Source organism: Phycodurus eques, chromosome 6 (genome assembly GCF_024500275.1).
Source record: "Phycodurus eques isolate BA_2022a chromosome 6, UOR_Pequ_1.1, whole genome shotgun sequence".
NCBI lineage: Eukaryota > Metazoa > Chordata > Actinopteri > Syngnathiformes > Syngnathidae > Phycodurus > Phycodurus eques.
In genome coordinates, this window is record NC_084530.1 from 29,726,874 (window position 1) to 30,015,231 (window position 288,358).

The window sequence follows — 288,358 nt, forward strand, 5'->3', positions numbered from 1 at the left end:
CAATGGATTCATACAATTGGTTGCAATTACAAAATGACACAACCAATGAACAATTAAGAGAAAATACAAACATATTCAGCAAAAACCTTTTTTTAAAGATCCGTTTTAAGGTCATGTTTTACAGCATTTACGGTCTGTGGGGCCCCAAGGTGGCCTCGGCGCTGCAGCGAGCCGATCACCCGTGGTGCGGAACTCGGTTCTGAGGGCTTGGAGCATATTCAAGGCTGCAGAACGGCGCGTGCGTGAGGAACTAACCTAATTTATGTCCACCTAGTTTGGAGAATATTTAACATAAATGTTATTTACCCATTTGACCTTCAGGCTTAAAAACAAAGTGTGATGGCAGATAATGTTCACCGCTGGCATTTAAAAACCTACACAAAGGTGTGCAACACGTCATTTACTAACAAATGATCATTTAATAAGAACACTTACAGAACATTTTGTTGTTGTAGAACTCCGAACAGCGTGTCTACGACATTCATGAAACACCAGAAGTTACAGAAAACAAGATTATAAATTAGTTATTATTAGAAAACAATCGCTCATCGTGGGCATGGTTGCTAAGTAATGCACGTTACACAATAAAATTGATCAAAACAAAATTAGCATTATAACCAAATTCACACTCTAGATGTGAAACATCGTCTCATTAACCATTATCATCATTAAACAATACGTAACATATTCTTATCACGTTGATGCCACACAAAACATTGGCAAAAGCACTTGGCATGTTTCAAATTCATGCAAATCACATGAGCGAGCTCGGCCATCTTCTAATTGGGCTCTTTCTTACATTGAAGATATTTGGAGTATTGTTTTGGTCTTAATTAACGCAATTAGCAATTTCACAAAAAGAGTTCATTATATACAGTATCAGATGGAGCATTTTTGGAATTTTAAGTTTACATTGGGACTACAGTGTACATTTAAAAATACTAATAATATAATGAAGTGGGAGCTTATCCAAGGTAATTACAATTACTTCTCTGTTCAAGTTTATAACCTACAATATCTGAGTCGGTGTGAGGCCGTGCGACATGAATTGTGGTCGACTTTCAATCTCATGAGAGAACAGTAAGAACTACCGTCCCTTTGGTCTTCTTGAGGAGGTGCGCAGCTCGGGCGTGGGTCACGCCTTCCAGGCACTGCCCGTTCACCGCGATGATCTGATCGCCTCGTTTGAGCCGCCCGTCCTCAATGGCCGCTCCCTGCAGAGCACAATCGTCACCGTGACGCCTCTCAAAGGTCACAAACGACACACTGCGTCCACGCCTGTGATGAATGGCAGGTGAGGAACTCAATGTATATTGGAGTCGGTAACCTGTGGACTAACGATAATCCATTTCATCAGGCCTCCCCACTAATATTTCATTGAAACAATTAAGGGTATACAAATGTATTAGATTTATTTATCTGCTTTGTGTTCAATGAAATTGTATACATTGGCAAGCAAACTGAGTCAAAAAAATCTTTTAATGTACAATGGCTGCGTTTTCGGCTCAATGAAGGTCGGGAGACATTGACCAGCCAGGACATCGTGCGTGTTCCGCGAGTGCTAATCTTTAACATCGTTACAGTTGTGTGCATTGGTTGCACACGGAAAATATCATATCAGTGTTTATTTTAAGATATGATAATATTTTTCTGACAGAGCCAAATAAAATCAATATTTAAGTCCGAAATGTTGCTGTTAGTAAAACATATAATGAATGAATAACAGTGTGTCCAATTGTGGCCTGTGTCTGACCTTGTTAAAGATCGTTTTGATGTAAATGGGCAGGTCGCCATGCGGGCTCCCGAAGCCTCCCACGATGCTGAAGCCCAAACCCGAAGGGTCTCGATCAAGACTGACAGTCTTGTATATCCGAGTGCTGCGGGCAGACAATGCAAAAACATATTGTTCACTTTGTGTTTCCTTTAGCTCTGCACATCAACACTTGATGTATCTCTACTCACGAGGACTACTGAATGGGGTTCTAAATACTGTACGACCAAGTGAGGTCACTAAAGCTTCCTACCAGAGGTTGTTGTGAAAGCACGGCGGGCCACTGCGCTGGCCTGACGCTCGCTCGTGTACACCCCTGCGACCGTGAGGGCCGCGTCCAGCTGCCACCTACAGTTAAACACACAAACACTTTCTGTTTCTGCACATTTTTTTACCCGCGTGAGGATAAGCGGTATAGAAAATGGATGGATGGATGGATGTTTGCATTTCTCAAACTTGTAGGTTGTAGTTGTTTTGATTTGTAAATAGATTATATGTTCTTGTCAGTAGTCCCCTACAGTATGTACTGGTCGCCATTTTCATTGTCTGATCAACAACAGTATTGACTTGAATTGAATTTGAATTTTTAAAAATTGAATTATTTTCTTTCAAACACAGTAACAGAAAAACAACAACAACTAAAAAAAGATTTAAAATAAATAAAGTTAAATTATACGTATTTGAATAGATGTATTAAGAAGTAAAACTTGATTTTAAACCACGTGCTATCAAGGGAAGATTAAAGTCAGCTCGCTATCACTGGTAACTAATGGGAAATGACTACACACTGCCAAATGCAAAGGTTATGGAGTCCCCCCCCCCCCCCCATTCTATTCTGAATAAGAAGATCCTCTAATGTCGTTGACTTAAACACGTCTTGATATTGTGGCGCAGTAAACGGTGACATTACCTGCAGGGTGACAGCGCCAATGGCGTTCTTCAGCAAGACTCCAGCCTGGATGTCAGTCATTCCCTCCATGGAGACGCCATTTATACTGAGGATCCTGTCTCCTGGCTGAGCGGAACACAGGATACACAAAGGATGCACCCTACCGCTTTTCCGAGGACATTTCAGTGACTAAACTTGCAACTTCTTCAAACATTTCCCTGTAAACAATTAGTCAACTGCGGACACGTCTAGTGTCGTTTGAAATATTGATCAATCGTCTGATAAATATGCATGAGTAGCACCTCTTGCGAGAAATAAAGTTGGCAGATGAGTCGCCACAATTTGACGACGGTGACAGATGTCTGTCCCTGCTACATAATTTAGACACGCACCCACGCGCATGCGCGTGCCCACACGCAAACACACACACACACACACACACACACCTTTAATTGCTGTGTTTTGGCAGCTGATCCACTCGTATCCATGGTTGCAATAAAAAGAGGTACGTTGCCATGGGGACTGCCCACTCCTCCTGCTAAAGTGATGCCAAGGGAGTCACGTGGCCCCTGTGATGATGCGACACACACACAAACACACACACACGCACACACACACACAGTATGTTGGACTCATTTTGTTGAACACACTATTTATTCTTCTCTACTCATGCACCCTCAAATGGGTCTTAAGTTTCTCTTGCACACTAGGGAGCACTTGCAAATACGAATGAATTGAAAGAGTCACTAACCTTTTTAATAACTACTTTTCTGTAGTCAGGGCAGTCCTCAAATGCTGTTGGAGCAAAATGTGAGCTGAGTTAACTTTGTGCACTTTCATTCATCATGATACTATCCTTCTCAAAATCCTTTTTTTTTTTTTTTTTTTTTAGTATACAGCTATTTTATATCATTGTGATTGATCGTGGCAAATAGTACATCTGAATACTCACTGTGGCTATCTGTTCTGTGTTCTGTCTCCCTCTGTTGGCCGACAGAAGCATTGGATCCACTCGAGGGTGTCAAGGTGGAACAGTCTGAGTCTTCGCTCTGGATAAAACACAACTTAAAGTACTCCTACATTCACAAAGTAACATTGTTAAAATAGTGAATGCGGAGAATGCGTACACTGCAGGCATGTTTCAAATGAAATGAAAAAGGTTGGTTAAAAATAATTCTCCAATGATAGAAGCAAATTGGCCATGCAAACAGTTTACCTGGTTCTGCTCTGGGTACTTCAGTCCCGCTTTAAAACGAGCCACCTCCAGGTGGAACACACCACTGCAATTCTGTTCCATAAAAGTGAGTAATCCACAAACAACTAATGTTATGACACTGTAGTAAACACATTATGTGAACAAGTTTAAATCTGCCTGACCTGCAGAAGCCTCTCTGCAAGGTCTTGTGATTCCGCACGGATGTCCTCCCCGTTGATTGACAGAATCTGGTCACCTGGCAACAACCTGCCATCCAAATCCGTCACGCCTCCTTTGATGATGTCTGACACAAAGATGCCGGTGTCATTACTGTTGGGAGAAAACAGAGGTCAAAGCTGTGTCAGTGGCACGAAAAGAGAATACTTGATGGGAACTGAAAGCAGGCTATTTTGCATAATGGCACACTTATGTACATGAAGCACCATAAAAAAATCAACACTTATCTCGAATAATTTGTCGCATGTCAGAGATGCAGTGTGACTATGAACTGCCTCTCCTGCTGCTATGGTTACTGCAGTATGATTTCAATACAGTACATCTATATACTGTACATTGTGGACATAACCTGTGCAAACCTTTTGAATTAACTGGGTTTAAATTGGTCATACATATAGTTTTCTTAAACTAATACCACACAAATGATATGTTTCCTATTTTTCCTTCTTTTTTTTTTTTACTAAGCACAACATGTAAACGTCACAGTGCAGGGTGGAAAAAGTATGTGAACCTTTGGATTCAATAATTGGTTAATCCATCTTTGGCAGCAATAACCTCAACCAAACATTTCCTGTTGTTGCAGATCAGACGTGCACCAAAGACAGGAGGAATTTTGTATCATTCCTCTTCACAAAACTGTTTCAGTTGAGCGATATTCTTCAGATGTCCGGTTTAAATCACTTTCTTGATCTTGCATCTCAATGTGGCTGAGATCAGAACTCCATCTATGCCACTCCGGAAGGTTTATTTTCTTCTGTTGGAACCATTCAGCTCTTGATTTGCTTGTCCTTTGGGCCGTTGTCCCGTCACATCACCAATCTTCTGTTCAGCTTTATTTGGCACACAAATGATCTTATAATATCCTGCAAAATGTCTTGATAAACTTGGGAATTCATCTTTTCACCAGTGATAGCAATGCGTCCAGGCCCTGAGGTAGAAAAGCAGTCTCAAAACCATGATGCCCCCTCCACCATACTTGAATGAGGTTTTGGTGGTGGTGTGCTGTGCTTTTTTTTCCCCCACCACACACAAACTCAACTTTGGTTTCATCTGTCGACACCACAGCACAATTGTTTGCCAATAGTGGTTGGGAAAATCCAGGTACTCTTTTGCAAACTTCGAACCTGTAGCATTGTTTTTTTTTTTTTTTTGGACAACGGTGGCTTCCTCTGTGGCGCACTCCAATGACATCCATTCTTGTTTAATGTTTTACTTATTGCAACATTGTCAGCAACGATATTAACATGTTCCAGAGATTTCTGTCAGTCTATTGCCGACAAGCCTAGAATTATTCTCCACCTCATTGATCAATTTACAGCATAATGTAGAAAGCGTCTTTGCAGTCATCTTTAAAGGAGAAGTCATCAACTTAGATATTCGCATACTTTTTCCAACCTGCACTTTGAATGTTTGCATGGCGTGTCCAGTAAAAACATGAAATATTTTTTTTTTTGTGTGGCATTAGTTTAGGCAGACTGTGTTTGTCTATTGCCGTGACTTACTGTAGATGATAAGATCACATTTTATGACCAATTAATGCAGAAATCCAGGTCATTCCAAAGGGTTCAGATAATTTTTCTCACAACATTAAAGCTAAAAGCTCTAAGCAGAATTTACGATAGAGGTGTTAAAAAGATTTATCTTCTGTTCACAACATACTAATAAAAAATATTTTATTCTGATTTATTCTCAGACCTGAAACTGGACCTCACTGCTCGTGTAAAATTTAGGTGGAAATAAAAAAGGTGTCAATTTTTATCAAATAGAGAAAACAAACTGACAGATTTCCTAAAACAGGCTTTCAGAACAAGAACATCATGTTCCTTGATGATCAGTTGAAAATGAAATGTAGAGATCTTTTCTTATATTACCTTAAATATGTAAATTAAAATGTTATCCCTGTTACTAGAGACGTTCAAATCAAAATTAATTCATGAACTACATAGGAATTTGAATTGTTGTTAGCGGTACCAAGAAAGGTAAAAGGAGGAAGATGAGAGTGCAGTCGTTGAAAGTTAGGCTCCACATTGAAAGACGTGGATCAGTTCCACACGGTGACAGCTTTATCAATACTGTTCTTAGGTCACAGCCATCACTCATCACATCACATGCGACATAATCGGGCAACTCATAAACAAAAAAAAAAAACCTCATCCATCAACTGCAAGCATCAACATGAAAACTTCCTCCACCTGTCTTCTCGGATCAATAAACTCACTGTCAAAGGTGAGAAACTATTTCAGATCAGAAAACATGTCCAAATATCATAAAGACACACCATTTATAACTAGAAATGTGTGGTTGAAAATGACAACAATGCATCCCATTAGGTATCCTCCCATTGTTTAGGATACAGTATATTGTAACGTCAAATGTACTGAACAAAATCTCAGATCCAATATAAGGTCAGCTCAAATGAAACTGTTGACTGTCTTCGAATGCCATTGAATTATTAAGAGAAAAATCAAAATGTAAATGATTAACTAATGATCCATTGCAGACATATACTGTACCTCAGTTAGAGTTCATTGAGGTAGCGTAATACTGATCGGCATACCTTTTACCCACGGTGGTGAAGCCCAGGCCTTTGACAGGATGAGGCCTCAGGACAAGAGCGAAGACGTCCCACTGGTCCTCCTCCCTGTAGGCCGCCCGGTGCCTGAAGACACGCAGCTGAACGCGTTGGGTGGTGAGTCTCAGCACGCTAATGGCCTCATCGTGAGTGGCCTGCCTCAGGTCGATGCCGTTGACCTGAAGCAAAGAAACAGAGCGGTATGGGACTATGAAATATCCTTGAATCACGACCTACAAAACAAACATAAAACACACACTCAAACATAACCACTGTTAACAAATGCACCAATAAGTGCATTCACATTCTGGAATTAGTAGTCTTCATTCGGGACCACAAAGTCAGATTTGTGCAAGCGGCATTTCAATGCAATTTGCTGAAAATGTTTTTTTTCCCTTTGGATGGTGTTACCTTGGCTGACTTTCAAGTATAACAAATAATTGTTGCTTGTACCTCGAATATCTGGTCTCCAGCCTGCACCCGTCCATCTCTCTGCGCTGCTCCTCCATCATTCACCTCGTGGATAATTACTGACCCCTAGTGGAAAGAATTTGAAAATACACTTACTACTTTACTGCAATTGAATGTTCTTTAACACAGACAGACAGTCAGTGTCTGTTATTAAGGAGAGAAAGAAGAACACTTTCAAAAAGGCGACACCGCAATTATTCATTATCACGCTCACCAGCAGAGTGTCACATCCGCCAACAATGCTGAGACCCAGGCCTAGGTTTCCTTTAACAATCTCGATGGTGGTTTCTTTGCCAGCCACGATGAGGCATTTGAGAGGGTCTGACGCTGAAGTGGAAGCCAGCCAATCAGAACGCTCACTGGGCGCGGTCCGCTTCGCACTGAGGACCACGGAGGCGGAGGAGTCCGGAAGGGGCGACGCCGCATGATGAGGCTTTGATGAGGAGGACGAAGTAGGTGATCTAGCCTCGGGGCAGCTGACAGACACTTTGACGGTGGGCTGGTGTAAGAGGAGGAGAAGAGGAGCAAGCTGTCAATAATTAAATCAACTTGATGAAATCCTCCAATGAAGGAAGCTTTGCACTTGGTCGGGTTTTAAGCATTGAAGACCAGTGACATATACGGGAATTTACGTCACACAGGAGTGAGATTAAAATTCAAACACCCTCTGGCCAAACATCTCAATGGCAGTAGCCTAAGGCCCAGCATAAAAGCTTCTTAGCGCATGATGACGTCATGAGTCGAGCACGGCAACCACAAACTCAAGGTTAATCTTGGTAGAATTTGGACTAGAAATAGCAAGGGAGTACTCTCATCATAAGAACCTTTACAGTTGCATACAGTGAGCACTGACATGGCTCTCATCATTCTATTGCATTGGGACGCCCTACGGCAAGATAAAATACCGATTTGGAAACAAATCGTGTCTGTGGGAATCTTTTGTCATTTGTCATTTGCGAGGTCCGAGGTCACGGATGTCGGACCTGTCTGTTCTCGTTCATCCGAAAAGCGGTTCGTACTGGAACAGAAAAGCCCCTGTCGACATAATGGACTTGAGAGCAATTATAGCATCATTTAAGCAAAAGAGCACATGGAACTACAGATTGCGCAACCGGTTTAGGTAATAAATACTGATCGAAAAGCTTAACTGAAGTTATAATCCACTGGGCATTTAAAAGTCCCTTCTTCAAAGTGAACTTTCATTTTGGGCAGCCTCTCACTCATTCTTTTCTCTCCCTTATTAATTTCCTCCCTCCATCGCTATCCATTTAAGAGCCGCCTTCGGTTCCGTGGTCTCGGCTGTCCGGACCACGGAACCGATTGTCGTTCCCAGGCTGATGATTCCATCGGGTGAATATGGAAACAGACATAGTGACGTGCGATGCCACCAACAAATGCGATTTGGTTTGCTGTGCAGGCCTACTTGGACTTATCTCACTTTGGCGTTGCTGAATGGAAAGTAGAAATACGGTGGATTTTTACTGACTGGTGGACCCACTGAGTGCTACAGGTCCACCGGTTATGGGGTGCAGTTAGGGTCCTGGTTCAAGATACCTTATGAACCCTTTTATTGCCACGATTTTAAACTTGACATGCATTTCTCAAAATCTTTCCTCTGCATTTAACCCATCGTAGTAGAATTCACAGTAACCACACACCAGTAGTGACACATTAAATTAAAGTGCTTTACATCCGGCAATGAAACCTCAGCCATGAATGTGTGAGGGGTACAAAGCCCTTCGGTTTTAACTTTCATGGTCTTAGCTGTTCAACGATATGTCAGGTATTTAATTATTTGAGCCAAATAAAGCTAAGGACAATAATTACCGCTGTAAGTCACCATACCTGTGATGGGACGACATTGTGGGCGTCAATAATAGAGATTCCTTTATAAACTCCAGAGTCAGTCTGGCTGTCATCGCCCTCAGTTGTGGAGCAGCTATGGCACATTTGCCCCTCTGTTTTGTTTCTGTAGAAACAACATACAGTATAATCGAATATGGTCATTGGGATCATCAATATTGTATGCGGCTCCGAAAAAGTTTGAGGGGCCTCGCCTGATGAGAACGATCTTGACTTTCGAAGGAGCATTGTCGATGATGGCGGAGGCATTCTTGTGACTGCGTCCATACAAGATCTGACCGTTGATCTATAAATCAAAACAACCAGTTGTGTGCTTTTCCCATCCATCACCACATGCATCTGATTTCTGTCATCTCCTTCTCCTTTTTCGTGTCAATCACTCGCTTCCTACACAACCCTCCCCAGCTCAGCTTCTGTTCCTCCATCACTCATTGCAAGAATTCCGAATGGCAACCAATCTTTCAAGAGGTCATTTTTCCTTATCGGTCTAGTTTCTATTTTGGCGTTATCATCTTTTAGATCTGTACAGTGGATCTACTTAAGGTCATACGAATCAGAAATTTTGTGGAAAAAGGTTCCTCTAAAGCATAGGTGTCAAACTCAAAGCCCGGGGGCCAGATGCGGCCCACCACATTATTTTTAAATAAATAATGTGGTGGGCCGCATCGGCGAAAGCAAATCATGCTCGTCAACTTCCGTAATTTTTGCTCAAATCCAAATTCCAAATTGTCATAATAATAAACAATAATGTTGAGATATTGCATATTTCTGTTACCAAACCCTTCTTCTACAGTAACTTAAACAATACTTGAACAAACTATTATCCTTGTCTTCTGATTTCAAAAGTAGTTATGCCTCAATTTGTTGTGTAATGGTAATAATATGATGTGGTGATTAAACATTTATATGGTTTCACTGTTCTAACGGCCCTCTGAGGGAAATCATAACGACAATGCGGCCCGACACAATCATGAGTTTGACACTCCTGCTCTAAAGAGTTTGAACTTTCTTCATTGATGACATCACAGGAGATGTCTGTATATCACATAAAACCTCAACAGATCTCGCAAGACCTCAGTCCAGAGCGTTAATGGAATAACTCACAAGTATTTCGCTTTTTCTTCGGTTTTTGGGCAACATTTATCGCAAAAGATTGACGGCTGTCTGACATGACTACAGTACGCGCAAGATGTCAGCAGATAAGGACCTAAACCAAACAACCCAAAATATGTGATGCTGACCAGCTTCTTGAAATGGATAAGTGTTCCACCTAAGAAGTTTGTGATCTCTTTTTTTGCAACACAATCCTCCTTTCCTGTCCTCCTTACCTCTAGTAGCTCGTCCCCCACCCATATTCGCCCATCTAAGCCAGCAGGTCCTTGAGGGTCTACGTCCTCCACGTGGACGCTCATGCGGGCCCTGGAGCCGTCCTTATTGCCTGCAAGGCGGATTCCCAAACTATGCTCTGCCGTGTGCTTCTCCAACTCAATTATATGGAGCTTCCCCGACAGGCTGCCATAACGCTGAAGCATCTTTTCTGATGAGTGGAGAGACAGCATGAGCAAAAAAAAAAAAAAAGACATTGTTAGGAGAAGAGTAGACGATGGCAAAGCTCAAAAAGTGCAGCAAGGTGGCGATAATGAGTGACACTTCATGTGGAGAGGAAGCGGCACACTCCAGGGGTGCTTGTGTGGGTGTGTGTTGCAGCAATTTGTCTGGAGGGGATGATGTCAGACGTGCTGTCAGAATGCTGAAAGATGACTGTGTTCAATGCAGAATGCACATAGCAACGATGACAAATGTGTGTGGCTGGTGTGTGAGAGATGTGCCTGTCCGCGTGCGTCTGTGCACTTCATCATTGCAATCATAGTCACATACGAGACACACGAGCGTGGACGCTCATTTATCTGTGGATTTATCCTGGCTTCATGATGTTTCATTGAATGCAATTTACAAAGCACAACTATCTGCTACATTTGCTGCTATTCAAAATGAGACGCTATTTGAATCCTTGGTAGAATGGGTACAAGTGTGAAAAACTCACATCAAGAGTCAAATGCTATCACTCAACTACAACTATAGCATTTCCATCTCATCCCATCTTGTCCCGGAGGACAAGCAGTTGGTGCGCATGCATGTAGTGTTTCATCTATTGGCCCGGCATGCGCATTTCACTGTCCCCTTTCATTTTTGCAAGTCCGACTGAACAGGGATTGTTCTTAACAGCACTGGCAGCTTGATATTGGACTTCTCAAAAAGTGAAAAAAAAAACAAGTCTGGGCAGAGACATGGATGGATGGACAAAAAGTCAGACAAACACCCCCAAAAATCTGGTAGAAAATGTTCCCAGAAGAGCGAGAGCTGTTACAGTGGCAAAGCAACGCCACATTTTCTTTCATTTTTGTAATGATGATGTGTCCCAATACCTTTGTGCTCAGTGCAACGTTTGCTTACTTCTCCCAGTGTTGTCCAGATCGTCAGCGGCTGCAGTGTTTGGTGCCTTGACAGTCACGGGGTTTCGCCGCGCTGCTCGATTGGAAGTCTGCTGAGGCACCTTGGGAGAGGTTTTGCATTATTGAACAGGCTGTTGGAGATGCCTCGGGGGATTCTTGAGGCACGAGTTGGACTACCCCTCGGGCCTGTTCGGCATGCTTGTGGGAGGAAAACTGACGCCCAGGATGCATTAATGTGTGCTATTTCAATGCAGGTTATAAATAACATGAAAGATGACCAAAATCATGCATCACTTTTTGAACACCATTTACAAATGCATGCAAACTTACATCAAAAGAGCACACTGTTTATTCTAGCGAGTTATGAATCTCCATCAAAGAGCGAAAACAAAGGGTTCGAACAAACAAGGTAGCTATGAGGGACTTTGAACAACAAGGGGTCTATCCACAAATATGTACGTTAATTAAAAATTGGGGGAAATTGGCTTGGCGCAGATGCTAATGCAGAGCTGCTTTTATTTAGTATCCTGTTTTTCCCTGATGATGTGCACACTAAACAAGGTACTAACCTTAAATGGAGTAGGGGTGAATGGGTTTGGAGGGGGGAGACTAAGGGGCAGACCAGTAAGATGCTGCACTTCCTATGATCGTGAGGGGAGACACAGACACTGGCTCTAAATAATGCATCAACACCATTAAAAAAATAATAATAAAAATAACAACAACCCTCCACAGCACCCTCACTTGTCAGAAATGCCATGTAGGAGTGAATGACTCATCACTATACACAGAAGTCTCAATACACCACAGTCCAGCAGAAGTGGAGGAGGAGGAACATTACATCACAGCCCGCCTTGAAAAGTTGTGGTTGAGAACTTAAAAGCTGATAAAAATAGCTCCTTTCCAAACTTTTTTTCCAATACAATCTTAAACACACGGCAAATATCACAGCACTGGCAAACAATGCTTTTACCTGGCTATTGTGTGAGTTGGATGGCATGATGGGAGTTAGTCTTTCATGGTTGGGAAGCAAAGGGGTCTATATAAAAAAAAAAAAAAAAACATACTGTAGATAGATAGAGTAGCTACCAGTGGTGGCTGACCGATAGAGATTGTAACTGTGTCATCACTTTCGCGAAGAAACCTCAAAGAATTGTGGGAGGAAGTGGAAGTGGTAATCGTGACTGGGTTGTTTTCTCATTATTGTGTTATTAACTGTCCAAGGGACACACACACACACATGGTTGTCACGATACAGGTATTACCTTCCTTGAAGACAAAAAATAAATACAAATATTCATAGTAAAATACAAATATGTACAGTATATCTATTTTTAGATGAGCAGTACGAGTAGTACATAGGTAATGATGAGTACATTTATTTTCATTCATCTGTTGTCTGACACAATATCCAAATATATTTCCCCACAGACTCTTGTTCAAAGTTGTATATAGAAACAGTATATACAAAGTATATACAGCAGTGGTTCTCAAACCTTTTATGCCAAGTACCACCTAAAAAAATACTCTATATAAATGCCACGATCACAACCAACATAGCTAAATAGTAGCTTAGTAGGCCTACGTTGTCAGAAAAAAAGAGACAGATGAGAAGTTTTACTCCCAAAACGTATACTCAGTATTATTGTAGGCCACTGTAACCGTATGCACAGTTTGATTATGAACACTGCGCTTAAATATACACCACCAAAGGAAAAAAGGAACATTCAAAAGGAAAATTCAATTAAAATATATTTCACAAAAAAAGGTCAATTAAAATTTTACCTCAAATTTTTAAAAAAAACCAAACAGTTCCTAAAGATTAAATGCAAATGTTCTGAATTTTAAAGTAAAATACAACTGAACTGTACTTAGGGAGTGTTTTTTTGGGGGGGGGAATAACACTAGAGGGAGCCCACATACCACCAGTGGTGCATGTACCATACTTCAAGAATCACTGATTTTAAGCCCCCCCCCCCCGAACCCCCTGGAGAAAACTTATGCAGCTGACACTGGTAGCTACTGCAGATAGCTGAAGCTGATAGCTAAATTAGGTCAGCAACATACCAGGTACAGCTCTCTGTAAGATGCTGTCATTGCAAATATGTATAAATATTCCAAATACATATGTGTACAAATGACAGGTTGAGATGACAGATTTTAATATTAATAAGATAAATATGAATGAATGTAGGGAAATAAAGATACATAGGGAATGAGAAATTAATGAAGTGGAGCCACAAAGGACTCAGTTGTGACGCGTGTTGCATGCACGCAATGCTAAATACTTAAGACATCAATAAGAAGCAAGCAGTGTGTGAAGTTAAAGCTGCAGTCTACCTGTGCTCCCCGTTGTCTGGACTGAACCAGCATTTCCACACAGTCTCCTGCCCTGCGGATAGCCTCCACCGCCTGCTCGTGGCTGGCATCGCTCAGGTCCACGCCGCACACCTTTAAAGGGCCATCAACACACAGCATCTGTGTCAATAAATACACTTACTGGCCACAGCGTTAATTACTGCTGCACATGAAGCGCTCCAATACAAGAGCTGGGTGTGCATTTGGGAATGTTTTGACTGAATCAAACCATATCTTTATTTATCGATGAAATTTGACCAACACCCCTGGCATTTATTCATTTGCATTTTTAAAAGTTTTAGAAAATGCAAACCATCTCCATAGGACTGGTTCCAAAGTCTAAGCTGTGCGTCAAGGCAAGCCCAACCTTTCATTTTCATTTCATTAATTTCAGTGCCAGCCTCTGGTACCTGTACATATTTTGTCCTTTCCATGCCTTGTGGCTAAAGCGTCTCCCACACCCATACAGGCACACACACATACCTCTAATATCCTGTCTCCGACATGGATGGTGCTGTTGTGTGCTGCTGGGCTATCAGAGCTGATGTGCTTGATGAAGATGCCACGCATCATCTCGCCACCGCTCAGCCTCTGGCCCATGCCTTTGCCTCCCATAATGCTGATGCCAAGGGACTGGCCCGGCGCTCGAGTAAGCTGCACACTACAACAACAGTCAAATACACAGTACATACACAACAGTAATCCATGGATACTATTAAGAAATCCACCAAGAGTAAAGTGCTATACTGATGTTGGAAAACCCTGCAGGATTTTGTCCAACTTTACCAAACTCAAATTCAAGCCCATGAATATAAAAACTCTTATTATTATTTCACATTTAAAGAGAGGTATTTTGCTTTAACAATAACATTCACATTTGTAATAGCCAAGGGAGAAGAAATGGTGTGCATGAAAGGAAAACGTGATTTTTTATGTTGAGGTGCTCTAGTTTTATGCCCATATGGAAACTCAAGAAAGTTGACTTTATAATTGTTTGAATCTATTATCTCCCATAGGAAACAATGGAAGCTAAATGTACCAGTTCTGTCGTCATCATAAAACAGTTTTAGGTTTATTTTAACATCTGTAACAGTCAGAACTTTGTGCAAGAGAGACAGCCATGGTGTCTATCAGCTGTATGGGAAGAAATGGGCACTTTGTAGTAGCATACAGAGTGCAATGACGCATTCGATCGCTACATCTGGTAACAACGCCCAAGGCAGAATTATACACTCTGTCCAGCTTTCTAAGGTTCTGATCAGGTGCATGCATGCAGAGTAAATCACCATAATCTAGCAGGGGAACAAAAGTGGTCGCGATAAGGTGACTCCTAACTTCAAGTGAAACGCAGGCCCTGTTCCTAAAAAAAGAAAGAAAGTGAGTTTAAGCTTCAATCTCCAAACAATTTTATCTGTGTGTGATTTAAATGTTAGGTTCTCATGCAGTGCGATGCCTAAGTACTTGTAAGAGGTGACCCTTTCGATTTCGATCCCTTCCGGAGACAACAGTTTGGGAAGATCTGCTGGAGGTCTTTTCCCATTAGAGAAAAGCAGATATTCAGATTTGTCAGCATTTAGCACGAGCCTAAGATGAGTAAGGTGGGACTGACCAATAACAAAGGCAGATTGCAAGAACTCCAAAGTTTTCACAACACAAAACTATGAGCAGTAAATAGCGTTGAAATGGTGAGCAGCATTTGACAGGTTGTTACAAAGATCATTTACATAAATGGAGAAAAGTAGAGGTCCCATTACAGAACCTTGGGGTACAGGGAGGAAAGTGGATGAAAAAAAACACACTAGGATCTACCAGTCAGGTAACTTGAGAACAATGAAACAGATAACCCGTACTTGCGAAGACACCTAATGGCATGGTCAACAGTGTCAAAGGCTTTGGATAAGTCAATAAACAGAGCTGCACAGTATGTCTTCCAGTGTACAGCCTCAGTGACATCGTTGGAAACCGTAAGGACGCATTAATAGCGGTGTGTTTCTTGCTACAGCCTGACTGGTAATCTGGAGAGCAGACCATGTGTGTCTAAGTAATCTTTACGCTGCTCACTATTTAGTTTCTCAAGAACACACAACTTTGGGATTGGTCTGTAGTTGTTAAGAGATGATGGATCACCCACTTTTAACAGGGGGAGAATGTACGGCGATTTCCAAATCAGGGGAATCTTATTGAATGTCATGGTGAGATAAAAAATATAATTTAAGGGTTCAGCAATAAATATCAGCAGCTGCCTTTAAAAAAAATGAGCCTCCAAGTTGATTTATCAAGTTTGAGATTCTTTAGATTCTTCTTTTTCTATGCACACTCTACCTCTACCCCAGATGACACATGATGCAATGTTGAACATGCACAAAGAAGTGTGTGTGTGTGTGTGTGTGTGTGTGTCTGGAAGGTGAGTCTTCACATTACCGCTAAGCACATCTGAATTGGCTGTAAACGTTCAACAGTGCTTCGTTATAAAATGTTGTAGCAGCTTGGAGAGACGCGTGTGTACTACTTTTCTACAAGTTAAATTTCAGGTTTTGGGTTCATGATCACTTTGACTCTCCACCATCACTGGTACCCTTCTGTGCCAGTAAATAATGCAGTTCATGCCTTAGATGTTTTGGAATTCATGGAAGGTTTGAGACGTTGAGAAACGCATACATTTTTGTATCCCAGTATCTTAGAAACAAACTTCACATAGCAAGTAACTTTAAAAATACATTTTATATTTCAAGCACTTTAAAGCACTTTATAAATAAGGAAGCACTTTTCGAACCTTGAAAAGACAACATTAAAATTGAAGAATGTCGAATATGCGTGGGAACGCGATGCATGTCTTTCTCCTGTCTGCCTGATAAAGGCCTGTTTGGCTTGAAACAGTACAGTGAACATTAACAGGAAGGAGAATTAATCCAATGCTTATTATTTTTTCCCTTTCAGCTTTCTGTATTCGCTGCCTTGGGCTGATTAAGTCAAAACAATAGAAGATCATACCTGCCGAGGGGAGACGCACAAAAGCGTCTTTTTGCACACAGTGGAGCTTCTGTGATTTATTCAAGTGGGAGTCAGTCATAAATACCATAAGAACAGCTTGCGATGGGTGTTAGTAATATGTGTTTAGTCTGCTCTGTGTTTTGAGCACAACCTGAACACACTGACGGATAAAAGCCATGAGGGGTGAATATAAGGAAATCGACACACCAAAAAAGAAATACAATGTGTTGCATTAATATGAACACATATTAATGGAAAGTAAATACATTAAGTCAGATCACAGATTCACTGACCTTCTAGGTCCATCCCAAGACACAGGGGTGCGACAATGAACATCTTCGTCTGCCTCTTCGCTCCCATCCATCTTTATCGGCACTTTACCATCCACACCATTCTCCTCCTTTTTCTCTTCATCCCCCTTTTTGTGAGGTAGACATTTTGGAAGCTGACAACTGAGAGGAAACATACTGGTACTTTAACCGCTGAAAAGTGAATTACTGTACTTTTTAGCAGGACAATTAAGAGAAAATGCATTTACTCTAAATAATAACAGTGGAGCAAACCTGTTTTAAAGGTCAAGGTCAGTCAAATTTTGTGATTCAAGATCTTTTAAAATATTTTATGTTTCTATGGGAGACTGGAAAACAATAATACATATAATCATAAATTTTAGAGACTTGAAAATAAATCATATTTGTGCAAAAAATGCAATTTGATAATGCATTTTTAGGAATTAAAAGATAATCATTCTAACTGGTCACAAAACATCACAAAACATCAGTAATGTGAATCATAAATATGAAAACAGAAGCAACAAAGTCAAAAGACCGAAACACAATTTGGTACTGATCAAAATCAGGATTGCTTGGCATTGGGCTGTGCTGGACTGGCTTTCTTTTTAATTTATTGATGAAAAAAGAAGGAAAAAAGGAAACTGCAGCACTAACCAAGTCCTGCCAAAAAGTACCTTGGGCGGGCGCAGTACTTTAGGTTCAAACACTCCTTAAATACTACATTTTGAGCCAGTGAGGTCACTGTGAGGTAGCGTATTTGTGTTTGCGAGACAGACTTTTTCATGAATATATTTAACGGTGGAGGCTGTATTAAGCCTCTTGAGGTGAGTGATGGCGTTGCTATTTGCACACCATGAACCTATGGCCAGTTAGCTTATACCGAAGTAGGCAGAACAAATAGTTCCAATTGGGCCGAAAGGGAGGGGAGCATCTCCGAAAGGGGGAGAGTGAGGTTAGGATGAAGGCAGGAAGGAGAGGGGAAAATGAGGAGAGAGAGAGAGAGAGAGAGAGAGAGGATGCAAGAAAGAGGACACTGACAAAGTATTTGAAATATCACAGTGAAGAAGAGGCTGCAGAGAGAAATGGGAGCAAAGCAGGGGTGGTGAGGTGGTGGGGGGTGTCGGACGGAGGGATGAAAGAGAGAAAGAGAGAGAGGGGACGAGTCAGGGAGACGGAGTGAAAGCGGGGACAGACAGAAGCGAAACAATTCATTTTCGCTGACAGTCAGCAATGAGATCCATAAGCGAACGGCTAAATATAACTCAAGAGATTCAACATGCAGGCGGACAGAAAAAGAGAGAAAGACGCACGCTAGCCACAAAGGATGGAAAAGAGAAAATATGGACTGGAGACTGGCACTGAGCATACTCATGGATAGGGGTAATTAAAGTGTCACATAATAACTCAGAGCATTAGCGCAAGTGAGGCTGCTGGGAGAAAGTGAAGATGTGTGACGCGTTACACTCATAAATTCCTAAGGTGAACACGTTAAACAATTTACATTCCCCGTAATGTATAGCTGCGCATTTCATAGTCTCTCTGCAGCAAACATATCAATATGTGATAGAACAGCAGCCTCGTGCGCCAACAAAGTCATAAAGCCGAGACAGGTTTATCTCGCACCGGGTCGGGATTTGGCGAGCATGAATAATAGGCTGGGAGCTGTGGAGTTTACATTACCTCCAGTCTGGAGCTGGACTCACACTCGGGACTGTGGCTGTGTCTTCTAAAGGGAAGGATGTTTTGCCTGCGGCCAGAGCTGGAGCTGGAGTTTGACACTGGACAGAGGATCTGGCCAGCAAATTTTCTGAAGGTGGGGGAGGCGGTGCGGGCGAGGAAGGCGAGTCTTCTAGGATGGATGCCAGTGGGGCCAAACGCAGTCGGGTACGGTGCTCATCCACCTGATGCGCCGGCACGTAATTTATACTAGGAGTGGAAGATGCGATGAAAACATAAAACAGTTACAAACGGGGACATACACTACATGGATGGACAATGTATATAAAAACACGACCGTTAAACATAAGTGCTCTCGAAATGACATATGCCTGTATATATTTTGGAGATTAAAGGTTTGAGCTGAAACCTTGGCGGTAGGACTTTTTGATAGCGGTGGTATATTGGGTCTCACTAAATTGTGCTGGTGATGTACCTTATGCAGTGTTTGGTTAGTAGGTGTCTGTATATTCTGGGTTATTAACTTCTGATATGTAATAGAGTCAATGACAATTTCAAAATGTTTGAAAAGCTTAACTTGTACAAAGATGCATGATGTTATTTAATGCCAATTTCAAGGACACATTAAAAGCTCCCCGCCCCCACTTTCCTCCCTTCTGCCAGCGAACATGCTGTTGGAATCGTCTGAACGGGCCAATTTCCTGCTTGCGCTCATGATGGCAGATTGAATATGTGGCTACTAAACCGTTGTGACTGAGCCATGTGGACAGCCTGGCTTGTCTCGGCAGAAGCACCTTTTATAGTGGCAAGCCCTCACCCTTGCATGCCTGTCTTACTGGAAGGCTCATCTGTGTCCACTCCCTGCTAAGTTTGTCTGCGGTGCTGTCAGGAGGAGGCAGTGCGACCATGTGTGTGTGTTTGTGTGCTAAACCTTTGCGTGCATGGCTATTTAAAGTGTTCCTTTATTCCGAAGAGCGGTGTTCAAGGTGAGATGACAGATGAATTATTCAGAGATTTTTCTCATAGCAGGAAACGGATGTTTTGGGAGGTTAGAGCAATGAAAGGCTGCACATGTGTGTGTGTGTGTGTGTGTGTGTGTGTGTGTGTGTGTGCAAGCAAGCATGAGTGAGAAAGGTTGAAGGGAACGAGCGAGTGGGTGTTTTGCAGGCCAGCGGTGCAACGGGGATGAGGAACAGAACTGTTATTTAAATAGCAAAAATGCATCGAATATGCCTTTAAGTAATGTTTAAAATGTCATCGTCTCCCTCGGCAAACTATGATTGCAGTGTCGAAAAGAAAATAGCTTATGAGCTAAACAAATCCAGCTATAATAGAGGGGCCAAATATCTCAGGTCTCTGTTCTCTAATGTAGCTAATGTTTAGATTGTTTTCTATTTTTTTGTAATGCCACCAAAATCACAAATGACTCGTAAAGATTCCAAGGTGACGCCTAACTGTGCGGTCGCCTCGGTTACGTGCTCTCTCGTCCGGTCTGTGTTTGTCTTGCATTGGATCTCGTTAGACTGCACTTGCATACGTGTGTTGTTATAGACATGTATGCATGTCTATCATAAATACATGAGACATTATCTATCATTATTTCTGCATATTCTATTAGGATATTTGTATATTCCTTACAAACCGAGTTTTGAGCTACGACATGAAAAAGTCCATTAGAACGCAATCAGGCAGGTGTTTAGTTTTCTCACAGTGGATTTTAATATTGAGAACAATCTGTGGTCCTCCTTACCGCTTTGAAGCTAATTTACTGGCTTAATACTAATACCTTATAAAAATAAGAACCATTTTTGCATCCAAATCATCATATGTAATATTAAAGTGCTTTCATTTCGCCGCACATTATTACAGACAAATCTTATGCTTGTGAACTAAGAGTCCATTTTTTTTTTCTTATAGTATATTGTGTTATTGTGTTAGAATTTTTACAACTGTTTGTGAGAACTCTACATAAAGCCTGTGCCAATGCTGGAAGACACTGTTAAAAGTTTATTACAGTCCCCATGTTAAAATTCACGCAGTCAAAGCTTCTTAACGGGACCGATATGTATGAGGTCATTTTATTGTGACCAGTGTTGAATGTCAGGATGTAAGTCAAGCACTAAATGGGGAAGTAAGCACCTGCTTCTTCCTTACAATGAGAGCAGAAAAACTGAGCACTGAAAGAAAGTTCCTGTGACTCAAGGGAAGCGCAGGGTAGAAACCAGAGAGGATTTTCCTGTGATGCTTATCTGAACCTTTTGGTCAACGGTCACCTAATTCCTGCTTTTTCCACCTCAAAAATATTTCTCAACTTCTGACCTTTTCCCCAGATTGTGGAATGCGCTTCCTTTCGGCAAAGAGATTCCAGTAAGAATAGATTGTTTTTCAAATGTTTTCTACCATATGTATGACTGAATTGTGAAGCACTTTGTGATTCCTCTCTGTGTAAAGTGCTCTATAAATAAAATGTACTTATTTGTTGAGCTTGGACTACCTAGTAAAAATGAATGTGCGGTTGACAAGTTCACATTTTGAGACCCAATTAAAACGTATAGCTTGCTTTAGTGTTATCTTGCTCAGGGTGTCCTCAACTGGTTTTGTCACATAATAAATCACAAATATGACAAGTCTAATTTTGTATATCGCGGGCGTCGGGCCGAACCCTCTTACATCCATATTTGGGAGATGCGAATACGGCAGCGATATGCTAATTAGTGGACTTTTGACGTTTAAAAATCGCAGTGCATCTTATTTGTTTGGTCCTCTGCCTCACCTGAGCTCCGGCCCAATGACAGAGTGTCTACGTAGCATTGACCGGGCCATGGCGTTGGTCAGGTTGGACGTACATTCGCCGTTGATCGCCAAGATTGCGTCACCCGCCCCGAGTCTGCCATCGTGACTGACAGAGCCCCCGGGGGCCACACTGCGCACCAGCATGCCTGAGCCATCCTGGATAGCACTCACCGACATCCCTGCCAACGTGCGTGAGCACGTGCACAAGAAAAAAAAAAAAAAAAAACACACACACACGCGTGCACACACAGGTGAGTGGAGGGGCGGCTAATGGGTCTTTGAACACATGCCAAACAGTCAGACAGTTGTCCAAACAGACACCTGACGGCGGCGTAATCAGCATAATCAAGACGGACACTAGGCAGATTAGCACACAAACACGGCTACGCATGCTTGACATTCGCACAGCCTCACCCCTTGCACTCGCACCTGTATCAAGAACACCCACGCACACACCCACTGGGGTCATAGGTCACAGGTGACCAGAGGAGTAACAAGCGTTGGTTGGCACAAACACTTGACTGCGGCTTTATCAGTTGGTGTGCTAGGCTGATTACAGAAGTGGCTAAATCACGCACACACACAAACATCCTGGTCTAACGAAAGACACATCCACCACACTATGGTCGTACATAATTTGAAGCTGGTCAAAGAAATGACTGCTTATTTTTGATCAAATGAATATTTTATTATTTTGCAAATTACAATACAATCATAGTGCATGGGATTACAATAAACAGCTCGTGAAGCCGACAGGACAAAACAGAAAACACATTTCAAAGACAAGTGAAACACAAAGTCATACATTATTCAAAATCGCCATGAGTTGAAACACTGACCCAAATTGTATTACTTCCAAAGATAATACTGCTGTTAAAATTGAACCGCTTTTGAGTTGATTATACCTACAATAGGTCTCGTATGCTTACACCACCTCAGGCCAACTATGACTAAACAGAAGTTTTATAGTCTTGTTTTTTTTTTCATGAGCTATAGCGAAGTTCATGCAAATCCATCTACCTCTTACCTTTAAGCATCCGATCAAAGCCTCCATACAATATATTCTTCAAACGTAATTGTACTATATGTCTGTCTCCAACAATGAACGGACAACGCTAAGTAACAGGTATTACTGTCAATGGCACCTAATAACAACATATATCACACAAAATGGACTGTATATGATAGGGCCACTATACTGAAACCTTGCACCTCCCCCGCTAGATTAGAATATAAATATAAAATGTCTTCTACAAAGATACAATATATGCATTTAGCTATACATAGTTACACTGAAAATGTACATAATGCAGAATCTCTAAAGTTAAACATCCTGTAAATTAATAATTTCTGGGAATATATGCCTTTTAAAAAGTCCTTTGCGCATGACATAAGGCAAGATGATGCTTTTTTTCCCCCCTTTGGTTTCATGTGTTTTTGGGATTCCGCCACATGAGGACCAGAGATGATAAGGAATAAAATGTGACGATGACCATAGAATCGCTAGTGGAACTTTTTGTGATGTCGGAAAGCAATACATACGTCTTTGTCAGGACGGTATGGCTCTGGCAACAATAAGTCAATAATATTCAAAGAAAAGTGAGTTTAGTATTTCTATGTGAAGAGACCCATTTCCTAAACAGAAGGAAATAACAACTTGTACCTTTGACAGTAGCGCAGTGACACGAGTATATTTTCGCACTTCAACTGCTTTCTTATGTAACATGTGGCACCATTAGGTTGGTGGGCTGTTTGTCTGTACCCGAATCCTCGAAATATTGTACTAGACTGTATTTACTTTGGCAGTCCAGACAGGCCTCTCCAGTCAACATTTTCCATCTCTGGTTTCAATAGCTCTGCTTCATATGATATACTGTAATGCACACACAAAAACACAGACCACAGCACTTCACCATTCCTCTTCAGGGCGGCCATCATCACCGCTGCCTATTATTGCCATGATGGCCATGCCTGCGATGTACACACACCAAGACACCATCACCATGAGTAAGACGGAGGACATACCAAGGCTACGGTTGCCCCGGACAACTGTGATTGTCTTCTCAAAGCTGGTACGCGGGGGCAGCGGAGGGGCAGGCTGCATGTCGTTGTCTTCCTTGATGCCAAAACGCAGATGTGGCTGGATTTCCTGAAAAGAAATACACACACAGATATCTTTCAAAATCATCAGCACTCTCATTCTGACAACCAAACTAAATGATTACGCAACCTTCAAAGAGCAGCGACTGACAATTGTGTAAAAAAAAAATCATCACTGTGCCTGTACATGTGTGTAAAATCTGACCTATGGTATCTTGAAGATCATTAAAAACGATAGGAATTGCCTCTTCTGAAATTGGCGGAGGACTTGCTTGTTACTTTTCTAAAAATGATCATCACATGGTTTTATTTGACGGAAAATATGTGAACATTTAATTAGCGATGTGACAAGATGCAATGGTGGTTGGAATGGCCTGAGTACAACGCACCAAGAATTATGGAAATCTGATGATGAGTTCCTGAGAAATCTTTGTGCCAGAAAAAAAATCCTTTTTGGGGAGCGTTTTATGTGGAATATCGCCTTCAAATTAGACGCCTTCAAATTGGAGAAAAACAGCATAATGTGATTATTTCTCAACATATCTCCTCAACCCTTTCATTTCATCAACCCTTTTTGTGATTGGCCGAAAGATTTCAGTTAGAAATATGCACCAATACATTTCAGTTAGAAATATGCACCAATAAGGTTTCGAGGTGCTCTCCAAGTCGTCGCATCAAAATTATCGTTGCGTTGCAAAAGGCGTCCCTGCCATAAGAATTCAAATTAAATATCGCAAATAGGAACATTATTTGACAGGAGAGCAGTGTGGACAGAAGAATAGGTCATGTACTTTAGTCATCAATTGCTTTTTTCTGGAATTGATTTGTTATGGAGGATTTTGGAGCCGTTTCAAGGGCTCATGTTTTTTGGAGAAAATTCCACTCAGGTTGCGGCCACTTGTCACATTGCTGCATTTGAAAGCATGAAATCTTTTCAAAAAAGCTTTTCCCTCCAGATCCCTCCAGTCCAAAGTCGCAATAAACGTCCGTGGCGAGACCGAAGCCCGTCTTGAGATGAGTGCGCCGTTGTTTTTTTATGATGGAACCTTTAACTTCTTTTTACAGTTGTATGACAGTTAATGTTACAACTATAACAATAAAATAAAGGTCTTATGATGGCCATCGTTTGACTCCAAAGTGGCTTAATTCGATTTCCATTAATTAATATTGAAACATTGGATTTTTTAGCAACTCTGTGGGGAGGTTATTGTTCGACCTTGGCAGTTGCAATGTGTTTCAATGAGTCCCATATAACATAAAGATTAAAGATCGAATGTTAATCCTTGTTTGAGAATTGAAAACGGTAGAGGACTTGCAGAAGACATGCGAGGATTTTGTCTTTGCTATGAACAAACCAGCCAGTGGATTGTTCCAGTCGTGTCTGTTCAGCAAATATGAACAAGGTCTCATAAGAAACAACAGCACAGAAAAGACAAACATGTTAGCTTCCGAGTTTTAACTCTGACAGCGTCCTCAGAAGCACAGGAAGCATGACGTGAAAAAAAAAAAAGTCATTTTCAAAAGTAATAAGTTTGTAGGGTGAAGGCCTCTGGATTGCTTCTAGGATGCGGCAGACCAACAAAGGTAGACTACTCTGTTCCCGGTGGATGCTTCCATAAAGAGAAAGGTTGAGTGAGGAGAAGTTCTTTGAACCTTCACAGGAAGCACTGAAGTTCAGACGCTACCTTTGCAACACCTTTGATGAGAGAGCTCAGCGTGTGCAACTAGCTACGTGCGAGACAAGGGTAGATCATGTTCTTGCGCTGCACCGCGTGCTGTCACCGTGCACGAGGCATAGGCTACGCTTACAGCAACAGACAATTACAGGCAATTACGCAAAGTTTGACACAATAGGCTGCTACAAGAGAGAAACAAGTCTTTGACAGGGAGCACTTTCTCTGCACCTGACGCAGTGATACCGATACAGCCTACTCTAAGCTTTCCATACAAAAGACGCGACAGAACAGCATTGTGATCTACTTTAAGACATGCAATTAGTACTTCTCGGCTGTAATAATGAGGGTCTCAAGACCTGATACACAGCAAAACCACAACATTACGACTACTAACTATTAACGATCTAACGAGATCCAGACAAGAAGAGTATAACAATTTCTGCCATCACAAGATTTTTTTTTAAATCACGGTTGTAGTTTGTAGTATTGTCGAACTGCACCGCCTCATACTGAGAGCTGTTTCTAATATTTTGGTAATAATCGGCTTCACGAGACGCAACCCACACAATATTGCAATGCAAGTTCTACAATATCGCTAACTACAAAATACAAAACTAATGTTAAATGTATTCCTCCCGGACAGTGTTGAGCGCATAGAGTGCGTTGTAGCATGTGCAAGATGACAGTTTGATGCGGATAGTAGAAGGGTCACCTTCATGGAGCCCCCAGGGATCACATGACAAGCCCGCTGGCTTGTTCGAAAAAATAGCTCACCAATGATGGGACATTGTGATTTCCTAGGAATATTGTAGAAGTGATGATTTCAAGAAGTAAATGCTTGCAAGTTTAGTTAAATAACTGTTAACATAATTATTGAGAGAAATAATTAACATGATCAGTGTCTTCACAACATTCATCCATCCAGTTTCTGTACTTTTCATCCTGACTAGGGTCGCAGTGGAATTATTAATAATAACACAAGTCGAGAAAATGTGTTGCTTCAAAAGTGCATATCAGACTGCTAACATGACACAAACTGGCAACTGAGCATGTGCCCAAAATGACCTTCGAGATGGCCCCGGCTAGCTGGAGTGGATTTACGTGCACTGATTCATTTTATTTTCCTTCTTTTTCTTCGACTGTCTGTAATGCCATTGCCAATATTTTCCATTCATGCTTACTCGATATTTTCATGAATATTACAAGACATTGTATATGCCTCTTTGATAGAGATCGACCGATTATCGGCAGGCCCGATTATATTATATTTGGAATTCTTACATATATCGGCATCTGTATTTTTTTTAATCTGATGTGCCGCTATCAAGAAATTAATTTCAAACTGTATTATTTCGGCTCAGATGCAGCCACGCCTCTCTCTCTCTCCTGCCATTTCTGTCTCCAGCATTGTTCCACCCATCTGATTGGTTAAGCAGCCACAGCACGAGTAAGGGGCAGAGCCCATCTGAAGTGGAAGCTCTCCTCACAAACACACGCCGGAGAGAGAAAAGGTTTTCTCGTGTGGAGACGCTCCGGAGAGCAAAACTCATGCGTCGAAGGTAAACGCAGAAAACTCTCTCAAAATTGAAATAAACATCCCAGTGCTCCACATCTCACAACTACTACTAACATTACATTACATATTAACGTAAGAGCGGAGTAAACATTAGCGGCAGCTCTGCTAGCTCAGAGTATCTCCCGACATATCTCATAATTACTCGAAAGAAGGATGGTGATAATATCGACATGGAAACAGTCTGTGATAGCAAAAGCATGTGTGTGTGATTGAAAACAAGTGCGCAAAAAAATTAATTCACGTTTTATTGGAGGGAAGCACGCTATTTGCCTTTATCGTAACATTAGTTCGCCGGTCTGGCTCTAAACGCTAAACAGACTATGTATTAGCAATGGGGAGAATGTATGCAATGTGGAGAATAGTGCGAGTTTACATGAAAGTCACATGAAAAACTCAACAGCTCACGACTACCACAATAACGTAACGTTAAGGGCGGAGTAAAGCGGCAGCTCTGCTCGCTGATGTCTGTAAATCACCTGAAATATTGCTGTTGATGACATCCATGTGGAAACAGTCAGTGATTGTAGAAGTGTGTGTGTGATGATAGTTAGGGAGTAAGAAATTCAATTCAGTCTTGTTTTGTCGCAGGGAGGTACGTTGAGATGAAGGCTGACTAGTTTTGAGTGTAACATTAGCTCGCTGGTCCTGCTCTAAATGCTGAGCAGACTCGATGGGAGAATGTGTGTTATGTTGACAATAGTATGAGTTTCATTTCACTTTCCAAGAGATGCTGCTGAGCTTGTTAACTCCCTGTACCTTGTGTTGTGTTTGAACTTCAAACAAAGTCATTTCAGTTATAGTTAAATGTTGCTTTATTTACTGTGGAAAAAAATTCAGGAAGCTTTTTATTTAACGTTATAAGAGATGCTTGTGAGTCTAGGAACTCCATGCACTTCTGGAGCTATTTATTTGTATTTTGTTTGGTTGAATAAGGCATTTATTCAGCTTAAGGCATTTAAATGGAGTTAAGTGTTTGTATTATTAAAATCTTTTACGCCAATTTTTACACTTTTACTGCAAATGAATATCGGCTCCAAATATCGGCGTTATCGGCCTTCTTAACTACTAATAATTGGTATCGGTACCAGTCCTGAAAAACCCATATCGCTCAATCTCTACTATTTGCACAACTGTAAAACAGAAACGTACTGTATATAAAAGGAAACGTGTTATTATGTTACTGTGAAAATACAAATTAAAATGAAGTTCTAAAAAAAAAAAAAAAAAAGTCCAAATCAATCTGGAAGCCCTTCGCATGAATCATCAGCCAAGAAGTAGCTTTCAGTTTCCAAACGCTTGATGACCCCTACAGTAGACGCTGTCTACTGTGCGGAAGAAGAATAGACAAAACAAAAGTGTTAGCTATTGGTTTAGGTGTTGTGCATAGAGCTTACAGAGTTGTTGTAATATGGTCGGACGTTGTTATCCGCCAGGTCGCAAGCGTCGGCCTCGGCTGCTTCAGCTAGCAGGTTGACACGTGTGTGGCTCTCGCTGTCATCGCAGGATGCCCGCGTGCTCCTCTCCAAGATGGGCGTCAAGCCACCGCAAAGTTCCAGCTGACGACACACGATTACCAATGTGAAATGTAGCAGCTTGCTCTTAGAACATCCATGTATCGCTGTGCTGAAAAGTGCCAAAACTACAACGTATGAGGCAAGTAAGCAAGAGAAGGTGGCAGTAAATTAGACAGCCCTCACTCCTCCTCCTCTTGCCTCTGCATTTCTAGTGTGGCTGAGCTTTGTGTTCACTTCGGAGGGGCATTAAATATTCAGACGGTCTGTAACTGGACCCACTGGTCCTTGTTACCAGGCCACAGTCCACAACAAGAGAGAACTGTTCTTGAGAGTACACTCAGTAATTTAAGCTATCCTAGATAATAAAATGTCACATACCATGTGAGTCCCACAGGGCAATTAGTTGTGTCGGTATGGATATGTCATAGTTGATATCCGGCTTATTCTAATATTTGTCACTGTTGGAGACAATAGAAAATGTCCATGCCATGTGTGTACACTTATTAGCCACATCATTGGGTACACTTGCGCAATCTAATGAGATTCAACACAAGAGATGTAGCAAATTCTCCACTGTTATAAGGATAAATATGCTCTGCCTGTTTCAAATCTTTTGGTTTATATTTAGCCACGTGACAAGGACTAATATTGACACCTGTTAGTATGACAATAGAGAACAGTTCTTGTTCTTAAAGATCAATTAAAATGAGTATTGTGATCTTTGTAAAGGTAAAAGAATTGCTGAAGTTCCTGCACTCAATCTTGAACCAAAAAAAGTGCCTGGTTCTGTGTAACATGGCCAGCTGTCACTTAACGAGATTCCCCAAATAGCGCCGGGGGCTTTTATTTATTCAACTGAAGACAAGATAAAGCGTCTGTTAGGAGCAAGGGGTTGATAAGAAAGGTACTATATTTGCTCAATATATTATTATAAAGTAAACCTAAATAATGTCAATTCCTTTCAACAGTATGAATGGCAATCTAAAGTAAGATTGCAGTTTAAAACCAATTATCATGCGCATTATTGAGAAAATGCAGAGAACCCAGGCAGACTGTGTGGAGCTAATGTTTCGTGCCTAGTTCCGAGTAACAATCAAGGGAAAAAAAGAAATCGAAACATAAAACACAGCGCGAATACAGAGGCGAATGTAACGCTAATTGCTGGAAAGGCATCATATCCAAATAATTTCCATTTTTGAAGAGAGCCACATACAGGCGTTTCAAGTCGACAACGCATCTGGCAATTGTTGAAACGAGGCCACGACTGTATTTTCTGAACGACGGACTAAAACAGCAAACAGTAAGTGTCATAAAAGATGATCTTGTAGTGTTGAACAAAGTGAAAGCCTGGTGGTCTTAGGGCATTGTTGACTGGCCCGGATTCTCTTTAAATGCAGTATACATGAAATGCACTTTTCCCAACATACCGGCAGCGGTTTGGCAACACCAATGTGCACGGGGCCGTAACCGGTGGACTTCAGCACATGCACGGCATAATCCAGACTGGAGCCTTCCAAGTCGGTCTCATTGACAAACATGAGGCGATCTCCCGGAAGCAGGCGGCCATCTCGGTCAGCGACACCGCCCGGTACCAAGGAGCGGATGACCAGCACTGTTTTCGTGGCATCCTCCGGATCCTGCAAGACAAACATATGGGTGACCATGCACATGAAAGATTTCGACACACCACTTCAATACCCTGCTTTATTTTAAAATTTAAGACTGACAATTTATCTCGGATGTTCTTTATACTGTAGAAACATATGCATAATAAAAGCTTTGGCTTCATTTTCAAGAGGAAATGTCCCCATTTATATTTATTTTTAATTGCGTTATCCGTGGGCGCGGTCTTGGGAATAGCTAACTTGGGTTGGGGTTGTTTTGATCATGGTATTTTTAAATTCTCTCAAACTATTTTTTTTTTATTACTGTGCAACTGGGGTTTAAGCTTTTTTTTAAAAAAATTTAAAGAAAAGTTCTACCGCATTTGTATAGATTAAATCTCTTTTTGACTTTCACACACAAATGTCTGCTGCGATATTGCCCTCTCTATTTCCTTCACTGAGGCGACTCTGACATTGCGGGACTGGACCTTATTCCTGTCTGATCTAGTGCATTTTTAGAAAGGCTACGGGCCTTGTCTATTACCTGGTAGTCCAGGATGCTGAAGCCCAATCCTGACTCGCCTTTGTCCAGCTCTACCACCTGCGCCTCTCTCTCCCACATGGCCAGAGGAGGCGACATAGGGGGCACACCGCGCTTTGTGATGTCCTCGGCTGTAGGACAGGGAATAACGCAGCCCTGATCCAACTGGGGAGGAGGGAAAAATGAAAAAAAAAAACACATTATCCAGCCGATGGAAAAAGAATAAAAAGCAGCCCTTCCATTCTCATCTGCCTCCTGCATTCACCTTGTCATTGAACTCAGCCAGGAGCTCTTTCAGGGTGAGTTGGCCATCATCCTCTTCTTCCTCGTCGCTGTCAGGAATGGCAGGGGGCACAATGCGAGAACACACCAGGTAAACACACATGGGCAGCTCCTTGAGGATGTTGACCACCTCTTTGTGTGTCTCTCCAATGAGTGGGACACCATTCACCTGCAAGCAAGATGAAATGATGTGCATGTAGCCGCAGACATTTACGCATTTGTGGCCTATTTGTTGTTGTCTGAAAAACAATTTCAGTGCTTGTATCGAGATGGTTGTGTTTTCTATTGCTGGTATTAAACATACTTTCGCAAATTCGCGGTTAATCCACTTAAGACATTACTGCCTTTTGAAATTGGGCCAAAATACAAAGGACTTCATTTTCAAGATGAGCACAAATCCAGTGCTGCATTTTGTGGAACTCTGCGTAGAGTCTGGCTAGACCCGCTTTTGGTTATTTCGTGGAGAATGTGTCCCCAGAGCTCATGTATCTATCCCCACCCGTATCAATCATGTGCACCCCCCACCCCAAAGTAATAATAATAATAATAATAATAATAATGGGATCAATGAATTGCTTGATACAATGATTCAGAGGGTTCGATGTCTGCTCTTCGTATATTTATGAATTGAAATACATCTGATCCACCACACGTCCGTGGAGCTCACTTATGTCTGCCTGCACCTCGATCAAATTCAGTAAAATCGCATTAGACCAGCCGTCTATCTACTGAGCAGGTGTAATTTTAGACCGGCTTCCAGTCACCAAATTGTCACATGTGCTGGGCGGATGTCAAAGGACAAACCGTTGCTGCATCGCTACACATCTTGACACCAGCGAACCCTACGCTTGCACGAAAATCAAGATACACCATCATTTGTGCTCCGTCACACATTGCACAGTCTACAAAAATAGAGCCCAAAGTCTTTGAAAGTATTAGTATCTATTAAGTATTAATAGCATTAATTAAATACGAGTATTAAAAGTCTCCTGTGAGATCAGGACATCAAGGGCGGTTTTATTTGCTTTTTCTTTGGCTTTTTAAGCAACACAATGTACACCAACTAAGAACATTAACTGCTAGTGTTATCTGCTACTACTAGCAGTTAACTGGTGACTGGTTAGAGAAGGTCAGAAAGAGCTACATTGTGTCTTTGTAGATCTAGAGAAAGCCTATGACACCCAAAGTACACAGAGAGGAACTATGGTACTGCATGCGGAAGTCTGGAGTGGCAGACAAGTATGTTAGAATAATACAGGACATGTACGAGGGCAGCAGAACAGAGGTGAGGTGTGCTGTAGGTGTGACAGAGGAATTGAAGGTGGAGGTGGGACTGCATCAGGGATCAGCCCTGAGCCCCTTCCTGTTTTCAGTGGTGATGGATAGGCGACAGATGAGGTTAGACTGGAATCCCCGTGGACCATGATGTTTGCAGTTGACATTGTGATCCGCAGTGAAAGCAGGAAGCAGGTGGAGGTACAGTTAGAAAGATGGAGGCATGCACTGGAAAGCAGAGGAAAGAAGATTAGCCAAAGTAAGACAGAATATATGTGCATGAATGAGAGGGGTGGTGGGGGGAGAGTGAGGCTACAGGGAGAAGAGATAGCAAGGGTGGAGGACTTGAAATACTTGGGGTCAACCGTCCAGAGCAATGGTGAGTGTGGTCAGGAAGTGAAGAAACGGGTCCAAGCAGGTTGGAACGGGTGGAGGAAGGTGTCTGGTGGGGTTATGTGACAGAAGAGTCTGCTAGGATGAAGGGCAAAGTTTATAAAACAGCGGTGAGGCCGGCCACGATGTACGGAATAGAGACAGTGGCACTGAAGAGACAACAGGAAACAGAGCTGGAGGTGGCGGAAATGAAGATGTTGAGGTTCGTTCTCGGAGTGACCAGGTTGGATAAAATTAGAAATGAGCTCGTCAGAGGGACAGCCAAGGTTTGATGTATTGAAGACAAAGTTAGAGAGAGCAGACTTCGATGGCTTGATCACATACAGAGGAGAAATAGTGAGTATATTGGTCAAAGGATGATGAGGATGGAGCTGCCAGGCAAGAGCGCTAGAGGAAGACCAAAGAGAAGGTTGATGGATGTCGTGAGGGAAGACATGAGGGCAGTTGGTGTTCGACAGGAGGATGCAGGTGATAGGCTTACATGGAAAAGCATGACGCGTTGTGGCGATCCTTAAAGGGACAAGCCCAAAGGAAAAGAAGAAGAAGAATACACCTATTGTCTGGTTCCGGTCATCTAGCAGAGAGCAGTGTGAGTGATGATGAGGCCAATGAGTCCAGACTTGCTAGGGAGTTTCATGAGTCCTGGATCCAATCTTCGAGCTCGACCCGGAGACCAAACGCCCGAGCCTTCGGCGGAACAGACGACGTCGCCAAGGGCAAAGAAAGCAAGAAGGTCAAAGTCCAAAGTCAAAGTTAAGTTGATCTCATTGGGCATCATCCACTGCGAATTCTCGCCGCAGGGTCAGCACGTCAAAAATGGCATCCTGCAGCATTTACTTAGTTCAGTGCAGTTCGGAGAAGAGGCGAGAGCTGTGGCAGGACAACTTGAGGCTGCTTCACCATGACAGCGCAACTGTTCACAATGCCTTGAGCCTCCCACAGTTACTGGCAGAGAAGAGTATCGCCGTGCTGGAGGAACCTCTCTACTCACTAGACCTGGCTACGTGTGATTTTTTTTTTCTCTTCCCCTAGCTCAGGGGTATGATTGGGGGACACTTTTTGAAGATGTGGACGACTGAAATATGGTCGTAACATGAGGTAGGCGTACATGACGGCGTGGCAGAGAAGGAAAGTGTGTTAGACTCCAGGGGGATTACTTGGAAGGGGAAAACTTGTAGTTTGTCGTTTGGATTGGAAATATATTTTTTGTGACACCAGTCCTGGAACCTGTCTGACATACCATGTAGACTGTGTTCAACTTTGGAGGTTGTAGTTTTAGGTTAGGTTTAAGGGAACAAACAGGCGTGTATCAGAACAGCGATATGGTTAATTCTCACATGCTGTTAAAGCATTATTTTCCATGAACAAGAAAAGCTCCTAAACTACCGATAGAAACTGATTCATACTGTCATGCTTTTCAACATGTCACACAATGTTGGTATCATAATAGTACTGTTATTATTTGCAAAGTATTGCAATACAAATGAATTCAAAATTACTCCTTGTGTGGACAATCTATAATATACAATAACATACAATACAAAACTGTCATACTTGGGGTCAGAGAGTACAGTTTCCCTCTTCTAAACTCTGGTACACTGAGAAATTGTGGGGTTGGTTTTAAAATTGGAGAAGAAAATCAGCCTCGCTATGCTGGAATTGTGAGGTGAAGATCAAAGCATTACACCGTGACCGAGATTTGGACGGGAGGAGGACAGCAGAGACGCCAAACGGCTGCAGCACTCACATGGCTTTGGAGACCGGAAATGGTTTACGAATTCAACAGCTCTCTTCACGAAGGACCAATAATATGCGTTGGTGCGTGAACTTGCTCAGAGCAGCAAACTTTCCCCGCTAAAGAGCAGAAATGCAGGGCACACTCATACCCACCTTCTTATTACCACTTAGTCGCTTTCAGGGGAACGATGCTCTTAAAAGCTGACTAGATGAAATGTTCATAATAATAATAATAATAATATAAAAAACAAAATTGTAATGCCGTGATCTCGGAGAGAAACACAGCCCAACTCAGTTTGAGGCAGACAACCTTCATTGGCCTTGACCGTGTTTTCTTCCTCAGCACACGGCCTGCAAAGGTCCAGGCAAGCTAATCACCCATTCATCCGTTTTCGAAACAGACGATCTTGGTTAAAGCGGGACAGTTAGGAAATTAACGACTTGTCTATTTACAAGTAGCAAGTCCCTCACCTCTAGTATCTGGTCCCCAGTGAAGATCTTGCCACTCTGGCCGATTGGGCCCTCTGGTAAAACGGAGCACAGGTAATGATGTCCGGCCCGAGCCTCCAGACTGATGCCGAGGCCACTCGTCTCGCTGAAGCGCTCCAGCTGGCAAACCTAAAACAGCAACAGCCAAAATCCAAACCTTGGCCAACAATTGTTAGGTTTTTTTTCCCCCACTTTCAATGAAGTTATCACATTTTCCTCATATCTATTCCATCATTCAAAAGCCAACCCATTCACTCAGTTAGTGGAAACTGTTAACTTCATCATCGGCACCTGAATGATCGTTTATGGTACAATATACAATATTGTAAACATATAGAAGAATGCCCACAGGGTTACATTGCGGTAAATTGAGATACTCCTTTGATAGTCCTACTAGGGAAATGTAATGGAATAGTTGCTAGGGCAAGTATATTTACAAAGAAAACGTACTATGACTTCATATCTCGGTCCAACTGCACGTTGCCACCTCATCCTGAGGTCTTCCTCCTCTGCCGGTGTCAGTTGCACTCCTGGGATCACAGACACACAGTTTAATACGGTAATTAATATACCACCTTTTCACATTGGGCTAGGATAGAAAGCAGTGAGTCATTATCTTTACTGTTTAATACAAAGAAGACAATATCTGACCTTGGGGCACTGCAAGATGTCTACATGCAAAAGCCGCTGAAATGTGCGTTATCACAGCCAGTATCCGATTTCTTGTCAAACAAATATTTTCTTGTACTTGATCTTTGAACGCCTCGCAGTAATCAAGGTCTATTTAACAGAGCTCCCCAATCAAACCCAAAGATCGCTGTCTAAATAAAGCCATGTATGCAGGCAGGCTAAGAGGCGAATCATCTGGAAGGACCTGAATGAGTTGGATAAACACATGATTGCACAACACTATAAATAGACTCTCATCAAAGAGCATGCTTCGCCGCCACATCGCTCTTCCACAAGCCTACTTAAGAGTATCAGAGCGAGTCTCATCATCCACTTGCAGACTGCAGTGCAGCATGAGGCAGGAAAGGGAAGCTTACCGTTTCTTGAATCATGTCGGGGTCGTCTGTTGGCGTACGCTGCACGCCGGGAGATTTCACGCAGTGAGCATATTCCTGGGAGCAAGCGAGGATTTTAACAAACATGCACGTAAACACACGATGAAGAAACACAAGTTTGCACTCACTAGATACGCATACAATTTAATGAGATGTACTGCAAGCGCTGTATCACATGTGCTGGAGCTACAAATATCTCTCTGACAGGGTCAATCAAAACTGAGCATTACTACCTGAGCACATGTTCAAGAATAGCATGTGGTATTTTTTGTTCTTTGAAACTCGTGTTAAAAAGGAGCCTCGGAATACTGTATCGAGGCAATGCATGCAGGACCTGTGGGTGAGCTTTACCATCAAATCAAATCAATAATGAGAAAATACAGCGAGTATGTTTTGCTTTGCCCACATTTTCACCTGTCTCATAAATCTTGTTCAGGTCCACTCTGTAAGGATTGCTCTCCTGGAAGCTGTGGGAGTGTCGGAGGGGCTGCAGCGGAGGGACCGGGGGCAAGATGTGACTCAGACGGACGGCCTTCCTCAGCAGCCTCAGTCTGACCACAGGACCCGTCCTCCTCAGCACCTCCATCGCACGCTGCTCACTGCAGCCCTGCAGGCTCACGCCGTCCACCTGGGGTAGGCACACACAGAAAGGAGGGCGGGGGGAGACACAGATTAAGGAAGTGTCAAGAAAATGCTACCTCCCCCCCAAAAGATGAAGGCGGCAACAGCAACTGCTCCCACAAAAAAAGAATGAGTCCATTTCAGGGAGAAACTGTTACCATTATACAATTGTTATTAAATAGAGGCATTTTTTTTTTGAGTAACAGTCATACAGTGTAAAAATGACTTAACTACAGATACATAAACATCACAGATAAACTTGCTGACAGCTGGTCAAACATTGACTAAGCTTCATGCCAGTTGTGTGTTTAACTGAGAAGACAAGAAAGTGCTAAACAATGTAGAGAATGAATGATTGGGGAAAAAAACAATGTGAATGTGCTCGCACAGACATGTGCAGTTTATGTAGATGCCACCTTTCATGGGTTGACTTGTGAAGTAATGGACTGAAATTCATAAAGTGACAAGCTACAAAGTGCACAATGCCTCTAATTTTCCCATTCACAAATACAATAATAATAAACATTTGGGAAAACAGGCACCAAAACAAATGATGTAATTTTTCAATTGTGTAATTAACAGAAATACCAGTTAATTTCATACTGAGTTGTTGTTTATTTAAATTTGATCAATGTAAATATAATGTTTATAATGTTACAATCAGTAAATAAACATTTTATTATCACTCCAATATAATTCTGTTGATGAGCAAGATTGAATGACTTGATTTAAGACTTGCTCAAACGAAGGGATGACTTAACTTTTACCAAAGTAACTTGGGACTTGCTTGGAACTACCTACTTGAGACGTGCGCATATGCGACTTTGCCACAACTCTGGAGAATAATAATGAGAATGCGGGGGCTGCCTTCAGGTCTCAAGTCAATCTGAAATGAACTCGCATCTCACCAGCACTAAGTTCCAAGTTCCAACCTCCATGTTTTGATCTTGAACTGGTGACACGCTATTCCCCAGCCTCAGTCCCTGAGGTAAAAGTCCTTCAAACGAAGCTACTGCTGTCCCAAGTGGATAGAAAGACAAAACATAGCCAAGAAAATGGAGCGGCGCACACCAAGAACTGTGGCCACCTGAGGAATGTGCTAGGACCGGTTACTCTTAATTCATTATTCTGCATCCCACGTGTTCAAACTTTCAAACAATTCCACATATTCCCAGTTGATTAATCCAGAACCCATTACATTTTTCATCCAACCTATCAATATTTCAGACTCCTTCTTTGCATTGGTAATGTGTCACACAAAGATATAACACATTCAAAGGATGGTTTTTCTTCTTCTTCCCTGTTCTCCTACAAACATCACAAAATCTCTTGTGGATAAATTCGCACAAGCTCTCATCACAGACCCAAACTCTCCCTGAAAAAAAACCCACAGGGGACGTATTATGCTTTTTTTCCCCACACACAATTTAAAACTGTTTCAAGCTGTCTTAATAAAATGTCTCTGACTTTCTTCCATTAAAATATACAAAGGAAAAAGAACCATAGCACAATCTACTTGTCTCAAGTAAATCAATCTTTTTTTCAGGGGGGGAGGGGGTTGAACCTCTCTCTGACTTTTGTTACCATGACAACCAGGGATGGAGCATACTGTAGTTATGCGACGGCGTGAGGGCTAGTCAGTGTTGCCAACTAAATACAGAGTAGCACCTTTTCCAATGCCCCTAGTGACTATATTTCATATACAGCCACTCGCAAATGTCATTGGAAACTTCTGCAGACTCGGAGACTCCCTCCAGCCTCACATTTCCGCATACGTAGCGCAAATGAATTGCACTTGCACGAAACCACCCTTAGCTAAGTGAATTATTGTGACAGTGCAATTTTTTCAAGGTCAGGAGACCTTTTTCAGCTGACAAAAGATTGACTTGGTTGTTTAATTTTACACTTGACGGGTAAACAGGCACGCCAGAGACCTAATTATTTGGACACAAACAGTTGAAAAGTAAATTTCCCAGAACATAAACCCTTCAAGGCTCTAGCTCAGGGGTGTCCAAACTCTGGCCTGTGGGTCATTTGCGGTCTGCCGCACGGCTCACGGCTCATGTACTAAACAAATAGCATTTAAACACAACCACGCAACCCTAATTTTTGCAGCCTGGATATATTGAGCGCAGCAAGATAGCGTAGCAGAAATTAGGAGGAAAAAATGATTGCAAAGCCAAATGCAACAGCCTGTTGGGAATATTTCAGTTTCAAAGTAAATGAGCAAAGCGGGCACATTCCCGAATTTGTTTTCATCCCGACAGTGAGCACTCACTGTCGGGAAATGTAACACTGCGAAATTGCGTGCGCCCACAGAAAGTGTAGTTCGCTACATCCGTCCATTTTCTGTACCGCTTTATCCTCACGCGGGTCGCGGGCGTACTGGAGCCTATCCCAGCAATCTTCGGGCGAGAGGCGGGGTACACCCTGAGCAGCCAATCGCAGGGCACATATAAACAAACAACCATTCACGCGCACATTCACACGCAAGGGCAATTTAGAGTTCAATCGACCTACTAGTTCGCTACATTGCAAAAGAAATACTGTCATTCATTAAAATAACAGAGTGAAAGATGACATTTTAAAATGAATAATTTTATGTTTGAATGATTATTTTTAATAACTGAGACGGTGTCTATTTTGTTGGTTTTGGTTGCGATGTTTAATCATGTGCAGTGTGAGATGTGCATAATGGAGACAGTCATTTTTTTTATAGTTGTTTTGATTTTTTTGAATTCATTCAGGATATTTAAAAGTTCTTGACATTCAAACTACAAAAATATACAAATGGGAAGTAACATTTTATTTCATTTGAAAGGGTGGACTTGCATTATTTTGTAATAAAATTATTACATTAGTGGTTAAATTGGTCTCAAAAATAAGATTGACAATTACATTGTTTATTGCAATTATTCGTGGAACAATATATCAGCCAGGAAAATTAGTTATTGTCACAGGCCCTACTATGATTAATAATAAATTGGTTTTATATATATAGCTTTTCTATAGTCGGCACGGTGGAGACTGGTTACTCCTCCACTTTCTGCTCCGTGTCGAGGTCGATTTGTGACCGTATTACATTTATGATCTCCACACTTTAAAGAGTCAAAGCTTACTTACTCCAGATTGCTCTCGTTGTTTTGGTTCTGAATGCGGAGATGTCCACGGACGGCTCGATTCTGGTTGGATACAGGGAAGCCTCACAGCCACCCCAAAATCTTGAGAAATCCTGAACTATTTGTCTTCTCACCTTTTACAGAAAGTGTTGATGGAGCAGCTTTCCAAAATAATGATACGGTAATATACAGTATATGACAAAATATTACTGCTTGATGGTTTGGTTTTAGTTTGTTTACAAAATTATTAGTAGCCCTTATATCCTTTGATTTTTCTGAGAAACAAGTTTGGTCAAGCTAATCCACACTGCTGTTATCCCGGTCTGTAACGACGACCATCCTGAACTTGTGACCTTGTGCGAATCTTGCACTGGCTGTTCTAGGTCATTAAAAATAAACAAGTGGATTCAAGCCTGGATTCTACTTATCTGTGGGACCGGCTTCCATGAGAGCTTGTTTGAGACATTTATTGTTATAGCCATTTGTTCCCAGACGTTTTAGTTTCCTCTGTATGTAATTTTCTCGCAGAAAAAGTACTTTCAGCGGTAAAAAATGAGCTCCAGAAATACTTTTTTGCCAATGTTGGGTCACAAAGTCCGCAGAAAGAGGCTTACTATATATTCTGTACTGCCAGGGCTACAACACGGCCCTCCAGGCACTCTCAGACCAGAAAATACTGTATACCATTGTACCTTAATGGCCCTCAAAGGCAGTGCTTTTTTACTTTACTTTTACAGGAACAGACCTTTACCTTGAAGATACAAACAGCTACTTGAAACCCATAAGTTTACAAAAGTTTAGATGGTACCAGGACAGAAATGAACTCAATATTATTGAAAATACGTGTTACGTAATTGTATTTCCTTTAAGGCCTTTTCGCTCAGCACTTAGCAGGGCGCAGAACGCCATCGACGAACCCATTCATTGTGTATGTGCCGCGAGGGCGCAACGACGGAGCGCCGTGTCGCTTGCGGCGTGCCGCCCGAGGTAAGCGTTTGCCATCGCGTCGTTGCGGTGACGTCAGACGCCGCAGCCAATAGGAGAAGGGTTGTCGGGGTGACGTCTGAGTGCTAACAGCCATCAACCAACGAGCAACTGAGCAACTTCCCGCTAGGCCACCAAACGACCACTTCCAAATACGCGCAAGTTTGCACCGGAGCGCTGCCGTCCATGCGCCCTGCCGCACGGTGAACACCAAGAAAACCAAGTGCAGAGTGAAAAGGTCTTCAGACCCCCCATGTTGCATGCATACACCTCTGACTCCACATTTTCCATTTTGGGTCATAGCGCATCACAATATCTCAATCCACATACTATTGCCATGCTTACTGTAAACCCTGAGGTCTCTCGTGACAAAATAGTATTTTGTATAGCAGCTGGACCGTCACTTTCTGCTCTTTAAGTGTAACACTGATTATAGTGGCGTCTCAAAAGGTTCAAAGTTCAAACAATTCAATTTCTTTTGTTTGTGTGTGTGATGACAGCCATAGAAATAAAAGAAGGAATTTATCTCGAGCTGGTGAAGAGGTGCAAATGTCTCTGCCAGATTATTTTCTTTAGTCATCGTTCATAGGTGAAAAATGTGTGCTAAATCCCAAAGAATCCTGAACTCAATCAAAGTTGTGTTTACTTAGGGGTTCAACTGCATGTAACGTTACAGTGCAAAACAATAAAAAAAAATTTACTTCCCCCCCCCCCCAAACGTACAGACAGGATGATATCTCCAATGTGAATGTGTCCATCTTGGTCAACACTGCTGCCCTTCAAAATGCTCTTCACTGTCACACCGGCACTGTAAACTGAGGAGGATAAAAAGAAAAACAAAGAGCTCAACAAACAGCGCCCTTTCTGGTTGCATTTGTTTTGATTTTCAAATCGGAAACGTCGCTCATTACTTGAGTTTAGGTCGCCGATATAGCTGGAGATGGTGAATCCCAGCCCCCGGCTGTTTTTAGTGAACTGCACACTGAACTCGTAGTCATCATTCAAGTCATAGAGCTGGTGAGAACCACAAAGACAACATTGTATGCACACTCACAGCAACACCTACACAGTCTATTAAGAACAATGAGATAACTATGTGCGCAGTTTGGACTTCATTTGCAGGGTATTGTTATAACAATAGATCTGTTACTGTGCAGTTACTGTTAATGAACGTACTGTATCACATTGAGAATTGTTTATTTGGCCCGCTTATGTTGTAAAAAAAATGCTCAAACATGCTAAATGAGTAAACACCAACGAAACAAAGTCTAGCAAGGCTAAATGTTCGATTAAAATCAAATGAAATTGACAGGAATTCAACCACTGGTAAGTGTAATCATCGTTAAAACTCTGAAAATTGCTCGGGTGTTCACTGGGTTAGTGACTTACTTACACAATCAAACCTCAGTGTTAATGTCTTTGTAAGGGCAAAGTGTTTTCATATATGGAGTAAATTTTGGGATGGCTAACACACCTCGCCATCCAAGGACTCCTGGCTGAGGACAGGAGATGAAAGGTTGTCCTTGTTGCTATCCCTGGCGATGAGTAGTTTAACCTTGCTACCAGCGTTTCGCAGCACCTGGGCAAGGAAAAGGGCGACCGATATGCATGAATCTATCTATTCCATTCATCTATCTCTGTACATATCTAGCTATCTAGCTAGCAACTCACCTGTGCCACCTGCTCGCTGTTCATGCCAGCCAGATCGGTGTCTCCAATGCGCAAGATTTGATCCCCACTGCGCAGACGTTTATCCTTGGGGTGACAAAATTGAATCGAAATACATTTTTCTTTTAATTCGTTAAAGGGGATAATGCTCGAGTAAATTTGGGTTGGAATAAACGTTAGGTGAGAAAATGTCTGTGGGAGAAGGAGGAAGCGGGAGAAGGGTAGATTAAAATAGCACAAACAAAATCGTACCCGGCTCAATCAAATCCTTACATTCATGTGCCTGGTGTTAATTGCTGACCTTTAGAGTTTTTTTTCTTTTTTCTTTTTACTGGCACAGTGGGACAGTACTTAGCACTGTCCCCCCACAGCAGGTGAGTCTTTTATGTGCAAACAAAATGGTGGGGCACCAACCAATTAGCTTGGCTGCACACTGTCGTAGCCAAACTACATTACTTTCGCTTACTGTTTTAGCAGCTTTTTAAAATGTTTCTTGGTAATTTTGTGAATCACATGAACAATTATGTGCAAAAACTCAAAAGCTGAAGAACAATTCTGTCTAGCAAGTGCAGAAACCAAATTTCAACCAAATCTTCATTGAGAATTTCCTGGTCACATCACAAGTTTACCTGATCATTTGTTCCTCGGCAAAGTTAATAGGGCACAAACATAATTGGCCCAATGTCCAAGAAAAAACAGCATCTGCCAATTGAATGGCAATTTATGGGCTGAGGTGCTGCACCTCCGGACAAAAACATAGAAGAAGGATAATATTTCAAAAGCATCATTACAAAGCCCATAAGGGAGCTTAAGAGGATCCTGCTAATGGGACGGGATAGACCTAAGGTTTTGTTGTCATGAATAATAGAGCAGCTATATGTCCATCTATTATAAGACACATTACAAATTCCATATCACAATCGAATCACAACTCTCAATTAAATTAAATCAATAATAAAGAGGTTGAAAAGTGCTTGACAACCGTCGACTTTTGTTTATGTTTGAACACAACATTGAACGTACCTGGTGTGTCAGAAAAGTTCAAAGACTGGTGTCACAAAAGGTATATTTCAAACCCAAACTACAAAATACTCTTTTTCCCCTTCACTGTAATAGCCCTTGAGTATATAACTGTGAGCTCAGCTGTCTAAAGCGATGGAACTTTTTTCCTCGTTTTTATACCGTACACATCTTCTGTGTCAAGTCATCAAGCAATAAGCAGAGTGATGGATGATGAGACCAAACTTGCAAGGGAGAATCAACGCCAATGATGAGTCCTGGATCTCCGAGTGCGACCCGGAAACCAAATGCCGAGCCACCAGTAAAAGAGACGATGCCGCCTAGGCCAAAGAACTCGAGACACTCGAAGTCCATAGTCAAAAGTTGTATTGATCGCATTCTTAGGTATGAAGGGCGTCGCCCACTGCGAGTTCTTGCCACAAGGCCAGATGATCAACCAGCAGGTCTACTAAGAGATCCTGTGCTTCGTTCAGTGCGTGAAAAAAGCGACGATTTGTGGCGAAACAACTTGTGGCTGATTCACCGCGTCACAAAGCGCCTGCTCACAATGCCCTGAACATCTGACAGTTCCTGGCCGAGAAAGGCATCGCCCTGCTGGAGCAACTTCCCTACTTACGTAACCTGGATCCGTGTGCCTTTTTTTCCCCTCATTCCCAAACTCAAGGTAATAATCAAGGGGACCCGTTTTGAAGACGTGGACGACAAGATGGCCGCGAGATGTGAAGGATCCGTAAGAATCCTTCCAGGAGTGCACAAAGACATGGCAGAACAGGCTGGGAACGTGTGCAAGACTTCAAGGGTGATTACTTCGAAAGGGACAACTTCTAGTTTGGATTTGAAGTATAGCATTTGTAACACCAGTCCTGGAACCTTTCTGACACACGTCACAGCATAAAAACATTCAGGAACTTTGGAGTTGTCATTGTTGTTGGCAAATGAGATTCATCACACATGTGTCGGTACTTGTAAACAATGAGGTGAAGATTTAAGACAACCAAGAAGAGGTCCAATTGTCTTTAATCCAACCGTTGCTTTAATCCAATCACTGAGAACACCTAAAACATATATATATATATATATATATATATATATATATATATATATAGATACATACAGCATATATACTGTATACACACACACACAGTACAGTACATAATGCAAGTTATATACTAAGGTGTAGTCTACTTTGAACTATGAGCAGCTGCAAGCCCCTAACGCACACCTATACTATATGAGAGTAGCGTTGATGTAAACACGGCCGGTGAATTTCCAAATCAAATGTTTTTATGTGATATTTCAATTACCTGTCCAGCGGCTCCACCAGGCAGTATAGTCTTGACCATGACTCCTGTGCTCCGTCCTCCTATGATGCCAAAGCCGAGCCCTTTCCCATCATTGGTCAGTTCGATGATCTCCACTTGACGCCTCTAACAAATAAAGAAGGGCAGAGACCCTCTTGAAGACAGAACATCAAACTCAATGACAGTATATAGAGTATATATGTGAGTTTTTCTTTACCTCATGAGCAACTGCTGACAGATTCCTCCCCATAGACATGGTTCGGGATATTCGAGGTGGTGTGCAGTACTATAAGAAATGACAGAAAAACCTGAAGTAACATCAAGTAAGCCGAGGAGCACCACGCAAGTTTATACCCAGCAGCGCTTGTGTTGTTTGAAGTCATATTCTCAAACACATTGACATTTTGAAAGGCAATGCTTTGCGTCTTCTCATGGAGTGAGCGCCTTAGGAGTAAACTGCTCCCTGTTACTATGAATAATCACTTGCTTGTGACTCATAGTGGAGGTACCTGGGATTCAGTGTGAATGCAGTTGTCTGGGTAGATGTCTGAGAAGGACAGATCCTGCGAGTCCAGAGAGGAAACACTCCCGTCCCTGTGGAGAGGCCTGCTGGGTCTTTGGTTCTCCATGGCCCACGTGTAGGAGTCGCTGTGGCTGAGCGTCTTGGCGTCCATGGCCACACCCTGGCATTTGCCACAGTTCATGGACGCTGACTTGGTAAGACCCTTGCCCTGGTAGGATTGAAGCATCCAGGGAGGATTGGAAGGAGGAGGGGAAAGTGGGGGATATTTAGCAAGGCAGAGTGTGATAGGGAAAGAAACAGATAAACGAGAGAAGGGTTGATCGACGAGAGAGAGGGGGGAAAGATCGAGAGGGGAATGGATGGGGGGGCGATAAGGAGATGGTGAAGTTGGAGACATTAATTGCAGAAAGCACAGATGGAGACAGAGAGGAATAGCATGTGTGTGACGGAATTGAAGGATGGAATTAGTAGGGCTAAAGCACACGAGGAGACATTTTTTCTTGTATTTTCCCATTCAATGAGGGAGCGTATGCGTTCAAGTGTGAGTCAAAAGGAAAGTGAAGGAGCGGTTTATTGTGTCTCGTAAGGTTTGCTGAAGTTGCCATATCGTGGTAACCCATCAAATCTTGACTCCTCCATGAATTAAACCAAGACAAGTTTTCCATCTTAGTCATTGTATGTAAAGTTTAATCCAGATAAGACATATATATCACTTTTCAAGGCACTCGAAGACGCAAAAGCGTGGCTGCCATTCTGCGCCTACGGCCTCTCCGGCCACCCCCAAACATCCAACCACATTGTTTCACAGGCAAACATTTTGTGCGGATTTCCATGAATGAAAATTGATTTTGGTTGCTGTAATGTACAATTTCTAACATGAAAAAAAGTACAAAGAGTTGCAGATTTTAATGTTATGCTTTGCATTAGGTTCAATATTAATCGTAGTAGGACTCTTTTACAGCGTTTAATGTCTATTCCTGAGCATGGTCTAGGTGCCTTTGAGGCTAAAGCCTGTCACCAGTGACTCGGGCAATGCAAAGGACAGGTAAAAAGGCCTGAACAGACACTTGTTTCAAACCCGGAACCTTTTGCATTGGACTCACCCATAATTAAGAGAATAAATTGTTATTAATTGTTGTTAAAGTGCCGGCACGGTGGACGACTGGTTAGCACATCTGCCTCACAATTCTGGGGACCGGGTTTCAAATCCCGACCCCGCCTGTGTGGAGTTTGCATGTTCTCCACGTGCCTGGGTGGGTTTTCTCCGGGCACACCGGTTTCCTCCCACATCCCAAAAAGATGCGTGCTAGGTTGATTGAGTACTCTAAATTGCCCATAGGTGTGAATGTGGGTGCGAATGGTTGTTTGTTTCTATGTGCCCTGCGATTGGCTGGCGACCAGTTCGGGTTGTACCCCGCCTCCCGTCCGAAGATAGCTGGGATAGGCTCCAGCAGCCCGCGACCCTAGTGAGGGTAAGCGGTAATGAAAATGGATGGATGGATATTGTTAAAGTCTTGGGACTGGTGGTCGGAGACGGGCAAATGCACCTTTGAGATCTGTCAGGGGGCTCTTGAGCAAGGCACCAAACCTTATGAATGATGTACTACTATGAATACTAAAGAATTACCAGGCCAAGGGGTATTTGGTAGAATAGCTCTCTTTCATGTCCCCTAAAAGTTAACAGGAAGACGAATACTGCTACTTCACTCACGTAATGGTGCTTGTGTTGGTCTTATAGTGTTAGCCTGCTAAGGCTTAATCACACCTACCAAACCTTGATGCACCGCCAAGCAACATAAGTTTCAGACTTTGGTTACGTCTTATCTTTCACATTCTACAAGACAGTTTAATGTGATGTCAATAATTACATTTAGGAAGATGACCACATCCCAGACACAAACAACAATTGGCTCAAAACGTATACATGAGTGTTGTAAACTCCTTGACATTACATACAGTATCACCACTTCTTCCTTCACCCCTCCTTCTCGCTCCCTCGCTCTGTCTTCAGGCTTTAGTGGTAAGCCAAGGTAAGCTGATTACTCATCCGGTTTGCTTCCTGCATTCAGTATTTTGGGAACGATACCAGCTACTTCTTCACCATTCAATGTACACCAAACACCCACGCACACTGGCGCTCACGCAGTACCTTGGCTGGGGGCTTCCGCTGAGCCTTCTGTAAACTGAGAATATGAAGGAAGAGGGGGCTCCGTAGGACGGTCTTCAGCAGGCTAAGTTTCTCCTGGGCGGGGGCCTCCCCTCGCTCTTTCAGTTTGGCTTGAAGTCGCTCCACAGCCTCCAAGGCGCGCCGAGTATCTGCGCACAAATTCGGCATCATTGATTTGCGTGTCATTCAGCGTCAAGGTTTCTCCTGGACGACTTTGCAGTCATCTGGTGTGTCCTTAATACTCATGTCTATCATATTCCGGGAGCATAAATGGAAGCCTGCCCTCTATCCTCATAAGTATTGTCGAGCGGAACTTCAAACGCCGCAAAGGTGCATTGGTGAAACTGACCAAAATGATCAAGAAAAAGGAGCCTCCGAAGTCACACAATAGGTTGGTTGAAGTGAACTCGGAGGTTGAAGCCCTCATCATTCTCGCCGTCGTGTTGTGAGACTCGAGCGTACGTTGCTCGACTTCATTTCTGCGTCCGTCAAACGATAAATTCTATGCACGTGTCATGTGAATTTCACAATGGCAACCTTGCCTGACACCGTAGTCTGTACATTTGTACATATGGAGCATGTGTTTCTTTCATGGACTTACCCATGATGTCCATCATAGATTTGCTTGGTTGAGCACTTTCTCTGCGACTTCCTGTCTCACTTAAATGTCATTCTCCTTTCTGGCACCGACGATTTCAACACCTAAAAAGAATGAAATACTTTTGTCAATTTATGTGCAAAAGCCGCCAGCATACTTCTGAAGTACGTTGCAGCAATTAATTGCAACTCCGCACAGAATTTTCTTCCCATCATAATTAAAGAAATGCGTCCAATATGCGTTCCACATCTGTTCTGCAACACACTGCATTTCCCTTGCCATTATCGTTGATCTATTTATTTATTTATTGAAGTGAATGGCTTGTCAACTAATGCTCTTTAGCGGGATTTAAATCTCCAAAAGGATTTACCAGCCCCCGATGGTAATTTACTGTGACATGCTGCCAATCGGTCCACTGTATATAATTATGCATACATTAGGTACACTTGCACAATCTTGTGAGAGCCAATAAAGAGAAGTATGAATTAAGAAAACAAAAAGTGGCTTATTTAGCATTCAATTGTGTAGTTTTACTGAATCATATCATAGTTTCTATTTTTCAATGAAGATTACAAACACTTTTTAAAATCCAATAATATTTGTGTCAGATTACCCCCCACCACTAACATATGTTGTGTAGCATGATCATCTTCATAAAGACAGAATTTGTGCTGCAGCGCTTTGGCTGGATTGGAATGGATGTGTACCTAATGAAGTGTCCATTGAGTGTGTACTGCACCAATGGTTTCAGTTGGCAATGACAACGTCTCATTGAAAAGCTAATTAGGGGGGCAACAGATAGCGTAAATGTCCTTCACGGCTTATTTCCAACGTATTTTCTCTTAATAAGGCGACGAAGACGAGGCAACATCAATATGAGAAGCATTTAGACTAATTCAATATGCGCGCCAGCTATTAATTGGACATGACATACACGGACAGCGTCGAGTTGCGTCCATTACCGTGTGACGAGCACGATGACCGTCATCGTGGCCGCTGCGTGAAGCTCCGTGGGCGAAGCGCAACAGGTCCCGGACGCACCGAGAACCTTCAGCGCCTCCTCCGGGAAAGATAAAAAAAAAAAAAAAGACAGCAAAAGAGCAAAGTTTCCGCTGAGCAACAATGCCAATGCATTGGCACACCACTTGCCACCAAACAAGCAAACGCTGTTTTATTGGCAGCCTTGTTGGCGAGGACGCCAGTGCGCATGTCGGACACTGATCCTCTGCCCTCACGCGCCACGGACACAACATTAGGCACACATGCAAGACTTGTCGCAATATTATTATGATTATGATTATTATTATTATGGGCTGCAGCAGTAGAGCAATACGACTCAACTAAAAGTCAAAAGTTGATCATTACTTGACTATGAACAACTCCTCGAGTTCTGAGGAACTTCTGAGTATGAAGGTGAAATAGACAAAGATATAAAACAGGACAATACAAATTCATATATTGATCAACCATATCACTTTAACTAGAAGAATAAAATACATCTTTATAATATAATATTAATGACGGCAAAGAAGTGGTCTTATATTGACTTTCTTGGTTTACAGCACATTAGGCTTAACAGAAAATGGCAACCTGACACTTTTTTTTTAAACAATTACAGGAAACAAGAAAAAAAAAAACACACACACAACAAATTGAATCAACGACAAGAGTCGAGTTGCCTCAATTCAACCTTTACGGGTTACCATCACCTGGATGACTGAGAATCGGGAAAAAAAAACAACACAATTTTTAGCAAGCACGTCGGTATTTGTATTGATATTGATTGATGTGACAGTAAGTTAAACATGACTCAGCAAAATAATGTATCGTATTTCATCGATTTATGCCAGCGACATATCGTGAGAGTCAGAACAATTACATTCTCTTCCAATAGATGGCAGCAGGTACAACTAACCCACGTTTACGCTTGTTGCCATTGTTGTGACAGTATTGTCATTAAAAGTTTAATACAATTCCACTGTATTAACAAATGTACGGTACAGTGCAACATTAGGCACATTTAATTCAGTGCTTCTTTCGCGTACCACTTGAGGGAGCCACTTGCGGTCGTTTTCGCGATCACTGAACCGATTCAGAAGAATATATAACGAAGAATATTCAGAAGAATATACCTTAGTGTTCAACTAATCAGGCCAATATTTCACAACGACTGAGTCAACTGAGACTAGATCGTCATTATCTCAGAACAATATAAAAAAAACCTCTGACATTTGTTAGGTGGTGTGGCGCGTTTGCTGTTAGATTGTTCAAATGTAAAACATGCACCTTGGCTCAATTGAAGTTGGGAAGCAGTGCAAGTTGTCTTCTGTGCCAGCGAACAAGACGTCTTCCTGTCTTGTTTGGCCATTTGGAGGTCATCTGAGTTTTGGGGAGTTTGCAACCTCTTCAGCGTGCGTTTGTGTGTTTGCACGCGGTAGGTGGAGCCCGAACTCAAGACATCTCGGAGTCCGATCCAGTTCCACGTTTTCCACCCTCTTGATGGCTCCGCTCTTCCCTTCTCGCTCTTTCTTTCTGGGTGCATCCCCTTGGCACAAATCATCAGCACCTCCCCAGCCATCAAGCCAACACCCCCCCCCCCCCCGCCCCCCACGTGCCACATGAGCCTCATGTCACCGGGCGACGCGCTCGCATTCGTTTGGCACCTTCGAAAAAAATCAAATCAAATTTTATTTTACAAAAAAAAAAAAAAAACAACAACAACAACACAAAACCGCTTTGTCATCGCTGACCGTCCGCAAGTGAGTTGACGGCGCTTGTGGAGAAAAGTCAGGCAAGGGGATAAAGGCGTCAGGGCAACGGATAGAGATAGAGAGGAGAGGAGAGAGGGAGGGAGAGAGAGGGAGGACGGGAGGAGACAAGGCGGAAAGAAATACGCCTCTCTCCTCCTTCTCCTGCACACTCCAGCGGACTTGCATCCGTCCATCGTCTTGCGTGGCTCGGGATAGCAAGCGCGCTCTTTTTGCGCATTTTCGTTTTCATCCGAGGACTGTACGGGAGAGGGCTCGATTTGGGCTCCGGATGTGTTCGGATGCGCGCCCGCCAGTGACACGGTAATCTTTTCATTGCTCGCTTTTTATACGTCGACCCGTGTGCGGCTCCCCGTCGCAATCGGCTTGGCGACCCTGACTCGCTCGTGGGAACGCGGCCTGCGAGGCGACACTCGTTGGATGCACAGGGTGTCTACGGCTCTTAATGTCACTTGTGTGGCTGCGCGGGCGTCACAGTCATGTGAGATGTGTTGATTCTAAAGAAGAAGAAAAAAAAAGAATACAAACATTATTATTCTGCTCCGCATATGCACTGCTGTGCGGCGTGATGGATGACAGCCAGTCTTCATCTTCTCAGCATTTCTGCCATGTTAGCAGGCTGGCATTTGGATATATTGGAATCTTTGGGTGCGAGCGGCAGAGGCAATGCGGCCACTCTGTCATCCAAGCACCCGGGGATATGTCAATCACGTGGAAGCTATGACTCTTATTTAGTGAGGAGGAGGCGCCCCGGGGCTGTAAATGACCTTGATGAAAACTATCAAAGGTGGCCCAGTCTTTTGCTCTTCGGGTGCTCCTCCGAAACACAACGACGAGCTTTGATGCCAAATTGTTGCCGCGTTATCGGGAGCACACTTCCAGACACAAAATGTGGATTGGAAAGCAAAAGTACTCCCTTGTATGACCCTCAATGGCAATTTGTCCTCAGTGTGTGCTTGAGTGTGAGTGTGAGGGTGTGTGTGTGTGTGTGTGTGTGTGTGTGTTGTTTTTTTCTTTTTCTTTTTCTTTTTTTGCACCGAGCCTTGTGAATCACTAGCATCCGTTCTCAGCATCCAAATGGCTCTCAGCTTGGACGGAGTGTGCAACTGCAAATTCTTTGTGTGTGCTCCAAAGCGCTAAGGCTGCTTCGGAGCGTAGGGCGACAATGCGTTGACTCGTCTGTCATTGCAACGGCCCAAAAAAGGAATACGAGTGTCAGGTGTGCAAAATGTCTTCTATATTCTTTATTTTTTTTCTAACTACGTAGATTTGCCTCACTGCCATTTTGGCAGCATCTGTTGAAGCGCGTGCCTGTCTCCGAGGACATCATTATGTTTGCGGATGACATAAATATCACTAAAACATCTGTCATCAGCACATCTGTTAGAGTCAACGCGATCGTACAGTGCAGTGCCTTCGTTTGCCCGCAATTCCCTGATTCTTACAAACAAAATGTTTCCAGAGGGGGAAAAAAATCTTCTATAGTACATCATAGCAACGTGATGTCATGTCTCAGTTCGGGGCTTATCTCATTTTTTTGATAAATTCATACAATGACCATAGTCAAAGTGCACGGCCTTCATTTGTTTGCTCATCGCAGTGCTTTTTGTATCAAATTCTACGACCTGTTCTTGAGAAGCGTTTTATGTCACATCATGCCCAAATGATATCTCAGTTAAGGCTAGTCTATTTCGCCGAAATCTACAGAAAGAAACAGTTGCTCCCGTCCAAATCCCCGTAAAATATACAAAAAATGTCAGATACATGTTCTATTAACATCTGTCATCAACGGATTGGCTGAAGTCGAAATGATCCTTTCGTGTTTTCCCTTCATTTGTTCCCCAAATATAAAGTTCTCCTTTTTTGAAAATGATCCCAAAGGCGTGATGCACCGTGGGATCATTTTGCGTTTCTCTCTCGTCTACCAATTACAGTGCAACCATTTTTGCGTGAACTCCTGCTCAACTGGCTCTTTGCACAAAGCGTCGTGACGTCACATCCCTTACCGATATTACGGTTGACCTTCTTCCGCTTTGCGAATCTTCCGCTTTGGCGAACTACGACAGCCGTGTCATAGTCTCGGGAGTAAACAGCAGACTTTGACCAGGTCTCTCTATCTATCTATCTATCTATCTATCTATCTATCTATCTATCTATCTATCTATCTATCTATCTATCTATCGATCTATCGATCTATCGATCTATCGAGCCATCATCAACATCGTCATGGTAACATGATGCGACAGCCAAGATAATGTTTTTCATCAGTAGAATTGCTCAAAGAAAAACAAACATATTGGAGCCCTTGTGTTCTGTGTTCAGTCACTTGAGTGTCTGTTGTCGTACTCGAGCGGCTCCAACTACCGGACACAAATTCCTTGTGTGCTGTTTGGGACATACTTGGCAAATAAAGATGATTCTGATTCTAATTCTGATTCAAAATCAATAAAAATATACGTACACACAAGCGCAGATAGATATCCCCAAAATATTTCCCCGAACGTTGTCAGCTGGGAGGGGCGTTTAATAAAATGTTATTGATCTCTTAATGGAATTAATTGCTTGTTATCCTTTGAAACATTATTTTTAATAAGATGGGCCAATCTCTCCAAATGTGCCGAACTCTTGTTTCAATGTCGGCGTCATAAGGAGCAAAGTAATCCTGCGAAATAGTGGCTCGTTTCCTTACAACTTCTGTTTTGACACCAAACCAGTAGAGATTGAATAAACAGTGCATCCGTACTGCATTTTGTCGCCGTTGATCCAAGTCATGATTAAACAACAATACATTTCACCCAAGCGACACATGATCGATGAATTCATTCATCAATTAACGTGCCCCTCCCTAGTCAGTGAGCTGACGCGAGATGAAGTGTTGCTTTCATTTGTCTCTTTTCTAATAATGACAGTGAAATCCAATTCAATTTGATGGCCTCCTATGCCACATCATGGTAACATGCTATGACAACCCAGATTGAGTTAGGCACCTTTCAAAATCAAATCATAGATTTAAAAGCTGGGATAAATATGAATGAAACAGCAGTCTTCAGGACATCTTTAAAGTCAAAGCGTGTTGGGTTCATCTGTTCACTGAGGTTTTTTTTTTGGGATTGTCATCCTAATCCTAAAACTCTTTGTTGTCATCTCACATGCTATTGAAAGACATCAATAACGTGTCGTGCACATTTGCATTTCTATTGCTTTCCCATACCTTACAGTTCCAGCGGTTCGATCGATCCTTGACGTTTACGATACCGATCGCACTCGGCGAGCGTCTGTGCCATATTTCGCCGTGTCGGCGTGTCAACGAGCATCTCGGGTCATGTGCCGTAACAGCAACAGTTACATTAGCGATGCACTGGATGTGAAGCACTGGCTGGAAAATACTAGACAATGCACTAAAAGGGCATGCGAGCAAGTACAGTAAGCAAGAAGTGCTCTTCTCCCTGTGGGTCTTAACGTGCTTCTTTAATTAGGTCACAAATTCATTTCACTTGTTTTGATTCACAATGCAGACTGAGCTGCTTGTTGGGAGAAACTGTGTGCAAATTATGATTGTTGTGCACGTTCGGGGTGTTCCACTTCATTGGCTAATGGCTTTGTTTGTTTCAGCGCTGTTAATGCTGCACAATATTTGGTTAGGAATGTGGTGAGTGATATAACAATATTCAATCCTGTGCAGTAATAGAAGCAGCCTGTGATGTGAATAAAAGATTCACCGTCGCTTGCCTCGTGGTCTCATTGAAAGCCAGCAATAATGAAAGTAAACCTTTGTCTGCAGCATTAACGCACGCATGTATTCATGCATACACACTTGGATATGATGACAAGCAAATCGACTCTTTTCTAGCTATGCCGGTGACACAACTTCAATCAAACCTAATCAACAGAGAAGCACGGATAGCAATGGAGTTCCATTTAATTGACAATGTCGTAAGTGAGAAAGATGAGATGAGCTTTTGTTGATCAGGTCACCAGTATGCTAAAAGGACAATTTTGGCAACGCAGTTGTGTATACAGAATCATATTCCAAGTGGGTAGCGGTGATTTTTAACATTTGTAAATATTCACTTTTGTGGTTTGGGTTTCGCAGTTCCATCTAAACGTCCTGGTTATCCTCTGCAATGTAATCGCTAAAAAATGTTGTACAAAATTTCACTTGGGAATATAAACAAACTATTTCTAGCATCATGAGTGTCACCGTGTCCGTTCATGTCCAAACCACGACTTACCGGTGCCTGCGAATAATTCCGGTCGTCTTAGAAGTAGTTTCGCATCTGAGCAGGCTTCATCAGTTCATGCAAGACGTTTTAGTTAGGACAGACTAGCCTGGCCTCAACCAGACTAGACTAGCCTTGACTTACTCCAAAAGTAAGTTCTGCACTCCATAAACATGCTGAATTACTACAGAAACACTGAAAAAAACTAATATGTATTAATCGCGCTAAGTGAAGAAAAAAAAAATACATGACAATCTTTGACGGTGAACAGACAATACATTTTGGCACACTGGTCAACATCCGATTTGCTTTAAATTTAACATGTTTCCCATAGGAAATAATGGAGTCAGTATGGCGGTGCATCTGCCTCACAGTCGAGAGGTTTGGGTTGCAAATCTTGGCGGGGTTGAAGTGTAACAACAGACAGAATTCATGTACACTCGAGTATAGGCTAAGGCAAGCTCAATATAAAAAAAAAAAGCAAGAACATTTTTTTTTTGTAGACCATATTTAGGGTGACCTGCATCCTCCATATGTTTTCTCACCACAGGAACTAAAAAAGTTTTGGGCGGGGCGTGACCCTGGCCCACAATCGCACACTGACCCAATCATTTGGTGACAGCGCTTCACCTCGCTGTACTACAGGAGTGCGTCATCGCCACGACTCAATATTAACTTAGGGGGAAGCGAGGGAGTCGCAGTGCAGTTTGTCACGCTCCATTTTGCCCTGCTGCTGCTTCTCTTCTTCGCTCCACATCGTCGTCACATTACCGAGTCTGGAGTTTAGCTAAAATCATACGTAACGACGTTCTGGTATTGTGCGCATCACAACAGCCAAGCAGTGAAAGCAATAATGCGCAGATTGGAGGGCTTGCATATAAATTGAAACCGCCTGGCCAGCTTTTGAGTCTGCCTACAGACGCAAGCTGTGACACAAACTGCATGTGACAAGAGCGTTGTTGGATTGTTAGGTGTGGAAAGTGAAAGTCGGCTAATGGCAGAACGTTAGGGGGACGTGATACATGAGTGGCTCATGAATAGCCTATCATAAACCCAGTAGTGGCGATGATTAAGAGGTCTAAAATCAGGCATCAAAAGTCTATGAAACATATCTTGCATGCAGTATCAAATTGTTAAGCACATGAAATGTGTCAATGAGATACAGTTCAGCATCGCACATCATCATGTGTTAGTGAAGTTAAAGGGTTCTATTGTTCTTACATTTATAATATATTGGTATTGGTGAACTTATTTTTACAGTTGCATAACAGGTAAGATGTGACTTAAAGCATTGTCTGTACAGTTATTAAAGTTTTAATGAGGACAACAATTTGACCGTGGAATGGCCGTATTCAATTTACATTATTTCCTACGGGAAAGCAACGCCAGGAAATTGATTGTGGAGGAGTGGAGGTTCCACTGTATTATGTATGGAAACTCTGAATATATATATATATATAGCCATCAAAAATATTGTTTTGCAGTGAGTGGTTGTGGGCTAAGGCATGTAATTCCCATTAAACTCAAGTTTAAAAAAAAAAAAAAGGACTCAACACACTTGAATCAGTGTGATGAATGGCAGATGCAAAAAGCACAATGTGATTTTTTGTGAGCTTAAAAAGAGTAAATACATCAATGAGAAGATAGAAAGTCGTATCTCAGTGTCTGCTAAGCTTCATTTTATTATTCAAGGGTTACTCGAGCTGTTACAGTCCAAAGCGTTGACAAATAACCTTAGAGCTGAGTTCCACAAAAACAATGATGAAGAATCTTTGAACGTACTGTAGCGTCACTTTCATGGCTCCAGTGGTTCATTTATTTTTACACTTGTATGCAAGTAAAAATGTTACTTGTTACGATGGAGTGTTCGATTACCATTATTTCCTATGGGAAAGTCCGGATAACCAGCGTCAGGAAATGCATTGTGTTCAGTCTCAGAGTTGAAACTCTTTTCTATATCGCAGCGCTGAATTTGTAGCCACAAAAACGTCAATTGTTTTGCAGTGAGGGTTTTTCGGCGAGGACAAATTATGCTCATTAAACTCACTGAGTTAAAAAAATACGAATAAAAATGCTACAACACACAAGATTGACTGCTATGAATGACAGATGCAAAAAGCACAATGGGACTGTTTGTGAGCCCGAGAAGATAAATATAAAATAAATCAATGAGAAGATAAAGCGTCCTATCTCAGTGTCTGCCAAGCTTTGTTTTATTAGTCAAGGGTTACTAGAGCTGCTAAGTCCAAAGCGTTGACAAAGAACCTAAGGGCTGATTTCCACAAAAACACTTTTATCGGGAATCTCTTAAAGAATCTGCACCACCTCGGCGCCGGTGCTTTATTCAGCTACTTTCATGCATGTCGAGATAAACGTTTGAGCCTCGGAGACAAACAGAGGCGAAGGTTGATTTTCGCTCATTGAGACAAACCTTCCTGCATAAATAAATAGTCACCCTTGGCTTAAGCTGTGAAACACAAACGCCTTGCAGTGATGATTATCCAAAGTGCCAATGAGAAGAAGGAAGACTGGATTTCAGAGCCTTACTTCCTAATGTGACGATGGTTCACATTTACAGTCTGATCTCCGCTTTAAGCTCACTGAAAAGCCCCCTTTGCAAGCGCTCAACGACATATCTATGCTGTTCTGAATTAATGAGGCCAGAACCTCGACGGTCTTCTTCACCCAGCGAAAGCTCTCGGTCATGTGTTAACACGTCCTCCCTTCCAGCATCCATTAGCTAACCCTCAAAGACCTACCGCCGCTCCTTGCATTTTCCACCCCGGACTGGCGACAACTCACTTCTCTCCGCACGTGCGAAGCCGGCCACGTTTATAATTCGGCCCCATTAGGGGTTCACTCGGCGTGAGAGCACGACACCATTACTTTGCAACCTGATTAAAACGTCTGCCCGGCTAAAGATGGGGACCCGGACTCGGTTGGCCGGCTTTATAATCTCGCGACGCGGACTGACTCATTGTACCGATGGCCTCGACAAGACCGACCCCGAAGTGAAAGACATCTTAGTCAGCAGCTGTTGGGAAGCCTGGAAAAACGCTCCATCTTTTGGGATGTTGGGAGGAAATGTCAACTGTTGGCCAGACTCTTGCTGTTTCCGAGTAGAGCTGTGAGTGTGTGTGTGTGTGTGTGTGTACTGCTTGTGATACATGTCGTAATCCTGCTCAATGGTTGTATTGTTCAGCAGGAAACTGTAATCACACTGTTAAACAACATCTGCGGGGATGCATTGCGCAATCAGCCGCTAGTATTGATGTTCCGCTGGACAAACAAAAAGATTATATTCAACCCACTAACACTGATTTCGATCAACTAATCACGATGAATAATTATGTAATTAAATGCACATCAAAATAGATCAGGCTGGATTTTCAAGCCAAAATACATAATTCCACCGTCATCATTGCTCTATGCTTTTTTTTTGTGTCAATTAACATTTCTAGTTTGTCTTGTTCTAAAATTTGACAAGTATATTATTAAATACGTGTTTATTATAATTATATAGTCAACGTTTTTTTAATCAACTCTTTATTTATTTATTATTCTTGCGCTATGAACTGTGTGCATTCCTAATAGGTTTGCGATCACTGGTAGCAATTTGTTTTCCACCCGAACGACTGCGGTGGGACTGAACGGGACTGATGGCGTCCGCGGCTGGGGCGTGCCAACGCCGACGCTCGGGCGACGCGCGCCAGCCGATCGGATGCTCGAGGCCCCGAGAACACAATGACCTGGATGAATGAGAATATTCACGGGCGTGTATAGCGATATCCTGCAGATAGCAGATTTCATGGATACAATGTATAATACAAATAGTATGTTTTGAATTGTCACTGTGGTGATTCTGTGATCGTTCATTTCATCACACAACATGAGTCTTAATTCATTTTGCTGAAACTGAAGTCCACTGATTTACTGCAGTTTATCAAGCCCTCAATTGATTTCATGTCTGTCTTTTCCTGTGACAACATTGATTACTATTTATAGGTAAGTAAACATATTGTAATCGTGTGTTAAAAAGGTGCTGTGTATTGTGAACGTGGTTATTTTTATGTTATGGTCGGAGGGAGGAATAGAGGCAAAATGGCTATAATGCAGTCTTGGTAATTTTTTTCATTGTTAACTCATGGTCAATTCGAAGAACGGGAACTTAGTCTTGCATTTATTGTTCTTAATAATCCTGTTTTATTATGAAAATGGTTCTTAAATTATTATTATGATTCAAGTTTTTTTTTTTTTTGTATTCACAACAAGAACAAAGCCTGTCCATGTACACCATCTTCCTCACTAAGACGATTTCTAGCCATCTTTTACCCCCAAAAGTCCTTTTCAATCCACTCTTCTTCTGTCTGCCCTTCACCTCGTTCTTCTTCTTTGTAAACTGTCACCGCTGAATAGAATTACACACAATCACAAGTATGCCTTTCCTCCTACAGATACTCGACATACACATCAATGTCATTACAGACGTGGCTAGCACGCACGCACACGCATACGCACGGCGCCATGTAGGATCTGAATGCAGAATGCGTGTACAAGGCCGGAGTGATTGTAAGAAGCTCGCTCAAAAAGGTCCGCTGATTATTTTGGTCTCATTTACAATAGCGCTTAAGTTCGCTTCCCCTCTTCTCAATTGAGTCAATTTCAACTGGATGTGTGTGTGTGTGTGTGTGTGTGTGTGTGCGTGCGCGCATGTTTTGCACATGTGTCTTTGGTCCGTCGCCACAGTATTGATGGGGGAAATTCCGAGCGGCGTCGCCGGGCCGTTTGACAATGGCTCGCTTAGGAGGCCCCCTTGTTTCGCTTGGAAATGAGTCATCCACAAAGTGATGCAAGGCGGCAGAGCAGATTTGAATTATGGGGCAATGAACAATGAGGTCACGGCAGGGCTGCGGGTGTAAACCTCTCGGTGCCGTGTTCGCGTCTCTCATCAACGGCCCAAAGAAGAGTTTGAAAATGCAGCATATATTGCAAACACAGACGATGTCGTGTGACTTCAGACGATGGATGATTTTGGACAGGTTGCGTCATCGTTTTTGGGGAAGGACAAAGCGATAGTGTGACATCATGCGATACAGTATCGATACATGAGTGTAAGCTATTGATATTTTCTCAATCAGATGTGTAAGTCCTTAAAAGGAATTCAACTGCCACTTTGTTTTTTGTTTGTAGAGTGCTTACAGTAAACGATAGTTAATACTCGATTCCCATTTTACTTACTCGCCTCACTAATCTAATGACAGTAGATGCTTAATGTACACGAACAGAAAATGTATCCTTATATGTGTGATCATTTTCTTTTTACATTCTATTTATATTCCAAAAACAAAGTCCCATACACTGGACGGTTCTATGTTAAATAGCTATAGTCGTTTTCTTCTTGGTCATCGTGCAAATTTCGCTAATGTAGTTTTTTGTTTTGTTTTTTTGTTTGATAGGCAGCGCAATTGTCTGCTGCTGCAGTTACATTTGACATAACGTGATGCTACATTTCTTACAAACTGCTGCAATGGCGTCCTTTGTGTTCACACGCCTCTTGTGTATCCGCCCAAATGATATTTTCCGCGTCTTTTTCCTTCTTCAGCAAATAGTCCGCAATCAGGGCCTGATGTAATAGCATCGTCCCCGGGCTCCTCTTAAATTTCCTGCTTACTGGGCTTTTATTCTAACTGCATTACATACATCTTCTTTCTCTCTGTACATCTGGTTCTTTTTAGCGTTAACCCAGACGCAAGATTAAATTTATGTTGATGTCATTTCAAAAGTAAATTGGAGAAAATAACAATAAATGTCATTTATTTGCTGGTGGATGGCGGCACAGCTGAGATGGAAATCGACATGCTGGCGTTTTCATTGCCTGGAGAATATGTGCCAGCGAGTATTGATCTGGAGCTTCCTTGATGGTGCGCTCTGATTGGCTGAAGATGAGGAGGAGGGCCAAGCGGTCATGCTCGACGGAACCGAGATATTATCAGATGCAGTCGTGATCAATGCTTTGATAATCATTTGTGTTGTTTTGTTTTTGCCCCCCAAGCTCCTGTCCCTGCGTGAAGTGTAAATATAGCACCTTGTCGGGCCTAAACTCGAATCCCTGCGAATAACTGCGCACGGAGATCTGTGGTTGAATCTACGAGGATTTAACCACACCTCAGCAGCAGGTGACTTTAAAATAAGCACAGCGGTCTCGTCTCCGCTGAGGACAGGACAGTCATTTGAGATCAAATCGAGCACGGCCGCAGCAGCGCCTGTCACGTTCCCTCGGACGCATCTTCTGCCTCGTGCAATAAAATCATTTACGCCACCGGAGTGTTTTTCGTAAAGGAGTCTGATAGCGTCACGCCAAGACGGATGAGCACCGCCGCGGCCTGCGGGCCTGCAGCAGTACCCCATGCGCGTTGTAACCATGTGAGAAATTGCATGCGTGTTTATCCAGGAGAGTCTTCACACTCCGGGCCTCCCGATTGGCTTTTTGCTCAGCAACATGTATGATCGATGACACGCGTATCAAGAGGGAACTGGACCGGGACCTTTTTTTGGGGAGAGCGGGTGCACTGAAATAGCCTTTGGTAAATGACATTTTACATTTCACAACAACATTTGTGCATTTCATTTTATAAAGTGAACTTCTTGGATATGGAATGGCTACTGGGAAGCCGTTAACAAGTGAATATCAAGACTTTGGATTGTTTCTGAGGGTATTTGTGTGTATTCAGCCATAAGAAAATTGAAGGTCAGAGGCCTTTCTTTGAGTTGTACTTCATTAAAAATTAAAAAGGCTAGGACTGCATGATTTTGGCCAAAATGATAAATGAAGCTCTTCTCATTCCAATAATATCAAAACAAAAGGATTGTTAATTTTCCCAGCAGTCAAATGTTGTCAAATGTTGTCAAATGCCCATCCCAAATGGCAAAGTGGTTTGAAGAGACTGGATTCGAATTTGAGGTTCATTATTATTATTAATAGTGGCCCTCTTCCAAATGTGTCTTGGGAGAATATAATTGTCCATGTCTTGCTAAGATGAATAATTAAGATGAAGGTCTTGCCTGAGCCCTGATAAATTCACAAATTGATTAAGAGGTGTGTCACAATACTCTTTGTCTGTACAGTTTATTACCAAGGTCGGATTGATTTGTTTGTGTGTGCGGGCGCACATTGAAAAGTCTCATTGTATTGGTGTTGAGTGCTGTTGATTACAGTTCACTGACTCACAATCACTGGACAAATCAAGCCTTTTTAGTTTAATCACACACCTCCCTTCCTTGCTCTTTCACAGATTTATGTGGGACACACCAACAAGTCTTTAATTTTACGCTCGGCTTGGCCGCATATACACATTACTCGTCCATATTGCTTATCCTTAGCGTATCGGATCGCTGCGAAAGTTGTGGCCTCACAATGAACAGGACCGCACCCTTGAAAGGAACGCGCCACGTAAATCTGTAATCTAATCATCCGCACCATTTTGGGTGTCTCGTGCCGCAATCTGTTGTCGGAGGCATAATTACAAAGAAAAAAAGCCTTTCATGAATATGTGCTGTCGAGTCATTTTAGTTACAAACACCCATCTTGTGAGTAATGGCGGTGATCACTCGCCCATCACGGCGAGAGAAAAATATTATTTTACTGTGAGAAAAAAAAAGTCACCTTAAAGTTTCTTTTTTTTTTTTTATTTTATCTACAAAACTCACAGTCAGCAGGGGGAAAAAGAAAACATTTCCAAATAGAGTCGAAGCCCGAAGGTTGCACACAAATTATGGCGTGCTGATCATAGACCTCCGATTTGATTGTTTTTCCCAACTATTTTACTTATAAGAATGAATTATTTAAGAAATAATGTGTTCCAGGGTGAAACTGTCGCTATCGTGTTCGCTGTCATTTATTAACATTTCAACATTCTTAACAGGTAGTATACACACACACACACACACACACACACAATGGAATTATGTCAAAACAATAAAACACTAAGCGGTAAATTAATGACCAGTGAGAAAATGTCTTCCGCTTATCTGGGGCCCGGTCACAGAGGCAAAATCATACGCAGGGAAGCCCAAACTTCCCTTTCCCCAGCCACTTCCATCTCTTCCAGGGGGATCCACAGGTGAGGGCATCACTGTCATTGCCCACATAAGCAGAACCAGGGAACCCTCAGCAGGAGCGCTCTCCAGACGGGTGGCTACTCTGAGCTGCTATTTGGCGCGGAGGCACAAATAACAGTTAGCACCCATCCTTAGTGCGGACGGATGCTACCGTTTCGTCCGCCGGGTGGACCCCAATGTACTGGCACCGAGCTGTCGGGGGGTGGTCGGGGGGGTCAATACGTGTGCCCGCACCTGCTAGGTTCCTCTCACCGGGGGCAACCCCCCTCAAGATGACTGGCACCACAGCACAAGCTGCCTCTTGAGACCAGGCCGAATATATCTTTTCGGAACTTCTGGACCTCGAACGGCAGCTCGGGCTCGTTCCCTGCCGGAGAGGTGACATTCCTCGGCCTCCCATAGCCGCGGATCGGACCATCGAGGGCTCTGCCTTGGGCCGCCACCCTTCCTCTTCGCTCTGTGCCCGGCCAGGCCCCATGGCTGCAAGCCCAGCCGCCGGGCCCTCGCCACTGAGCCCCGCCTCCAGGCCTGTCTCCAGACGGTGGCGCGCCGACCTGCAAGGGAAAAGGCGTTCCGTTTACATTCGTCATAGAGGGTTCCGAGGCGTTCCTTGCCTGCTCGCACACCGGGACCCGCTTGGCCCTCGGCGTCCCTGCCAGGGGCATAAAACCGAAGACAACTTAGCTCACTCAATCATTAGGACGCACATGCTCCTCCATCACAATAAGGTGACGGCTCAGGGCGGAGTCACAGACGAACAATGTCATGAATATGCCTCACACCTCTCAATTTTGAAGTGTTTAAAGTATAACATATAACATATGATTTAAAATAAAATATTATTTATATCATGACGAATGATTTTAAACATTTCATGGAGTTGTGATTTACTGCAAGTAGGCTTTTTGTTTGCGTGTGTGGGGGGTTGTAGACATATTTTCCAATTATGCGAGGCTCAAGTTGACAGGTTGGATTTGATCAAATTGGATTTATTTTTGTATTCTCTTTAGGATTTCATGAACCATATCCAAATTGTGCCAAACATCTAAATGCTGTCACTTGAGCCAAAGTCCAGATGCCCTTGTTTTCTGCAAAATAAAATCAGAGTATTTGTAGATGTTTTTTTCCCCCCTCACTTACTATCTGACCACTAATCGAAGAAAATGTTCAACCCCCTGACTTGTTTACGTTTTCTGGACCACAAGTCTTTGACCTTTGGGAACGCAAACGGGACCAATGGGAAAATTGAAACCATGTATCATCCTCACATTGCTTTGATTAAAGAAACTGACCTTTAGATTTATTATTGAGAAACCCTGTAGAAATATATGTTTTAATCTTTCTTTTTTGCAGTAACTGTGCATGAAGGTTAAGGTTAGGGCAAGGTTGTGGTTGTGGAAAAATAAATTGTTTTTAAAGTTGTAGTATATTGACTGCAAGCGCGCGGTAGCAAACAGCCGGACTATAAAACCATCTGCGATGTGATGGCCACGGATGGAGGACGGCCTGTCTCACGTTGGCAATCAACATTGCTAGTGAAGGTGACAAAGACAAAGAGATGTGTCTTGATACAACGCAATTGTGGGAAGTGTTTGGCCTTGGCCTTGTGTGCGTTTCTTCACTTTTCTATTTGAAAAACAAAACAAAATACTGTCTTCAAGTGTTTCTCTTGTGGGAGCGAAGCAAGCAGTAGTGCACAGCTAATGTATGCATGAACTTTTGCAGTGGCGGCTGCTTAATCTAGTCATTGGAGTTTTTCACCCCTTCATGCAAACGAGTTCTAATGAAAAATCTCATTTCATGCCTTGTACCAACCTGTTCCTTTCACACCTACACATTTAGATCTGTTTCTTTCCACCTCTGTTCCTCCATTCGTTATTCATTGATCCCAGCATTGTTGACCGGCTCAGTGTGAATAATGAATTCTGTGTTCTGAGAGAGGCCAGACACGAATTAAGATGCTGCACGGGCGGGCGCTGAGGGGGCCAGGGGGCTTCACACCTTACTTATTTCTTTCGCTGAGCTGTCGCCTCCGGCACGTTCGTCCGTCGTCCAGTTCAGGCATGCGCGCGTGGGGCATAAAGTACATGTACAGTATATTTAGGAGTATGTGTGTTGTCCTTTGTTGCAGTCTCTGGCCACTCAAGCAGAAAGGTATTGCTCCTGGCCTCTTGTACTGCCTAATAGACACAATTACTGCACAGCCCCGCTGGAAAGCTTCGCGGCGGTCGCGGCACTGACGCTGTGCGGATATTCACGTGGGCGCTACAGTCGGTGAATGCGTTCACATTTTTTCCCTGTTAAAAATATTTTCATTAGGGATGGGGCAAAATATCGATATTGCAATACATCACGTTGTTATTGCTCACAGTAGAGTATTGATACACCTCCATCCAATATTGATGCTGTTGCTGTCCGATGTGCACTTTAATGACGAGTGTTTTAATGGAATGTGAATCTTGCATTTCTCCACGATGGATGAATCGTGTCTTAATTAGCTCCCTAGTCTGTTGAATAAAGATGTTTTGAGCAGGTGACTGACAAAAAAAAAGTAATGACTGAAACAATTCCGATTAGGGCACATCTCAACAGTGGGTGGGTAAAGTCACGGTTAAATTGAATGATGAATTATGCAAATTATGAATTATGAAAATTATAACATCACGTTATCATTTTAGGAACTATCTCCCATTAAAAGCTGAGAAAGTGTTATAAACATAAATCAGCTTCAATGCTTTAAGATTAAATGAACATGAAAATAGACATTTTGATAATAAATCAATGATAACAAATGTTTGCGTTCTATACAGGTTTTCTATGCCCCTAAAAAATGAGAATATAATTTTTAAATTAATTTATTTCATTGTTTTAATCTTATGTATGATTCATTTGCTTGAAGACAAGTTTTCACTTCAGTTACAGAGACAGTGTTGTATTGTGATTGTTTCCCCCCCCCCCAATATATCAATTATTGGATAATGTCTGCTTTGTCTTGTTATCGTTGGCGAAATATTGCAACGTTGTATCTCAAGGTACTTTGTGATTCCTACACATACTATAGATTTAGTATTCTTCTTCCGTTATTTTTTTCTGATGCTTAATAACGGCGCCATCGTGCAAATGATTGACTATCAATCAAAGATGTGTGCGTTTGTGTGTGTTTGCTATTTGCTTTCTGAAGCCCGATGGTACAGGTATTTGACTTTTTCTGCAAGACGGTCAGAGTTGAACTCATGGACAGAAAAGCGAACATGTGCCACGACACTGCCTCAAAATCACCGCAAGGCATTCACGAAGAGGTCCATCAGACTGCTCTGATGTCTTCCCTTATTCTGCACACAGCTGCTCTGAGGATTGCTACGATAGGCTGTGTATCAGCATTTTAATCCTCGATAAATGTCTTTCTGTCATTCTGGCTCGGCACACCGATGCACTTTTTGAGTTGCAATTCCGAGTCTTTGTGTGTCAAAGTCTGGCTTGAAACGTTGGCAACAATTGTTGCGCGGCAAAGCCGAGGCCAAACCGAGAAAGTCGTTGCGGCAAACAACAATGCCACGCAGCTGCCGACATGCGCACACACCGTGTTATTCCATTTAACACTTTCGCTTTCAGGTTGACCTTGGCGAGACTAGTTTGCGTACTGTAGCTTAAGCTGGTATTGGACTGGGATACCCATAGTGATGTGGAAGAGTCTAAAATTTGTGTTCACACTAGCACCCTTGAATTCGTTTTCAACTCCAGTTCATTTCCCCCTAGGTGCGTATCAAGATGGACAAATCAGAATCAGAACATAAAGACACTTAAGTGAATTTTGCATGTGATGTGAAAGCCATCTGACCTCAGTCAGCGACAGCATGCGTATAAGCGCATTAATGTAGCCACTTCCTCCTTGCATTCTGTGATGCACGCAATAGTGCAACAGCATTCGTTGATAGCATCGGCAGCTAACGGAAGTGTTCTGATACGCTCCAACCGCAACACAGGTGGCATCAAAACTGATTAGACCAGTAATTTAACGGACGTGGCCTTGGATGGGCATATCGACGTTGAGCAAAATACTGTCAAGATTGGGCTTTTTCGTGGTATTGGAGCCAAGGGCTAGTGGACGCATGTTTGATTTTCAAAATCAAAAGGGCAAACAAGGCATGTGGAATATTCAAAAAAGTGCTTTACTAACAAAGCTAAAAAAAAAAATAATAATAAACAAGATTCAAAGTAACAAACAAACAACTACAAAAGGAAACACGACATCACAAGGGAACTGACTGACAACAACAACGATTCAACCCCGACTGACAGAAAACGGCGCTGAATTCAAGCAAACTGACGAGACAATGAGGCACACGTGGACAAGACACGAGTGACTGGAGGGAGCTGATCGGTAGACACAAGGAACAGGCTTAACGAGAACAGGTGGAAATGATAACCTAACGAGCAAGACGAGCCATGAACATGGGTCACAATAAACACAAGACAAAACATGAAACAGAACTCTTTATCATCTAAACCACAAAACATACTTTTATTGAAAAGGTCTGACAGCAAAGCAAAGCAAATTGATTGATATAGCGCATTTCATACTCAAGGTAACTCACTGTGCTTTACTTGATTAAAAGCATTTAAAAACAGAAGAAAAAAAACAGCTTATAAACATAGAAAACAGCGTACAGTGCAAGAAAGTGCTCTAAAAAGCATGAGAAAAAAATGTGAGTTTTTAACCTGGACTTCAAAACATTCTCACTTGGGTCTGCCGTGACTTCTGTTGGTAACTTCTTCCGTTTGTGTGCAGCGTAACGTTATTTATTATTATTATTATTATTATTGTTATTTTTTTAGCAAACATCAGTTTGGATCCATTTTGTGCCGCTTCCTTTGCTTATCGCTCACGAGTCAATAGAACAAACCTTCTTCCTGTTGACATTTTCGGGACCAATAAGAGAAGAAAGCGACATCGGGACTCCTTTTGGTATGTTTGGAATTTTTACTGTGTCGATTACAAACTGAACCGGGGCGGACTTGAACCCAGCAAGTGATTCGTACTTGAGAAAGCGAAGAACAGATGTGAAAGTACCCGAACTGAATAAATGCTACTTTCTATGCCAGAAATCAAACTGGCAATTTGACTGACTGTGGTGTTTGTCATAGAAACGGTGCCCATTTAAATAAGTTGTCCTGGCGCAAGCTGACGCATCGGCGTGGCGGTAGACCATTACGCCATCATGGACTTTGATAGCGTGTGACTTCCAGAGTCATTACATGACAAAGAACACGGCCACACGAGGACCTTGCGCGCACACATCATTGCAAGCCCTAAACAAGCAATCGGCAGCGAAAATGGCCTCGTGCTTCTTTTCTTTGAGTGGCTTATGGCTATTCAAACAATCTGGAGGGTCCCATTATTCTCACAGTGCAGCCCATATTCACTTCACATTATGGCTTTCTGTCTCTGTTGTGAAAAATGACTGAAGCTTAACTTCAGTGAGCTCCAATAACCGCCAGTACCTCCCACTATCTCTTTGCTTTATCGTTGTTTTTGCTCTCTCTCTCTCTCTCTGTGCAGGACTTGGACGTCTAGCTGTCCAGTGAGATGTGATTCCCTGGGCATTCATAACACTTTGACAAAGCAAAGTGTGCTATAAAAGGTAAGAATGTGACGGTATGTGCGAGTGGAGGATCGCGTTCTCTGAAGAATTGAATGGGAATTCATACGGAAAGTTCAGCACTAGCTTTTCCAGACTAATTAGCAGCAGAATGATCATTGGATGAACCCCAAATAGTTACCGCAACACAAACATGACAGCCACACTGCAATGAAATAGAACCTTATTGAGCCAATGTAGTTTTGCTAAGCTATTATTATTGTCTTAACATTCATTAAGAATATAATTTTTTTTTCAGGTCGTAGTGCCTTACAATAGTGCCTTACAATTTTTGTACAAATTCCTACGACATCATTGTGTGGCTAAAGACAAATTACATACAACAGTCATTATTTTAGATTTTCACTTTTTCAAGCAGGTCAAAAGCATAAAAATGTCCACGTCAAACAGCCGCCATCAGAAAACCTTCATAGTTATGGAAACTTGATCAACTATAGGCCGCCTAAACAAATCTCTCTCGGAATGTTCTGAATTCCTTTTGATGCATGTCTCCTATCAAGCATGCAAATTCTGCATGCAAAGATTTGGGACTTAACTGACGTCATGTGTTTGGTCTTGAGATCGGAAACCGGTTGAATCAACAGCACCTCTGCTGGTTGCAGCCAAATCGCATTCTCCATTTTGCCTCGTCACTTTCAAGTTGCAATAAATCAAGAGTGGATAAGAAACTCATGGATCAATATGGATTCTTATTCCTGCATATACTGTACAGGCAATGTTTTAAGTAGCATTTTGACTCATCATTATCAGTGGTTGAACCACATGTTAAATCAATAAAACACGAAATCCTCTTGTAATTTCAATAAGAATGACCAGGGCAGAGCAAAATAAAATCAAACGCAGCTCAAATTTCCTTTTTTTTAGGATAACATTTTGAAAGGGCAAGAGTAAAACACGATAAAACAACAAATGAATAAAAACAGCTTTAATAACAAACAACAAGCGCTGCAAATGCTCAAGCAAGATTTCATTGAGTTCGAAATTCTACAACTTCAAATGTATTTGACCGGAGGTTCCACTGTATGCGCTCTTCTATTAAATGACATTGCATTATTTTATGACTGAAAATAATACACAATCTTATGCTTTGTGACAACAGGCTGAGTACACAATATGTCCCTCCATCATCATTTTAACCTCCACCGAGATAATGAGTCACAATAGGTTTGCCATACGCAGTGCGGGCCTGGGCCACAGTCACGAAGATATACCCACGCACCTGGTGTGCTGTTTTTGCAGAAGCTGCTGTACGCACCGTGATGATATTTGTTTAAGGACCCAAATTCGACCCATTGTTCTCTCTGGGGATCTCTGGGCTCCATCTGTGCCAGAAAGTGCACTAATTGGTCGGACAAATGTGCCCTCTCAGACTGGTAATGCAATCAGATGTGACAGTGTGATGTGAGAGTACACAAATAGCACGCAATGTGCAGCGCTCGTTACGTACAGTAGAACAATCTAGATTTTCCTCTGCGGCTTAATCTAGATAAATCCACTGCTGTTAAATAATATATAAGGTAAATAAGAAGAGGTCGAGTTCAATAAGTCTGACAGTAAAACAACACAGAAGCTCCGCCATGTGGCGCTTACACAGCCAGACATTCAGTGTTCATTAGTTGTTAACTTTTTAGAAGTAACTCGGTCTATATGGTAATTGGTGACAGGTGTTTGAGGCGCCTGTTTGCTGGCTTCGAAATTTCCACGTCGATCACGTCCCGTCCGTGTCAAGGCCGCACTGCAAACGTTGCAGAGCACAAAACGGCATCGCGATCGCTTGCATTTCAGTCAACCCGCTGCGGCTTGACGGCCTCGAGGGATGTTGGAGCGCGAACGCAGGCTTGCATCTGTCCGCGAAGCCACTCAGCGCAACTTATTTACAGTACATTTACAAGCTGAGCGAGGCCTGTAAAATGGCGGATTTACGAGCACCTTTTTAATTAGAGATACTGTCTTCTCCAGTCGGCCTGATGACTTGTACGTTCAATTTATTGGCGACAGAGGAGGGTGCTGTTCCCGGCTATCGGCAGGTAGCCTAAACATCCTTATTGAAGTGGGGGGGGGTTTTTTCGTTTGTTTTTTTAGAAAAAAGGAAAAATATGTCACATCATTCATGTATAAAAAAAAACCATGAAAGTTTATATCATTTTAGTTGTTTTTTTTTGTTCTAGGTCCCTAGATTTTATTTTTTTTGTTAGCTTAAAGGTTTCACAAGTTGTTATTTTATACGATGAATGCACGTCCTTTGACAAGTTGTACTTTGACTTGCCAAAATGTTTTTATTTTTACTACAGTACAAAATAATTTACACTCCTTAGACGCTTCATTACATATACTTGCACAATCTAATTCAATACAATACAGGAACTGTATGAAAATACTGCCCTCACAAAGATTATCCTCTGTTTTCATTGAAACTGTCAGAAAGTTGAATTTAAATTCACACACATGCTCTTAATATTTTGCGCCATGAAGCAACCAAACATACAACTTTGTGTGTGTGTGTGTGTGTGTGCATTACTGTTTACAAAATAACTTTATGATACTGTGCTTGGTTGTTGGACATCATCTTCATCCCTCCCTCCCATGTAGCGAAACAATGTTAACCAAAATATTAGAAATGACTCAAGCGCAGTTCTACCTCACTGTCAACTAAAAAGCACAATAATGTTGTTGAATGAATACTTATGACAGTGTCAATCCAAACTGAACATGATTTGTAAAAACAAAGAACGTTTAGTGGCTTCCGAATGAGATCGTGCAAGTGTACCTAATATTGTGTACGAGCTATCTGTGTGGATATGCGTTGGCGTATGCCTTAATGAACTTCCTGTTCAGCGTGTCACCCCTCATGTTTCCCTTCCTGGCTCTCCCAAGAGCCGCAATGCCCCTTTTGAAATCTAATTCTGTAATACAAATGCTTCATTTATCCAAGACAATGAAGCAAAGAAAGAACAACAGGAAAGGGGACATATCAGTCGTCATGTTGGGATGTGAGGCAGGCATGTTTTTCTCGCTCTGCGTGCAAATTTACGCAAACTTAATTTCATACATTATCAGACATGACCACTATCGGTTTCATTGTGTAAATAAATGATCGCATGTAAAGATTATCACAAGGTGGACTAAGAAAACGAGATACTCATTTATTAATTCAAATATGACCTGAATATTTCCATGCACAAATGCCAATAATACAGCATATGATAATCATACAAATGAAAAAGTTGCATTTATATACATAGTGTGGCCCTGAGTGTACCATACAGCTGAAATGGCCGCTGGCATTAATCATAAATTCCGCCATTAACGAATAATGTTCAGTTTGACTGACACAGTCAGCAAGGTATTAATTAACAATTTGTTTATTGTTGTGGCTCACAGTGGCGCTCCACTTCATACCGAGAACACTTTCTAATTAACCGAATGTTTTGCTCGGTGAGTGTACTGTATATTAGCATTTGTATGCTATTATGATTCAAAGGCCAGCTCCATCAGCCCTTACACTCATTTTATTGGCTCTCTCACACACACACACACACACACACACACACACACACACATGTAAATGCTCTGTTGTTCCCCCGCCATCAGTACCCATTAAAACAAGCTTATTGTTCAAGAATATGACCTTTGCCTTGAGTGGAGAGGCCTTTGTCCTAAAACAAAGGGGTCCATATTGGAAACTCTGCCAGTCAATGCTGTCCCTCCAGCTGCTCGAGGAACGGTACAAGCTTGTGCGGGGTCCAAGTTGAGGGCTTGGAGGAAAGAACTTGTGGAGTGTGTGTGTTTGTGTGCCCGCATGTTTTTTTTTTTTTTTTCTGTATTGTTTTTTTCTGTAAGATGCAAGCCTGTTCTCAAGAACCACCAGATGGGCTAGCACAATTAAAAACAGGCATCTTCCCTAGTGTGCACATATGTGCGCACGCCGATATGCACCCAAACACGCTTAGAGAGCAGGACACTAAGCAGATGTCTCTGTAAAATGACACCTGATAGACGCTGTGATGGAAGACGAAACGGGGGTGAGAGTGTCGCAAGAAATACACAAGTAAGTCTGGTACAGTTTTTGTGGCGGTGAAGCAAAAGGTGGACCCAAGAGCAGGGAAGCAGAGAGACAGCCAAGTGTTCAGGAATTACTCCCCCCCCCCAAAAAAAACAAATATTTTCAAAAGACAAAAACTCCAAAAATCTAAACACAAAGCAATAAACAAACAGAAGGAAATAACTAAGGAACCGTGACAGTTGACAACAACGCTCCATCACAGACTGAACGAAAGCAAGGAACTAAATACTGACAAATTGACGAGACAACGAGGCACACCTGGACGAGACACGAGTGCCGGGAGGGAGCTGATTGGTAGACGAGAAACGGTGCATACGAAAACCGAACGAGCGAGACAAGACATGAACAACATGGATCACAAGAAAATAAGACATAACATGAAACAAAACTAAAGATAATATAAACCACGCAAACAACAATCATTACACAGTCAATCAATCAATCATTAGATGTTTGTCTGGTTGACGGTCTTTCCATAAATAGGAAACAATTATTAAATACAGTATTTAGTGGAACTTCCAAAGTCGCCCTGAATGTCAAAGAATTAGGAATTTAATCACAAATTGCTGCTTCAGCTGTCACTTGAGCAAGCAACAGATTAAATTTCATCATCTTTTTCTTTGTCTTTTTGTGTCTTTTGGAAGAGATTATTTCTAGTTCCTTACTTACTGTACTTACTATAGAGAAGATTATTTGCAGTTCCATATTTCCTGTCGGAAAATTTGTTTTCACCAATGTCAGCTGCAATGACAAGGAGAAAAAATAATGGGGTGATGGTGGGATTAATTGGTGGTGGGATTTAATATGATTCAATTCAGCTCGTGAAATAATGGCGCATTGTCAACAAATGATCATGCAAGTTATCTCAGTATTGGCTTTTCTGCGATCTATCAGGCCGGCTATATCCGAGTCCTCCATCTGTACATTAGGCCTCTTTGGACTTGTATTGTAACGTAACGTATACCCACGGTGACGTATCGGCTCACGGGAAATGATCTTGGGAATGAAAGGTCATGCTTTGGAATCCGACTATTACAGCGGCTGTGAAAATCTCGGCACTTGAAATCCCTCAACAACTACCACCGGGGCTTTGACCTCTCAGCACTTAACCTTCAGTTGTTCCAGTTGAACATTTGGGTGGCGTTGGCTTCGCAGAGCAGAGGCCAGCTGCGTCTGTGTTCGATGTGCAAGAGCCATCCAACCTTTTCCTTCCTCTCAAGCTACTCCGCCTTAGCCATTCATGCAACACATTTTTTTTTCTCTTGGTCAATGAGCCGGTTTAAATGAGGCTCATGACTTGGCAGCATGAAATCATGTGCTGTTTTGGTTTTGGAGTCCACCATTGAAAGTGAACTATAATGGAAGCTCTTGGTCTATTAATCTCAAGCTTTCATTGTTTCACCGCAGAAGCAACATTTAACTTATGGACAAATAGTTCTTCTCTTAACACACCTGGTTGAGACTGAAGTTTGCTTAAAAAAATAGCAGAAAAAAACCAACAACAACTTCTGTATTATTTCACAGCGAGTATTTGTCAGTAGCAGGTAGGCCAACCAACTTTGAACTTTGTTCCCCGCTAATGTATAACCCCAATTCCAATGAAGTTGCGACGTTGTGTTAAACACAAATAAAAACAGAATACAATGATTTGCAAATCATGTTCGACCTATATTTAATTGAATACACTACAAAGACAAGATATTTAATGTTCAAACTGATAAACTTTATTGTTCTTAGCAAATAATCATGAACTTAGAATTTGATGGCTGCAACACGTTCCAAAAAAGCTGGGACGGCGTCATGTTTACCACTGTGTTACATCACCTTTTCTTTTAACAACTTTCAATAAACGTTTGGGAACTGAGGACACTAATTCTTGAAGCTTTGTAGGTGGAATTCTTTCCCATTCTTGCTTGATGTACAGCTTCAGCTTTTCAACAGTCCGGGGTCTCCATTGTCGTATTTTACGCTTCATAATGCGCCACACATTTCGATGGGAGACAGGTCTGGACTGCAGGCAGGCCAGTCTAGTACCTGCACTCTTTTACTACGAAGCCAGAGTGCTGTAAAACGTGCAGAATGTGGTTTGGCAATGTCTTGCTGAAATAAGCAGGGGCGTCCATGAAAAAGACGTTGCTTGGATGTGCAGCATATGTTTCTCCAAAACCTGTATGTACCTTTCAGCATTAATGGTGCCTTCACCGATGTGTAAGTTACCCATGCCATTGGTACTAACACAGCCCCATACCATCACAGATGCTGGCTTTTGAACTTTGCGTCCATAACAGTCCAGATGGTTCTTTTATTCTTTGGCCCGGAGGACACGACGTCCACAATTTCCAAAAACTATTTGAAATGTGGACTTGTCGGACCACAGAACACTTTTCCACTTTTTACCATCTTAGATGAGCTCGGGCCCAGAGAAGCCGGCGGCGGCGTTTCTGGGTGTTGTTGATAAATGAATTTTGCTTTGCATAGTAGAGTTTCAAGTTGCACTTACGGATGTAGCGCCGAACTGTATTTACTGACATTGGTTTTCTGAAGTGTTCCTGAGCCCATGCGGTGATATCCTTTTCACATTGATGTCGGTTTTTGATGCCTTGCCCCCTGAGGGATCGAAGGTCACGGGCATTCAATGTTGGTTTTCGGCCTTGCTGCTTACATGCAGTGATTTCTCCAGATTCTCTGAACCTTTTGATGATATTATGGAGCGTAGATGATGAAATCCATAAATTCCTTGCAATTGTACATTGAGGAACATTGTCCTTTAACTGTTGGACATCTTTGCTTGTGAATGACTGAGCAATTCAGGGAAGCTCCTTTTCTACCCAATCATGGCACCCACCTGTTCCCAATGAGCCTGTTCACCTGTGGGATGTTCCAAACACGTGTTTGATGAGCATTCCTCAACTTTCTCAGTCTTTTTTGCCACCTGTCCCAGCTGTTTTGGAACGTGTTGCAGCCATAAAATTCCAAATTTATGATTACTTGCTAAAAACAATTAAGTTTAATTAATTGTTTGAACATTAAATATCTTGTCTTTGTCGTGTATTCAATTAAATATAGGTTGAACATGATTTGCAAATCATTGTATTCTGTTTTTATTTATGTTTAACACAACGTCCCAACTTCATTGGAATTGGGGTTGTATGATCCTTGACTGCATCTTCTGAGCATCCTTGACTGCGCCAAAGATACCAGCCCGTCCCTCGTGGAGCCTTAATTTCCCTCCAAGGATCGAGACAATGCACCGGCTTAGCAAACACACAAACGTCACTTGTGAGCATGAATACGGTACATTGCCACCTGAGTGAGGAACACGCACAGCGCTTCATCGCACGCACGCATCCACACACTTGACAACAGGGAAATAGCCTTCAGAGAGGGCTTTTGTCAACAACTTGGAAAAAGCACATCTATTTAGCACCGCTGTATTCCTTAAAGGATACGCCATCTTGTTTGTGAGACCAAACAAGTTTGCCACGTTTCACTCGCTCTCCCGTGTTGTTTCTCCTGCTTTTGTGTCGCTCCACTTTGGGTTCTAATGCTCATTGGGTAAACTCAGGTCTAATGTGAATTCGGAGTAGTATCACGAGCTGAGACTACACCAACTGCTACTGTTCAAATGGTTATATTTTATGTTTCATGCTAAAATCCTGTGCCTCATCCACGCGTGGCCCTCTATTCAATCCGCTCTTCAAAACTTGAATCTGTTCAGAACTTATTCTGACTGGTAATCAGTGCTCAAGACCTCGAGCGGCTCCCTGCATAAATGATCTGAGGAGCGAGCAATGAAAGTTTCATCACATATTCCTGCACAATTAAACTTTGATAAACATGGAGTCTACACACACTTACACAACGATTCTCTTTCACTTAGGCTGTAAGGAAAAAGTAGTGTCACAATACAGTGAGGGAAATATTCCAAATTCTGGCTTGTTTTGCAAATGCTGAGGGACGAGCACAAAACTAAAGAAAATTAGTGTGCATACATATGCATTTAATATTGTTTATGTTTCCATAGACATTCCTCACACTTTCCTTTTGTTTTTCAATAGAAAATAAAAGATAACATTTTGTATTGGCCTAAATGCAACTGGTTGACATAAGTAATCATCATTTTATATTTTAAGCTAATCTCATTGCATTACTTCTGTTATTATATATTTTGTTCACACTAAAAGCAATAGCAGTGCCGTCGCTAATCTAAATTCAAGTGGGGCATATTTGCATGGTTTCTGGGGATCGTTATAATATGTTGTAAAGTATGAACTGGTATTATTTCAACATGCTCACTGAGCTTTTCTACCCAATATTTGAATTATTGTTGTCAGAGCCCATTTGAAGCAGTGCAACCAGTGTATTTATAGAGAAGTTGGTGCCCCTGTATGATATGAGGAAACAATAACACATGCATGTAAAATATGGTGTATTAAACGTATAGCGTAATATAAAGCACACAATAACCATAAAATATTGCCTTATAGGAGAGCGATGCACGCTCGTAACGGTTGTCCTCCATCTGTTCCTTTGAATGAGTGTCTTCTCAATGCTGGCGCCCCTTTGCTGATTGGAATATATCAGCTCACGGGGGATATGAGACCGCAATAGGATCCAGATCTCTCCCAGGCGTGATTTGAATATGAAATGATTAAATTATTGATTTCAGTTATTTGGGTCCTGCGCCCTGAGGTGATATTGTAGCAGTGCAATCACCACGCTGACATTTAGCGTCCGTGTTTACCTTTACTGTCTCCGCTGATTGCTTCCAAATCGCTTGCCGTATGTCCTGCCGGAGCTCATTGTATCATCGCTTTTGTGCTATTTAGGGAAAAGTGATGGATGCAGCTTATCAAAAATGCAACAGTTTGTGCGCTCGGTGCTCGTGCAGAAAATAATAACGTGCCCTCGCAATCATGGAACGGTGACACAAGAATGCAAATGAACAATATTGAATATTTCTATCTGGAAAAAAACCCCAACAAATTTAACATATGTCTCAAAGCATAGGAAAAGAGTTTGAAGCTTTGGCCTTGCCAATGGTGGATATGTGAACTCGGATCCCAGCATTTGCCTGCAAGCTGTGCTCTAAAGCTCAACTCAAGCTCTGCAGGGACAATGAATGGCTCGTTTTTTTTCTATCTGATAATATTCCAGGTACACTTCTGAATAAGTGCTGCTGCGTCGCCTCAGTCCCTGTATACTTTGAAGAAAATCACTTCTCGGCTCTCCATTCGTTTCGTAGCTAGACGTGAAAATGTAATATCTGACGAACGTGTTTGCTGACAAATATTCCCAATATCACTGCGGACATCTGTCACCAGACATTTTATGCACACGGTTGCGCTGAGCCGCACGGCTGTCAAAGTGACTCCAAAAGAGGCAGTTTTAATGTCACTCCACTAAATAGAAATATGTTTTTTTAGCACCCACTGGTGAATTTCTTACTTGTGAGTCAAGTTGACAATGTGGAAAATGAATGCACTGTCCTAGGTGGATTCTTCCATATTTCTGATGCCATTTTCTCAGCAGTTAGACGATCCAACGTTAAGTGGATGTTTTATACGAGCATTGTGCTCATGCATTATTGAATTATGAACAGGGCTCGGTCTGGAAAGGGCCTTTTTGAATAAATATTTCAACACCCTGATCCACCAAGTTCCTACCTGCTCTGAAATGCAAGTGGCAAGGGAAGGGCCCTAACATCTCAAGCGAAAAATTATTTTGTTTCTTAACTGAATCAGCTAAATCTGCATCCACGCTGTTATAACTGAAAATTGCTGATTGGGACCAAGTCTGTCACAGTATTTCTGGCAAAGTTAAAACATTGTTCCTTTATTGAGGTCATCTGAATCTTTAGAAGTTTCATGAAACGGGAGAACAATAGATGTAAGGAGCCTGAGGATAGCGAACATTTTTAATCTTCTTTGCTGAGCATCACGCACAGCTGGATTGGATGACGAGGAAGACAAAGGCGGAGGCAGCAGGCAGAAAAAAAGAAGAAGAGTAAAGTATAGAGAGCGATTAATGTTCGGCTAAAGACAGCAATTTGGAATTTTTGGTTGGTTAAGATGACCACTATATTAAAATTGCAAACTTTTGGTACCGAATTGATGAGTTATATTTTTAAAAGGCAAGACTCATTCGGATGTGGTAGTATGCAATTGAACAGAAATTAATGGATGGTCAAACCTTTGTACATAGAAGGTCGGATCAGAAGAATGACTTTGGAGGACACCAAGAAGGCATGCAAAGCATGCCTCCCTCTATCGGTAGTTTAGTTTCCTTCCCTGTAATATTTTGCTTTGGTCCCCCCAAAGACTTGTCCCCCTTTCCCCCCTAGTTTGACGCCCCTGACTGTATTCAGAAGCAGAATCACAATCATCTTTATTTGCCAAGTATGTCCAAAAACACACAAGGAATTTGCCGCTCTAGTACGACAACAGACAGTCAATTGACAGAGAACACTTTGGAGACAGAAAGACATTGACAAAAAAAAAAAACAGTCACTGAGCAGTAAAGGGTTGCTAGTTATCTGGTAATGCCGGTACATTTTTTATTTTAATTTTTTTGACAATTGTGCAAAAAGATGCAGCGTCCTCTCGCACTTGGAGCAGTTCGAATGAGTAATATTGCAATAGTCCGGTGCAATGACCATTGTGCAAAGGGCACTGAGACTTCAAGGAGTGTATGCGGTTTAAAGTGACGAGTAGTGCGATCATCTGGGACAGTGTTGGTTGGGCAAATGTTGCAGATACTCCTCAATCATTGTGCAAATGGAGCAGATGCTACTCTGGCACGAGTGGCCAGTATATGCAAATAGTGCAGCGTGGCGAGACAACTACAGTGAGTGCACGAGTAATACATAATTGGCCCCACAGAAATGTGACAACGAACTCAAGTAAAAAAATTGCCATCATGTTGTAATGGAATTGTAGGTCAGGTGTTTAAGAAGTTGATCGCAAGAGGGAAGAAGCTGTTGGAATGTCTGCTAGTTCTAGTTTGCATTGATCGGTAGCGCCTACCTGAGGGAAGGAGTAGGAAGAGCTGGTGACTGGGATGTGGAGGGTCCGAGAGGATTTTGCACGCTCTTGTTTTAGCCCTCATTGTACGGTAATTTCAACCATGTTAATCCCAGGAGGACAACAACTGGTTTATTTTTGAGGCACAGATAAGAATCAGAATCATCTTTATTTGACCATGTATGTAAAAAAAACACACAAGGAACACAATAGTCGCTCTCGTACGACAACAGACACTCAATTGACAGAGAGCACTTTTGAGACATAAAGACATTGAGAAAAACAGTCACTGAGCAATAAAAGGTTGCTAGTAATCTGGTAATGCCGGTACATTTTATTTTGTTCTTGTCCTCTAGCAATTAGAGCAGTTTGAATGACTAATATAGCAATAGTCCAGTGCAATGACCATTGTGCAAAGGGCTCAGAGACTTCAAGGAATGTACGCAGTTTAAAGTGACTGGTAGTGCGATAATCTGGAACATTGTCGATTGTGCAAGTGGTGCAGATGCTACTCTGGCATAAATGGCCAGTATTGGTCAACAACAGATAATCAAATAGTGCAGCATGGCGAAACTACTACAGTGAGTCCACGAGTAATGTATAATTGGCCCGACAGAAATGTGACAACAAACTCAAGACAAAAAATTGGCGGCATGTTGCAATGGAATTGTAAATTAGCTGTTCAAGAAGTTCATGGCAAGAGGGAAGAAGCTGTTGGAATGTCTGCTAGTTCTTGCTTGCAATGATCTGTAACGCCTACCTGAGGGAAGGAGCCGGAAGAGCTGGTGACCGGGATGTGGAGGGTTCGAGAGGATTTTGCACGCTCTCGTGTCTTAGTTCTGGCAGCGTGCAAATCCTCAAGCGTGGGAAGGGGGTACCGACAATCTTTTCAGCAGTTTCCGTTGCAGTCGGAGTTTGTCCTTCTTTGTAGCAGCACCAAACCAGACTGTGATGGAAGAACACATGACTCATTTGATGAGCGCTGTGTAGAACTGCCTCAACAGCTCCCGTGGCAGGCCATGCTTCCTCAGAAGCCGCAGGAAGTCCATCCTCTGCTGGGCCATTTTGAGGACGGAGTTGATGTTGATCGCCCACTTCAGGTCCTGAGAGATTCCCAGGAACTTGAAGGTCTCAACGGTTGGCACAAGGCAGCTGGACAGCGTGAGGGGCAGCTGTGGAACCGCAGCTCCAGCCGCTCCAGCCGCTCCACTTCCTGTAGCCTCATCACCGTCTTTGATGAGGTCGCTGACGGTGGTGTCATCTGCACACTTCAGGAGGTTGACAGCCGGGTGGGTTGAGATGCAGTCGTTCGTGTAGAGAGAAGAGCAGCGGAGAGAGGACACCACCTTGGGGTGCCCCAGTGCTGATGCTGCGTGTGGATGAGGTGGCCTCCCCCAGCCTCACCCGCTGTGTCCTGCCCGTCAGAAAGCTGTAAATCCACTGGCAGATGGCAGGTGAGATGCTGAGCTGGAGAAGCTTGGAGGAAAGGAGTTCAGGGATGATGGTGTTGAACACTGAGCTGAAGTCCACGAAGAGGATCCTCGTGTAGGTCGCTGCGCTGTCGAGGTGTTCTAAGATGAAGTCCAGTCCCAGAATGAAATGATCTGGATGAATGAGAATATTCTCTAAGACCGTTGTTGTCCTGCGAAGGTGACATGAAATGATAGAAGGACGTACAGGATGCATTTTTTACCGCGCTGGCATGATTTGTGATCCATAAGAATTGTGCACATGCAGTTCTCAAAACAGCACGGCAACCCAAAAAGAATAATTTGGTCCGATAATGACTTCAGATATTTCTCCCACTTCTTCTAATCTTTTAACAGGCGCGAGCTAGTGTGATAATACATTTATTTGATTATCGTCCCCCCCTCCTGTCCCATAATTTCAAATTCAACTCAAATAATCTGTTCAACATGTTTTCAAAAGTTAACTGACTGAGGGGATGCGAGATTTCCAATTGTGATATGATTTGGGCGAAATGAAGTTGCAGGCCGCGCAACTTTGGGAAAATAGATTTTCATTAAGCTATCTTTTCACCAATCCATCCATCCATTCTCTATTGCACTTGACCTCTTCGGGGCACCCGCTAACAGTGGTCTTACATTGGCAAACATGATTTTTCATTGCGTTTGCAAAGATCATTCGTTATTGTTGTATATTGTTTCAAGTTGTCACTCCCAAACATTGGCAGCTCTCCATAGGGATAATAATTATGTGACGGAATGAAATGAAGGGACAACAAAAAATGCTAAATGGGCAAAACGAGTTCACGAGAGTTTCGATCTAGGCCACACACGTCATTTCCTGCCGTCGTCGTCTGGCTCCACTCACTGCTGAGGTGGCCGTTCTCCCTACTGTACATGACAACACTCGACCGCACGCATCCACACTCGCGCCAACTTCGCCCGGGCGCGCCTGTGGCTTTAAGGCAGCGCTTTGATGGATACGCTGTGACAGGACTGGGTCTGCAGCCCGGCGACTGAGGAAGCGAGGCGAGCGAGGGTGAGACGGACAGTGCAGATGAATCAAAGAGAAGAAAACAATGGCTGTGGCAGTGGAATCAACATCACTGCATCTCCAGTTGACATCATTGATCGTATCACAGGCACTTTTGTAAACCATTAACTCTCCCCTAATGCGAGCGAACGACAACGGTGGAGGCATTTAACAACATTATATTTACACTCATAAAACCATAAGGGAATCCCCCCACCCCCTTCTTCTTCCCACTTTCTTAATGAGAAAGACTGTCTTGAATTCATCTTTCTAACATCTCAGTCCCTACAAATTAATATTTTAGAGCGTTTAACCTACCATCACAAATAACAAACCTGACAGTTAATCAATGACTAATCGACAGTCTAATCCGCAATTAAAATGCCATTAGCGTAACTGGATATGAGCAGTAAAAGTGAGCTTCTTTTCCACAAATTCATAATGATAATCTAAAGCTATGTAGTCACTGGGGTCGTTTTTCAACTAATGTATACTTTAAGAGAATGTTAAGCACCTACTATTGGTGCCAGTGCCAACATTTAAAAAAAAAAAAAAAAAATGATGCCTTATATTGTCATATCACGTTTGCTGGCTTTTTATATAAACCAATCTGTATGACTCAAGCAATTTAAGGTGTCACTACAGGAATGTAGAGCCTGATATTTAAAATTTCAGCAACACAAAGTACAGAAGAAAACGTAGTGGTAGTATGTTGTTTTTTGAAATTATGATTAGTACATTTACAATAGTTTTTTATCAAAAGATCGGTAGCCTATTTGTTTGTCCGGAAACGGACGGAAAGACAAGTAGACCGACTTGTTTTTGATTTCCTTCATTCATTTTTTTTCTGTATGACCCTAATCAATTAATAGGCGCTGTGTTATGCGTTTTCGAATCTCCTTATAGATGCGCAGAGATGAGCGCTAAAAAGTCGACAGGAGTATAAGGGCATCTAACCGGAGTGAGATGAGCTCTGCTGATTCGTCAAAGCCACAATCGCCACCTTTTTTGTTGACAAATGTTCCGTCTTCTCACGCTGATTCGAAATCGCTGCCAGCGAACGATGAAATGAGACTTTGTCCCTCCCACCTGTATTGTTGCAGTCAAGCACTGCAAAAAAATACAAATACCAAATGTTGCTTTGTGTGTAACATTTACACTGCTGAATATATATTTGCCACATCTCATCAGAATCATCTTTATTTGCCAAGTGTGTGAAACACACACAAGGAATTTGTCTCGGGTCGTCGGAGCCGTTCTAGTACGACAACAGACAGCCATTGTGACACAAAATACTTTTGAGATACACCGTAAAAACATAAAAACACACTACGGCGAGTCATTGAGCAATCAAAGGTTACCCCTAATGTAATGCTGATACAATGACAATGACATTGAGTCCTCTAGCAATTTAGAGCCGTTTGAAATAAATAATTTGGTACAGTGACATTTGTGCAAACGGTGCACAGAGTTCTCAAGCACAAGAGCAATGAGAGCAATTACAACAGCAGAATCAACAAAGCAGTCTTTGCAAAGGCCCGCTCATTGTGGAGCGATTAACTTACCGTTCGTATTATTTTTGCCGTCTGACGCTCAACATTATTTCCGTTCTCGAGCAAAGTGAATGAGTGAATTGTGCAGTTGTACCCAGTTTGGCTTGGTCTTAAGTTGTTACACTTGTGTCCAATTATGGTCGGGTACCGAAGGGTTATTTGGTTGATTCCGATGGCTTTTGGCACTCCCACTCCCACCGACTCCCTCCATCCATCCTGTAGCCTCCATCCCTCTGTCACTGCTTTATCCCACACTTTCATCTCAATTTTCCTCAGCCTATTTCCTTCTTGACCTCCCTATCTCCTTCATCTCGCTCTCCCATCGCTCTCATCTTCTCTCATATTCTTCATCTCGCTCCCTTTTCCTCCTTGCTCCCTTCTTCCATGCCCGTCTAGTCTCATGAGGGGAGGAGGGCGCGTGCAGTTGATTAGACGGGAGCATTAGAAAGTTCACGTCGGATCAGAATGTGGTGTATAGCCGCCGGGCAGTAAGGAATCCAAACGCCGGAGCATATAGACGAGGTTGTCGGCGCCGGATTTTCAGGGTGGTTTTGGGCGCATCGGATTTCCGGGAGCATCCTCGGAGCGGTCGCGGCAGCCGCGCGGAAACGGCAGTGGTCCTGTCAAAGCCGAAACTCGCCCACACGCGTTTTTCTGACGGGCACTGAATGCCAAACACGGAGGCAGAGGAGGGCGTGCTGAGCGCATTGCTTTGAACTATTCTGGAGGGGGAAAATATTTTTGTATCTAGAAATTCCCCCAGAAATTGGTTACGAAGGCCGAGCGATCCTGTCATAAAGTCAAAAGAACAGCAAAAAAGAAATACATCGATTGTATTGTATTGTTCATTGGTTAATGCATCATTTCACATCATAGAATATCACACCGCAAGGTCGAGTCGAAGTGGAATTTTTGTTTATATTTCGCTTTGGAACAACTGTACGATCCCTGAAAACATTTTTAAATGTAGTAGTTAGTTTTTGCCGTTTCACTGTTTCCGTATAAATGCTCTAAAAGCTCTGGTTGTGAAAATGGTGAAACACAAAGCATATGTACATGCTCATCACAAAGGACAGAAAAATGGTGTTTGTTGTTTTTTTTTTTTCCAACCAGCATTTATATTACAGGGTTTTCAATTGTTTCTGGACGTACGTTGTCATTTGGACATTTTTACTGGGCAATATTTCAAAAGAGAGGCCATTGAACCCGAATAATTCAGCAGCAAAATGTCTTTTGGATTGTAGTCAATCAGTAATCAGTCATTATCTTTGAATGGTGAGAATCTGTTCATAAGTGTTAATGTTTTTTGCGCTAATGACGTGAAACATTTAGCTTGGTTTGATTTGCAGAATAACATTCAGTATGAATGTTAATCTCTCTTGCATTAACTCAGCATTCACTGCACTGATATTAAGGGTGATAAAATCCAAATGTAAATATGATAAGAGACATTTGACCGTGGTAAATAGCTTTAGAATCAATCTCATCTCTTGGCATTCACACATTATAAATATACTTTTTTTATGCGGATTCCAATGAGGCCAAACATCAGCCTTGTCTGTCACAGACAATTCATTTCATTTCAAAAACGTATGAAGAGATTTAAATGTTAAAACCATAAATGAATAAAACGGTCAATTGAAGCAAGAATGATGGAGATGGAATTACAAAATATCAGGCTACATTTGGCTATTCAGACGCTGCCTGACTTTAAACTGACCACAGCGCGTGGGGCTGATGTCGGGGTGACCTATTGCTCTGAGGCGAAACACTCCCGCACTTCTTTGCCGGGAAGCCACACAAAAAAGATTTACAAGGCACACTGCACTGTATGTTATAAATTGCCAGCCAGGCCGCTTGTCTTCAGGGCACCATGACAATGGCGCACATTTCTACAGCGACGCAGCAGCCCCCTCACCCATCTCATCGTGTGTGCGTGCGTCCAACTGTAGCGTAGAAAACAACTCCTGGGTGGAGCCATATTGCAGCAAACTGCATCAGGCCGGCGTGTACGAGGGATCAACACGGTCGACGTCCGATTTGTTCGGATCACGCAAATTATGGAAATGGTAATCATCTGTTCCAGGGACAAAAATCTAATTGGTAACAGACATCTGCCAATGCAATCAATACACCTGTCCGCCATTTCAAAGCGAGCCTGACGTCGATGGATTACGCTAATCTGCGAAGTGGACACAACCGCCTCTGCCCAAACATGGCCACAACAACAACAAAAATACTCACTGTACATCTCATTTAAAGCAAAAATTAAAACGGTGATCTTATTGCTCATTAGAAGGAAACTCATTACACACACAATCTCGCTATGGGATCGATACCCGGCGACACGGTGGACGACTGGTTAGAGCGTCTGCCGTACAGTTCTGAGGTCCGGGGTTCAATCCCCGACTCCGCCCGTGTGGAGTCTGCATGTTCTCCCCGTGCCTGCGTGGGTTTTCTCCGGGCGCTCCGTTTTCCTCCCACATCCCAAAAACATGCAGGCTAGGTTAATTGACACCTCTAAATTGCACGTAGGTGTGAATGTGAGTGCGAATGGTTGTGTGTTTGTATCCAGCTCAGGGTGTGCCCCGCCTCCTGCCCGATGACAGCTGTGATTGGCTCCAGCAGGCCCGCGACCATTGTGAGGATAAGCGGCTCAGAAAATGGATGGATGGGATCGATACCAAAGCTTGCAGTATTGCACACCCCTAACGAGGAAGTTGTTTGTTGTTTGTCACGTTAAAGAGAGTTCAACCCTGACCGGTACATTAAAAAAAAAAAGAAAAACTGTGACTCTTTATTAATTAGGATTTTTATTTGGTCGAAGGGGGCAGCCGACACACGCGCGGGGAGACATGTTGAGGCCGTCACGTCGAGACGTCCGCGTCTTCGGGAGCTGACAGTTTGTGCCGAGCCCCCAGTCACTCTCGGGGGCCCCTCGCTGTTAATCATTATCAGCGGAGGGCAATTACAAGCGGAGGGGAGGGGGTCTCCATTCAAAAGCACTCGCGGTGGTCCGAATGTGTGCGTTTGGTGTATTTGCACAGCAGCCGACCGATGCATTTCACTGTGCAGGTTTGTTTACAAGCGCTCGTCTCCCTCATTACAGGCAACGCGACGAACACCCGCCCGCCCGTCCCGAATTGTCTTTTTGAGCTACCTGCGCGAGTGTGTGTGTCACTCGAATCAAATTTCAGGCTGTCTACCAGTCTGGGGCTGATGATGATGTGCTTGACTGCCCTCTCACTCTCTGTCACCCACACAACCTCATTACGCACACACAAGAAGGGTCCGTGGTGGGTTAACCCACCCTAGCAAGCCAACTGGAGGTAATTTAGCATAGCTTGGCAGACACATGCCATTTTACTGAACACAGCGCACGTCCCCCTGAGCTTTGCTCCGCTCAGACTTTTCACTCCAATGGAGCACAAACGAGTGAGCGTCTCAAGAAAGACAGGAAGTGGAGGAAGAGCAATAAAAGAGGCATTTGTTGGCAGGCGCCCTCTTGCAGCGGTACAAGGCATTACAATATTAAAGTGGATCATTATTTATGCAAATGAGGTGCAACACAATTATTTATTAAGAGCATGACGGTCAGTATTGACTGACAATTTTGGAAGTGTTTCATCTCTTTATCTTGGGATATAGATCTCACAGATTTAGAAATGTAACTAATATTGCTTGTGTATTTTTCTGTTCGGCTCTTTAATTACAATATGCAATTTGTCATCAAGTGTTTTTAGCATTTGTTTCAGAAACTTGTGATTTGCTAATGATGCACGTCTTTACTGTCGTCTGTCACGGGTGAATTCCGCTGTTTGATTGAATTCTAATTAGGAAAAACCTGCAAACGCAATGAACAAGGAAATGATGGGATTTTCAGTTTAAACGCCGCCCCCCCCCCCCCCAAACACACACGCAAACGCGCACACGTGCACACGATATTATTCCCGGGCCTGGATGCAGGGTGTGTTGCAGACATAGCATGGGCACATTTCCGAATTTCTGCCTCAAGGTTGCGGGGGGAGGTCGGGTATTTGGTCTCCTAGTGATAAGCATGTGTGGAAATGTGTGTTTCGCGTGTGCGAGCATGTGTGTGTGTGCATATGTGACATCTGTTGACAAGGTAGCCTAGTCCGGTCAGCACTCATTAGTGGAAGAGAGAATCCCCGAACGAGGAGTGCTGCGACAGACAGGACACACACACATCCACGCACGCACGCACGCAAACACGCTCACTGACTGCCAGGGTCAGATCGGCTTGGTGCAGAGAATCTGCACAACATCAATTAGTTCATAGATGCTTGCAATCTATTCTTGTGTGCGTGGCAACAGCCTGCAATGAGTTATTATTCACAACCAGAACATACAGGACATAAATACTAATTCTCCGAGGCATGCAATATATTGGTGATTGGATTATGCATTATAAATTCAGACACATTGTTTTACTCATGTCGACTTTCTTTTCCAAATGTATTGAACAGATGTGTGGAACAGAGGCAGAAATACAATTCGACTCCAAAGCTGAACACAATCCGTACCGAGACGCTGGCTTGGACCTTTTCAAATTTCAAAACCATTTTTCTGGAATCTGAGTACTGTAAAGTGAATAAATTCCTTGCAGGACATCACAAAAAAAAACTTTATTAACACAACAGACAATGCTTTCAGCAGTTTAACATTCTCCCAAGTATCAAAAGAAATTAACCACACTATAAATAACAGAGAGGGAACATCGTGGTTGGATTGAACAACTTGTTTTTCAGGCAAATATGAACTCCACATTGTAGAAATTTGGAGGTGTTTCTCTTTAGCAATTCCACCGAAGCTTGAAACACGTCAGCAAATTGATGCTTTCTCCATTTTATCATTTGGTATGTCAACTTTTACATCGTAAGACATAACTAACGAGTGAAGGGTTAGATATAGAGCACTCATCGGTGAACTATACACCTCAGTTATTGTATCAACGGAACGCCGAGCGCGTTCAGATGGGGCGCACGACGTTTCCAAACCCTCTGTGCGTGATGAACACAACACATATGTTGCGCCCATTAGCACCATTTCTGCCTGTCTACATTATCGTAGGTTAACCCATCAACACAGACGACGAAGAAACGATGAAAACGCAGCAACATAAAAAACATCATTAGCCCGGCATATGTAAGACCGCCGTGCATTACGAACTTGAACGGTTTCAAGTCAGACTCAGACTCGCTTCGGGCAGTCACGCAACTGTTCCCGTGTGCAAAGTCAAGCGTGAGCCTGGTGGAAACGAAAGGGTTAATTAACTAATAGGGGAGACGGCGCGGCGGCGGCGGCATACGGCGTGATAGAATAGCTTGTGAATTATGGACGAGCGGAATGCTGTGGCTGGTGGCGTCCGGCCATATGTCAGCGTGTACCGCCTGTGTCTAACCGAGGGACAGCTGGTCAGATTGCTCATGCTCAAGCCAGTTAGAGAGCAATCAATCAAAATGGGACAGCTTGTTGAGCCGTTTGAACGGCTCCACAATACAGCGCTCATCTATTGTTGGTGCCATTAGGGATTTGTCAGGTACTGAAGATATGAAATGAGCCCACTATGGAAACTTCACCTCGAATATGTCGTAGAGCAGATAGAGCTCTTGAGGTCACGTGCAAGATAGCGTGACCAGCCAGAGTGACTTCAAAATCATGTTTCAGGAGTTCATTGATAGTCGTAGTATATAAAGTACGTATATTTCTATTTGCCAAAATGCGTCCTAAACGGTTTATCAGATTCTGTATTGCCCAAAGAGAGCATAATATATTTTTTTCAAAAGGTCAAAAGTTGACATTATGACTCCACCTCATATTATTGCCCCATATACAGTATAATGTATACAGAACAGCCTGCAGATGTACAGTATAGTAATCTGCAACAGGCCGAGTATTCACGCAGCTGCTAATTCAAATGCATTACCGTAATTTCAAGTGAATTTTCAATTTCTCATAATGTATTTGGACCTCTTGGAAAGCAGAGTGTCAATAAAAGCCCAGATGACCGCAATCTCAAGTGTGCACGTGTCTCTCTGCACTGTCTCTGGCATGAAGCCTTTTGTCAATGTGGATGCTCAGAGGATGCATTATGCATATGCAGCATGTCTCTGGTGCTTACAGAAGGTCAGCGTGTCAGCTTGACACTTTAAATATATGAAATAGAAACCTGCTATTCACATCATAGTTGCAGCAGAAGCAATGCAACTTTTTTTGCCGGCACAGCACAACGTGATGGAGATGCTCTGAGTCTCTGCTGGGCCCCAAACTGTATGGTCACCCTGATCAATAGTCTCTGTTACACATGATATATTTCCCATGGCTGCGACTTGCTGCTTTGCTCCATCTGTCCCGTCCGCCTGCCTGCGCTCCTCTCAGCTTCCCTGCGAGAGCTGTGAAGCATCTGAGCCGCTGTCACTTTTAAAGCGCTCCCACAAACCGTCGTTTGGTTATTTGAATTGGACATCAGCTGGAAATTTCTCACTGGAATGAGAGCTCAATAAGGTCGGCAGGTTGGCAATTCAGAAGTATAGAAGACAAATGTTTGATTGGCGGTTTGCTGAGTTTGAGTTTTTAATCACTTTAGGAAAACAGCAGAAGAAATTATGCTTTCCAATCCATCGCTGCTTTAAAAAAGAACTCTTATTAATTTCTTCATCGTTGTTAGACCGTGGCATGCACAATTAGACTCAAGCATCAATACATTTCACATTTTTAAGCTGATGTGGGACATTAATTGAAGTGTGTCCTAATTGAGATTTAGGCACAATTATTCTCAATATGAAGCGACATTTCTCTTGTTTTAAAACAACACAGATTTGGTCTTTTTTTTGGCAGAAGGACTTGTATCTTGGGACGCAGGCATTCGCGTTTGTGTTTCAATTGCGCAAAACATTTTTTTGCAATTACAGTTGTAGATAAACAATGTCAGATAATGCAAATGTGCAAAGACGTGAAGATTTGAGAAGAATGATGACAGGTGTACGATTGAAACTTTGTCATACCAGGAGCCACTGTGTCATTTTGATTAGATTTTCATGGATTTGTACTTTCTTTTAAACATCTGCTCCCCAAACTCTGTTGATATTCAACATATTGCACACGATTATTAGATTACGACGAAGCAAACTAGAAGGCTATGCGTGAACACAGAAAGCAGCGCGGGCTGGTTAGTGTTTGCATGTGTGTGTACAGTTCAGTGCAAAAAGATGAAGTATTTGTTTTTTTACTGATAAATTATTAAAAAGGCTTTTACCATTCCCAAGTGTGTTCCGCACATTACAAGTGTGAAATAAATTCATTAGAAGTACTCAAAGCTTGCAATTACTTGGATCAAGATGGTTCTCTACGTTTTGTAACCTCTTTTCTATTATTTTCAATGCAGTTCGACACTGTTGTAAAGTATAACCACAATAATAATCACACAGATGATATATCATCTGGTATATCTTTCTCACGACTTTGAATCGAATAGAATAGAATGGCTTTTATTGTCAGTATCCACATGTACGATGAGATTGAAAGCAGCTTTGTGTGTTCATTTTCAGGCCCGTGTGCAATAAAGTTGTGAGAAGCAGGAAATACATCCTCCTCGACTTCCGGGCCAAGCGAACGTCATGTGGACCAGATGCCTCCTCTTCCTCTCGACCTTGTTTGCTCCCATTGCTATCGGTAAGAAAACATGCAAGTTTCATTGGGTTACTGCTGAAGCAAACAACAGCCTACTGTAGCAATTACACTTAAGTGCAGTAGTAAGTAGGAGAAAGAAGTGCGGAAAATCATATGTAGCATATCGTTTATTAATAATATTACAAAGCAAAATGTCCCTAAGTTGGTGCAATTTCAGATTTGAATCATTTGAACTGTCGTCATGCATGATTTGATGCGAAATGCGAGTAATAAGATTTGATTGACTGGGAGACATATGCTCAACCTGAGATTTGTTGGTGTTTCAAATCCATTAATCAACCATACAATCATCAAATCCTTCAATCAAGATATGAACCTTTGCCATCCCGAAAGCTTTACTCTTACTCTTAGATGGTGTGCACCGAACGAACGAACAAAGGTCGGGAGGATGCGAGTTTCACATAATGACTAAATGCCACTTAGGAATTCTCCAAATTGTCCTGGACGGAGATGAGATTTTCCAACAAGCACCCACGTGAATAATTTGCATTGGGGAGCAAGTCGACTGTGTGTTGGTATTGTGGATGTTATTCTATTTCTCCTCATTGTCAAATGCCTTTGGTGGTGTGCAGCGAACTGGAGTCCGTAAATCTCACAGGAATTTAGCATCTGGAGTTACGCGCGACATCGTGCAAGAAGACAAAAGTTTCAACTTTACATTGTACGATGTGAGGGGCACTTCAAGATTCCACTGCAATATCCATCCATCCATTTTCTGAGCCGCTTCTCCTCACTAGGGTCGCGGGGGTGCTGGAGCCTATCCCAGCTGTCATCGGGCAGGAGGCGGGGTACACTCTGAACTGGTTGCCAGCCAATCGCAGGGCACATAGAAACAAACAACCATTCGCACTCACAGTCATGCCAACGGGCAATTTAGAGTCTCCAATTAATGCATGTTTTTGGGATGCGGGAGGAAACCGGAGAGCCCGGAGAAAACCCACGCAGGATTGAACCCCGGTCTTCAGAACTGTGAGGCTGACGCTCTAACCAGTCGGCCACCGTGCCACCTCCACTGCAATAATGGACACTTATTGGGAAAACAGATTTTCAGTAAATGTAGTCAATTGCAGGAATAGCAATGTGCGCCATATTTATTTTGTATTTTTTGCTTCAATTTTTGCATGCACACACAAGTGAGTGCACAGATGCCCCGATGGTTTTGTCTGCGTATTTCCCCCCTGTTGCCGCTGCACTTTGAAGTCTGCTAGAGGGAGCTCTGGCCCTCTTGGAGTTAATCCCATTAATGGCTTCTGTCAATCACACCGTTGTGAGGAAAAGCTGCCGCGGATGTGCTCGCACACATGCGCGGCTCGCTAGCTTGTGCACCTGCACATGCATCCTGACAGTACAGACATGGGAATGATGAAAAAAATATATTTGGTCCTTTAAAAACACTCAGTGTACAGACAGATACGCTAGCACACAGAAGGTTTTTAGCTTTAACGCCACAAGATGAGTTTCAGTCAAAGGTATTTGCATCAATGTTTAAATAATAAGTCGACATATGCAAATGGTGCTGTTGATGCTTAGGCGGGATTAGTTGAAACAAAGACCGTTTAGCTTGAGGACACACAGCAGCTTCTCCATAGAGTGACGGTTTGTCAGTAGTTCAGGGCCAAGGGATGCATGCATTACGGGGAACATTCTTCTTTGACATAACCCATGGAGAGCACCGCAGTGTTCCTCCTGGTTTTTCTACTTCTATAATTATGCATCAAAGAATCCCAAGAAAACTGGAGGAACTGGCGTCCTGCAATATCCATCAGCCGTCCAGAAAATGGAAAGCACTTATCCAGTTCAGGGTCATGGGGAGAAGAAAGCCCGTTCCAGGTGACACCCTGAATTGGTCACCAGTCAACCACAGGAAGCGGACGTTCACAATGTTTTGTCATCGAGACTGCCGTGTGTACCACAAAACTATAACAAAGACTTACAACGCAATGCATTATTCCTGAAGTGTAATGTATATAAAATACTTCAGGTTTAAAAAATGCACATGTAGTACAGTCTGCACCTCCATCACTGAGACTGATGCAATACACATCCGTGTACACTGCTAACATTACAATACATTTAGTTCTCTATTCATCCCTATTAATGTTCTACAATTTGACTTTTCTTGGACTTACTGAAATTGTAGGTTACATTGATCGCTTCCTCCACTTTGACAGCTGTTGTGCATTGTGTAGACAATAGCCCGAGATTTAGCCCGCTGCATGATTTGAGGTGCAGCAGATTATGAACACAAATAAATTGTCTAGCAGTACATTGATTTAATACATAACGCACATTGGCATACATCACTGGTGCATTTCTAAGTGATACAACCCGGGTGTTATGATTCTTGGTGATGGCACAAACGGAGGACCCCAGCACAGAAAAGGCAGTAAGGATCACTGAAAAATCTAAACACTAAAGTATCAAAGTCCAAGAAAACCAAGAATCAAATGAAAAAATTGTCAGAATAAACTCACGAACATAAAATGACAAGGCATACATGACTACAGCAACAACAACAATCCAACAAACACTGAACAAAACCAGGGAACTAGATACAAGCAAACTGACGAGACAACGAGGCACACCTGGACAAGACGCGAGTGGCGAGAGGGAGCTGATTGGTTGACACGAGGGCTGACGAGTAGGCGGGGATGAAAACCAAATGAGCAGACAAGGCATGAACATGAGGTGCAGGAAAACTTGACAAAAAAAGGTAACAAACTCAATCCAATCCACACCAACGCAATAAAAACACATGATGACACAGGAAGTATTTCATATGAATCGCACATGAAGAAAATGGTGCACAGTATTAGCAATTTAGCAAACACAGCTACAACCACAATGAGAAACCTCATTGGCTTTCCATGCATTTGTTCATGCATAAATGGATGTCGACAATAAAGTAAAAATATCCAAAGATCAAATAATGTTTAGTTGTAAAGACAGAAAGTTTTATACAACTCTTGTATTAAATTTCATACTGCACCTCACTTTGTGTCCAGTATATTGTCCCACCTCTTTGAAACAAAACAGACATAATTCGCAGTTTTTCGTGGGCGACCGGGTCCGCGCACTATTGCAAATTGAGGGGGGAAAAAAAACACGGTTAATTGACACCTTCCCCAAAATGTTCAGGATTGCCAATATTAATAATACCACAAACCCGGCCTTTACCCAAAACTGTGATCCCAAAACATTTGAATATCATTTCAGACTCATTTTACATCACACTGTAAAAAAAACATGGTTTTCAGATAATTTGAGAAAAAAAATACATCCCAAGTTTGTGCACATGCGAGAAGACTCTCAGAACAACCCAGGCTAAACATAGCTTCTCCTCAACATACAAGTCGAGAGACACTCACAGTCACTTGCACATCCTTCCTTGACACCAATGTACTACTTTCCTATAAGACAGGGCTTTGACGCCATCTTGTGGCATCGTGAAACGTTTCAGAACGAGCGCAAAAAACAGCTGGGGATATGTTCCACAGATAAAAACAGCAATAGCTGAATTTGTAAACCGCGAATATGTGGTGAATTACTCTAATACCAAAGTCGGTAAAGCTGTTTTGAACCTCTAGTCATAACTGTCATACTTTGCCACATACTTCAACAAAAGGTCATTATTCCCTGAACTCTAACAACAGTGCAAACGTGAAGTCTGTCCACAGGGACAACAACCTAAACCGTGACCTTGCTGTGTTTCAATCGCTATGCCACGTCATAAATCCAAGTTCTGTTTTCTAAAGCCAGTTGAAACAGTCCGAGTGGGACACATCACAACATTTTTGGCCAAAGCCAAGGACTTGAAGGTGTGATATTGCGAAGTTAGCATGAGGATGGAGAATACATCAGTAGGGTCAATGTGGGGTTGATTGAAAATAAATTGTAATGTGCAAAAAGGGTTTGTGCTTCGACCTCCAAAAGCCACGCTGGGTGTTTTAGGGGGTGGCTGATTCGTGTGATTTGAGTAGTTTTTTTGACAATCTAAGGAAAAGCTGCTGCACTTTTCCTGCCTCAAGTGAGGCAACATTTCAGTCACATGGGAGCACTGAAGAGAAAAAGTCTCGCCTCTATAAAAGCACACATGCAGGGAATGTGGGGATGGGTTTTCTATAATATGTTGAATCTCAGCTGCAAAATATTCTTTTATAACTTTTATAGCTGTATAGATTGCAGCACACATAAATCGTCTGGTCCATGACAGCGGAACACACGAGCTCTTGTTAGATGGTTCACCTCGCTGCTGTTTTTTTCATTCCTTGATAATAAAATGAAACTCGAACTCGATAAATGAAATTCCAGCCAAAATTGAGTGAGAATGCCGTGATGCCGTCTCTGAGGTAGAATGGCAAAGAAAGAAAATACAGCAAGTCTGTCACCGCATATCAAAGCAATCATCGGATACAATGCAAATAGGAAGTCTGTGAAGTCTGAGAATCGAATAGCACCAGAGAAATCTGATTTGATTCCTAGTCAGTGCTCTGATGTTTGAGCCATAAATATTAGAACATTCTTCCTTGACGTGTTGTGTTTTTTTTTTTGTTGCTCAGCAGAATTTACGTTTTCACTGTATAGGCAATGTTTGAAGTAACATTTTTATGTTCTTGACTGTCAAACAAGTATGAAAAACAAGTGCAAAACTACTAAGACCTAAACACAATAAAGCATTCATTATAAACTGTAATCATGAAGTTATAATGTGGAAGTGATTTGCACTGCACCTCTTTCATACATCTAATTTATTTTTAACAATATCTCCATCCATCCATCCATTTTTCGGGTCGCGGGGGCAGTAGCTTTAGCAAAGACGCCCAGTCTTCCCTCTCCCCAGCCACTTCATCCAGCTCTTCCAGGGGGATCCCGAGGCGTTCCCAGGCCAGCCGAAGGATTTAGTCTCTCCAGCGTGTCCTGGGTCATCCCCGGGGTCTCCTCCCGGTGGGACGTGCCCGGAACACCTCACCGGGTTGGCGTTTCGGCTTAGCTCCTTCTTTACCACAACGGATCATAACAAAGTCCGTGTCACGGCAGACGCTGCACCGATCCGCCTGTTGGTCTCCCGTTCCATTCTTCCCTCACTCGTGAACAAGACCCCAAGATACTTGAACTCCTCCACTTGGGGCAGGATCTCATCCCTGACCCGGAGAGGGCACGCCACCCTTTTCCGACTGAGGACAACGGTCTCAGATTTGGAGGTGCTGATTCTCATTCCAGCCACTTCGCACTCAGCTGCGAACCGCTCCAGTGAGAGTTGGAGATCACGGCTTGATGAAGCCAACAGAACCACATCATCTGCAAAAAGCAGAGATGCAGTACTGAGGCCACCAAACCGGACCCCCTCTACGCCTCGGCTGCGCCTCGAAATTCTGTCCATGAAAGTTATGAACAGAATCGGTGACAAAGGGCAGCCTTGGCGGAGTCCAACCCTCACCGGAAATGAGTCTGACTTACTGCCGGATATGCGGCCCAAACTCTGACTCTGGTCTTACAGCCCGTATCAGGGGATTCGGTACCCCATACTCCCGGAGCACCCTGCACAGGACTCCCCGAGGGACGCTCACGGTCAAACGCCTTCTCCAAGTCCACAAAACACATGTAGACTGATTGGGCGAACTCCCATGCACCCTCGAGGACCCTGCTGAGGGTGTAGAGCTGGTCCACTGTTCCATGGCCAGAAAGAAAACCCCATTGCTCCTCCTGGATCTGAGATTCGACTTCCCGACGGACCCACCTCTCCAGCACCGCTGAATAGACCTTACCAGGGAGGCTGAGGAGTGTGATCCCCTTGTAGTTGGAACATACCCTCCAGTCCCCCTTCTTAAAAAGGGGGACCACCACCCCAGACTGCCAATCCAGAGGCACGGTCCCCGATGTCCACGCGATGTTGCAGAGGCGTGTCAACCAGGACAGCCCCACAACATCCAGAGCCTTTAGGAACTCTGGGCGAATCTCATCCACCCCCAGGGGCCTTGCCACCGAGGAGCTTTTTACCCACCTCGGTTACCTCAACCCCAGAGAAAGGAGAGCCCGCCTCAGAGAAGCCAGACTCTGCTTCCTCATGGGAAGGCGTGTCGGTGGAATTGAGGAGGTATTCGAAGTATTCTCCCCACTGGCTCAGAACGTCTTGAGTCGAGGTCAGCAGCAACCCAACCCCACTATACACAGTGTTGAAGGTGCACTGCTTCCCTCTCCTGAGACGCCGGATGGTGGACCAGAATTTACTCAAAGCCGTCCGGAAGTCTTTCTCCATGGCCTCACCGAACACACAGATGAGCACAGAAATCCAATAACAGAACACCGCTTGGGTTCCGATCGGGGGGACGTTCCTCCCAATCATGCCCTTCCAGGTCTCACTGTCATTACCCACGTGAGCATTGAAGTCCCCCAGCAGAACGATGGAGTCCCCAGCAGGAGCATTCTCCAGCACCCCCTCCAAGGACTCCAAAAAGGGTATAGGCATAGGCACAAATAACAGTTAGGTGGTGAGCCCATGGGAAGGGGGACCCACGTTACCCTTTCGGGCTGTGCCCGGCCGGGAACCATGGGTGCAGGCCTGGCCACCAGGCACTTGCCTTCAAGCCCCACCTCCAGGCCTGGCTCCAGAGTGGGGCCCCAGTGACCTGCGTTCGGGCAAGGGAAACCTAGATCCATTTATAGTTTTCATCATAGGGGTCTTTTAGCCGTGATTTGTCTGTTCCCTCACCTAGGACCTGTTTGCCATGGGTAACCCTACCAGGGGAAACCCCAGACAACTTAGCTCCTAGGATGATTGAGGCATACAAACCCCTCCACCACAATAAGGTGACGGCTTTCAGGAGGACAATGTCTCACAAGTTTTCAAAGAATATCAAACAGAAATTGAATAAATTACTGGAATTGAGTCTGCTTATATCATGTGCATAGTATTTTTAGCTTCTCTCAAATTTCTTCTCTTAACACCTTAACTGTCATGAACGGAACAAAGGGCAGGACCCCAAAATGCACGACTCCAATTCAAATGGACAGTTTAAAAAAGAGAGGTTTAATAAACGGGCAGAGGTCGGTACACAGGCAGGCAATCCGAAAAGGCAACAGTATACAAAAAACGTGAGACAAAAAGGCAAGGTCAATAATCAGAACAGGGTCGAGGCTTACTATGAGTCAGTGACGTGGAAACAAGGAATGCTGGAACGTGACAACTAGGTACAACGAACTGGCGACCAGAAAGAAGAGACACGCGGTTAAATGCATGGGGTAATTAGGGTAAAGGAGGCAAAAGTGGGGAAGATGCTCTCAGGAGCAGGTGTGTACAAGACAGGGGGAAGACAACAACCAGAACACACACCCATGACATTAACACCAACTTTGGAGTATCACAAAAGACCACAAAAACAAAATGTACATGATAACAGAATTTTCCGCTAGCCAAAGACAAAACCAAACATATCATTTGATTTTTCCCCAAATTGTGGTGGAATCCCAGATTGTTTTTGTTGGTGATGACCTTGCGTTTGACATTAGAGGTTCAGCTAAAATGTGGTCATTTCATGACTGCCCTGTATTCGTTATAACACACAGATTGAACACGGAGAAGCGCCGTCGGCTGGCACTGGGCGAAGAGGTGCAAAACACCCCGTCTCCCTCTAACGTAGAGTTTCCACTAAGAACGACATCAGTGCAATTGCTTGACTCACTCTCGACTCGGTCGCACACTAACACCTTCTTTATCCTTTCAAATATCTTTTGCAGTGCTTGCATCCGTTGTTCAAACACTAACAACAGCCAAAACACTTTGCCGGTTCAAGCGAGGGAGCGGCCTTATAAGTCTACCTCCTCCTCTCCCTCACCTTCGCCTTCTCCTTTCCATCTCTTCACCTCATCTGCCACTCTCTTGTTCTTGGACCAAATGTAGAAATCGATATCCTTTTGTTTCAGTCCCCCGAGGCGATGAGAGCTTCCAAATAAGATTGTCCACGCCGTCCGCGGCTGCCAAGTTCGTGTCACCGCTTACACCGGCACAGACGCATTAACATGCGCTCACACTTTGGCACGTGTGCTCAGACACGTGGCTAAATATTAGCCAGGAGCAAATCTCCTGCATGGAGGAGGTCTGCGCGACTGACAGAAATATGCGATAAAAGCGAGTCTTTGAGAGACGTGTTAAACGTCGAGTAGTTTTATAGGTGAGGCTGCTAAGAAAAAAAACAAAAAAAACAGGACAGCGTGTCCAGTAGTCAATTGGGATGAATTGCAAGAGCGATTATTTGGATTAAACGTTTGTGTTGTCATATTGCGGCCTTTGTGCCCTGTGGAGACCCCGCGAGGCAAAACACCGTTCGACATCCAAGGCAAAGAAAGTCCAGACGGCAGCATCACAATACACCACGTATTGATCCCGGCACACTTCAATGAACCCCTCTCTTCAAAAGTGACATTCATGCTCACCAAGACATGATAAATTCATTCAAGGAAACACACGTTAACGCACTAATGACCCACTGGCCCACTATGCCGCTCTCACACACAAACACAAAAGACACACATTTCTTCAGAAGTTGTGCTGAAGGTTGAATGATCGCCTCTGGGCCTGCCTGCGTGCGTGAGCGTGTGTGTGTGTGTGTGTGTGTGTGTGTATGTGCGTGTGCGTGTTCATTAGAGAGGACCTTTTCAGTAAATGTCATTTATATATCAGTCTTATCTCTAAGCCATCTTATGCCATTATCAATGCAGTGCCCTCCAGAGCTGCGCTGATATTGGCGCAACGCACGCCGTGAATTTATGTTTCTACATGTCATCATTTGTGTATCTTGTTGTGTGTGCGTGCGTGTGTGTGTGAGTGCGTGTGGTGAAGGGCAGCATTAACTCGAGCCCGGGCAGCGTGTCATTGAGCTCATTCAGATTCTTCGCTGCATCTGTGTAACCCTGATGCTCGTCCAACCAATGGCAGAGCCGGGATGACAAGGTTGCTATGGTTACCAGAAAAAGGGGCAAAGTGAGAAAGTTGCTGCTAAACCTCCCTTTTCAGGGATGTTGTCTTTGTTTGTTTGTTTTTTTTTAGGTTGTTTTTTTTCTGCATGGTAGGCAGGGTGTTAATGGCTTTGTGGAAGACTGTATTCAACACCGCCACCATCAACAACAACAACAACAAAAGAGATGTTATGCAACCAAACCAGACCGCTTCACACTTTCATCACATTTGACCTAAAAATAAAAAGGAATGTGCAGTGTGGATCACTATGATGAACGTATGAATATGTACATATTGTTCTCATGCATTAAAATATGCTGGTGGATGAGAGCACAATTATAAACAAATCTCAAGTTACGTCAACGTCTCACGTGATGGTGGTCCATGTCTCAAATATGTGTAAAAAATCCAAAGTCAAGCCCACACCCCAAATCAGGTATTGTGAGATTTGCTAGCATATGGTTTGAAACTAAGCATTTTTCCTCCTTTAAAGGCAAACTTTCGGATACAGCTGCAGGCCTGGTTGATTAGTGTATTTATCACCACACAGGGATCCATATTTCAAATGGACGGCACAGCTGGTCCAGGCTCATTGGTAACATGGATAAAAGAGAGCACCTCAGCAACAGCCTCATCTATCAAGGGATGATAGCAGGTGCTCACAGGGATCTTTGCACTCAATTGATAGCGAATAACAACATTCAAGTTATTCCACAACAAGCAAAATCCCCCTTGGAACATTCAGGCACACGTCATCAGCATCAGGCCTGATATGTTTGCCGCATAATTAAACGGGTGTAAGAGTATTACTGTAGGTTAAGATATGGGGGGTGAGGAGGGATTTGAGCATTATCAGTTTAGAGTTCATCCAACATCACATACACAGCAGAAACAAAAATATGCTGCCCAGTACTTTGATGTTAAGTTTGACTATGTCGAGCATATGTCTAGTCAATTACTTAGCCTAGCAAATTCTCTTTAGTGGAGGTCCAGACAATGCTTTTCCCCCCTTGGCAAAAAACGACATTAAATCCAGGTCAACCAAAATCCAGACAGACCACGTCAGCAGCAAACCACTGCTTCTCTCGTCCTCTTTTATTTATTATTTCTGTTTTTTTTTTTTTTTAAAGAGTCTGGCAGTTGTTTCGCCAGCTGAGGGGGCATCATCAGATCACCTCATTTCAAAATCAAGGGAGTGAAAACCAGCAGCCAAAGAAGATCTGGGGCAGATCACTCATTTTCACTCTCACTGGGATCGGTGACATGTTTCCTATTTAAGTACTGAGAAAGTCGACGTTTCCGTTGAATTCGAAGCCATAAAGCATAATTAGGCATCAGCAACTTTGAATAATCATCTGTAAATTCGTGTAATTGCCAGTAAATTAAAAGGAAGTCAACAATCGTTTTTATTCTTGTTATTATTGCTATTTCTCAAATGGATAATCAGCCTCCATCGGAAAAGTGTGGCGGAACGTGACCTTGTTTGCTAAAAGAACGTCGTGAACGTGACTCCTGATGTTTTTTCGCAGCCTCCAGCCGCGCGCCCATCCCCATGGCGGTGGTGCGCCGGGAGCTGTCGTGCGAGTCCTACCCCATCGAACTCCGCTGCCCGGGCACGGACGTCATCATGATCGAGAGCGCCAACTACGGCCGAACGGACGACAAGATCTGCGACTCGGACCCGGCGCAGATGGAGAACACTCGCTGCTATTTGCCCGACGCCTACAAGATCATGTCGCTCAGGTCAGTGGCTGTGCCAAATTACGCTTGCGTGTATTCTGTCGCGGTATTCTGTTTGGAAGCAACTCCACTAGACACCAGCAGCCCTTTGCTAAATTCGTCAACACTTGTCCTCAGTCGAGAAAAGTCCACGCGTATACACATGGTCCAGATGAGGATGCCGACGCTCAAGCATCATTTAGCATTTGAAGACACATTTGCATGCTTCGGTTCCGCATGTTTTGTATTTACGTACACTCGTACATACAGTATGCAAAGCACTGAAAAGTATTTTTCGAAATCAATGTCTGTCACTGCAGTCAATGAAACATGAAAAATGACACTGGGTAAGGGTAACCTGAAAATAATGAGAAGAAAATATAAAAAAGACAGGTCAAATAAAACATTTTTAAAAATACTGTTTTCCACCACTTGTCCAGGGTTGTAAAATCCTGTTTTGTGTGTGTGTGTGTGTGGGGGGGGGGGGGGGGGGGTCAAAATGCATCGATTCTTTTGATCATTTATTTCAAAATACCTGTGTGCATGATATGGTTTACACCTTTATAGCTGTTTTTTTTTTTTTTTTCAAAACTTCGACTGTGTAAGTTTACCAAATGTTGTGGCGGTGAATATAAGTTATTCCTTAATGAATAGCTATTTTTCTGTATGTTTTATTTTTATATGACTATTCAAAATATGTAAAAAAATAAAAATAATAAAAAATCCCAACTTTTCAACTCTAACGTTTGTAAATAATTGTAAGACAACTTCAGTCATGTCTCTGTGGAAATAAAGGCTTACTTAAATATTTGTGACAAAACAGTAACACTAAATAAAAAAATAAACGACAGAGGTGTCTTATTCCCATCCGATACGAGCGGAAGAAGTGAGCGCGTTGTCAACTGCTCATTTTGTATTCATCCTCTTAAAGTATCAGTGTCAAATTCTGCACTTCCCACATGCTAACTAACTGTTCCAAAGTTGACAGCAAAAAACACACAACATAAAAATGTCACAACACGGCAACACTCCTGTCACACCTGCTAAAATGGCAGAAAAAAGGACCAATCTGATATTGAAGCTGCAGTAAATTGTGCCCTGCATTTAAAAAGGAATTACCTCCCTTTTTACAGGCAGATCTGCAATTTTTGTACTTGCCACACTGTTTTTGCTGTCCATAAATGAGTCACCGGTAGATGCCGGTGGTGCATACGGGAGCATAAATAGCAATGCTCATCGGAACAATTCATCATCTTTGCCTAAACTCAAGCAAGTGTTTTTAATCTGAAACCAATTCACACCTTGCATGCGTCAAAACATAAAAAACTCTTTTGGCGACACATCCTCCAAGAACTGGCAGTGCGCCATGTAATTACACTTGTTGCAGTTGAACTAAAGTTGCAGAGCGCTCGGTTATTACCTCTGCCAAGGATGTTTTTGGCGGTGTGTTGGCACTGGCCAAGGAAGAAAACATGAACATTTGGTGTGTTGATCGAGTTAATGTGATAGTTGAAGTTTTCTTCTCCTTCATTTGAATGCTCACTTGAATATTGCACATGACCGATGCCTTGCAGGGCTTCAGTTGAACAGTAAGGAAGAAGGGGCTCTTTTTTTCGTTACCATTTCTAGGGGTGAACTATCTGTACCTTTTCTCTTCAAGTGGAAAATGAAGAGAAAGAGTTTCCAGTCTGCCACTGATTGGGAATTTTGTTTGGCCTTGCGCGCCATTCTACTTCAGCGATGTGGTCTTTGAGCTGCAAATACAACCCCGATTCCAATGAAGTTCAGACGTTGTGTTAAACATAACTAAAAACAGAATACAATGATTTGCAAATCATGTTCAACCTATATTTAATTGAATACACGACAAAGACAAGATATTTAATGTTCAAACTCAGAAACTTAATTGTTTTTAGCAAATAATCATTAACTTAGAATTTGATGGGACAGGTGGCAAAAAAACACTGAGAAAGTTGAGGAACGCTCATCAAACACCTGTTTGGAACATCCCACAGGTGAGCAGGCTAATTGGGAACAGGTGGTTGCCATGATTGGCCATCTAAGATGGAGTGATGCAAAGCGGAAAAGTGTTCTGTGGTCCGACGAGTCCACATTTCAAATTGTTTTTGGAAATTGTGGATGTCGTGTCCTCTGGGGCAAAGAGGGAATGAACCATCCGCACTGTTATGAACACAAAGTTCAAAAGCCAGCATCTGTGATGGTATGGGGCTGTGTTAGGGCCAATGGCATGGCTAACTTACACATCTGTGAAGGCACCATTAATGCTGAAAGGTACATACAGGTTTTGGAGCAACATATGCTGCCATCCAAGGAACGTCTTTTTCATGGACGCCCTGCTTATTTCAGCAAGACAATGCCAAACCGCATTCTGCACGTGTTACAACAGCGTGGCTTCGTAGTAAAAGAGTACGGGTACTAGACTGGCCTGCCTGCAGTCCAGACCTGTCTCCCATTGAAAATGTGTGGCACATTATGAAGCATAAAATACGACAAAGGAGACCCCGGACTGTTGAACGGCTGAAGCTGTACATCGAGCAAGAATGGGAAAGAATTCCACCGACAAAGCTTCAACAATTAGCGTCCTCAGTTCCCAAACATTTATTGAATGTTGTTAAAACAAAAGGTGATGCAACACAGTGGTAAACATGACCCTGTCCCAGCTTTATTGGAACGTGTCGCAGCCATCAAATTCTAAATGAATGATTATTTGTTTAAAACAATGAAGTTGATCAGTTTGAACATTAAATATTTTGTCTTTGTGGTGTATTCAATTAAATATAGGTTGAACATGATTTGCAAATCATTGCATTCTGTTTTTATTTATGTTTAACACAACGTCCCAACTCCGTTGGAATTGGTGTTGTACTTCATATACATGTTTTCAAAGAAAATGATTAAATGATTTCCTGCGGACTCGTGGAAATATCAAGTGTGGATGAAAATGTGTGGATGAAAATTCCATACGAGTATTACAGTATATCTGCCAGTGTTTCCGCAGTGTAATCGGACAAATTGAATATATCGTAATTGTAAACTAGATGTCATCAAAACACGCTGATCGATGACATTAGAATATTGGATGCAGACATCTATCCAAACAGCACAACAGTGATAAATGAAAACTACTTTGAAAACACAGAGGTCGCCATTCAATCGGGATAATGCTGAAATTATCTCCATTCAAACATCTGCCAACTAAACAATGCCCAATGTCTGACACAATACAATGTTTCTTTACGTCTATGTTGTCAGTTTTGTTTCTATAATGGCACAGTGGTCAGGAAACGCAAGTAAAGTGATAATAGATATGCGTCACTTGACGATAGATCTAAATAGACAATAGGGAAAAAAATCAAATAACGACACTAAATCATAAGTGGGCATTAAGACTCGCGGTGCAAATCTAGCTCAAGAGGCTTGATGAGAAGTAACTGGAACATTCTAGCGGAACAAAAAGCAATGCTGTGTGAAATGAGGATGTCCAGACAGAACTAATTCATTATGGCACCATGAGTAACTTCATTTCCTCCCATCACGTCCCGTCCTCCCATTATTTTCACTTGTGCTACTTTCATTCTCACCTCCCCCATCTCCATCAAAGCGCCCGTCTTTGTCACGCGGCAGCGTTCTGATGGCCACCGCTTTGGCCTGCCGTCCTCTCGCCACTCGCTCCGGCAGATGCAGCTCGTGTGGACACTTTTGCGACTGCACTTTCCATCCATAATTTATATAGCGTACGCACACACATTCATGTTGTGTCACAAGCAGCTTTCACTGCCCAGGAGCTACGCCAGACGTTAAGCTCCAATTAGCAAAGCCAGAGGCCAAACTTAATCTTAAGGGATCCTCTGTTCCAGGTGACTCAGAGCAAGAACAACAGTTTAGCACATATACAGTACTTCCTGCGCGTGTGTGCGCGTGTACGTTTGTATGTGTGTGACAAACAATTAATTTCCTTTAAATGCATCAACATTACAGTGAGCTTATACGATAGGGCTTTTAGATCCGTCGGATGCAATACAAAAGAAGAAATAAAACATGAAAAAACAAAAAGGTTGTATTTTACCTGAACGCTTAGCATAAATAGAAAATAAAAGCACAATAAGTCACAACAAAACACATTTAGTCACAAATAGTGCCAGAGAACCATTCACTCTCACGTTCACAAAAAAAGAGTCAGACATTTTAATGCACAAAATAAAGTTAGCATTAATGATGGTTCCACTTCCACCCACGTCGATAACGACTTCCAAATAGCCCCAAACGAAAGAGAAAAAGAAAGTTTATCCCTAACACGCTCCAGATGTTAGCGTTGCCAAGTCATCATTATTAAGATCATCTTACAAAACCTTTTTCTGTGCTATATTTCATTTGAAATCACACATTTTTCCTCATGCACTGACAAAAAAGTCCTTTGAATGTACTTCATTCCAATATGTACATAGGCTTCACATTATTGAAATGTGTTCAAGTAACATATGTTTTTCGATTATTTTCGAGGAGAAGTGGGGGAATTATGTCACTTCACCTCATTTTAATCATGTGCAACCCATTTCTATCAGTGTGGCGGCTCTGTTTTAACTATTTTCGACCTTGCGCTTCACTTCCTGGGTCAGATCAGACAAATGATTTGCTCAGGGTGACGCAATGCGAAGAGAATGTCACTACTCATTCATTTATTCATTCGTTTTCCGCTCAAGGGCGGAGGTGAGCGTCTGACTTTGGGCGAGAGGTTGCCAGTCTGTCACGGATGGCACCAAAAAAACAGACAAGCGTTCACTCTCACATTAGCACCTATGGGCAATTTGGATTCTTCAATGAACATATTACGTAACGCCAGTTTTGGGAACGTATGGAGAAAAGCCACACGCGAGCGTGCGTAGAACTTGTCACCCCCACACGGGAGGGATTCAAACCCAGAACCTCTTGACAGTGAGGCAGACGTGCTCGCCGCATGATTCAACAAGTTGCTATGGCTGGTTACGTTTTGTTTTTCACTCCGTACTAATAATTCTATAATAATAAGTAATACAATTGCGTTGCGGTTATATTTAAATTATAAATATGAATTATTCCAAGACAAAATGGAAAGCCAGCACGCCGTATTCAAAAAGCTGCTTGGTGTTGGACAGAATGAATAAAGTCAATATGAATCTTCGGATTTTTGGAATTCTATTGTATAATTTCATAGTTTCAACTTAAGCCCAATTTTATTTATATCTGACTTACCCTTTCTGTTTTTATACTCGCGTTTTGCTACTCCGATTGATAATGGATGACGACCATTGATGAGAAGCTGGTTCCGAGCGACTTGCTGACAATCGTTATCTAATATCATTGACGACAAACAAGCAGACGAAGACAAGATTACTGAACGATTGCTTATATTCCTCATTTAGTCTCGTTGTACGTTTGCATCGTCGCTGGAATTCAACACGGCCGTACGATAAAATCAGAGCGTGTTCCGCCTGCCCGGCGTTTCCTCGCTATCACATCCTCGCTTTGTTTCCTCCTCCAGCTCGCCAAGGCCAAAGCGCGTACGCGTGTGCGTTTGTTGTGTGTGTGTGCGGGCGCCAGTAGCGCATAATTGGTCTTGATATCAAAGCCTCATATCTCCAGAGGGTCTCGCAAGGCTTCTCAGGCAACCCGGAGAGGACCCGATATCGCAGCGTTTCCCAGATTATCTCCCTGTTGGGAAATGCTGGGTTGAAGGTTGAAACAAAGCGGCGGCCATGAAAGTTACGCCTAATCTGTTTGAAAGCGCAATAGCGGCAACACTTTTTGATGCAACCCGTTCAAAATGGCTGCTGAGGATTTTCCTGCTGTTCTTCTTGTTGCTTTTCAATTCCCTCCACTGCACTTGGTTTACTTCTTACAATTCGGGATCCCAGTGTGTTTCAAGGAAGTCGTGACGGTTGTTGGGTTGGGCGCACATGGAAGTATCTCCGCGGGGAGTTGCATGAAGGCGTGTGACTTTTTGCTGCAGTTCGGTGGTGCACTATAGGAAAGTGCTGCGCCGCCTTCAAGCGATGCTGTTGTGTTGACATAAAACTAGCCTGATGGCTTCTCGGGATCCGCTTCACAATGCGCCACTTGTCCCTCAGCGATACTCGAGTGCTCCACGGCCACCTTTCAGCACGCTCGCGCTCTCTCAAGACGAGCCACTCGAGGCGCAAAGTGTGGACGCGATGGCCGACGCGAAGTCATACGCACGCCCGCCGCTCGGCTTCCTCCCCCACAGCTCTCGAGTTTGAAAATTGCTGGCGGACTTCAAAGAGACGTTCTGTCGCCGGCCTCGCGTCGCCTCGCCCACCTTCTGTCACCTTGCCGACCCCGCCTCGCTTTCTTCCTCCAGCCTCACCGCATCTGTTTGTCCACTCTTCTGCATCGAGCAATCCCTCAGCACTCCAGCAAACTTTGACAAGTTGGACACACTGCCGATGCAATAATCAATTGGTATTTATTTGTATATGTGGTCAAAACGAATGCGATGAAAACTACTCTTATGTCTTACAAAACAAATGCTCGTAGTTATGGTTTCCCTCGGAGGGCCGTTGTGACTTTGAACCAATATATTGTCAATTTAGGATCACCTCATATCATTACACGTACACAACAAGTCAACGGAAAACTAGTAATTAGGAATCAGACGCCACGAAAAAATGTTTGCACAACTATTATTCAAACTATTTTAAAAGGAGGATTTGTAACAAAAAATGCTAGCAATATCTCAATGTTATTAAAAGTGGAGCCGATTTGCAATATGAGCATTTAAGCAAGAAACATGAAGTTGACGCATATGATTTGCTTTCACGGGCCATATAAAATGATGTGGCGGGCCAAATCGGCGCCAAAATTAATGTGCAATGTAAAGAACGTGTATTGCTTCAACAAAAATTGGGGGAGGGATAAAACTAAAAGCACTTTTGAGTATTTTGGGTGAAGACATTACTTTCAGTTAAATGAATCGATGAGGAAATGTAACTTTTTCATTTTCCCTTTGAGCAGTCATTACAGTTCATTACATATGTTATGAAATCCTACCGAGCAGAATAGGCTGCATCAGATTCTACATTCATCCTTCATAAACAGGTGCAGATTCAAAGTGTACACACGACAAAATGTCTTCCGCATTCTTCTTTGTTTTATACTTCAGCCTAACATAAATGTTAAAAGACATGTTAATGTTTAGACAACTGCTTTTCTTGAACGTGTTCAATATTGTGCAGGTAAATAATTCAACGTTCTCCAAGGGAGAACCTCCAGCATTACTACAAACGCAGAAAGTGTGCTTTTGTCTTTTGTGTGACAGGAAGGCTGACATCCACATTTTCACATGATTGTATTATTATTTTAAGCATCTGTTGTCTGTCGCATGGTATCGATTACAGCAGAATCGGTGTTGTTTTTGTTCTCCGTGCTCTTCTTTTAAACAAACACCAGCATGCTGCTGTCAGACAACTATTTCAAATGATCGCTTGCAAAAACAAGAACTTGTAGTAGACTAGAACTGATTTACACACATAATTTTGATTCATACCCATTAGAAGTTGTGTTTTAATTGGAAGTTGGAGTGGAAAAATATAGTCATTTTGTCCCTGAAAATAAAACATTATGTTTTACTCCCACTGTCACATTCTGTTTGAATTTCAAAAGCCTTTTACTGCTCTCTCTTTCTCTCTCTCTCTCTCTCTCTCTCTCTCTCTCTCTCTCTCTGGGCGGCATAAGTTTGAGGTTGAAGTGCAGCGTCTTATTACGGGTGTAGCACGCCGCCTGTATTTAGCCTCGACCTTATCTTTACCAAATTTATCCAGGCCACTGTCCCACATGACCCCGCAGCAAAGCCCAATATTAAGTGGTACGGGCCACTTTAAAACCAAAGCGCACATGCGTACGCAATCTGTGCACACAGCAGCAGTGGATGCGCTTGCTTTGTCACACATGCGTGGCCAAAAGACTTTGTGCGTGGAGAATAGGAGGCCACGCATCATTTGGTCTACTTGCGTTTGCCGCTCTGAATTTTGGCAAAAGCGCATGAATCAAAGCGAGCGATATGGTGTGAGCCACGTGCTGCGGGCCGCCAGCGCCGTATCCGGTATGTGAGCAGCGGACTATGCGGCCTTCCTGTCTGGCACTTTCTTTTTGATGTGCGTGCGCTTCATCTGTCTTCTCCATTCGCCTCCAATCCATCTCGGCGGGAGAACGTATAAAACCTCTTACGCGTTCTTATTTGATTTTTTTTTAGCATTCTGACTCTAAGCATGATTAATGATGCTGCAGTTGAAGCTTTGGCAACTCCGTATGTGTCTTGCTCACTACTGTTATTATTATTATTATTATCTACAGTATAAACAGTATCTCTGACTCTATGCCTTCATTGCTCTCCATTGTCTAGTCTGATCTCTTATTATGCGTGCCACCAAATCAGGTCATATTTGGAAATGTCCTAATTACAATATATACAGTACACACGTGTGTACTGTATATATCGCCACCATGCTCGCACAAAATGACTGTCGCCAATTGCTCAATACGGTCGTTAGAGCCCGTACGGTATTATACAATGCCGACATGATAGCACACAAACACACATCTCCGTGTGTCACAGTGTCTCTATTGTATTACTGTGTGCTGCAATATATTTAACGATGTGTTTTTGCCTTTTAGGGGAAATTGTGCTAGTAAGGAGCAACTCCACCTTCCCATCAAATAACACAGATGATTACCATGCTTTCAATTCATGTTTATGTAAGTTTACAGTACAGAATATAAAAAGACCTAATTGAAGGATTGTTTTAGGGTTATGCAAGTAGCACACTGCAAACAAGCACATTTTTACTTTTTTTTTTTTCAGTTTCCGCTATACTGAACAGTCTGCATATTATGATGTAAAACGTTCAGTAATTTTCTCGATCGTTCTTTAAATGAGCAAATGTGTTACTTGTGGCATTTTAGATGCAGTTTCAGATGGGTAACTGTACAGTATGAGCTCCAGATGGTGTATGGGGTCAAACCTGCAGCCTTATGGCAAGAGGGATCACCGAGAATTAGTACGGCGTTGGCAAATGTTAGCTGCAAATGTACTTTATTGACAGTCCGACACATTCGGGCTGAGTCAGAGAAAAAATGCAAAAATCAGGTCGGGACGCAAGATTGCAAATGCGCATTCGTGCATCAGGTTGACAAAAATCCCACAAGACGCCAGACTGACTCGCACTGGTGTTCTACTTGCCTTGCAGAGAGCAGCCTCGCCGTCTGACACCTTAGCTGTATTTGAGCCTTGAAGGGGATTTAGAGTCTGTGCAGGCAGGTGGTCTCGGATTAAAGAGTGGAGAAAAAGAGTTTTTGCAGAGACACGCTGATGTGAGGAGAAGCACAGCGACGTCAGTGGAGCTGGTGGAAGGGGAAGGAAAACTACGTATGTCCTGGGATCAGAGCAGGAGGCGGTTGCCACGGTTACCAGCGGAGGAGGCCGGGAGGAGGACGGCTGAGCTCGGAAAACTACGCTTGGCGATATGCCCACCTGTTAAGCATTTCCCAACCCCTTATTAGCTACGCCATTGGAAAAACAATCTGTTAGAGATTGCTGACAAATTACAGTAATTCGAGTGCATCACTTCACATCTCCACAAATTCAATTAGATGCTGACACCAGAATAACTTTGTCCATACGTTTCTTCCCAGCGTTTACTGCAACGGGCATTATGCAGAAAGCAGAAATGTCTCATGATTTACACCAAGCAGTTGCAACTCCAGTCGATAAGGCATCGCATGTTGCGTGTCAATAACGGGAGGAGGGAGGATTGGGGAGAGAGTGGCATCCTCCAGCCAAACATTAATAATGGAACACATTTCAAAGCTGTTTCCCATTGGGGGGGGATGGAACAATATTTTACCTGTGGCTTGTCTGACAGGCTGTTCCAAAGCTGACAGAAATGCATTCTGGGACCGTACAGGAGTGTCTTGGTGTTTCTGAATGTGAGAGATCTGTCATTTCTTCATAAGTGCAGCTTGGTGGTGCTGGCACAGGATGTGACACGTCGCTGTAGCACCTGCTAGACATATATGCACGCACACGCACGCGCACACACACACACAGTCTCCTTGTCTTACCTCTGCCAATCACAAAACCTACTTTGCTTCCTCCGCAGTTCAGTTTTTTTTTGTTTCTTTCTTTTACTCCTGTTCGACATGCAGCACTCCATTTGTCCATTTCCAAACAACACAACACCGCATCAGGGAGGTAATAAAGCAGAAACAAGGGTAATAGCGTTGGAGGTATGCACTCTACGGGTGTGAGAGAGCCAGGGTACGGTCAGCCTAACTGCATTTCTATTCCGCGGCAACATACAGCAAATATCCTGTCTGCTGTCAAACGACTTTCCTGGAGTCCCAAAGGGCCCGAGGATCCTGAGGATAATCACATTGCCCCCTTCCGTTTGTTATTTTTCACCAACTGCACTCTGTTTTATGTTTTTCCAACTGCTCTGTGCTCACACTTTAATGCCTCCCAGTGTGAGGATTGTGACTCAATTTGTTTTCAGAATGTGTCACAGTCTATCTTTGATTTTAACCTTGGGAGATGGTTTAAGGCTTCACAAAAGAATGATGTCAATAGTGCGTTTACTGCAGTTTTGTGGCGGATAGTTGCAACTGTGTGTATCTGTCTTTGTAAGGGCGACTGATAAAATCAAGTCGAAAGCAGTGAAATTATGTGGCAGAATAAAGAGTCAATATGGTTACCGCAGCTGTCGTGAACAGCACGCAGGACAGAAAGGAGGTTTATATTTCTTCAAATGGTTGCTTCACGTAGAGAACAGTTCACTCACAATGTTTATTATTTCGTCCGTTTTTCCAAAAAGTAAAGTCCATTCTATTTCTTCACGTATATTTTGCTTATGACTGCCTTATTGAAATGTTGCTAATAATAATATATATATATAATAATAATATAATAGAATAATAATAATAATAGTAATAATAATAATAACAATAGTTTCTGGTTGTGTATATATTAGACGTATATATGAAACCTACTGGGAAGATGGTTTGAGGAAAATGTAGGTAGCACGCTGCAATTCCTCAAAAAGCTTCGCAGCATTTTGTCTCTGTTTGGCGAATACTGAAAAATGCTTTTTTTTTTTGTTTTTTTTTTTTGAAAGATTTCCTCATGCTTTTCGCTAACATGCAGCTTGTTTGGTTGTTGTACTGTTGGAATAAGCAAGTTTGGGCCTTTATTGCCTGCCTGCATTTTGAATGCAAACTATATGATTCAACAACAAAAGGTAGCTAGATTTTTACATCAGCACCGGCCGCGTCTGCAGGATGCTCAGGATCATTTTCGCTGGTTATGAAGTCAAATACTATTCTTCCTAATTCAAAATGTTATTTGAGGGTACAGTTGCTACATAATGCCGCTTTAATGGGACCGTATAAACGGCAGTAACGACACAAACTGCACAGATACAACGTGCATAAAACATTAGGACATAAAGCTCTGGGTAATTTCACCAGCGGAGGGAAGCAAGTAATGGCTGTCGACGTGTTTCACGAGTCTCCCTCCTAACAATCTCTGATTGCAATACATCACATCAGTGTTGCCCTGCTCAATATAAAAGGCAACTATCGAGTGCCTCTTCTGCAAAGATCAGAGAATGGGCAAATCTGTGTGTTCTTGTTTTCCTGCCTCGTCCCTGATGTAAAGATTAAGTGACAGTTGATTAAAAATATATTTTATAATGGCATCGTCTCTATTTGGAGTCACAGTTCTGCCGTTTCAAAGGCGACACAGATTTTTGGGTTTCAGCGGCACGGTAGAGAACTGGTTAGAGCGTCTGCCTCGCAGTTCTGAGGACCTGGGTTCAATCCCCGGCCCCGCCTGTGTGGAGTTTGCACGTTCTCCCCGTGCCTGCGTGGGTTTTCTCCGGGCACTCCGGTTTCCTCCCACATCCCCCAAACATGCAGGGTAGGTTCATTGAAGACTCTAAATTGCCCGTAGGTGTGAATGTGAGTGCGGATGGTTGTTTGTTTATGTGCCCCGCGATTGGCTGACAACCAGTTGAGGGTGTACCCCGCCTCCTGCCTGATGATAGCTGTTTATAGGCTCCAGCACGCCCACGACCCTTGTGAAGAGAATCAGCTCAGAAAATGGATGGTTGGATTTTGGGTTACGATACAAAATGTGCCAGGCCGAAGTCTCTTATAATCTCTGCAGTATTATACTCCACTGTCTCCGCTTTGCTGCAGCGGTCCGCGTTTTTTTTCCTGCCCTCAGCCTCCTTGCGAATAAAATGTGCTCCTAGTCATGGCCGGCAGCCAGCAAATACAGGAGATCTTTGTTCTTCTCCATGGCTGTTGTTTGTTAGCGTGTCTCATTCCTACTGATGCGTTCAATATGGGCCGGTTTTCCCAGCTGCCCGCAGTAGTAGCAGAGTTGAGCCGATACTTTGGAGTGGAAGCAAAAGATAGCACATAATGGCTTGCATCCACATTATGCGTTTAGCATGTCCATACCGTGTTCTATTTAAATGTTGATTCCAGAGACTTTGTGCGTCACTCACTCTCAGACACCTCTTTCAAGTCATGAAGATTAGCTCCCAGCGCTCACTTACGCTGTAATTATATAGTTCTTCAACACATCTGCACTCCAGCATGCACTTGCAAGCTGACACCAACACACACACACACACACACACACACACATGCACACGCACTCACAAATATTTATTCCATTTTGAATCTGCTCCCGCCTCACCACACACACACACACACACACACACACATTCATCAAACATGGGCACACTTGCAGACTCACACGCGTGCACAGCTCCATCAGCGGCTCCGTCAGCCTCATCAAATCATTAGTCAGTTCTGTTCACGTGAGGAAGCGAGGCAGGGACGGAGTGACGGGACGCCTGCCAAACAAAGTGAAAAACATCACAGACGATAACTACAGCCGCACCCGTTGCACAAGCGCAGCTCCGTCTTCGCCTGTCTGCCGCAGCTCAGCTTTGTTGCTCGTTTGTTTGTGTGTGTGTCGCAGGGAAGAAAGCCAGCAGGCAAGGCTGTATCCAGGCCACTGCCTTGTTTTGATGTGGTCATGCTAATTAAAAAAAAAAAAGAAAAGAAAGGGGGGAGCTTTTCTGCCAACACCAGGCAAAGCACGGGAGAAACAGATAGAGCCATTTCTACTGTTGAAAGAATGTTGAAGGAAGGCGGATACACGCGTGCACACAAAATTCATCACGAGGGCAAAACGCAACTCATGAATTTTTGCTGGGTGAACACATCAGGAGATAAAGAGGGGGGGAGAGGCGCAGCGGACATAAGGGAGGCGGATTTGGATATGACTCAGACTGAACTGTGACGTCAGCACAAGCTTGACGAAAGATGGCGGCAACGAGGGGGCGAGGGGATGTAGATGATGCGATGCTCCGGGGGAGGTTTGGAACGCAAAAGATATTAAGGAGGACACACTGAGGGGCAGGAAGGAGCGGGGGGAATAGGAAGTCTAGCAAACATATCTCTGCTGCAAAGTGGCTTGAAGACTGATCAACAGACAGATGGAATGAGAGACAAAGATGAGGGGAGGGAGAAAAATAATTCTCTGGCAGGAAGGATAAAGGCAATGGCAGCGATAGAAATTGGTTTATGATCTTGGCTTAGACAGCATGTGGAGATGAGAGAGATGAAGAAAGATGGCGCAGACAAAAATAGAGAAGGAAGGAGTGATAGCCGAGGAAGTGATGGAGCAAGCAGGAAAGATGATGTCAAATCTTTGCTCGAGACCTTCTAATTAAAATAGCAGTCGAAAACCTTCCGTGTTTTTGTGACTCAGCCGGGAAAGTTCGAGGACCTGAGCTGTCAAGAAGCAGAAACAAACATGCTCACTTGCACTCCAAATCGTCTGCCTTTTTACTCTCTTCAAAGATATTTACATCTTCTATTCCTTCTGCAAGGTTGCTTCTTGAAGGCAGCTCACTTTCCAAATTTTGCTAGCATGAAGTTAAACAACTGAAAGCAGGCCAAATGTGTATTTTGATATGAAATGCTTTCGCTCTCAAATGCTTTGTGCTACATACATCAGCACCTTCTCTTCAAAATACACCGTAAGCTTTACAGATGCCATCTGCTCTGCTGTGCGGTCTGGCAAATATGTTTATATGGCGGGATCGGTCTCTTTAAATTGTAATTATAGCCGATGGATATAAACAGCAATACAGTATGTCAGCATTCTGCTCAATTCAGCACATTCCATTTGGTACAAATGGCCACCAAAGTGGTGAGAACGGGCTCAACAGCTTGATGCGATCGCTGCCATCTTAACTAGAGGAGCATTTGTTCAGCTAGCAGGTCGTTAAGCAAGACACTTTTTTTTTTTTTTTTTCCCCGAGTCCAGTCGGTTGCTGCTCTCAGCAACGAACGCTGCGCCGCCCCGCAACGCCGGCGTACACATACACATTTACACACGCGCAGTCTGCAACTTGCGCTGGTGACAGGTGACCGATGATGAAGGCACCGGGGCAAGAAATTAAAAAGCAGAGATGCGAGACAAAAGACGGGAGGGTGAGCGGCGTGAGGACTGCGGGCTGTTGTTATTAGAATATGACAGACATGGCAACAAATCGACTTTTCCACCTGTTGGAGTGCTGAGATGCGGCGGTCAGCAGCGCACGCAAACCAGATCCTGCAGGATTTCTCACAGTTCAGCGTGCTCCATGTGAATAGTCAAGTCCAAATTAAATTAGTTTTCATGCATATTTCATGATATGCAAATGACACGGTGACACTGCAGCAGAAGAGACTTGAGGCGGGTTTGACAGGCTCATTAAAAAAATATCTCAATGGGAGAAATCGGAATGTTTTTAATGTAAATGTCGCCTGTTTGACAGGTGCACAGAGGGAAAGACTGAGGATTGTACTAATTGAAAGAAAATATGCACTAGAGGAAAGAAATAACTCCTCATCTGCCTTAAAATAGGTCTTCTTTCTCATGTGTCCCAAGTCGGCACATTCTTCTTTCAGATAGTGTGACTAATTATTTTTAAGACCAGGAGTTTCCATTGAGATATATGCGTTTGTGACCAAAATCTAAGCAACCCACAAATCATTGCTGCTTGTGAGAAATAGCTTTTTTAATGCAAACATTTGCATTTAAAAGGTCATATTTGCCCTTTCAAAATGTTGTTTCAACAGTGATCCAACAAGCATGCGAAACATGACTGTGTGGATGTGTAAATACACAAAGTGCGCTCTGCCTTTTGAAACCCGTGTTAACAAGAAAGAGAAATACTGACTTTTTTCGTGTCAGAGGAGAGATAATTGAAATTCATTATCTGGAGTGTGTGTCAAAATGCTCTCAAAGCCATAAAAGTTAGCGTTCCAGGTGAAAAGTGCTCGTCCTAGCGTTTTCCTTTTGTGGACTTTCCAAAATGTCCTTCTGAACACACGCTAAAGGGTTGCGCAACACGTGCGCTCACACAGCAACAGAAGTGTCCTTGAGAGCCACCTGAATGTTTATTCTTGCACTCACCTACTCTCAGCAAGACCATTTCGGCTGCACTCAGGGTCAGTCTAAAAGGTCTTTTGATGCAGTGCGCGCCTTGTATTGTTTGTGGTGTATCGCTCGTAATATCTTGGAGTTTACGCCATGTCAAGGTCTGTGTATGTTTGTTCACATATATGCCGGCTTCTTCTCTGCGTAGATGCAACAACCGAACCCAGTGCGCCGTGGTGGCCGGCCCAGATGTTTTCCCGGATCCGTGTCCCGGAACATACAAGTACCTGGAGGTCCAGTACGAATGTGTTCCTTACAGTAAGTATCTTTCTTTTCATGATATAAAACTCACAGCAATATTAGGTAGACCTGTGCATAAAGGGAGCCGTTACCATTGCCGAACGAGATTGGAATGGTGCAGAAGTGCATGCATCATATTGAGAAATATTTATGGATTGATTAACAAAAGGGAACATTAATGATCCACTCATCATTTTTTGATATGAATGTTAGATGACAGAGAATATTCTGGAAATGATGTTTAATGTGAAATATGGGAATTTAAAACATGCTCACTATAAGAAATATAACAAATGCCTTGAAGTGTGGTGTGTGGTCCAACCAAAACCTCTTCACATTAAATGTACATAAAGCATGCAACGTTACTTGTTCCTTTTTTTTTTTTTTTTTTTTTTTTTTAAGAATAGGAGCTTGAAAACAATCTAAAGCAGTGTTTCGCAACCTTTATTGAGCCAAGGCTCAAACATGTACGTGTGACCAGAATATATCAAGGTACACCAACGCACGAAATCGCCACTAAAAGTGGACACCCAGATTAAGTGTATACCTTCTGCTGTCTAGCAGACTAGAATAGAATTACATTTGTAGGAATGGAGGCCATATCTGACATCAAGTTGTTCCTCTTGAAGCTCCAGACTAGTCGAGACTGAATCAACAGCGCTTCTGCTCGTTGCAGCCAAGTACTGCAGTCACTTTGGTCTCTACAACGATCAACAATCAATTCCACACAATGGACCAAATTCTTAACGATCGTTAATCTGTTATTATGCTCATGTACAGTATATAACGCACGAGAGGTGGAACAATATTAGAAGCAGCGCTCAAGATGCTGTGCAGGTCGAGACCGCCTCAAATTAGTACAAAAAAATAGGAAATTGTTATCGAATGATTTCTGACTTTCTGAGTGATTTATTGGCACCTCTTGTTTTGGAAGGGAATGAGCATAGATGGAAGACCAAATGCAAAAATCAGTGAAATGTGCATCAGCCAAAATCCGGGATCGGCCACTGTGAATTCATGAAAATGGGTATTCGTCATGTGCTGATGAGCAATGACGGTGGCCTGCTGCTCGCTGGGAAAAGTCTGAGGGGGGGGGAGTATGAGAAGTCCATTGATGACGGATGGCCACATGACCTTTGACCGAGTGATAACAGTCTGGGAGGTTGTATCCACTGGAGTGAAACCTTCCTGGGACATGTGTGAAACGTTTGGTTTTTTTTTTCTTTCAACATACTTTCGTCAGAATCTGGGTTCCAGCTTTGGGCTCGGCAAATGTTTGGGAGTTCAAAGTAAAGCCTTGTGGTTTGAAGACATCTATTTGGTCCTTGATGTTTCCTGTCACGTTTAAGCTTTGAGGGTTTGTCCAACGGCAAGGCTTTAACCGCAACTTCTGTTGTAGTTTAACGGGGCAATTGCGAATGGATTCCATCCGTGCTTGCCTTTCGAACACACGAGGTTTTCAAAGTAGCTCACAAACCCCAGATGGATTCGATTTTTGCAACATTAGGATAAGAGGTAGACGTTCTTTGTAGGAACAAAAAGATAATGAACCAATTCAACATTAATTTGAATTCACAGGGAGCACGCTTGAAAACATAATCTTGTTTTTTTTCTGATCTGAATTTAAAGGTCCCCTCCTTGAGCCGTCACCTTTTCGTGGTGGAGGGGTTTGCGGGGGACATCGAGTCCGAGTGGACCATGTTCCGCGCCTCCATTGCTGAGGCGGCCGACCGGAGCTGTGGCCGTAAGGTGGTCGGTACCTGTCGTGGCGGCAATCCCCGAACCCGTTGGTGGACACCAGCGGCGGGGGATGCCGTCTAGCTGAAGAAGGCGTCCTATCGGGCCTTTTTCGCCTGTGGGACTCCTGAGGCAGCTTATGGGTACCGGCTGGCCAAGCGAAATGCACATCGGGGACAGTGCGGTAGCAAAAACACGGGTATGGGAGAAGTTCGGTGAGGCCATGGAGAAAGACATCCGGACGGCTTTGAGGAAATTCTGGTCCACCATCCGGCGTCTCAGGAGGGGGAAGCAGTGCACCACCAAAACTGTGTATAGTGGGGATGGGTCGCTACTGACCTCGACTCGGGACGTTGTGAGTCGGTGGGGAGAATATTTCGAAGAGCTACTCAATTCCCCCGACATGCCTTCCCATGAGGAAGCAGAGTCTGGGGTCTCTAAGGCGGGCTCTCCTATCTCTGGGGTTGAGGTCACCGAGGTAGTTCAAAAGCTCCTCAGTGGCAAGGCCCCAGGGGGGGCTGATATTCGCCCAGAGTTCCTAAAGGCTCTGGATGTTGTGGGGCTGTCCTGGTTGACACGCCTCTGCAACATCGCATGGACATCGGGGACAGTGCCTCTGGATTGGCAGACTGGGGTGGTGGTCCCCCTTTTTAAGAACACACCATAAGGTGTGTTCCAACTACAGGGGGTTCACACTCCTCAGCCTCCCTGGTAAGGTCTATTCAGGGGTGCTAGAAAGGAGGGTCAGTCGGGAAGTCGAATCTCAGATCCAGGAGGAGCACTATGGTTTTCGTCCTGGTCGTGGAACAGTGGACCAGCTCTACACCCTCGGCAGGGTCCTCGAGGGTGCCATGGGAGTTCGCCCAACCAGTCTACATGTGTTTTGTAGACTTGAAGAAGGCGTTCGACCGTGTCCCTCGGGGAGTCCTCTGGGGGGTGCTTCGGGAGTATGGGGTACCGAACCCCCTGATACGGGCCATGTGCGACCGGAGTCAGAGTTTGGTCCACAGTAAGTCGGACTTGTTCCCGGTGAGGGTTGGACAATGCCATGGCTGCCCTTTGTCACCGATTCCGTTCATAACTTTTATGGATAGAATTTTAAGGTGCAGCCGAGGTGTAGAGGTGTTCACGTTTGGTGACTTCAGTATTGTATATCTGCTTTTTGCAGATGATGTGGTTCTGTTGGCTTCATCAAGCCGTGATCTCCAACTCTCACTGGAGCGGTTCGCAGCCGAGTGCGAAGCGGCTGGAATGAGAATCAGCACCTCCAAATCTGAGACCGTGGTCCTCAGTCGGAAAAGAGTGGCGTGCCCTCTCCGGGTCAGGGATGAGATCCTGCCCCAAGTGGAGGAGTTCAAGTATCTTGGGGTCTTCACGAGTGAGGGAAGAATGGAACGGGAGACCAACAGGCGGATCAGTGCAGCGTCTGCCGTGACGTGGACTTTGTATCGATCCGTTGTGGTAAAGAAGGAGCTAAGCCGAAACGCCAACCCGGTGAGGTGTTCTGGGCACGTCCCACCGGGAGGAGACCCCGGGGATGACCCAGGACACGCTGGAGAGAATAAATCCTTCGGCTGGCCTGGGAATGCCTCGGGATCCCCCTGGAAGAGCTGGATGAAGTGGCTGGGGTGAGGGAAGTCTGGACGAGTTCAAGTATCTTGGGGTCACGTGTTCACGAGTGAGAGAAGAATGCAACGGGAGATCGACAGGCGAATCGGTGCGGCGTCTGCAGTGATGCGGACTTCGTATCGGTCCGTTGTGGTAAAGAAGGAGCTAAGCCGAAAGGAGAAGCTCTCAATTTACCGGTCGATCTATGTTCCTACCCTCACCTATGGTCACGAGCTGTGGGTCGTGACCGAAAGAACAAGATCCCGGATACAAGCGGCCGAAATGAGTTTGCTCCACAGGGTGTCCGGGCTCTTCCTTAGCGAGAGGGTGAGAAGCTCGGTCATCCGGTAGGATCTCAGAGTAGAGCCGCTGCTCCTCCACATCGAGAGGAGCCACTTGAGGTGGCTGGGGCATCTGATTCGGATGCCTCCCGGACGCCTCCCCGGTGAGGTGTCCCACCGGGAGGAGACCCCGGGGACGACCAAGGACACGCTGGAGAGACGACGTCTCTCGGCTGGCCTGGGAACGCCTCGGGATCCCCCCGGAAGAGCTGGATGAAGTGGCTGGGGAGAGGGAAGTCTGGGCGTCCCTGCTAAGGCTACTGCCCCCGTGACCCGACCTCGGATAAACCATAGAAAATGGATGGATGGATGGATGGGTGGATGGATTGGAAATGCCCAAGCTATTCGAGCTGGTCCAAACTGGATTTTTCATTAATATTTGATATGTAGATAAACTTTGAACTCTGTTCTCCTTAATATCAATATGGAAAACAGCTTTGTTCTGATTTGGAGCAGTTGTTGAAGACAAACATACTGTCCCCTCCAAAAGTATTGGAATGCCAAGGTCAATTACTGTGTTTTTGTTTTATACTGAAGACATTTGGATTTCAGATCAAAAGATGAAACTGAGAAAGAAGTTCAGAATTCCAGCTTTTATTTCATTGTATTTACATCTAGATGTGTTCAACAACTCAGGACAGAACACCTTTTGTTTGAAGCCACCCACTTTGCACCCTAATTTGCAATCTTTTTTAAAAAACGTTGAATTCTTTTGTGCTGATTTAAATGCTTGTGATATCCTTTACACATCGACCTTGCCCACCTGTCCCAGCTTTTTTGGAACGTGTTGCAGCCATAAAATTCTAAGTTCATGATTATTTGCTAAGAACAATAAAGTTGATCAGTTTGAACATGAAATATCTTGTCTTTATAGTGTATTCAATTCAATATAGGTTGCACATGGTTTGCAAATCATTGTATTCTGTTTTTATTGATGTGTGACACAACGTCCCAACTTCATTGGAATTGGGGTTGTATATATTGTATCATTCCAGTAAATTGTAAATGGATTTTTATGAGAACGCATGAAACAGCTGTTTGGGGAGCTTTAAGCATTCGGTTAGAATTCGGTAACACTCCGTTGCGGTCATAATGCATGATGTCACCATGAATGTGCCACAAAAGCATGTGTGTCCTTTGAACGTTTCCCAAAGTGCTACAGATATCAGATACTTCTTAGGAGTCTTTTTCTGAGCGAAGCTTGACACCGAAATCCGTCCAGCGGCCAAGGCGATTGCCCACTCTGAAGCATTCAATTATGTCTGGCTAAACGTCTCTTGCCTGGCGTCTACAATGACCAGCGGATTAAATAATAGGACTTTCGGAGTGCTCTCTGGAGCAGATGGAAACACAACCTGATACCTGTTTAATGCCCTACCAAGCACGGGTGGGCGCCGCACACATACAAAGGTTTAAAAGTGAGAGTGCGGATGTTTTTACTTCATTTTGTTCCCTTTGAATGGATCTGCTCGCATTGTTCTTGCAAATGCATGCCTGTTTTTTTATTGCTGCGACACAAAGCAGCAATACATATTCCATACCAGCGTTTTCCAAAAAAATAACGGTCATAGAGTGTCAGTGAAACACCACGGCAACCTCCAACTATAAAGCCATTTCAATTGTCCGTTAAAAATGCCACAGGAAAAGATTGGCAAATCAAGAGAAAACGGAATTTAACTTTTTGATAGTCGTAAAAGAGATACTTCTGGTTTAATTTTCACACTCAATTGTAGTCATACACAGAAGTAACTTTTAAAAAATGTTTAATATGAAATAAGAATAAAAGACACAAACGATTGTTATCATTAGCAGATGCATGACAACTAATAAACATTTTGTGAGGGATCAGGTAGGCCGGCGACACATAAGCTGTCTCCGGCCGTTTGTTGTTTGTTCTTCGGCCATGAGAAATATGCAGTAGCCCAAAACTGTTGTATGGACCAGTGGCGGTGCTAGCTTGAAGCTCATTCATTCATTCATTCATGCATTCATTCATCTTCCGTTCCGCTTATCGTCACTTGGTTGAAGTACGTCCATCATTTCCAGATATTTCAAACCCTGACACAATGCCATGTCACATGGCATTTATTTTGTGGCGCTCGCACACTTCGCACACGTGCCGTCCTGCTATGGAGGCTTGAATGCGCCACTCAACCTCACAATCCACACACACGAACAAATAGTTTCGCCGAGAAAACCTCGAGCGGGACTCACTGTCAAAAGCCAGACTAGCCCTCGTATTGTATCCTTCAAATATTTATGAAATCAATTTTCCTTGAAAGGCGCAATAATGTCCGAGGCTCGGAATAAGATACTCCTGTCCGAAGATCCAGCCTTCTCTGATCAAGCCGCCGCGCTTGACATTGCAAATCAATGTTGTCAGCGGCTTTGTTGGCCAGATACATTTTACGAGACATTAAGCAGTGAAATATCTCCAAATTGCTGCTGTAAATCAAGACAGATCAATGGAAGCGAGCCATTTTGTGAAATAGGTCGGTCGAGTTCAACGTGCGCCTTTCAAACCAACAAGTGGTCATGTTTGCATCCAAAAGCAGATTGCTTCATTCAGCATCTCATGAAATTCAACACAAGAGCTGTATCAACAATGCGGCCTTCAGAAAGACAATTCTGTTTTGTACATACTCTCAGATTAACTCCACAATATGCACGCGTGCAAGTATACTTCGCGCACACACAAATAAAAAAAAATATTAAAAACGGCTCTACAGTGCAGCAAATACTAAGCTTATGCCACCCAAAAAATGTAATCGAGGCAACTGGAGAGGGCATCTTCTTGGCTGTCAAAAACGTTGAATTTTGATCTCAAGTGTATTTATATGTAGTATTTATACATACATAGTACAGTATTTCTAAATGTATTTTTGTCTGCGATGGCTTTTCCCCTGCGTGTGGTCACCTGTGGCTTGTTTTTGTTGTTCTTGTCGCCACGTGCGGCCGGCCTATTATGATCCTTTCGCATAATGTGCCGTCTTTCACCTGCCAGGGAGGGAAACGGATCATCAGTTGCCGCGTTTCTCAGGCGGGTCAGACGATCTTTGGGGGAGAGATGTCAGGACATTGTTGTAAGCTGACAACAAGTTATGGCGTCAACCTATTTGAAGAAGTGAAGGGACCTTTTGGGATTAAAGGTGAAACATTTGCTACAACCAAGGAGAGTCCACTTGCCGCAGTTCAACTTTTTGTAGATTACCTTGCCCCGGTTGACTGAGAATCGGTACATTATTTGTCCAATGAAGAGGCTGGCATTTATGCCTTGTGGCAGGAGCCGTTCCCAGTTATGTAAATACAGTGACATCAAAACAGAGACAGCATGTACAGTAATTAACATGGCACAATGCTATCCGTTAAGCATTATAGGAAAATTGTAGTTCCCTTTCCGCTTTTACATTTTATCGTCGATGCAGAAATGACAATTTCCAGCCTACACAAGCAAACAAACCATAACCCATATCCAACATACCCACCAAAGGATGAGGAATTGAAAATTCAACAGTACAATCAGATATTTTATTTTTAAATTATATTTTCATTTTTATATATTTTGGAACTTTACGACGTTAACGTGGAAAAATACAGTCTGTACTAGTCATTTGACTCAATTTCCATCAACAATACGGGAGGTTAAGGAGTGATTTTATATCAATTATAGATGGCAAAAATCCTGTAATTCCTCTGCAATGTGTTCTTCCATTCCATTGTTTTAACAAAGAAACAAACAAAAAAATCTTTGTATTTGGACCAAACGCTAGTTGAGACTGCATTCAGTTCACTCAATGTTGCCTTACTTGCTTCAAGACACAATTCATCAACATTGAATTCCATCCAATAAACAATCAATTCATTGACGAATTGATGACGACGCTCATTCCTTTTTAAAGCTAAACAACTAAATTGGCCCACTACTGCTCATCAGGCAGGCTTGCACTTGTGCACGTGTGGAGCCAAAGTTGCGACGAGCGACTTCATACCTCCCCCGTGCATTAAAGGTAGCGAAAGTGGCCCACTTGCAGCGGGACAACACTTGACCCCTGGCGATCACCGCCACAACCATCTGGTGTTAATCAGCGCTTGATTATGAGCGTCACTCCAAAGAGACGCCGGCGTTCCGCGGGTTGGAGCAGCAGTAGGTACGTTCTCCTCTCCGCGGCGCCGTAAGCAAATTTCAAAGAGGGTTGTAAAACAGGTAATTACATTATGCACGCTGGAGCTTTCAGGGAAATTTGCCCCATCGTCCCGACCCGTCTTTTTGGCTTGAAGTACTTGCACAAGTCCTCAGCGCTCTTCGCTGCTCTGCTGGATTTTGGCCGTTTGCCAAAGCGAAAATCAAGTGCTCTCCCTCTTTTTGGCTCTTCCCTTCTCCGGCTCTCCGCGGTACGAGTGTTTGACAGTTGCGTGCCAATCGAGCCGGCGAGCTCGGGCGGCCGTTTGCCAACTGTACTGTATATACTGGCTGGAGGCTGTGCAGGCCCACTAAAAATATGTCAATGCACAATTGGAAAATATGCGGCTCCTATGCAGCACGCATGCACGGCTACGCTTCATCTCAGCTACAGCGCAGGAAACGTCTATATAACGATATCCGTTGTTTTATTCATGTTCATCTATTAAAAACACTTGGGATCATGTCTATCCGTTTTCTCATCATCATCATCACAGTGGCTCTCCAACTGCAGTTATGAAGCAATTAGCCTACTACCACATTTAGTGTATTAATCAGAAAAAGTCAGTGATATGTTATGCAATACCCGCACTGTCTATTTTAGACAATAGCGATTTGCGCGGAAGGAAAGCTAATTAAAAGATAAAATCATCTTCTTTTCTGGCCAATTAAAGACTTCTGTCAAATTGGAGCCTTGGAAGAACTCCATCATGATGACATGAGAGGGCCTATTCGTGTATGTGTGTGTTTTCTACAACAGGCAAGGCGAGATGGAAAAAGGAAGCAGAGGAACAGAAGGAGAGCAAAGGAGGCAGAGTGACAGCCGAAACGCCGATAGAGTGAAATGGGTTAGACAAGGCCAGCAGACAAAGAGCAGAATTAACTGATAAAAGACGCGTGGAGAGGGTGGACAGACCCTGAGATGGAGGAAATAGTAGAAAAGCAGGGAATGAAATGGAAGAATGTCAGGTGAGGAGGAGCGGGCCAAGCGAGGAAATAAGACAATCGTGAAGTAAGAAAGACAAAAAAAAAAAAAAAAAAAAAATGCCTGTAATTGACCTTGGGCTATGGCAGGCTGATTGGAGATTAGAGATAATCGTGCTAAGGCTCCTGTCATCTGCAGAAGGACACACGCACACACACACGCACACACACACACACACACACACGTGTGCCCTGCGGTGACACACACATTACATACGGAAACACAGACACTCACACTGTCTTTCCGCCTAGTCCAATACATCCTTAATAAAGCATACGTTTTCAATAAAAATGCTAATTATCTTCACACCGCTGCAAAGGTGAATATTGCTGCTGCGTGTGTGCATGTGTGTGTGTGTGTGTGTGTGTATTTGCAAAAAAGAAAAAAGAAAAAAGAAAAGAGGAATGGGAAAGCATAAGCTGTTCTTGTAAGCAAGAACATTTTGGAGGATTTGAATCATTATAATTATTTAATAATGTATGATATTACTATTATGTATGAATTATATTATTTTGGTTCCTTTAAATAAATAAGAAATGCTAACTAGATTGCATCACCACTCTGAAATAACGCGAATACAGATCTTACCGGGCAGAACATTAGGTACTCCAGGCTACTTATGCTACTGTTTTGATTGGGAGCTTTCAATTATTATTCATTGTTTTTATTTTTACCAGATTGGAGAATGACTATCTGAGTGTTCTGAACACCTGTTTCAATTCCAGTACTAAACGGAATAATGCTTCCCAAAGGAGTTGTGCCACAGCAAGTGTAGTAGATGTGGTAGAACTTTCCAGAACTGACGTCACGAATGTCTCTTGTTTAGACAGCAAATTGCAAAAACAAAACCGAATCGAAGTGCTAGTTGCACTTCATTTTGCCTCATTTGCTTCAAGACGCAATTCATCAGCAATCAGTTACACACGCACACACAACATTCTTGACAATCAAATGTATGATAAAGCAGATACAGTACTGAATTATGTGTCCGTTCTCTGTTTTTGCACAAAGCCACATTGTATTTTGGATTTAACCTTGAAAAAACCTCAAGGTCTCAATCATCTGCTTTGCGCCGAGCGCTGAAATATGAAGCCTGTGATTCATGAGGGATGTTTTGCAGCCCCTTCATTCAAATGACAAGGAGCGATATCTCGAAACAGTCCAGCAATGAGCTCGCTGACTGAGAGGTTGGCTAATGTAGGAGCGCAAGGAATAGCGGTACAAATTGAACGGCATTTGTATGACATTTTGGCTGCCATTTGCTTCACTTGTTGCTGACGCTCGATTTTCATTGGTGGACTGCCACCTTGGACGCTCACGCACGCACGTTTGCAAATTTTTGGGAGCAAGCTCAGTTGAACTGAAGTGGTCGTTAACTGTCAGGAATTCCCGTCGACAGCATTGCCCTCGCCTTCGTTTTTGCAGTCTACCACCAGCTTTGTTTAACAGCTGCTTCAAGAAGTGCGCGACCTCCTTGTTTTGCGGCAAACAGTGAAACCTCGGAAGTCAAATGTGAATTTGCTTTTTCTTTAGCTTTTTTCCCCTGCGCTTCTTGCAACCCTCAAGATAGATTCTTTCCCTAAAAGACCAAATGGCCCCGATTAAAGCAAAAGGTGCTTCGAATAAAAATTTAAGTTCAGGGTGTCCGCACTTATGTAACCAGCTTATGATAAATCATACAAGTAATTTAATTCGGGGGTTTTTCAGTTGAATTGTACATGTTTTAGGTCACATTATTTTAGGGGAAAGTATTTAACTATTTATCATTGTCTCTTTTTTTTAACATTAGAGAGGGGTCTATTTTCATTTTCTACAGCAACCGCAAGACAATCAAAATAAAGTAAGTCACAAAAAATAGTGCTCATTTAATATGAAAAGAACAGTTAAAGGTTTTATGATGGCGGCATGATGGTTTGAGCATGGAACCAATTTATTGTGTTTATTTTCTACGGGGAAAGATATCGTTCCAACAAATTTGGTGTCGACCATCTCGCTCTCTTTTTCCTTCTCTCAAAATCACTTGTTTTAAGTTGAACACCATCTCCGATACCAGAGATTGCTTTTGAGGAGTTGCGCTAAGCCCCACCAGTTTCCATGCATTTTTCATGAGCTAGGGATTTAGCGCTCGCATATGTGCGTGTGTGTATGCGTTTCCATATGTTTCTGCACGTCACACGCCTTTGTGGGTGCTGATGAGTCTTGGCTTGAATGTGTTAAATGCAATGTGGCCACCTTGCGTGGAGTCGTGTAGTGTCCTTGTGCTGCACAACAAATGGGACCCGATTCCTTCCAAATCTTCCACCTTTGATAAAGTATCACCTGTGCGTCTTCTGCTCTCTGGGGAGCACTCCCATTCAGCAGGTAGCTAACAGTCTTGCCAGACACAAAGGGAAGTGCCCGCGGGATTAGGTTTCTGCTATGTTCACAAGCCACCACCCCCCCACCCCCCGAGGGACAAAGGTGGAATGGAATTCATATGTTTTAAAGGCTCTGAGGAAGTGTGCACATTTCACTGAGGGGGCAACGTGAATAACCCTCAGCCAAAGTGAGCTCTGAGGAGAGCGCTTTGACTATAATAGAGAGGGAATTGGGTGTTGGGAACGGAGCAAAGCAGCACAATCAGCCCGATCCCACACATCTGCGCAATCATGCACAAGAGTCGCGCAGTGGACTTGACGTCCACCAAGCATTCGCTTTTTAATGCTTCGTCCCGGTAATCACATCCGTTTTGTGGTTTTCTTTTCTGCTGTTGCTATTAGCATACATTTTAAAAGCTTGCATCCTCAGGCCATTTCGTATTTCTGCCTGGTCTATCCTGTACTATGAATAAGATCTGTTAAGCAAGCCCATGTCCTTCAACTCTCTGCTCTAATAGATGCCGTGCCTCAATTAGTTGCCTCCCGTATGAACGAATAAATAACTTTACCCAAATTGACACCCCCATTTTTCCACTCAGGAAGAAAATAACAAATGGAGCAACGAGGATACTTTAATATCTGTACTATACGGCCTTGTAATTACATTTCCACGAGGTAGAACAGATAACTGCATGAGCGCAACATATAGCGTGACGGCAGCGTGTAACAATTGTTGTTTTTGTTCTCATGAGCGAGCTTCAGAGACTCTGAGTAAAGTGGGGAAAAAACAGGATAGCGACTATCGCCGATGCACTTTTACACCTTTATTGAACAGGACAGTCAAACACACAAATACAAACTGAAAACACTGGCAAGGACCATGGAGGAGATGCTAGAATTGTACTAATCGCGTGGTAAATGGCCAACGCGACTGACCGGACGTCGCTCACTAAACCACGCCCCTTAAAGGCACACATCAACGAACCAATGGACTACAGTGTGTGTGTGTGTGCGCGTGTGTGGATTTATTACACCCTTAGAAGCATTTTATTCCCTTTCATTCTTACTAAAATGTATTTAATTTTTCTTGACTAAAAACTTAATCCCAAAAATGTGGTCTTTTTTTGGGGGGCTGGAACAGATTCATTGCATTTTAATTCATTTTAATGGGGGGGAAAGTAAATTTAAAAAGGCTTCCCTTTTTAATGTGCTGAAGGTAAATGAAAAGCCTCTTTACAGAGGAAAGACTTGAGGTGATTTCTGAGGTTTTGCTGGGTGAGGAGTTCTTCGAGTCTCGTGTTCTGTGGGGGAAAAGAAGTCCCATTCCGTTCCTGTTTGAAAATGTCCTGTTGACCAATTAATCGACATCACCACCACCCTTACACAAGCGTTTGCATGAATAACACCCCTTCTTCAAATAAGCACCTGGTACTTTGGAGTTGAGTGAACGAATGCTCCCTTAAACAATGTGAGGAAATGCGGTTGTATACGATTCGTGCATTTTGTCTGAAGCTTTTAAAGATGTTGCGAAAGTAAGTGAGCGTAACAGAAGAGGTGAAAAGCTGTCAGATAATGCCTCCTTCATGTAATTGTATTAGTCATCACACATGGAGAGCATCCTTGCACTTTCACAAGGTTAGCATGAAATATGACCACAATTATGAAGACCAGAGATTTTATTATCGTGATTTCCTTATTATTGCATCGTTAATCAATTTTTGTCTCCTGTTTCTCTCTCTTTCTCTCTTTCTTTCGTCCTCGGCTGTTTTTCCCTTCAACTTTTTTTCTGTGGCCCCGGCAGAGGTCGAACAAAAAGGTAAGCCCGACATCCATAGTCCATGTTCTTTAATAGCGTTGCGGGCCTCCTGTTCAAAGCCCATCCATCTTATTGTCATTTGTGGTTATCTGAAGCTAGCCTGAGCTCAGCATGTCCAGGCAATTTAGAAACACTGCTTCTCATTAGATACACTTCATATTATTCCGTGGTATGGGGGAGAACGTCACTTAACAAAACTCTCCAAGGGTCAAGCACACTTTTACGATGAGCCAATGAAGAGAGGATTGCTTTGACATTTAATATTTCAGATTCTTCCTATGTGATATGAAAATGACACCAGTGCTTGGAATACCCAATCAGAGTTCAATTAATATTCCCAGTCGGTCGAATACGATCTGGATGGAACCGCATTATCGAGGAGAATTGGAAATGAGCATCTGGCATGTCTTTTTCTGTGTGTGGTTTATATGTAATGTATAGTTTGTGTGCGGCATTCCAGTGAGGGTCCCCGTGACTCGGGTCACACTCGCCTCCCACAATTCCCTGCATCTCCCACATTGCTCATAAAGCATGACCGCGGTATTTGAAGATGGGAATACCAAACACAGAGCGGGGAATTCATTGTTGTAGCAATTGCAGCAACAGCAGGGGAAAAGCTTGACAGAAAGAGCAAGGCAGAAAGAAAGAGCCATACAACTAATGAGGAGCTGGGATGGGAGGGGAAGTGGGAAAGAGGGGGCGGGCAAATGTCTTCGCTGCAATATGCTGGTATTATCTGTCGCTGTGCTCTGCTCTCATAGTGGCTCATCACAACACAATCTCAGCCAAGTCAAGACACAATGTAAAATTAATGTACTTGTCAGGAGAAACTCAGGCTAGTTGACATTTTACATTTTATGCTTCCATAAGAAAGCCCCTAATGTCAAAATGGTGTTATTCATCTTTTAGTGTTTCTCTGCCCTGGAATTCTGCGAGGCGTGTACCAAAGCGAACATCTCTTTGAGTCCGACCACCAATCTGGCGCTTGGTGCAAGGACCCGCTGCAGGCCTCAGACAAGATTTACTACATGCCCTGGACACCGTACCGCACGGACACACTGACCGAGTACTCGTCCAAGGAAGACTTCATCGCGGGCCGGCCGACCACGACGTACAAACTGCCGCATCGCGTGGACGGCACCGGCTTTGTCGTCTACGACGGTGCGCTGTTCTTCAACAAAGAGCGCACGCGCAACATCGTCAAGTTTGACCTCCGCACGCGCATCAAAAGCGGTGAGGCCATCATCGCCAATGCCAACTATCACGACACCTCCCCTTACCGCTGGGGGGGCAAGTCAGACATCGACTTGGCGGTGGACGAGAACGGACTGTGGGTGATCTACGCGACCGAGCAGAACAACGGGCGCGTCGTGGTGAGCCAGCTCAACCCTTACACCCTACGCATCGAAGGCTCCTGGGACACCAGCTATGACAAGCGCTCCGCTTCCAATGCCTTCATGATCTGCGGCGTCCTGTACGTAGTCAAGACTGTCTATGAAGACGACGACAACGAAGGGACGGGGAACAAGATTGACTACATGTACAACACGGACAAGAGCAAGGAGACTGGCGTAAACATACCGTTCCCCAACTCGTATCAGTACATCGCCGCAGTGGATTACAACCCGAGAGACAACCTCCTCTACGTGTGGAATAACTATCACGTGGTCAAGTACTCACTCGACTTCGGCAACAACGGTGAGTTCCAAATCCAAACTCACCACTTTCCTTTAATGCTCTATTTCCTTCGGATAACATAAGACAAATAAGTCTTTGGGCCGGCTGGTTTTTTTTTGTTTTTGTTTTATTTTCTACATTTGCGCTACCTTAGCATTTTGTAATGACTCTAATAATATAATGCCAATTGCTTTTTCTGTTGTGCCATAAGGGAAACTCACAGCCACTAATCTTATGCCAATAATTAATTCTGAAAAATACCATTAAAAAGGACAGGATGAAAAATCGCGATCGTGCCTACATAGTTCTCAATTATGATTCCCACCACCACCCAACTCATACGGTATCTGCATTTGTAGTGATTAAAGAAAAAACTGTGTATACCTTTAAAGTTTGATGGCATTGCCTTCTTTGATGTGAATCAAAAAGCAAGTTGAAAGAAAATATGCATGTTTTACTGATCTTTGTGTCGGCCTAAGAAACAAGCCTCATGAAACAACCAAAAATGTTTGATTAGAGCTATTATCAAAAGAGGAGTCGCACCTACTTTCTCTAGGACAATGACATAAGGAAATGCAGCGGTCCTAAAAAAGTAGGATTCAATTGTATTTTCAGTTTTACAACACGAGTCCCTAAATACGTGGCAACACTACTGTATGTCGGCCATACAAAATGATAACATTGAAAATATTTTGCAGTATTCACCTCATAATTGTACCGTTATTAATGTGAGGATTGCTCACAAGAACTCCATTTAGCACACAAGTGTAAGATTAACCTACCGCGGAACGATTAGACCCTAAAGTGAAAACGATTTTGCTAAAGTTGGAAAACTAATGAAAAAGACTGACAGTGAGAATTATGTCCATATTTAAGTATTACCATCATTGTCAGGATACAGTTATGGTTCAATAAGTGATGCTAGCTAGCTTCGTTCTTGCTGGCTACAGGAGTAAGAACTGCTCTTGTATTCATATACAGCATTCCAGCATTGTTCTCTTATGCAGCCACTGTAATGCATAAACCCATGTAACATAACTTCAAGAAGTGGAACGTTAACTTGAAAATCCAACTGCTGAAATACGACTTATCGGTGCCAAAATGCAAACATACAAAACAAAATCGCAGTGCAACGGGCCATTCTTCCTGCTCGCTAAAATGTGCTTGTTAATGTACACTGTTATTGTTACGTGCAATTTTGTTTCCTATTCGCTCTTGTTTTTTTAGTGCAGATTTGTGCGCAGCGAAGCTGCTGTTTGATTCGATTTTTTTTATTTTTTTATTTGTTTATTTTCTTCTTTCTACCAGACACAACTGACAATGAGCCACCTACGCACAATGCATTGTTTTGGTTCTCCAGTGTGGGAAGAGGTTTGGTCTCTGTTGGTTCAAAGTTTAGCCAACAAAACAAACATTCAAATATTAATATGCAGCTATCTGCTTTTAAATATGCACGCAGACGTTACTTGTCTCGTCGGATGAGCGACGTAGATGGATGAACCAGACTATATTTGTGAGTGTATGGGGTCAAGTGGTATCAAGTTAAGAGATCACTTTAGACTCTACAGTAATGTGATGTTTGAGCCAACTCTTGACTCCTCTGGACATATAAATGTGTAAAGCCTGAAGCCTTAAGGACTATTTTTCCAGAGGTAATCTTCTTTCAACACGTTCAATGGGGTCTTCAAGACAGTCTGGCTGCGTGTCTTATTAAATGATGTCTGAATTGGCGCATGCTCTTACATGCAGTTAAGAGGTGCAGTACAGCGAATTACAGAGAGAAGCGCCATCAAACTTTGTTTATACCGATCGGTGCTGTAAAGATGTGCGATGGTGTCCATCGCACGTGTGTAATGCACTTATGCTAATCCTATATCCTATACATTCATGATTGCGCATGCATGTTTATCGGTGTTCACTTGAGTGCGATCACTATCATAATGGAGCTCTGAGTGTGTCAGGAGGCTCTAAAGAGGAGATCAATGGGGATTCAATGTGTACAATGACCTCCAATGCACATCAACAAGCCAGACTGCTGACCGGCCAGAGATAAATACATACAATTGATTGTCCCGCTGCTTTACTCTGCGCCTCCCTCCACGCCATCGCTCAATGAAGACAAGGAATAAATTAGCTACCTCAACTGCATGATTTTCTCATTGTGGCGAAAATGGGGTGACAAGTAAGCCTCTTTTACAACGAGCCCGTGAAATTGCTGCATTGGAACCCCAACTCTCAACTCAACTCAGCTTTAATTATAGAGCACAAAAAACAACCGCAGCTGAAACAAAGTGCTCTACATCAATAGAAATCGAGCATAAACCACAATAGCAATAATAAGAAGAATAAGAACAATAAAATGTTCCATCCATCCATTTTCTGAGCCGCTTCTCCTCACTAGGGTCGCAGGCGTGCTGGAGCCTATCCCAGCTATCATCGAGCAGGAGGCGGGGTACACCCTGAACTGGTCGCCAGCCAATCGCAGGGCACATACAAACAAACAATGATTCGCACTCACATCCACACCTACGGGCAATTTAGAGTCTCCAATTCATGCATGGTATTTGGGATGTGAGAGGAAACCGGAGTGCCCGGAGAAAACCCACGCAGGCACGGGGAGAACATGCAAACTCCACACAGGCGGGGCCGGGGATTGAACCCCAGGGTCCTCAGAACTGTGAGGCTGACGCTCTAACCAGTCGTCCACCGTGCCGCCAATAAAATATTCCTTTAAAAAATAATAATAATAATACATCTCTTTAAAAAGAAATCCTCCCAGAGTGCCTTTCTCTTAGGCTTGAGCCCAAACTGTCAGTGTCGTTTTTGGCCACCAACAGCCTATGTTTCTGGTCTCAAGATGAGTTTGAGAGGTCAGATTGTCTGAAAGAAGGAGAGAAGAGGAAAGAGGAGAGAGATGGCCACAGTTTGTTCTGCCATTTGTTGCAAAGCTGTTAGTCAATGAGAGAGAGGAACATGATTGAAGTCTCCACTGGCCAGTTTGAGGGCGCCAGGATGCTGAAATTGTAATCAGCTGCTCATTGTTGAATGTACACTGACACCTGCCAACAGTTCATTCGTTGGCAAGTAGTAACCTCACATCCTCCGTAATGATCAATCGAAGGGACGGTTAAAATATCCCATTCAGTTCTCTCGCTCTCTTTACTTGACTTGACTTGAGCGGCGGCTCTCGTCCCTCTCTAAATCTCCGCGATGCTTTCTTCGCCTAGTGGATGGTCGCCGGCTCCATGTTAGAGGCAAGGCAGTAGTTCCTCGCGGTTGTAGACAAAACATAAAAAGTATTAGAAAGTGAGTCGGAGCTGCTGCAACAGGCCGCTGTCTGTCATCGCCGGCGAGTGACTCTCAAACGGCAACCTCACGTAAAAACAGATGAAGTGGATAATGTTGAAATTTGAAAAAGAAAAATAACTCATCGTCTATAGGCTAAGAGTGGTCAAAGAGACAGCATTGCAGCTTTAGCGTATTTCTATTTCTTACATTCCCGTATTCAGGCCAAGGAAAGGAGGCCATGCGAAGAGTTCCATGTCATCACTGATTTCGCTCTACTTTTCTCTCATCTCATATGGATTTCTTAGACATGTCACACAAGACAAAAAGCGGGGCCATAAAGGAAGGAGAGATTTGTATTTTTTGTGACAGTTGAGCAAACAGTGAATACAGGACAACGTTTCAAAAGATCAGATTATGAAACAGACTAAAGGCGCGACTATATACACCCTTTCATGAAGCAGACTAACACTTTCACTCGCTCAATTATCAACTGCTAGTTCTGAACTCCTTTGACTGAAGCAAACTTTCTGATATTAACAAGAAAATAGTTTTTTTTTTCCACGGCAGGGAGGCTTTGCAGTACACAGAAAAACTTACGCAGCTGCAACAAATCTGTTGGACTCTTGCATTGCACGTAACTAAGAAGACTTTTTTGTATTTTATTTTCAAAAATAAAATTCTGATTCTGGGCTTCGCTCAAACCCGAGTGTAGCCGCTCGCTAGCACCGAGCTTTAACGAATAATATACGATAATCAAACTGTTTTGATTTAAAACTTGAAAATTATTCTTTATTATTGGTTCCCAGGGAGGAAATTCGAGATAAATTCATGAAGTAGTATTTTTTTATGGAGAAATGCTCTTAAACTGATTGGACATCCATTTTCACAAATTGGTGATCAGTCCTCATTTCTCCCCAATTACCTCAGTTGAGGCAGATTTTCCAACTGTTTCTTGAAGTTACATTGTCTTTGTTGAGTGCTTGAACTCATCACCAACAATCGATGAGCATTTGACTGAATTCATTTGATTGACTTTTAAGAAAAACGATCAATTAACGTATTAATTATTTGTCATTGCAGACTAGATTCCTTGCCTCACGACTAGATTTCCAAGAGTGAGTGTGCGTCTGAACATAAAGGAAGTTTCTAAGTCTCTTATTTAGGACTTGATTATCAACAATCGATTCCACATAATTGAAAAAAAATTAATGGAATAGAATCCACATCAACTCTGTAATATTTGACGTTTTTCCAAATGTCCATTATGATATGTTTTTAATACTTTGTTGTCCTTTTTGGGGTGGAGGGGGCAAGAGAAAGTCTTTAAAAGTCTCCTCGATATGCCATGTTAGCGCCAATACAGCGGTACAGCTCAGTTAGAAAAAAGATCATAATAATAAACAAATAAAAACTCCTGTAAGGATTCCAACTTTGAATATCACAAGGAGGAAATCTTCGTGGGCTAAATTAAAGGTGACACATAAATACCCCCATGTAATGCACCAGATTGACACAGTAAGTAGGCAGTGAAAATTTGGTTGTTTGAAATGCATTTCTTTTCTCTCTCTTGGCACTTGAGAAGAAAGTCAACTGCCTCGTTTTATTTTGTCCCACGTCTGTTTGTGTTGAGTCTTTTGTCCGTTGAGTCCCCCATTCTCTCGCTCGTCAGCGCGCACACAAACACTCACAATGGCAGGAATCTCAACATTTCCCCTTCCCTTATTCATAGATCTTTCTTTTAGTCAGCTCTGTTTTTCCTCGCTCTTTGCTCCTTATCTCCCGCCTAATCTGCCCCCTTTTTCTGTTCTCGGCTCCTTTCCGAATCGCTCGAGGAGCGTCCTCAGATGTATATGCTATCGAGGCTGTGTGCATGAATGTCAAAAGTCAAAGTCACTTCTCGACGTTGCCCTTCTCTTCCACCCTAAATTTCCAAATATTCCCATGCAAACTCACGACTGTTTATGGACTTGTTTCATCATGTCTTCTTACATGCATATTATAGAGGCCGAGCCTACGCAAGCAGCATGGCGCAGATGAAACGTTTGAATAATTTAACACATCCAGCCTCCCTTGCCGTGCTCTTTGGAAAGTTTTTTTTTTCCTTCTTTCTCCCCAACAAAGTCGCAAACGTAATTCATGTTGCATCTGCATCCTTTCCCAGCTCATTTTGCCGCATCCTGCTTCACGGTGTTGCGCTGATCATTTCTATTTAAGTTCCTGCGAGAGAAGCCGCTTGCGCAGAATGCATTTAAAAAGGAAGGTAATAAGGCTGTGCGGTATATACGGTATACAGTATATGGACAACCAAGCTGGTAAAAAACAAAACGAACAAACAGTCACCCGTCCTTCCTGCTTGCCCGGCTCCTCGGAAACTGCCGTTGGAATGCTCGGTGCTGGATAGCTAGCGGATAGCTAGCGGCGTTCCACGGTGTAGAGGTGCTCCTCGCAAATGCTCGCCTCCGTGGCGGCGAATAAGCACGACTTTTGACACGAATTGTCGTCACTGAAGGAGTACGAGGAGCTAAGCATGCGACACAGCGAGCAATAAGCGACAGACACACAAGCAATGCTAATCGCTAAGCTATTGTGAGCAGCGAAACACTAGAATAAGTGCTCAGTTGGTACAGCGCACTTTTTGCAAAAGTCTGGCTTGAAAAAAAAACTGAAATGAATTAGTAGGTTACAGCATAGGTCAGCCAGGAGGAGGAGCCTATAAGGTAAAAAGTATATTAATATACTGTATATTACATATTTATACTATCAGCAATGTTATTTGTTTGTTTGCATAATAGAGTGCTGAATTTCAATTTTGAGTTGTGAGATCTGTACAATAAATGGTCCCAAAGGTATATCTTCTTTTTTGTTTTTTATCATCTTGTTTTATCAATTTAGCTCTGCTAAAGGACACCCATTCGAAAAATACTTCCATTGCAACTTTTACACTTAAGTTTATATTGCGATATATACCGTAAGTGTGAAGGGATTCAATGAATATCATGATATGAATTTGAGGCCATATCGCTCAGCCCAAGAAGGCCATGATCAAAAATAAGCAAGACTCTAATTAAGTAACTGACTGATTGACTGACTTATTTACCAAGTGTCGATCTACTATCTCCTGACCGACATACATTCATCATTAATTACTTTCCTACTTATTTACGTACCTACTTATCTAATGACCTTCCGAGTCACTTACTTTGATCTATCGACATACTTACCTTCTTACTTACTTGTACCTAGATCTTTGCTTACTTAACTACTTACTTGCTAACTTACCTACCTAACTACCAGCCTACATAATTTCCTAGTTCCTACTTGCTAACATTCTTGCTTACTTACTTGAAGGTAGAACATACTATTTTGGAAAATGTGCATATACTATTTGGACAAAAGTATTGCTTCACCTGTCCATTACACTTCAATGGAAATGTGGCTCGTTTGTCCATATATTTCAATTACCGCTGGTTCCAAAATGCTTTTTTCTCCGCCACTTATACTGAAACCCGATTGCAGCGTCGCAGTTAGGGTGGCCTCTTGAAAAAATAAACAAAAACTCCATTAGCACCATCCCCTTTCACATGAATGTTCAAAGAGTCAAAAAGCGATATCCTCAATCATAGAGCGTAATCAAATTGCGCCGTCATGCCACTGTGTTGAATAGTACAGGGGTGAACGCGACTCGGCCCTTCTGGCCACGCTGTCGGTTAGCGGAAATTTAAAAGTTCACCTCTCAACCTCTAATGGCGAGATCACAGTGTCCCATTTCCTCGGCAAGTCAAGCATGGAGTGGCTATTGTCTTAACCCTTTGCCATTTATTTACTTGCCTCGGCCCCGCCCGTTCTCCCTCTTTCCCATCTCTCCTGGCTCACCTCGTCTCCTCTCCTCTGCCCCTCCGCTCCACCTCTCCTTCCTGATTGCAATCAGCCAGCAGGGATAAGCATGGCAGGAAATGTTGGAAACAAGCTTAAGTGGGGAGAATAACACCGGTTTATGGCTGGAGTGGAGAACCCTCTTTCACCACATCACTGATTACTTTGTGTGTGTGTGCTTGTGTGTCCTTGAGCTGCTACTGCTGACTTCCTTCCTTTTCATCCAAAGTGTTGTGTGTTTGTGTGTGTGTTGGGTGGGGGTACATTTTAAAGTGATTTTGGAATATTGTTGAATCTAAACTTGACCAAGTTACAAAGTGCGCTACCACAATCTTACACCTGCTGCTCTCACTTCTCTCCTAAGGAGCTTTCTTCCACACTCACTCTCCTCTCCCACTTGCATCCGTCGCTTCTCTCGCAGCTTTTTCAGGGCAAGCCTCATCTTCTCCTTTACTAAACAGATTACGACGCAGCCTCCTCACCAGAGACTTCGCTTTAGAGAGTCTGCAACACCTGTTCTTTGCCTGCAGTGCGTCCTTATCTATCGAAAGGCCCCCGCCAAGCCGTCTGCGTGTGTTTGGCTTCTCCGTCTAACGAGCGGCCGTTGCCAAATTACGCTGGCATATCCGGAGCATCAAGGCGGAGGGGAAACACACAGTTTTGCAAAAATTGAACAGACGTACACAAGTAGGGAGCTTATGAAAGACAACGAACTAGATGCAAAAACGTATACGCATTTCAGGTACATAACAAATAATTAACCAGCATAACAACAAAACAAAATACGTTTGGTCCCATAAGCCTCTTGCTTGGAACAAGAGGTGGGCCTCAAACCACAGCTGACCTCAGCATGCCGTGCTAATGTAACTGAAAATCCGGTACGGGTTGTATGCATTTGTAAAGAAAAATCTAATTCATTAAATAAACGTGCATTCGAAATTAGCAGCCGAACTTGTCAGGACCTGCCAGCCGTTTGGATGGAGGCTTCATTAGCTGAGGTGGTTTTCTATCGCTAAAGTATCGCTGCTTTGAAGTGCTCTATTCTGTCTTATCAGCAAGCTCGAGCCACTCGCCACAAGCTGTGTACGTGTGTGTGTGTGTGTGTGTGTGCCAGCCATAGGGAGAGTGTGTTATCGCAGTACACAGGCCTGTCCAATGTTTGTGCTACCATGCAGCCTCGAATGCTTTGTGTCCTCCAGTTAGATTATCGTTTTGCCTTGGAAGCATCCCTCCCCGCTCTTCAAGTGGTGTGTGCACGTGTGTGTGTGTGTGTGTGAGCGAGAGAGAGAAACCATTCAGGCAAGTCATTTTAGGGATAGTGCGTATTGTCAAGCCCATGCCACCACTATCCTAATGCGTCCCCTTTTTTTGACTCTTTTCCTGACCGCGTAGGAATCCTGCCAGGATTGTTTGTCTTCTCTCTCTCGCTCTCTCGCTTTCGTCTAGCCCTTCAGCCTTTAGGTGTTGACGATTTACAGGCCCTTTGTTTATTGAGTGAGAAGTCAACAAGAGCACTCCAGGCTACAGAGTGCACGCAGGCAGATATATGCAGTCGCATGGAGAAAATTTACTACGCACATGCACGCACACGCCGACATCATGTCTGTTGACGTGTTGGAAGATGTCATGTTTGCTTACCTTGCTGGCTGAGAGCAACTCTTCAGCTCCTTCAGCGAGTTGACACATAACTCCACAGATTAGTTCCCTACAAGTTACACCATTGCGAACTGACTTGTTTAAAATGTGTGAATGCTCTGAAACTTTTTTTTGTACAGTTGGGTATCAGTAACAAGCTGGTTGGAGCTGGACACTCTTCAGTCCATTAGTTACATACAAGCAGAATGTGTAATTGCTGACATTATTCATGTTTGTTAAAACCGGACTCAGAGTCTTTCTGTGCATGTGTAGTTTGGATGTTCTTCCCTTGTTTGTTTGGTCCCACAACTAAAAACAAGTAAGGTTGATTTTCTGTCAGCTTCATTGACGAAGGTGCTAACACTGGATGTGGAGTTGCTGCCCACTGCTCCTCTGGCATGGGTCGCATGCAGAGAGCAAATTTTGCTGATAAATGAAGTACTTAAAAATATGTTGATTTTCCTGATATTGTGTGGTGGTATTTTCTCCTGGTGCAAGTATGTCTTGCCTGTGATTTCCGTCGCAAGGCTGTTCGGTATTGTCATCCTGGAACAAATACCCGCAGGCCATGTATGAACACGACGGCTGCCGAGCTTTCAACTTTCCCTGAAAGAGTTTGCTGCAGCATAATAGTTGATAAAACAATCTCATCAAAAATAATTAACGGCCCATCTGAAGGTTCTGATCCTATCACATCATTTTACTCAGCTGTCAGGGTCTGTTAAGTTTAATTAATTTGCTTTTTTGCCTGGGCATGTGAAGAACTTCTAATCTATTTGATATTAATAAATCTCGTTCAGAAACATTTTTTTTTTTTTTTTTGCAGTTGTACAGTTCAGTGAAAATAAGCCATAAACACTAGTATAATTTGTCATTTTTTCGTCTTGGAATAGATTGGAATTATTTGATAAATTTGATGTACTTGTACAAGTACCTGTACTGTATTATTAGCATTGCGACGCTAGTGCTAACCTGTGTCCTAGCTGGTCTACAAATATTTACAGCGCTCACTAAAGTAGGCCATCTGTGGTTGCTATGGCAATGACATAGACGCTATTAATCCTTTTATACAAGCTCGCCATCCGCGTGATTTTGACGGTATTGTTTAAAGGTCTCAATCGATTCCATATTGTTCAAGCTTGAGCAAAGTTGAGACTGTCACAGCTTTGAATAGCAGTTGAAGATGCAGCTATTGTTGTAATAGAAAAGGACGCATGCTGATGTTTTCTCCGCAATGTGCAAATTAGAGCAAAGCAAGCTAACAGCTTGTAAAGTGTAACTGACAAAGCAAACATCAAACCGTGGAGAACATAGCTCCTTTCAAGTGGCATTATGATGTTGCCATTGCACATGTAGTTAAGGCTTAATGTCAGTCCTAATGAGTACACCTCATAGCCCCTTTCCTTATAAAGCTGTTACGTCGCATTCCCATACTTCGCTGAGTGACGCAATGATTCATTCATGGCATTGACAAGGTATGTTATCACCCAAAACGAGATGTGGAATAGGAACAAATGCCATCAAAAAGAGTGCGTTTTTGTTGAACAGAAATCGGAACAGGGGGAATAAATGTGCGAGCAAGAAAGTGGCGAGTGAGCAATCAAGTCAGAAAATGTCAGGTGGAAAATGTCAAGAGAGCAGCAGAGGAAAAGAAAAGACAGATATGCTGTGGCCCCTTGCCTATGATGCTAGCAGGCTTTTATGTTGCCTCACCCCGAGCTGCCAGGCCTGTTTTCAGCCTTGTACTCAAATGACAGCAGACATCACCCTCACACACACACGCACACAACATTACTGTTGTGGCAGGGCTCCTAATCGCGCATCCCACACACACACACACACACACACACACACACACTTTTTTTTCTCTTTTCATCAAAAGCACACGCACACACACAGACAGTGACAGCTCGTCCCTAGGCCACAGCTGACACACGTGATTGATGGCAATGTTCCGTGGAGAATGCATAAGGCAGGGCCAGCAATAATTCAGGAACAGGGAGCAGCACTGTTTAGGTTGAGAAACACTCCATGAAGTTACGGAGCGAACCGACGCACACAATGTACAGCGGGATGTTTCACGGCTGTCAGTCAAGCAAGCGGGCGAGGGAGGGAGAAGCACAGAAGGAAGGTGGTTTTCATTAAAGTCCACGGCAAGGGTCGACTTCTGCTCACAATGAATAATATAGACGTCCCCTCGTTGCAAACGCCCACTAAGACCTGCTTCTCATTCCGCTCGCTCTTTTATTCACACCCAAAGGACTGTGCGAGTATCACTAAATCAATGGTAACAAGCATCGCAGTAAAAAGAAGTTGACGGGATGACCTCACACAGATTTCTTAGAATAAAGCTCATTTAGCCGAACATGACAAGCAATCTTGTACAAAGACAACAGGGAAGCGGGGTCTGTGTATTTTTTTTCCAGTTGTTTTTGTTGTTGTTGTTTTGTTGTAAAACATAAGGACTGACATTTAACTGAAGGTCCTTGTTCTTAGTGGGGAAAATAATGATCAATCAATCAATTAATTGTTATTTTTTTAACCTACGTTAGCCGACGTCTTTTGACAGCACACTAGTTGAGTTTCAATTAAGAGCGCCTCTGCTGGTTGCAGCCGAGTAGTGCACTCCATTTTGCTTCAAGATACAATTAATTCCACACAATTAACAACATAAGGTTAGGGTTATGGCTATCCCGAACCCTAACTAACCCTACAATGAACAAAATTAAATCAAAATCAATGAATTGAACAACCTGTGATTATGCCCATTCATAGTAAAGACAGAAAAAAAATAACAATAATAATTGACGTCTTTAGACGGCATTGGCAGGGAATAGATGGATTCTTAATTACGTCTTTGGACGGCATTGGCAGGGAATGAGTTAATGAAAGATGTGAGGTCGTGCTTTGCCTTGGCCTCTCTGAAGGCAATGTGTAAATATTTCCCTTTATCTAACACTCCCTAATGCAATATTGATTTGCACCACACACAGCGCTGCAGCGGCAAGTTCAGAGATAGGATGAGACAAGCCGCGATAGTGTGTGCACTTTTGGAGACGCTGCGCATCATTCTTTTCAATGCTGTCGTCTCTTCTATCCCTTCTTTATTTCCGACCTCTGTGTGAATAATTAAGATTATTTCACAATGAAATATTGACACTAAAAATGTCTCACAGGCATTAGGGGACGATGCCGCTTCCCATGATGCCACGTGATCATGAATCATGCATGACGCGGCAATATACAGTAATGTAATACAGTATTGTATGGTATACTAATTATCGCATAGCATTTATAGTATAATAATGTATACTGTAATAATTGATCATATAATATTACATAGCATATTACACATATGCGCTGCAAGTGATATGTGATACGTATAATAGCGTGTGCTAAACAGCACTATTGTATAGCATGGCAAGGAAATAATGTATTTAGAAATTATACAAATACTAACTTTTCAGACATGTTTTTTGTTTACATTTCACTGGAATGTTCTGATAGTCAGACCTCACAAGTTTCAAGTAGAAAAAAAACTGCAGCACTAGTAGTGGTGCCATGTTAACGCTACAAAAGCAGTGACTGTAAAAGTGTTGTGTTGTACCACTACTGGTACGTACAGTATATGAGCTCCTTGTGGTGGAAAGAATTACTGACTTAAATACAGATGAAATGTAGAATGTTTGAAAAAAAATATATAATCAAACATATTAGAACGAGGCTTGCGGATACAATATGCATGCAGCCTGTTTAAACTTTTTCTTTTTAAACGAGCTTGTACATTACATTTATATATATATATGTTTTTTTTCATTTGAAGTGGAATACATTTGCTTTCAATGTTTAACTGTCAATTGTTAAAACATAAGTACTTTTTTTTATTTAACTCAAGGGCAATATGTTTTTAATTAAATTGTTTTTCAAGGTTTTTTTCTACATTTGAGTGCAGTGTTAATGTTCAAACTGCATAATTTTGCAGTGGATTCAAATATAATAAAATCTCTCGCATTTTGGGATGAACATTTAGACCTACTACGTTACTGTATTTTCATGTTGGTCATTATGATGGTACTTGGGGATTTATTTTTGTATTCAGCACTTGGTGAAAAAAAAAAAAAAAAAGTACCACGGCAATAGAGAATAATATAGTGTAGTGCATTACAGCGCAGTGCGGTCGTGTAGTGTACTATAGCATCATATCGTCAGTGCAGTTTGTAAGTAAAACACTATAGTACATCCATCCATCCATTTTCTTTACCGCTTAACCTCACGCGGGTCGCAGGCGTGCTGGAGCCTAGCCCAGCTATCTTCGGGCGGGAGGCGGGATTTGTAACCACGGTCCTCAGAACTGTGAGGCAGATGTGCGAACCAGGAGGCCACCGTGACGCCACTATAGTACATTGTAGTCAAATGTATATAATATAGTCGTTGAAATGCATAATTGCGAATCCAGGGAATTTAGTCCATAATGCAAACAATTCATAATTTGGTTACTGTCATCCTTTTTGGTACTTTGAACATAAAAACCCACACAAGTGGAAAATAAATATTCCAGCAATTGTACAATTTGACAATCTGATGGAATGTGTGCACTGCAGTCTGAGTTGTTTGGACGTAACTTTTCCTTCGTAGACTTCCGCCCGCCCGTGATCCCGCCGAACAGAGGAGGCGGCGGCGCAGTCGGAGGGGGCTCCTCATCCTCAACCTGGTCGTTCTACCACCACTCGCTCTCCGCCCTACTACACCACCCCGCGTCCTCTCCTCACGACCTCCCCGGGTCAGCGTTACCGAACCACCACGACAGTTCGCCAGCCCGCCGTGAATCCTGCCGGCGGTTCACCGTCCGACACCAACCAGATCCCAGACATCAACCGCAAAGCCGGGGAGCGCTACCCGCCGGTGCGAGCGCCCCCGGCGGCGCCGCAGCCCCCGGCTTTTCCTCCCCAGGACTTTTGTAGTCCGAGAGTGACGGCTGATATTTCGTGGCCCCGGACCCAGCAAGGCCAACTGGCCAAGCAGCCGTGCCCGGTTGGGACGCTCGGTAAGGAACATCGCCGGATGATGTCACTGTGTGAAATTTTTATGTTCAAATAATGAAGACGATTCTCACTCATGAGGAAATGATCAAGCCGCAACAGCGCAACTCCTCATGGAGGTGAAGGCTAAAAGTTGTCAGAGTCAATAAACAAATCCCAAAAGTGAATGAGCCAGTGTTTTATACTGCGGGTCCATTCATCACAGCGCACACGTACTCTACCTCCATGGGATGCATTGTTCATGTTAATTTGCTGACATGACAACGACCTCCCTCCTTGCTCCCCCTCGGGCGCCACATGAGGTGTTCAAGTCTTTCGGTGAATGTCAGCGCCGTCGCCCTGATTAGTTTTGCTGCTCTTGCAGGCGTGGCCACGTACGTGTGCGTGGCCCGTTTGGGCTACTGGGATACTCGAGGTCCTGACCTCAGCAACTGCACGTCACCTTGGGTCAACCACATCATGCAGAAAGTAAGTGTGGATGTTTCCGGCCGCCCTCGCGAGCATGTGTGGTGCGATCGTTTCCCAGAGCGTCATTTCTCATGCGTGGAGATACAACGACCACAGGGAGGGATTTATCCCGCATGTATTCATCTCCTTTTGTCAACCTATCAACTAGTGCTCGAAACAGACGAGATTGTATATAGCTGTTGGGGAGTACAGGTTTTGCAGAAAGGACGCCGTTTGTGTTGATGTTTTGTCCTCCAAGATGCCAATATTGTGTGACTACTGTGAGACAAAAATATTCTCCAGGCTAAACACCAGGAAAATTGTTTGGCGTGGTAAGCGATTACTTTGCCCTGTCCAAACGCTGCGACTACAATCACGGACGTTTTCAGTAAGCCGTGAACATCAAACGGTGGATTAAAAATAAAAGTTGCAGCTGTGAGGCAGCCAATCAAAATGCTCCAATTTCATGCGAATATTGTTCACAGCCGCTCGGTGGTGTTTGCTCGTCGTCTCGGCATTTTTGTGCTTTATTGCGTCGACCGAAGGGAACCTCGAAAGGCATTCATTCCTGCTTGAATGAGAATTTGAATGCAAAATATCGTATTTGAGCCAACTGGTTAGCACGTCTGCCTCACAGTCGTGAGGTTGTGGGTTCAAATCCCGGCCTCGCCTGTGTGGAGTTTGCATGTTCTCCCCGTGCCTGCGTGGCTTTTCTCCAGGTACTCCGGTTTCCTCCCTCATCCCAAAAACACCCGTGCTAGGTTAATTGAAAACTCTAAATTTCCCGTAGGTGTGAATGTGAGTGCGAACGCTTGTTTGTTTCTATGTGCCCTGCGATTGGCTGGCGCCCAGTTCGGGGTGTACCTCGCTTCTCGCCCAGAGTCAGCTGTGATTGGCTCCAGCACCCCCTATGACCCGAGTGAGGATAAGCGGTACGGAAGATGAATGAATGAATGAAGGAATGAATGAATATTGTATTTGAAGTTGGACAAAAACTAGGGAGTTGAACCACTATTATTTATGATGTCAATATGACGTGTAATATATATATATATATCCTCCTTTTACAATGAACAGCTTATTTTTACAGTCGACCATCAACAATGTTAAAATTGAGATGTTTGACGGACATCTGCAATGTCTTTAAAACCGCTTCATTGTTTTTTCTGTTCCACTATTAATTGTCTTTTTAGTTCCGATGGTAAATTGTAAAGCAAAAAGTGCCTGCACTGTCTTGTGACACTTTTACTCCAGGATGGGCGATTATAAGACAACATTCTTCCAAAATCCAAACTAATCAAACTTGTGTTTGATCGTAGATGTTCCGCTGTATGCGATGTGTTTATGGTGACATTGCCCTAGTGGAAACACAGTGTACAGGGGATCCTATGAATAGTTCTAAATATTGCATGATAGCTTTTCTTCGAACACCCTATTCGGCTTTTTCCTCTTTCCGACATCTCCCTGTCCTCCGCTTTGCACTCAACTTTCTATGCAACTTTTTCTCCTTGCTTCAACTCCCACTACGTCGTCGTCTCTAACTCCATCCATCATTTCCCAATCCCCCGGCGCTGCCCCCTCCCGCCTCCGTCCTTTTTGTCGCTCTGTTTGTACCCAGCTGCGGTCGGGCGAGACGGCGGCCATTGTGGCCAGGGAGCTGGCGGAGCAGACCAAAGGGCTCCTGCGTCCTGGCGACGTGCCCTCCACGGTGCGGGCGATGGCACAGCTGGTGGAGCTGCTTGACGTGCAGCTCAGGAACCTCACCCCCGGGGGCAAGGACAGCGCCGCCCGCAGCCTGACCAAGGTACTGCGTGCGTTCAATGCATATGTTGCGGATAAGCAAATTACACAAAATAATAAGAAATGTAAACAATGGAAGTACATGGTAGAAACATGCAATAAACATTCCAAAGAAAGATGATCCAAATGTTTACGTTACATTTTAGATGCCAGCCTCCGCTGAAACAAGTCCAAACTGCTTTTTTCAACCTGAATCAGGACCAAATTGTCTTCAAAATCCACACTTACAATCACACCTGATGATACAGTACTTGTGCTAGTCAGCTGAAAAGTGTAAACTAAATCTAGAAACCTGCGTTTACCCTAAATGTAACAAATTAATGCCGTGTTACAGTGGCTTTATTTTAAAAAATAGTGGCTGTAGTTTCCGAGAACTACACTGCATTTTATTTCATTACACAGCTCCTATGTTTGTTAGGAAATCTCATTTAATGTTACAGGCGTAACAAAAGAAGGGTTCCTAGGAAGTTCCCGCAGCTTTTGTTTTGGGGGGGGGGGGGGGGGTTACATAAATGGAAACTCAATCGTGAGCATGCAGAGGATCTGTTTTATCGGCAGTGAACAAGGAAGAATTTAGTTGTGTAGTTTGTTCATGTAGGCATTCATTAAAGTGAGCCAAGTCATCGGGGACTCGCTGACTGGCTGCCTAATTGACTGGCTGAGTCATTTAATGGGAGACTGTTCCTTGATTGTCTTTGCTGAGGTCAACAGTGATAGGCCGACTTTGCGAGCGAGACTGACAGCTGCTGCCAACTCTTATACACTCACTTTTTCATTTTTTTTTAACTTTATGAATCACTGGCCCCGCACCTATTCGCACTCTCCCAATCTGCCTTTTCTGTCTCACTATATACAACCAGTGCTGTTTGTCCTCACTTATTTGAAATGAACACGTCAAAGCGCGAGTGCACGTGGAAACCATTCATCTGTGCTTTACTGTTGACCAGATGGCGAGTTTGAGGTTAGATAAGTATTGCTGACTGTGAGAGGAAAAGTGGCGCCCCTGATCTCATTAATGACCCAAATACCTAATTAAATCACTGCAGTTTTGAAATGATGACCATTCATGTTTGAGTGGATTCGAATAAAAGCCATAATACACTCAACAGTAGATGCAGAACATGGAATAATCTATTTTAGGGAGAAAGTCGAAAGCATATCGCGCTGGCTTATGAAAAAGCCCATTTCATTTACGGTATGATGCTTTTTGACTTTTGAACATAATTATCTGTTGGGTGATCATTACTAATCATACTTTTTATACAGAACCCAGTGAAGGCAGAATATTGCCGCAACGGTGAATGCTTTCACACGGGGACACAGCATCCTACAACCAAATAATGTGACTTGTGACGACGCCAGTATTATGTACGATGTATCAAAATACTCGCTTTCCACACAACAGCGCGGGAGGAGTCAGTACTGTTTCGACAGGCGCCGTCCCGCCTCAGTTCTGGTCCCGAGACGACCTCACACAAAGCAGAATGTTGGCGACAAGACTTTGTCCTGCCATTCCACGTCAGTGCCACTAAAACAGATCGTCAATTTAGGGGGAAAAGGTTCAGGCCGAGGTTTCGCAGGTAATGTGCAGAGAGCTCAAATTTATAGTAACGACACCCAATGAGTTGAAGAAGAAAGTCAATGGTCAATTGTTTTATCTTACTTCACTTTGTCACAAGACAAACATGAATACCTGATAAATATTGCAGTACGTTGTACAAGTCAGTTGGCTGCAACTTCTAAAAACATGGAATTCACACGTGCAATATACAGCTGTGGATGTAAAGGTGTCCATTTGTGTTTCGAGGGCTAAACAACAGCCATTTGCGGTGTGACTTGACAAACTACTTTGCTGTCAAAAGTTGTGAGTGAACTCAAATATTACGCGCGTACTTTTTAATCGGAAAGAGACAATATATTTTTTACAAGCGCTGTCTCTAAATTCGGGGTCACGCGCAGGTTCAGTTCGGAAACAAAGAGAAACAAGGGCGTTTTGGGATACGCAATGAAAAAAAGAGGCGAGTGAGAAGACGAACGATGTATTTCCAGTCCCAGAAGTCTAGTTTGTGTGATGTTAATGACATAGCTCTGTGCGCGCGCGCGTGCGTGTGCGCGCGTGCGTGTTTGCCCTCCAGAGGCCTCGCGCGTGTGTGGGATTAAGAGGTGTTACAACGCTAACAGTTGAATTGTTTGAATTTACAGCTTCAGAAGAGAGAGAGGTCCTGCAGGTTTTTCACACAGGTATTTCCGCTTCCTGGTATCTGTTGATTGCTTTGCCACACCCCCCGCTTTGTGTGTGTTTGTGTGTGTGTGTGTGTGCGCGTGTTTTTTTTTTTTTTTTTTTTTTACTCTCACGATCAGCATGTAATTTATCAAGCAAGCCTGTGTGTGATATCACACATCTGCGAGGCTATTTTGAAGATGCACTCTGCAACAGAGGTTTTCAAATTTGAATTGAAACCCTTTGCGGAGGGTCATTTAACTCCATAACTATAATAAATCATCAGCATCCATCACCTGAATCCACAGGTGTTTGCTTACAGTATTTTCATCTCCTCAAAGTGTTTGCTTCTTTTCTTTTCATTTCCATGTTTTTTCTTTGATTTGCAATCAGCGGTACAGATAAGAGACCATGATCAATATCAATAGTCGCTCATCTATTTTGCAGGACCGTATGCTGGCTTGTAAACGGGTCTGTCTGCCTGGAAGCAAATGACTCGCTATCCATCTCCATTCATTGAAATGTCGTCTCCGCCGCGGCGCAGTGGAGTGATGGATAGTTTGTTGCACGCCGGTTCGTGATCATGGTCTCGCACCTTTCAAAATCACGAACTAACGTGTGTCCGGTCGGCTTCTATGTCCTTGACGCTCCTGTGCATCGCGGTTAACGTTGCAACCTTACAACACACCATGTAACATCACTTCAGCATCTTTTTATTTGAGTTCATAAACTCTGCTATTAACTAAAACGGCTTTCAGTCGAGTGCAGACCTTAACCAGGGATGAAAACGTGATATTCTTACACTTGTGAAACGCAAAACCAGACATCGATGTTTTGTGAATTGAGTAAAATGAGGTTGTTGTTTTTTTTCCTCTGGTTAGATGATAAAGCTACTACTTTTTTCATACGGGGTATGCAAAATTAACCCAGTAATTGCTTTTCTTCTGTTCCACTGATGCGGTTCACCACCGCTCTTGTCACAACGGACTCATTTGGCAAAATCAGGTCCAATCGAAGCGTTGCCGTATATGCGATGTAAATAACACTCACTGCTCGTCACTCATTGGTCGAGCAGATTCGTTGTTGCTTGAAATTCAAAATATGCATGCGCACATTAGTGTACCAATTTCCTCTGCCATAGCTCTGGATGCTGCAGTATTATACCGCTCTTAATTCCATCGTTTTGAAACATTTTCAGTAGAGGCACAAAGATTATATTATATTATTATATAATATATAAAGATTAGGTGTGAATGTGAGTGCGAATGGTTGTTTGTTTCTATGTGGCCTGCGATTGGCGGGGCGACCAGTTCAGGGTGTACCCCGCCTCTCGCCCAAACAAAGCTGGGATTGGCTCCAGCACGCCCGCGACTCGCGTGAGGGGAAGCGGTACAGAAAATGGTTGGACGGCTGGATATGACGATTATCAAATATTTTGAAAATAGATTAATTGTTTAGAGACCTTGTTGAACTTCAAGTTGTCTAAATCCTCAGAATTTCAGCCTTTCAATTGTAAAGATTCTCAGTTTTCTGTCGTCCTTCATGAAAGCAGACTGACGAGCTTTGAGTTTCATTAAAATAAGACGTTTGCAAATATCTGCTCCTCTTTTGGCAAACAATGATCAACATCTTTGCCTGTTACTGAAACATAATCAATTTATGTTCTTGCATTTTCGGCACTGTAAATCTAAACTGTTATCCTGTTAATGAAAGAAGAGATGGACATTTTTTTTAATTCATTTTTTTTATCCGATTCATCGATCAATCGAAACAATAACAGACAGATGATTTGATTATTAAAATAATCGTTAGTGGCAGCCCCGATTTCCAGAAACGTTCATGTTGGCGACTCTCATCCTCCTGTATTTTTGTTGTTAGAACATTTACTGAAGCATTTCTGGTTGTGACTTTTCGACCTGACTGATTGACCGAAGCGGAATTATTCTGAAGCGGCACGCCGACCACCCCGACTGGAAGATAACCACAACCTCCATACCGTATTGCTCCAATAAAGTACAGTACAAAAAAACAAATTCGGTCACGTATCTTTTGTTTAATCCTCTCAACAAACAAAGAAACCAAAATGGCACTCAAGAATTTGGATTCCCTTGGAAGAGGTAATAACACAAGGACAAGGCACCTCCCTCATCTGTGTGCTGTAAACAGCCTGCAGCGTCTCATTTTCTGCTTTCGCGCATTCGCACGCATTCATACGCACCCTTGATGGGCTTGCTCTTTTTCTCCCGATGCAGGCTTCCGAAAACTATCGACGTCAGCACCAGTCAGCAATGTCACATCATAGAACATGGCCTACGACTGCATGCGAGCTGACACACACACGCACGCGGCACACACATCGCCGACGTCTAAATATAAACTCCCCAATGATCTTACACGTTCACATCACAGCGGTGGGTCGCTTTTGGTTTGTTTTTCTTTTTCTTTTTTTTTACGAGTTGCCTTCGATCTTTCACATCGCCGAACCGTCGGCTCGGCACCTCCAGACAGCTTCTTACGAGTTCGGAAAATTACATCACACACGCTTTCTCGCGTTGGGGTGGTGGAAGTGATCGATTATATAATTAGCCTCTGTAATGCAAAACCAAATTATGCCATTGGTCCTCGACTCTGCCAGGTAGAAATGTGCGTGATTAGGGATGTGGTGTGTTGCTGCCCTCTCCTCGTTAATTATCTGCAGCGCTAATTGTCAAGTGAGGAGAGCGTGCAGGAGGTTTGGGTTCTTAATAGAGATGAAAAATAATTGAATTCTCTTCCCACTTTCTCCCTCTCTCTCTCTCTCTCTCTCTCTCTCTCTCTCTCTCTCTCTCTCTCTCGTTCTCACACACACATTTCGTTTGGGGAACTGGGGACTCGTTTCATGTGTACTAAATTGGCAATTTATTTATGATGAAGTTGGTTATTTGAAGAGGCTTTGATGCTGCAGGCTGGTTGATGGAGGGAGGTAGCTTGTGCAAGGTGCACTGAGAGAGAGACAGAGAGAGAGAGAGAGTGATGGAGAAGATGCATTGTAGAAATAAAACCGAAAGACAAGGGGCGTTTGACTAGTTCTCTTTGAAGGCCCATGAGGCAAATTTGCAATCTATGAATTGTTTGATGAGTTTGTTGTGACATTTCTGTGGGGCCAATGATACATTACTCGTGCACTCACTGTAGTCGTCTCGCCACGCTGCACTATTTGCATATCTGTTGTTGACCAATACTGGCCGCTCACGTGCCAGAGTAGCGTCTGCGCCATTTGCACACTGACTGAGGGAGCATCTGCAACATTTGCACAATCGACATTGGCCCAGATGATCGCGCTACTCGTCACTTTAAACTTGCATCCACTTCTTGAAGTCTCGGCGCCCTTTTCACGACGGTCATTGCACCGGTCTATTGCTATATTAGTCATTCAAACTGCTCTAATTGCTAAAGGACTGCATGTTTTTGCACAATTGTCAACAAATAAATAAATTGTCCCGGCTTTACCAGATAACTAGCAATCCTGTATTGCTCAGTGACTGTTTTTTTTCTTTTCTTTTTGTCAATGTCTTTATGTCTCCAAAGTGTTCTCTGTCAATTGACTGTCCGTTGTCGTACTAGAGCGGCTCCAACTACCGGAGACAAATTCCTTGTGTGTTTTTTTGGACATACATGGCAAAATAAAGATGATTCTGATTCTGATAATCACGCATGCTACTTCCAGCTTGTCCCACCGGGGGTCGCCACAGCGAGTCGCTTACGTGATTTGCTTGGCACAATTTTTACACCGAATGCCCTTCTTGACGCAACCCACCCATTTATTTCTTTTTATTATTATTAGGGCTTAGTGATTCCATTTGAGCTATTATTATTGTTAATGATGAAATAATATCTAAAAAAAATTTATTAAAGTATTATTATACTCGGGAAATTGTGTTAGTTAGCATGTGTGCTAACTTGAGAAACAGCCTGGGTAATTGTCACTCCGTTCATTTTCATCCAGCTTTGCGAGTGAAAGATGGGAGAAGGGTTCTCTCTTGCCCACTGAATGTTCTGAACATTCTGTCTCCATGCAAAATATCGCGAGTACCTGAGTACCGGTGCCATAGCTGACATCTTGCTGTTCTTTTTTTAGATCACATACAGTATTTGGCAAGGCAAGTTAATTTGTGGAGCCCAATTCATACGCAAGGCAGTTCGAAGTGCTTGACAGCTACATAAAATTCCATAAGACAAACATAATCATTAGCTGATTAAATGAAAAGCGAGGGATGCTGACAAAATACTTGCAGTTGTCATATGCACAATTACTTGTAAGTAGAAATGTTTTCAGCCTGGATTTGAATATTGTCAGAGTTGACAATCGTGAGCAGGCCCTCCTCCCTGCCGGTCACAAACGAACGCATGGATTAGTCTCTCCAAATTAAGTCGAGACACCATTCCTTTGACTTTGGCAATGATTTTCAGATCGTAAAAAGCTGCTGACGTTACTCTTTTAAATTAGGTGAGGCCGAGTCAACATCACCTGTGCCGGTCGCAACCAACACATGACGAATCAACGATCAATTCCAACCGGAATCCACGAATCCGCGATGATGTCATTCCCTACTTGCAGAAACAGAAATGGATGTGATCAGACCAAAAAGAAACAACAGAACGGCCAGCGAGGAGACAGCCGTGCTCAATGACAATGTCTAATGCGTCCTCTATTTCCGGCTGGCGGGTCAGAACGCGACATGCTGCGAATGTGAAGCCCGATTTAGCTCCAAACTCGTTCTGTCAGGGCGGACAGAACACAAGTCCAACAACAAATGACAGAAAAGCCTGCTTCTCGGATGAAAACATTCTCCAAAAACATGCACTTTCTGCAAACGCACTCAAGCGAGAAAGAAAGGATTGTTTTTTTTTGTTTTTGTTTTTTTTTAAATACTTCTACAGCCAAACGCTGTCAATTTAAAAGTGCGCCTTGCCGTGCGTGCGCGTACACACGGCGGCCGGCCGTCCACGCACGAGCGCCCACGCGTGTGCACGTGCGGCCCTCGTGGAGCTGCGAGAAGTAGAACGGGCCGCCTCTCGTCTGTCTTGCCGCTCTTGTTTACGCTGGATTACCCCAACGCTTCAAAGGATTTCACTTCTGCCCCATTTACTGGTGTGTGCGTGCACGCGTTCACTCTTATGCGCATACACAAGTGCAGAAATGAACACCCTCATCTGTTTCTGCAGGGCGAGTAACCCCTAAAAAAGGCCATCATTTTAGCCCTCGGCTCATCATACTTTCACCAAAGGCAACACACACACACGAATATTAACTCCATGACTTTTTATGTGTGGATGTGTGGACCTCAAGGAAATCACACACCTTTTTTTTTTTTTTTTTTTCTCAGATACAGGTCCTTCTGCGCAGATGTAATCTCAGCACTGTAGAATTACATTTCAATGAAAAAAAAGGGGGGAGGAAAAAAAAACTTATATGGAATAGAAAATGCAAGATAATCGAAAGTTCAATCAAAAGCTGTGAGAAGTTTAATGAGAGTTATACGGGAGGGTGGGTGTCAGTTAGTGGTTATCTGAAAGACATCAAAGTGCAGCATGAGGGAATGGAAAACAGAGCCTGCACTGACAATCGGCTCGGCAAGTGGAGCAGAATGATGCACTGCGAATGCCTCGCCGCTACGGCGCGCACGCGCGCACATCTCCTACATTTGAAACTTGCATATTAAACAAAAAGGCACACGCACACGCTGCTTTTTCAGATCGCCTCGTTTTTTTGCTTTTTTTTCTCTCAGATAGAATTGCCAACACATCAAAGAAACCACAAGAAAATACTCTTATTGTTATTATCACCTAAATACTGTATACTACATATGATCTCTCAACAACTACACGCACATGATCGTGGACAAAAGCCAAAGTATGCTGTCCGAAATGTTTTGCCATAATTGCCCAAGTGGATGAAAGCGCTCCTATCTGACATTATTTGACTTTGCTGATATGGCGATACACAAAATGTGAACATTGATACAGTAAAACGGTGACCTTTGTTCTGCGCAGAAAAAAAACTCTCTGTTGTGGATGAAAAAATTGTGATAATCAGTACAAATCCAACGTTTCGTGAGGAATTATGATGACTTCAAGTCAAGGGCTTTAATGTCATTTTTGGGCTACAACTAAGAAATACATTTTTTAACTGTTTCAACATGATATCAATGGATTTAACATCCTTTGTTTAAATCGTATAATATTAATAATAAGAAAGTAGCAGTAATAGCAATCAAAATAATCTTTTAACACACTTCAAGAAGCAAGACTCCAAAAATGAAACATTGACATTTCTTATCAACTGTTTGCACATAATTGCATTTCGTTTATTAGGCACAAAGTGTTGGTCTAAAGATAACGTTAAAAGAAAAATAACCAATCAATGAAAGTGATTGCAGTTACATTGAAAAAAAAAAAAAAGTAACACTGTCCACATAGCTTGCCAAAGTGCCCGTCATGTTTCTTCAGATGCGTTGTCTGTGTTAAGATTTACAGAACAGTTGATTTTGTTCTTGCGTTGTCAAGGTTGAACCAAGGGCTTTGATGTGAGATGTGGGTCAATGTGGTTTGTTGCAAAAAGATTTTGGACCTTGTTATCGTTAACCTTGGGAATTGCTCTGGAATGTCAGGGTCATCCCCCTGCAAGTGATGAGCGCTTATCAACCGACTTCATGTCCACCGTGTTCACGGACATTCACAGGAGAGCAGAATATTTACCTTTGTTGTTTTGGAAAACAATTTGACAGGCTCTAATTTGAAAAGATAAATATTAATTAAATTCTGTGTTTCATCGGTCTGTGTAAAGTTCTCTATCAGGGGTTTGTTGAAGCTCGTTGTTGACTTAACAAGAAAAATGTGTTGTTTTTTGCCTGTGTACGCATTTTGCGTGCTTGATATTATGTCCAACATCTACTTGTTTGCCGAATCACTGGCTTAATTAGTTTGGTTTCCAAGCAGCCGTCCCGCAACTCATGCAACATGCATCACAGCTAATTAGCTGTTAGTTGGAGCGGGGCATCACACTATAAATTTAGCATCCCGGATTCATTTCATATGTGATTATACCGAGGATGATTTGCCATCACGAATTAACCGAAACCAGTAGGGATTGATTTTAGCGGTCGTCTTGTGTGTGTTTTTAGCATATTAACACGCATGAGAGTCGTCACTTTTATCTCCACCAAGAAGGTTCGATCTTTACCCGTAGAATTTTTTGGTGAGCAGAAAAAGTATGGAAATGGCTTTTGGCTGGGAGGGTGTTTTTTTTCTTATTTTGAATAATTGAAGCATCATTCATTGGGACACATTTCAAGCATCTGCAGAAGACGGGTATATACGAAGGGGAACGTACGGCGCTGATCCAAATTCGGCATGTCCTGCACTTGACGAAGTCGCATTTATTTTTGCTCCGCTGGCCTCCCTTCTGATCGCCAATAAACCGACGTATTGCACGCATCTTTTTCCTCCCCTGCCATTCCTCACCCGAGACCCTCGCGCTGGTACGAGGCCACCTGCTCTCCTTCTCGAGGGGCAGCAAAAGGGCGAGACACAAGTGAGCGACGGCAGGACGTTTGCATAGAGGTTGCTTTACAATTCGAGAGCGAGATGAGAACTGGAGAGGCAGATGGGAGTGTGCGATGTATGCGTATGATCGCACCTGTATTCGCTCTTCTACTTCTCCCAAAGGACGCCTGTCACCGTGGAAGCAGTGGACTGTTTTATGGCTCTCCCATGACTCCCTTCGTGTCTCTTCCCCCTCCGCCGCCTCCCTTTTCTCAGTTTCTTTATCTCTACCAGGGTCTTTTCAAATGAGGAAGTGAATTCTTGAGAGCATGAAGGAATGTGGGCTGGAGACAAAATAAGTATTGCTTCTGAAAGAATATTTCTGCTCCTCTCTGCCGTTTACTCGGCTCATATTTTTTAACTGCAAGCTTTTATGCATGGCTGGATGTGACCCAGCTGACAATCGCGTATAACATTCTTTTTTTCTCTCTCTCAACCATCCAGCGCAACGCCAACTCAAAAATAGCAGTGTTTATTCAGAAAGATAAAAGATGCTCCCGCGTGAAACCACCATCAGCTCGTTAGCTTTGTTTGATTTTCGGAACAAAAACAGCGGAAGTGTTTTTAATGGAGCACCTTTAGTCCATTTGAGTTGCACTCTAGTTTCGCGTTTTCTGAACTTTGATTCAGCGTCCAAAATGGGCCGTGAATCAACTTAACTAAACCGACTGTGGTGGGGTTCCTCTGTGACGAAAAAGCGATCCAATCAAACTGAAGGGCTCAGGTTTGACTCGAAAGGCCGCAAAGGTCACCGCGCAACACGTAGCATTGAAACGCCGGCGGTGACGTTAGCTTGTCCTGAAAGAGGATTGCACGTCTTATTGCTGCCCGGTGAAGGCAGACGACTTGCTCGAGATGTAAGAATGCTCTCAACGTCCTGGACTGTGCATCTAAGTATTCTAATTATCGACAAGGGACCCTTAACATATGTTGTGTTTATTTGGTCCAGTCATGAGTCAGTACATCAAACGCTCTTGTTTACATTCTTGTGAGTAATCAGAGAAGTTTGTTGTGATGTGTTTTGTTTTGCTGTCTATATTTGTTGGTTTGTTTTTAAAGTCCGAAAGGCAGGTGTACCTGGGGGGGAAAAGAAGTTTAGCAACCCAGCAAGTGATTGGATCACCTTTTTGAAATTGTGCTTTTTAATGTTGCTTTCTTTCTTTTGCAACGTCTGCATGGGAATGCCGCATTTGCATCCGTGACATTTTTGTGTCAACATAATTTATCAATATGATAAATGAGAGGCCACAACATTCCCATTGTCTTGTGTTATTGACTACTCTTGTCACGGAAACACTAATGTTACACGCAATGTTAATGGATTGGCACTAACGGTTCGCATTAGAATCATTAATTAAGTGTTTCCCTTAACGCTTGTGCCGGCCCTCAGGCCATGGTGGAGACGGTGAATAATTTGCTGCAGCCGCGAGCCCAGACGGCGTGGAGAGAGCTGTCCACCGGCGAGCAGCTGCACTCGGCCACGCTGCTCCTCGACACGGTGGAGACCGGCGCTTTTATGTTAGCTGACAACCTCCTCAAGACCGACACTGTGCAGGAGACGACTGACAACATCCGTGAGTAGTTTTTCTTTCTGGGAACAAAAGCTCACTTAAAGCAGCCTGTCGAAAGACCGCAGGAAAGCCATTTAACAGTTCACAAAAGCTTCAGGTATTACATTCATACTGCGGTAGACAATGGATGACTTGGATTTGGATTTCTTGTCCCCTAAGATGTTTTCCAGATGTGGTTTGCTACCAATAGGTAAAAAAACCTTCTCCTTAATCTACGCTTTTTAAACGTATTGATTACAAGTTGGCTCCATATGATTGTGTTTACTTTTAAATGTCGATTGTATACTTTAACGGTTCGCAGAAGTCACGGTTCGGTACGTACCTCGGTTTTGGGGTCATGGTTCGTACGAGATCGGTAAGGCAATAATTTGTATTCATACACAAGGCAAATTCATAGTGCTTTGCAACGGCAAAAACAACACAACATACATTCAGCGCAGAACTTTAAAACTAATTCTAAAATAGATTTAAAGGTAGACAAAGAGTTGCATTACTGTCACCTGGTTTTGGAGTGCCGAAACCGTGACGTACTGTATCAATGTTTTTGTTAGGATGCTTCCTAGTCCATAATTATGGATCAAGTTCAGTGTGGAAAGTAGTTTTGAACTTGAAAGAATATCACAAAACCCACCCACTCATCCTGCCGTTAACAATTTGTCCATCATGGACCCATCCATGAACCATCAAGCCACCTACTGATGCCTCAACGTACAGTACAGTATGTATATTGGTATCTTATTAATTAGTATATTATTCCGATCATCCTTCCCAACGTCCATCCTGCCAATTCTTTGCGTCATGGGTTCATTCACTCACCCACCGATCCACCAATCTGTCACCATTTTATCAATCTGTCCATCAACTGATCGACCCTTCCAACATTCAATCATTCCGTCTGTTGATTCCCGTATCCATCAACCCACCCACCCGACAATTTATCAACTCTTTCACCATCCATCCATTTATTGATGACATTTAATACAGTGTTTGTCTTTCATATTTATAAATGCACAAACTTTGACACGACAAAGCAATAAAAATGTTATTATTGTTATGTTGCCTCATCACGTGGTAGGCTCCGTTGTCCTTACAACCAGTTTCTAAAATATAATAAAATTGTGTTGTTCCGCCTCATAATGCCTTCTTAGCATTAAAAAAAGAAATGTAATAGCTTGAGGATAAACACTTGCTCAAATCTATGTGCCTTCTCTCCAATATGTGATTTAGCGGAAGTAGCCCACTCGGATTCCGCATGATGTGACGGCAAGAATTTATATTCCACTGTATCACTGACGTGTCCTGCATGTAAGAAAGAAAAACAACTCTGGCAAATGTGAGGTGTTTAATGCTGTTAATTATAGGACTTATAAAGTGATATTAGAGCACAAATTGAAAAGATAGAAATGTGCTTAACAATACTTGTCGCTTTGATACCTCCACCCTGAGCTTCAGAATCAAAGTAAATCTTTAATAAAGCTATTTAATTGCTTTTCACGGTGATTATCACATTTGCCTGACATAATTCTGCGATAGCACGTGCAAGGGGATAGCGGCTCCACGGATTCGCAAGATGCACGAGCACGTGTTACACTGAGCAGGCGTGTAACTGTCAAAGTCGAGGCAGGATGAAGAGCTTCGATCAGAAGCTTTGACTCCACTGAGACCGATGCTGAGTGAACACAACACAGAGGAAAACAATGACCTTGAGGCTTCCAAAGCAGGGAATAAATTTGTCAAAGACACTTGTTTTTTTTTTCTAAACACAACACACACACACGCACACACACATGCATGCACATATTTCTAGGCGAAGAAAAACAAAGCTAGTTATTATAGTGTTGTGCACAGCGCCTTCTCGCCTCTGCCTCCATCATTTCTCCTCATAGCGTCTCACTGATCCCATCATTCTGATCAGTCGGCTGCAAAGGAAAAAAATGTGAAATATGGCAGCGCGAGAAGCCCTAAAAGCGTCCATGCTCACAACCTGCCTTTAATTGTAGTCCTCGTAAAGGGACAGGACTATGTAGGGTTTGGTCCCCGTTCTATCCCATCCTGCCGAAGATGTCTTGTCAGCACTGCATACTTCTCAGCCACTCTGCACTTGAAGTATTGTTCGACGTATATTTAAGATGGAATCCCATTCATTTGAAGGGTGAGCTGAATTTATATATGACAGAAGTTGCTTGTGGGAATATGTCGCTTGTCGGTTCCGGGCCCAATTTTCAAGCCATCTTCCTCCAGGGAATTGTGTTGTACAGAATGTTGAAGTGAGAACCCTATTTTGAATTATATTTGCCACAAAGATGCCCCCAGTACATTTAGTCAAATATCACATTTGTGTTCAGCAATCTCCTGGATAGGAACTGATTTTATTATCAATCTGCTGTGAAATCAGCGCTGCTTGCAAAAGTACATTAACAGTCTATATTGTTTATACAGTATTTCTTTGCATGTGGCTGCCCCCCCCCCTCCCCACACACACACTCACACTGCTGCTGTTTATTCTTGTGAGCATGCGTTGTAAATATGTACATAGATATTAAGAAAAAGTTTTGACATTTTCATTCACTCATTTGTGTATCATCCACTTTGCTGGTGTGAAAAAAAATAATTTCCCCATTGTATGGCAAATTTGAAAAAGCAGCTAATTATATTCAGCTCCAAGCTGAGGCTTATTGTCGTCTACCGTGTACGTGTCGGTTCCCCTTTTAAAATATTCCCTTCAGACTTCAGATAGAAGATTATTGTTTTGGCCCAATTTCCAATCACTGTTGCTCAAACTTTCAAAACGATCCTTTTATCCGTTTGAATGAACATCTCATTCAAGAGGTCGCGGTAGCTCAGTGCATTGTAGTTTTTCATATTTCCAACGGCGCGAACAGACCTAAGCCTAAGCCTAAGGTGATAAGGTGACTTTCCTTGACTGCTAATCAGCGACGTGGTGATTTGTAGTTTGTGTGTTCGCCTCCATCTCATCTGTGCCGACAGCATCGAGTGTCATTCTTGTCCCCCCCCCCCCACCCTCTTTACCCTCGTGTGGTGCGATCTTACGTTTCCCGCACATCACATCAACTGGCGCCCCCCCCCCCCCCCCCCCCCCGGTGCGAAGACTCATTCCGCTTGGATGCTACGCCATCAGAGTTGAAAAGGAGGAGCGGGAAGGGAAACGAAGCCAGAGATGACGAGCAATGAAGACTCACCGAGTGTGAGGCTGATGGAGGTGGTGGAATGTCACGTGACGCTCAGAGTTTTTCTTTCACATCACTAGGCAGTGAAATCACAGCTATTCACCTAATGTGCTTCTCACATTACTCCTTACCCACTTAAGTTGAAATAGGTTTCATTGCCGTGAACTGCCATTTTCTTTTCCCTCCGTGGCGCCGAGCACGCGCCAAAATGTAGGCTAGCACATCTCCAAAGCACTGAAAACAGGAAATAATCTTGTTGTGTGCTCATTTCTCTGCTCTGTGCTGTTAATCTTTCCTCCCAGCTAATCCTGTGGGCAGATCCCCCGCGATTATCTCTTCTTTTTATTCATAACTGGCCTGATCGCACTTCTCGTCGTCCTCCTCCACTTCCTCTCCCTTCTACCCTTACTTTCTTTCGGAGTCTTCCATGCAAGCGAGCAACAGGAATCTGAATGGCGCCTCCCGAAGAAGCCCGAGAAGCATGTGACATTATTGAATGTCTGACTGTACGCTTCAGTAATGGCAAAAGGCAAATGATTAAATTATTAGCGATAGCAGAAGAGTGATTTGAAGGGATAACGGAGCGGCATCAGCATGCACACGTGTGATAACAATAATGAACAAGTGCGTTTCTTATGAAGTGGATTGTCATGACAAGGATGCTTTAATTAGCTTAGACTCGGCTTGTTTTGAGATCCTGCTGAGATGTGTATGGATGTGCATATGTGTGCGCGTGTGTGTGCGTGGGGAGGGGGTCTTGTTGTTGAAGTGACAGTAAGAAAACAAAATGTTAGGCTTCTCCCTAAAGTTGTACATATTGCATCGTGGGTAGTCGTTTATCGCAAAGCAGCTCAACAGTAAGCTCCCTTGTGAATTATTGCTTTCAGTTATTTTCTGGTATGTCTAAAAAGACTCCCGACAGAGAGCACAAGTCTTTATGTACAGTTAGGTCCAAAAGCGTATTTAAACATTTTTTCTAAAATGAGGGTTGTAATCTAAAATGATCTCACGTTGTCCAAATGCTTTTGAGCGACTGGAAATTCAGGTGCCACGCATAAAATGGCTTTTAAAGAAAAACTGTCTGCATTGATTGTTCTATTTGGTTGAGTGGTTTGCTTGTGAATGAAGGCAAAATAAAACTCTCCAAATACTTACTGGACCTAATTGTTTAGTGTTTCACTGATTAATAAATATTTTATTAGTGGAAACCATTCCAATAGCTTTAGCTCCAAGCTTAAAGAAATATCATCAAATAATCTAAATGAAAACATGGTTGAAGAATATCTTTTTAATAATTTTAGCTTTTTATCTGTTTGGCATTCATTGGGTTTGAAAAGAGAAAAAAAGTGGCTTTAATGGCTTTTTAAATTTTGTTTTTTTTTTGTTTTTTTTTTGCTGCTGTGGAGCACCTCCTTTTGTCAGTATGCATACCAAATCAAAATAATCAACAAGATGCCTTTTTTATATTTCTAAACACAGTGAGAGACCAAAAGGTTCGCGCATCACATCGCATTTTGAAATAATCAAAAGAAACTGCAAAGTCAAATGCAACTAAATAGCTCGTCGACAAATAATTCAAGGTGATCTAGGGTTGCCATGGCGATGACAGTGACACCGTGTTCCTTATTCCAAGCCCGCATTCAATCCATAGGATGTGGAAGGTGTTTTTTCAAGGTAAAATAAAACAACCTACAGCTACTGTTGCTTTAGTCTACACCAAACTATTGTTGATTCATTTGGTGTTTATGCCAATGAAGGACCAGTGCATTTATCTGTACGTGTCTTTTCTACCTATCTCACCCCATTTGCTCCCAATCCTCTGACTAAACTCTCTTCTTTTCAGCTCCTTTCAGAACCTGACTTTGACCCCCTCCTCCCCCCCCCACCTCCCACCCCAATCCTCCTGCTACGCCTCCTCTTTTCATCCAATATGTCCTTGTGTGGTTTATTCAATGTGCGAGAGTGTTTTCACAGCGAAAGCAATGTCTCAATCATCAAATCGCTCCAAAACCCAAGATAGTGATACACCAAAGGTTTAATTAGCTGTTAATTAGAAACTTTATCTATTACATTACACAGCCCTAATCAAGAATGTGCTAACAAACTGACGGCCAAATTAGATTCCCACAATGTAAGGATTATCTACCTGAAGACATTGTTGCCAGTTCATTTTTTTTTTCTAATGTAAGTAATTTACTTCACTTTAATGAGTGTCAGATATTTGTAGTTGTATGGTATGAGTGAGAATTGCTTGAGGAACGATGTCTGTAAAGCACTTAGTAAGAAAACACTGTTCGTACAAGAGGCTACAAAACAAACTTGATGTAACGTGCTGCGCAATGATTTGACTTGAGCGTGAGTGTGTGTGTGTGTGTGTGTGTGTGTGTGTGTGTGTGTGCGTGTGCGTGCGTGCGCTTCAGAGCTGGAAGTGGCTCGGCTCAGCACGGATGGGAGCCTCACCGACTTGACATTCCCTCAGTCTGAGCTACACGGAAACTCCATCCAGCTGTCAGCCAGCACTCTCAAACAGCACGGCAGAAACGGTGAGGAGGAAATCTCAAACTCTCGCTCCGACCAGTCTCTCACGGCAATTCCTGCTCGAGGCGATCCCGCTCACCTCTGTGTTGTTTTCCAACAGGTGAGATAAGGATGGCCTTCGTCCTCTACAGGAACCTGGGCTCCTATCTTTCCACGGAGAACGCCACCGTCCGACTGAGCAGCGAGGCCGTCTACCCCAACTGTTCGGTCATTGTCAATTCCCCCGTCATCACGGCATCCATCAACAAGGAGAGCAACAAGGTCTACCTGTCGGAACCTGTCATCTTCACCGTCAAACATCTACAAGTGAGTAAGGCCCACCGCATACCGAGCGACGCGGCCGAATGCCACCGGAGTGTGCGGACGGTCGCCCGCTAGTTTTGCCGCAATTCGAAGTTTGAATCAAAATCCAATCAAAAATGCACAACAAAAATGCTGGCCACTGCCAAACTGTACCAATCGGGACAAAACAAATTTGGTCAATTTCACATTTATTTCACAAATCGATACTATTGGTCAGTCCCCACAAGGATCTGTTATTTTGACAAATTATTGACCAAGCTAAAGTGTTAAAAATCTTCGACAATGCAATTTTAATGGCTCAACAAGCATGCCGTTTTCTTTGAGGGGGGGGGGGTTCCTGAAAAGTCTTAGCAAGATACTGTAAGGCTTTCGTCTTTCCACCCTACTCCGTAGCCCAGACATACGAAGACGTCGGGTGATTGTTGTCACATGCGCTTTAAAGCCAGTACTTGCCAGAAATTGCTGCAGTCCAGCTCCTTCAACGTTACTGTCGGCCTCTTGGTAGCCTCCCTGACCGGTTTTCATCTCATCTTTTCATCAATCAGTGTTGTGCCATATTTTCTCCACTTGATGATGACAGTCTTCACTGTGTTTCATGGTATATTTAATTACTTGGAAATGATTTTGTACCCTTCTCGTGACGGTCACCTTTGAACAATGAGAGCCCGAAACAGGTCATTTATACAACTTTGAAAGAAAAAAAAAAAGACAAAATGTTTTGTAATATACTACAGTGATAATGCGATCTACTCCTAAGTGTTTTAATAGACCCCTGTTTTATTTTTGCATGATTCCAAACTTTTGTCGATAAAGCGTATAAGGAATGGATGTTTTTTCCCGTTTAACTAGCAAATCCCAACACAACAAGTAAACTGTCATAACGAGGGTCCGGGGCCTTATTTGTCATTAAAAACTCTCCGAAACACATTAGTACTTTAAATCCTCATTCCCTTTATGATCTGTCGCTTTTATATACCCTAATAGGCCTTAAAAAGTCGTTTTAGTCCCTGAGAACCAATTAGGCGAAATAGTACTGCATGTGCTCCTCTCATGTCGACCAGTCTAGAACTTTTTCAACAGTTTGCTAACAATTTTATTAGGGCCGACCTTATCATTGGAGCATTTAAAAAAAAAATTTCAATAACCTGTGTCACATATACAATATCATAAACAAGTTGAGGCTGCCTGATGGGATACATACAAGACCATTCATTTGTGGTTTTTAGTGATCTGGTAAAAGAGTAACAAAATTCTGACCATTACAGGTTTCTTTTTAACATCTTTAATATTTGACGATCGTCGTCATCTTCAGGATGATTGTTCTACAGTACATGGAGTGATAATGCGGTGGTGCATGCTACTGCATAAGGTGCAGGCAGCGCTGGCAAGTGCCCACTGATATTACGATTTCTGGCTGATCTCAAAGGTAGATGTTGTCAAAGGTTTGAAACTCAAAATCTGAAAAAATGGGGAAGGTGAAGCTCCTGGTAACAACATAGAAATTATGTCCAAAGTTATGGGTTTTCATGCCCATAGGGCATAAGGGCTACCATGCAAAATCATTTTCTTGTGAATTGATTTGCCATTGACTTTTTCTTGCTGCACATTCAGCGTGTGAATACTTATCCGATTTGTCGGCAGTAAAAGAAGCCTCAGTGTTTTTAGTGCTCATTTGTAGGGTAACACACAGATTCCTCGGTTTTCACACCACCACCACGTTTGTCACTCGCCATGTCACACGCAGCCAGCACAGCCTTTGCTTTGCTGCGCATTCTGTTGCTTCTGTTTGTTGTGCTCTTGTCTCTTTGACTGCCTCTAACCATGCTACCCCAACTTGTTTGTTTTACTGAGTCCTCCAAATGATTTCCCACACAGTTTTATTGCCGTCCCTGCCTCCTGCTTTTTGTGCCATCATTAAATCTACTCCTGTGTGTTTCCTCTTCCCCAGCATTCCGAAGAGAACTTCAATCCCAACTGTTCCTTCTGGAGTTACTCCAAGCGCACCATGACAGGGTTTTGGTCCACGCAGGACTGTCGCCTGCTGGCCACCAATCGCACCCACACCAGCTGCTCCTGCACTCACCTCACCAGCTTCGCCGTGCTCATGGCCCACATGGAGGTCAAGGTAGGCGTTGACTCGGGTCGGGCCTGGCCGGCATGGTTCTGGAATGAATCAAGACACCGTTTGATTTACAGGCTATGCAGCTTGCAGTAACATATCTTATAAAGGAGGACAGGAAGAGAATGGGACCACAACATCTGGCAAATGGATTGAGAACTCTCAAGACTCTGCTACTTAGTTATCATACTTTGGAAACTGATTTGACAAACTCTATTAAGATATCCTGATCGTAATGGCAGATGTTACTATTTCAGTTATCAAAAACCAGGAACTTTAGCAGGTTGTTTTATTGTACTCAATCTAGATAGCGTCGACAGCAGTGGTGGGTCGTGTATTTGGTACTTGGGCCTTCAGTCGGACTGACTTAAACCACCTCTTCATAGCACCACTATCACGTCGCAGTTATAGAAACCATCACCACTACACCAAAATCCAATATATCAGCACAACAATTTCAAGAAAATGCATCATACCCATTAGATTTGCAGATGATTAAATTTATTATTGTGTGCAGATCGCTACAGACCCGTTTCGCGTCAAACTTTGCTAGCTCTCCCAACCAATCAGAGAACAGAACAATGCTGATGTCATCGAGGGCTTGCGCTCTGTCCGTGTGATAACGATTTATTAAAGAAATAATCCCTTTTAGGTTACATTGGCCAGCACTACTGATTCTGAAGGTTCTGAGCGGATTAGAATGACATGGCAGCACATATAAGGAGGCTGAAATCGGATTGGACGAAATAAAAAAATCAAACATCCACCGGAAGCAGTGCAGTCAAAAGACATGCAACGTAATTAAGACCATAGACTGTTGGAAATCAGTTAATACAATTTCATGATACAAATATTAGAGTTCAGTTTGCAAATGCCCACCACTGGTATATAAATAGAACAGCTCAAATTGTGTGAAAACACAATTAATGTAACAATAAAGGGGTCATAAAGGTCATAAACCAATCCGTACTCCTTTGCGTTAATCTGAGACGGCAGAGAAGGTTTTGTTGTTATTCCCAAAACCGTAAGAAAGCGGATGAAGGGTGAACCTTTGGCGCACAGTGTGTGTGTGTTTTTATCATTGTCTTTTGTTCTATTAAAAATCCGCTGTTGTGCATGTGGACTCACGGCCTCTCAGCCAGAGGACGAGTGTTATTTCTAAGAGAGGTCATTGTCAGGGCCGGCTTACTCGGCGGCCGTATGCGAATGCAGCGGGCGGCTTTGAGCAGTATATCGATCACGCCGCCGCTGCGTTGAACACGCATCAGCCTGCCAGCTTGCGGGACACTGATAGATAGAGCCGGAACACCTGCGCAACACGGTGTAACGCACTGACGCTCAATGACACGCAGCCAGACCGCCGTCGTTCACGGCAGGGAGGGTCATTTCATGTCGCTGTCGGTTTCATATTCTGGTCGAATATACGTTTTGCTCTTGTGTTGTTCACAGAAAGCAGACAGCATTCACGACCTGCTCCTGGATGTGATCACCTGGGTGGGCATCCTGCTGTCCCTGGTCTGCCTGCTCATCTGCATCTTCACCTTCTGCTTTTTCCGCGGACTGCAGAGCGACCGCAACACCATCCATAAGAACCTCTGCATCAGCCTCTTCATTGCTGAGTCGCTCTTCCTGGTCGGAATCAACAGAGCAGACCAGCCGGTAAGAAAAGAGACGCGATATGGTGGGAACAGGCAGGCCATTTTTCCAGAGAAGACCATTGCTGTCATATACATTATATGGACTATATATGTATGTATGTATTATGTGGACAGTTTATTGTCGTCGGACATTTTTGCACACAGACTACGTTATCCTCGGTATGTGTTTGGAACAGATATTTTTTGCATTTTCTATTCATCTGATGAAGTCATGTCATCAGACAAGACACTTACGGCATTTGAACTGAAAATTTTTTGGTGGGTCACTGGTTCGCGCATCTGCCTCACAGTTCCGGTGACCGCGGTTCAAATCCCGGCCTCGCTTGTGTGGAGTTTGCATGTTCTCCCCATGCCTGCGTGGGTTTTCTCCGGGCACTCCGGTTTCCTCCCACATCCCAAAAACATGCGTGCTAGGTTGATTGAAGACTCTAAATCGCCCGTGAGTGCAAATGGTTGTTTGTGTCAATGTGCCCTGCGGATGGCAGTGCCTTGCTCAAGGGTACCTCGACAGTATTCAGGAAGCATTCACATTTTATCCACAGCAGGATTTAAACTGTGGTTCTAAAGCCCAACTCCTTACAAATGAGCTGCTGCTGCCATGTACAGTAGCAGAAAATCAAATTAAAAACTGAACAACATGAGTTTCATTTTAATCCTGATCTACCAGGCACTCCTTTTTTTCACAGAACTGGCACAAAAATCTGACCCACAAAAAGCAAACCAAAAAAAACAGCATGGCACAGCATTTCCGTTAACTGTGTAAAGCGACAAAACGTCAACATAGAGCACCTATTGCATTTGCCACCTATTATAGGTCATTTCCATTTTTATTAAGTACGATAAGGGCCATAGTATTTTGGCCCACATGTTTTTCATCCCTGCAATATTTTGTAGATTACATGTTGAAGTAAAGTATATGCACATGACTATGTGCTGCCTTTCCTCTAATAATGTGCTGCTTGAGTCCTGCTTCACTTGCTTCCATCAGCCCTCAGGATAGTACGAATATATTTTGTTTTTTTTAATCCAAAAATCCATTTGGTTCTGCCAAGTATCTTTATACATGAATTGCAGTTCAGCCTACATTTGACAAGCGGCTCTATACAGGCACATTCTACACGCAGATACTAAACAGACACATTTTGCCAACGCTGTTTTATTGTGTAAATTGAGCGTGTTTGAGATGTAAAACGAGAAATACGTAATGTGTAAATCAGACCTATTCAGAAGCCTACTCGTCTCTTTATATTCATATTAAACCTGAGAATCTGGGTTCATATCAAATAATACGAGATAAGATTGAACAGCTTTATTCTTGGTCCCTGTGTTCGTGTGGAATCTTTTCAGGGTCTTGGTTGTATTCATCACACTCACTGATGCGGTGCGTTCAGTTGATTAGCGACAGCCGAGGCCGGCCAGAGGCTTCGCCGATCTCAGTTGACCAGGCTGACATGATTCCAATAATTTCTCGCTAAAAACAATCATTTGTTATGATTTGGACGATATTAATTCGATTGTAGGTTAATTTGGCATGCCAAACCCAGTCAGTGTAGGGGTTTTTCGCTAACTCTCTCTCTCTCTCTCTCTCTCCATCTATATATATATATATATATATATATATATATATATATATATATATATATATATATATATCGACATTTAACTGGTACAGAGAGAAAATCAAAATACATTTTAACCTTCTTACTGACTCATGAACTGAGATTGTACGTGCCTTCAGCTAATCTTTAACCATTTCACATTAGCTGATCAGTTTGTATATACTCTGTGAAGAGAATGTTCGGTGCAAAACAACAACAAAACAAAATATCTCGTGTTGTTCATTTGCTATCAGTCGTGTTGCTGCAAACTGAACAGATCAAACAGCAACAACAAAATCAAATCACATTTTTCACACAAAAAAAAAGAAATAAAAAATGCCCCCCAGACATATCAGTATAACAACGTTATCTCTTTCCGAGTTCATTGAGGCGTAGCGGCAAGCAGTATATTCTGCATTGTTGGAAATGAAGTAGTTTATTCGGCATACTATATATACAAAAGTGTGCCTATCTGCGCATCGAGCATGCAGTGACACAAAGTTGGACGCGTCGACTTGATTTTTCATTGTGGGTTCGAGAAAGAAAATAAACCTCTCTCAGCAGCAAAACAGAACCTTAGCATGTACTGCACACTTAGTAAAGCTAAATTCATTTTGTTTAATCGCCTCATTAAAGGGCATGTCGCAGCTACAGGTTATTGTGGTGTTGCGGCAAAAGCTGGACCCAAGAGCAGGGAAGCAGAGAAGCAGGCAGGAGTTCAAGATTCACTCCAAAAAATATTCATTTTCAAAAATACAACAACTAAATTAAGTAAAATATATATATATATCTAAATTAAGTTATCCAAAAACACGACGGGACTAAGGAAAAATTACATCTGACAACGATGCACCAACATGGACTAAAAGAATGCAGGGAACTAAATACAAATAAATTGACGAGACAACGAGGCACACCTGGACTAGACGCAAGCGACTGGAGGGAGCTGATTGGTAGACGAGAACAGGTGGAACCTGATGAGCAAGATAAGACATTGGTCACAAGAAAACAAAACTAATTAGAATCTAAACCACAAAAACACATATGCTTCTTGGAACGTTTGCACCGGTTTTGCGAACATGCTTTTGATAGTATCTGATTGATTTTTTTGTTGCAAGGCATAATTACAAAACATTCTCAACGCAAAAACCGCAGATGACTGAGGAAAAAAAAAAAACAGTGCAGAAATAAAGCTCAAGATTCATGTAACAGCATCTCATGACTGCTACATCTTTAATATTATAAATAATATTGTTTTATATCAACTGTTGTCAACCTGGGACCCGCATTTTCCTAATGTGGCGATGTCGCAACCTATTTTGTAGAAGTTAAGAACAATAAAGCATTTTTATTTTATTTTTATTTTTTTAAATAGCTTCTGAAAACACCGGGACCATACGTTATATTTTTCAATGCTGTTTCAAATGAGTTTGACACAGTGCCAAAAGCGTATTGCTCGGCATGTTTCCCGCTAGCCAGAGGCTCAACTGTACTGTATTTGTTTATGGAATAAAATTGTGACACGTGAGTAACATTTCCTGTTGCTTATCTAATTTTATGTTCCATGCGGGAACTCGGTACACCTCTATACTGTAACAAAAAAATCTGAATATGAACACGACCAATGTATATATATATATATATATATATATATATATATATATATATATATATATATATATATATATATATGTTTTTTTTTTTACTAGCTAGTCTGTGACCCACTTTTGAGTCCGGACCCACCTGTTGAGAATCACTGTTTTATGTGATATGATCAATAATCAGTATCTGTCAATGCAAAGATGAAAACACTGGTATTCATTGGACCCTTATTTCAGAATCCGTGTGTTTCACACAAATGGATTGAAAACAAACAAACCAAATTTTCTATTGACGTGTCGACTTTGTGGTGCAAATGTTGCATGGAGATTATGACTGAAAGAAGGCGGTTCATTCCTCCAAGCGAGGTCACCCAAACGTGCAACTATTTGCCCCATGCGGCTCCGTGTCGCTAACATAGTTTTGTGCTGTAGAAACATTTCTTGATTGAACGCCTGTCTTGTGCAAAGTCTGGCAGCAAAGTTCCTTCATCACTTCCACAGAGTAGCTTTGCATCTCACCAAGCGTCCATGAGGAAAAGCTTCTAATTGTCAACGGGAAAGAGGAGAACAATGTGTTTCCATTTTGACATTGTCTTTTGGAGGTGTCGCGTGCTTCTTTGTGGAAGCGATCGTGCGTGTTTGTGTGCACGCTAGCTGCTGGCGTGCGTGCGCAGACCACTCTCTGGTTAATTACCGGTGGCTACTCGTGACCTCCATTAACATCTTCAGCGTCACTTAGCTTGTGGCCGGTTAAGCCAGTAAATCCATCAGGAAAACCAAATGACTCTGCATAAGCAGCACACCCTTTTTTTTTTTTTTATACCTGCGTGCGTCTTTGTGTGTGTAAGGCAAAACGTGCCGTCATTAGAAATGGAAATGAGCGACTCCCTGGCTCCCTAAACTCATTGTCTGTCAGACATGAGGTAATTGTCTCCCCCTGCAAGCGCTTTCATTATAAAAAGTCCCACTTTGAGCGTTTCCGTTCAACGAGTCTTTAGATCGCCGTGGAAATGCTGGCCCAAATCTCACAGATCATCCTTGCGTCTGCCTCTTATCTTAAGCGCCACTCTTTTCTTTTCTTCCTGCCCTATTGCCACAATTGTTAATGCCGTTTTAGGCTCGATGGCTTCTCTTTTCATTTCCCGAGTTCTCATCTTTGCTGCTCTCTTTTTCTTTTTGTATAAATATGCTGTATATATCCACCAGATGGTCTCTCACACAGGTCTTTTTAAATGTCGTATGATCTGCCTCTCCAACTCATTTCACATCTTGATCATCTGTCAGGTTGTGCTGGTGACCGCAATGTGATTGAAATGCTCCTTCCGTGGCAAGCTTTGTACAAATAATGCCATTATTTGGGTTTTCCTTATCAAGAATTCATCAATTATGCTAAGTTTAGATCAAACATTTGCTGCAGCCTTTTTTTGTTTTTTTAAAGGAATAAAGTAACACAATGTGAAAATATCTCTCTGAGAGCTGTTGCATTTTGCAGGGTGTTCTTACAATAATTGTAATTAGTAGAAAGCTAGCCTATTTTTGTATTCACGCATGTATGTGCCTTAACGACCCCGAAACTGCACTGAAAAACTAATTTCAAGTGCTGTATGTCAATGGCAAGTCGGCCATCTTTGTGGAGGGCATTGCTATCGAAAATAGCCGTTAATTTAATGCTTAACCTTTGAGATTTTGTCTTTGAATGTTAATCATTTTATTTCCATAAGGCAATACATACGTTTTCATTTTTATTTCAACGCACACTATTTAGTATGTATTATCTCAACAGTTATTTTGGTCTTTTTTGTCTTTTTACTGCTAAACTATCTGAGCCAAATTCACTCTAGTTGTGTTTCTCGTCAGCGTTGACGAAAACAAAATGTGGCCTCTTCCTCGTTTTGAGGAGCGTGCTAGCCTCGCCGCGAAGTGTAAGTCAGCCGCTGCGGCGCCAGCTTGGCGCTTGAATTTTGTCACTGGTCTTCTTTCGGGACGTGTCGACGCCGCTATTAGTGCTGCCTTGAAGCGATTCCATTGTCTGTAATTGTCATTATAATATGCGATGATTGTGTTTTTTTCTGTTTAGCCTACCTTCAACTCTCCTGTCGGTTCCACTAATGGCAACCCGCTTTCCAAACCCTCACATTTCCTCCCTTATTTGAATATGATAAACTAGTGCTTTATTAAATGTGAGTCACAGCCAAAGTTATTTTACCTTTTACTTTTTAAACTGACTGTAAAGCCATCAGTTTGACTATTATGTAAGTGTTGCGTTGCTGTTTATTTATTTCAATCCCCTCCTCTTTTTCCTCACCAGATTGCCTGTGCAGTCTTTGCAGCCCTGCTCCATTTCTTCTTCTTGGCAGCCTTCACCTGGATGTTCCTGGAAGGGGTGCAGCTATACATCATGCTGGTGGAGGTGTTTGAGAGCGAACACTCCCGCACTAAGTACTTCTACCTGGCAGGGTACGGCGTGCCTGCTGTCATCGTCGCCGTCTCCGCCGCAGTGGACTACAGGAGTTACGGCACCGACCGAGTGTAAGCGATACGGAGGGATGATGGGCTGTGAAGGAAGGATGGGATGGAGGGAGTCTGCCTGCTGTCGTTTTGGCCGCGGCACTGGAATCGACACGCGCTTGAGAAGTGTCACTACAGAGAGGCCGGGATGGGCAAGAAGCAGTGAAGGATGGCGGAATAGGGGCATAGAGAAGCGGGACTGCCTACGAGAGCGCAACAATGTGGGAATGTTGAAAGGGTGTGGACAGAAAGCGCGGCCTCTTTGTGTGCAGCAGATTTATTCCCGGGAGGGAGTGTACTGTCGTCGACGTACATGACGACATACTAACGCACGCTTGACTGAGTCGCAGGCGGAATCCGAGGGAGAGGGCGGCCGACTCTTCATTCGTAGGAATCATATGCGCGCGCCGCATGCAAGAGTCAAGCTCATGAAAGTTTCAACGTGTGTGACCTATGCCGGGGAAAAGAGCTCACCACGTTATTCAGAAGGTGCTCGTGCACTCGCTGGCCACGCCATCGTATAAACCGGCGCAGTATAATAACATACAACATGAGATCTTATTTGGTGACATTAGAGCGAGAAAAAATACAAAAATGAAAACAGCTGTCACTATGATGCCATGACTAAAATGACAACCACGATAATGAACAATGCTATACACTATGTACTGAAATTGAAATCCTGCCATCAATAAATTAACAAAAGAATGGCAATGAACCTGCTTAATTCAGCACATCATATTTTAGCAATCTACAACAATGCCATGTAACTATATCAAAGGAGGTGAGAAGTTCAGGAATGACGCTCGAACAATCTGTTTGGACGCAATAACAACCTCGTAAAAACAAGAACAACGTTATGGTCAATACGATCCCTGTCCCACAAAAAAACAACAGAAAATAATGTAGGCTAATACTTATGCCAGGGAAGTAGCTGTTATGTCACGTTGTAAAGATGCACTACTCCGTAACATGCAATCCTCCATTTTCACAGACAAGCAGAGAAAAAGTATGCTGCTTTTTTTTTTTTTTTTTTAAACCCAAAACAGTCTTGAAGAAGTGGGGATAAACCGCAAATAAGCGTCTTCAGGGTTGGTTCCCACCCAGAAAAGAAAAAATTAAATCAAGAAAAATTGGGGGAAAAGTGAAGGACAAAAATAAATAAAGAAAAATTCGACCAACAGGTGAATCCGGGGATGTTGAACCGCGAGTATGCGAGGATCCTCTGGACAGTAAATGTTTCTCTAATCTTGCTCACTCACAAATTATCCAACTTTGTCATAGCAAATCATCAGACTGTAGAAGTGTAATTTTGTGGCTTCATTTCATACAACAAAACTCCCTTTTCAGAAAAAAAACACTCAAACTTGAACATGGGCAGTGAAGACACGCAGGGAAAATGCACCGCACGTATTTGATAATGATGCACTGGGAAATAGAAGGACTGTGCATGAATGTTGCATCTGTAGACCTTTACACGTTTATGTTAAACGTTTAAAATCTCTTGCTGGGTGCCTGATAAATAAATGCCTCCATACAGGCAGTGAACAATGACAGCACATTATAAAACTGTTAAATGATTCACATTTTCGCTCTGCTGCTCCTGAGACGGTTTGTGAAGTTGCGCTTTCCACGAGGTGCGCATCATTTGCGGAAGTTGGGAAAGTGGGGAAGGGTTGAATCTGATGTTGACGGTGCACCGATGCCACTTAGCTCAATATTTCATCTCCGGATAATCAATAAAACATGAATCTGCATGCCGGGCTCCAGATGAAAGTTGACACTGTGTACTATTGTGGGCCAGCTTTTAAGACAATTAGTCTTGTTGCACAATTATGGAAAATGGACGGCTGGATGAAGTAAAAAGACAAATATTACGACAAAATACTACTAATATATTTGAAGCTCTCAATTTATTACAAGGCCTCAATTCAATGAGCATCAAACCAACTCAAAACACGATTCATCTTCCAAATCAAACTTGGCATGAGCTCAAAATAGTACTTTGATTGTGTTCACAAGTTAGAATTCCTTGACGGTGTCAATAACAACAAACAGCATTTATCAGCTGCATTGAAGATTATTTCACGAAACGCTTACAAAAGTGCTTTATTTAACTCGCTGGACACTTCATTAGGTACAACTGAACCATCAAATAAGATCCAATGAATACTGTATTATAAATGTATGCAAAGTACAACAGTACAAGGCGTTTCAAATATTTTGGTTATATTATTTAGCTCCAGTGGATAAATAAAGTCTACACACCCCTGGTCAAATGTCAGGCTTTTGTGACATGAACAAATGAGACAAAGGTCAATAATTTAAAAACTTTTTCCACTATTAATGTGGCCTATAACGTACAACTCAATTAAACCTGCAACAAAAATCTTTATTGTCTTTGTGAAGCTTCAAATTGTCTTTTAATTTTTTTATGTACAGCTCTTACATATACAGGACGTATCACATTGTTCATGTAATAGTTTTGTGATAATAGAAAGTTGAGCCCTATTATTAATTACTATTATAAATTACAAATTGTTGATACAGCTCTTGAAGTTGTAGCATTACAATGCGTAGCTGTGCCGAATTAGTTAGTGTAATGTTTCACCTAAACGACCAGTGTCCCTTCATGTAAACCTGATTGATTGCATAATAAATCCAGCTATGGTTGTGGTAAAGTACCTTTTGTAGAAGAAAAACATGAGTTATGCGACTCATTTATCAACCACCGCCTTGAAAATGGCACGGCACGCGTCTTGCCTTTTTTCAAGCAAAATACGATCCAACGGCTAAATCTCACTCACGTCTCTTAATGAAGGTGGGGAGCAATGAATGATTTGACGCAGGAGGCCACGGCGGATGATGCGGTGACACAACGCGGGGCCCCCGTAATGGAGGAGAGCTCTCGAACGTAGTGGAAATTGAAAGATTAATAATTCAGAAGCAGCTGGCCGTGAATCAGTCGGCCATTTTGCTCCTCTGAAACTTTTTAAGCGTGGAGGTGTGACCCCGGCCAGCGGAAGCCGGGACACGTTCTCCTCCTGCATGTGCTACAAATGAGGAAGGTTTAAGAGCGGCAACATAAGCATACATGCGTTGGCTTTCGAAGCAGTGAGAGGAGGGCAAAAGCTGTGTGTTGTATTAAGTTTTGTGTGGTCACCGCTGCGTTGGTTCATTGGACCGTTCGATTTTGGTCCTGGGGCAGGGACAATGGTTGGATAGTGACTCAAATGGGACTTCCTCAAACAGGTCATTAGTACGACCCCAATTTCAGTGAAGTTGGGACGTTGTGTTAAACATAAATAAAAACAGAATACAACCTATATTTAATTAAATACACTACAAAGACAAGATATTTAATGTTCAGACTGATACACTTTATTGTTTTTAGCAAATAATAATTTACTTCGAATTCAAACACAGCTGGGACAGGTGGCAAAAAAGACTAAGAAAGTTGAGGAATGCTCATCAAACACAGGTGAACAGGCTTATTGGGAACAGGTGGGTGCCATGATTGGTTAGAAAAGGAGCTTTCCAGCTTTCCCGAATTGCTCAGTCATTCACAAGCAAAGATGGGGCGAGGTTCACCTCTTTGTGAACAAGTGCGTGAGAAAATAGTCAAACAGTGTAAGGACAATGTTCCTCAACATACAATTGCAAGAAATTTAGGGATTTCATCATCTACGGTCCATAATATCATCAAACGGTTCAGAGAATCTGGAGAAATCACTGCATGTAAGCGCCAAGGCCGAAAACCGACATTGAATGCCCGTGATCTTCGATCTCTCAGGCGGGACTGCATCAAAAACCGACATCAATGTGGAAAGGATATCACTGCATGGGCTGAGGAACACCTCAGAAAACCAATGTCAGTAAATACAGTTCGGCGCTACATCCGTAAGTGCAACTTGAAACTCTACCATGCAAAGCAAAAGCCATTTATCAACAACACCCAGAAACGCCGCCGGCTTCTCTGGGCCCGAGCTCATCTAAGATGTACTGATACAAAGTGGAAAAGTGTTCTGTGGTCCGACGAGTCCATATTTCAAATTGTTTTTGGAAATTTTGGATAGAGGAAAAGAAACATCCAGACTGTTATGGACGCAAAGTTCAAAAGATAGCTTCTGTGATGGGGCTGTGTTAGTGCCAATGGCATGCGTAACTTACACATCTGTGAAGGCACCATTAATGCTACAAGGTACATACAGGTTTTGGAGAAAGATATGCTGCCATCCAAGCAATGTCTTTTTCATGCACGCCCCTGCTTATTTCAGCAAGACAATGGCCAAACCACATTCTGCACGTGTTACAACAGCGTGGCTTCGTAGTAAAAGAGTGCGGGTACGAGACTGGCCTGCCTGCAGTCCACACCTGTCTCCCATTGAAACGGAGACCCTGGACTGTTGAACGGCTGAAGCTGTACATAAAACAAGAATGGGAAAGAATTCCACCTACAAAGCTTCAACAATTAGCGTCCTCAGTTCCCAAACATTTATTGAATGTTGTTAAAAGAAAAGGTGATGTAACACAGTATTAAACATGACCCTGTCCCAGTTTTTTCTTTTAAATAAAATTAATAATAAAATTCTAAGTTAGTGATTATTTGCTCAAAACTGTCAAATTTATCAGTTTGAACATTAAATATCTTCTCTTTGTAGTGTATTCAAGAAAATATAGGTCGAACATGATTTGCAAATCATTGTATTCTGTTTTTATTTATGTTTAACACAACGTCCCAACTTCATTGGAATTGGGGTTGTACTTTTTGGTTCATGGAGGCTGCCATAGTGACTCCAAATGACAAAAAGTTCTTCAAAAAATGAAAATTGTTTACACACCTTTGTGTAATCCCAATGCCCATTAACCAAAACTACCATGTGCATCCCTTAATGTCAGAGAGATTATTTTTTTAAAAAAATGTTTTAACGTAAATATTCATGACCTATTTAATAGAGACTTAACGAAATTTAATTGAATTAAATATTAATCAGTCATTGCTGACAAGAAATACTGCGCTCATACAGGAATGTCAGATTTATGCAATCATCTCCATCATACTCGAGAAGGTAATTGGTTTACAGTATATTGTTTGTTTTATTTATATGCCAGTCTCCATATGTAGGTATGTACGAATTTTAAAATGACACGATATAATTGCAAATAGTTTTGCAGACCCCCAAGCTACAGCTGGCAGACCCCCGGGGGCCCCAATTTGAGAACCACTGAATTAGATCACCAGATAGTTTTTGTGTAATTCTGCAAATTGTGTACGCGTGTGTTGTGCGTAAACTCTCAAGCCCCGACGGCATCTATGTAATCGAGTCTTCCGAGTCACACCTCTGCATTCCATTGAACACATGATGTCATATGTTAGGCCACCCTACCTTGTGGCAGTGTCATTCGCGTGCCCTTGGGGGGAGTAAAGGTGTATTTATCACAGGTGATCATCTCTCGCCGGCTCACCCTCGGCGTGTTGATGTATGTTTGAGCCATGCGCTTCCTCTGTTTCACTCCATCATTCCAGTATTTCTCACAAATTCCTTGTGTCCTACACCTCTATCATGATGCATTTGAAAGTCATGTAAATAACTCGTTCCCATTCCCTCCAGAGCGTGCGTGTGCGTGCGTGTATGTGTGTGTGTACGCCTGTGATGCATAAACTGTCATCTGCTGGTAAATCTTTGCCAGCCAGCATCCCTCTGGGACATGTTTTAATCCCTCTGCATCTTTCCTCTCTCTTCAGGTGCTGGCTGCGACTGGATACATACTTTATCTGGAGCTTTATAGGCCCTGCTACACTCATCATAATGGTGAGACACACACACACACACACACACACACGCATGCATGCATGCTCACTCTCAGCACAGTTGGCTACCATATTGTTTGTGCAAATTACGTGGAAGTGTTGCCAAATCTCCTCCTAGGTTTTCTAAGTGTCTCAAAAGTGTGCAAATGTATCAATTTAAAATCTGCCTATATGTGGATTAACTCTCACATTGTAGTGTAACCCAACAAAAAGGAAAATACTTGGGACAGCACACTATTTGCCCACCATTGGCCAAGTCTGAAAAGAGCTTAAAGTAAAACATGAGTTTGTAAAGTTTGTCAAAATAATCCCTGGTCTCAAGGAGCTGCAAAAAGGACTAAACGGTCATTTGCATGCCAGGTGAACGGCTTGCACTGTCAGCGGTATTCGGGATGGTGGTGCATACGCGGACAAAAAAGAATCCATCTTTTGAAGGACTGGCTGTCCTTCATAACAGAATAAGAATGTTGTAGAATGTTGGAGAATCATCACTTACAAAAGTGACGGATTCTGTTGAAATACTGAATTCCAGCCTAGGGGGCGACCAAATTTACGGATTACAGCTTGAACAGGATAAACTGTTGAAAATAGATGGATGGTGTCTCCGCAGGTTCCAGTAATTGTACACTTGGCTGGAGAAGCTTTTTCAAGCTCATTATCTGGAGCCCCGCGTACGCAACAACAGTTATGCGTTCTTCCATTTTTACTCATGCCTGCAAACGCAAACATCTGAAAACTCCTACAGCTTCTTTAACAAAGTGCCAGTAGAGTGCAATATAACAAGAGGAGCACATGTGACCATTGTCTTAGTATTTGTAATATCCCTTCATAATTTGTCAGCCAATTCTTCTAAGACGAAGAACTCATGTAGTACTTGTACAGAGAATTGGAGCTTTTGTCTGAGGCAGATAAAATAAAAAAATACACACATAAAGGGAATGGTAGCAATGGGACATGTTCCCAATTAAACGAATGCCGGAATGCACACTGCTGTGCTCGTCTTAAAGTCAGCCACGCTATCGCTGAGCCGCGTGAGATTACGAGAGGGGCCGGTGTCGTGTGCAGACTTTACCCTCGCTGCTAAACCAGACAGCCTCAGAGATGTAGCACGACGACGTCTTCATTAAAATACCGACGGCAACTGCGGAACTTGGAGATGTCCGCCAGCAGTGATCCTGAACGGCTGTAACGACTGCAGGATGTTCTTAGGCTTCAGCACAGAAAGTGAACTGTACTGCAGTGATACGGTGCAACCATACTAGCTACTGTTGGCCTGCGCCCTGCTTGAGAGTCAATTGGGTTTGACTCGGCCCACAGAACTAACTAGCGTCATGTCTGTTTGTTTCAGCTCAATGTAATCTTCCTTGGCATCGCTCTTTATAAGATGTTCCACCATACAGCCATCCTCAAACCGGATTCTGGATGTCTGGACAACATCAAGTAAGTGTACTTTCAGTCCTGCTACCTGCTGATGGTGCACACTCATGTTCTTTAAGAGAAAGGGGCATCAATACATAGAATGTGAGATAACAAATCTGAGACATCTTCAGGTGAAGGTTAAATCGCTTTTCGTTTGAAAAAGCGAGAAAAGATGGCCTTGCTGTATGCGAGAATCCACCTACCAGCAGCTTTAAAGCCCATCAACACATTATGTATTGTCTGCTTGATCCTTAAAAATTGACTTATTGAAGCAAGTGACTTCACTTGGCAACATCTAGACTTGTTGCAGTTGCCCAGCAACACAGAGGGGGTGGGGGTTGGTTTGGGGGGAATCACTGCCTTTACAGAATGTGCAACACATTGCAAAATGAAGTTTTTTTGTTTGTTTGTTTGTTTGTAAACTTCACCCACCAGCCACCACATTAGGTACACATGCACAATAAAATGTCACCCAATACCAGCTGTATCAAATCTGCTTTAACAAGATAGTAATGATCAATTGTGACACCTTCAGAGAAGTATTCATTAAAGCTTTAATACCATATTTGGTAAGTTCCCTTGCACTTTAAAATGGACCAGTCCCTGCGATGTTCACTATATTTTTTATGAAAAATAACCCAATGTAAATATACTATAAATCTACTCTATACCAACCTGTCCAGGACACAGTTCGCCTTTTGCCCAGTCTGCTGGGATAGGCTTCAGCTCACCTGCGACCCTCAACCGGATAACTGGTATAGAAAATGCATATTGTACACATTTTTGGGAACTGTTCAGAAAAACAATCTGTGGCGTAAACTGCATTGTGTAATAACGATAGATGCAAACGTTTTCATACATTTTATCCTAGCATTGCATTGAATCGTTAATTTTTGTATTTGCCAAGTTATTCTTACTACACCACCGCAAACTACTGACAGGGTAAATCAAAATCATGCGCTGTAAGGGAACAAAATGTTGACATTGCTGTCGTATTGGATGAAATTAGATTGTACACGTGTGGTCAGTGAATTTTAACATTTTTATAAATGTGCAATACGGAACAAGACAAGATATATCTTCCATATCTCCCCATGAGTGAGTTTTAGATGTAAATAATGTTCACAGGGCACCCTGTGAGCATTTGCTCATCCTTCAGCCAGTCATCTAATTTTTTATGTTTCACAAAAAAAGAGACCATTTTTGTCCACCATCCCCCACATTGTTGTCTTTCTGCCCTGAGCTGCATTTGACCTGTTTGTGTGTGTGTGTGTATGTGGATGCTGGCTACACATTTACTGTACAGCCCCAAAGTGGAATATGCCCGCATGCATGACTCTTCCTTCCTATCTAATGCCCATTGTCTTTCTTTAATTCAGCATGTTTGCTTGAAACACATCTAATTTCTGCCTGACATCATCTCAAGAGGCCTCTTATTGAAAGTCACATCATTATTGTCTGCATATGACCCTCTGAGAACGTTACTTGAAAATATGACTTTATTTCCGATGAGCTCTGCGTCTCCGTCTTCTTCTGCTAGCTAATCACGACTGTGTTATTCTCTGATTCCGCCGACGCTCGAGACAAAAGGTTTCAGTCGAATTTGAACAATACGCCGCAGCTCACCGGCGGCCGCCCTGTCGACGTGCGGCGGCGCACGATGTTTGAAGTCAGTCACAAGATGGTCTGATCATTTGTTGTTCCTCATAAACACCACTGCCGCCTTCTTTTTGGGCAAGAGCGCTGGGGAGCATTTCAGAAATTAAGGCACAGCCACGTGATCTTTGCTCCAGTGCCTTTCAGGGGGGATGTAATCAAAAGACCTGATGAATGATGAAAATCAAAGAGCAGTTTAAAGAATACGACTCATTTGGACCCCCGTTTTTTTTAATGGCATTCTCTCTTTCTCCGAGTACGCTGAAGGTTGAATAGATTGTAATCTAGTTGGCTCTATTAGTCATGTCTCATTTCCTCGTTAATCATAATTGTGCCCTTTTTGTCTCATTCCCTTTTGTTCTCTTTGTCGCTTTAATTTCAAGAGATCATACGTTGTCTTTTGGTAAGGCCGTTCTCCAATCAAGATGCCCCAACATCTCCCCGCAGACATTTTGATTGGTTTGCTTGTCGTTTTATTTGTCTGTAGAAGCAGTTCCATATTCGCTTCCCTTTCTTAATAGACCCGGCCGTGTCTACTCATCTCCCTGGAATATGAATTACTTGAACATGTGTGACATTTGTGAGCTGTTTCTTTGACCCATATAACTTGCCCGATGTGCTGTTGAAATATTACAATGGTTGGATGTGAGCGAGGGGAAGCAGCTGAGAGGCTGACTTCAGGGAGCACCAAGGGGGAAGAGAGGGCGCACGGAGGGAAGGAAAGAGGGATGAGCGTGCTCCTTTATTGGAGAGGGTCGGCAGACGGGCTTTATTGGCGCTTATGTCTCGCCTGAATGGTGCCATGGAGGGCAACATCAAATCAATCACCTCAGTCGCACTCACTTACACTCCTCTTTTTCTCTCCTAATATCTCGCTAATATCCTTTCCTACCCCGCACCCGCCTTCCTCGTGTGTCTCTATCCCTTCCACGAGAGCTGATCACTGTCCAGTCGGCCAGTCACATAAGAGGCTATTATCTAAGCTGAAGCGGACCAGAAACGGTGAACCTTTAGTTGGGAAATGCCACTTTCTCATGGCCACAATGTCCCCACTGAATTCTCACACAGGGTGTACGCACGCCCTGAGAAAACTGGCTGACACACTCACCGTATGCCGGCGTATACAATGGAAGCAAACTAGGGTTGACAAGGCAGCAACCAGCAGGGTTTGCAATTATTTTAGCTACTTGACTAGCTAAAGGGGCTGTCAAAAAAAGTGGAAAAGACAAAGATTAAAGGAAATAGAGCGAAGTTTGGAGCAAGCCCAATTTAAAGAGAAAAAGCCACAACATTCCATCCCGTATGGAAAGTGAATTGGGGGAGTCCCAATTTGCAAAATTAGCATGTCAATACTGCACATTTGCATAGAAGTCTAGAGCAGAACTTACAGCAGCTCCAATTCGAGCTAAAAAGTAGCACTCGGCACTGTAAGAATGCCGCAACCTTTTAAGCTGAAAAGTAAAACAACATCAGTACCGTATGAAAAATAAATAGCGCAAGCTTTCCCAGGCTGGCCTCCGTATGTCTGCATTGAAGAAAAAAAATAACAGGAGAAAGTAACAAGGAATAGAGCAAAATTCGGAACAGGCCATTTTAAGCTTAAAAATAAAACAAAAAGCTGTACTGTTTGCAAAGTAAAATGAGCACCACATTAACAAAGCCTTCAAGTTATTCAGACCAGAGAAAGGGAGCGAAGGTGAGAAAGCAGGCTCGAGCTCGGCCATCAATCTTTTTCACTTGTCCTTTCTGATGTTTTTTTTTAATTTTTTTTTTTTTAGCGGGGGTTAAATAATGTTTAATTGATAAGACTGCTAGAATCTAGTTTATATAATAAATAGAAGCACGGTGGAAATGTGGTTAGCACATCTCGTCCAAAGTGAGCCAGGAAAAGCCCCAGTAACCCCTGACCCTGATGAAGCTCGGCGGTAAAGAAGATGAAGATTTAGTTGAACTTGAAAACGTCTATAAAATTTGATTACATAAAAGCATGACTCAAAGATCTTCCTTTTCCTGCAGGTCTTGGGTGATTGGGGCCATAGCCCTGCTATGTCTGCTGGGCCTCACCTGGGCTTTTGGGCTGATGTACATCAATGAAAGCACTGTCATCATGGCTTATCTTTTCACCATCTTCAACTCACTGCAGGGCATGTTCATCTTCATCTTCCACTGCATTCTGCAGAAGAAGGTGAGTAAAATGCAGATTCATATAAATGGATAGGATTGAAGGCAGCGATCAGGATGCCCAAATTATCGACATGAACTTAATATCCGATTGGTAACCGGGCTAATGCCTACATCAGAAGACAGGATTTTAGACCTGATATTGGCCTGATTTGCTATCGCGGGCGATTTCCCGCATCGAGTCTGACGTATTTTGTCAGGAACGACAAAACTTCTTGTCGTGTGACCTAATCCACGACCAACCATTTGGCCCTACGACAAAGTGAAAAGTCTAGCATGTTTGATTTTTGGATAAATCAAACATGCAGCGCACCTTTACGTAGACCAATAGGATTACGTATTGTGGCTAGCGCTTCGCCTCCCTTGCTCGTCAACATACTTGGTCGCCGTTGTGAACTTTAATTCACGTGCACGAACCAATGTTTGCTGAAGCTTTACAGCATGATTCAACAGAACGGCGGCATGTTTACGTACAAACGTTAGTGCTAGCACTAGCTTACTGGGCTACATAATGTTATGTTTTGAATTATGTTTAAAAATAGGTGAACATACCTCAAGCCCTCCTTGAATGGACAGCCCAAAACATCTCCCGCGCACCGGTGACGACATCACACGGTTTTACAGGAGGAGCCTACATACATACACATCCTGTCATATTTCCACAGCCTCCTACACTTTGTCAGTGCCTGGGAGAATCAAAGAGGAGCGGGATATGGCGATAAAATTCACCAAATACTCATACTCTCTAATGTGGCCTCGGTCCCGTAGAGGGTTTTGGGTTTTCCGTGTGTGTGTGTGTGTGTGTGTGTGTGTGTGTGTGTGAGAGTTTGTGCGTGTGTCCGAGATGGACTTAAGGTATGTGTTAGGCCATCAGATCAGGTGTCTCGAGAGATGTGCTGAGGTTTTCTTTGGCTCCTGGCCCAAATGGTTTCTCCCAAGATGCACGGAGTGGCTCACCACACAGCTGTTCAAACAGAGCATGCGGCAAAACACGGCTGCCAATCCAACAGGCTTGTTAAAAAGCAATTACACTGCTATTTGTTCTAACTTGATTAGGATCTAAATGCAGATGTTCTGTGTGTACAAGTGCATCATATGCCTCCTGGAGGAATAGGGCCATTACAAATGCAGTAATAAAGTTGGGTCTGTGTTAATGGGGAAAGTTATAAAGTTAATCCTTTAACGCTGACATTTTGATGGAGTCGATGTTTGTTCAAGAAACCTCAGCAAGAAAAGCAGTTCACAGGGTAATATACAGTATCAAATTAAGCCAACGTTATTGTTGTCCGGCCGAAGCTGCGGGAAGACTGAGTGGCCACAGTCCACTCCAGTCGTTATAGCTTTCTTGCTGCAATAAGCACATTTTTCAGCCAATGTTCTACTAAATGTATCTTTTATTTGACGTAAAACAATTTTTTTTTTAAAAAAGACCTCCAGTTGGGAGTCACATCGATGTGTTTGTTCAAATGCTCAGCCACGAATGTCAATTAATCTTCAAGCTTTCATACAAACTGTACGTAATGAGTGAGGTAGGTGAAGGATCATATTTGCAACTGAGTTTCCTCTCTGCTAATTATTATGTTTACTTGGAACACAATGTTAGAATGAAATACAGTGCAGCCTTAATTTCCTCCAAGATGCTGATCAAAACTTTAAGAATAAGTTTTCAACCATTGGCAATATTGTAAATAGAATTACAGTGGTCCCCTTTTGAGATGCAAGTGACCCAACTTGGGTGTTTTTCCAGATACGAGCCATCGTTCGGCTGATATTTTGCTTCGACTTGTATGCACAAATATGAGTTACGATGGCCGGATGGTGGCAGTGAACTTAACTCACCTCACTTCACAGCAAGCAGCAGTTCGGCAAATTGTAAACATCCATCCATTTTCTCCTCACAAGGGTCGCGGGCGTGCTGGAGCCGATCCCAGCTATCATCGGGCAGGAGGCGGGGCACACCCTGAACTGGTTGCCAGCCAATCGCAGGGCACATATAAACAAACAATCATTCGCACGCACATTCACACCTACGGGCAATTTAGAGTTGTCAATTAACCTAGCACGCATGTTTTTGGGATGTGGGAGGAAACCGGAGTGCCCGGAGAAAAGCCATGCAGGCACGGGGAGAACATGCAAACTACACACAGGCGGGGCCGGGGATTGAACCCCGGTCCTCAGAACTGTGAGGCAGACGCTATAACCAGTATGGCCACCGTGCCCAAATTGAATAAAATTCTTCAAAAAGTTGGTTTTCAAGCCTATGTTGCTATTGTTTTGTTTTGTTTTTGTCAAACTAAACATAAACCAGAGAAATACATGTTGTGTACTTATACTATATAGTATATAATACACATATATAATATATATGTATATATATATAATATATACATATATAATAATAATAATATAATAATATATATATAATAATATAATAATACACTGCGCATTAGAAATTAGGAGTATTGTATTTTTGCTTTCATTTTTTTTTTTTTTTCTTCAAATAAAACACCACTGGTTCTTATGTAAAATAATGTCAGTGGCTGGGTTGTTGTTACATTCATTTCCGCTGACAATCTCTATCTTACCCCTTTGCAGGTGCGTAAAGAGTATGGCAAGTGTCTGCGTACTCACTGCTGTAGCGGCAAAAGCGTGGAGACCTCCATCTCCTCCTCCAAGACCACCACCTCTCGCACACCTGGTCGCTATTCCACAGGCTCACAGGTGAGCTTACCTGCCTGCACACCTGGACGCTACAGCACAGCCGAATCTCAGGTGAGACAGCTTCACGCCGGCAGACTTTCGGGCTATTGCGTTTCACCTTCAACTGTCGATCCAATTTGTCATATTTGGAATGAACGTCTTTTATCTGAACATTTTGCGTTCATTTTGAGGTGTAAGTGTAGCTAGCCTCGGCCTCGACTCACAGCTGTGCATCGACGTGCATTACACGCTGGCAAACTGTTTTGAAATGTAAATGGGGTAGCTGGATTCTTATTTTGATCCCACTTCCTATTATCCCTTTTTTGCTGATTGCTGATTTGCCTTTTTGCAATGCAAATGGCCCTTTTTTAACACCCTCACACACTTTTAGATATATTTTTTGTGCAAATTAGTTTTACCTCGACTCACCACTGTTACTCTTCCTCCTACTTTTCCTCATTATGGCTTCTCCTTTTTTCCACACCACTTCTTCCTTCATCTTCCCTTTTCCGTCTGGCTTCCTTTTCTGTGTGCGCAGAGTCGAATCAGGCGGATGTGGAATGACACAGTGAGGAAACAGGAGTCTTCCTTCATCGCGGGGGACATGAACAGCTCCGCCACGCTTAACAGAGGTAACCGTGTGATACCGCACATTTGCATCCCCATCACTTTCAACATATTGTCTTTACTGGTCGCAGAACGCATAACGCCTTCATCTCAACAGTGGGGTGCATACTGTATCGGATTATTTGATGAAATAGCAAGGATGCTTCCATTCAACATAATATTCTTCATCACAATTTATAACTACTTATTTTAAGACTGAATTTTTGTTTCATTTTGCACTCTCAGGCAAATTAAGATTGCCTGTACAACCTAAAAGTCAAGAATTCCTCCTTTCGAAAGACAATAATGCTAAAAAAAGATATTTGATAATACTATATATGTATAAAAAAAACAGTGTAACTGCAGTTGAACACGATCAATTCCAGGCATTGGTCGACAGCTCAAAATAATTTCTATATACAGTAGATATAATCTGTTCCAGGTTTAAAGTGTCATAATCCTAAAACCTTTATTGTGCAGACATGTGTAACATTATTTATTTTAAATATGTGTAAAAGTGTAAAAATAAGTCAACCACCTATTAATAGTCAAAATACGTTACACTCTGTGATAGCAAGTGGCGCTTTCTAATTCGCTTTCCGGTTTATATTATTCTATTTAATTAAATTCAGTCCCATAAAGGTCATAAACACTGGAAGCATGCAATATTCCTTTTGGAATAAGTGTCACAAGAAAGCTAAAGAAAGAGCAAAAGGCCCACAGTTAATGGTTTGACACTCGCTGAACTGTATTCGGATCGGGTACGGATGGGTCTTCCAATATTTGCTGACCTCCAGTGTGACATCATGCACGACAGTGGTCCTTCTTTTCGAAAAGTGTTGCAAAGCAGAGTTAATCCTTTAATTATCTGTGTGACTTAGAGTGCATTACACTTTGGAGATTTTGAGATATATTTTTAGAAAACAGAAATGGTGTCCTTCTTCAATTTCGGTCAAGGTTTTATCAACCTTTAACACACCAACTGTCCTACTATGTAGAGGAACAACATTTAAATTGCGCTTCTAACTACTTGTGGAAGGAATAAGAACATTTAAGATATCCTGTAGAACACATTGTGGCCATCTTTGTTCGGCTGACATCTAACAAATACGTCTCGTACTGCGTCGCTCAGCGCATTCGGTGATATCTATTGCCGGCCCTCCAGTGAAGGTCAAAGCAGCGCTGCTAAGGAAGTGTGTGTCATCCAAAGAGTGAAATCTACTCACACTTCCATTTGTTTGTCTCAAAGTCGAGGTGTGGCCCGCTCTTCCTCCTGGCCACTAATAAGCGCTTAGCATGACATATTGATGCTAAAGCAGACGCGGAGTGTCAACGTCTGAATTATCACACACTTAGTGAAGGAGGTGTTAACAACTCCCGCTTCCATAGCCATCTCTTCCTCCTCTTCACACATACCGTACACTATATAGTGCAAGGTGCAGAGAGCTGCTGAACCAATACAGTGTACATCTTTGGATACTATGGAATGGTCAAATTCCTTTTCGAACAATATTTTAGTCTTTTAGATTCTTTAGCTGTTCATCTGTTCAGGGGGCGTCAAACTCATAGTTACGGTTTCCCTCGAAGGACCGTTCTGACTGTGAAACCATGTCAATGTTTCATTGACTCATCGTAGTATTACATGTACGCAACAATTTGATGGATAACTAGTTTTGAAATCTGAAAGACGACTAATTTGTTCAACTATTGTTCAAGTTATGGGAAGGGGAGTGTGATAACAAAAAAATGATTTATTAAATATGACAATTAAAAATTTCGGTACAGATTTAAGCAAGAATAATGGAAAGTCGACGCACATGTTCTGCTTTTTAGTGGCCACATAGAATCATGTGTTGGGCCAGATCTAGCCCCTGGGCCTTGAGTTTGTGTCCAAGCCTGTCATAAAATGCGCTACTGAATACCGGTGATTCTGAGTCCAAATTGAACTATACAATCTCATATTTTACATGGCGAATGATTTGATTTCAGCCCAAACATAATAATCGCAAAAGGTGCTCTAGCAAATAATTAGTTTCAGGGTGCGTACACATTTTATATTGTTTTTATTATCATTACAGTTTCCAGGTCACATTATTGACACATTAGGATTTGAAAATAATTGAATGCATTCACTGTACTTGCTGCACAGCAATAAAATGTAGCAACATGTTTTCCCAGCAATGTGTGTCTCCTCCCCCTGCCATGACCTTCGGCTGCCGGAATGACTTGACTTGCTTTTCTCAGGCTTTCACCTCAAATTGCTTTGGCTCGTTTGATTCACTTGTATTCTTCTCTCCCTCTTTCTTCCACACACTCGTTCTTTATCTTTTACCCGACTCTTGCTGCACTTACTCCCACTGTGCCACATCTACATGCTCCCTCTTGCCTTCAATCTCCTAATGCTTCTATCCTCCTTTTTTTTTCTTCTCTTAACTCGGCTGTTGCTTTTCCCTCCCTCCTTCCTTTCTCTATCTGCCTGTACCAGGAACCATGGCTAATCATCTTATAACTAATGCTCTCCTTCGTCCCCATGGTACTAACAATCCTTATAACACTCTCCTGGGGGACTCTGCAGTCTATAACAACCCTGCTGCGGGCATGTACAACACCCAAGGTGTGGCTGATGTTCCTATTCTTAATGTACAGCATGCAGTGCATTAGCAAAAGTAGATTACATTCATTTTGGTATGATTATTGCATTGTGATGTTGGCTTCCGTGGTGTGGTTAAGGTTCCTGACTGAAACAATTGGGAAATCACTCTGCAATAGGGACAGGCATGATCATTTATTAATTCATCATTGGCATTCGTATCGAAACATAAAAAAACAATGAATTGGTCATTAAGAATTTGGTTGACAGAGTTGCTGTTCAGGAGCTTAGAACATTCAGAGTGACAGCTCCTGTCACCAAATTATTGTATCACTAAAGGCGCTTACACACTGCACTTAGTTTGCGCGGCACACACCATAAGTTAGGGCGCAAGACAGCGCAGGGACGACGGTGGCACAGCGCAAGCTCGTCTGTATTTGGCACCGGTTGCTAAGCGACCGGACAGGAACGAGCCAGGTGCCTTTTCCTGCTGGTTTGGGGGTAAAGTAGATTGCAGCTCAGCAGTATGTATTTGTTGCTGTTCTAACAGAAAGGCCAGGCTTTGCTTACAATAAGGAGGAGGAGAGGAGCAGCAGCTAAAAGAAGGATGTGGACCCAGGATCTGGGGGAGTTTAGGCTCGCCTCTAAGCTACAGCCCCATTAAGACTGCTTCACGCTAAGCAGAGAGCTGAAATCAGACCTTCTACCACTTTCAACAAACGTGGTACATCTAAAGTAGTGGCGCTCTCCTTCCATGGCTGTGCCGTTTTTTTTGTTTTTGTTTTTGTTAACCACGTCGCGGTATGACATCTGTCTTGTGTCCCAGATCTCAGACACCGAGACACCGCATTAATTATGGATTCCTCCAGTTTCTCCTCCATGCTCGTTCCACTGTAGAACTCAAATCTCTTGCTGGTGTCGCTCTGAAATCACTCCCCCACCGTCTCTCCTATTGGACACAGGAGGATGTCGTCACAGCACGCGCCGCTGTTAAGGAACTCATTTAGAGTCTGCGCTCAAATCAAGCATTTTTCAATTAGCGAGCAAGCGCCCATCCCGCGCGGCGCCAACCTCGGCGGCACGGCAGCACATAACCAATGAATGGGTTGGTTGACGGCGTTCTGCGCTGCGCTAAGTACAGTGTGAAAGGGCCTTACTTCATTTTACACTACAGTTAAACACCGCATGGCGCATTCACTATACTTGGAACCCACCATTAACTTGTTGCACCATGCAATACTCACTTTGGATATGTGCATGTGCTGTAGAGTGTTTTTGTGATGTTTATTCTGTATTATAACTATGATGACTAAATAATAACATATAGCAATCTGCTAACAACATTGTAAAACCCAAAAAGTGTTTTCACCATGCATCCAATTACTGTTCATCTGTTGTCCTGATGTCTGACCTGACATTTTTGTCTCTCTTTTCTCTCTTCTTCACGCGTCCAATAGCATCTTACCGAGACACAAGTACGGGCTAAATTAATACTTCAATAACATTGACTTCCTTTTCTCATGTCTCGTTTCTGAAGCGAATTTGTTACTCTCCTGCCAAGAACAAATTTAGTTTGGCTCTCAGCCTTTGCAAAGTATTGTTTCATTGCTTTAGTTGATTTTATACAGAATCTGTACATTTGCTGACTGAGAAAATACATTTCACACATGTTTTGAAGTTCTAGAATGTTGTAGGGATAGAGTTTGTATTTTAAAGAAATTTGAGTGGCTTGAGTGAAAATGCAATACGTTTTTCCTTCAAATTGACTTCTGATTCAATTACGTTTAATGTTACTTTGACTTAGTTTGCTGTAAAACTCACATTGTCACTACAATAATTAAACAATTTAATTACTTCTAGTCTTAAAAAATATCATTGCTACTTGTTAATACTAAATTCTCAGCAAACTCTAATATATTACACAATAATTAACACGTTTCCTCTTTAGATATCCACTTACTTCATTAAAACATTTGAATCTTTTTTTTTTTAATATTTCACTTTCTATCATCTGTACCTCAGAGGGCATCCTGAACAACGCAAGAGACTCCAGTGTTATGGACACACTCCCTCTGAATGGTAACCACGGCAACAACTACAGCATGGCCAGCAGCGAATACTTGAGTGACTGTGTGCAAATTTTAGACCGGAGCGGCGGCTACGGCACCCATAGCAACCACAAAGAGACTACCCTGGAAAAAAAGATCTTGAAGGAGCTCACCTCCAATTACATCCCCTCCTATCTCAACAACCACGAGAGGGTCACCAGCGAGCGCAGTCACAACTTGATGAACAAACTGGTCAACAGTAGCATGGCCAACGGAGGTGACCTCTTATTTTGAATTCATCTTGTCATGTTTTTATCTTGGCTGTATATGAGCAGCTTAACTAGGAGCATCGGCTCCATCTTTCCTCACCGCCTACAAATTTGTGTCTCAGTGGCGTAGCGGTGGCTACGTGTTAAGCTATAGTATGTCCCCACCCACCCAGCTGACTTATTAACAAGTTCTCATCCTGACGGGGGCGGCGTCGGTTTTGTGTTGATTTCAGACTGCTGGCAACATCTTTGCTTGTGTTTAAGAATTCATTTACAATTACTTGCAGGTTTATGGTCAACCTCCAATTTTCCCCACAGGAAATATTGAAAATAGAAATACATTTTAACTGACAAGCAATGGTTTTTTAAAGAATCTCTCTTAGAATATAAGTGTAAACATCAGTTATGTACCGTTTATATTAAGACGTCAAAATACTTAATATTAGGTTTATGGACAAAGGTGTAACACAAAAGTAATTCACACCGCAGATGGGCCTCATACACCGTCACACAAATCACAAAAGTGTGAAACAAAGTCGTAAAGAGAAAAACATAAAAACACAAACTAAGCGCATGGCAAGTGACAATAGGTATGGTGATGCTGGATCTTACTGCAGTACAGTATTTGTGTAACTGTTGGATATTCTCACGTTATTCTTTCAACACCCTTTGTTGAGGATGCTCCTCTTTGAGTAAGTGTCGGGGAAAAAAGCCACAGGGAGCCAAAGAAAAAGCAAAAAATCTCTCTTTTGCAAATTGCCAATTGTTAGACCTCGAAGCGAGCCAACCTCCTAACCTGACCATCTGAGAAATTGATGATACAAACTGTTTGGAAAAATGGGTCGCCATCATCATACCTAAACATATGTTTAAAAACACGCAGTTTTTAAGGAACAAATGCAATTGTGTTGAACTTACAAGTGAAATACAATTGAAATGTACTTATGCAGTGATTCTTTGGCATACCACTAGGGGGCGCACACGTACCACTAATGGTACTCGTATCACACTGAGAATCACTGGGTTAGATTGTTTCGTTCTTCTTGACTTTGATGTGGCACTGAAATAGAATTGGAACTTGACATGTTCAGCTGATAAAACAATGAAAGTAGCTGGAACTGTTTGAATAGAAAACAGATACTCTTGTGGAGCACAGCTAAAAGGTGTTTTTGATTATGAAGAGTTTAATTCTAACCACACATCTTTTTCCTCAGGAGGTAGCAGTAGCTCCAGTAGCAGCGGCGTCAGCGGCTGCATGGGCAACAGCAAAGAGGACGGAGGCCCCATGGTGCTGGACAACCCTGCAGCCTTCCCCCACGAGGAGAACCTGGGTCTGGAGATAATCCGAGAGGAATCCAACGCGCCCCTCCTGCCGCCGCGCCCCCCTCCGCCCGACAGTCACCCACCGCCGCCTCCGCCGCACAGCTACTCGAGGCCGCGCCGAATCCCGCAGGAGACCAGCGAGAGCTTCTTCCCGCTGCTGACCAATGAGCACACTGACGAGCACACGCACTCGCCCAACCACAGAGACTCGCTGTACACCAGCATGCCGGTTCTCACGGACGTTCCGGACGGCCAGATGAACGGCTTAACAGACGGTGAGGAAGACTGCTCTGGCGAACTGCAGCCCTGTAAGAGCGCCACAGCTCCCGAGTTAGATGACGTCTACTACAAGAGCATGCCCAACCTGGGTTCCCGGAACCACCTTCACGAGCTGCAGAGCTATTACCACATGGGCCGTGGAGGTAGCGACGGATACATGGTGTCCGGCAGCAAGGAGGAGTCCGACTCGTCGCCCGAGGAGCCCCCTGTAGACCCTTCCCACCTGGTCACCAGTCTATAGAGCCCACCAAGAGACTCCTATCCCTCCCTGAGCCCACTCTCACAACCTTCCACTTGTGTGTTGTCAACTGACAGGCCGACCAGGTCCGCCCCTGGACTGAGTCGTGCGTGTAACGTGTACGGTTCAGGACAATACGGGGGCTGAATGTATTGTCACGCTGGGAGACACTTTGTGAATATCAAACAGGAGCAGAACCTCGAACCTGGAAGGGTGAGAAGTGGGGAGGGATCTGTAATTTCTATGTGCTTAATTGGAATCTTGGATTAGAGATGAAAGTCCTCTAATGTGGACCTCCAGCATATCGTATAGTCTCCACTACTACTACAACTGAGGTTGACCCCAACCCCCGACATCCGTCCTCCCAGTGAAAGGAATCATCCTTGCATCCGTAGGTCGCTGCCACTTCAAAGATACATTCTTGCGTGATGGCAAAGGACAAAGCCACAACATGAACGGGCTCGGCCTCGTCACACGACCTGCCAATCAACTGGGGGACATACCATCAAAGAAAAAAACAAAAAGAAAAAACAGCAACCAAACTGTACCCATATGTTTTCCGATGTTCTCAATTCTCTTCCTGTTCATATCTGCTCAACGGGAGTCGTGTCCAGGCTGGTGTCATTTGTTCCTTCCTGCGAGTTCTAGTGATTGCGGCTGCTGTTTATTCCGCTCATAATAAAGAAAAGAGCTTGTAAATCCAAGAGACTATAGGTTCAAAAAAAAAAAAAAAAAAAAAGAATGGGTGTGAGAATGGGTTGTATCTTCTCCTTTTTTCTGTACAAGTCTTCAGTTATCGATGAAATGATGAAATAATGAAATAATTTCTATGTATTGTATAGAATACACAGACAAATGTTGCATATGACCAATTCTTATTTGTCAGTTGTCTGTGGAACTTTTCGGAACTGTTTCCTTTGGTTCTGGTCACGTACGGACGACAGAACGGATAAGGAACAATCTTTCATCGAGACAGTTTCGCACTCTGACTAATATGCATTTACCCTACGCACACTTCTTTCTGGTCCTTTTATAGTGACACCATGCTAACATTTTGCAAATTGTTATATATTTTACACTGTGTAATTAAAAGGGGAAAAAGGAGGGGGTTACCATGGGAACGCTTTTACTGGACGTGGAGTCTTCAGACAATTTTGTTTTCATTTAATAATGCATTTCCTTCGTTTAGGCACAAGGGGGGACATTGGGGGCACCTGGTTGAGAAAGACACACCAGGTCTTTTCGAGCAACTTATATATGAAGCATATCGGTTTTATTGCCAAATATTCTAGCATTTGACATAACCTAGCTGTGCCGGTCGACATGTCATTGTACGGAACAAATGTTGGGAACAAATGTCCTTCTCCAAAAGTAAAAACCAGAAAGAAATGCCAATTTTTGTTTTTTACAACATTGATATGTACTGAAAGAACTCTCTGCACACTGCAGCACTGTCTAATGTTAAAGCCAATGTTTACTTATTTAGGAGGGAAATTTCAAGTGTATTAATAGTAGCTTGCACGTTTCCCACAAGCCCCTTCCAAGTTCCCCAAGAGAGAAATTATTTATTTATCTGTTTATCGGTTGAAAGAAAGCAAAAACAAGCTTGGAGGAAAGAGAGCTGACTTTATGGAGGAGTAAATAGAGTGGCACTAGGTGGTTCTTTTTTTTTTTTTTTTTTTTTTTAAATTATTACGATCATGTTGATTATTACGATATTATTGCTGATTATTTATTCTTTTTGTATGGGTTCCAAGTTGAATGATCTCATAACTAATATTTGTTGTAACAGTGAAAGTTGTTTGCCAACAAATAAATTACTTACATAGCTTTGAGGCTTTTTCTTTCACCTCTCATACTCGCGACGGAATTTTGGAATGACGTGCAAACACTGTCGGTGCACCAGGAGACGACATGTAAGTATGAAGATGAAATATATATGTAGCCTAGTAGCTTAGATAGGCTAGCTGTAACTCACATAGCATACAGTAAAATGGGGAACGAGTGCCGATTTTCCGTGTGTCTTTGTATGCCTAGCCTATTAAATGATAACAAAGTCAGCGTTAGCTTCATATCACTTCCGATGCAAAAAAAGATGTTAGGAAGCAAGATGTCGACTAAAAATGTGTCTCAAACATGTCAGGTTTTCCAAATATGACCTTGAAGCGCCACATTTTGGTGGAATCTGTATTAGATGATTGATTATACCTGAGATTTTGAAAAGGTTAGCCCAGGTTAGATGCAAAATGTATCGTTAAACTTTTGGACACATGAAAGAACATTGACTTTTGAACAGTTTCATCTTCATAATTTGGGGCTTTTTGTGAAACGTTAATTCCATCCGTTGTCATTTGAAGTGCTATTGTTCAAACTGGACATTTGTCATTAGGTCAATAATGGTATGATGTTTTCCACATGCTGTACAGATGTAATGCAACACACATTTTTCAGATTTATTTCCATTTCATCATGTTTTGTTGTCAGTTTATTTATCTAAAGAACAAATATGTGGTTAATTCCAAAATAATGAGCTATGCTTTTAATCCACTTTTTTAGAGGAAACATCCAGGAGTCCTTTTGATGCATTAATTCAAAATCAAGAAAGGTAATAAAAATGTATTCAAACGTAATTAGTTATATTATTTTGGGAAAGTAATTAAAGAAGTTAAACTCGTACTACATTTTCAAGAGGGTAACTTGTATGTAGAACTCACTGTTTCCAAAGTTATCGTCCCGGCACTGTAATTTCGACTGCACACCTTGGTCAACATTGTGGAATCTGTGTTCATGACTACAGTACATGTTGCAAGTACACCTGAAAAAACGGAATCCTATTGCATCATGAGTTACACCTTTACTGGTGCGTATTTAGGAGCCAGCAGGCAACAAAGCAGCTGCCCAATGAAAGCCGCAGTCCAGTAAAATAGACGGCGGAATGATTTGTGCCGCTCTTCTTTCTTCTCCAGGGAAAATGAGCTATGGCCCATCAGTGGCCGCGTTGCTTGTCTCCATTGCTTAACACATGTACTGTATAAGAGAGTCGGGCCGTGGAATGGTCATATCGGCCCGGGTTTTCAGGAATAATTTGGATGTTGGACAAGCTCATCTGGGAACATATTGACTCCGAGGCAAGACTTTCCGTTGCAGTTACTGAGTAAGATATTGCAGCACTTTCCTCAGGGGACTAAAGTTTTGAGCCTGTGCTCTGTGTGGGCCTTAAGGTTCCTTACCTTACTTTTTAAATGGTTAGCCAAGGAAGTAGTAGAGGCATCGCCGGGTCTCCGGAAAGGCGACAAGGAGATAACTGAAATATGAAGAGTTGATTTGTTGAAAAAATAAAAATAAATAAATATCTTAGTGGTTCAACAGCAAATAAAAATAGTGCATGGAACATCTAAGTCGCATCTATTGTACTATTTTCAAAAATTGTTTGTAGTTCAAGATGCAAAAATAGGAATTTGTTGTACTTGCTGGTGGTGGCTGCTTTCCGCTTGTCTGGTTTCATCCAAAATTCAGGCCCTTCATCTGTCCTAGCCCGCTAGTGCAGCTGCCAGCAAGGTGCCTTCGAATCTGTCAATCCAAGCAGAGCACTGGCGAAATTTTGACTTTGCAATCATGCACACTAGCAGTAGGCCATCAAGCCAGAGGTCATACGCAGACTTTGTGACGTTGCAACTTTCGACTTGTCGCTACAGCGAGTCGCTCGCATTATTTGTTTGGCAGGCTTGCGTGTACATTTTCAGATTGCCACAGCGAGGGCATTGATGCTTTAGTGGTTCACTTGGCTGACTTTAATACATGGCGTAGGCTCTATTCCACAGGTACCAAACGTAAGGCCCGGGGGCCAGATCAAGTCATTTTATGTGGCCCGCGAACGCAAATCATGTGAGTCGACTTCATGTCTCCAGCTAAAATATCAAAATTGCATGTCTTCACTTTTAATAATGTTGAGCTATTGCAGTCATTTCTTTGTTTGTAAACTCCACACAGGCGGGGCTGGGATTTGAACCCCGGTCCTCGGAACGGTGAGGCAGATGTGCTAACCAGTCGTCCACCGTGCCGTCAATGCAACTAGTCCAGGTTATAGTTGTTAGTTTTCAGGACAAGTGCTATAAAAATGGATGGATGGATGGATGGATGATGGACAGATGGATGGATGCAGCCATTTGGTCCAGAATTAAATTGTGCCACTCGGTGGAAACATGGAAAATAGTTTCAGATACGGTTCATGGGAAAAAAAAGAACAAACATAAATTGATGATGAGGAGGAGACGATGAAACATGAAAAGATTGTTTTTTAATCAATGTATTTTTGCTGTCTTTTAAAGTCATTGCAGGCCCCTAACAGCCACCCTCCTTCCCTCTGTCACCTCCTCCCCTGTCTGTCTTGCTGCCAGTCACAGGCTGACTAAATGAGCACTGGTCTATGTGGGTCATATCTCTGCTGGAGCACTCGCTTCGTTTAGTGCCGCCTGGCTGTTATCTGCCCGGTTTCTCTGTTTCCTTCCTTCAAGGAAAAGTATTCAGGATGTCTTACAAGGTGACATGTCTCTCAGACTCGGCACACACACACACACCAATCACAGACTGCTGTGGGCTTCGTTCTTGCGGATTAATATGAATTCTGTTTGTTTTTGTTACTCTAATTCTCTTTAAGATAGCTTTTTTTTTTTTTAAATATATTCTTATTATTATTATTGTTGAGATAGTGTGCAGGGTATCACACTGAGGGCTTTTTTTCTATATTTGTGAAGGTGCCATTTATTTATATTTTGGTTGGCTTATTAAGATACAGAGAATCCTGTAGAATGTCTCGGTATGATGCATACATCGCATAACGCAACAATAAAGTCATAAAATTAATGACTCAGCTTGAGCAATTTTACTTTTGTAAAAGCATGTCTTGTGTTTTTTTTATGGCCCTAATGTTGCGGCCAGTTTATAATCAAATAATCACTACGGTAACTAAGTGTGAAATCTACTTGCAGCAACTTCACAAAACAGCAAATCAAAATAAATTATGCATGTTTATTCTACTGTATGTTGAGTGGCATGGTGGCCAACTGGTACAGAGTTCAGATGGTCGTGTTCGGATGTCGGCTCCGGCCTTCCTGTGTGGCGTTTGCATGTTCTGCACCGAGCTTGTGTGGGTTTTCTCCGGGTACTCCGGTTTCTTCCCGCATTTCAAAAACATGCATTCAAAGTTATTTAAAGACTTTAAATTGTCCCTAATGTGAGTATGAGTGGTTGATTGTTTGTTTGTCTATAGATGCCTTGCGATTGGCCGGTGACTAGTCCAGGCTGTACCCGCCTGGACTAGTCAGTCGGGATAGGTGCCAGCACAACTGAGACCGTATGAGGATAAGCGATACAGAAAATGGATGGAAATTATGTTATATTATTTAAGATGTATGATATGTCTTTTAAAGCATTCACTAACTGAATGATGATTGGATCCAGCTGGAATAATATCAACAAAAAGTCTGCTTATAGTCTTTTCCTCGTGTTTTCTCTGATAATATTTATGTTTATATTTTGTCTGGACGAAAAGGTTGAATGATTGCACTCCAAAGTGCTTTCTCTCCCTGCCAATTGCTTAAAGGCTTGGTGTATGCGAGCAGCCGTCCAGTCTCAGTGGAAATAATGGCCCAGTAACGAGCGCTCCCCATTGTGTGACATTGTTCTCCCTGTTAATTAAGGTAACCATGACATTTAAAAGCTGAACTGGAATTTGAGTCAATGCAGAAAGGCAGCGCATCCATATACGCAATGGCATTTGAAGATTTCCATCCCATTTACCTCATCCGAGCCGCTAAGCACTAAAAAACATGCAGAGAATATGTTTCCCCATGCGGGAGTTGAGCTGGAATCTGTGGAATTGGACCACAATGGAACCTCAAGGTGTGTACAATCTGTTCCGAGATTGCTGGACAACTGCCGACTTGTTGGAACTGAGTAGAATTTACTTCCATATATAATTATGTAAATAGTGAAAATCCGTCTCATAATCAAACTGTTGCCTTTATAAATATATAAAATAACAAAATCACCAGCTATCTTTTCTATTACTGGTAGCCTTTTGCTGCAAAAGCCAAATCAAAAATTGTGGACATCATATGGATGCTCACTGATATGCAGGAATCTAGTTTTTCCAGAAAAATTCATAAAGTCCGAATTCTTCAACTTCAGGGGAAGGCAATTGAATAGGTTTCTAACGTCCCTTTCATACAGCTTTACTTGAAAATTCTGCCAAAGTGTGACATCAACGTGGATGTTCACGCAGCTGTTGCGCCTTCTCGCATTCAGATAATGAGACTTCAATCAGTCATGAAAAACGATACGGCATTCTCAACCAGGGGGCAACAGGGATGCCCTGGGAAATGATCCAATTTCACTGAAAATGTTGGAAAATTCTCAATAATTAATTACAAATGGATCATGACTTATAGTGGCAGGCAGAACAAATGTGCTTCTATTAGACGGCAGGAAGGTACAACAAACCTTTTTATCCACCTGTTGCCATTCATACAATACAATAACGTGGTTTCCTCCAAGTGTATCAATTTTGTGTTCATTTACACAGGCCCAGATTTCACACGAGTTAGTAAATCTGTTAGCAAACTAAATTGAGATCCTCATTATTTCAGTGTTCATACTTTTTGTGATGTTTATTTCTATATTTATTTGTTGGGGGGCTAGTGTGTTGTGAGTTTTTTTTCTAATATAAAATAAGTGCCATGTCTCAATATGGGTTGGGAAACACTAGCATACAGTAGCGAGCCAATGTGAAAGTGCTTACCGTTAACATCCGAGGACAGCATGTACAGTAGAATGCATAACTGTGGCCAGAATTCCTTTGCTGATTAGAGCGTCTAGTGGTGGGAGAAAGCTAATTAGTGTTTAGCGTAGCCACATCGTGCCTGTTTCGGAATGGCCAGCCTGGCTTTTGACTCGTGGAATCACATCAACATGCAGACAGGGCTTCCGTGCCCTGACCCGAGCGTGCCACCCTGTTCTGTGTGCATGCATAGCTCGTCCTACTGGCACCTCATCTGCTTGCATTGGCCGCTGTCTGTCTCAGTGTGTGCACACTTACCGCTCATTGTCTTCTCACCTCAATTTTCCAACAGAGTGCGCATGGAAGAAAAACACTTAACAGGTATGCGAGGGGCCACCCTGAATAATTCACTCTAATTGGTGAAACATTGGGAGGAGGTTGGGGGAGGGATGCGGGGGATACGGGGACATCATTCCTCCGCCTTTTTTTTTTTTTTTTTTTTTGAGGTCACGTACACCCCCATGCATGTTTAATTGGCTTTGCGATGGCAATGTTTCTGCTGCCTCTGCTGTGAGTCACACTCACTACGCCTTTTCTCCAGCGTGCCTTTTCACAGCGCCTCAGCAATGGAGATGCTATTTCAGGAACACATTAGGAGCCCAGAAAACACTGACATTTAGACTATTGCTGGGATGGCTAATGGGGGTGTGGAGGGAGGGAGGTGTGGGCTTGTCACTGGTGTGTGTGATAGATAGAGGGACTGGCCTACCGCCAATGTACCGTTGTTGAGAGCAGGTACAGCCATGTGCAATGTTTTTTTAAATCAAGCTTTCCTGTGGTATCTATTAGAAAACGTTTTCAAACACATTTAATTAGGCACGGAAAAAGATTACATTTGGTAAAACCAGGAGAGTAAAAAATGCAAATTAGAAGAGAAAACATCAAGCCTACAAGTACAGGTACTGCTACGATTTGACATTTACATTAAGGGTAACATTATGGTGAGTTTATACGGTTAATACAATTCTTAACCCGTAATAAAGATATATATACATACATACATGCATACATTTATATATAAACTCCTGGTATAACAAACCAACAAACGTTTGACCAAAAGTGTATTTATATGTATACATTAAGGAAAACTAATGCCGAGAACATGATTAACAAGAGTCACTTTAGTGCAAAATATAGACACACATCAGTTTCATTTTCAAGGGAAACAAAAAGGTTGATGTTGAAATAGAGGACTGCAAATGTTTTAAAATAAGTTGGGTTTCCAAGGATATGAAAAGTTTCTGTTGAGGAGGGAAAAACAAAGCGAGCAGATACAAAGATGTGTTGCTGCCAAGTAAAACCGAAACAACGTGAGTGTGAATCGTAGTGTGGGGATAAGCATCCTGTGCTTTGTCTCCACCACAGACCAAAGCGGCGTCTCTCAGGGGCCCCGGTCTCCCTTGTTCCTCTAATTGGTAATGAGGAACAGCTTCCTCATAGCGGACGGCCTCAGCAGGTGCAGAGTCGATGGCCAAACCTGACAAGAGCAGTTTGAATGTGATGAAAATGACCACATTGCATTGAGGGATTTTGCCGGGTGATGCAGAGATCTAAATCTTGCTTGTTATGATTCAAATTGCTATCTTAGTTCTGCTACATCCACTTCACATGTACTTTGGCGCATGTTTTATATCTTTTTTGGGCAGTCAATGTGCGTGTTTGTGTTGGCTGTAAATGTACTTTATAAATCACCAATTCACCGAGTGGAACTTGCATGTTGCATGGGAACAAAAATTGAAACTGAGCCAAACTGAGCAAACCTAAGAAATATTAACACACGACAAAAAGTTTGAGAAGCAGTCAAATTAATGAATGGCTCAACATTATGGAGCGTGTGGTGAAACGTATCATCCGTAACCTAGCCTTAAAAACAGGAAGATTCTCTGACCAATGAAACCTGCTAAAATCAGACCCCTGGAGATAAACATACACACAAACTAGAGACCTTTTTCATTAATTCCACTGTTTTCTATGACACGGAATGGAAAATATGTACAGGAGATAATGATTTTGTCACAAAACATAATGTACTCTGGGAGCTGAAGCACGGCTTTAGGTCACACGCACTTCTTAATTTGGTCGACAGAATAAGGGCAACAAAATAAAGAATATGTCGTGGGGATATTGACGGATCTAAAAACCATGTTGTCCGTGATTTGTTCTAAAAACAATTTAAAAGGTAAAGTGTCAAAAGCAGAAAATAGAAAATACAAAACACTATGCTAAATTAAAAAAGACCAAACCATAATCGAATATTGTTACATTTGAGGTCCTTCAGGGATCAGTGTAAGGACCATTGCTGTTCAGAATGTACACAGAGAATTGGTTTGACTAACTGAATGCAAGCAAAACTAAATTTATAATATTTGGGAATTGATTAACGAGCTCAAATAAAAAAAAAAAAATAATAATAATAATGCATAAATAATCAGTGGTGGCTAGCTTGTCCCTTCCCACCAACTCCCACATGCGCACACACCTTCTTGCCCATTTTCCAAAACTAGCAGGCACGTTGCGAGCGTGCATCTGCTGTTGCTGGCTAATAACAGAGCCTAAACTAGTTAAAAGTGCTCCTGACTATTCCTTTATGATGCGTTACAGCCATGAAATGTATGTGGCCACAACACTCATTCATTCATTCATTTTCCTCCGCTTATCCGAGGTCAGGTCACGGGGGAAGCAGCCTCAGCAGGGAAGCCCAGACTTCCCTCTCCCCAGCCACTTCCTCCAGCTCTTCCGAGGGGATCCCGAGGCTTTCCCACCTCATCCGGCTCCTCTCAATGCGGAGGAGCAGCGGCTCTACTCTGAACCCCTCCCGGATGACCGAGCTTGTCACCTTATCTCTAAGGAAGAGCCCAGACACCCTGCGGAGGAAGCTCATTTCGGTCGCTTGTATCCGGGATCTTGTTCTTTCGGTCACGACCCACAACTCGTGACCAAAGGTGAGGGTAGGAGAGTAGATCGACCGGTAAATCGAGAGCTTCGCCTTTCGGCTTAGCTCCTTCTTCACCACAACGGACCGATACAAAGTCCGCATCACTGCAGACGCTGCACCGATCCGCCTGTTGATCTCCCGTTCCATTCTGCCCTCACTCGTGAACAAGACCCCAAGATATTTGAACACCTCCACTTGGGGCAGGATCTCATCCCCGACCGGATAGGACACTCCATCCTTTTCCGACTGAGGACCATGGTCTCAGATTTGGAGGTGCCACAACACTCACAGTCACTAAATAACGATCTACCCTTAGTTGCTCCCCCACTTCAGAGATCTTCAAACAAGGATGTGAAATTTCCATGACATTGATAATCTCTTACTTCGTGTATTAGAAAAATCCTTGAAAATCCCTTATGTCTCCACAAGGGAGTGCCAACCCCCCAGAAATGTAGCTCTGTGCGGCCGCACATTTCGTACATACCAAACACCGCCACTGTAAATAGTCGCAATTCAGTTGAGAACCATAATTTAGGCCCTCCTGTTTGGAGTTTCATGTACTCCCCATGCTTGAATGAACATGACCTGCCTCACAAACAAATCTGCTGTTGCTCTTGATTCCATCATCCTGACATAAGTGGACACAAAGTATGTCAGTGGAAGTCTAAACAGTTGAGATTATTAGAGGTAAACAATGAGCAAGTGAAGAGACAATGTATTTGTTTTCTTCTTCTGGGCCCCCCACCCACCTTCCTCCTCCTAGTGCAAGCTGTCAGCCTCACAGTCTGGGGGTGGCGCTTTACCTCAGTATATTTGGATTCTCTGGCTTTTGTTTAGATATGAATCACAGATCATTTTCTCATTCCCATTAGGACATGTTGGCTTCTTGTTGCTATGGATACGTTACATGACCGTTCGCAGATGCACCTTGGGAGAGAAATAGTTGACTGGCGAGAGATATTTCTTTTGTCAATGGCCGAGAGCCTCTTGACTTCTCAGCATCTCGTGAATAAAGCATATGTTGCAGGACTCAAGTGAAGGTTGTATAGGTTTGCTCTGGAATTTCAGTGTTACAGAAAGAATACAGAGTAAAAGCCATTTTTAGCATTTTTCCAAAAGTTACTGTGTTACACAGAATATCCATCCATCCGTTTTCTAGAAAGCTTGTCCTAATTAGGGTCGCGGGTGTGCTGGAGACTAACCTGGCTGACTTTGGACCAGAGGCACAAAACAGCTCAGCAGTCAATCGCAGGACGCATGTAGACAAGGAAACCATTCACACACACCTTCACACCTAAGGACAATTTAGAGTTTACAATGAACCTAACATGCATGATTTGTGAATGTGGGAGGAAGCCGGAGAAAACATGTGCAACCATGCGGAGAACGTGAAGTACCCACAAGAATGCCAGAGTCGAGATTCAAACCCCAAACCCCAGAACTGCAAGCCAAACGTGCTACTCGCTCTTTCACTGTGCTGCATGTCCAGAATAGCAATCCATCCATTTTCTAAACTGCTTATCTTGCTCAGGGTTGCAGGAACCTGGTGTCTATCCCTGCTGATTTCAGGCAAAAGGCGGACTCCACCTTGGACTGATTGCCACTAGACTTTACACCGATCTGATCGGCTTGATCGGTATCGGCCGATAAGTAGCATTTTATGCTTATCGGCTTTAATGTCATAATTCGCTGATACGATCGCTGCGCAAAAGACATTTACTCCTGTAAAGTATATTTGAATCCAAAAGCTAGTTTATTTTTAGCCTTGTCATGTTTCTTTTGACGTAGCACTGTAAATATCTGACCGCGAATAAAGTTATTTAAAAAAAAAAAAAAACTTTGGCGGTGTGGGACAGACAACACGTCTGAGAAAGAACACGTAATGCCTAGATCAGACTGCAAGACAAATTTGGTCTTTAACGATTGCACTATGTCAGACTACTGCAATAAAATCTTTCCGATATTCCGATACCACCGCATCCTATCTTTTACGATCACTTTACGATCACTGGGCTTTATCTTGTCAACTCAAACGCGACTGGATACACTCAATACCATGGCGACAACAAAAACAATGGATCGCGTCGCGTGTATGACAAGAACAAAATGGGGGAAAAAACGTGGTGGTGGTCACCGGTGCTCGTGACAGGACTTTAATTCAAGGATTGCTTGAGTTATGTTCACTTACTTTTAATACGATACGACTAGCAAGCAGGCAACAAAACGTTATGTAGCTAGTGCTAGCACTAACGGTTGTACCGGCGTTCTGTCGAATCATGCGCTAAAGTTTCGGTGTGTGTGAAGTAATTTAATTACAATAAAGTAATTTAATTACAGGAAGCTAGCACCCATTATTTCTGTCATGTTGTAATGTTCGTTGGACCTGTCTGATTAGAATACATTACCTGACTAGAGAATAGTACTCAATATGTAGACTCAGTATACAGTACAGAAGTATGAACAGTAAAGGAACAAGTCATTTAAATAGACACATTGCTCCATCTTGTGATCGGTGATCAGCCCCAAAAATCCTGATCGTGTAAAGCCCAGTTGCCACTCAGTCACAAGGCACACATAGAGACAGACAACTATTCACACTCACGTTCACACCATTACTGAGTGGGAATTGAACCCACAGTTAAGCCAAGAGTAACTGTAATCCCTATACAGCGGATATCTGCTATTCTCGGGGAAAAAGGACACAGCGCTACCGCGAATAGTCATTTCTGCGTATAATTGACGCTCCCCTAAAGGTGATTCGAATTGCTGATAATAATAGTTTTTAAAACACTGACAGCATTTCAAATGCTGAAAAACATCTTCAAACATTGCTGTACCCTTAAAAATTGGGCTTCACACGATCACGATTTTTGGGGCCGATCACCGATCAGCAAGTTTAAAAAAACGATTACCGATCACAAGATGGAGGAATGTGTCTATTTAAATGACCTGTTCATTTACTGTATATACTTGTGTACTTAATTGCTCAAAAAATTATATTTTCAATAAATAATATATCTTTGTTCCTTTATTTATGCCAGTGAGGCATAGTGACAGACAGAACAAATGAATGGTCTTCTATTAGATGGCAGGAAGTGAATACAGTAATTAATGCCTCCACTTTTTGTGACATTTTTGTTTGTTGGTGTGCCGTGAGATTTTTCAATTGTGAAATATGTTCTTTGGCGCCATCAAGTTTGGCAATCACTGCTCTTGTCACATCGTGTATTCTAATCAGTCAGGTCAAACCAACATTACAACGTGACAGAAATAATGGGTGCTAACTTACTGTAATTAAAGTACTTTACTTTTAATTAAATTGACACGGTGGACAACTGGTTAGAGCGTCTGACCCACAGTTCTGAGGACTATGGTTCAATCCCCAGCCCCGCCTGTGTGGAGTTTGCATATTCTCCCCGTGCCTGCGTGGGATTTTTCCGGGCACTCCGGTTTCCTCTCACATTCCAAAAACATGCGTGCTAGGTTGATTGAAGACTATAAATGTCCCGTAGATGTGAATGTGAGTGCAAATGGTTGTTTTTTTATATGTGCCATGCGATTGGCTGGCAACCAGTTCAGGGTGTACACCGCCTCTTGCCCGAAGATAACTGGCATAGGCTCCAGCACACCCGCGACCCTTGTGAGGAGAAGCGGCTCAGAAAATGGATGGATGGATTTAATAAAATTACTTCATCCACACCGAAACTTTAGAGCATGATTCGACAGAACGGCGGCATGTTTACGTCCAACCGTTCGTGCTACCACTAGCTTGCTAGGCTATATAACATTTTATTGCCTGTTTGTGAGCCGTATCGTATTCAAAGTACGTGAACATACCTCAAGCAAGCCTTAAACGAACGTCCCCTCCTGTCCTGAGCACCGGTGACCACCAGCACACGTTTTTTCCCATTTTGTCCTTATAATACAGTCGGTTTTGTGGCGGTCATGTGGTGATATCCTTTACACATTGATGTCGGTTTTTGATGCAGTGCCGCCTGAGGGATCGAAAGTCACGGGCATTCAATGTTGTTTTTCGCTTATAGGCAGTGATTTCTCCAAATTCTCTGAACCTTTTGATGATATTATGGAGCGTAGGTGATGAAATCCCTAAATTCCTTGCAATTGTACATTGAGGAAGGTTGTCCTTAAACTGTTGGACTATTTTCTCACGCACTTGTTCACAAAGAGGTGAACCTCACCCCATCTTTGCTTGTGAATGAGGAGGAGCTCCTTTTGTACCCAATCATGGCACCCACCTGTTCCCAATGAGCCTGTTCACCTGTGGGATGTTCCGAACAGGTGTTTGATGAGCATTCCTCAACTTTCGCAGTCTTTTTTGCCACCTGTCTCGGCTTTTTTGGAACTTGTTGCAGCCATCAAAGTTTAACAACCAAGTTTATCAGTTTGATCTTGTCTTTCTGGTGTATTCAATTAAATATAGGGTGAACATGATTTGCAAATCATTGTATTCTGTTTTTATTTATGTTTAACACAATGTCCCAACTTCATTGGAATTGGGATTGTACATAAAAAAATGATTTTCAGAATGTTTGGCCACGTTACAGAAAACTTTGGCAAGGTGAGCGGTTCCCCAAAGAATCTGCAAATTTGTGAATGCGGGGTCCGCTGTATACATTCATCAACTATTGGGGTAATTGTAAAAGAAAGAATGAAGATTGTATCATCATCAAAGAATGACTGTCTACCCATAACAACGCATGCTATGCAGGAGCCGTGTGGCCGACACACGTGATACACATACTTTGGATCATGAGCTCTTCCTTCCCTTCTCCGTGTTTCTCTTTCCATCCATCCATCCATCCATTTTCTGATCCGCTTCTCCTCACTAGGGTCGCGGGCGTGCTGGAGCCTATCCCAGCTGTCATCGGGCAGGAGGCGGGGTACACCCTGAACTGGTTGCCAGCCAATCGCAGGGCACATAGAAACAAACAACCATTCGCACTCACATTCACGCCTACGGACAATTTAGAGTCTCCAATTAATGCATGTTTTTGGGATGTGGGAGGAAACCGGAGTGCCCGGAGAAAACCCACACAGGCACGGGGAGAACATGCAAACTCCACACAGGCGGGGCCAGGGATTGAACCCGGGTCCTCAGAACTGTGAGGATGACGCTCTAACCAGTCGGCCACCGTGCCGCTTTTCTCTTTCCATCATTCTGAAACAAGTTGACCGTGGTTTAATATGGGGGATTTATTGATAATATTATTGTTAATACTAGTAGTAGTTTCGTAGCAGTATAGTATTACAGTATTATTAACATTCTTTCTTGACAGTAGAGTTGGACAGTGATACTTATTTATTTTCCAGGCTATTCTTGAATATGGAGCTCATTGGACATCCCTGTCTTAGTGAGAAATGCAATATGCTTGCTTGCCAGTAATAGTGTAAGGTCCATTTCAAGGAACATTGGCCACACAGTAGATGCTAGATAATACATGATATGAAATAAGAAGTAGTTTGACTGATATGCACAAATTGTTGCTTTTGTGTTGCGGTTGGTCAAATTTGAAGTCTTTGAAGCCCAAATGTAGAGAGTTGTTCCTCTCTTTGCAGCTACAACAGCTTCCACTTTTCTAGGAAGACAAGATTTCGACAGATCTCTGTGGAAATTATTGTCCATTTGTGAGGTCAGATGTTGAAACTGAGAGCCTGACTCACAACTGCTCTTCTAGTTTGTTCCAACGGCGGATGTAGGAGTTGGACAAACAAACATTCAATGCATGCAGATATAAGCAATTCCGAATCCATTCTTAAGTTGCAATGATAAGTTATTAAATAATGCTGGTGGAATAAAAAATTTGGTACTCAGAAGTGCAGCAAATAAATAGGAATCAATGCTGTAATCGAAGCGAATTATAGCCCTCTGGATTTTTGAATTAAATCGTGAGATGAAAAAGGTTTAACACCATTTGGTTGAGATCAAGGCTCTCGAGTTCTTCTACACCAAACCCATCTAAGCTTGTCTTTATGAACCTTGCGTCATGCACTGAAAACAAATGATCTGACCAGGTTGGAAGCAAAGATATGTCCTAAGTGTTTTGTTTAAATAAAGATTACTAGCAAAAAGAAGATTCAGGGGAAACAAATGGATCCAAAGCAATAATGACGGACCCCGTCTTCATCAAGAGACACAAATAAATGCGTCAAAATGCTAAAATTGCATTTATTTGTCATATTAGGTATCACAACTTAACACAAACTGCTCAAATCCATGCTGCCAAAACATATTATGTTGGTTGTCAGGGCTGCTGACAGTCCAGTTATCGATTCACAAACAAATATTTTCTTATTCAAGGTCATCAGCATTTTTTTGTTCACTTTTTGAAGACATCATTTGAACGAATCATTTTTTAAAGAAGGAATGATTTGGAGGTATCTGCACAACAATTTTCAGGGAGGAGAATTTGTGTTAAATGGCTGTTTTTAGCAAGAACAATCAATAAATATATGGATATTATTATTATACAGTCTTTTATGCGTCTCTGTGGATGCCGCCATTGTTTTGTGACATCGGATTTCTGCCTCTTTGATGTGAATGTAAAGAGGTAGTCCAATGCACTTTTCCTAGATGGAGGTACCAATTTTCTGGAAGAAAAATATAAACATATGTTTCAACCTATTGGTATTTCAATGTGATCTGATGTCATTTTTGGAACTGTGTTGAAGACAGGCTGAGACCAAATAAATGAGTTACTTAGCATAAAAATAACTTGCATAATCTGTTGCAGCATGTACTATATTGCCTGTCATGATCTGTGCTTTTGTTGACATGGTTTTGATTAGATTTGGTTTGTTTCATGTTTTGTCAAGTTTTCCTGTATCACGTTTGGTTTTCATCTCCACCTGTTCCCACCAGTCACTCGTCTCTTGTCCAGGTGTGCCTCGTTGTCTCATCAATTTGTTTGAATTTAGTTCCCTAGGTTTGTTTAGTTTGTGTCAGATCATTGTTGCTGTCATGTGCCACGTATCCCTCGTATTTTCATATCGCCTATTCTGCAGTTGAGTCTTTTGCTTCTTAGTGTTTCTTTGTTACTTTGATTAATTTTTACTGCCAAACTCCGACTGCAACGGACAATCAGAACTGCCGGAAAACTGTCGGTATCCTCTACCGACCCTTGAGGACTCGCACGCTGCCAGAACTAAGACAAGAGGATGCAAAATCCTCTTGGACCCTCCACATCCTGGTCACCACCTTTCCCAGCTCCTTCCCTCAGGCAGGCGCTATCGATCAATGCAAACTAAAACAAGCAGACGTTCCAACAGCTTCTTCCCTCTTGCCGTTAAATTGCTAGAGAACTCTGCATCATTTACACAACTTTAATTGTATCAGCATTACCACATTACCGTAACCTTTCGTTGCTCAGTGACTCTCCATAGTGTGTTTTTTTATGTTTTTATGTCTCAAAAGTATTTTTTGTCAAAATGGCTGTCTATTGTCGTACTAGAGCGGCACCAACTACCGGAGACAAATTCCTTGTGTTTTTGACATATTTGGCAAACAAAGAGGAATCTGATTCTGATTTTCTGGGACTTTGATCATTTTGTAATTTTCCATGATCCTTGTTTGCCTTTTAGTTTTTGAAAATAAATCCTATTTTTGAGACTCCTGCACTCCTGCCTTGCTTCCCTGCTTCCATGTACTTGGCACCTTTTGCCTCCAATACCATAAAAAGCCTCAAATTGTAACATATCCTCACCTCCACGTTCTGTTTTGATTTTGTTTTGTTTTTTAAGACCACTGTAATTCATCGACTGGTTAGCACATCTGCCTCACAGCCTGTGTGGAGTTTGCATGTTCTCCCCGTGCCTGGGTGGCTTTTCTCCGGGGACTCCGGTTTCCTCCCACATCCCAAAAACATGCGTGCTAGGTTAATTGACAACTCTAAATTGCCCATAGGTGTGAATGTGCGTGCGAATGGTTGTTTGTTTGTATGTGCCCTGCGATTGGCTGGCAACCGGTTCGGGGTGTACCCCACCTCTCGCCCGAAGATAGCAGGGATAGGCGCCAGCAGCCCGTGACCCTAGTGAGGAGAAGAGGTGAAGAAACTGGATGGATGGAAATGTAATTAATCTACATGCCTTGGTTCATGCCCAAAAAGAAAACCTAGAACAGTTTGATTGGTAATGTGACGAGCTCTCTCTGTTGTAGAAACTGTACATGAGGCACCACTGCTGTAAATATCACAACTCCAGTCAGCTTTAGGGAGCATAAAGTATTTATTTAGCTCACGTAAAGCGGTGACTGTATGAATACTGAGCATCCTTGCAAAGTGCTTGGCTCAGTAGTTGTGGGGCTGAATATTGGTTGCAAACATTTACAGGCTCATATTTCCATCCTGCATTATTTCCATAGATCATGGTTATTTGCATCGTCAGTGGGTGAGCTGGGATGGTTCAGTGGAGTATTGACAATAACCAACAGGTACTTGTGTGCGAAAAGTGGGTGTGTAAATGTTGGCGTTTGCACATGAAATTGCAGCAGAATCATCAAACATTCAATTTGATTACATTTCTGTAGGCATGATTACCTGCTATAAAAGATGTGCCTGAATGAAAGATGTTAATTAATTTCATACAGCTCACAAAGCTAACGCACAAACACACACATACACACGCATCCTTGTCAAAAAAGGATGCTCAGCGAGGGTGAGGTAAGCAGAAATGTGACATTTTGAATTCTGATTGGCTGCCTCGTCTGCTACTGATAAAATACACGACAACAATTGCACATTCCCTCCCTCAGTGAGCAGGACAACATTTGTCAGCTAACTGCAACACCTCATCTAAATTTAAAATGCAATTTAAGAACCATTCAAATGTATAAGCCGCAATGCACCTCACAATATTAACAATTTACCAACACTCTCTCAGCATGAGGTCACCAGCGTGCTAGCTGTGTATTTGCAACTTCTATTGTGGAGATCCTGCCCATTTAGAGGAATGCATGTTTTCAGTCTTTTATTTTCTGGTTCCCAAATGACCACAAAGTGGAATGCCCTGCTGCTGGCAGAACCCGGAGGCAGGAAAAGGATTGAAAAGTTGTTTCCCTGAGCATCCAAGTACTCTTCATTATGCATCTGCTGCCTCTTTTCAAATCACTGATGAAACAAGTACACTCATAAGATCACCGAGTGAGCCAGGAAGAGGGGTGCACGTATCCGTGCAGGAATGAAGATCCTTGTACGGCCACGTTACAACAAAGGTTTCCACGACAACTGCATGCGCCATTAATGGCCTTATCAAAACTCAGGGCCGAGGAACCTCAATTACCAGTCATTGCCATGCACGTACGCACACGTAGGTGCTCTCGAGCCTTAAATCTGAGGGCATTTCAACCTTTCATTTGCTTTGAATACTATAAATCATCCTTGGCGCTGTCTGAGTGAGAGGAGCCACTAAAGGCTCGGGGACAATGGTGGCTGACAATATTATCAAAGGATAAAGAGAGAGACAGTCCAGATAAAGTCAAGCCCCCTACATATTGATAGCTCACTTGACTGACTTGCTGTCCAATGGCAACAAATGATCTTGAAAAATAATACCTAACTTCCACTTTTATGTAAAGAGACAGTGGATTAAAAAAAAAAAAGTTTACACATCACACTGCTGTTCAGATGGCATTTTTTAAAAAATGCACCAGACACACTCCCCATGTTTTAATGCACCACATACACCTATCTCTGGGGGGGGGGGGGGGGGTCGTGGGTGCGGGCTGTGGTGGTAGTAGTAGCCTGGCAGCCCTGCACCCACCCTCTCGACTCACTGACCTCTCCATGGTCTGGGGCAATGGGGCGGTGGGTGGGGTGGTGTGCTTGGCTGGGGGGGGGGGTTGCATCGGGTCCCTGCGGCCCCCGCCGGTTGTCGGGGCGCCTCAGTCAGGCCGGCGGATGGACCCCTGGGCCCGATCCCGCCCCTCGATTGATTGGGTTGGGTCCTCAGCCTCCGTGGTGCAGGCACAGCAACTACAGGACACTTCTGTCAGTCTTTGTGCATGTAAAACGGTATCAATTTACTTGCATGTATCCGCAAGCACATGGACTCTTTCACTGGGTGTGGGGTCATGCACTTACTGCAACAAATAACTCATGAATATGCAAATCGCTTGTGTATCCCCTCACTTATACTCTCTAGACTTTTATCATTTACATAATTAATGCCACCACACTTCAGTTGTACAGCCGGGTTCATGACCCTTGTCCTGCATGCTTCTTCTCCTGTCCTTGTCCTGTTCGAGCTTGTCCTGTCCTTCCCTCACAGGGTGTAGCACTACAGCCCCATGCAATACTCATATTTAATGTTTCATTGCTGTAGATAATGTAATGATTTATTTCTCTCATCCTGTTTACAATTAGTGTTTTGTCTTTGTTTCTTTCTCTCTTCGAGAAACTTTGTTCTGTTCGACTGATCAAGTCTGATTCTCAATAAACCGCAATTATAATACCAGAGCGGAAGCTTAAAAACTCCACTGTGACACAGTAAAACTGTTCCGGCATAAATGAGATACAGATTTTCCATTGTGCTTGACCTAACAGCCAAAACGGACCCAAAAAAAATAATAAGAAGAAAAAGCCAGGTTTTAGTGATATAAAAAAATGAGACCAAGACAAATCATTTCAAAACTATTTCTACTTTTAATGGTTGCAGCTGAAGGGTGCGCACTCTCTCACTAGCTTTCAGTTCAGAATTAACCAGTGAGATTTAAATTCATGTTTAACGGCAGGAGTCAGCAGGCACCAGCCACAATTTAAAATGCCCATGACTTACCCCAAATAAAATTTAAATGTTCTAGTAGGCTTTTTGTGACGTGTGTAGTCACATCTTGCACAAGCCACGGTCCGCAGACAGCTAGCATCAGCGAGATCTCATTGTTCAAACGTATCAGTCAGGAAAAGGGTAAAGAAGATTTTCCAAGGCATTAAATATTAGACTTTACACCGATTTTATCGGCCTTATCGGTATCGGCCGATAATTAGCATTCTATGCTGATCGGCTGTTGCTGCCAAGACGCTGACAGCAACATTAAATGAGCTGCAGGTATTTCTGTTAAGTAAATGTGCCAACAATCTGCTGTCGTCTTTACATGTCTGGACTTTCGGGTTTGGTGACAAAACAGAAGCATTATTTTACAAAGAAAAACTTCTAAGCCTGGCTACATTGTGCAAAGCCTGGCTACATTGTGCAAAAATACACTTGAAATTGCCCAAATGCATATACACCGATCATATTCACCAAAATCGCGTCAGATCCCCTGTGCCCAAACTTGGACTTGGTATGAGCAGGCGTAAGTTTGGACGGACTTCCTTTGCACCAAAATCTTAATCCGCCGAGCTCATCTCCATGGACCCGGCCTCACTGTGTCGACGCCGCCCAGCCTTGAGCTGGCATGAAGATCAAAATGCGCGCCATTTGCGCTCTGGCACAAAATCCAATATCGAGCCCGCATCATCAAGCAGAACACATCATTGTAGCCTTTTCGTAATTATGCCGATGTGCATGAATGTAAGCAGACTGACTAACAGAATGAGATTACATCATCAGAAATTGTTCCCTTTTGCCCATTGCAGACAAGAGAAGTGCTTCAAAGAGAGATCGTTAACTCCACCAGAACATGCGTAGTAAGGCTGCGCCTACTTTATGCTCCATTGACTCCCTGTATCCTCTTGAGTGACAAATTGAAACAACAGGCCGACTCTAGCTTGTTCTAGATCATTCAAATTGTGCTTTTAAATGAGCCCACAATATAGGTCTTATTCCAAATGATTATGAACTGTTCTTTCATTCTAAAGGTCAAGCCGGACTTCAGGGAAATCTATTTTAAAAAGTTGAGGAAGCAACATCACAGGAAACAGTAGGGACAGCATTAGACTTGATTTCTTCATTTCACGTCATATAAATACAAGTTTAAAGGAGGCGCAAAGCTCACATTTGCACATTAGCCATCCATATCAGCTTAGCCAATTTTCAGGCCTGGCGCCGACATACAATCCGGGCATTGCGATGTCATCAGAACAAGACAGAGGATCCCAGCTCTCATCTGGACAGACATCTGTCCGTCTCAGCTCATCAGGTCAGGAGCAGGAGTGCCGCCAGCTTCAATCCGGGCTCCTCGGCGGAATACCAACAGTCATGCCACAAATCCTTCCAACAAGATTGGGCTCAATCACAAAGGGAACAGAACAAATGCCTTGACTGAGTTCTCGATTTTTGTTGGGGGTGGGGGAATAATTGCACAACTGACTCCTGGAGGGGGTGAAGATGAAGTGCCAGCACCTCTTTTTGCAACTGGAAAGGTCTCTTAACTTGACAAGTTTCCGTTTAACGATGATGATTTGAATGGTAGCTTCGCCGTGCTAACAAAACAAGTGGGCTCCACAGCACTCGCCGAGTTAGATGGATGTGGACCAACATCGCCTTAGACTGAGGTGTTGTTCTCAAACACAACTACTGTAATTCCCTGATCCAACAAAAACAACAACAACCTCCAGCTTGACTAATGTTCGCCACCAAACTCTTGGATAATGAACATTTCTTCTGGAGGAATTTTGTCTCGGTCATGACGAAAATATAGATTTGTTTGGCTACAATCACCATGGGATGATAATGTTTTCTGTGATTGTACATAGCAGAAAGTTAGTGGAATAATGAGGAAGTGCAGTAATAACTCTTCAGTACCTCAGTTCAGCAAGAAATCTGCAAACCATTTTTGCTGTTTATAATAAAACGTTCCATTTCCATGACATTACCCATTATCAATGATAAAATACATACCCTGTGACTATTGGAATGTACACCTCTGGCAAGCACTCTTTGTTGAAATAAAGGTTTGAGATTCCGAAGTTTTGCAGGTGCAGGCTTTTATTTAAGAGGGATTTATCTGTCATTACCAGGGTAACTCCAGGTCACCTACAACTAGTATTTTTTGAAACCTGATGGACCAAACATGCTTTACAATGTCACCTGCTTGTAGTCTTCTGATGCCAGTTAAACCTTATAACATAATGCATAATGTGTGCATGCGTGCGTGTCTTCTGATGTACAAGTCAGAGTTGTAACAATGTTTAGTGTGTATTTTTGTATTTGCTGTCTTTCTAAACTTGTTTTATTTAATCCTCATGTGTAAAATGTAAGGAGCGAGATGAACAACTGAGATCACAAAGAGGCATGAGAACCTAATTGCATCCCACAGGATTGGACTGTGCAGATCAGCTTGCGTAATTGCTTCATTTTACTTGGCTATTTAGATTAGAGTAGATGATCACTAGCTAGCTAGCTAGATAGATAGATAGATAGATAGATAGATAGATAGATAGATAGATAGATAGATAGATAGATAGATAGATAGATAGATAGATAGATAGATAGATAGATAGATAGATAGATAGATAGATAGATAGATAGGTAGATAGACAGACAGACAATGCAATGTTATATTAAGCACTAGCAATTCAGACATACAGTATATTCACTGACATGCTTGTATAAAATCCAAAATCCAAATACATGTTTGGCGCAAACATTTGGTATGTTTTCTGCAGGGCCAGCTTTAAGGGGCTTTCGGGGCTCCATGCTGGTAGGGGCCTGTGGGTCCAACATCTGCGCACCGCTGGTGGGACACTCTTGCCATCCGGCTTCTTCTCTCATCTTCTACCCACTCGCACCATGATACAGCTTTTATAATTTTGATTTTCAGAATCTTTCAGTCTCTTCTCCTACAATATCAGCTGCTTCCCCACTTTATCAATGTCCTTCATGCCCATTTATGCCTTCTTCTCTTAAGATCTCCTTAACTGTACAGAGAGACACATTTTCTTCTAATGAAGCCAAGGGAGCAAAGAAGATTGGAACATGGCTTCATTATATGAGGCAAGTGGTGCTCAAAGTTTGACGTAATAAGGAGCTTAAATAAAATGGAATGGCTGAGACTATGAGAACATTTTCATATCGGAAAATGAGACTCTTTTCATATGCAGTTTATTTCAGTTATATTGCATAAGTCCTGAAAATACTGCGGAAGGTCCCTAAACACAGAGATGAAGAAAAATTGTAACCGAAAAGGTCACTTAATGCTTAAAATCAATAAGGTTCTTTCTCTGAAATGGACCAAAAAGATTAAAAAAGATCCGTTGTAAATTATAAACTGGTAAAGATGTGAAACGGGACTAATTTGACCTTTGACCCCAGGTACTGTGGCCACCTTCAAGACGAGACTGTATCAGACAAAATCAATGAAATCATTGTTTTCTTATCGAACAATTTATCCGTTGTAGATCAAAACCTATAGAAGGCTGACAGGAAAAGTATTGACACAAACAAAATAAATAGATCTCAGACTTATTCCTTAAAGGTTTGTAGACGGTTGGTAGGGAGTGCTTAAGACTTTGCTACCTTGTCCATCTTCTCATTGAAATGATTTTAAGGCCTGACGCAGACTGAGTGACGAAGCCAAACCTGACTGAACTGTCGTGCAGCTTGTGGGGTACTAGAAGGTAGATAGGTAGGTAGGTAGGTAGGCACGTGGTACTAGAAAGAGTGCCTTGGTGTTGCCAGTGGAAAAGCGTCAATAGCAAGTATAACCACGGTGAACTGAGTAGAAAAGGGGGCATACACGGTTGTAGCGAATGCAGGTAAGGAGCATTGAATGCCTTAAGAACACAAGGGAGACACTGACACCTGTCACATCCATGACGACATATTTGTGGCTTGGTATGATTTCTCATTATCGTACAGCTTTAAACAAGTTACCAATTCACACACTCACACTCATGCACATTCACACAAACAGGAAGTTTAATAATAAAAGCATTCACTATCGCATCTGATCTGAGACAGTTATTGCCAGTATCATTTTATTAACACTGCACTATCTATCTAGCTAGAGCCACCCGCAAGCAAGCGCCTGCAAAATACGTCTGCCCCAATGTGTCTCTGCGTTGGCTTATTTCAAAAAGTTGGATCCTGGTCCAAAGCAGCCCTGATTCAGATTTTCCACAAGGCACTGAAAAAAAGGTGCTCTTAATCCTATCAGCAGACAACGTCCAATTTCCCAGAACCTCTTTTTCTGGAGAAAAAAAAATGCTGAGTTATTTGAAATATATATTTATAACTATGTGGCACATCTACTGCTGGAGACTTAAGATCAAGTAGAATGTGTCCAGAATTTGAGTGGAACATGAAGATGGATCAGATCCAAGCACATAAGTGAAATGGTATCAAACGCCACCCACATACAGAGACTGCTAAGAAACCAAATATAAATTGGTTTATTGACTTTTAAAAATGGTGAAATGGTGTTCCCAAACACTGAAGATTAAAGTCAAATGTGGATTTATATAAACACAGACCTAATGAGGAGAGCATGGTTGATCTCTCTGGAGGCTCTGACTAACAGATGCAGTCGCCGGGAGTGTACAGAATTGAGACACAACACAGAAAGGGTTCATATTTGTAGAGCAGTGTGCAAAAAAAAATCTGAGTTTTGACTTATTATGTTTCGCTGATTTTTAATTCCTTAATTTTGAGCTTCTAATTTAGAAGAAAACAGAAAATGATCGAGGTTGGTTGGTGTGGTGGAAAGTGGATGTTGCACAAAGCATCTCTAAAATAGTTTCATCCAGGTCCAGTGACATTCTTTTTTTTTTGCACAGTTTTTTTTTTTTTTATGTCTGTTAACAAACCCGCTAGATATTTGAATGTTTTATTATACAGTCCCATCACTATTAAATACAGTATATAACTGTCGTCTTAATCATTTGAAGTACATTTCATGGGGTCTTGCAACGTGTGAAAATTCACTCTGGTCTAATTAACAACATCAAAATGTACATGCAGTTGCTAATTAAAACTTCTTTTATCTCCACACCCTAGCCTCTTCAATGGAAACTGTTCAAAATCAGTATGGTTTGTTGTTGATATTGAACAATGAACCATGACGGTTGACAGATCGTCAACAACTGATTTTTGTTGCTAGGAAGAAGCTCCGAAGAAATTTGCACTGACACAATCCTCACAGACACAATCTGTTTGAACGTCATCCATCTTACATTTTTTGTTGTTGTTGTTGTTGATTTTTTTTACCGTTAGTTTCTTTCTGAACATCATAAATCAAATCGCTGATTGTTTGACAAGAATTGGCTGCCGATTGTAAGATGGGCAACCCTGACAAAAGCAGTCTAAGGACAGACCAAATCCTTGAGTTTATCACACATCCCCACTGAAAAATCCATCAGAATCAGAATTAGCTTTCCTGGTGGATAGTTTGAAGTGAATAAAGTGCAGAATTATGGTTATGGGAGGACGGTGAGACGGGGAAGAGAAAGAAAATTAGCCCACACTGCATCTCATTAACGTTGTAGCCGACTGCAACAGGATTCAATTGTGTGTGTGGTTTAACACACTGGGTTCTGATATTTGTGAAAAGTGCTTTTCAACTTGTACCCGCTACTCAACGGCGAGCACTGAACATAATAATACAGTTGAGTCATTTTAATGGTACTGTCCTTTACATTGAATGAAATCTGTCAGAGGCTTGTATTATTTGCCACATTGCAGTGGCATGTATTAAAACGTGATACCTTTTAACATTTTTCATCGACTAAAAGCGAGACAATCAGGACTATATTTGCATTGCTGAGTACTTGCCACAATTTACAAATGAACATAATCCAGTGTTGTTCTTGTCCATCCATGTTCGGTGTTCATGACTGTTTGCTCATACATTAGGTGGGACTGGGCGGGTGTTGTTTCACCCCGAACACCCAAAGCCCAACAATTTAATCTTTCTTTTGATTTGACACTCAAACACATGGTAACACACGCGCATACTTAAACACATTATGGCCATACTTGCCTCACAGATCTTCTGGGCTCTTTTTTTCCCCTTATGCACTTGCTCAGATTCCCACCTCCCACACACACGCATTCACACACACACACACACACACACACACACGCACGCACGCACACACACACACTGGTAAACACAGCACACCAAACAAGCTTACTGTAGCTCCCATGAGAGCAGTGTGCATATTTGTTGGGTGGTATATCGAATAAAAGTGAGAAGAAAATAAATGCAAAAAATAGGAAAGATTCTTTGCACTAGTTCCTCCCTGCAGTTACTTTCTTCTCACATCACTAAAAGCATTTTTTTCCCTTTTTTCTACTTGCTCTCTTGTCTTATCCTCTTTACTTCTGAACATCCTATTTCCAGCTCCCCTGCTTGCCTTTTCCACTTCACTGTCTCTTCCTTGCCCTCCATGCATCCTGTTACAACCAGGAAAGAGATTCTCATCGGAAAACTCCAAATTTAGCCCCTTCTTCTTCCTCCGTTCCTCTGTATGCAGGACGAGAACCTTGCCACAGCCAGACGACAGCCGCTTTCAACCACACTGAAATGGCTTTAGAACTGCATGCTAGCCTCCGTGTTTGCCTCCACGCTCTGCCAAATGCTTAGATTTTCTCCATTTCTGCTGCCAGAACACTTTGTCCTACTTTCCCAGTATGCAACTCTTACAGAGTTGATTTGAAAATGTGTGAGCATACGAACATACAAATATTCTACTGTCTGCATATGTGTCGCTGGATGCACACAGAGTTGCTGCTGCAGGTCTTTTGGTCCTGGGAGATCAGTCACGGGAAGCCACTTTGTCTACTGATTCGAAAGGCAAACTACATATAGTTAAATGTGAGCTTAAAATACGGTGGATTCGTGGGGCTAATTATGACTCCATCATTTTACCACCTCCTGCCGCTATATCTCACTTTCAAATCATGTTATGATTTCAGTATACCTGAAAAGGCATCCCTACAGAGAGGGCTTATTATGGTTCAGATTCATATGTCCAATATATGCGTGCCTATTTAAAAAAAATATATATTTAAAACAACATCTTCACTGATGATAGTTCTGTACCCATGAAAAAGCATTCACAACCTGAATGGGGCAAATAATTCTGAACCAACTCAAACAGAGTCATGGCCTACAACAGACCTCAGTAAAACACAGGCCGCTCTACCTTCACACGGGTCGCGGGCGTGCTGGAGCCTATCCCAGCCGTCTTTGGGCGAGAGCCGGGGTACACCCTGAACTGGTCGCCAGCCAATCGCAGGGCACATAGAAACAAACGACCATTCACACTCACATTCACACCTGCGGGCAATTTCGAGTCTTCAATTAACCTACCATGCATGTTTTTGCGATGTGGGAGGAAACCGGAGTGCCCGGAGAAAGCCCACGCAGGCACGGGGAGAACATGCAAACTCCCCACAGGCGGGTCAGGAATTGAACCACGCTCCTCAGAACTGTGAGGCAGATGCTCTAACCAGTCTCCCACCGTGCCCCAGAAAGAAAACCATCCATCCATCCATTTTCTGAGCCGCTTCTCCTCAGTAGGGTCGTGGGCATGCTGGAGCCAAACCCAGCTGCCATCGGGCAGGAGGCGGGGTACACCCTGAACTGGTTGCCAGCCAATCGCAGGGCACATACAAACTAACAACCAATCGCACTCACATTCACACCTACGGGCAATTTAGAGTCTCCAATTTATGCATGTTTTTTGGGATGTGGGAGGAAACCGGAGTGCTCGGAGAAAACCCACGCAGGCACGGGGAGAACATGCAAATTCCACACAGGCGGGGCCGGGGATTGAACCACGCTCCTCAGAACTGTGAGGCAGACGCTCTAACCAGTCGTCCACCGTGCCGCCAGAAAGAAAACCATGCACTCTTATTATTTTTCTGACCACAGTCAGGCACGAACAGTTCAGCAATCAGCAGTGTTCTGACAAGAAAGAAGCAGTATAGATGACAATGAATTACCATTTTTATGAAGCGACACAAAAGACAGAGCTGTAAACTGATAGCAATATAAAATATTGTCATTTAAAACCCAACAAACTGTAAGTCAACATAAGCTTTATTTAACAACACAACTTATTGTACAATGCGGTAAATGGAGAAGTACGCAGGAGGGGGAAGGTTCGCCATTTTCTACTCTTGAGAAATTTTTGATTGATTCATTTGAATTTGAATGATTTGTTCAAAATGTCAAAAAGAAACAAATAGAACCTTTTTTTAAGCAAATGTAAAAATTGTCTGTGGTCGTTAGCAGGCTACTTTCAGGTCACTGAGCATGATTTAAGGCATTGGAATTTTGTGGATGAAACATTTTGTAGTGGAAGGAATATTTCACCTGTAATTCAAATGCTAAGAAATGGAATCCTGAAATCTGCAAGTTATCTGCATTTGTATGAAAATCGAATGGGTTCTTGGCCCTTAGTTAATTTTTGTCGGTCTTTGTGTAATGAAATAAATTAACTTGAGAAATACATACCAAGCCACTGTCGTCATAATTGACTTCCGACTCAACAAATAGCAATCAAAACATTACGTCTCTGTTTTGTGATTTGTGGAGGTAATAGTGTCACTTAAAATGTGATTTAAAAAGAGGGAAGTTGGGAAAAAAAAAAACGTCTTAGTACAAATTTTCAACAGTACCGGTCCGCAACAGGGTTGCAAGTAACTGCGAACTGAAAAGGGGAGTAGATCCTGGACTGGTTCGTCAGCAGCCAATTGCAGGGCACATACAGACAAACAAACCATTCACACTCACATTCACACCTATGGACTATTTAGAGAGTCTTTAACGAATCTAATATTCATATTTGTGGAATGTGGGAGAGGTCCAGGGTACCCACACAGGCACGTGGAGAACAAGCAAACTCCAAGCGGCAAGGCCAGAGCCGAGATTCAAACCACAAACCTCAGAACTGTGAGACAAAGATCCTGAACACCAGTCCACCATGCTGCCCATACCAGCAAATACTTTGGGCGATTAGCACATCACTAGTTCAATGTTATCACCTGTGTTATGTAACTTGTTTATTGTCAAATGAGCCTCATCCATGAAAGGAAACTTAATTTGCTCATTGTGCTGCCTGTCACAAATCCCCACGGGCGGTCGAATCAAGGGGCTCCTTCATGAAGACAATACGGCGCTCATCCAAGGGCCTTCTTCTCGTTAAACTGATCCGGCGGCGTCCCAGGCGTTTAGCCACCGCGGGGTCGTTATCAAGGTCACTGCTACGGCTTGGTTCATTAGTGCTCCTGGGCGTTGTAATGACAGCCTTGAGAAAATGGTTTCAGTCACCTGAGGCTTAGAGCAAATGACAGCTGTTGGACTATTGGGAGTCTCAAGGGGCAAAAAGCTCAGAGGGCAGGAAGAAAGAACATCGCTGAAGGCGGGGGATACGTGTAAGTGGTGTCCTAGACCTCCTCCGTCGTTGCCGCATAGTGCTCTTTTTGTCTCTTCTGTCTGTCCTTTCTCTCAACAATCATCTACAATGCGACACATTCAGAACAAAACTAATGTCTAGAACGTATGTACTAAATATTGTTAGGCATACAGCGCATGACTGAATCATGTTAGTCTTCTTCTAAATCTTCCATCCCAAACATCCATCAAAATTGGGCCTGTTACAGAACCGGGCGAAGATCAGCTTTTTGACATGTTGTGTAGCGGTAAACAGAAATAATGGATGCCTCGTGTCATGCTGTGTAACAGATTTGCTTCCCATCTCGACACTATCTGTCAGCGAGACTGCAGCATCCTAGATTTTGTCAGAGTACGAGCTGACACAGTAATTGTTAGAGACCAAAAACATAGGGGAAAAAATACAAATAAAAAGGGGGCCAAAATGGTCCTCGTTTAAAGTCGTACTTTAGAAGCCAGCTTCACAACTCTGTGTTGATCTGACACAATTAGAGGCGTATTAATGTACCAGTATTGTTGTTGTTGTTGTGTTGTAGTTTGCACTGCTGTAATGTGAAACTGAGAAATGTTTAAATTTCTCAGCAGCAGTGTCAACTTTGTTGATGAAAAATGTTCCACAAGGTCATCGCCAACAGCCTTTTTTTCTGACAAAAAAAGAGATGACGACATAAAAAAGAATTTCCGGGGGCTAAGGCCGTGTATTGACATTTTTTGTCAATGAATAAAAACAAAACAGAAATGTCTGCCAGAGATGAGATCCAATCAGAACTTTTTTTTTCAAACTGAAATTTGTTGTCAAAATTAGCACTGTGATGCAGTGCAGATCGACAACCCACAACCTCTTTAATAACATATTGTTCAAGTAATACTGTAACTACATATACAGCTCTTGTATTGCAGGAGTACCTAATGTGGTCGATAAGTGTGTGATTACAAAAGTTCTATAAGAAACCGCCCGCCATCTGAAATGTGCAATCAGACGACAATGACTCAAGCTAACACATTTGAGAAATAGCGTAGAAATAATGGAAACAACTCTTAATTACTTGGTCCAATGCCGTTGCTTCAAGAATCTTCTTACAAGCTCTTTATTAGCAAAGTGTTTTTCTTCCGTTCTGTCGCATTGCAAGGTTGTGACTCCTTTTTGGTGAGTCATATTTCTCTGGGGAAAAAATACAGATTAGTTGAATTGCTCCAAATATCACAAAAAACAACCACCTGCATATTCTGTTTGCAACCATGGATACAAAGTTGAATGATGCAATCAAAAGAAGCTGTGACCTTAGTCAGCCGAGCCCTCCTGGCGAAGAAGAACAATATCAGCAGTCCCGAAACACACCTGAACCTTCAAAAACGCACACACACACCCTCGGAGACACACTGATAAATTACATATGCAATAGTGGAGAAAGAGAAAACTGCTTTGTGTTTATTCGTCCCACCGCCACCACCGCAATAATGCAGTAGCATAAAGAAATGGCTTCCCAACATCCCTGCACCTGACCTTCAGCGTTATTAAGGAGCCTGCTTTATTCCTGACACTCGCGCAGCCCTCACCCAAAGAAAGCAATTCATCCATTTTCCAATAACTTATCCCCCTAGGCAATTACGTCTGTTCTTCTGCCACCTCTCTGCTTCTCAATAAAGTGTTCATAAATGGGGGGGGATCAAAGATCTGAATCAAGGAAGTGAGTCTGAAAAGATTGCTCCGAGTGTGAGGAAATGAAAGATAGTGCGTGTGTGTGCGTGCGTGTGCTGTGCGTGCATGCACGCGGGCCAGAGAGATAGATTCAAAAAAAGGAAGGATTAAAAGAAGAGCGATTGGTTGGCCAAAATTGTGATACGCGGTGGATGCATCAGGCTCAGCTGGTTCTCAGATTGTCTGAGGAATGCCTGCACTCGTTGGAAAACTAAAACTAACCAAATAAAATTGCACAGCTATAGCGTAACTAGTGTAAATGTTCTCTATCATGTCACTTATTCAGGCAGTAACTTTACTATGCAACATTCGCAAGGTTCTAATTGCCCATTCATTTATTCTTCTTCAGCAGTTTAGCGCATTCAGTGTCTTCTGTTTCTAATGTCAACAAAAATCTACTAGAGTGAAACAAACCAATCATTAAAGATTAGGGATGTCCCGATCCAACTTTTTCACTTCTGATCCAATACCGATATTGCCGCCTCGAGTTTTGGCCAATACCGATCCGATTTCAGCACCGATCATACATAATTTACTTATTTTGGAGTACACAATGTTAGAAAAGGCTTGATCAAGTGATATTACTCAAACAAAGAACAATAATCAGCAACGGTAGGCATGAGAAAAACTGACCGGTTTATTCTTCAACAACGGGTTACATAAAGTAACTGCTATGCACGTCTTGACCTCTGAGGGGAAGTGTGGTGCACACAATGAGATACACTTTCAGTAACAAAGAAAGTAGTAGTAGTCACGATTAAATATTGTTAATATAACTCGTTTTTCACAGACTTTCACAGAATATATGCCTGTGAGTATTGTTACAGTGTCTGTTTGTATGTGGTTATACAGCGTATGTGTACCAATATTCTTCATTTTGAGAGATAAAAAAGCCGCACGTTCGATGCTAATTTCCATTAGCTTGTCAATGGTGTTTTTCATTCATTGCGTTAGCTTTGAGCTAGCAATTTTTGTGAACAAAAATTAAGAAATAAAGTTTTTGATGTATTTGAAAATTTAATAGGTGTATTTCTTTTGTTATGTGTGTTTAGTTTTATAGTGAACTTCAACTGGAGTCTCAATAAACGACTTTAAGATAGTAACAGTCACTTATTATTCCTTGCGACTGTGTTAGTACCTTAGCAACCTGTTGTTGTGATCTGTTGTGGGCTCTGCATGCCATCCGGGCACTGCTGGATAGATGTGCTGGAGTGGCGCATGGAATGGACTGTTTGTATCAGAGTTAAAAATCGTAGACTTTCGATCCAGTCTGATCCGATTCGATCCGATCCTTGTTTTTTTGCTGACATCGGACTGATTTCTGATCTCAAAAATCGGATTGGGAAAACCCTAATGAAGATCACATTTTGTTTAATCTGTTCAATTTTCTTGTCAAATGCCAAAGTTAGAGCTGTTTTCTCTCTACAGTTTTCTTCAATACAATCCTAAAGTAGTATAGCTGATCAGCATTAGATGAAAGAGCTGCTTGTGTGTGGGCTTACATCCACCCACAATTTGTTGATTATGCATGTGTGTTTCCATAGTGATGGGTGAATTAAAAAAAAAAACACTGGTTACTGATTCCAGGTCATGTCAAAGAACAAATGCACTATGGGAAATGCAAGGATTTCATGTAGTTGGGTCAACGCTATGAATCAAGAAAAATGCAAAAAGCTTGAAATGATCCAAACTGCTTCAAATTCACTAAATACAAATCTAACACTTGTTCAGTGAATGCGAGCTACAATATTAATTTTAACAATCCACAAACCTAATGGTTCTGAAATATTGTGCATTTTCTTTCAATACGGATGAGTTCATGGACAGAAATGTAATGGTCCTGCCATGATGTCATAGTTTGAACAGAAGATCACAGTCCTTAATTTGTTTCTTCCTTTGGCATTTCAGTATGATGAGAATAATTCTTTTCACCTCTCTGCTTGATTGTAATGAATGAGCATGCCTATCTATCTATCTATCTATCTATCTATCTATCTATCTATCTATCTATCTATCTATCTATCTATCTATCTATCTATCTATCTATCTGTGGTGGGTGGGGTTTTCCAGAAAGGAGCTTCAACAAACTTTTAAGGCATGTTTCATAAACCCCAATTCCAATGAAGTTGGAGTGTTGGTTTTTGCTGCTTACATGGAGATTTCTCCAGACTTTCTGACTCTTTTGATGATCTAGTGGACCGTAGATGATGAAGCACTGAGTTGCATTTCACTGAACAATGAAGAGTGTTTTATAAATACATTTTGACTGATTGATTGGTTGATATATTGATTGATTTGAAATCCCTAAATTTCTTGCAATTGTACAATGAGTAACGTTCTTAAACTGTTGGGCTATTTGCTCACGCAGTTGTTGTTTCCAGTGGCGAACCTCGCCCCAGCCTTGCTTTTGAACAACTGCTTTTGAACATCCTTGCTTTTTGAACAACTGACCCTTTTGGGGATGCTCCTTTTTTGAATACCCATTCATGACACTCATCACTCACCACGTGACTAAGGTCTTATTGTGTTGTCACACCTATGTTGTCGAAGTTTTGAAACCTAAGCAGCATGAGGTCTTTTAGTTATCCTGCCTCAATGCCACCTTCACGTGACTCACAGTGGGAATGCAGTATCATGGCTACAGCCACAGCTGGAGGGTGCCTTTGAAATAGTGCAAACAGCTAATACGTACTGACAAATTAACAGCACACTCAGGTCGTGAAGGCTGCTAAGACAATGTTTTAGGGAACTGGGTGTGAGGCGCTTTGTGGTATTATGTTTTATCTCTCTCTCACTCTCATTCATTGTGCTCACTTTCTCCTGAGTGCAGTTGCTAGCGCTTATTCATCAGGGTCAGTCATAGCAGGCCCTAATAGAGGAGATGCAGCTGTTGTCAGCTCAATAACCTTTCAGCAGCTAGCCTGTGGTCCCAAAAGCAAAAATGCTAATCACTCAATATCTTATGTGGCACAACCTAGGTTGGAGAAGGCGTCTTCACAGCACCCTAAAAAGGACATGCATTTCAAGTGGTATATTTTTTTCATTAATTAGCTAGTCCCGATTCATTCCCCAGCTGAGTGTGTCTCATTTTACCTCTGTTAGAGATATCAACATGGCTTGATTGCAGGTGTCTCCAGGGAGACTAATAATAGCCACAACTAAAGAAAACAAAAAGGTCTGTCCAAGCATCTGTCGTTCGCTTGATCTATCTGATCGTCTTTTTATGCATCTGTCTATAATTTGTCTGTCTGTCCATCTCTTCATCTGTCCTCATCTGTTAATGTCTTTGGATCTACTTGTCCCATCCATCAATCCAGGCATGTAGTTATCAATCCGCCTGTCCGTCCGATTGCTCTGTCTGTCCATCTGCCACTACCTATCGCTCCATCTTTCCATCTCTCTCTAGGCCATTCTCGCTAACTATCCATGTCTGTCCGCCTCGATCCATCCGTCCAACAGTCCATCTCTTGGTCTATTTGTCTGGCCAGTTTTTCATCCAAGTTATCTATTTTCTGTATGTATATCCATCAATCTATTTATCCATCCTTCTGTCTGTCAGTCCATCTAACTATCAGTTCAGTTTCATTATATTTATATTGTGCCAAATCACAACCCATCCATGCATCAATATCTGCATCTATCTCTTGATAATATACTTTCCATATTTCTGGTTAATCTATTGACTTTTTTTAAGAAGGCCGTGAAGGTAAAGGTTGATGACTGTATGTTTCACTTTTCAAATATTAAGAATAGGGCTCAGCAAACAAAGTTGTTGGTAAGTGAAAATACCACCATTAAATGGTGTGTGGCACCATTAAACCACATCAAAACTACTTAACAACTAAAGGACATTCTTCTTCCCAGATGGAATATGATACGCATGCATCAATACTCAAATACACTTTACCTAAGTGGGGCAATTCATATTTCCTATCAAGCGTGGGCTTTTTCCGGTGATTTTCGGCATCTCAGGCACTCGCCAACACAAACACACTAACGTGGCTTTCATGTTTCCTCTTCTCTCTTCCTGTGACGCTCAAGTGAAATATGATTGCTGCCATGGAGCGGGATTGATATTTCAGGCCCTGTATGTGTGCATCAGCAGAAGTGCTCATCTGTTTGGGATGCAGGTTCTCACACGTCCACACACAGATAGATAGAGGTGATCCAGCAGTGAATGAGCTGTTAATGCGTCATGTTCTGAAGGCTGCGCGGCTGCATGTGCTCAAACAAGTTTGTTAAGAAGGCTAAGGGGTGGGAGCAAAAAATACGATGGACAGAACACATTCTTTCAATATAGTCTTAAGTTTAACCTCCTATCAAAGTGCTGCTTGGACTGAAGTGTGTGCTTGACTTAAAAGTCCCTTGTAAGTGAAAATAAAAATATATTTAAAATTTGACATACCACAGAGAATAATGTGAACAAGCCTGACCAAATTTGAATGAATTATAAAAAAAAAAAGAAAAAGAAATCACAAAGTATATCAAATGAGGCCTCAAACTCGAGACATTCTCTCGGCTCTCAGACACTATGAGCGTGCCTGCTGAATGCGCAGAAAACCATACATGCAAATCAGTCGCCTTTCGGCGAGATTCGCCGTTTTTTAACTAAAAAATTACGTGAATCGTATAAATCCGATGAGTTTTACCTGACGCCATAGGCTGTTTCGGACTCCTTGAACGCTAGCAGCTAGATCCATTCCACACATGCACCATCCACACAGATGTAATTTCTGAATATTACTCCGCGGCGGACTAATATGCGCGCATCGGCCTGAGGTTTCGCCTGTGCGCTCTGGACCTGCTTTGTTTGGATAAGTCACAGGAATTGACGAGACCAGAAACAACACTTCTTCTGTTTCTACTGTTAAGAAGTAACGGTACTTTTACTCCTTTACAATGATCTAAATATCGCTCGCTACTTTTATTTATCAATTATCAACTTTTCCAGAATGAAAAAGAGGAGGATGCTATTCATGTGGCACAGCTCGAAGCAGGTGCAGGTGGAGATGGGCCTGGCTCAAATTGGAGGCCAGAACAAAAAAAGCAAAGAAATGAGGCAAATTGAATTTTAATCTTAAATTTTAATCAACATGCACATGAGCGGTGTTAATAATTTTTTCTGCGTGAAGAAAATGTTGTTTTTTCTCTCTTCAGTCTTCCAGATTGCTTAATTTATGTTAAAATTTAAAAAAATTCTGTCCGGTGGCCCAGGGATCCCCCCGCCAAACCTTACAATGTTTTTTTTTTTTTTGGTCACCTTTTTCATGCATTTGATGTTTGCATGTCTGGAAAACACAGCCCGCTTAACTTTCAACTGTCGAACAAAGTTCACGGAACCCTCCCTAATTTGAAAAATAAAATATTGTTTATTTCAAACTCGTAACAGGTATATATTTTATTGTCTGTGTAGAGTCTCAGTCATCCAGGTCATGCACAAAATGAACCACGCATCAGTTGCACACACATTGAAAATGCCGTGTAAAAAGGCTTTTACGGATACAGGCAAGCACGCACACACGGTGTGTGTCGATTCCTCCGTTGAACCCCAGCGACTGCCTCACCGAAGCCAGGTTTAGAAACCACTGGTCTAGCATATTCCTAAACATCCCTTTCTGTTTCAGGTGTGAAAATATATCCCCTTAAACCCACCGGCGGTTGGAATTTATCCTAACGAATCATCGCGGGGCTTTCCACGCTACGACGAGAGGTGACAGTGACACAATAGTGCATGTTATTCAGCCTGTGGCTCACACAATATGACAGACATACTTCATGCTAGTTATACACCCACAATGCTTTACAGTTCAACATATTACTATAGCCTGAATAACAAACAAATACGTAAAACCTGGGAATTTGAATAATGCCACTGAGCTGTTCTGTTAATTGTAGCATCCGGGGAATATGCATTTTTCGGACTGTATGCATTGCCGGCAAGCTAACTGCATGCTGTAGTAGTGGAAATGGACCAAGTAATGCTAACTAAGTAACTCGCAATTGCACCAGGCAGCCACTGAAGGAAGAAAGGCGCTGACTATCTTATATGGCACTGTTTTAGCCACGCCCCAAAAATCAGGAAAAACTAAAATGGTGAAAAACAGCTTTATGCCGTAGTTCTACGACTGAGTACTAAAAAGTTCTCAATTTTTGCACCTTTTCAGCAATTATCTTCAAAGCTGTATAACGTATTTAGAAACAAATCCCTGAATTCAGTCCTAAACTGTCCTAAACTGATGTAATTTATTTATTCTTCTCTGTTTCCAAGTCATTATCTCTTCAATCTCTAGTCTAAATACTGATGTTAAAAAGGTAATGTTGCACAAATAGCTTCTTAAAATTTGATACGTTACATTCATAAATGCAGCATAACTTTACTCCATCCTTAAGGGATGGTCTTTAATTCGCCATATTGCACAAACCCAAACAGTGGTTGCCTTATTATTGGAACAGATGAATGGGATAAAAAGTGAAATATTGTGCCAGATAGAAGCTCATTATTCAAATGGTTTTCCATTTTGGTCTGGGAATCACTTATGAGAAGAGAAGAGGATTATGAGAGAGGCTGAGAAAGTAACGGCTGCCATCTGATATCAGGGGAATCCCTGAATAAATGAAGCAAGACAAACAAAAACTGACCCTCCAAGTTCCCATGACATCTGTTACCACACAGTCCAGCTGGTCAAAGCGAAAATGATCCAACCTCAAGCAGAGGAATTAATCATCGCGAAATGGCGGGGAACAATCGACGTACTTTCGCAAACACGTTATGAACAGGAGATTGATTGATAGAGCAAAGTCAACCTTTGTCTTATTATTGGTGATGCAATTGAAACTGTGCTTTATGTTTATCTACTACTCATGAGAACCGCCTTAACATTCCGGACCAAATGACTGCTAATAAAATCCCTCCATTTTCCGTACCGCTTATCGCTGGCGTGCTGGAGCCTATCCCAGCTGACTCTGGGCGAGAGGCGGGGCACACCCTGAACTGGTCACCAGCCAATCGAAATAAATGACAAAATAAAGAAGCAGACTTTCTAAACTTTAGTTTCTAAAAATTATAATTATATATATTTATATTATATATAGTGGCGTCTGAGAGAACACATTTGTACATTCAAGATATTGTGTTCATATCATACAATATCACCGCGCTGATACATACATGAGCGTTAGCATCAATGGGTTGACTAGATACACAATCCCCTATCAAATAAATTAAGAAGACCGACTATAATTGTAAGTATAATAAAAGTATAGTTAAAAACAGCTCACAGTATCTGGCTGTAACTATTTTAAACAAGGAGAAACTTATACAAGTAGGTCTATAGCCAGGGGTGTATATAACAATTTTGGTCTAGTTGTCAAGGTTGTCCCTTTGTGCTCATTTTTGCCCAAACCCACCAAGCTAACTGGATAAAGGTCGACATACATTCAGTGGCAGTTCCTGGCATGTGCGAAATGTGCGGTTGCACAGGGCGACATGGCTGGTAGGGCGGCAAAGCGATGTTGTTAATGAATGTTTGCATGCTACAGTACTTGTTGTCACTGTATAACTGAGATCTAAAATATGCATAGGGCACCGGTCAGGATAGCAGCGCCGCTGCCTACGGTACGGCACTGCGCAATTAGCTGATTTGCTGCAGTTCTTTAGGGCAGCGGTCCACAATCTCTCGGCGCAGCCACATCGGTGCGCGAACGGCGCCGTTTGCGCAGACGTTTCTCACGTGGCACACGTTAGCAGGCTGAGCGCCAATAAATCAGTTCATGAAGTGATTGCATTCAATCCGTTCACTCATACGATTCATTCATTTGAACAAGTCGTTCACGAACGACACGACACTCGAGACCAGTCTACTCCTCCACTCCGAAAAAATAAAAAAGGGAAATGAAAATGCTTGGTACACAATTGTGTACCAAGCACATATGTGCACCCCTAATTGTAGCTCCATTTTCCTTGTTAGCTAACATTAACTCGCAACTAGCATTATGATTGACTATTGTGGTCTTAAATCAGTAACACAACATTACTGATATCAATTGTTCATTTCAATTTGTACATTCAAGACATCATACTGTAAATGTTAACCAATTGGCTTCTAGGTTAGCATGAGCAATGTGTAAACTAAACATTATCATGATGTATCCTAATTAGTGGTGATAATTGTTTGAACTCTACATTCAGCTGCAGTGCTGACCGATAAGAAGAAAATGTATGTTTTGGATTTCTCCATATATTGCAAAACCGAAGCTTTTTTCTGAGTTTACTTGGCCAATTTACATGTTTGCGCTCCCAGTGCAGTAATTTGGAAGTTGTGCAGCGGTGGTGGGAGTTTTGTTGCTTTAATAATGACAATATTTTTGCTACATTCATGTGATTTCAAACACCATTATTAGAGGCTCTGCTCATGAGTATAAGACGGCCCGTTGTGTCATTGTTGTCATAGAAACCAATTCCGAAACCGCTCTTTTCCTCTTTATTTGCACAACGCTCCCACCCCACTATCGGCAGCCTCCCCACCTCCTGCAGAGTTTGACTCCATAGGCTGTAAATATGCTACTTTTATTGTCGCGTTCCAAAACTACAAAAACACTCATTTTGTACGTGTGCATTTTAGAAAAGTGATGTTTATCGATATGAGACGTGTAGTATGTGGATGGATTTTTGAGAAAACCACCATCTTGGGGGCATAATCAATATTTTATTACAGGCTACTTGTGAGTTTGGACAGCATAATCATCAGTGTTTGTAACTCAAATAATAACTTGTCAAAAAGAAAGCAGGTTCGGAGAGCTGTGGGGGAAATAGAGCGAGAGAGGAGATAGCAGAGAAAGAATACATCAAGCATGGCTTGTTTGCTGTTGTGCATTGTCTTATGTTTTCTACAGTCCCAGCTGGCAGGAAAAAAAAAATTGATGTGCTGCTGAAAATCTCCCACGGAAAGTAATAAACAAACAAGCATGAGCATCATAAAGCAACGCTTGACATATTCTGTTTTCTGTTTCATTTGGCAACGATGGTCAACAATTCTCAAGTGAAAATTGTGGATTTGGATCTCATTTAAGTGAATAAGACAGGACCAACTGGTGACAGACTGTAGGCGGACAAGCCGAGCCTGCATCCAGCGCCACGCTTGTTGTTTTCTCACACATATTATTCTCATGGGCAAGGAATACATTTGAATGATAACATTTGGATTCCTGGTTCTTTTTTAAGCCTTGTAAATTATTATTAGTCTATACAACATTTGTTACATTTGACAATGAATTATCGCAAGAAATATGACAGAATGTCCTCTTCTGCCTTGTCTACCCACTAAATTAAGATGACCTATTTGAAGCAGAGTAAGGATTCTTGTTTGCTTCCTATAATTGTGGAGTGCAGCCTGTTACATGACACAATTAACAATCATAAAAACAACAGAAATTTATAAAAATAAAAAAATGCTATATTGTTTTGTATTTATTATTGTTGTGAGGGTTTTTCTTATGCAGGCAAACAAGGCAGGTGCACCCAAGTCCAGCAAAGCAGGCAGGGTGCAGGAGTGCAGGGTTTGCTCAAAAAAGCTATTTATTAAAAAATAAAAAAAATAAAAAAGGAAAAACAAAGGTAGGCACAATAGGTGAAAAAAAACGAAGTCCAAAAACCACTGAAATACAACTTAAGACAAGGAATAGAGTCACCACCAAGGACAATGAACGAAGAAGAGGTCAAGAGAAGAAACTGCAAAGTAAATCCAAACATGCTGATGACACACAAAAAAACCACACCTGGACAAAACACAATTGGATGGAGAGAGCTGATTGGTTGACATATTGCAAATGTCCCATCAAACAAAACAAAGCCTGTTCAAAATAGGGGGCCTGGAGTCGGGTACAAAGGCGTGCGTACCGGACTTGTCCAGGTCGCTCTAGACGTTGACCAGAACCACCGAAACAGGCACATCAGAACCAGTCTGGTGGGCGTCTGGAACGCCAAAGATCATGCACTCGGCCAGAATGCCGAGTGGAGCTTGTCGTGGCTATTCCGTAGGACGAGCGGGACGTCAGACACGATGTCTCGGTCGGTCAGCTGAGACGAGCGACAGCCGCAAGACGATGTAAAGCGAGCAATTGACCTGAGGATCCTGGTTAACGTAGAGTAAACAAAGTTCATCAATTGATGAGAGCGTATCCTGGCGTAGCAACCGAGTCCCACGTGACCACCGGTCGTCAATTGTTGACGTTATGTGTTCGCTCCATGTTAACCGGGATCCTCTCGTCAATTGTTGAGTTTAAATCCCATCATGATGACTTTAATCTCATCACGATGACTTTAAATAGCGTCCTGTCGACTTTAAATGTCACCACGATGACTTCAAATCCCGTCTCGTTCCCCCCCACCCCCTCTCTCACTAGGTGACCCTAATACACAGTCATACTGCACCAAACAACAATTCTGTTCTAAGGAAGCTGATGTACAGACATACTAAATGCAAAGCAAACTTGCCTGTAATGAAACGTCACTTATCATTTTATTGTACACTTTACACAAACACTGCACACAACTGTGAACAGAAATGTTTGCATTGATCCGAGTCCAAACACAACAGATACATTTTGCTGTGGCTCACATACAGTAACTAAGTGATCTCGGGTTGCTACGACCATGATATAGACACTGTTCTCCTTATTGCAAGCCAATGTACCAGTAACATTATTTTAAACCATTTTTTTAAGGTCAAAATACCACATGGTGCAGTAGTTCTCTTGTTGCCTTTCGAAACAAAATTTAACTTTCATGAACTGCACTCTGCACGCTCGCTATTAAAGATGCACTGAGAGAATCGGGAATAGGATGCAGAAGAGAGACACTGGCCATGCGCACACACAAAATGCTGCTGTGTTTATCATCTCACACACACACACACACACAGCGTCGTGTGTTGGGCCCACAATATCGCCCCACTCCTCAGGAGTTGGCCCATCTGTGACATTTGGAAAGGGCAAGAGAACCATCACACACACGCAAAAAAACACACATTCACCCGGCTTTGACCTCTGTGCCATCAGGTGTCAGCATGCCCCCCACACACACACATACAGAAACTCAATACTCAGATTAACATCAGGAACCGGGATTAACACCCACAGGGTTTGGCCACGACACACTCGTTCTCAGCGAACAGTTCGATAGCGACTTGGTAGCTCATACAGCACCACAAGGAGAGACATACTATTTTAACACTTGCATAGCAACAACACTGGCGGTGGACGACTGGTTAGAGCGTCTGCCTCACAGTTCTGAGGACCGGGGTTCATTCCCCGGCCCTGCCTGTGTGGAGTTTGCCTGTTCTCCCCGTGCCTGCGTGGGTTTTCTCCGGGCACGCCGGTTTCCTCCCACATCCCAAAAACATGCATGGTAGGTTAATTGACAACTCTAAATTGCCCGTAGGTGTGAATATGAATGTGAGTGTGAATGGTTGTTTGTTTCTAGTTGTCCTGCGATTGGCTGGCAACCAGTTCAGGGTGTACCCCGCCTCCTGCCCGATGACAGCTGGGATAGGCGCCTGCACCCTCCGCGACCCTTGTGAGGAAAAGCGGCTCAGAAAATGGATGGATCGATAGCAACAACACACTTGTACATACACAATCTACTGTATATAGTGCGTGAAAACGATAGAAAGCCTTCCTTGGAATTTGCAGACGAAGGCTCAAAACTGAAAATCGGGAAATGAGAAACCCCCCCAAAAAAAGGTATGCATGCGGTTGTGCGTGTCCAGTGGCGCATCTGCTATAGATAGTTTTCTATCTGGACACGGCAGCCATCATGTTGGAGGTCAACGTGTTATGTTCTGGTCCTTCGTGAGTGTGTGAATAGAGAAATTATATTGCCAGGCAACTTCAAAACTGGTCAATTACTATGTGGCTTTGGGCAGAAAAGGTTTGAGAGTCAAAGTATTTTATTTATTTTTTTACTGTTTACCGGCACCAGTGTTGAATCAGGGCGAGACTGAGAATTTGACAAGGACAACACGGAGATTGTGGCCTTCAGGCGATACCCAGTTCACACATTGATGTTTGTGCTGAACAGTACACCTAATTAAAGGTAAGCTTTAATGATTAGCAACGTTAGAAAATGCATGTTTTATAATGGACATACAGTGTACATCTCCATTTTCAATGTTTACATTTTAGTTCTGCACTCTTGGATAACAGATTTAATCAAATAAATAGACTTTACACCGATTTTATCGGCCTGATTGGTATCAGCCGATAATTAGCATTTTATGCTGATCGGCTTTAATGTCATAATTCGCCGATCCGATCAATGACGTCATTGATCGGCTCCACAAAAGACCTTTACTCCGCATCGCCATCGTGCACAGTATATTTTAATCCAAAAGCTATTTTATTTTTAGCCTTGTCACGTGTCTTTTGACGTAGTACTGTAAATATCTGACGGCCAATAAAGTTATTAATATTTTTTTTTTCTAAAAACATGTCGGCAGTGTGGGACAGACAACACATCTGCAATGGAATCTTGTATTCCAATACCACCGCATTCTGTTTTTTACAATCATTAGGCTTTGTCAACTCAAATGCAACTGGATACACTCGTTAGCGTGGCGACGACAACAAGAGTGGATCGCGCCGACTGTATTATAAGGACAAAATGGGGGGAAACGTGTGTTGGGGGTCACCGGTGCTCAGGACAGGAGAGGACATTCTTTTAAGGCTTGCTTGAGGTATGTTCACATACTTTTAATACGATACAGCTCGCACGCAAGCAGGCAACAAAAACGTTATATAGCTAAGCACTAACGGTTGTACCGGCGTTCTGTCGAATCCTGCTCTAAAGTTTCGGTGTGGGTGAAGTAATTTAATGACAATAAAGTAATTTACTTACAGTAAGTTAGCACCCATTATTTCTGTCATGTTGTAATGCTGTTTTGACCTGACTGATTAGAAAACACGATCTGACTAGAGCAGTGATTTCCAACCTTTATGGACCCAAGGAACATTTTTTTTTTTTGAATCTCACGGCACACCAGCAAACAAAAATGTCACAAAAAGTGGATACATTAATTACTGTATTTACTTCCTGCCATCTAATAGAAGACCATTAATTTGTTCTGTCTGTCACTATGGCTCACTAGCATAAATGGATGAACAAAAATGTATCCATCCATCCATCCATCCATCCATTCAGCCATTTTCTTTTACCGCTAATCCACAGGCCACGGGCCACGGGCTGCTGGAGCCTATCCCAGCTATCTTCGGGCGTGAGGCGGGGTACACCCCGAACCGGTCGCCAGCCAATCGCAGGGCACATAGAAACAAACAACCAGTCGCACTCACATTCACACCTATGGGCAATTTTAGAGTCTTCAATCAACCTACCACGCATGTTTTTGAGATGTGGGAGGAAACCGGAGTGCCCGGAGAAAACCCACCCTGGCACGGGCGAGAACATGCAAACTCCACAGAGGCGGGGCTGGGATTTGAACCCCGGTCTCCAGAACTGTGAGGCAGATGTGCTAACCAGTCATCCACTGTGCCTGGCCTACATTATTTATTGTAAATATATTTTTGGGAGCAATTAATAACACAGATATATACAGTAAATGAACAGGTCATTAAAATAGACACATGCACACATTGCTCCATCTTGTGATCGGCTCCGTGATCGGTTCTCGTTTTTTTAAACTCGATGATCGGTGGTTGGCCCCATAAATCCTGATCGTGTAAAGCCTAAAAATAAATATCTTATACTGGATATCAGTCAATTGATGCCGTGGCGTTACATTAAATGTACATGCAGTACACCTCAGAAATGTAGGACTCTGCTGACTCCCACCATGCTAACTACTATCTAGCCTTTAGGCTAATGTTAGTCAATGTCTGCTGTTTTAGCTTAAGTAAGCTAAGCTGTCAACTATTCCAGGTCATAAAATGAAATTTCGCTTTTAATTTCGCTTGTCTTTGCACGCAGTTAACTCTGCTGTCCGATTAACATGCCAAAAGCTGAGCAAAACAAAACACGGACTCGGACAAGGTATTTTTCCCTCCTTCCTATTTGTGACGACAGAAATTAGCGATGATCGAATGAATTCAATTTGTTTTACTGGGTCTCTGTACAGAAAAGTTGTCTTTTTTAGTTTGAAATATGTTAGCTTCACGATGATCTGTCACGGTCGCTTGGCCACAGGTAGAGTCCCGACCGGGTCTGTTTTGCGCTTGTTGCCGGTGCCATAAATCCACGCAGAACCTCACCTTTGCAGCTAGCCTGCTGGCTACTTAGCCTGCTAGCTATCTAGCCACTCTCATCATCTTTCACGATGTGTTGAATAAACTTTCTGCCATTAATTCAATCTGCCGTGGTCGCCCCCTTTACCGAAAAGGAGCACTTCCATGTTATCCATGCAGCTCATTGGAGCTCGGCTCAATGCCGGCATACTTCAGCAGCGAGTTTTATTTGTTATTTGTTTTGTTTTTTTAAACAAACTTTATTGAGATCTCAGTGAAGCTACAATGCATACATGCGCAGAAACTATGCTATGTAAATCAAGATGGCGTCGCCCGTAAACAAAGGTTAAACATCATGAAATATGTTTTTTTTTTAAGTAACTGCGTCGTTGCAGCATTGCAGCTTTTGTCAGAAAAAAAGAAAGTAATACGTTATTCTTTGATTCGTTATGACGCGAATTAGAATATTCTAACTCGGCGGTTTTTTTCATCACACTCGACTCCACCACTTAGTCACCACCGATTCCTTCCTAGCCCTACACAGTACCACCTCATTTGTGGAAACACATTAAGTAAAGCTACTGCCCCCGCGACCCGACCCGGTTAAGCGGTAGAAAATGGATGGATGGATGGATGGGCATTAAGTAAACTAAAACCTTTGTAACTGCGTGTTAGTATCTTGCTCAAGGACACTTTTCCATTATGTCACAGGTGCTCAGGATCGAACCCCCAACCTTCGGGTTTGGCAACGAGCCATGCCGCCCCATCAGCACCACAATAATTGCCTTCATCTTTCAGCTTTAAACCTGTGAGGTCTCAGGTTCTCGGTCTGCTTCAAAGAAGATCAATCAATCAAATTGAATCCCAGCACCCCCAAAAGATGTGTAGTGGGCATGTATAATTCGAAAAAAATTGCATTTTGTACATGTGTATGCATAGGTTCTGCTGTGTAATAAGTAGGGTTACTGTTACTTTTGTTTTAGAAATCCAAACATTTTTTTGCTGTGGCTCAACATTTAAATAACCTTTTTCAGATTTGATGGTTTATCAGAGTTTCCCAAAAAGTGTTACACTTCTCTTTCATGAACGTGGGAACCAAATTATGTTAAAATGTACAAAACAGTGAAATTTATCCTGCAAGGCCAGGAGCTCAGCACCAATCCAAGAATCCCTTCTGACAAAAAGAATGCTTGGGGGGGAAAAAAAGTGCCTATGCAAAGAAACTCTCCCTGCGCCGTACTTGCAGGGCTTGTGTTGTCTTACATAACGATGCCTCACCAACCACCTCACAGCTGAGCTTGCCCTGAAAATCCATAAGAGGCGTCGCTTCCCCCTTCTAAATTGTCCGATTTAGCCAAGGATCGCCACCTTTGAATTACGATAGCACATCAGGCCTTTTACGCCTCCTCCATAAAACATGCCTCTTGTCGTGATCCGTTTTACTCTTATTGAGTGGGTGAAACGGGGGATGGTGCTCTGCTGCAGACAGGCGGTCCTTTTATCCTGGAAGGTTAGCAGAGGGGTTGCAGCTCTGAGACCTGGGCCAGTTGAGCAGGTTGGCATGTTTTTTTTTTTTTTTTTTTTTTATTTATTTATTTTTTATCGCCTCTTTCCGTCTGTCTGAGTGGCTGCTGCTCCTCTGTGACCTGTGACTCACTCGGCTTGCTGCAGCTGATTCTAATGCTGTGCTACTGCCACCTAACGGACACTGAAATTCAAGTACACTCAGAAAGGAGAGCGTACCAATCAATGGTCACTAAAATAAATACGAGCAAGACTTTCGATATTCAAACAAAATGTATTTCACATAATACATTTGTATAGTGGAACCTCGATTTAACGGACTCCGGATCTAACGGACCGAAACTAGTCTCCAGTTAGAACTCAAAATCAGCCCTCCCATGCACTAGTGAGGTAAATTTGGATAAACTTTAAAACTTTGCAAACATTTTAAAGCTTTTTTATATATATTTATTTACAATAATTTTGTACCTTCCTCTGTGTTTTTAGGCCACGAAAAAAAATACAAAACAAGAATTTTTTTATTGTACTTGGGTTTTTAGGTCACGAAAAAAGTGCTTCAATTTAACGGACAATCTGATTGGACAGAAGGACCCCCCCCTCTTACATCTTATTAAATCGTGCAGGGTCTGAGTGCACCAGAATTTGTATTCTGTATTAATTTGGAAGAGAAGTCCATAATGACTTCCTTGTTTCCACTTAAGGATAAACAAAATACTGAAAAATAGTCTGAAATTCCAGTCAATAGTGGCGTGTGGACTATTCCCTGTTGTAAAATTAGAATGACCTCAAGCCCTAAGTGAGGTCCATAATGAGCACTTTTCCAACTTTGTTTTGGATAACCCTCTGTGGCCTGCATAGATTCCAGGGGCCCATGTATTACCCATTGAATATATTTGGCATGAATTAAAACGCTGATTCTGAGCCAGCCAGAGCTCATCAGTCTCTGCAACTTGGTTCCAAGGGAGACCATTACAGCTCATGGCTCGCGAAAGATATATTCATTAATAAGATACTGGCTAATTTTGTAATATATATATATATATATTTGTGCAACACAGCCAACAATGTAGAATGTGTTAATGAGAGAAAAAACAGATCCAGTCAAGTGTTTGTGTGCAGGCGTGTCCTTTTTTGGCTTTCTTACGTACACACCAGGTGATTTCACTCCAGAATTCACTTGCGATATTGAACTGTCACTGTGGTGCCGACAAGTAACACACACACATTCTTTTTGAGAGTTGTCACTTTCACACTTCTCCTTCTTGCAGAATTTCCTAAATTGAGGAGATAGGGGCGTCATACAAGGAAGAAAATCGATAATGATTCAAAGGGCCCGTGATTGACAGTGGCCCTCCAAAACAGAGTTTTCCATTTGCAGTATTGACGAGATGGGCCATAACGTGATATTTCTTTGCGTCCCCAATTCTGTGGGGGCTGCCTCTGGTTGCACGACTGTCTCACAATTCTGAGATTCCGGGTGTGAATTTTGTTTTCAGACCTTCCTGCGTGGACTTTGCTCGTTTTGTGTCCATTTTTTTTCCAGTTACTCCGGTTTCCTCCCACATTCAAAAAAATTGACATTAGATTAATAGAATACTAAACTGTCCATGTCCTGTTTGCATGTTAACTCCGCGCTTGCGTGGGTTTCCTACAGGTACTGTCGCTTCCACCCACATTCCAAAAACATGCATTAGGTTAACTAAAGGTTCGAAAGGGCCGTAGGATGGACCAGGGATAGGCTCTAACTTACCTGAGACACTTTGGGTGGAGACTCTAGCTCGCCCATGAATCTAATGAGGACAAAAGGTATATGAAAGGGATGGATGGAACAATTATCCTTAACTTTCGTTCACACATGCTTCTTGCCACCCTCACTCATGCAAACATGACCACACAATATGCTTGTGTCCTGTGCACAAAGGAGCCGACACAGAAAATGAATTGAACTCACTCTCTGCTTTGGTTACATCATGACTCTAATTGGCAATGCTTGTATCTCGACGTGCCCAGGTTTTTGTGGCCCAAAAGTGACTTCAATTGAAATAATGAGGATCAGCAATCCAATGCAGAATAATTAATGTTAGGCCACTTCATAAGTCTTGGTATTCTCTGATGTCTAAATGGTCTGCCTCATTGCCGCATGCGGTGTCTGCAGTGACTTAACAGTGTTTCATTCATTTTGAATTAGGCCCTGAATTAGGCCGCGTAGAATTCATCATTCTTGTTCTCTCACTTCTCGGTCTGACCCGCTGAATAACATTAATTTGGAATTCTAGAGTTGCTAATTTGATCTGTGATCTACATGAATGTGTGAAAGTTGGAAGGATTTAGAATCAAACTCTCTGAAAATATAAAATGTGTACATGACAGATGAACCAAATTTATCTTTGTTGGGGAAATATTGGACTCAAGTATTGGAACAGGGAGTCCAATTCTGTTACTTTTATTTATTTTTTTCTGTAGTCTGGAAACATTTGGGTTTGACCATCCATCCATTTTCTGAGCCGCTTATCCTCACAAGGGTCGCAGGAGTACTGGAGCCTGTCCCACCTATCATCGGGCAGGAGGCGGGGTAAACCCTGAACTGGCTGCCAGCCAATCGCAACCATTCGCACTCACATTCACACCTATGGGCAATTTAGAGTCCTCAATCAACCTACCACGCATGTTTTTGGGATGTGGGAGGAAACCGGAGTGCCCGGAGAAAACCCACACAGGCACGGGCAGAACATGCAAACTCCACACAGGCGGGGCTGGGGATTGAACCCCGGTCCTCAGAACTGTGAGGCAGACGCTCTCACCAGTCGTTCACCGTGCCGCTGGGTTTGACTATTTGAAGATGAATTGAAGATGATATATACTACTATATATATATATATATATATATATATATATATATATATATATATATATATATATATATATATATATATATAGTATATATATATATATATATATATATATATATATATATATATATATATATATATATATTATATATATATAATATTTCAGCTTTTATGCCCAGGTAATTACTTCTTGAACTGATGATGAGCTTAGACAATAACATGATTTGGAACAAAACATCCAATTCTTTGGTGACCAAAATTTGTTTGATAACTTTAGTTGCAAATTCATTGCTAACAATAATTACATCCAGCATACTTGGGGCCCATTTACATCACCAAACCTTTGCATTCTTCTTTTGTGATGCTTTTTTTCACACTTTCAGCAATGCCTGAAGTAGTCAGTCATTTCTTGCACTCCTTTTAAAAAAGTAAATCCTCTGCCACAAAATGTATGCATGGATATGTGCAACAACAGAGACGACATTTTCTTTTTAAGCCCTCTTTCCCCGCTCTTTACACTGCTGCGCTCGGCAGCTCATATTTCACTTTCTGCTGCTTGAACATGCTCAGCTCTCTGTTTGCTTTTAGTGACCTGGATAGTCGGTGGCCTCATCTCACCTGTTCCCCCACCTCATTACCCAGCAGCACAGTTGGCAGTCAGCAAACTTGCAGCTTCAGCTGGCTGCGCTGATGCACTCGGCCTAACAACAGCAGCAGTATATCTGGAGAGTGGAAGTTATGGCTCGTTGGGTCTCCGTGTCAGGACACGTTCCGAAGCGATTATGCAAGGTTCCGACATATTTATTGAGCAACATGCAGACATGATTACAGTCAGTGTCATGGACATATGTGCAACTCAGGAACATCATAAATCCTGACGGAAGTACGAACCTTTCTGACGAAACAGTGGTCTAAAAAAAAAACACTAAATTGTACTGCTACGGTATAGTGACTTGACAAAACATTCTCAAATCAAAGCTAACTTTATTTATAAAGTAGGTATTTTCCATATAGTAAAATGCAATTCAAAGGGCTTTAAATGCAGAAGTTAAAATCAATCCCCTCCTGCCAGGGCATGGGTTTTGTCAGAAGGGCACAGTTTTAAACACACACGTGTGTGTACAGTACATAAGCTACAGTTTACAGGACATATCGTATCAAGATGGCCTGTATTTCACCAACAAGTTCTCTTTGTGTATTTTTTCCTCAAAAAAAAAGAAACTAGCAGTTCATGTCCCAAAATATGTATCCGTTTTGGAGCAATTGGTAAATTACTAATTTCCCTGGGACGCCCCTTTTACATCACAAAAATGGATACCCGCCAAGTGTGATGTCAGCACTCATCAAAATCACCAACGACCTCCTCCTGGCAGCTGACTCTGGCTTACTCACAATCCTCTTCCTCCTTGATGTGACTGCAGTTTTTGAGACCATCTCTCACACCTCTCTCCTGAACAGACTCCACCACATCGTCATTAAACACACACACCCCTAAAGTGGTTTAGTTAATACCTGTTCTGCCGCACCCAGTTTTTTCCAAATGAAATAATTTAAATCCCATGCGTCCCCTGTTCCTTCTGGTGTCCCCCAAGGCTCTTTATTGGGCCCCCTTCTCTTTGTCACCTACAGCTGACCTCTTGGCAATATTTTCACCCTCCCCTCAGGTTAAGAGTCTCAGCATCATCCTCGACAGCACACTCTTTTTCCAAGCACACATAAACACCTAGTCTGCATACTTTCACTTATGAAATTTCAATGGCCTCTGTCCATCTGTCAGCCCTCACACTGCTGCTGTCCTTGTTCATAGCCTCACTTCCCGGTTTCAATGACTGCCACTCCTGGATTTTATTTGAATAAAGATGTCATTTGTTTTAGATGAAGTGATAATGATCTGCAAAAAAATAATTTACACATTCGTATTTTATTTCGTTATTTGTATTTTATTTAACATTCATGCTCTGATTTTTTAAAAATAAATCAGAAATTACTCAGTAGTTACTCAGTACTTTTGTACTTTTTTCAATGAACTCTGCCGCCCGTATTATCAGAAGGACCCCCTCCACTCACCACATTACTCCAGGCCTGCAACAACTCCAATGGCTCCCTTTTCCAATACTGCATCCAATATAAATTACTAAACTGCACCTTCAAGGCCATCAATAACCTGACCACGCCATATCTTGCTAACATTCACCTTGCCTCAGATCTTCGTCCTGCAGCCACCTCCCTTCTGCCCCTCTGTCCACCATAGAGCCTTATAATATTATTGTTATTATTATTATTAGGAAATACGTGCAAGGATGCTTACACAGGTTTTGACCTCAATGTGGGTGGGCCAAAATCTGGTTGAAAATCAAAAATATCAGCAGAAAACAAGCCTAAAATTATTGCCGAGCCTTTTTGGGGGGGATCTTTTATTTTTTTTCTTCAGACATGATTTTTAAGTCCAGAACTATGGAATAAGTGCCAATGTTCGCAGAATTACATTGGTCCTTTAATCTAAAAGTACATGCTATTATTGTAACATAAAGTCTGCTCGGTAGGTTTTTAAACTGGTAATAATACATTTCTTACCGTTGATATGCTAATAGGTTGATGTGTTAGATGATCGAGTGCATGCTTCCTCATAAATATAACAGTAGCAAGGCTAGAGATTCAGTAAATGGGGGGGCATCTGAGCTCATATGGGTTGGAGAAAATTATATTGTTTTGTTCAAACTAATTGATCACTCTGCAAAAGACTCCCATGTTAGTATCTAAAACAACTTTGTGTATGTATATCCTTTAAAAACAAAAGCAGAGGCTTATTTTGTAAATTCGTAATATTTTGTAAATGACGTAAATTCTGCGATACACACGGATAACCAGTAGGGGGCAGTGACGGGATCAAAACTTGTTCAGCGTTCACATTTGAGGCACACCCGAAGAAGACGTAGCGCAACAAACTGAAGCGCCGCAAACGCCAACAATTGATTGCGTTTCTGAAGTTGTTCACTGAGGTGTAACAAACATTTCAGCGCGGAGGAAATTGCTGTTTGAGTTGAAAAGGACGACTTTTACGGTCGTCCTGTCGGACTGAGCCCCGGAGAGCAATAGCAGTGTCTGCCTGGTAAGCTCACTAGTTTGCTAACATTAGGCTGAGCACAACAATGCACAAGTGACTGACAAGCCAACATCGTTCGCTGACTCGATGCGTATTGTTCGTTTGCTGGTCACTTATAAAACTGTCGACGGTCATCTGGGGTGATGAGCTGCCGCGATATTCGCAAATTTAACACGCGTACGCTGCTAGCTTCAAACGAGCTCATGTCTGAATAAACCTCAGTTTGCAACCGAAGTGGTGTCATATTCAGCGCAAATATTTGCCTGAAATGTTTTGTTTATCACCCTAGATTAAGTCAGTGTGTTGGCTGATCTCACTTTCTAATTCTTGTTCATTTTATGTTGATTATAAAGTACCTCTTGTTTGCATGCACTCGTGTCCCAACTTCCAATGTCAACAATGGGACATGATAGGGTATCACCTTTACGTAACAATAAATGTTGAACAAATGATCATTTTATGGTGTTAAATGTGCTCAGCGTCTTGTGTTTTCTTTTAAGTAGTACACATATTGATAAATATACTGTACAGTATGTGTTTAGGGGTTTGGAAGTAAGGTACCCGGTTCATAACATCTTGTGACTCTACCCCCCCCCCCCCCCCCCAAAAAAAAGAAGAAGAAATGATTACATCGCAAGAAAGAATTGTGGCTGCTCAGTCCAATATGAGGAATGAAATGAATTAAATGTCAATTCCGTACACAAATAGTTTTTTTTCTACCAAGCAGATGCTTATCCTTCCTGAGCTGCCCACAGTGTAAGGCACCGAGCAGGTGCGGGCATTCTTATTGCCCCTCGGCTTGGTGCCCGTAGACAAGACAGGTCGGACCGCAGATTCCCCGCCCTTAGGATGCCTCCTGGATGAGGTGTTCGGGGCACATCCCACCAGGAAGAGGCCCCGTGGAAGAACTAGGACACGTCTCTCGGCTGGCGTGGGGGCGCCACGGGATCCCGCTGGAAGAGCTGGCCAGTGAGGTCTGGTGCTTCCCCGCTTAGGCTGCTGCTCCCGTGACCTGATCCAGGAGAAGCGAAAGTAGATGGATGGATGGGCTGATGCTTATGTAAATAGCGTGGTGCGAAAAGAAAAGAAATGACCGGAGAAGCTCGCCAGTTTCCTTCTCTCTCTCCGTATCAGGGGTCTTCAAATGATGTCACTTTATTTTCTTCTTCCCAAAAAACATGCATGTCAGTCAGGTTAATTGTAGACTAAATTGTCCAAAGGTGTGAAAGTGAGTATGAATTGATATTGCTCGATATGTGCCCCGGTGATCAGTCCAGGTGTACCCTGCCTCTAAACCACAATTCTGCTGGGATAGGCTTCAGTTACTAATAAGATCATGAGAAAATGTATGCAATTTATGCATGTATGAGCGAATATGAAGGCTCTTTACTTTGTTCCATTCAGATATTGGGACAGTCGGTCAGAATGGACCCCGCTCTACTGAGGGAGAGGGAGCTCTTCAAGAAGAGAGCTTTGTCCACGCCGGTTGTAGAAAAGAGACCAGCTACGTCAGATTCTGTGTCACACAAGAAGAAGAAGCCCAGAATAGAAAAAGAGGGTTCATCAGGGTCCAAACAGAGTGCTGGTGAGTGAATCTTCAGATCTTTCTGATAACGTGTTTGAATTACTAAGCGCTGAGCGTCCACCTGTCTTGTAAGAGACGTACAGAAAGTACATTTGCTACATTGTGCGTTAAACTTTATTAACCTTCAGTCTTGTTATTAGACTCTACACCGATTTAATCGGCCGATATTTAGCATTTAATGCTGATCGGCGGCGGCACGGTGGCCATACTGGTTAGAGCGTCAGCCTCACAGTTCTGAGGACCGGGGTTCAATCCCCGGCCCCGCCTGTGTGGAGTTTGCATGTTCTCCCCGAGCCTGCGTGGGTTTTCTCCGGGCACTCCGGTTTCCTCCCACATCCCAAAAACATGCATTAATTGGAGACTCTAAAATCTTAAGTTGCCCATAGGTGTGAATGTGAGTGCGACTGGTTGTTTGTTTGTATGTGCCCTGCGATTGGCTGGCAACCAGTTCAGGGTGTACCCCGCCTCCTGCCCGATGATAGCTGGGATAGGCTCCAGCACGCCCGCGACCCTAGTGAGGAGAAGCGGCTCAGAAAATGGATGGATGGATGGATTCTGATCGGCTTTGTCATAATTCGCCGATCCGATCAATGACACGCAAAAGACATTTACTCCACGTCGCCATCGTGCAAAATATATTTGAATCCAAAAGCCTGTTTATTTTTAGCCTTGTCACGTGTTTTTTTACGTAATATTGGAAATATCTGATGGCCAATAAAGTTGTTATAAAAAAAAAAAAACATGTCGGCGGTGTGGAACAGACAACACGTCGGAGACAGACAACACGTAATGCCCGGATCAGACTACAAGACAAATTTGCTCTTTCACGATTGCACTGTCAGACTACTGCAATAAAATCTTGTATTCCGATACCACCGCATCCCGTTTTTTTTTTTACGATCAATGAGCTTTATCATGTCATCTCAAATGCAACCGGATACACTCGTTACCGTGGCAACGACAACAAGAGCAGAGCGCGCCGACTTTGTATTATAAGGACAAAATGGGGGGAAAACGTGTGTTGGTGGTCACCGTTGCTCAGGACAGGAGAGGACGTTAGTTTAAGGCTCGCTTGAGGTACGTTCACGTACTTTGAATACGATACGGCTCGCAAGCAGGCAATTAAACGTTACGTAGCCTAGCAAGCTAGTGGTAGCACGAACGGTTGGACGTAAACATGCCACCGCTCTGTCGAATCATGCTCTAACGTTTCGGTGTGGCTGCAGTAATTTGATTAAAAATAAAGTAATTTAATTACAGTAAATTAGCACCCATTATTTCTGTCATGTTGTAATGTTGGTTTGACCTGACTGATTAGAATACACAACCTGACTAGAGCAGTGATTTCCAACCTTTATGGAGCCAAAGAACATATTTTACAATTGAAAAATCTCACGGCACACCAACAAACAAAAATGTCACAAAAAGTGGATGCATTAATTACTGTATTTACTTCCTGCCATCTAATAGAAGACCATTTATCATTTGTTCTGTCTGTCATTTTTATTATTTATTGTAAATATAAATTTTGGAGCAATTAAGTACTCAAGTTTATACAGTAAATGAACAGGCCATTTAAATAAACACATTCCTCCATCTTGTGATCGGTTATCGTTTTTTTTCAACTCGCTGATCGGCCCCAAAAATCCTGATCGTTTAAAGCCTAGATATTATTATCCACAGTTGTCCATAAAAATCTGACAATTTACGCAGTCCATTTGTCATACAAAATTAAACAAATGAGAGTATTTGATTATATTACAGTCAGGTCCCTTAATATTGCGCCATCGACAATTGTCATCTTTTTGGGTTTAAACGGCACCACAAGGGATTTGAAATGAAACGAACAAGATGTGCTTTAACTGAAGGCTTTCAGCTTTAATTTGGGGGTATCTACATCCAAATCAGGTGAACGGTGTAGGACTCAGTCTGGAACGCATCACCAAACACTGGATTTCGTCCGCCGTGATGCTCTGCCAGGCCTCTACTGCAACTGTCTTCAGTTCCTGCTTGTTCGTGGCGTATTTTTCCTTCAGTCTTGTCTTGCATGCTGATCCGGATTCAGGAAAGAAATCCAGTGTCTCGTGATATCTGTGCGTTCCAGACCTCAGGCTGTAATTGACTGCAAAGGATTTGCAACCATGTATTAAATTGTGAATGTTTGATTTGATTGTTAATTTGTCCCATTACTTTTGGTAACTTGTAATTCCTCCACCGTTTACCTGATTCGGACATCAATACACATCTTGGTCATTTCATTTCAAATCTATTGTGGTGGTATGTGTTTAGAGCCCAAAAGATGCGAATTGTGTCAATATGTGTGTGTGTGTGCATGTGTTCCCCACATAACACACACACACACGGGGACAGTTAACTGTTTATAAATCATAACCACAACGACACGTTATCAACACAGTAGTTGACTTCAGCAAACTCTTTTTCAGCATCATTTGACTGACAGGTGAAGGTCTCACATCGCAGTCCAGCAGCTTGAGGACGGGGCTTATTTTACATTTTTGTTTCGCCTTTATTTAACCAGGAAAATGCTTATTGAGAGAGAAAATTTTGTTCAAAAGCCAAGAGACAGCAGAAATTATACAGTACATAACACAATATTCATACAATAAATAAAAAATAAAGACGACAAAAATAACTGATTTAAAATGTATGGCATCTGATTTAAAAAAGGTGACAAAGCCCAAATGCGTTCACGTACATGGTGTTTTTTTAATTCATTCAAATTTGGCAGGCCTTAAGACATTTTTTGGGCCTCTTCTAATGACTCTATACCTATGTGCCAAATGTTTAACATTTGTTTAAGTGCAGTTTTTGCGAACAGAGCCTCAGTCTGGTTTATTTATTTTGTATTTATCTAAGATATTGTTCTGCATTACAATGCCAATGTTCTTTAAAATTAAAAGTTAACTGTTCTTAAACAGGATGTATTTGAATTGTTATGGTCTATAAGTGACATTAAAAAAAAAAAAAAACAATGATACGATCGTTTATCTTGATAGTTTTTGGGAAAATATATCGTCGTAAAATGTTTGCTATGATGGCAGGCTGAAACATAATATATTGAGAGCGCAAGAGCAATGAATAACATAAAAATACTGTACAAATAAAAATCTGCAATACGGCGGGACCGCGAAGCAACAACCGTCGTATAGCGGAGGATTACTGTATGTGTACTCTGTGATGATAAGTTGCAGGGACTTGTTGTTTCCAGACATGTGCATGCTGGGACTCACATAGTCGCAAGAGTAAAATGATCTATGCTAATTTGGTACTGTCCTCCTAGGTTACTCTCCATAATTGGGATTTCAGGATCAGGCTTTTGTGGCATGTGAATGTGTGTGAAAGGAATTCATCTTCCTCTATGTTTTTATTGTCCAGTTAATTCATCTTGACTGGTTCCTGAACAACCTCAACTGTTTGGCAGTTTTTGAAGGTCTACTCCCGAAGTGGTTAGCGTTGCCTTCCTGCTCTGGTCCCGCAATTCCTGCTTTTCCCTCTCTGTGTCGCTTTTATACCACCTCCGTGTGCAATTCCGGTTCATTGCAAATGCTGGTCATCAGCTTGCTGCAGTTGCCTGACCCCTCCTCCTGGAGTTGTTGTTGTTCTTGTTGCTGCTGCGTTTTTTCTTTGGCGCAGCAGCCACAGTCCAGGAGCTCGTAGAGTACAGCCAAGGCCGCCAGAGACAGCACGGTGAGGATGAACAGCAGCAGGATGATGAAGCAGGCCACGTTCCAGCCATCGTGGAAAGGGTAGACCTCCTGCGGCTGCAGGGAAACATGGGAGAGAGGAACGGCCTCGGAGTGCCAGGCCAGACTGTTGGTGTCTGTTGTTGTGATGTTGGACATGATTCCTGGTTGGAAATAACATAAGTAGGGAGAAAGTTATTTTACTACGTCCTTGACTGGATGTGGGGAAAATGAATGATTGATCAATAGATTACTTGTTGTTGTTGTTTTAATATTATATTTTGAATGGGGTGGGATAATCACTCGCAGAATGTTCTGAGTTCCTATTTTCACAGTATGTGGAATAACGGTGCCCACAGGATTTGCCACAATGTGGATGTATGTCAGCTGATGTCACGTTGTTCATTAGATTGCGTTAGATTGTCGAGACTGAATCAACAGTGCCTGTGCTACTTGATACATTGATCCATTATGCCTATCTCTAGTTCAAATATTTTGTAAACTGATAAACGGCAGTGTCTTCCATTGCACTCGTGACCTTGGACAGGATAAGTGGTGGAAGATGGATGGATACAACTACAATACAATGAAACTGTCCAAACGATAGACAGCAGCCGCAGATTTAAAGCCTACGAGCAAAATTCCCCGTTTCATTCACAGGTTGTTCAAAAATAGAAAAAATGAATTGCAGTGTGTACAGATTCAGACCGCTTATTCCTTTTGCGCTTACGCCTACTGTTTAAAATCCTCAGGGAGTGGTATGCCAGCATCCACGCAAACACACAGACACCCAGACAGACACGCACACGTGACACACACAGACTCAGACGTTTGTAAGTCACATACTGCCGCTGACCCAGTTTGCTCAAGCCAGATCGGGGGGAGAGCTTCGTGGGTGCTTCTTGTTGAAACACATGCTTTACATTATGATGAGAACATGCTGGTTGTGTGAGTGGAAACACGGTTTTCCATGTCACCTGAAACGGGAACATGATATAACCACACTTGGGTCAAAAGGCCAGACGCTTGGGCCTAAGAAAAGAGGACATTAACAAACACGCCGGCTGCATTCTGTGCATTCTAATTTTCAAGTTACTTCGTTGTAAAGAATAAAGCATACTCTTGCTAGCTAACGCATTTGGTGTACCCCGATGTCTGGTCTACTGTACACATTTCAATACTTTTTCATGTTAATCAAAACTATTTATCACTATCAAAATCTTTGCTAAAAAAAAAAAAAAAGTTTACACTGTCTAATGAAGTGAGTTAGTATTATTATATATTATTATTTAAGAGGTAGGACAAGAATACTTCACAATATACATTTCTGGTGGGCCCGTAGTTGCCTTATCGAAGCCAATTGTTTGTTGTTGTGTACGCTGTTGTGATCGTTTCGTCTTTAGTTCTGTTAATAGAACCTTCACTTCAACTCTTTGCCAGGGATACTTTTTAAAATGTGGCGTTACTGTGCATCATTTACTGACTCTTAAGACCCTAAGTGAGCTCCACCCCAGGCCTCCCCAAGGAGTTATAGGCCCAGATCCCTGGAGACAAACCCAGCAGTTGTCTATCACTGCTACACTAATGCCCTCCATTCGCTTGGCTCCTCACAGATGGCCCTCACTCCATCATTGATTTGTCAGTGAGAGCTTCAGTTTCCACCTCTTCTTACACACGAGTGCACGCTAATGCTTGGTAGCCTCGAGGAGTCGGCAGACGGCTCCATGTTTATTTAATAGTGTGCGTGTTCCATCTTGGCCTGAAGGTCGTAATGGCTGGCTCAGGAGCTTATATGCTGCTTTGGTGTGGTAGTTGTGACATTCCACATCCATCTTAGCTACATATACATGCAATGTTACTCTAGATATCAAAAGACGCATGAATCCTTTGCTGCCGCCCAGTCTGAGAACAGCCTGCGTGCCTCGCATTCCTGTCACGTTCGTCCCAAAAACACAAAAAAATAAGAAAAAGGAAGGAATAGAAACCCACCTGCTCGTCTGGTCTTGAGAGGACGCAAGTCAACAGATGCTCTCGCTTCCTTTTGCTGCCCCACCTATTTCCTCTCCTCCGCTGCCTGCCAGCCTCTGCGTTCACTCCTCGTCAGCACTCTCATGCACCGCCGGCCGCCACTCCTTGCAGAGCCTCATGGCTGAGAATGCTCTCCTCTCAGTCATTGGCTCTTTTCCCCCCGCTCCGTCTCCGAGCCATTTGTTAGCGGGCCTGTCGCAATTTCAGCGGCCTGCCCACTGAGCGGCTCGACAGTCGTAGATGCTCCCGCCCGCCCCGTTAATCATTCATGAATCAGTGCATCTCTCTGCTCTGATTGGAACGTATCTGCCGCCTCCGTGGGCTGACTTGTCTCATTGGACTACCAGCACATGAAAGGGATGAGTCGAGAAGGCTGCAATCTCATGCTTTTGCATACTGTACTGCTTTGCATGTAACTCTAAAGATACACATGGGATAAATTAGTATATGAATGAGTGTCAAGTGGATTGTAGCTTAATGTCACATTTATTCTTGAGACAGCAAATTAGTTCTGTGTTTCTGCTGGTTGCAGTCAAATAGTTACTCCATTTTGTTTCAATTACATGGACTCTGATTACTCAATAATAAAAGCCATACAATTCTCAATAAATTATTTGATTATGTCCATACCTAGTAATTTATTTTGTTAAACTAGTAACAATTCAAATGAAAACCTGTTTTTTTTTTCCCCCTTTCATTTTTAGTTAGTCCATGAGAACTCATCGCTGGGCTTGAGTTAAAATTTTAAGTAATATAAATGTTATATCTATCCATAGTAATACTCCAGATTTGATATGCTTTTCCCACATTTGGTATTGTTCAATCAAGCATTCTCAATTCATGTTTGGACCACTAGTTGTCCCTTGTTTTTGTTTCACTGTTATCACTACTGTTACTAATTTCATTGAGGTTCTAGTAGTTACGATGACTGTACGATGTTTTATTTAATCTCTAATTTTTCTTCTCTACAGAGTCTAGTAATGGCAGTTTTAACATTAAGACGAGCTCCGGCTACAAGTTTGGGTGTCTTGCAAAGATAGTCAATTACATGAAGGTAAGGTGGAAACACTTTGACCTCCCTAACTATGCCTACTCTCTTTATTTCTATTATACACTCACATCAACAACAGGTACATAATATAATGAGCTCCTGTACAAAAGCTTTGTCAATAATTTCAAATACAGTAATATTGCTCAGTCATGATTAATGCTGCCAGAGAGGTTGTTTAAATGTTTATTATTGGATTTCTTGAGGTGTATTTCAGCGTTGTAAAAATATCTCTTTTGTCCGGTAGTCATCAAACAACAAAAGCTTGATTTGCTCTCCGGGTCAACAGTGTCTTCTGTATAATATTTCGTCTTTATCATGGGATGCGAACAGCTTGATCGCGCCGTTGCTCCGCTGAAGCACCTCATAACCTCACTCAATTTGACAGATTGCGTCGCAATGTGGGGTGTTATGTGTCATCTGTCAGCACTGAGATTTGAGCGTTTTGTACAAATTGCTGTGGGCCTTTGGTTAGTCCTCTTGCTTGTCTTTGAACTGCTTCAATTACAGTATACTGTATTTTTAGAAACTGCAATAGGGGACAGGTATGTACATTTTCGTAGTAAACTGCATCTCATCTATTTGCTGATATGTTCTGGTTTCACAGACAAGACATCAAAATGGCGACACACACTTCCTGACACTAGAGGAAATTCTGGATGAGACCAAACTTCTTGACATCAGCATGAAACAAAAGCAGTGGCTCATGACTGAGGTCTGTGAACACCAATTATCCAAAGTAGAGTCATTTATAGCGGCACGGTGTACCACTGGTTAGCACATCTGCCTCACAGTTCTGAGGTTCGTGGGTTTAAATCCGGCCTTGCCTGTGTGGAGTTTGCATGTTCTCCCCGTGCCTGGGTGGGTTTTCTCCGGGCACTCCGGTTTCCTCCCACGTCCCAAAAACATGCGTGGTAGGTTGGTTGAAGACTCTTAAGTTGCCCGTAGGTATGAATGTAAGTGTGAATGGTTGTTTGTTTATATGTGCCCAGCGATTGGCTGGCGACCAGTTCAGGGTGCACCCTACCTCCTGCCCGCAGTTAGCTGGGATGGCTCCAGCATACCCGTGACCCTAGCGAGCATAAGCAGTGTAGACAATGGATGGATGGGTGGATAGTCATGTCACTTTTCTTTGCTAAATGCTGCAAGTGAAAATGCTAGCGCCTCTATTCCTGCTGAATCTCGGCCGCTGTGCATTTTCTCCTCACCGCAGGCATTGGTCAGTAATCCAAAAATTGATGTCCGGGATAGCACGTATGGCTTCAAACCCAAGTACAACCTGAAGGACAAAAAAGCTTTATTGAGGCTGCTGGACAAACATGACCAACTTGGCCTCGGAGGAGTGCTACTGGACGAAGTCGAGGAGGGGCTGCCCAACTCTGCGAGGGCCATCAAGGTAACGCTAATCAAACGGCAAATTACATCTTTACCATACTACGTAGAAATAAATTCTCAAATGGCTGTTTTCAGGCTTTGGGGGATCAGATCACATTTGTGACGAGACCAGATAAGAAGAAGATTCTGTTCTACAATGATAAACACTGCCAATTTCTGGTGGATGAAGGTCAGTGTTTACATGGCTTTGTGTCTGCACAGTCGTCATTTTCTGTTGATTTAAGGCAGTAACAGTTTATAAAACCAACAAAAAGCTTTTTTTTTTTTTTTTTAACTCATTCTTCTATACAAATTTTTCAAAATTATTGATAATAACTGTGAACCAATAAAATTCTTAATTAAAAATTCTTTATTGTCTCGAGATTTGACTTTCATGGACTGCATTCTGATCGACAATGTTAGCATGTACTATTTTTAAAAAATTACAAAACTAAACTATTCCTCATGTTGTTCTGGATGTACAGACCCCACTTCCAATGAAGTTGGGACATTGTGTTAATATGTAAAGAAAAACAGAATACAATGATTTGCAAATGCTTTTCAACCTATATTCAATTGAATACACTACAAAGACAAGTTATAACATTTTGAAACTGAAACAAATATTCTCTCATTTTGAATTTGATGCCTGCAATCCATTCCAAAACAGCTGGGACGGCATGTTTACCACTGTGTTACATCGTCCTTCTTTTTAACAACACTCAATAAGCATTTGGGGATTCAGGACACTAATTGTTGAAGCTTTGTAAGTGTTGTAGTAATTGTAGGATAAAAAGCAACATTCTGCCACAAAATGGTAAATCCTAGTTGTAAAATATTGTATAAATCTGGTCAAATTTTTTTTTTTTTTTTTTTTTTTACATCCCTCATGGTAGAATTTCAGAAACTGTGGAGGAGCGTTCCGGTGGATTCCATGGATGAAGAAAAGATTGAAGAGTACTTGAAAAGGCAAGGCATCACCTCCATGCAGGAATCGGGGCCGAAGAAAGTGGTCAGTATCTACTGGTTTATAATCAGTTCAATCTCCAAAAATTTAGGAGGTGCAATCAGAAATTTAAATGAAAGCCTAAAAAAAAAAAAAAAAAGTGTTAGTCTCAGACAAAACGTGGAGGGACGAAAAATTAGTTTTCATTTGTTTTAGTTGCGTGGCACTGTCTTCGTCCCCTTCGGCCTTAATGGCCACTCGTTTCGTAGAAGCATGCGCCAATGAAAGATGTTTCATTGGATTGGATTGACTCTGACCGAGTCGGGAACAACTTTTGTCCATGGCATAATGTGAATTTGACACATACGTTCTTTCCTCTGAGTTTGTTTTAGTGAAAAGTTATGTTTGTACTTCCAGTTAAAGGCTGCTTGAACTGTATATTTAACCGGGCTTGCCATTCCTATCATTTGCTCGGTTCTCACAACTCACTAGTGTTTACTCGTGTGCGCGCCATGGTGTGCTCTGTGAAACCATCGTTGCTCGTTTGTGTCAACAGTCGCCAAACTCTACCTCTGTTTGGAATACAATTAAATTTGACTCAGCCAATCAACATCACTTACGTGGTTCTCCTTGCGCCCCCGCGAAGTTTAAAAATAAAATAAAATGCCTCGGTTAAGAGATTTTGCTGGTCTGATAAAAATGGCTTCAATGAGCTAATTAAAGTGGCGTCATGATTGAAAACTACCATAATAAAATAGATTACGGGTTACTGAAAAAAAGTAATGCACGTCAGTAACAATTACTTACAACGCCGTTATTCCCATCACTGGTTGGAAGCTGGAAAAAAGGCTGAAGTTCAGAATTTGCCAATACACACCCACAGTGATTACAGAAGTATGCGGAGCCAAGATTAAAAGATGCTTATTGGCCCCATTATTTTTCGAGGGCCACAATATAATCAGCCTGAAGCTTGGAAAGATGGATTCCCGTTGGTCCATCTGCCACGAAAGGTTCGGCCAAGCTCCGCTCTGCTCAAGCTTTGATTGCCTCTCGTTCCTTTGCAAATGAATAAACGGCAAACATTTGTAGTATACGACACCGCCAAGCCTGCACTGACTGTTGTGCGCTCCCTGTAGTTACCAGTTCAGAAGAGGAAGAAGCAAGCTGGTCAGCGAAAGAGACACTTCAAGACCCACAACAACCATTTGGCAGGAGTACTGGAGGACTATGCAGATGGAGTGCCAGTCAAAAAGTGAAATTAAACAGGAACACGGACAGCTCAAATACTGTATTAGCTTATTTTGCTCCTCTTGTGGTCCTTGTGAATAGTGACTACTTGCGGAATCCATTTTAGCTATCGAGCCAGAAGGATGTTTGAAGACAGGAAAATTATCTAGAGCCTTTCAGACAAAGCCATCATCAAAGGGGCTAACACCACTTTGCAAACAAAACTAGGCTGAAATGTGTGTAAATAGTTTTTTTAATTATACTTTAACACAAAAGTGTGTATATAGAGGACATTTTCAGCAATGCTTCAATACAGTTCCATACTGAATGATTCCCCCCTCCGTGTATGTGTGCGTGGTGGGGGTTGTTGTGTTGAAAGAATTGGAATTAGAAAGGATTGTGTTGTGCGTCACAGATGTCATCCAGAATGGATCGACTTTGATGTCAACATCAGTTAATATTTCAGTTGTTTTACTTTGCAGGGCCATTCCATTCTGCTTTTAATAAAATACTCTCAAAAAACTGATGTTTCTTTCAAAGATCTTCTAAAATTAGAACTGAAATTATGCATTCTAGGTTTTGTAGAATTAAATATAACAAAGTGTAAGGTGTACTGGAGGAACAATAAGGAAACCTGCTAAGCTAACTTCAGCTATTAACACCAAAATTTATATTTAGTTTCTACAGTGACAAATGAGTCTACTAAACAAAATAACAGAAAATACCAGGTCACCACCACAACAGTAACGGCTACTCAGTAATGTTATATACTGTAATTTCTCGTGTATGTGCATTTGTGCCCCAGAAAATTCTCAAAAAGTCAATAGTGCGCATTGTACATGGGTATAGGGGCAAATGGGGGGGAGGGGGGGGGGAATATGCATATATGTACAGTTGTGCTCATAAATTTACAGACCATGGCAGAATTTGTGAAATATTATTTATTTATTTTTTAAAATATGACTGAACAACCATCATTAATTTCTTTATGGTTTTGTTTAATGATAATGCTTTTTGGCACATTGGACGACTGGTTAGAGCGTCTGCCTCACAGTTCTGAGGACCGGAGTTCAATCCCCAGCCCCGCCTGTGTGGAGTTTGCATGTTCTCCCCGTGCCTGCGTGCGTTTTCTCCGGGCACTCCGGTTTCCTCCCACATCCCAAAAACATGCATGGTAGGTTAATTGACAACTCTAAATTGCCTGTAGGTGTGAATGTGTGTGCGAATGGTTGTTTGTTTGTATGTGCCTGCGATTGGCTGAGAACCAGTTCAGGGTGTCAGTTCAGGTAGCCCGCCTCCTGCCCGATGACAGCTGGGATAGGCTCCAGCACGCCCGCGACCCTAGTGAGGAGAAGCGGCTCAGAAGATGGATGGATGGATAATGCTTTTCTGAAATGCTTGACCGTTTCATTTGAATCCAATTCAAATTAAATTAAATGTATCGCCTGGCCCTTCACGTAAACAGTGTCACACTTTGTGCTGTAATGAATCACTAAGTCAAGATTTTAAATAATGAGTGTATGTATGGTTTAGAACTTGTACAGTACGTCACGAGTGAAAACTGAGCATATTTAATTTATCAGATCATATTCACACAGCGGGATAAAGGTAAACGGTTTAATCAGCTGTTGTGGTTAGTAGAAAATACCAGTAAGTAAGAGTACTGATGAAAAAAAAGGTTAATATATACATTGAGATTCTTCCATATTTTTCTCTTCACAATTTCAACTGTTAAGATTGTTTAACTAGTAGTATGGCTGACTTTAATGGTTTTCTTCAAGTGATGGTAGTTGGGCAAAATCTTCATTAAGAAATCAAGCTGAAGTGTTTGAGGCTGTAAGACAAAAGACAAAAATATTTATGCAAAGGGAATTTTTTTTTTTTTAAACAAATCAACATCTTTAACCTTTTTAAAAGGCTGCAATCCTCCCCCTGCACTCCAATGTGTGTAGCCAAGTACCTGTGGCCTCTCCGTCTGCACCCGCCTCACACATCCAGAGCCATAGATGACCGTGTTCTCAGGGATGACCTCGCAGGTGTTCACCTGGCAGAAGGCCCCGATGATGCAGCCACTGGTTAGGATGACATTCCTACCTACATCAGCTAGACAACATGATACACCACATTGAGTAGATAATTCATATGAGCTATATTGAAAACAATACTTATACTGTAGTTCCAATCAATGGAAGTAAAACTTACCTTTAGATTCTATAACATTGTTGTCTCCAATTTTAAGGGCTTGTGACACTGGAAAATGAGTTAAGGAAGGAAAATGTGCAGTACATGGACAGGCGAAAAGCTTCCCAAAGGCAATTTGTCATTCTGAGAGGTAATGCTAAAGAAAAGGATACAACAGCCAACTTCAAATACATTATTGATGCCAATAGTCATTGTCTTTGGCTCCACTTCAGCATCTGGTGTGATGTTTTCTGGGTAACTATTAGATAAAAAAAAAAAAAGCATGTAACAGATGCTTAAGTGAGTAGTCCTTTTTAGTAATATTAATTAAAAAAAAGAGGCGGTGTTCAGTGTCATGTATTCCCTAATCAGTACAGTATGGGGGATTTTGATATCGTGGACTACATAGTTCACTCATCAGTCATAGAAAATACCACATATCTGCAGATTTATCTTGGACAATATCTTCTGTAGCTGAGCTGACTTTGCAAAATGTACTTTTTGGTTTGTAAAGTGTGACACCTCAGTTAAAAATTAATACCATTAAATTAATCTTTTATCTTTATTTGCCAAGTATGTCCCAAAAACAAGGAATTTGTCTTTGGTAATTGGAGCCCCTCGAGTACGACAACAGACAGTCAATTGACAGAACACTTTTGAGACAGAAAGACATTGAGAAAAACAGTCACTGAGCAATACAGGGTTGCTAGTTATCTGGTAACGCCGGTAACATTTTTTTTTCGACAATTGTGCAAAAAGATTCAGAGTCCTCTCGCAGTTAGAATGACTAATATTGCAGTAGTCCGGTGCAATGACCATTGTGCAAAGGGCGCCGACACTTCAAGCGAGGAGCACGATAATCTGGGACAATGTCGATTGTGCAAATGTTGCAGATATTCCTCAATCAGTGTGCAAATGGAGCAAATGCTACTCTGGCATGAGTGGCCAGTATTGGTCAACAACACATATGCAAATAGTGCAGCGTGGCGTTACGTTTTTAATGTACGTATTTGCATGTCCTGTATGTGCGGCATCGTCACCTGTTAATGATGACAGCTTGCTCCTCGATCAGATTGCCTTCTCCGATCACGATGGGTCCCGCTTCTGCAATAATTCGCGCTTTAGGGTGGATCACTGTCCTTGGGCCTGAGTGAAGAGAAGACCGGGGAGAATGAAGCTGATTCTGAGCAGAGCCACGTCATTTGCGCACTGTGTCGTTGTCGCTACATTGTTGTCAACGGTGACGCTGCTTGAAAGCTCTCCAAAGCGAAACATCTTACCTATAGTAACATCCCCTTTGAGCTCGCTTTCAACACACACCACAGCTCCTGCTGCTATCTTAACACTGAGAGAGAGAGAGAGAAAAGAAACAACAACTGGGACGTTAGCGAAAACGGCCGCTGCTAGCAAGCTACATCACGTAGCCGCCCAACATTGCAGCGACTGGTTCGCTTGGCTTCAACAAGGCTATTCGCGTCTCCTTTGGTTAGTCACGACCACTAAACAAGGCAGCTGAGCTTCATGTACGAGTCAGTGTTCATACTACCTTTTCTGAGAGGTTTGTTTGTCCGCCATTGTGATGGATGAAATCAGAAGGGAGTCGCCTTCCTCGACAATCGACTGCACAGCACTCGACAATCGACTGGATAGCCTTACCAAATTATGGGCATGCGCTAATTCCTTATCTCTTATTTTATTGTTTCGTCAATTGCTCATCTCGATCTAGGACGGTTATTTTTAGGAACACAAAAGCTCCAGCGTCATTATGAGTGTTTGAGATGATTATGTGTGGAGTTGGTACCAAATCGATGGAACGTGGTCACCAAAGATATGTTTGCTGTATTTTCTGAACAGCGTTTCAGTGTTGTTTTAGTGACTTAATTTAGTGACTTAATTTATCAAGAACCACACAAACGTGTACCGGTGCACATTTCACTGAACAATTCATAGCAGTTGGTTGCCATTACCAATGTACTTTGACCCTTCTCGCTTCCACTAATACCAAAACAGGCACAAATCGGAAGTGAAAGCTGTCTGCTATGGCAAAAAGGAACATAAACAAAAACATTAAGGAGACCTCTTCAGTCGCCGGGGCTGCAAGGGCACAAGAGAACGAAATGGCAAAATCGAAAAAATACAACATGTTTTCTTTGTCAGTTATCGCCTCACTAATAGCCATTTGTGTGGCACCGTTAAAAGCTGAACTTCATTCCTGTAAGTATATTCGGTAGACGTAAACTCGCTTTATGACTTGGAAGCTATGTTAGCTCTCAAGCTAAAAGCTAAATCATAGCACTTTCCACGCGGTTTAAATAGCACCATTCCCGGCGCGATATTATAATTTTATTTTATTTTATTTTTTAAATCGCACTGAACCTATATATCTATGTACCTATATATTTACTAATTTATATATATATATACATATATATATATATATATATATATTTAATTATAATGGATTTGATAAAGCCCATGTGATGAAGATAACACATTGAAGCCAGTTTGAAATTGTCATCCCATCATCGATGTGTTTACGCAAAGCTTCAAACGTGACCTCCGGACTTTTAAAATTCCCTCTTGGGTAGCACTTGTGGGATTAAATGAGCATGTGACTGTGCAGCCGTCACAAAGCCAGCCCACTAGGCTAGCTCACATGCTTCTTTCTTGAAGGCATTAACATAACCGTGTCATCTGTCTCTCAACTCATTTTACACATCAGTCTTATTTGATATATTAATCAAATAATGCTCACAGGAAGTCAATTCTGTGAGGTAAGTTACACTGACGTATCTTAAGTTTATATTCGTCAGGACAAACATTGCGTTTCTCCTCTTTGTGCAGCACATAACTGATTATGCATGTTTTAATGTGATAAATGTGTAAATGTAGTGGTTCGAATCATATTTTATGGATACAAAATCCCCATTGCTGTGTGAAAGAAGATGTGGGTGTGGTCCGTTACAAAGAAAAAGGAAGAACTTCATCATCATTGCATACTTAGCACACACACATTCACAGAAGTTGCCTGTCATGTGCTTGTGTTTCTCTCTCCAGTTAGTTTATCTCATTTTAAACAACATTCAAACCTAAAGATGGATGAAGCTTTTTTCAGAGTCATCAATGAACTCGATACTGAGGTGGCCGTGTACTGGGTGTCACAGTGGTGCTATCAGGTAGCTCCACATTCTCATTCACCAAATTCTCCTAATCTGTACATAATTAACGGTTTCTTTCTTTTTGGGTGCATTAGTGTCTTCATCAACAGCTTGGGGTGGTCCCTGCTATGTCAAGTCCAGGTCAGCCAAGGTCAGAAGAGTTCATTGTTAGCACACAGCATGAAATTACACTCCAAGTCAACAGCACCTCTGTCATTCAGGAGCTCTGCACGTAAGTTGGGGAAAATACACACACACACACAAAAACACCAACATAATATTTTCTTATAGTAGAACAGTCAATGAAATGGAAACATGGGTGGTCTATGTAACTAAATGAATAATGGATTAACAATGTTCGGTCCAGGTCGGAGCACTGTTCCTCGCTTGTGCAGTTTATGCTCGTCACGATGGCTGCATCACTTAATCTGCATCTTTTTGTCTTGATACACTCGCAACGCTAGAATAGTATGTAATATCTGGACTCATCTGACTGGTGAACCTCTTTCATTGCTGTATGCTTTAGCCCATTACACCGAACCAAGTCGCTTGCTTTTTGCTGGTTTTTCCCATTGTGCCACAGGTCAATCTTTGTGGTAATATTTTAATGCGCCTTAGGCCAAACTTTATGCTTTCTTGATAGTTTAAAACCTTTTCAGCTCTTTATACTCATCGTCTTAAGGATAGTTTTACCGCCAATCGTTTGCTCTCTTTGCATTTTGTGTGTGTGACGATCAAATTGGCTTTCATCTCCAGAGTTCCGTTCCACTTTGGCGAGCAGGGCAACTACTCTCTATGGTTGAAAAATACAAATAACTCTGTGGTTAATTGCTCCATTGTGACTGATGCAGATCCAGTAAATAGTTACATACGTAAGTCTATTCCACAAACACACCGATAAGCATGATTTTACATGTTGATGCAGTGTTAATTGTGTCCCAATCTCCACACAGCCATCTTGGTCGCTTTCCTTGTCTTTGCTGGGCTGGGATTATTGTCTGCTCTGGGAAGAGCAATATTAGCGTAAGTCGTGATAACTTTCAACATAAATGATGGCCTAATTTAAATCATTTTGACTGTGAGCTGAACTTTATCACTAAATGACTTCTCTCTTCAAAAGACTCGATTTAGTAAGGGGTGCCCTCTGCAGAATCACTGGCACCATGGAGACAGAGAGGCTGATCAACTCTGTGAGTATTTATCCAAGGACGTGTGGATATTACTTTCATTTTAGAAGCACATTGGGTATTTGCATTTTAAAGTGCATGCAAGTCATACATCTTGTGCCATACATTCTACTTGTCAGATGTGATTGACTTGGCTGTCATGTGCGTCTTAGTAAAGGTTTATGCAAGCTCTGCTTAAGTGTATTCTACTCTCCCCGTTGATTCAGGTAGCATGCATTCAGTGGTGTTCTTGGCTAAATGTCTCTTGTCTCCAGGAGCTGGGCTCCCCTGGCAGGACTGTGAGGCCAGTGACAGACAATATACTTCCGCCCCCACCCAGTCCCAGCAAGAGGCTGCGATCTCTAGACACATTCAGAGGGTAAAACTCTCCAAATTATTTGGGGTCATGTGACCCATTCAGCTACTTTGTTGCTCGACTTCTTTGATTTTGGAATTGTGTCAAGTCTTAGCAAGTAACAGAGGTGCGCTTGGCAAAGGAGTTTCTGTATTTTTGGAGCAATGATTAGAGAAGTGTTGATTGAACAGTAACTAATTTGAGTCATGCTGTCATGTTAATTACTTGACAGGATCTCCTTAATTATTATGGTGTTTGTGAACTATGGAGGAGGACGATATTGGTTCTTCAGACATGAAAGCTGGAACGGTGAGGATTTGTTGCATTGTCTTTAACCAACCCTCAAAAACGGATCCTTCAATATTCCTCTCTGGTTATTTATAAAACGGGACTCTTTGCGCTTTGTATCATTCCAGGCCTCACTGTTGCAGATCTGGTCTTTCCTTGGTAAAGATCCAAATTTCAGCCATCATGTCCATTTTCATACAGTTCCTATTTATAGTTGTCATGATTTCTAGAACGCATTTCTCTTTTCAGGTTCGTTTTCATAATGGGAACATCTATCGCACTTTCAATCAACTCCATGCTGCGCTCGGGCTCAAGCCGCACTTCACTGCTGAAGAAAGTAGTGTGGAGGAGCCTGCAGCTTTTTCTCATCGGCATCCTCGTCATCAATCCCAACTACTGCCAGGGCTTTTGTGAGTTTGAGCTTGTGAGTGTTTTTGGTACTTACCTGCATTCAGCTGTGTAAATAATCCTCCTCCTCACCACAGTGTCATGGGACAACCTGCGCATCCCGGGTGTGCTGCAGCGCCTTGCCTGGTCGTACCTTGTTGTAGCCTGCCTGGATCTGTTGGTGGCAAGGGGTCATCTTGACATCCTACCAACGGTTAGATACACTTTTATGTACACGCTAGAGAGCGATAAAGATATAGATGAAATCTAATTGCCTCCTTATTGCAGTCTTTCTTTTTTTAATGTCTTCGGGGAACTACATGGCTATTTCTTTTGCCCAGGATGCATGGTGGTCCTCTTGCATTGATGTATTGCTCTACTGGCCAGCCTGGATCTTTGTGCTCCTCCTAGAAATCCTTTGGCTCTGCCTAACTTTTCTACTTCCTGTACCAGGCTGCCCAACGTGAGTCAAACATGGTGGGGTGTGTTTGTGTGTACAGTATCTGTACATAAGGTGTGTCGTGTTAAGTAGCGAAAAAGGTGGATTACCTGCGCCAATGCAGTCAGGTAGGTTTTTGCCTGGTTGGTTGGTTACGAGCGTAACCCAAAACATTGTGACCGTACAATTAGACTGACAAGCAAACAAGCTTTGTGCAGCATCATGCTTTGCTGTTGTTTTCTAGAACTGGAACATGGGTTTTAGTTAAGGTGGAGGCACTTATCACCTTTTCAGCATGATGACATTTAGTTCACACCAAAAGTAACAAAACAGTGGCTTCATCAGAAGAGGTTTTGGCAAAAGTCCAGACCTAAATTCAATGGAGAATCAGTGGAGCATCTGAAGAGGTCTGTGCACAAATCAGACACATTTGTCACCGTTTTGTAAGGAGTGGGCAAATATGAGCAAATTCAATATTTTTTAAAAGTTTTTAAAGTGTCTCTCATTGTTGTGAATTCCACTCCATTCTCCCTTTTGGAACAGTGGTTATCTTGGTCCTGGTGGGATTGGGGACATGGGCGCGTATGCGAATTGCACTGGCGGAGCAGCTGGTCTCGTCGACCGTTGGCTGCTTGGAGAAAACCACATCTACCAGACGCCCTCAGCAAGGGTGAGTGAGAGACAAATACAACTGATGAACACAAATGGACACATACCAGACACATGAAAATGTTTTTTTTATCACAAACTGTGGCGACTGAAGCTATTTTCCATTGAAGGTCCTTTATGCCACTCACATGCCGTTTGATCCCGAGGGTGTTCTTGGCAGCATCAACTCCATCGTTATGGCTTTTCTTGGGTTACAGGTACACCTCCGGCCATCTCTGTTTGAGCCAATTTTTGTAGTCTTGGACACAGTCGGCCAAATTGTTGGTACCTTTCCGTGAAAGAAAGGGGGGGGGGACAATGGTCACTAACATAAATGGAATTTGCCAAAATGCATTTATGATGGCCAGAAAAGTATATTGACAAGCCACAAAACTTGGGGGAGAATGTCCTTTGAATAGGTGTGAGACAAAAGCAGAGCTTTTTGGCAAGTCACATCAGCTTTATTTGTAGACTCAACCACGAAGCATTCAATGAATAAAATACAGCACTTGTAATTCTTTATTTGAATCTAAAACCTTTATCACCCAGAAAAGGGGGGCTGGGGGGTGTACTACATGCCTCCCTTTCCACCCTAAAACCTGGGAGTCCTCACATCCATACATGGAGCAGTTATTTTAAAATAATTATTTTGGACCACAATTAAAAAGCAATTTCTGATTTCCATTTGTTATTTTTCAGTAAATTGTTAAATAATTTTGCTGTTGTTATTTTCATGTTATTCCATCAACCATGGTGGGTTTTTCTTTCTGAATGGAAATATACCGTAACTTCTCGTGGATAATGCTCAACATGTATAATACGCATCCCCAAAGTTGACCTCTAAATTCTGGAAAACCCTTCTACCTATGTATAATGCATTTTTACAATACATGATTTTACTTCTACCCATATGATCAAAATATGAAGTATTGTCTGTATTTTGTTAGTTTTTAAATAGAAATTGAACATTGCTATCTTTGTCAAATAATTCTGAAGTTAAGCACTATATTTGAACACGTAATTATTTTTATTTAATTTCTCTTATTTTAAAATTCACAGCCCTACGTTTATTTAGTAAATGAGAAAACACAGTTGTGCCCATATGTTTGATTACCCGGGCATAATTTGTAAGATGGATACAATTCTTTAAAGGAAACATGAAGGGCCAGGCGAAACACTTGAGTTTTATTTTAATAGGATTCAAATTAAACTGTCAAGCATTTCAGAAAAGCATTATCATCAAAAAAACATAACCATAAAGAAATTAATGAGTCATCAGTCGTATTTAAAGAAAAAAAAAAATATATATATATATATATAATAATAATTATATATATTCCACATTTTATGCCTGAATATGTAAACTTAGGAGCTCAACTGGACATATATGCAGTCATACGTACGTACCCCCGTCATATTGGAATGAAAGTGTAGGCTACACCTTTTTCATAGCCTCTTGGTGGCGCTGGCATATTAGAATGAAATTGTACACCTTTTTCGTAACCTCTAGATGGCGGCATACATTTATAAAATGGGAAAGTTTTTTTTCCCCATTTTCCCCTATACCCATGTATAATGCACACCATTGATTTTTTTACATTTTTGGGAGGGGAAAAATGGACATTATACACGAGAAATTACGGTATCAGCAATTTAGCCGACGTGTGTGCGTAGCTCATTAGAGCAAAGAGGAACCACTGCAAGAGTTTTTAACCACTGTCTATTCAACTTTCTCAGGCAGGAAAGATAATCTTACACTACAGAGACCTTCATTCAAGTATTATATCAAGGTTCCTCATTTGGGGTCTCGTTTTGGTGAGCACATCTGCTTTTATTTACTCTACACACTCAGTGGATACTTTATCACAGTACCTACAAGTATTGCATTATTGCGAACTACAACCAAAATCATAAGAATATTCTTAAAACAATACAGCTATCTCAGTGTCAACAGCCATATTGATCATTATTATCTAAGGCCAAATACGTATATATTCCTAGAATGCACAGGTTTAACTTATTTTTTGATTGTTAAGTGTATATCACATTGCCTTTTTTATTAGCTGTGAACATGTTTATATCAATAGGACAATGTGGTAATATGCGATATAACAATATTTTGTGGAACACACAGGGTGTCATATCAGCTGGTCTCACAAAGTGTTCAGGAGACCAGGGATTCATTCCTGTCAATAAAAACCTATGGTAATGCAATTTGTCATGCATTTATGACCTATGCTCTTTTAAGCTTTGTGATTAAAATACTTAATTACATCATATCCTTTATTTTCAGGTCTCTGTCCTATGTGACAACACTCGCCTGCTTTGCCTATGTACTGCTTGTCCTGGTCTACTACACTATAGATGTGAAAAAGTGGTGGTCTGGTGCGCCATTCTTTTACCCAGGTGTGTCCTCAGTGTCGGGACATTAAATTACAGTTTGATGGACTTACATTCTACCTTTTTAAAGATAGTGTGTGTTTCAGGAACTAAGAATGAAAATCAAACACTTCCGCAACCATCAGCTTGTCTTTCACTTACCGTAATTTTTTGACATTTTTTTTATTTTTAAATCAGGCATGAACTCCATCCTTGTGTATGTGGGCCATGAGGTGTTTGAGGACTACTTCCCCTTCCGCTGGTGCATGGTCAACACTCAGTCCCATGCTGAGCACCTCACCCAGAACCTGGTGGCCGTTTCTTGTTGGGTCCTCATCTCCTACGTGCTATACAGGAAAAACATCTTCTGGAAAATCTAAGAGGTGCCGTGACTTTGCACTCAACCTTGCTGGATCGATCATCTAAAATGCTTGGAAAATGGAAACTATGGAACTTTTAACCACCTCTGGGCCATATTTCAAAATCGATGTGACTTATGTTTTCATGATCTTGTATCTTAATGTTTTGCTATTTTGCTCACATCTGTGCTGTAAAAAGGACACCGAATGACTTTTTGCATAGCTTTCTAGCAGCTGACCTCTGCTAGCTATCTTGTGACTCAGGAAGAACTGGGACCAAAATAGATTGATATATTAGGAATGTGATGACGGTCACAGTTCATCTTTGTTTTCCTAAACACTAAAAATACCTTTTTAATTCCTCAATTTGCACAGTTTGCAAGTATGAAAGTAATCTAATGTAGCTGTCTAGCCTCTTTGTTGCCCACTTGGATCTTGACATCCTGCCAGTCGTCACTCACCGAGCAGCAAACATTCGCCCTCACTTTTGATGGGTCTATTTCATGTGAAACGGAAATTGTTTTGACTGTATAGTAATGAAGCAACAGCTATTACAGATCTCTGCTATGCAGTAAATGCTACATATTGCCAAATGTTGAAGAGAGACGGGTATTAAAGCTCACTGTTTTTTTACGGAATGTTTTGAGTGTGTGTTTTGGCTCATGTATCCAAAAATATTAACCACATAATAAATTTACTTTTGTACAGACTCACTTTCTCTGTTCGTTTGCCTTTTGAGTATGCCCCCCACTTTTTTAATATATATATTTTTTTGTTCTCTGAAATTCATCCACTTTATTTTTTCCTTGACTGATCTTTTGCTAGATGCATTTGCCATTGTCTATAGTTCAAATGTATTCAGTCACTTAGTAAATATTGCCTGTTTGTTGTTGCTGTTGTTGGGTCAATGATACGATTAAAATTTCCTTTAGAATTTCGAACTACAGAATGTTGTTGAGGTTGACTTTCACTGTGAGTTTCACAGACATTTGTGTGTTTACAATGTACATCTGAAGATTTTGTGTAATAAAGAGGGGGTGACAGAACCTGCAGTTACTCATATTTCCTTTGGTTTGTAATGTCAAAAAGTTTAGATGTATTTTGCATGCATATGTTAAATGATATATATATATATATATTTTTGTAATTTATTTTTTTCTTTTCTTGGGGTACACTTGATTTATCATGTATCTCCCGACTGTCACATTGCAATGAAAACACGGGTCAGCTATCTATCGAGGCTCAGGTGGGAGAGTGGTTGTCTCCCAACCCATGGGTTGTGGGTTCAATCCCTGCCCCCCCCCCCCGAGTAAGATCCTGAACCAGCAGATGCTCCTGATGCTGTCATCAGATGAATGAGGAAATGGTGGTTAAGTGCTTTGAGAACATTGAAGGTTGAAAAGCATACACAAGTTAAAAGCCCATTTAGTAGCTGCATTTGTGTTGTGCTCTTGTTTTGAGTGCATGACAAAATCCAGATTATGAGTTTCTCTTTTATTTTAATATACTATTTTGTAATCCCCCCTTTCTGTATGGAAATCTATTTTTATAAACTTTTGACTATTCCGGTTTTTTTACCCTTTATTTTGCACATACGTCAGTTAGAAACTGTACAGTGGCTGTTGTAGTCTACTTTGCAGTAAGACTTCAATTTTCCTTGTTTGTTTAGATGTTGCTACCGTTGTGAGCAGCGAGCCAATGAGACCTTTAAGCGTCCTCCTGTGTTCCAAAACGTCTCCATGTTTGCTTCATTGCTGGATACAGCGTGGGAATCTATCAATCTAAATGTGGACTAGTGCACTGTAACGTCCTTGAGAGGAAGAAAAAAAAAAAACCGAAAAAAAAACCAGACGTGTGACTTGTTGACGGTCTCGCGATAGCAGCGAACACTCTCAATGGGTGTCTATTGTGAGAATTTTCCAGTTCACGCGCGACTTGACAACTTTCCCACGCCTGTTGTTTGGGCTCCTCGTCGCGGTTCCTGCCTCCCTCTCTTTCTCACCCTTTTTTTTTTAATTGTATTTTTGCTCTCCCGTCTTCCCTGAATTCGAAGCGAACTCCTCGTCCGGCCTCCAGTCTGGTTCCTTGGGCCCCGGTGGTATGGTAACAGCGGGCTCGGCGTGGGGTGCCCTCAGGAGGGGTCTCGCGATTGTTCGGGGAGGAAGGGGGGCGTTATTTGGAAAATGGCGCCCGTCGTCACCGGGTAAGTAAGTGTGGGTATTGTAGCGTCAATGTTTGTTTTCTTCGCACTAGTTCAGCACCGCTTGGTTGGCGTGCACTGGTCGAGGTTCCGCGAGCCCCAACAAAGTTGCGGTGCTTTGGACCAGAGTCCGGTTAGCCGGTTGTCCGAACTCGAGCTCACTTTTTTTTCTGTTTGTACCGCGAGACGTTCACTTGGATCGTGCATGGATGAATATTTATTGACCGATTCAGTCTCGACAGTAAAAGCTTTTATATTGACTAATATGTAAATTTACCATCTTTTACCATTTCTTGCGTATTTTGTGTGATTCGGTGCCTTTGTTGTTTGTTTCCTAGCATATGTTTACATGTGAAAGTATTTTAATAGTGCAATAATAGTGTCACTGCATGCATTGTAATTCCATTTTTGTCTAAACTACATTGACCTCGCATTCTTCTTTTTGTTTTGCAGGAAGTTTGGTGATCTATGTCAACCTCAACGTTTAACAAGGTAAACATAAAACACATTCAAAACTTATTTTGATGGTCGTGTTAGGCAGTGGTGTCGAACTGCAATGCGTAATAATGAGAGCTGTCTCTAATATTTTGTTGACCTCATGTAGAGTTACATTTCAATAAATTCGAATATGGTAGAAAAGGATTTCCGGACTCATACGTGAAATAGATTAATTTAATACTAGGAAAATACTTTTTTGACGGTAAATTCCTGCCGAATTTCTTCATTTAAAATCATTTTCCTTGTTTGTTACGTAATATTCTTGTTTCTCGAAATGGTGAATTTTGGTTCTTCGTTTGCTATAATCATAAGCTATGATCATCAAAATTATTTCATACATATTGAAATAAATTGTGAAACATTTCACTCAGAGTGAGTGTAGTGCATCTCTATAATATGAGTTTCCCCTTTTGAATTGAACTGCCTAACTAAATGAAGTTTGTTTTGACACTATTGTAATTTATTGAGATGTACCTGTAGCTGCATGATTGGTGAGTGTACACGTGTTAACTCGGTCTTCTTTTCAGGGAGGCAATGAGGACGTACTTAAAGGAAAAAGACGATCAAACAGTCCTAATTCTGCATGCAAAAGTGGCACAAAAGTCCTATGGCAATGAGAAAAGGTGTGTGTGTCTTTTTGTTCTTGGTTTCACAGAGTACGTAGTTTTTTGATGCTTGGTTGGTGTTGTTTAGGTTTTTTTGCCCTCCGCCATGCGTCTATCTGCTGGGCAGCGGCTGGAAGAAGAAGCTGGAGAAGATGCAGAAGGAGGGCTGCACGGAGCAGGAGGCTCAGGCCTGCGCCTTCATCGGGATTGGCAACAGTGAGGTGGAGATGCAACAGCTCAACTTGGACGGGAAGGTGAGCACTCCATTGTGCCGCTGAAGGTGGAATACACTGGAAGTGCTATAAATACATTCGTACGATATGTATTACATATGCATATTGTTAGTTATATGTAGTATGTTTTAAATTTAGTGGGACTTATTTGTGAAATATTTAAAATCCAGTTTGGACAATATCATGAATATTATTTCGAACATATAAAGGCACGCTGTGTGAAAAGACGCTATTTGAGGAAATAGTTCATTTGCAATGAGTTGATTTAGCAAAAAAAAAGTAATGTCGGCATCTAATGCACCAATATACATTAAGAACACATTATCCTCTGCGTTATTTCTATTTGTCTGTAAATGCAGTTTCATATTTGTAGTCAACCTGTATGTATCACTAGCATTAAAAACAAAGTTATACTCATTGTTCTGTACTTTTTATTGATTTTTGAGTGTGGCAAAATATGATAAAAACAGCTCTTAGCATGATGCAGTGCAGTTCTATGCTAGTGCAAACTGCAACCATAATAACAGTGTGAGAATTATTTATACCATATACTGTACCTGTTACACCATTTTGTGGCCGAGGATTTGACTTTTAAGGGGAACCAAAACAAACTTTATAATTCGGAATGTTCCCAGAACGTCATGCTAGGTTTCACTTCTGCCGAAGCAACTTTGTGTTTTTGTTCCCGGCGTTTAGAACTTCTGCGCTGCTAAGACCTTGTACATCAGCGACACAGACAAAAGAAAACACTTCATGCTGTCTGTGAAGATGCTGTACGGCAATAGCGCAAACATCGGCGTCTTCCTCAGCAAGAGAATCAAAGTCATCTCCAAGCCTTCCAAGAAGAAGCAGTCCTTGAAAAATGCCGACTGTGAGTGTCAACTTTTTGTTTGGAAAGAATTCGATAGAGTTCCTATTCTCATCTTTGCCACTCCGTCTCGCAGTGTGTATTGCATCGGGAACAAAGGTAGCTTTATTTAACCGGCTGCGATCACAAACAGTCAGCACCAGGTATCTTCATGTGGAGGGTGGAAACTTTCATGCCAGTTCTCTGCAGTGGGGGGCCTTCTTCATCCACCTCTGTGAGTGCGACCGTACACCCAGAATTGTCACGTTCTCTTACCTGTCTCCGCTTGCTCTTTTCTCACGTCGTTCTAGCTCCTGATGTCACACATCATAATGATGCTTTCTCTCCTTTTGTTCAGTGGACGACGACGAATCCGAAGGGGAGGAGTTCGCCGTGCGAGACGGCTACATTCATTACGGCCAGACAGTCAAACTGGTTTGCTCTGTAACTGGCATGGCACTGCCCAGACTGGTATGCATGTGACTTCACATACATTCTATGGACAAAAAGAATCGGGTCACTTTCAGAAAGTCAAAACGGAAGACAAATTATTTTAGAAGGTGCCTGCCTGGTAATTTCTGTGCATTCATTCAGCGGAATATTTGCGAGGTCAAACGCAGTCAGCCTGGCCCTTAAATCCAACTGAGGTTGGGAAACAAAAACAGGATTTAAGCACTAGAGCTCCCCATTTTTATTTATTTTTGTCAGAATGATGTTTACAGTGGTGAATAACTACAGTAATCTACCATTCAGGATTCTCAGAAGATTTTATGTCTTATTTGTATTTATTTTTTTATTTTTGGGGGAGGATCATGCAATTTTTATTGTTCGTCTATACTATACTGATACGATACTTAGTATAGCATACTATTACCCCTCATACTTGCATTTCGGCACCCATGGATTTACCTACAGTATTTGTATATTTTTCTTTAAACAATTTTAAATGTTTTTTTTTTTTTTCGGGGGGAACCAACCCCAAAAACACTTACTGGCGGTTTATCCCAGCTAATTCAAGATTTTTTGGGGGGTAAAAAACCCCAAAAAGTTCCAATGCATTTACAACTCCAATTCCAATGAAGTTGGGACGTTGTGTTAAGCATAAATAAAAACAGAACACAATGATTTGCAAATCATGTTCAACTTGTATTTAATTGAATACATTACAAAGACAATATATTTAATGTTCAAACTGATCAACTTTATTGTTTTTAACAAATAATCATTCACTTAGAATTTTATGGCTGTGACACGTTCCAAGAAAACTGGGACAGGGTCATGTTTACCACTATCACCTTTTCTTGTAAGAACATTCAATAAACACTTGGGAGCTGAGGACACTAATTGTTGAAGCTTTGTCGGTGGAATATTTCCCATTCTTGCTTGATGTACAGCTTCAGCTGTTCAACAGTCCGGGTTCTCCGTTGTCGTATTTTACGCTTCATAATGCGCCACACATTTTCAATGCGAGACAGGTCTGGACTGCAGGCAGGCCAGTCTAGTACCCGCACTCTTTTACTACGAAGCCAAGCTGTTTTAACACGTGCAGAATGTGGTTTGGCATTGTCTTGCTGAAATAAGCAGGGGCGTCCCTGCTTGGAAGGCAGCATATGTTTCTCCAAAACCTGTATGTACCTTTCAGCATGAATGGTGCCTTCACACTAACACAGCCCCATACCGTCACAGATGCAGGCTTTTGAACTTTGAGTCCATAACAGTCTGTTCTTTTCCTCTTTGGCCCGGAGGACACGACGTCCACAATTTCCAAAAACAATTTGAAATGTGGACTCGTCGGACCACAGAACACTTTTCCACTTTGCGTCAGTACATCTTAGATGAGCTCGGGCCTAGAGGAGCCGGCAGCGTTTCTGGGTGTTGTTGATAAGTGGCTTTTGCTTTGCATAGTAGAGTTTTAAGTTGCACTTACGGATGTAGCACCGAACTGTATTTACTGACATTCGTTTTCTGAGGTGTTCCTGAGCCCCTGCGGTGATGTCCTTTACACATTGATGTCGGTTTGTGATGCAGTGCCGCCTGAGGGATCGAAGGTCACTGGCATTCAATGTCAGTTTTCGGCCTTGCCACTTACTTACATGCAGTGATTTCTCCAGATTCTCTGAAAGTTTTGATGATGTTATGGACCGTAGATGATGAAATCCCTAAATTCCTTGCAATTGCACGCTGAGGAACATTGTCCTTAAATTGTTAGACTATTTTCTCACACACTTGCTCACAAAGAGTTGAACCTCGCCCCATCTTTGCTTGTGAATGACTGAGCAATTCAGGGAAGCTCCTTTTCTACCCAATCATGGCACCCACCTGTTCCCAATGAGCCTGTTCACCTGTGGGATGTTCCAAACAGGTGTTTGATGAGCATTCCTCAACTTTCTCAGTCTTTTTTGCCACCTGTCCCAGCTTTTTTGGAACATGGTGCAGCCATACAATTCTAAGTTAATGATTATTTGGTAAAACAATCAAGTTTATTAGTTTGAATATTAAATATCTTGTCTTTGTAGTGTATTCAGTTAAATATAGGTCGAATATGATTTGCAAATCATTGTATTCTGTTTTTATTTATGTTTAACACAACATCCCAACTTCATTGGAATTGGGATTGTATAACGGACATGAATTATTCACAGCCCGGTCCCTATCCCCCGCAAATAGCAGGGGTCCACTATACTATACTATACCATGTGTACTTAACGCAGCACATGTGCTTTTTGTTTGGCCCTTAATCTTTCAGGTCATTCGCAAAGTGGACAAGCAGGCCGCATTGTGGGAAGCAGACGATCCGGTGTCGCAGCTCCACAAGTGCGCCTTCTACCTGAAAGACACAGAACGGATGTACCTCTGCCTCTCACAGGATAGAATCATCCAGTACCAGGTAGGCAGCTAAAGCGATGCACAGAAGTGGGTCAGAGATAAAACTAATTGTGACGATTCAATGTGGATCTAATGAAATCCGAATGAAATGGCAGTCAGCACTTCATGGACATTACGTACTTAGTCCTGACAAATTCTCGTAATTACATTCACTACAAAAGGGTTTATTTCTAATCCTGTTTCCCTCTGATGCAACATATATACATATATATCCTCTTTCACAAGGTAGGCTTTTTGCTTTCCACTCTGCTAGTAAGATTGAAGTTATATTTTTACACATAAACATTGGGCATTAAAAAAAAAAAAAAATGTTGGTTCAGGCTGCACCATGCGTCAAAGAAGCAAACAAGGAGATCATAAACGACGGCGCGTGCTGGACGATCATCAGCACCGACAAAGCGGAGTATACGTTCTACGAGGGCATGGGCCCCGTCACCACGCCCGTCACGCCTGTGCCTGTGGTGGAGAGCCTGCAGGTACACGCACACACAAGTACACACCTTTTATTTGAACAATGTGCTTTTTGTTGCCGTTAAATAATCTCTCTTTTTTTTTTTTTTTTTTTTTTTTAATGGCTGTGTTAATTCAGTTAAACGGTGGAGGAGATGTGGCCATGTTGGAGCTAACCGGACACAACTTCACCCCCAACCTAAGGGTGTGGTTTGGAGATGTGGAGGCTGACACCATGTATCGGTATGTGAATTGTGATTACACATTTATACTACTCAAAAAGAAAAAAAAAAAGTTTGTGATATTTGGCTTTTGGGTAAAAAGTCAGGATGAACCTAAAATTCACGATAACCTTGACAGGTGAACAAAATTTGACCTTTTCTAATCTTGTGTCTGCACATGTCCAACTGTTGAATATTTTCGTACTTTTTTGTACAACTTGCTATTTTCTAACAAGGAGCCGAAGGGCAAAAATTCACAGCAGGTGTTTGACCACTACATTTCATAGTTAAATGCACCCGATGCACGCAGGCAGCACTTGTGTGTTTGGGGTTAATTTCCGGTCGGCAGGTCAACGCGTTGTGACAATGACAGAGTCTAAACTCGCCGTTTGCAGTTTCACTTTTCATGCTGTTCCATGTGTACTTAAACTCGTACGACTTAATCTTTGAGACACTCAACTCAACTTTATTTAGTGAGCATTTTCAAAAACAAACGCAAAGTGCTGTCCAAAAAGATTGATTGTCATTGTATAGTGCAGACTCGTTGACTTTGAGGTGATGAAAACACAATGGAAATAAAATAATGATAATGACGAGCATACAGTATAGCTCTCTCCTCATCTTGGAAAAGTCAAAACTTTGGATGCCATCTCTAAAAATACCAGCGCAAACTTATTACACAACTCGAGGTTAGCACACATTTCACAACTGGTGTTATTTTTCCGTCAGATGGCGTCACAGTAACTTGTAACATATTGACAGCGGAAGCTGTTTTGCCCTTGATCTTTCCACCGTGCTTAATGCGTTGCCGTGAATTTGGTCATTGAAGAATTCCTATTCAAACAGTCCTCATTAGCATACTGTTCACATTTTCACATCATGAGAACAGGACAACGCCTAACAATTAATCAACAGTGCGTCGCCGTTTGGAGGCTCCAAACAGGATGTTCTCAGGGGGAAGTGGTGTCCGAGTCTAGATGTCTAGATAGGACATGCTAGCAAATGTTCATGGATCAAACGCCTGGTGAGAATTTTAAGACAGCCAGTTGTGCAAAAAGTCCTGAAACGCTGAACAGTCGGAAATATGCATTCAAAAGTTTAACATGGGTCCAATTAAGTTCACCTGTCTGTAAAGGTTTTATATCGTAAGCCCAATATCCCTCACTTTTTGTGAGTAGTGTACGTGGGCGTTTGTGTAGACTTGAATACCGGCTTAAAGCTGTGCGTCGTCCGTGCGTCTTCCAAGATGCGGCGAGAGCGTCCTGTGCGTGGTGCCGGACATTTCGGCTTTCCGAGAGGGCTGGCGTTGGGTCAGGCAGCCCGTCCAGGTCCCGGTCACGCTGGTCCGCAACGACGGCATCATCTACGCCACCTCCCTCACCTTCACCTACACCTCGGAACCAGGACCCCGCCCCCACTGCGGCGTCGCCGAGGCCATACTGAGGACGCACGCCGCCTGCTCCGCCTCGTCGGCGGCGGCAGCAGCCCACACTTCTTCATCTTCAACCTCGTCCTCGCTGGGCGCGCTCACGAGCGGCCAGGGGGCTTACAGCAGTCGTGACTCGGCCACCTCGTCAGCCGTGTCGGTGTTGTCGTAGTGATAATCGCGCCGAGCCTGTTTCCGAGGCGGACCTTTGAGAACACTTGGACTAAAAAGCAAGTGTGGGGGGGGCGGTTGTGTGATCAATAAATGACTGTCTAGCCCCATCTAGTGGACGACTGTAGACCTACCACACGCCACATTGAGGACCTTGAACTCCAGACAAGGCACCTCTTCGGATTCTCGTTTTTGCTTCAGAACTTTCCTAAAGGAGCGAGATTACCCAGAAGCACTTGGAGGATAAGGGCACTCGAATTTTGAAAATGTTTAGAAAAGTTGCCTCCATGCAGAACACTAGAACAAAAAAATATGCTTCAATAATTGTAAGACTAACAGGGAGAAAAAAAAAACAGCTTTAAAGAAAAATATTTTAAAATACAGAAACGTGTGAAGGGAAACATTTTCAAGTGAGAGCAAAAGGACAGAAAATTGAATAAGAAAGCAAGGTAAAAATGTGATGCCGTCGTTTAGGAAAAGCTCAGTCGGATTCATTTCAACAGTGCGGTCCTTTCCTACGTTGCGAAGGCAGCGACTTTTTGTCTCTCCTTGAACTGATGACATATTCCAACAAAGGCTGAGGAAAGGTGAGGAGATTGGACTTTCCGAAGAGGATTTGCCTTTCAGCGAGACTTTAATTCGACAAGAGCCGTTTCTGCAGCGGAGGTCATCTTCCATTTGTTGTGTGCAAGAATGCAGTACAAAAGATTGAACTGTCTTATTTGTATTCCTATTATATTTTACAAGCTTTTGCCGAGGTACAATTTGAACTTGCTCGACATAGAAATTTAGCTTTTTTTAATCTATAGTTAAATGTGATTTTGATTACGTTATTTAGCAACAGAAGCAGGGCGACGACGTATTGGAAACACCTCGGTATGATGCAGTTACTGCAAACTATAAGCAATAATAAACATATTGTTACATTGAAACCTCTCTGACTGTCAGTCAAAACATAACTTTATTGTGATTGTACAGGGAGCTCCGGTAATGGATCGCATCTTTTTTTCGCTGCAGTGTATTTTGTTTTCTCTGTTGGGCCATAACTATTCCAAATGCATGTAGAATGCACTACTCAGCTCAAGCCTGCCGGGGCCCTATTGGGCGTTTTGATTTTGGGCATGGCTGGGGGTCAAAGCTGTGCCACTATTTTTAAACCGGGAGCCAGATTGCTGGAGCGAAACCTTACACTTTGTCAGGCTACTGTTAGCACGGGTGTGAGTCTGTTTGTGTCCTTTGCGCTATTAATGTTCCTGCATAATCATTTCAGTTCTACAGCCAGACTCGGTTGTGGAGGACGTGTGCTTAATTTGACCATATACACACGCACGCACACACATGTAAGCAGTACCACCAACACGTAGGCAAAAGTTAATTGGCATAGTTTGACGATCTGTGAAAATGTCATGACCTCTGTCGTCCTATTCCTGTGCCGATCTCAAGCAAAAGCTTGAAAATGGAGACGTCTTTTTTTTTTTTTTTTTTTTTTTGTATTCTGAAAACAAACAAAGAAATCCAATCTGCATATGGATGTCGTGGCATCAAGTGTGTAAGACATTTTTTCAAGCTCTGTTGTGAACATATTTGGGATGGGGGTTGGTGCGTGAGGAAACCTAATAATGTGATGAGACCCTCTTGCTGGAGAGAGAGAAAGAGACATCTTGAGGTCTTCACACATGGGAAAGGGGACTGAAGTACTGGATTTGCGTCACCGTACACACACGGAGAACGGGCACAGAACAGATTGCAAGTGAACGTGAGGGTAAAGGATTAAAGACGCCAAGTGTTCGTCTTTCTCCTCTTGGATGTTTTACTGCTGTGTGAGCAGCACATAAAAGTTTGTGATGGAGCAGTCACTGGAGGAGCCATCCTAGGCTTTTAAATGGATGCAATATAATAACCACTATTTTTGGGGAATTACACCGCATGCTTAACAACTTTCTAGGCTCTGTCCAGTTGCCTACTTGAGCATTCTGTTCATCCCGCAGTCCACATTGGATTTTTGTTTTCAGGAGTTTCTCAACGGTCAAAAATGCCACCCTTGTTCCTGTTTTTATTCCTCGTTTGCCCTGCTGCCGCTCTTGTGGTCGCCGGTGACCTGCCGGGCTTCCCGAGTGGGGGCACAGGTTTCAATCCGGGTGGTAAGCGCACTAAGTGCATCACACTCAACATATCTCACAGAGAGTGTGTGTGTGTGTGTATGTTAATTTGGGACAAGACTTGATAAAACTGTAAATTACTGATGTCACCATTAGGTAGACCAACTAAAATACGAATTGCACTTTCTCCCTCACAAAGCCCCTTGGGGGAAGAACAAAAGAATTGTGGCCACCCGCCCTCCAACTCTTTCATTCTCTTATTTTTTGCCTCTGTCTGTCTTTTATTGGCTTGTACGAGTACAATCCGGAAGACATCAAGTCAAGGATATGTTGTTGTTGTCTTCAGGAATACCTTTATTTTCTGGACTGTGACCGTCTTAAATTGTTTAGAAATGTCCTCCTATTAATTTTCCAATTGTGAAATGTTTCACTTTGAAATTAGGCAGGTGAGGCCTAAGTGTGTTTTATTGTCTTCTGAAAACAAGAAGGTCCTATACTGTACAGACACATCATTAATATTTGATTACCATCCAGATTTCATCAGCAAGCAAGGGATTGTTGTCCTTGCTTTTTTTGTGGTGTATGATGTTGAACTGAAGGAAAAGATGATTTAACAAATGCTGCCTTAAGTTGGAGCCGTCAGAATTCATCGATTAATCGACAACTCACTTTGGAAAACAAACAACATTTCCCCATTTTTTTGACACGTTATGGACCAAACCAGTAACTGAATCATAATCAGTTTATGGAAGAAAGGTTAGGCATTTGCAGCTGTAGTAAACTAATTAACATAGTCGAACCTGAAGCAACCTCAGACGTGTATACTCGTATAAACTGTAAATTACTCACCAATACCCAAGAAGTAGCTCTCGGTTTCGAAAAGGTCAGTGAATGCAACATCATTCCCTCTCGTGTGATAAGTGCATAATTGTTGTTAATTTGGTTTTGTTTCATCATTTAAAGAATACCAACTAAAACAACAATAATCTCTTAATAAACAGTAAAAAAAAAAAACATTTCGCAATAAAGTTAATGATAATCCAGGATATATTTTCTTCCTATTAATCTATGGAATATTTGATAGAATGATCTATTCTAAAATTGTTTGACTGATATTTGAAACTCTGAAACACTTTCTTCTGTGCATCGTTTAAATTCCACACACAGACATTGGTAATATTTGCAGCATCTCTGGCGCTTGCTCGTCCACTCGTTTTGACTTTTTGACCTTTTGACTTCTCGCGCCCCAGCTGTCTGAGTCACAGCGACAAGAAAAGGCTCGTGACTAACAGACCTGGATAAAAACTCTAAGCTGTTGTATAGGTCATTTTCCCGTACAGTCTTCTGTATTCGGAACCCAAATTGGAAACACGCTGTGGAGTTCAAATGTTTTGACATGATGAATGATTTACCAGATTAATATTCAGAATATACAGTATTTATATATGACAGTCGAATAAATCTGCTTCACTTACAACGCAATATAACAACTCCCGCCCCAACTTAATTTAGAACAATAATTAGGTTCTCACAATTAAAGATTTATTATGAAACATAGTCCCTGACTTTAATGTATATATATATATATATATATATATATATATATATTTTTTTTTTTTTTTTTTAAAAGAGCATTTTGTTGGTTCTAAACTGTAAGAACAATAGACAAAATTAATTATTTTTCTTTACACTGAAACAAATCCAAACCAAAGTGGACAATCTTATTTGTTTTTCATTAAAAAAAAGAAAGAAAGCTGTCTGGATTTACAGTAATGGAGAAATTATTTAAACTGGGAATTCTACTTGTTATAATTTCAAGAACAAAAACAGGACAGTCTCAGTTTGATGAACTAAACATAAAACTGCAATATATTATTGCTAAACTAAATAAACAGTCAATCCATTTTCATATTTCATCTTTCATTTATAATGATTGATAGAACGTTTTACTATTTCGTTTTATTATTATTCTAAAATGATGTCAGTAACCCCCCAGCTATGTTGTGATTGCGGTTGTTTGTGTCAAGTGTTATTTTGTTGGATTATTTTGACTTTGTTTTGTGTTTAGTGTGGAATTTTGGATTGCCCAATCTTTTTGAATGGCACGCCCTCACAAATGACATAAATGACACGTAAATAAAGAATTTTTAACTGAGCATGCAGTAGAAAACGTAAAGAAATGACAAACGTACAATATAACTATTTCATACTGAAACACAATGTAGTGCCGGTCTGAAAAGGAGTAGGAAGAAGTTCAAACTTCCAAATGAAGCACGTACTGAATGAAATGTCAAATTAGTAGCAGTGTAATACATTTTGGCTTTGGACCCATTTAGACCCATGCATGGTGGTGTCGCCGCCATGTATGAGCGAGGCCGATCGTTACAGCCTGGAGGCTCTGCAGAGCATCCACCAGATGATGGACGATGACAAGGACGGAGGGATTGAGGTAGAAGAGAGTGTGGAGGTAAAATGTTCTCTTCTTCTTCCTCAAATGTCCTCGTCGGCTGCAGGGTGGCACGCAGGATCAAATCGGTGCAACGGCGACAGGTGTGTTGTGGCTGAAGAAAGCGTTGAATGGATGGCTGAAGGATAGCAACAGTTTAACTTGGCTTTTGGCGCGCTGTCAAATGTGTTTTGCTCTGATAGACTTGCACTAATAGGATTTTGCAGTACGCAGACCGGAGCCATCTGCACTTGCAGATCTCAGTTCATTTTATGCAAAACCAAAAACTCAACTGTATAGTTGCTTTTGAGAAGATGTTTTGATAGAAACAAAATGTTACAACAAAGTTTCAAATAATTGATCTGTTGGCTCAGGTTTAACAAGTTACTGATGCAAAATGTGTGTAACGTTCCAGCAAAACTGGCACATGCTCTGCTTTTTTCTTTTATTTCCTAATGCTCGTTGCAAATGTTCACACTGACTGATTGGCAATATGCAATTTTAGTGATTGGCCCTTGACCGCCCAGAATGCATTTCTAAGATCCAGTATACATGGCCTCGAGTTACAGTTGCCGTCGAGACGTCAAGGGAGGGACACGGGCTCATCGGAGCGCAGTCTCAACTTCCTAAAATGTCTTCAGTCATCAAGCGAAGCCTTTGTCGATTTCCACGGCTACATGCCTGGACACGATGCGCGCGCACACACACACACACACACACACACACACACGCGTTCGCATCCATTCTAAATGCGTACATATTCAAAAGAGCGAAAACCTCTTTCCATCTCATGTAGGACACCTCCAAGCATACTGTGTCTT

The 288,358-nt window shown here is 42.4% G+C and overlaps 7 protein-coding genes and 1 pseudogene across 17 annotated transcripts; 5 read left to right on the forward strand and 3 right to left on the reverse strand.

Moving 5' to 3' along the window:
- Positions 1-498: 498 nt before the first annotated feature.
- si:dkey-92j12.5 (multiple PDZ domain protein) lies at positions 499-48,873 on the reverse strand. Of its 4 annotated transcripts, none has more exons than XM_061680588.1 (41): positions 48,778-48,873; positions 47,819-47,919; positions 47,200-47,366; positions 45,037-45,258; positions 44,745-44,813; positions 44,531-44,653; positions 42,210-42,293; positions 42,013-42,117; positions 41,450-41,552; positions 41,262-41,353; positions 36,229-36,442; positions 35,797-35,871; positions 35,201-35,280; positions 34,733-34,879; positions 30,840-31,025; positions 30,578-30,739; positions 29,857-30,066; positions 28,310-28,471; positions 23,589-23,712; positions 21,544-21,742; positions 18,774-19,019; positions 17,094-17,252; positions 14,293-14,470; positions 13,792-13,902; positions 12,425-12,490; positions 11,453-11,543; positions 10,327-10,535; positions 9,193-9,284; positions 8,981-9,104; positions 7,350-7,634; positions 7,118-7,201; positions 6,650-6,843; positions 4,038-4,185; positions 3,877-3,948; positions 3,613-3,736; positions 3,412-3,455; positions 3,107-3,229; positions 2,682-2,786; positions 2,025-2,119; positions 1,754-1,877; positions 499-1,214 (listed from the first exon to the last, which is right to left on the reverse strand). In XM_061680588.1, exons 2-41 carry the CDS (start codon positions 47,832-47,834, stop codon positions 1,068-1,070), a joined length of 5,361 nt encoding a protein of 1,786 aa, XP_061536572.1. In that variant the 5' UTR covers positions 47,835-47,919; positions 48,778-48,873; the 3' UTR covers positions 499-1,067. The 4 variants fall into 4 exon arrangements, with proteins under 4 accessions (XP_061536572.1, XP_061536573.1, XP_061536571.1 ...); XM_061680589.1 differs by having other exon boundaries at positions 3,613-3,709; positions 11,453-11,552; XM_061680587.1 differs by having other exon boundaries at positions 11,453-11,552.
- Positions 48,874-50,549: 1,676 nt separating this feature from the next.
- On the forward strand, positions 50,550-197,464 carry adgrl3.1 (adhesion G protein-coupled receptor L3.1). Its single transcript, XM_061679024.1, is given in 27 exon segments — positions 50,550-50,886; positions 68,482-68,563; positions 91,287-91,410; positions 101,911-102,124; positions 117,826-117,935; positions 130,927-130,941; positions 131,851-132,639; positions 146,050-146,148; positions 146,150-146,458; positions 146,818-146,921; positions 148,519-148,704; positions 150,903-150,941; positions 159,896-160,079; positions 165,685-165,807; positions 165,903-166,108; positions 168,054-168,230; positions 169,674-169,883; positions 175,390-175,610; positions 181,336-181,402; positions 182,750-182,841; positions 186,493-186,661; positions 189,253-189,378; positions 189,896-189,989; positions 192,449-192,577; positions 194,011-194,028; positions 194,576-194,878; positions 196,085-197,464. Coding segments are annotated over 25 exon segments (4,668 nt in total). The 5' UTR covers positions 50,550-50,886; positions 68,482-68,563; positions 91,287-91,355; the 3' UTR covers positions 196,714-197,464.
- Positions 197,465-250,001: 52,537 nt separating this feature from the next.
- gtf2e2 (general transcription factor IIE, polypeptide 2, beta) lies at positions 250,002-262,629 on the forward strand. Its single transcript, XM_061679032.1, has 8 exons — positions 250,002-250,189; positions 251,588-251,768; positions 258,472-258,554; positions 259,156-259,263; positions 259,762-259,944; positions 260,019-260,112; positions 260,819-260,934; positions 262,005-262,629. The coding sequence occupies exons 2-8, from the start codon at positions 251,609-251,611 to the stop codon at positions 262,122-262,124; spliced, it is 864 nt and encodes a 287-aa protein (XP_061535016.1). The 5' UTR covers positions 250,002-250,189; positions 251,588-251,608; the 3' UTR covers positions 262,125-262,629.
- On the reverse strand, positions 253,165-257,693 carry smim18 (small integral membrane protein 18). The gene is made up of 2 exons (XM_061679035.1): positions 257,462-257,693; positions 253,165-255,636 (listed from the first exon to the last, which is right to left on the reverse strand). Exon 2 carries the CDS (start codon positions 255,629-255,631, stop codon positions 255,296-255,298), a length of 336 nt encoding a protein of 111 aa, XP_061535019.1. The 5' UTR covers positions 255,632-255,636; positions 257,462-257,693; the 3' UTR covers positions 253,165-255,295.
- A 1,069-nt stretch (positions 262,630-263,698) lies between the features above and the next one.
- dctn6 (dynactin subunit 6) lies at positions 263,699-265,932 on the reverse strand. The gene is made up of 7 exons (XM_061679034.1): positions 265,823-265,932; positions 265,557-265,621; positions 265,317-265,422; positions 264,450-264,535; positions 264,298-264,345; positions 264,056-264,198; positions 263,699-263,929 (listed from the first exon to the last, which is right to left on the reverse strand). Exons 1-7 carry the CDS (start codon positions 265,849-265,851, stop codon positions 263,837-263,839), a joined length of 570 nt encoding a protein of 189 aa, XP_061535018.1. The 5' UTR covers positions 265,852-265,932; the 3' UTR covers positions 263,699-263,836.
- Positions 265,510-274,164, forward strand: hgsnat (heparan-alpha-glucosaminide N-acetyltransferase). Of its 7 annotated transcripts, none has more exons than XM_061679029.1 (18): positions 265,510-265,799; positions 267,334-267,452; positions 267,530-267,666; positions 268,191-268,306; positions 268,388-268,457; positions 268,555-268,624; positions 268,876-268,979; positions 269,188-269,264; positions 269,372-269,402; positions 269,493-269,653; positions 269,729-269,844; positions 269,972-270,093; positions 270,613-270,739; positions 270,849-270,935; positions 272,455-272,532; positions 272,852-272,922; positions 273,011-273,123; positions 273,295-274,164. In XM_061679029.1, exons 2-18 carry the CDS (start codon positions 267,372-267,374, stop codon positions 273,474-273,476), a joined length of 1,743 nt encoding a protein of 580 aa, XP_061535013.1. In that variant the 5' UTR covers positions 265,510-265,799; positions 267,334-267,371; the 3' UTR covers positions 273,477-274,164. The 7 variants fall into 7 exon arrangements, with proteins under 7 accessions (XP_061535013.1, XP_061535011.1, XP_061535010.1 ...); XM_061679027.1 differs by having other exon boundaries at positions 265,510-265,761; XM_061679026.1 differs by having other exon boundaries at positions 265,746-265,834.
- Positions 274,165-275,454: 1,290 nt separating this feature from the next.
- LOC133403696 (recombining binding protein suppressor of hairless-like) lies at positions 275,455-283,915 on the forward strand. Of its 2 annotated transcripts, none has more exons than XM_061678842.1 (11): positions 275,455-275,658; positions 276,109-276,147; positions 276,681-276,776; positions 276,847-277,012; positions 277,688-277,862; positions 277,936-278,073; positions 278,197-278,309; positions 280,585-280,725; positions 281,045-281,200; positions 281,314-281,417; positions 282,642-283,915. In XM_061678842.1, exons 1-11 carry the CDS (start codon positions 275,639-275,641, stop codon positions 282,991-282,993), a joined length of 1,500 nt encoding a protein of 499 aa, XP_061534826.1. In that variant the 5' UTR covers positions 275,455-275,638; the 3' UTR covers positions 282,994-283,915. The 2 variants fall into 2 exon arrangements, with proteins under 2 accessions (XP_061534826.1, XP_061534825.1); XM_061678841.1 differs by lacking the exon at positions 275,455-275,658 and adding an exon at positions 275,669-275,922.
- Positions 283,916-287,435: 3,520 nt separating this feature from the next.
- Positions 287,436-288,358, forward strand: part of LOC133403763 (stromal interaction molecule 2-like) — a 7,302-nt pseudogene continuing 6,379 nt past the window's right edge.

Excerpts from the sequence above, each read along its gene's own strand:
- si:dkey-92j12.5 (XM_061680587.1), bottom strand. Across the intron at positions 13,903-14,292 it reads TCGGAGACAGGATATTAGAG|GTGTGCGGCGTGGACCTGAG; the intron begins GTATGTGTGTGT and ends GGCCCTTTAAAG. Across the intron at positions 9,285-10,326 it reads TGGGGGACGAGCTACTAGAG|ATCAACGGTCAGATCTTGTA; the intron begins GTAAGGAGGACA and ends TTTGATTTATAG.
- gtf2e2 (XM_061679032.1), top strand. The coding sequence starts at position 251,609 with ATGGACCCCGCTCTACTGAGGGAGAGGGAGCTCTTCAAGAAGAGAGCT. Across the intron at positions 251,769-258,471 it reads AGGGTCCAAACAGAGTGCTG|AGTCTAGTAATGGCAGTTTT; the intron begins GTGAGTGAATCT and ends TCTTCTCTACAG. Across the intron at positions 259,264-259,761 it reads AGCAGTGGCTCATGACTGAG|GCATTGGTCAGTAATCCAAA; the intron begins GTCTGTGAACAC and ends TCCTCACCGCAG.
- smim18 (XM_061679035.1), bottom strand. The coding sequence starts at position 255,631 with ATGTCCAACATCACAACAACAGACACCAACAGTCTGGCCTGGCACTCC.
- dctn6 (XM_061679034.1), bottom strand. The coding sequence starts at position 265,851 with ATGGCGGACAAACAAACCTCTCAGAAAAG. Across the intron at positions 265,622-265,822 it reads AAACAAACCTCTCAGAAAAG|TGTTAAGATAGCAGCAGGAG; the intron begins GTAGTATGAACA and ends TCTCTCTCTCAG. Across the intron at positions 264,199-264,297 it reads CAATGTTATAGAATCTAAAG|CTGATGTAGGTAGGAATGTC; the intron begins GTAAGTTTTACT and ends CATGTTGTCTAG.
- hgsnat (XM_061679025.1), top strand. The coding sequence starts at position 266,316 with ATGGCAAAAAGGAACATAAACAAAAACATTAAGGAGACCTCTTCAGTC. Across the intron at positions 269,845-269,971 it reads ATCTTGACATCCTACCAACG|GATGCATGGTGGTCCTCTTG; the intron begins GTTAGATACACT and ends TCTTTTGCCCAG. Across the intron at positions 272,923-273,010 it reads CCTGTCAATAAAAACCTATG|GTCTCTGTCCTATGTGACAA; the intron begins GTAATGCAATTT and ends CTTTATTTTCAG.
- LOC133403696 (XM_061678841.1), top strand. The coding sequence starts at position 275,687 with ATGTTTGTTTTCTTCGCACTAGTTCAGCACCGCTTGGTTGGCGTGCAC. Across the intron at positions 278,074-278,196 it reads GGCCTTCTTCATCCACCTCT|TGGACGACGACGAATCCGAA; the intron begins GTGAGTGCGACC and ends CCTTTTGTTCAG. Across the intron at positions 280,726-281,044 it reads ATAGAATCATCCAGTACCAG|GCTGCACCATGCGTCAAAGA; the intron begins GTAGGCAGCTAA and ends ATGTTGGTTCAG.